Here is a 262,292-nt window from a genome sequence, read left to right on the forward strand (position 1 = left end):
ATTTAACAAATATTGGCAGTGAGCTGGAATCTCAGAATGATACACCCTCAGTTGTTTTTTCTTCAACTGTGGACCTATTGCAGATTATGAAATTAGATCATCATTTTAAACAGGTCTGCTTTCTGCTACCTTTCAAGTTGCTAATCTCTGATGTAAAAAAGTAACCTCAGATTTATGACAGTTCTTAATATAGCCATTTATGATAACTATCTTGTTGCTAATTTTACCATTTAGTAGGAAAGTAATGATGAAAGCTTCTTTTAGACATTCATAGTAACTTCAATATATTTGAAAACCAAATATATTTTCCCTCATCTGTTTTTCCCCAGTTAACGAAGTAGAGACATTCTACTCTGAGGTGTTATAGAGGGTAAATTGTGCCCAGTTTTGTTGCCATTATAAATATATATATATATATATGTGTGTGTGTATGTTCCAAGGTACTTTACAGCTGCAGTGATGAATATGCTGGCATACAGAGCCTTCATTCTTGCCCACTGTAGATTCAGGCCTTCATTAAGTAATTTACCACATAACAAATTCGTATGTTGTGGATGTTAACTGATCTATGATTTCCTCACAAGGTGCCACCAGGAGAAACAAAATTAGTTTGTTTCCCTCCTTAATGCCTCTAGGAGCCATTTCAGCTTTGATTAACCTCATGCTCAAGATTTTCAGAAATACCTAAAAGCTCTCCCTGACAGACTTGTCAAGATAACGTTACCATTCCACAGTCAAAGCCTTGGAGGATCAGGAGAGAGACACCCAAAAGGATGTTATTTTCTGTGTGGGTCTAACCGCTGTGGTCTTTCAGTACAGTTATACTGTAGTGACCAGGGACAGAACATGGCTTAAGGTGTGCTTAATCAGAACAATAGTTTCATCAGGTTCAGGAACAATTAAGTCTTTTACTGAAACCTATTCAGAGCACTGACAGATGATAGTAATTTTGTTTGTTGTTTTACAGGTCACTATCTGGGTACTTCATATTCTATGAAATAAGCAATAGTCAGGTCATGGAGAAAGAAGCTGCATGGTTACCTTGTCCTTGCTGCTGTATCGGAGGTCACGTGGATCTCACTGGAGGGAGGGTAAGGTTGTTCTTTCCTGGTAAGAACACCATGCTCAGTGGAAGAAGCTTCTGGAGTGAAGGCAGAGGAACATGAGAAAGTGGGCAATGGTGGTGAAAGAGCAGGAGTTTGGTAACAGAGCCCAGGCCTCAGACACAGAGGAAGACTTCTCTTAAGAGCTGGTAAGGAAACGTATGGAGTTTGTTGCAACCTAGGAAGCCACCAAATTGCTTAACTGAGCAAAGGCAGGGACCTGACTTTCAGAAGCTTAGTAGACAGAGGAAGAATTGTAGAAGTCTGTTCTTTTGCTTTATTAGTCACTCAACTAAAGACAAAAGCTGAGAACTGAAGCACACTAAAACCGTTGCAGTATTCTGTTTCTAAATTTCTACATTCACAGAAGAGACAAGATTCAGGTGTTGCATTCCTTTGCTGTAGCTAATGCTCAGAAAAGCTTTATGGTGGAAGGACAACGCTTATGATTATTAACACTTCCATCCTGACAGTGTAGCAAATGTGATTAACTCATAGAAAATGCATTTAGAAGTGAGATATGTGCTTTAAAGAGACCCAGTTAGAACAGCATTGAGTTTCAATTCAGCTCAGGTTTAAGAACTGTGGAAGAAGAAACTCCTTGTTTACCACTCAACCAAAGACAGACTTGACTGGAAACAGACCTCCTTCTCCAAATGTTATTAAAGGTAACTTCGTGGGTTATTTTACTTAAATGTAAGTGAAGGTTTTGGTATAGGATTTGGAGAGTAAGCTGCTGTTGGAGAAGTTTCTGTGTCCTCTGTAAGAGTATGCCCTGGTGGAGGCTTGTGTTTATCAAAATGTTAGTTTTTCTCTTTTGAAGTAAATAAAGATTCTGTTTCTCAGTAGGCCAAAGATGTTTTTTGCAGGCTAAGCAAACTTTACCAGAAAATCTTAGTTAAACAGCAATGACTAGGTGAACCTAAAGCAGGTAGATAAAAGTTCTGTTAGTTGGTATGAAGAGGAAAATAGACATGATCTTTGCCATTATTCTGTGCATTGAAATGGGTTCAGAATTTCAGATGTTTTTTCTGACAAAGCTGATAGGCTAACATGAGTTTTTGCAATATAGAAAATATTTTGCGACTTTGGGTTTTGCAGGCTATGCTACGTCAATGTTCCCTCTAAATTCTTAGTTACTATACCCAAACTGAAATAGTTGCCAGACTGATGAATCAACACGTATTAATTAAAGCCTACTTAAACTTCTGTTTTGGTATTCATCTTCATATAGATTCACTTGTTTAATTTTTGACAAACAGTTCTGCAACAGTTTAAATCCAGAATATTTATGAAAGCAATATATACAATATATACTCTCAGTTTATCAGGTCAGACCAGGTAGCAAGACCATTAGGAAATTAATCCAAAAGAAGTAAAATAGAAGAATAAAAGCAATAGGTGATGAATAGAACTGCAAACCACAGCAGACAAATAAGCAAAAGCATGAAACTAAGTCTTCATGCTTTGTGATAAGACAATATCACTACAAGTATTACATTATTAGAGAGTGGGATAGAATTTACTTAGCTATTCAGGGCCTCCTGCATTGAAAATGTGAATCACAGTAACTGTAAATCTGTGCTTTACAGTAAGTTTCATGAAAAGCTGACAAGGGGGTCTCTAAATAGTACAGCATAAAGGGAAGGAGCAGATGAAAAACCATAATACAGATGGCTCTTTTTAGAGAGAGCAGAAAAATCACAGTAATCCATATTAGAGAGCATAATACGGATGCTACAGAGGATTGGAAAACACTGGGGAAATTTAATTCAACTACTTTTTGCTTCAGTAGAGAAATAATAGTGATTCATTATATTAATTCCTTTAACATATTAGGTTGTTTAAGGTTTAGGAAGTGAGATTCAGTATCTCTAGATAGTACCGTGAGTATTGTTTGGGTAGCCTATTCAGGTCTACCACCATGTTTAATGGCTGGATCCCAGAGATCACTGAGATGGTAACAGGCATTGATCAGACCTCACATGCTTACAGTAAAGTATCCCTGGTATAGGAGCATTTCATCTTAGCTAGAGGCTTCAGGGGCTCTTAGAATACAGATAACAAAAAATCTTTAACTACAGAAACACGGTGAAATACAACTTTACATTGGAATTTCAAGTATTATAGACAGACATATTAAAATAATTGCGTGATAAAGAAGCAAAGCATGTTAAATTACCAAGACTTATTAAAAAATACTTAGAGGCAAATACATTCAGCCGTATAGATTTTAAACTGGACATATTGTCAGACAGCTTTAAATTACACATTTTCAGAAACAGAATAGTGAGACGTTTACACAAACACTTTGGTAGACAACACTCATCTTTTTTAATTACCTTCAGAGACATTTTCTATTATGATTATTAAAATTTTAATCTATACCTTTGCTAACTCAGTATATTGTCTTGATTGATTTAATTAATTAATATTACATTATATATATTTACAGTCCACAAACAGTGTTACAATTATACCTACGATTACTTTTTCTCTATGTTATTTTAAAAGAGGATGTGAGAAATTACTCATTTAAAACTTTGGTATCCTTCCACCAGACTGTCATACTCAGCCTCATCAAAACGTTTTCTAGCAAAAAAATGCAAAAGCATCATTGATGATCTCTAGTTACCATTGTGATTCACGTTTGAGTAACTGTCTTGTCTTGGGTAGAAGCTATCTCTTAGTTCATTAAAATTAATGCTCAGCAGTGCTTTATGATCCTCTGGTTTTAGTTCTGTGCCAGACAGAAGAGTTTTCCTGTCATAGGGAGGAAAGATAAATCTTTTGAAGATTTTTCACTGGGATGTACATCAACAAAGAGATTCTATTACTTGAACTGTACTCAGATAGTTTTCCTAAATCATCAGTAGAGCTCTGTCTAATTTTGTCTAACTTGTCTCAGGATTTGCTGAACTGTAGCATTGAATGGAGCATAATAAATATTGAAAGATATTATTCATAAACATTTAGCCATTTCCAAGTGGATTTTCACTTCAAACCAGATTGTTAACTTCATTATTCACATTTTGTTTGGATTAATGCTAAAAAAATTAAGTTCATTTGAACGTTGACCAAAACAGGCTTTTGCTGTAACTAAAACACAGGTAGTCATGGAAAAATTTGCTTTGGGCATCACAAAAATTAATATGGGGTTCAATTTCTTTCAATTATTAATTTATTAAGGTTAACTCCCAAGACAAAAGAATGCAGTGTGGCTCAAGTAACTGCTCTTGCAGCTCAATTTGAATTGTGAATTCTGAATATTCTCAGTGAAGAAATTTGAGTCAACTGAGTTAGAAGTTATGTCTACAAAAGATTCATCACACGATCAACAAAATACTTCAGTAAAGGTCTGGAATGTATCTACATGCATAATACTAAAAGGCTACCTTTGCTGAATACATATTTTCCATTAATATTTAGTCCAAATCTGCCTGTGAGCAGCTTGAGCGGAGATACTCCAATGAAGTCATTAGCCTATAGGGGCTAGAAGTGGTTATTTGTGACCAGCCAAATTTGGATATTCTGCGTTGAAATCAATTTCGCCCATACTTGTAGATACCTCATATTTTGCATTATTTTCTGTTGTCTTAGTTACATGCTGAGAGAGAAGAGCAAAAGGATAGATAAACATGCCAATAAAAGGAGACAAGTAAGCTATTATCCATCCCTTTGACCGTTTACACTGTTTAGTATTCCAGGCTTGTGACTCTACCTCTTGGCTCTTAGACTTTTAAATGCAGTTGCTAATAATCTCCATGCATTCATGCATGCTGACAGATATGCCACAACACTTTAATCAGCGTTGGCTACAAGGCTAATAAAGGTTAGTAATAAAATAAAATTCTGTAGGGGCTCCCTCTTTACAGGCAATATCAAGCCCTATGAACTTTTAATGCCTACTCTGTCTATTTAGATAGTCATGGCTCAAAGCCTGTATTAAAAATAGAAAGGAATGCTTATTCTGAAGTGTTTGAAAATATTGCAAATTACACTGTAGTATTGGCTTACTCCAAACTAATCTTATCCGTTACTGACCTTTGCAGAAACACTTCTCTTTCATTTGGCAGCTTCATTTCCCTTCTTTCCTTCTGTCTTATTCCCCTCTCCTTTTACCTGTAGTTTATTTAGTCATCAGAAATTGGTGTGATGGGACTGCTGCTTTTTAACTATGTAGCTGATAGGTTTGTTGTGTTCACCCAGAAGCAAATACCTGTTTCTCATTCCATTTCCGTTGCAGCTTCATTTTCATCTCAATATTGTATTCCTCAGGAGCTGCACAATACATTTCTTTTGAGGAAAGCAATGAATGTATTTACTCTTTGCTTTACCTCTCTACAGGGTACTGTGGATTTTCCTGTCCTTTATTTCCCCGTACATTTTATAAAAGAGCTAAATTCATCAGGAAGCTAGAAATAAATACAATGAGTCAATAAATAAATGTGTACACATGCATTTGCAATAAAGTTCTTTTGTTAGCATTATTTATTAAAAATAGATAGAATACTCTACAATAGCAGTGCAAAAATTAGTAAGCCCAGTGGAAGGCTAAAATCTTCTTACAATGAAAGATGGATATATCTTGTATTCTTTAAGATCAGCAAGCTTCTATCAGGTCTAATTCTACCCTGGTAGTTGATACAAGTTTCCAGACTTCATAGTGGAAATTGGATCTTCTTGCAGTCATGAAGAAAAAAGTGAACCTGGAGTAGTCTTGACAGAATGAGTGCATTTAACTATGGAACCGCTATTTCATTTTAAACCACATAAAATAAAATACCCAGACATTGATCTGTACCATCCTGTTGTTTCATCTCAGAGTCTCCACCCACAGGACCAGGAGATATTGAATTCTTGTTTCCAGGCTCCCATCCTAATCCAGCAGTCAATAGGCTTGCCAGACTCCCATAAATCTGTGGCAAAAGCAGTCTGGCATTGACATGCCCATTGCAGCTATTGTTATTTGGGTAGTTTGTGAGTTTATAGATCACCTGCTTCGTTCATCTGTAATGACATTATAATTGTATTCTGAATGTAATTCATTCCAGTTGTGCCAGAGCCGTTGACAGGACACACAGTTTTACCCAGTGCTCCTCAAAAGGAACCTTATAATCCTGTAGGATATCATTCTGTTATGCTCTAGGCATCTACAGTTTCCACAGGTGAGCTATCCACATGGTCAGAGTACTGGCTATGTTGACTACCAATGTGTTTTGGAAGGTCCTGCTTTGCCAGTAGCCTGGACTGTACTCAGTGATGTGGTTGAAGGAGCAGAGGCTCATAGATGTTCTCCTGTCAACATTCACAGCTTGACTGGATCAACCTCCATCCTCAACGATAATATTTAAGATGCCTAGGAAACTGAGTGCTCCTGGAGGACAAATGGGCTTGTAGAACAGGCACCCTCACTTTCAAGTATCAAAATTTGGATAATCTAGAAATAGATGAATTGATGTTCTGTTCCTGCTCATCACATGATGATGAGGGGCCCAGAATTATCCCAGAAGCAAAGAACCAAGGAAGGACATTTCTTCTTCCTTTTCAAGACCTCTGTTTGATAGGCCTCAGGTAAGGTTTTATAGCTTACTGTAAGATGCCACTCAAACTCAGGTGTAGAGAGGACTCTCTACCTGCTTGAAAGATCTGCCAAATCCTCTCATGTCTTCTCTTTCTGATGACATCCATCTTCCCTTATGGTGCACTGGAGGGTTGCCTCACTGAAGCCTTCTTCAGACTTTTCTACAGCATCCTGAATTTTTATCCTTGGCATTTCTCAGGATGCCCCAGAGATGCTATGGGTAGTCAGAGAGCCCCAGAGCATCCTTGTACTGACCATACTGCAGCATTGCTTGCCCTCCCTTCATAGCCAGAGATACTTGTGTATCTGCCATGCTAACAAATATCAAACAATTCTAGGAATGTCAGCAGTATAAGCTGAAAGACTAGGCATTAGAAAAAAAAAAACGAAACACATATAAAAAACCTAAACCAAAATAGCGATAGACAATACATAACAAGAGGTCTTAATTTTTTGTTAATTTGGGATCTACTGCTTCATATTACTGCATACAGCTTAATTTTCGGTCTCAGCCACTGTGCTCTCCTATAGGCCAGAGATAATGGATAATCACATCTAAGCAATAAATCTCAAAATTCTAAAACCAAAACAAGACTAACAAGCCACAAACCAAATGCTTATCTTGAAATATGTCATCAAGATGCTTTAAAGAGTAAATCTATGATCTATTCAAGGACTTCTGAGAGAAAAACAAGACCAAATTTGTTGATTACAGTATTTGTTCAGACTTTGTTTGTTCAAGTTAAGTACTAATTCTCTTCCTTTCATTTAAGATTAAGAAAAAAAAATTGGATTAAATTAATTTCTGTGTGGAGGACCAGCAAAGTGACTATTCTACTTATGTCCTATTTTCAGGGCTAAAGAAGGATTTAAATGATGCCTAAGTTTTTGTGAAAGTCATTAGCAAAGGTATGAGTCTTCTCCAGCAGAATAGTGCAAGGAAAAAAATAGGGTATTTTCATATCCATGTATTATGAGTGTTTAAAAATGTTTCTAGAAGGACTACTTGCAGACACAAGGTTATATCCTTTTTTCCTTTCTAACTGTTTTCGAAATGCTTGGTTTTTTCCTAATAGCTTTTACACTTTGTTCATAAAAGAAAATCACATACCATCAGTTATCCTTACAGAGAAACCCTTATGTTTGGAATAATATGCCCAATTTACTGTACTGTTTTTGCAATCCTGCCAGTGTTTAAGACTTTGCTATTCATCACAAAGTCAAATCCAATTTTTTCACTGCTTGATTTCTCCACTAGTACTACAATTAACATATCCTCAGTCCTATTCTTACATGTCTTCCTTTTTATCAACATCTGGCAAGCCTATAGCTTTTGTGGTGCTATAGTTCTGCAAACATTTACAGTGAAGTATTTTGAGCATATCTAGGTGACAACTCTGGATATAGAAACAGAGTAATTCTTCTTTACTGCAGCTCTTTCCTTTTGTTCTTATTTGACTTCGACAGTTCTTTCCACTGTGGAATCTGTACCACTTGTTTGGCATCAGCATCTCCAGCTGGAACTCCTGCTTTACATTCTGCTAGTGCAAAACCGATGTGCTGTGCAAGAGTTATACTTGGTACTCTTTTGAAGTGGTCTGTGCGGTTTACAATGTGAATACAAAACTGGATTATATCAATCCTGTAATGTAGTATTTGTTGAATAACAAAGGTAGTATTTTTCCATGGTTGTCTTATAAAAAGTTAACATTTTCACCTTCTGGTTACCAATGATTTTATATCCAGGATTCAATGGCATAATTCTCAACAAACTTTAACGTTAAAATTTGGTCAAAGTTAAACCACAACTGCACCTTATCTCTGAGAAGGATAATGCACTGGTTGAGATATGGACTGGCATATGTATTCTTTTTTTACATTTAGGACACGTCTATGTCACATCAGCACCGGAGCTCCAGTGTGAATTCAGATTTGTGATTTGCAATGAGTTGACCGGGAGCAAATTGTGACCAGTTTGTGACCAAATTGTTCAATTGTGACACAAATTGTGACAATTGTCACAAATTGTGACAATTTGTGACCAAATTGTTCACTAATTCTAACTGGCTGTGCACACTCAGGCATGTCAATAAATTTCTTTGTGCCTCAAGTACCCTGTGGAATGGGGATTATGTGGTGTTTCTTAATAGTCTTGTCTCTTCTCTATTTACATTTCAAGGCCTGCATTTGTTTATGGTCTCCAGGTACTACCAAAATACAACTAAGCAACAACAACAAAATAGTTACAGTTCTAAGTCTGCAATATAACTTTGCCAATTTGTTAGCTGCCAGGAAACTTATTTGTAGTGTATGTGTAGCAACTGCATGGTTGCTCGACAGTTAACAATGAATGCTTTGCATATTTATAAAAGTTAATATAGTTTAAACGTCATAGATTATCCTACTCATGTAAGATATTATCCATCAACATCAAGAAAAGTGTTAAAGTCCTTGGCTGTTACATAAAAAAATCTTTAGTAATATATTTCTTGGTTTTTTCCCCTCAGTGTTCATTGTTTGAAAATTACTTTGACGTACCATAATTGTACATCTTTTATTACAACTATTTTTACTTCTATCCTTTTACTCCTGCTTTCAGTTTTTCTTTCCCTTTTTCATGCACAGCAGTAGCCACACATTACCTATAGCTACATTAGCAAGTAGTGTGACGCAACATGACCATGTCTGTGAAGCCAAATGCTTGGTGCTAAGAGCTTGATCCACATTATGGGAATTTCAAGCAGGCTTATTTCAGACTAGTTTTCATTTGGTCCCATGGACTAAATATGCATTAGTGGTTGCATCTAATGCAGTCCAGGAGTACAACTGAAAGGAATCAAGTTTGTCCTCTCCATGACTGCTCCCATGGTCCATGGTAAATGAAGACTCCTGGGAGATGGGCTTCAAAAGTGCAGTCATGATTAAAACTGAAGTTCTAATGCAGTTGCACAAAGTAATGAACATATGGGATTGTACTTTCTGGTTGCTAGGCAGATTTGTAATGCATTTAGGTTTTGTGTGCATCTACAAAGTTACTGCATAAACTTTGTATTCTAAAGCACAAAGATCTAAAGCCAGTTCTCCAGCCAGTTGAAGAGCCACTGGCTCTGGAGTAGTAAAGATCACACATGCGTGTTAGAAGAGAAGGAGCAGGTCCCTAGGCTGTTTTTCTTTCCACTGTTACACTGCTGCAGATGCTGCCACAGAGATCTCTAAAGAACTGTCTGACAAGTCCATCCGCTCATTGATCATTTCAGCCTGGCAGGGAGGGTAATCAGTCACTAACAGGATGGATTTTGTCAGGCTGATGTTAGCAGGGCAGGGTCTCAGAGCCAGTGTATCTTGCAGATAAGCTTAAAAAAGGCAAGAAGAAAACACAGCAGTAATCATGTCAGCCTGTCAACCCAGCTCTCACGCAAAACAAGAAGATCCAAGATGGTCAAAGCTGAGTGACCCAAAAAACTCTTCCTGAAATTGTTGTACATAGCCTGACAGTTATGGACAAGCCCTGCTTTAATGGAATAAAGCCACTGCAGAGGGGAGAGTAATGTGAAGAGAAAATTACCATGTGAAGAATTTATATTTGATTCTGACACTTACTTTTTCCATGTAATTATTAACGTGTTTTTTAAAAGTGCATTAAAATTTCATTTAGATTAAGATGAAATATAAGAACAGGAATAAGAGTAATGCATTGAAAGATCCTGTGTTGACAATCAGTTTTAGGCAGTAACCTTAATCAAGGTTAATGTCATTTCAGTGCCTCATCTCATATCCTCATTTTGTGTCTTAGGCAAGCCTGGCATTTTTGCTTTTTTTCCAAGTAATCTGTTTTATTCGTGATATGTGCTGCAAACTAATTATTCAGGCTTATCACATGTTTAAATAGCATCTGTGGTGGAACTTCATAAAATATTTATTAATAAATGTAAAGTACCCAAGATCTAAAAATATTTTTGCATGATTTTATTTAAAAGCAACAATATTTTATGTGGACCTTCATACCAAGTTTTCAGTAATTTAAGTATCTGAGTTATTTACTCTTGCTATAGAAAAATTTATGGGAAGTAATTCTATTGCTAGGAATCACAAAAAATAGTTCATATTTTTTTGATGTCTGCAAGATCCCATTACGCCGTGCATGCGTACATTACATTGTATTAATTCTAGCTCATTAGATGTGTTTTATTACAGCATGGTTTCCAATCTAGGCCTCCTGATTCTGCTGCATAATACATCCTACTTAGACAATCTATTTGACTGCACCATTGATGTCCCCTGCTGACATTATGTAGTCTTATATCCTTAATACTTATAGCCGGCCACTGATACTCCCCCAAATGTGCATGGTTTGATCCTTTGCGTAAGGAGAGGTTGCATATGAAAGTTCTCAAATATTTCAGTTGTTGAAGATCAGGGTCTAAATTTGCAGTCTCCTTTTCTGGCAGAAATTCAAATCTTCCATTCAAAATGCTGATCTGCCAAACTTTGTTAGATTAGTCATCCTAATTATGCAAGTGACCTTACTGACTGTGTCACATGGCTATGCTATTTAAGAAAAGATTAAAAGATTTGGTCATACATTGGGAGAGGGTAAAAAAATTGCTGTGTTTAATTGAAAATGCAGGAAGCACTGGAACGATAGAATGTTGTAGCTTTTGTATCTAAAGCAGACTGTAAGAAAATTGATTCGTTTATTCACCATATTTTCTAGGAGTAAAATAAGTTATGGATTTCATTTATTCATTTTCACTATGTAGTATGTATTTTGGAAACAGCACCATCAAGTGGATGGAAAGACAGAGTTAGGTCACTTTTAGCTCTATTTTCAGAGCAAGACAAAATAAAATTGACAGTTGTGTTTGCTTTACTATGGGTAAAAATTTGATTCTCGGCCAGAACAGATTGCTAATGCATTTTGTGTATAAATACAATTAACGTTATACTTGCATCTCACTCTGTTTGAATTGTACAGGTAGTTATCGTGTTCTGTGTTAGATATGAACGTTTGAGTATTGAACAAGTACTATCACATGTGTTTGACCAGGCCAGACGCGTGAGTTACAGATATGCTATCAGATAATTCACTTTTAATAAAGTTTCACCTCATGCAAAAGGGGATTTTGCAAGGTGATGTACTGTAGAAAAAAGGCACTTTTCATCTCCTTCTAGTAATTCCTTTTCAACTAGCTATTAATATTGATTAACCTTTTTTGGAGCTGCATGTTTTGTTGAATGGAAGTTACCCCACAAGGCTGAAACGGGATATATTCCTAGGGAAATATGTTGGGGATGAGATTTTTGGGGGCCTTAAGCAAGGATAAGAGTGACGTGTGAGGCAAAAATATACAGATGGTCATAATCTCCTATATCCATCTGATTTATTATTTTTTAATCACAGTACGTTCTGATTATAGCTTTGACTTTGCTCTGTCTTTCTTTGCTACTGTTTTCTATTGCATATCAAAAACTTTTGTCTGTTCTAAAAAATATTAAGTAAGGGTCTAAGCGGCTCATCTGCTAAAAGCTACCCATATTTATCCACCTCTGTTGTTTACTGTCATTAATAGCAATTGCATTTCACAATCTGACCTTGAAATGACAGTTTATGTGCATAAATTCTCCCTCCCTCTAACACACATATAAACACATAGTATTCGTGAGCACAAACATTAAATCAAAAATCTCTAATTTAATACTGGAAAAATACAAGTGTGACAAAAGAATACTTAAACATATTGGAAATGTTGATGTAAAATATATTTTTTCATTTTAAACTTTGCAAAATAATATCTGCATCCTTTCACTTTTCCCCCCCCCCCGGTAGCACAAAAAAAAGCAAGTGCAACTGCACAGTTAGAACAGAGACATTGTGTGATTATAGTGCCGTTCCATAACAAGAATAAGAGAATAAACACCAGGAATTCTGTTTTCTAATAAAAACAAATATGCAGTTGGCTCACTATGAATAATTATTTGATGTACCTATAGGAAGTATCTGGAGACCATTTCATGCAAAACTGTTGTGCCTCCCATTTGGTAGTTAATTTTAGGAATGTATTCTATGTAAAGCTCTGTGTTCAACTGAGAACCTGCGTTCCGTTTCCCTCCTCCTCTGTGAGCCTGAAGAGAGTTATAGTATTGAAGACAGAGGAAGGATGCTTTGTCCGTCCTACAGGCAGCTGTGTTTTTTGGGATGAGTGAATGTTCCCCAGGGACATTATTCATTAAAACACCTAGGAATCCTTCAAGATAAAAGGCAGTATAGATTAACTTATGTTAGGATTCTGTACCACATCTAAGTCTGCATTTTCTGAGGAGTGTTGATAATGTTTCTCATTACAGTAAGCACATTAGATCTTCTGGCCTTATATTCAGGCATTGATGTAAAAGAAACATAGCTTATAAGTACTTAGATCCTCTTTTTACCAGCTTTCTCTAGGGGGACATGCATTTTCCTTACCGTAATGAGGCCCATAAAGAAGAAAAATGATGTGGCCTAGTATAGATAGGGAGTCACATTACAGTAACTTTTCATCAGGATTAGAGTAGTTAGAGATTACTGTATTATAGCAGTGGTGGGTAACTCTGCTACTGTTAAGAGCCAGCTGTCAACATTTCTGTTATAAACCCCATTTTTCAGGGGTTTATAACTCCTCTGGAAATTCCACTTGGGGTGAAGCTTAGTTTAGAAAGACTAAGTAAGGGAGTGATCTTTTGAAAATGAAATAGAGAGGCAAATAAAAGAAACCTGAAATCCATTCATTTTCCAGTGAACCGTTGTTTTCCCATTTTGTTTCCTTTACCTTCGTATGGTTGCTTTAGTTTTAGTATAAAGGACTTGCAAAGAGAGTTTTCAAAAACATTTCAGTGCTGATACTGAAGTGATTACTGTATAGTTAGAATCCAGCCTCAGCTCCAATGAGCAGCTGCACCAAGCACTCTTAAATGGTTACAGAAACGTCCAACGCCCTGGGACAGTCTGTTAACAAAAAAAAAAAAAAAAAAAGAAAAACAAAAAGGAAAAAAACCCTCACAAAACAGTACAGGACTAAAATGAGATGATAGAGGTGATTCCTTTGGTCTTTCTGACCCAGAAAAGTTCTCCTGGCCCATCTCAGCTCCAACCTGTTTCTTCATGTAGAGCTCCACCTCACACTGAGTTTCTGTGAGGTATAGAATGCACCACAGAGCATTTCTAAGACTCAATCCATCATTGCCAAACAGAAGTGAAATCTGTGCAGGGAATAGTCATTAAATAGACTGTAAAAAATAGTAATGGTAATTCAATAAGTGCCATTTTTAACTCTGAAGAGTGTGTCTTACCCTGGCATTAGAGGGCAATGAAGGTGCTGCTTTTCCAACAGGACATTAAACTAATAGCCACTTGTAGGCACTGGAGTTTTCATTGAACTCTTCTTCTAAGAGCCTGACTGTTAGCCTTACTGTCATAGCCAAATTCCATGTCAAGTGATTATTAGCTCTAACAATCAGTGAGTGAACAGTGCAAAAATAAAGCTGTGAGTTTTCATTTAAATTTCAAAGCAAATTTATGTCTGTTTTTATGACCTTTTTGAATAAATCTCTAGAACCATCCTTGCACTCCAACTTTTATTAGAATGCCTGTTCAATGTCAAACTTTAAACTTTAATGTTTTGTAAGAGTTAATTTCTATTTGCTGGTGTAATCTATCTTCTATCTTCTGGTGTAATTTGCAGCTTTGCTAAAAAAAAGATCACTTATTGCAAATCGGTGAAAAATATTAGGCTTGAAAATAGGTTAAATTTGCCTAGGTGGTGATTTCTTACAAATTATCCACCAGCTCTAGTAGTTGCCTACTTACCCAGAATTTCTCTAGCATTTATTGTAGGTGATGTTTTCTGTCATGCAAACAGTTGTGTTCCACTCTGGAGGAGGCAGCGTGGTGGTGGTGAACGAAGGTCCTCAGCTGCTCAAGGGCTTTGTAACCCAATTTTACATGCTTAACTAATCATCAGTATGATTATACGAGAAAAAAAGAAATAGGGAAATGTAGAAAAAAATGTCTACATATTTTATTCACGTACAAAATGAAAAGGATGGGAAAGGTATCTCCAAAATGTTCATCTTTCTTGTGCTGTCAAACATTCCTGATCCCTTGCCTTTGCATTTTGGATTTCTGTCTTTCAAGTATTAACACTTCTTTATTACCAGCACTGTAGGTGAACACTGGGACTATGTGAAATTCACTGAAGCAAGCTGCTGGTGCCTTTTCAGAATAGGCTGAAATTACTAATTGAATTTTGTGTATATACATCTGACTACTGCAAATCAGATCTTCCAGTGAAGGATGCTACAACTACCTGAAGGGAGGTCATAGCAAGGTGCATGTCAGTCTCTTTTCCCAAGTAACAAGTGATAGGACGAGAGGAAATGGCCTCAAGTTGCACCAGGGGAGGTTTAGATTGGGTATTAGGAAAAATTTATTCACTGAAAGGGTTGTCAAGCATTGGAACAGGCTACCCAGGGAAGTGGTTGAGTCACCATCCCTGGAGGTATTTAAAAGACGTGTAGACGTGGTGCTTGGGACATGGTTTAGTGGTGAACTTGGCAGTGTTAGGTTTATGGTTGGACTTGATGATCTTAAAGGTCTTTTCCAACCTAAATGATTCTGTGATTCTGTGAATCTCTGATGGGGCAATGCCTGCTCCAGAGAATAGTGAGGTGTCATAGAAGATTGCGACTTGGTGTTTTCTCTTATAATCTTCCATCTTCTGGAAACATGATGATGTTTCTGTAGCCTGGTTTCCCACCAATCTCTGATGACAGCATCCTTCACCTGAGAGATTTGATTCTGGGTCCATCCATTTCTCTCAGTGTGCAAAAACCATACATACAACACGTTCCTTTTGCAGACTGCAGTTTCTTTGCCATTCCTGCAACTGAACTTGTATCTTTCCACTGTATCAAGCAGATACTTTTTCTGCATTTTATATTTATTTAAATTATAGTTAAAATTAATGCAAGGTAAAAAAGAACATGCAGCAACAAGACTAACAATAATTTTAGTCGTGTTGTTTTATGCATATTTTATATTGTTGCTTCCACTCGTTGATTGTGCCTTGAGTCAAGAAACAGATGAATCATTATCTCAAATTTTTCCTCTCCTTATTTTTTATGATTCTCTGTTCTTTCCAGGACAGTAAGTGGGAATAATTAATTGCCCAATTTCTTTGCTAGATATTCAAATAGTTACTCACAGTATACCTGGCAGAACAAGTGTCTCATCGTTACTACAATTTTTTCACTTTGTGTGTGTGTGTGTGTGTGCTCATTGTACGTAGAGAGACATGAAAGGGCAGAGATTTTTTTTTCTTTTCTTTTTTACACCTGTCTTGACTTTGACACGAAGAATGAAGAATGTGAAACACAAGGACAGATTATTTTCTCTGAGAGCTAGGGAGCTAAGGATATTTTATGATTATCGAAATCACATTTCATTGCTTCCTTGCTGTTATGACAACACAAGATAATTGTTGCTTGTTATTCAAGGGCCAGAATGTATTTACAATCTCTTCCACAGATTTCCTCCGTAAACTAAAAATCTTCTTGTTTTCTGAAACAGCCACTTAGGAATCTAGATTATTGCTGATAGCTTGCCAATTGAACCAGAATAAAAATTGAAATTGCCATTAACACAGTAATTTCAGCCTCCATTTTGATAAGCATCTTGTATTGCTCAAGTTCTGAAAATTAGAACGAGCACTGTACAGGTGGAAAAAAGCTTTTGATAAAACTCCTCTCACAAAGGGAGAAGTTTTTGAACACACTTTTAATCCAATCAGAATCAACAATAAATTTTTTTATTACTTTGTTGTTTGAGTGATATATCAAACCATGTAAAGCAATAGTAATCTCTGACATGAGTAATAACAATCGCCTTAGGGAGGAGAATTTACATTCTTCTGGGAAATGTGTATAAACCCAAATGGCAAAATCTACAGAAAAATTAACCAAACAGGTTGTTCTAGCATGTCAGATAATCTGTATGAATGAAATGCCTGCTTTCAAAGATAATTGCATCTATAAAGAAAAAAAATAAATAACTTTTTCTTTGATTTATAATAGGAATATATTCCTGGCTGAATGCTATGACCACATTTATGACTATGAGAATATGTTTAAATACTTACTCAGTCTCCAATTCTAGGTTGAAACCTTATGTTTTTATGTTGGGAGACTGGGAAACTGCCAGAACAAAAGGATTGAAATAAGTTTTATTTTCCTATTTCTGCAGCTCCTGAATGGAGTAATGTTATCAGCAGAGATAATAACACCTTTAAATGACTTCGAATTTATTTGGTTCACAAAACCATATGGAAAGATTGACAGCATCATAAACAGCAGCAGTCAGTGAGGATGTGGCTTAAGTATTGACAGAAGTCATTTTTCAAGTAATGAAGAAGGTGACGTGATTAAGTTTCCTGAAGCATACATTGCCTGCCGTGTGCTCTTACTGTATATTGTCACCCTTCTGAGTCACAGAAGAGCTTCACTTTTTTTCAGAAGCAGGATCAATAGGATTAGGGGATTTGTGCTCAAAGCTTGCCTGTGGCTTCTTGTTAAGCATGTCGTGTGCTTTATAGCTGCCTTTGACTGGCTTTTTGCACTGTTCTAGGGTATTGAGCACCTAAATAATATTCCTACATTCTGATGTTTTGGCCAGTTTTTTCTATTAGTACTCTAAAAAATAAGGTGTTTAAAAAGGATTCAGAAGTCAGACTCTGAAATTCATGTTTAGAATTTTAAATAATAGCCTGCTCCTCAGAAATTCTGAGTACTCTTCAACTTTCATAGCAACTGGTCATGCTCACAATTTTATTTTTTCTTATTAGAAAAGTTGATTGACTGTAGCTGTTCTGTGGAAGACCTATTGCCTTTGTGTGTCAAACAGTATACACAGAGAAGTCTGCACAGCCAGATGGATAATGTAGTTTGGCAGACACATCAAGTCAGATATGCAGAGGACAGCTTAGCTGGCTCCTTGCAGGTCAGCTAATAGCCCATCAGAACTCATTGGGTAAGCTGATGATTGTGCAAGCCAGACGTATTTTGTAAGACATGATTTGCATGAAATGGTAAAGTCTACTAGTGTGCTATAGTTTAATGGGCTTCCGTTGAAGTGTGGAGTTTAGACATTTTATCGCTAGTCTTTATTGTTGCTGGTCTAATGGATTGGTATAAAGTCACAACAAAAAGAAGTGATTACTGAAAAAGCTGAGGAATCAAGTCCTTTGCAGAGCTATACACAAAGCACATAAAATGCCAACTTTGAATGATCACACATGACATTTCATTGCCCCAGTTCAACAGCAAGCGAAGAATACTGCTCTTTATCTTACCTACTTTAACACAATTTATAACTTCTATTCTATATCTGCCCCTTTTTTCTAGACAGAGACTGTTGAGACATACAGCTAGGCACTTGAGAACAGTTACTACATATACAGGGGTTTGTGTAAGAGGAGAGCGGGTCAGCTAAACCTGAAGCAATACACATTGGTAGGCCCCCATCCCTATAGATAGTAAAAGAGAAAAAAAAAGAGGAATTTTGTTACTTGTGTGGTATATTTTTAAAAGGTTTCCTATTGAGGAGTTTAGAAAAAAGATGCAGCATACCTGTAGCTTTGCAATTGAGTGGTTCATTAGAGAGCTAATTAGATGAAGTGCTTGATCAGTGATGGGTAAAATATGTCAGAACTTACCTGAGCACTGGTTTAAGAATAGGCTTATCTTTTTTTCTAGGATGGAACAGAAATAGACTCCAAAAGCAGAAAGAGCTGTTTCTCAGGAGAATTTGGCTTAAGAAATTCAATATTAAAGAAAGTCATTTAACTCAAGTTTATTGTTTTGGAGCTGAATTAATGGACATGAATTAAGCATTGCAATACTATCCAGGGAAAGGAGAAAGCACATAATTGTATGTAAGGGAGTCCAGGAGGGCAAGGACTGCATAGGACAGTTTTGTTGAAACTCAGTATATGTGGATTTGAATATTTGGTACTTGAAAACAGACAGGTAATAGTGGCTGAAATTGCAATAGAAATGGACATTGGTGCTAGCTCAGTGAAAATAAATGTACTGGAAAAACTGGGCATGAGAAAAATCATGGTTATATATACATTCTCAGATATTTTATAAAGGACAAAAGGACATAGGAATTATTGAGAAGAGCGAGGTATCTGTCTCCTAAAGGATTAAACTTTCTCTGATGTTCATAGTCTAGCAAACTGGAATGACCTTTGCAATTATACTATTCAACTGCAAAAATGGTCAGCTAAAGAGAGTAAGAAACATTTTTCCTAAAATTGTCATACAGACTTTTATGAGAATTTTTGAGGTGCTGTGTGGTTACTTTTTTAAGGACACAATCAACGATTTTGGAAATACAAGACCATTTTGGAAAAAATAAAAGAATTATATTCACAGTTGAGTACAGATATTCATCCAGGGAATTACACAGAACAGATAGCAGATTGTAATTACTTTTTTGATTTATCCTGTGTTAGTTACCTGATGCCCAAACTGAATGGATGACTTCAGTTGTGCTAGTGATACAACAGCAGCCACAGTGATGGTCAAATTAAAGTTTAGCACCATGAGAGAAGTAGTACTGATTAGAAAGAGTAAACAGGCAGTGGTACTGATAATAATCAGATTTTTTTTAAAGTGATTGTCATCTTTGATTGGGAAGAAAAATTTTTAAAAAAATTAAATTTGGTAGAAGTATTGGAGAAAAAGCAGAACTGATGGAGTATGTATATGGCTTATGCTAAGTGAAACCAGAAATTTCCTGTTCTTGTAACGGGTCTCTCAGTGGTTTAGTATGTTGATTCTTTCAGTTCCAGTTTCCATCTTTCCTTTTTTTTTACAGAAGGCACATTCTTCAGGAAGGAATATTGTAAGTTTGATTTAAAATTTGTGGTTATGAGTGACCTTTGTATCATTATCAAGTGTTACTGGTATTATGATTGCACTCTCTGAATTAAGTGAATTTCTTTCTGGACAGTTGTAATGTGACTTTAGGTTAACAAATATTGGGCAAATTGTGACATGTGTACACATGTATTCTCTCTCATTTCTGATGATGCTCCATGCCCTCACAGTTTGCAGGATAGGATCCATCAAGTAAGTAACTAGAAGTTTATTAAATATATGCAATAAAAATGAGATTAATATTCAGTACTTCCGGCTGTGTGATATGTATTGAAGATTAACACCTGCATCTGTGCATACACCCATTGATGAGACTTCTATGTACATGGGCAAAAGAGCTTGCCTTTCTACTTCACAATGCAGAATAGTTCTTGTGAATAGCTGTCTTCCAAGAAAAAAAAAAGATTTTTTTAGATGACAAAGTTAGTAAGAAAACAGTTTCAATGGAAAGATTGTTTGAAATTCTAACTGCCACAGAACATGTTCATTTTTGCCTGTATTAAACTTTGCATGTATTTTTGTTTGTGTTTTGGGGGTTTTTTTGTTTGTTTTTGGGGTTTTTAAAAATTTTAAACAGACTTGGAAAAAAGAAAGAAGAGCCAAAGTTCTTGTTTCCAGGGTGAAAATTAGAGTTGTTGGTGTAGAACATTTGAGCTGTGATAAAAATGGTTTGAAAGGTCCTGAAGGGAATCATGTGTTATTTTAAAATACAAGGAACTGTGAGAAAATAAGAATTGTTTAGGTAATTCTATGTGCTTTTCTCTCTCTTCACTTGGGATGAGTTAATATTCCTAGTATTAGTATATTTTAATAATAAGGGAAAAGGGAATGATGCAGTCAGCAGTGTCATTTTTTTCCTCCATCTTCAGAATGAGGGTTATGACTTTCCAGTAGAATTATAGAGTAATTTAGTTTGGAAGGAACCTCTGTAGGTTATCTGGTCCAGCTCCGTGTTCAAGGCAAGTGAACCTATATAAGTAATAGGAGACCCAACACATAGTTGGATTCCTGTTACAATACTTTTTAGCTGCCTTTTCCTTTGTCTTAATTTTTGTTGAGTTTTATCTTTACACTTGTCACATTTACATTATGTGCAGAGTACATTTATACTATCTATAGAGTTAATAAAAGCCGGCCCAGTCTGGTCACACTCATTGTTACACAAGATTATCAACTTTACAATCCATTTTTCGATGGGCTGCTGAGTTAAGATTGCTTTGACTATTGGGTTGGCAGATTAATAGGACTGCTGCATTACCTGTCATAAATTGTTCATCATAAATGCAGGATTGTTATTGACAGTTGATGGCACAAAGTCGGTAGTGCCCGAGCAGAATTGCCATTGGAACGCTACTCTATTCTTGTAGTTCAGAGGTGTTAGGAGATCTTCCTGTATGAGGTCAGGCATTTTGGATGAGGATGATGAACAAGCAGCAAAGAGCTAAAAATGCAGTCATTTGAAAGATGCTTCACATTACTAGGCCACCCTCAAGAAGACTGGAGAAGGCTAACAGTAACAAGGCTTCAAGCAACTAGAAACAACCGTAACAAAAGGCCGTGTTACTTTCATTGGTGTTAGCATGAAGAGGAAGTAGATGTCATTTCTAATAGTAGTGTCTGAGAACAAGGTGCAGGCTTTTCATTACCTAAAAAAAATACATGTCCTACTATAAGAAAAATAAGGTGTCAGAATTACCTTGTCTTTTTAATCTAGATCTCCTAGCCCAATCACTTTGCCCTTTCAAGAATCAATGGAAGTTTGCATTGCTATAGAAATTCATGATCCAAAATTTGTTCTTAGGCCCAGAGACAAGTAAGAGGAGCTATAAAATTTCACTTCAGAAATTGTGAGGAAAAATAAGGAGAACATTCCTTTCTTATATATATATATAGAAGATATATATATCCTTTCATAAGGATATATCTCTCTCTCTCCATATATATATAAGATATATATATCCTTTTATAAAAGGACCAGATAAGAAGGTTTGAGTTTGGATCCAATAAAGAATAGAAAGGTTTATCAGATATTACGGTAAGAAAACCTATGGAGGCTTATTATTTGATTATGGATCATCCAGATACATTTATCAAAGAGAAATCACTGCAACACATTTTATAAATTCATCTTTTGAAAAGCGTTGAGTGGGAAATCCCTAGCTGCATTTTACTAGGGCATTTAAGAAATCACTTTATATATACGGTGAAAATATTCAAAAGACTAATCTATCTAAATCAATCTAAAAATACAAATGACTAATCAGCAAGATCAGTAAGTTACAAATTACAAGCAGCTCAAAGATGCAGAACTTGATTGGATCTCAGTGACAGAGGGCAAATATGAATGACAAGACTCTGGGAATTATAGATATAAATGCAGGTGCACAAAAGATCAGGTTCCTAACCTGTTTTCAAATGTATTGGCTGATTTACGTTATAAATAATTTGGAAGAAGAAATGCGTAGTAAGGCAAAGAAATATGCTGAGGAAACAAATCCAAGGCAGGATGGTCAATACAAAGGGCAGGACAGTAACAGCAACATACTAGAAAGGAGGTTATGTCACAGGCATGCTAGTTATTAATGAATTAATGTTGAAAGATTTGATGTTTTAGTTGAGAGAAGCCTGCAAAAGTTCAGGTGACAGTGCAAAAAGTAACCTAAATATGAAAGCCTGCAAAACTTCTCTGGAAATGTAAAAAGACAAACCTTGTGAATTTAATGGGCATTTTTTTATTCTCTGCCATAATGGCTAATTTAGCTCACAGCCAGCAAATAACTCTTCATATTGAACTATTATATCCATCTAAGATGGGGAAAGATTTGAAAGGTGTGATTCAAAACCAATGTTCCTATATTCTTTACACTTGAAAACCCATTCTCCAAATTATGTTTGTTGCACTACAGTATAAGTAACAAAACAATTTCAGAAAAGAAAAGTAGATCTCATCTGACTATAGATTTTTTCTTATTGTTCATCTTTAATTAGTTATTAACAATTTTTAACAGAAATAAACATCATTACACTTCTGTGAGAAGTACTATTTATGTTATTGTGGAAAGGGAGCTAAAAGTAAGAAATAAATAAAAAATAGACCAAAGTAAAAAATGAACAATTCTTCTCAAAATGAAGGCAAAATTTAGTAGCACCAACCTTCTTTATTCTTAAATACTTTTTATGATTTTGAGTCACTAATCATTACACACATAACAAAAGGTAGAAATATAGTTCAAGTACCTATTTCAAGCCAATCATTTACAGAAGTATTCAGTGCAATTTTCTTAGTAAATCCAAACATAAAGAGTACAATGGAAGGTTACTATTGATCTGTCATTCATTGTTCTCAGATTAACTTTTTTTGTCTTTACTTGGATAGTCCCCTTTCTGATGCAGTTTACTTTTCCTTTTTTATCTTATTGGAAGGTTTATTCCCATAATGTGCTGACAGACACATAAGGGATCAAAAAAAGAAATTTAATTTGTGACAGTTCTGTCCCCTGTGTTGTGGGACAGCAATACAGCACTGAATAACTAGGTTTTTTTCCATTTTTGGACCATTTATCAGAAAACTTTCATAGACAGGCAGAGTAATAGTAAAAAAACCAACCCTATGGTTGGTCTTCTTAGAGTAATAATCTTCGGAGTTTCCAGATCTTTTCTGTTTAACATTTGAGCAGGAACACCCCAAAATGTTTTTTTGGTACTTTCTCTCTCTAAAATATATACATTATGATATTTATTTTCTGTAGCTGTCATCTTTTTTCCCACTAATTCTACTACAGTCTTAAAATTGTTTATGCTTATGTCCATGTAAACTACTGTAAAAAGTTAGATAAAAAGTGGTTTTCCCCTAACAAAATAAGATTATGTTTTTTCTTAAGAGGATACTTTCTCTCTGGCTGTTTCATTTACTTATCCTAATGACTTCAGGATGTTCTAAAGTCTAAGGCACCATTACATATCACAAAAGCTGATTCATATTCCTAAGAGGCCATCCTGAAAGAATAGGAGGAATGGAAAACAACCTATTTAAACATGAATTCAGCTTCTCCGAAATCCTGTCTTGAAATTCTACATATTTTTCTTCATACCTTCATTAGCAAAAAAAGAGTTAACATATCAGTTGAGTAGACAACTTTTGCCTATAGACATTATACTGCTTTAAATGTTTGTGTTACTAAAAGCTCCATAAATAAATAACTAACATGTTCAAGCTAGATGTCAGTAAATAAGTAAATGAAGAGCCGTTTCATCTACTTCCACATAACCTGTTTTAAAATCTAGGACTTGTCAGCTTTGTCCGCAGTCATTTTACTGAAGCTCCTTATCTAAATCTTATTTCTAATATTTCTGCAGTGCTGTTTTCTGTCATCATCCTAACTACATTTTCTCTCCATAGTCATCACTTTTTTCACCATTCCTGGGACAGATCTTAAACACTGAGGATGTAGTACTGTGAAGGTTTTGTTCACGTTTTCAGTGGAAGTTGTGCTCAACATCAAACAGAAAAAAAAGAAAATCTTTAATTACTAAGAAAGAGTTGTAGGTACTTTTCTTACAAATCTTAATTTCGTACTTTTAAGGACCTATGGTTCTAGGTGAGGATGTGAGTCTTAGAACTTTTTAAATCATAATTATATTAGCAGTCCTGAAAGTAACTTCTGTTTGATAAGACACTTTTATATTGGATTTAAAGTGCTTTTTGTGAAGATGAGTACTATTTAACATATACAAACAAACAAGCAATATCTCCTACCTGTTCATTTTATGTTATAAATATTTTGGAATAACAAATAACAGGATTTTTTCCTCACACAAAAAAATCATTGCATTAATCATGATGTAGAAATTCCTACAAGGTAGTGTGACATCTGCTAGGAAGATGGGAAGTGCAGCATGCAGCTGTGCAGAAACCCATCAAGCCTTTAGCAATGAAGTCCTTTGTTATGATTCTGATAATTTCAGAATGTACATATATATATGCACACACACACAAATTATTTTCAGAAAGAAACATTTCTGTCATCAAATACTTGCAATACACCTGAGTTTCAGAGCAGCAGTAAAAGAGTAGAAATAAATCACCACGCTAACCTTTCGCTGAGACAATTACCAGGATTGGCGCGGCTCATTAAATAATGTGAGATAATTATTTTTTCTTAGAGCCAGGGGATATTCAAATAAAGCAAGAATAACGTCATAGCTGAATGGATGGACCCAGAGTATACCTATGACTAGTACAGAAGTTCTAGTGTATGCAATGATTTTTAAATATTATTTTTCAAAAGTATGTATATAAGGAAAAGTGTACACACATCTACTGACAGCCTTTTGTTTTCCAGCCTTCCTCTTTCACTACAGATTGGGAAAAATGTAATTTTCTACTTCATCTCAAATGAGAGATGGCAGTTTTCTGCCATTATTTGTTTCTTGCAGGATGTTATGAACACAAAATTCATAGACCTCCTCTAGTATTGGCCTTCCAACATTCCAGCATCAGTAGAGAAGATGTGGTCATGTTCATATTTCCTCTGTGCCAAGGATTGCTTTGAACTATCACAGCCAGGGTTTTGACCCCATATCCCTCTTTATCTTGTTCATATTGGTTATGAATATACATATACCTAATATCCTTCTCAGGAGCACAGTCAGAGGGAAGAAAACAGTCCACAGCATTTCTTCATTTTACACGTGTGTATATATATATATATATATGCACACATATTAACAGATATATGTGGAGTGAAAATCACAGGGTTCATGGCTTCACTGACCCACAGGCAGAAAACCCATCAGCTTTGAGGAGCTACAAGATTTACCCCAGAAATGTAAGTGTCCCAACCTGTATTTTATTATTACTTGCATGCTCTGCCTCATTAATAGTATCACACACTGTAACATCAAAGATGAAACATCAGAAACCACCTTTTGCTCTGAGATCAGAGATCCAGACATTTTGTTCAAATGTGTAACAAATAGCAACGCAAATTTAATCTCCTTCCAGTTCTCAGAGACAGTTCTGGAAGAAGCATAGAAAATGCCTTTGAGCTTATCTGCACTTTTCAAGCTGAGATGGCCATGGTAGAATACACGGCATGAAGAATTTTAGTTTGAAACAGACACCATTAATGTTACCTATTTGAAACATATGCTGTTAGTGTTATCCTCAAGTGCTGTACCCAGCTATTTTTGTATTTTTACCAGAGAAAATGTGATTATCATAGTAATTATGACACTAAACCTTTAAACTGAATATACTGTTTCAACTTCTATATCATCTAAAAGGGTGTTTTCTTTGAGTCACAGCAGAATCAAAACTTACCATGTAAACAGTCTGGGATAGACCTTTATGTTCCATAGTTTTTTTTCCATAGTTAACTTCAATATTAAAAAAAATAACGTTCTTTGGGATACGTCCACCTCAATTCCACCCACACACCCAGCAGAAGCTCAAACCAGCAAACAAATTAGATTTGCATTTTAAAAAAATACTTTAAAAGCCCTACTGGAATCCAACACAGCTACAGAATAATTTATGGATAAGGGAGAAGATACCATGCTCTTCAAATGTATTTGAGTAGCTAATTATTAGTTATCTGTAAAATTGGAAAACACTTTTTATTTGAAATGATTTAACTTCATGAAGTTATGTATTTAAATAACATCAGAAGTAGCACTTGTCCATTTTTTTCTTGTTAGTATTTAATATCTGAATATTTGTGTACTGATCAAAGCTACAGATAGCACTCTTCTGTAGGGAATTAGTGCAGTTTCACTAACAACATCAGACATTTATCTATACCATATGTTAGACAAATAGAAAAATGCTGCTGTATTTCTATTTCTTCCCCAAGGGTAGCCATTTTAAAGATTTATCCTCCACCACCCACTCATTTTCTTGTATTCATACTAAAAAACACTTCCTACTTCTTCTTCCTACTGTGTTCAACCTAACCAGTATCAATACACTCATACCACAAACTCTCAAAAAGCAGTATAAGATAGACAGAATATCTATTATGTCTTATTTAAGAGAATAGCAAACCTTAAGTATCCAAACATTAATATCAAGCCTTAATTATTTAGAGGGAGAAGTTAGAAAAAGTACCTTTTTACTTTCATCTAAATACTTTCCCCGGAAGAAAAAAAGGATTCTGAAAGCTTTATAAATAATAATAAACAACTTTTCAAGGAAATGGAATACATAGTTTTTGTGCATAATTTCCTCACAGTAATTGCTACTGCAAATGCTAATTAGTCACATTATTAGAGCAGTTGCCTATTTTCTTCTTAAAGTTATCATCAGTGTACCCATTAGCTACATACATAAGCCACAATGTATTTGGCATATCACACACAATTCGGGGAAGAATATTGCACTGGGGTCTTAGTACATAATTTTTTTACCCATTGTGGTGGGCTGACCTTGGCAGGCTGCCAGGTGCCCACCCAGCTGCTGTTAACATAAGAAAAAAAAGCTTGCAGGTCAAGCTAAAGACAGGGAGATCACAGTTACCTTCACAGGCAAAACAGTCTCAGGGATAATTCATTTTATTTGTTACTAATTAAACTAGATTTGGATGGTGAGAAACAGAGGCAAAACCAAAAACACCTCCCCCCCTCTCCTTTTCCCAGGCTTAATTACAGTCCTTCACTCCCAACTCCGCAAGTCCCCACCAAGTGCTGCAGGGGGATGGCAAATAGGGGCCGCACTCACTCCGTAACCTGCTCTCAGCCACTCCCTCCTCACACTTTTCCCCTGCTCCAGCATGGGTCCTTCCATGCGCTGCAGTCCTTCATGATAAACCCGCTCCAGCATGGACTCTCCAAGGGCTGCAGTTCCTTCAGGAAACATCCACCTGCTGTGGCACAGGACCCTCCATGGGCTGCAGTGTGGATATCTACTCCAGCAAGTCTTTCCACAGGCTGCAGGGAAACGGGTACACTGATGATAACTTTAAGAAGAAAATAGGCAACTGTTCTAATAATGTGACTAATTAGCATTTGCAGTAGCAATTACTATGAGGAAATTATGCACAAAAACTATGTATTCCATTTCCTTGAAAAGCTGTTTATTATTATTGCACCATGATAATCCTCTCTACAGGCTGCAGGAGAATCTCTGCTCTAGCACTGGGAGGGAGGAAGCATTCCTTCCCTCCCCCCCCTTCTTCCCTAATCTACTCACAAGACCATTTCGTCACTGCCTGGCCACTATTTCACTTTTCTTAAATACATTTTCCTGGAGGCACCACTGGCTTTGCTAATTGGCTCAGCTGTGACAGGTCCATTACAGAACCAGCTGGAACTGGTAGTGCTGGAACTGGTAGCCCTGGAACCAGGCAGCCCTGACGTCTCTTCACAGAGGCCACGCTGCAGCTCCCCACTACCAAAACCTTGCCTGGTAAACCCAATGCATATGTGTATTGATTGGTTATGTATTTTAGCTGAAGCCAGGCTCACAGCTGGAGTAGATTAACGTAGCTGCACTCAAATCTATAAAGCTGTGCTAGGAGGGATTTGCAGAGGTTTTGCTGTTGTGACAGGTGAAATCAACAGCAGGATGGTGGTCTTCAGTTCCAGGCAAGGCATGGGAGCGTGCTGGATGGCCTCCCTACTGCCTTCAGAGCACAGGTATGTTCCAAATAATCCTTGTTTGCTTTTAAACCAATGATATGCTTGAGATGTTTTCTCTGGAGAGGGTAGGATGGTGTTATTTGTCCTGGAAACATTAGGTTTTTTGAAATATTTTTGGGAAGCTGAAAGTTCCTCTGGTATGTCAAATCTAATTGTCTGGAGCTTAGAGGTTTTGGAGGCTATAACTTGTGGGTTAAAGAGGAAAAAAAATTGTCTTTCAGCCTTGTGTAATTGTAGTGATTTCAATCTGAGTTGGTGCTGGCCTTTCCTGATGTAAACTTGATTAATTGGGAGAAGTAGGGTTTGTTTTATAAGTGGTACTTCACTATTTTATAAATTCATGTATTTTTAAATTAAGAAGTGCTTGAAAGCGGCATTGTATTGTTGTGTTTCATTAAATGATATTACCTTAGTAATATTTTTATATGAATGCTGATTTCACTTTGATATCCAAAGGAAAGACTAGTAGCTAGGTTTCAGTAGTAAGTAGGTTAAGGTGTGGGAAAACTTTGTCATGTGATTTCTCCCCCAATGAGTGGTATGGACTGCCATGTATCATGGTTTAACCCCAGCTGGCAACTAAGCCCCACACAGCTGCTCGCTCACTCCCCCCTGGTGGGATGGGGGAGAGAATCAGAAGAGCAAAAGTGAGAAAACTCGAGGGTTGAGATAAAGACAGTTTAATAGGGAAAGCAAAAGCCGCGCACGCAAGCAAAGCAAGGAATTCCTTCACTCCTTTCCATGGGCAGGCAGGTGTTCAGCCATCTCCAGGAAAGCAGGGCTCCATCACGCGTAGGAGTTACTTGGGAAGACAAACGCCATCACTCTGAATGTCCCCCCTTCCTTCTTCTTCCCTAGCTTTATATGCTGAGCATGACGTCATGTGGTATGGAATAGCCCTTTGGCCAGTTGGGGTCAGCTGTCCTGGCTGTGTCCCCTCCCAGCTTCTTCTGTACCTGGCAGAGCATGGGAAGCTGAAAAGTCCTTGATTTATAAGCACTGCTTAACAACAACTAAAACATCCCTGTATTATCAAGACTCCTTCCAGCACAAATCCAAAACATAGCCCCATACTAGCTACTATAGAGAGGATTAACTCTATCCCAGCCAAAACCAGCGTGTGCTTGTCTGCTTTCAGAAGAGAATATACTTCGTTGATAACTTGTTGGGACTAAAATTATCTTTATTTGATTCTTTCAATTAGCTGTTTTTAAATTTTGTGTGATAATGCTGTTTTCCACAAAACATTTGCGTTACTCTCCCCCCCTCCTCCCTACAAAATTTCTCATAAGTGTCCTTAATTGCCACATGACATCACTGTGTTACTGTTGTGGACTTTCACACACTCCTATAGACAGCATGGCTCATAAGCTTAATGAGAGTAAGTTCATTAAATTAATCCTAGTAATTAACAAACTTGCTGCTTACTTCTCAGTTGTATAATTTGTGACAGTCTTGGCAATTGGCTTCCACTGGAAGCAAGACTTGCATCCAAAAAGCCCGTAAAATTGAAAAGTAAATTAATCTTCATTAGACTTAGATTATTGAATTTAAAATCTGTTGCTGATGCTATTGACTTAGAAATGGTTTTTCACTTAGAAAAAGTAAGCAATGAGAAGAGAGTTCACTGAAGTAGCTTTTCTTTCTCTACACCTATGTCTAAAATATGTTTTGGATACAGTAAATTTCCTTAAGTTGAGTCCTCCTGATTCATCAGAATACGCCTTTGGGCTCTACAGGAAGACTAAGTGGAGAAGGGGGCTAAATAGCTATGCTCTAAAAATCCAAAACCAAATGCTTAATGCCTTCTCATAATGTCTTGATCTTAATTTCATATTTGTTTTCAGTTTTAAATAAGAATGTCAGTAAAAATAAGATGATTTTTTTTTAGAAAGTCATGTAAAGAAGAGATGATGGATCTGTTACACCAGCATGCTAATCTTAATAACAGAGACTGACTGGGAAGGCTTTGAATGTGCCTCTATTTTTATTTTTATCCAATTGACTTTAGTGAAGTTACTTGATTTGTTTATATTCCTCTATCTGAAACTAGAGTTGGGACTGTTGAGGTTTTATTGTTGTATTATTGTTAAAAGGTTTTATCCCTGTGATAAATTTTATTCTTTGTTAGAATTAACTATGTGCTGATACAGGGGGAAAAAAAAGAACTTAAAAGCCTCTTTTCTTTCTCTTGCTAAAATTAAAAAAATATTGTGCTATTTCAAAAATTGAATTTAGATTTCTGAAACAGGTAAGGTTTTGCAATGAACAGCTGTTCTAAGTTTTCATAGTTCTTATTTGAAGCAGTAAATAAAGGCAAATGCATGCCATGGGGAAAGTATGCTGTATCTGCTCTGTGCATGTCAAGAGAACCAAAATCTTCGCAAACCTTTAAGCTGGTTTTAGTACTTAACTGTGGAGGCTGTAGTTCAGAAAAGTGTTTGCCATTAAGATACCAATCCCATGTAGACATCTGAGCTCAGCTTAGGGGAAAGGGGAATTCCAATAGCTTTCTGACAGTTGCTGCCTGAAGTGGAAGTAACAGTGTCGAGTCAGGAGCCTCGCTTCCTTTACCACGTGAAGGCGGAGCTGGTTGCTTCTAGAGGGCAATTCATAAACTGCACTCCATTAGCAACCCGATAGCTAGATAAAGATAGTAGTAAATCTCGACTATATCACTTCTGGAGCCTAGACTAGACTTGTACCAGATCTGTAGCTTCTCCTGAAAGTAAATGCCTGAAAAACATCTGAAAGAACTAAGCATCATCATTTTCTTTCTTAAATTACAGTGATCTCATCTTTTATGTAATCCTATACTCTATGTAATACCGTATTGGTTAGGCTGCTTGCTGCTAAAGCAACATACTTGCTGCTAAATTTTAATTCCTTACACTGAAGATATCCAAACGTGTGTTTTCTAACCTATAGACCCCATATGCAATCAGCTGGGGTACCCCCGAATAGCTGTTTCTGAATTTGTGTGATTATGTAGCAATTATAAATTCATGGAAGAAGAAAGCAATGGGGAGTATGAGTGTGTTAGCCATGACTACACTGTTGAAGGAGTTAATGATGCAGAGGTATAGGATGCCCTTTCCAGGGCATCAGGCAGGATGAGCAGTTGTGATGATCACAGTTTGTATGGACATGTGGTACTTATAAAAACTTTTTTTAACTTTAAATTGTTAAATAGAATTCAGCTTAAAATCACTTCCTCAAAGTCTAGGTTTCTACATCTAAGCTGTTTGACCAGTAGCCTGGTTCCAAAATGAGAAAATTGCTTTAATTGCAGAATAAGCAAGGTGGTGTGGTTTAACCTGGCAGGCAGCTAAACACCACGCAGCCGTTTGCTCACTCCCCCCTTGGTGGGATGGGGTGGGGGGTGGAAGTAAGATTCGTGGGTTGAGATAAAGACAGTTTAATAGGACAGAAAAGGAAGGGAAAATAATAATAATGATAAAAGAATATACAGAATAAGTGATGCACAGTGAAATTGCTCACCACCCACTGACTGATGTCCAGCCAGTCCTGAGCAGCGGCTCCCCAGCCAGCTTTCCCCTAGTTTCTATACTGAGCATGATGGCATATGGTATGGGGTCAGCTGTCCCAGCTTCTTGTGCATCTCCAGCCTTTTCAGTCAGTAGAGCATGAGAAGCTGAAAAGTCCTTGACTTGGTGTAAGCACTACTTGGCAACAACTAAAACATCAGTGTGTTATCAACGTTATTCTCATCTTAAATCCAAAACACAGCACTATACCAGCTAACAGGAAGAAAATTAACTCTATCCCAGCCGAAGCCAGGACACAAGTGTAAGAAGATTTGTCTGTTTATAGAATGGCAGAGAAGTTATGATGATATCTACTATTGCATATGTGAATTTATTTTTAATTTTGCTGATGGGTGACTGATTAACTATCTTAACTGTCCTAGCATTCTTATAGTTAGTTATTTTCACAGACGTTTGTTCATGGAATAGATTAATGGTGCTTTTAGGCAGGTGATCTAGGCAAAAATCTTCAGAAGTGATTGTATCTGCCTGGATTTTCAACAACTTTATGGTTTCACAAATCAGTGGTATGCATGTGAAGGGAAATAGTGGTTTTCTTTTTTATCCTGATTTAATTCAGCTTTCCCAGGGTGATTCTGCTAATGATGATCTAATTCAAAGGAGGATGCTTGGTTCTAAGGCAGGCTGTTTTTCTGTTTAAAGACCAACAGGAGGGAATACCCTAAGGCAGAGAAAGACTGAAGGTATCATATATCAGGCTAAAAAAAAAGTTCTAGGAGAAAACACTGTTTCCTGAGATCACTGAAAAAATATATATAATGCAACAAAAATATCTGAAACATTTAACCAAAGTGCCTCCTTTTTCTCGAACAAAAGTCTGTTGATAAAAAGGTTCCAGTTTGTAAAGCCCCACAGCCTGATTTGCTCTTGATGTCTGGAACTGCTGGTCTGTAAGAACACAGAATATGGTGAAAACTGTTGTATTATGAGATCTTACGCTTCCATCTGTTTTTTATGGATTTTGATTTCACTAGTTGAGAAGCATCGTACCTTTCCAATTTCCTTGATTAGCTGCAGTAAGAAGGTTCTGAATGTGTATCTATTTGTAATCTTACCTAATTGACTTCAGGCAAAATGTTTATTTTTAGTGTTTGAGTAACTGAGATCAAAATTATTCTTCCATTGTTAGCATTCATCCAGGTGCTTTCTTTCATTTAAAATAATGAAGTGGTTCAAAAAAAACCCCAAACCTTTGCATGTGAACATGTACTGCATTTCTGATTTCCTGCTTTTAAACAAACAGGAGCAACACAAATTCAGAGAATTTGAAATGTGTGCTCAAATTTTGTAGTTAAGATTCACCTATGTGGTTTTGAGTTTGTTCCTAAGCATAATCTAGAGATTAGGAAAAAACCTGTTAATTACTTTTCAAATTTGTAAGTGCTGAAGAAAAACAGGGAATAATAAACATAAGGGTAAATCAGAAGGCAGCAGTAGTGAAAGCATTTCAGACCCAACTTTAATTATTTCAGTAGTAGAAATCTAATAAAAGGTTGTGTAAGATTTCCAACTAACTTTTCAGAGTGAAGAGATGTAATTTAAATGATCTGAATCTGCTTGGTAGAAATTATGTGTATGTATCAAAAGCTAGATCATTAACTTTTTTTTTAATGCAAAGTGAGAAAATTGCTGAAGGGACAATAGAAGGCATAGCACTTAATGTTACTTGGTGAAATATATTATCATATTTGAGTAGTATTATGTTTGGTGAGCAAAGGAAAGAAATGAAATAAATCACAGTATCTTAGAAAAACTGTGAAGTACCTACTCTGAGTAGTTAAATTCCTTTTTGAAAGGATGGCTGTGGATTAAGATACGAAGTGTTGTAAGTGAAGTCTCTGTAATTTTGTCCTTAGTGCTCTGGAAGAACAATGTGGATTACAGTCAAGGGAATGAAGAAAAATTAGCTATGCGCAATGGGAATACAAATTGGTGCTGACAACAGTAAAGGCAGATAGAAATATCTCAGGTTTATACTTTTAATTAGAATGCAAGAATTAATTTGCCAATATAGGGACATATGGAATTTTGTTGTGATCACTGCAGAAATAAAAGAATTACTACAAGAGGTTAGTATTTAGGAAAGCAGAGCAATGTTGTATCTGCTCTAAAAAATGAACCCTCTGTGTTTCCCTTTACCCTATGTTTTGTGAATATTACGTTTTGATAGAACTGATATATTATAAACAATGATAATTTTCTGTTTGAAATTAACATCAGCCTGGATGATTGGTTAAGACTAAGTAATTAAAATCATAGAGTAAGTAATTTATTCTATAATGAATAATGTAACTAATAACAATAAGGGGTTTTGTGAAGTCATTCTTTTCTTGAGTGAAATGTGGGAGACTGTTTAAATCCACTTCTTTCCACGTACAGATCTGTTCATTGCTATGCGTGTTGTTTATCCTTGCACAAAGCTCATACTTTTTGTATGTTCACAAATAATATTCCAGATCTCAGTTAAGTGGCAGATCTTGCAGTCTGAGAAATAAAAATTGAGGCTCCAGAATTACTACTTCTGTAATCATTTAGTCATAATTCTGAACAAGGTATAAAAAAACCAAACAAAACAACAAAAAACCCACCTCTTTTAATGTAATTAATTTACGTGCTATGAAGGAAAAATATATGAATTGTATTTTCAAGACAAAAGGATTATTTACTGAAATAATAGAGCATATTACTCTTCATCTAAAATAAGCATGTGTTTAATAAGCCTGAAATGCAACAGGTTCTTACCATGTGTTATAGAGAATATGGAACAGAGCCAGGAGTTTTCTGAAGGTTGTGCTGAAGTACGGATTGGGTAGTAACTATCAGTATTGATGTAAAAGCCTAGAACATCTTTATATCATTTTTTCAGTGACATGAAAATCATTTTGATACTGAGGTAAAGAAAGAATGAAACTGTACAAGTAATAGTGTTTTCTGAGAAAATTGGCAGATAGTTTTTAGTTTTCCATTAGCAGAGTTATATGTATCATTGAAAGCTGCTTAAGATGTGAAGAAAAGTATTCAGGAAAGTCTGTTTCTGTTGCTTTTTTCCAAAAGACCTTTGGCTTCTAGATTCTGACATCTTTCTGTGAAATGAGTTACAGCTAATACACACAGCTACCGTGTTGACCTAAGATAATTGTGCCTGCCATGCTTGATACTTGCCTGCTGGTATCAAATGCAAGAAAAACTTGATGCAGATGAAGTCGTTCACTTCACACTAAGCTGAGCTGATTTATTGTATACTTGATATAGACTAAGAGCATATATACAGACAGTTATTGTGGCAGAGGTGATGTGAAGTAGCTCACCCATGTTCCTGAAGCACTTTTCAGTGCAGTATGATCTGGCACTTCTTTAACTGCATGATCCACTGATCTTTGCATTTTTAAGTAATTTATTTGATGGCCAAACAAAAAGAAATAGTAAGGACGGGTGTTGATGGGACTTTGTATTTCTTGCTGTAAACTTCTGACTAATAGCTTGTGTGCTGTAGGGGTCAAAAAGGTGATAAGAAAAGAAGCAGAGAACCAAGCAGAAAGCATCGCTGACCCTTTCGTTTTGTGTAGAGTTGTACGTTTGAAGTAATGCATGAAGCTCTCATACACTACCTTAGGAAATAAATTCCTGATTCTCAACTGCTGTCTCTTATATTTAACCACCTTCCAGAATATGCCTTTTTACTATGTGTGTTTTTCACAGTGCCATGAATCATAAATCCTGACATTTTCTTGTACAGTGGCAAAGTCACAAATATCTACTGGGAGTTCTATTTCTCTCAGGTTAATACTACAAAACAAAGTCCATCTTGTGCTTCTAAAAGTAACAGAAGCTGAAAATCTATTCTTTGCATTGTTTCAAATTATCTTTTCCCCTTTAAAAAAGGGACATGTTTATAACAATATTGAAATGTCTTTCTAGCCTTCCTATCTAGTCTCTTGAAACCTCAGATGATCACTTATTCATAGAAAATGTAATAAAGTTGCAAAGTTTCCCAGCTGATCTGTCAAAAAAAAAAAACTTATTCATGATTCAGATTGTATGCATGTGTGGACATTGAAACTATGATTTATCAATCAACACCATTTTGTTTACCTAGTCTTGTCTTGAAAAGTATATTAGGTCTAGTTGGTTTAATCTTGCATTCCCCTGTTTCCCAACAGATTCAAATAAAACATGAGAGGCAAAATGGTGTTGAAGAGAAAGTAACAAAAAGCCTGAATTTCTGCTGATTGTTATATTTGGTTTTTCCTGTGCTGAATTTCAGGTTAAGGCATGTTGTACTAGCCTTTTAGCCCTTTTCAGTGTTAGAGTAAGATCACCACTTTATGCTGTCATAAAGCCTTTTTTAAAGGCCAATCTTTCAACATATTTGAGAAAGGAGAAGAGAACAAAACAGTACAGACTATTGTCAAAGTTATAAATGGATCTATCTGCCAAAACAAATCTGATGACAAAATTGAAGCAGTCAAGAAGACAACAAGGAATGCAAGAAACAATGCAAAGCTGTCTCAGAAGTAGGTGGAGTTATTTTTAGTTTGGGGTGGTGGGTTAGAGAGCCTTTGGTTTCTGATATGATTGTTCTGAAAAGTATCCATTCAGTTGAAAAAGTTCCACTAAGTTTCATGCATATTAAATAGCTGCTTACAGCAAGTGGACAAAACGAGCATGCACTTTTTTCTTTTCTGATTGTGAATATTTTCAAGCTTTATGGTGGGGGTTTTTTTATTATCTACTTAAGAGTGATTGAGTTCATAGTTTTGATTTCCACGCTCTTCCAGCAGACTAGTTTGTACAGGGTTTGAATCTCTAAACAACTTTCTGTAGATACTATATGGGACTCGGAGTAATTTACCCTGTGACTCAGTCTTGACATAAGAATGCTCATGTGATTTACTGACCTTTATCTCACACCTCAATACGGTACCCTTTTTATCCCTTATCTTGCTTCATGTCTCTATGGAGTGTATATTTTTTGGCAAGGTGAAAAAGGTTCTATAGTGCTAAAATACACTTAGATTGCAGTATGTTATCTTTTTCCAATAATGCTTTGTATATATTTGTATTTTTATATGAAAAAAGGCATATAGAGAAAGTATAACTTATTTCTTGCATTAAAGCATGGACAAAGTAAACAGGTAGTAAAGAAACTGAGATACATCCAAGTATTATGTTACTCTTTTCTCTTGTTGAGTGAATTGGTATTTGCTTTGAGAGAAGATGTTTCCCTGCAGAATCCAATGCCTTTCTCCAAGTTTGAATTGTTCAAGGAAAATGAGTGGGTTTTTTGCCTTTGTCTTGTTACGCAAACATACAGGTAATAACTAATTCAGTTAATCAGTGTATGCTATCCTTTGTAAAGAGCTTTGAGATGATATTTTTAGGTGCATTTGAGATGTTAAAACTTACATAATATCAAAGATAAATTTCTTAAAAATAATAATAAAAAAAATACTGTAGGTGAGGTTAAGTAGACTTAATTAGTGCATGGTGACCCCTGGAAGTGTTTCATGTAGATCTTGGCTTTTGGAGATATGCTTTTCAAAATAATTGTTCACATACTTGAAAGCTTTGATCTTGAGTATTTAGTAGTGATACCATTATTTCAGAATAAACTTCATAAAGTGCTTGTATATAAACTTCAATTAAAAAGATTAAATGGCAATGTGATATGTGCATAGAATATATCAATTCTATGCTTTGAAACCCAGAACACTACAGTTATTTTAACTGATTATTAATTAATGATTATCTGTTGACTTACAGGAACAGTAAAATTAGTCATCTATAGAATTCGATATAAATTCACACATCATGTAATGCTGTGGTATGTACACTAAAGAGTTATTGCTTCTGTAGTTTTTAGCCTGCTCATTTGTCTGAATTATCTCTAGTTGGTATATAACCAATTCCTTCATCTCTTAATGCAGAAGGAAAGCACCAACTGTAATGCTCATGTGATACTTGGAGATAAATTGAAAGAGTAGTGCCTGTAACAGCTGCTCTCTAATCCATGGGCACTGTTTCAGACCCTAAATATGACAATTTCTTTGTTCTAGATTGCATTTCTAGCAGAAGAGAATACTCCAACTCTGCTACATAGTTTCCATTCTCTGAAGAATGCATGTTCTGACCTGTTAGTGTCTGAGAGTGAATGTGATTTATGCAACCAGCAGTTGGTTTCAGCTCCACAGAACAACTCTTTTAGAGTAGTCAGATTACTTACATGTTGTTGTGGTAGCATTGCTTATATCTCTGCCTGGTGACTTCTGCTTCAATTTATGTCACTGCAGAAAGCATCTGGTTGTTCTTTCAGTTCCCTGACAGTTCAGGTTTTTGTTTCACACTCTGCTTGCACTGTTTTCACATTTCTGCCTTCCTTGGCTGACTTTTGTTATAAATCAATGTTTGGTCAATTTGTCTTCCATTCTGTCTCAAGGCTCCCCTAGATGCATGTTGACAGTCTGACATAGTTTCTTCATACTAACCAAAATGGTTACTGCTTGCATGCAAAACAAATTAACTTCTTTCTCCCCAGTATGAGAAAAGAATGAATGGAGAAATTAAGCCTAAACTGTATTCATCAGATAAGTAGTACAGAAATTTCTTTCATTCTTTACAGTACTTTAGTACCACCCTGTGCTGTGTAGAAACTCAGAGTCCCGGGTAGTTCTCACAGTGGAAACTCACCACAATGATTCTGCCAAAAGAATGGTTGCTTTATATAAAAGTTTTATATCAGGAAACAAAGTCAGCTCAGTGCAGAAGAATGAATAATATGCTGTTCAGAATGACCATTTCTTGAAGAATACCTAGATGTACAACTCTAATACTACATATGAAGTTGATGACCTGGATGTAGTGCAGATTTTTAGTAATAGTACAGTGGTTTATGGGTGACTTTTTTGTTTTTCTTACTTCAAGGCATAAAGTTGCTGGAATGTGAGCCCTACAACCTCTTACAAAATGAATGAAAGAAGTGAATGAAATTTGCAAACAAGTGAATTTCCTGACTTGCCAAAATCTGAGCTCTAAGCAAAGCATGTTTATTTACTGACAGGTAAAATGGATGCTTTCATCTGGAGTTTTGAGCCTCCTTTAGTCAGTATAGCTGTACAAATTCAGCAAGCTGTTTTTAAGTCTGCATAGGAAAGAAGTGGGGAGAATTCACCACGGTTTTGATAAAGTCAAATTAAAAATTCATGGAAGTAAAACACTGTTCTGCCTGATTCAGTAGGAGACAAGTTTGGGAAATAAAAAAGCATTAGTAGGTGCCGAAGCCTCTGGTGCGTTATTTTATTTCATTTTAAATGTAACTTGTCTATTTTGTGATGATTTTATCACTTGCCTCTTGAATACAGTAATTCTCGGAGGAATAATCTTACCTCCTACGCTGCTGATGTAGGAACGTGCTGTATTTGATGATCAACAATAGTATACTCCAGAAAGGGCTTTAAGCCAGTAGTGCTTGGAGGAAACAGATCCGGTAACAGTAGCAAATCAAAACTTTTTTTTTATATTTGAGGAGCACACATTTGTGCTAGATAAATACAGCACTACCTAGCTTTGTTTAGTTTGCTTGCCTGCACAACTTCCAGAGATCATATCTGTATTGTCGTACCGGTCATTATGATCTCAAAAGTCTATTCAGAACAGATAGGTACAATATTAGGGTGGTTTGTTCTTTTTTTACCTTTATTAAATTAGCTAATGCAGTCAGGATTAGCAAGAAAAGTTAAATATCCCTTACAGCAAGAATTTAGCTATTTCAGTGGGATACCTCATAGATGATTGCTTTAAGCAAGAACAACAAAGCAGGAATGCTATGTAACTCTAATTTGCAGCATAGTAACTCAATTAAATGAGAAAAAAATACAACGGTATGGAAATGAAAAGGTGGGATGAACAAGTGCAAATTATATCTCCAGTTTCATGCATTTTGATAATTACAATTTCTTGACTAAGTCTGTATACTTACAGCAATGTATTGGGCAATTTATAGAAGGAGAGAGAAAAGGTCAAGTTCAGTAAAAGTCCAAGAGTGGTCTCACATCAGTCTAACAACAATGAATTAAGTTCCCCAGAAGTTTGGGGCCACTGAAACACATACTAAAGCCTGCAATCAAGAACTACTCATTAGGTGAGCAATATTTTGAGAACTAGGCACCTTGGTATGAGAGATGCAACAAGCAGAAACCCTGAACAGGGAGCTGGAGGGGCAGGGATGTGGCAAGGAAGGAATGCAGAGCACAGAGGTGTGCAGACCACTTCTCAGATTCATTTTTAGGGCACCATGGGCTGCAGGGAGGAGAGGAAGCATTTTGATCATACAACATAGTGGTTAAGAGTCTTTTACTCTGTTCCGTTCTCCATTCCCAACAGTGTCAATATTTTCACAAAACAGTCTTACGATCCAGGAGTCATATCTCCAGGTATGTCGACGCAACAGGAGACTTTCAAACTTAAAAAAACAACCACTACCACCCCCAAAACCAACAGTGGGGAGAGGGGATGCATAGCTACTTCCACTACAAAATGGCACATGAGAAGGGTGTGTGTGTGTTTTATGATTGCAGATTTTTCAATTGCTGAAGTTCTATGTCCCACTTTAAATATTAATGATCTCCATGCAAATGCTTGATAGAGCACTGTAATTCCTAGTATGTAAATGGTAGCCTAAAGGAATAGATTTCATAAAGTACTGGGAAACTGCTCTGCATTATGTTCAGAGGAGTACTATGTAATGGAAGTAGTACTTTAGAAATCACGTGCTTCCATCTCAAGACAGAGAAATGTTAGGAAATCTTTATTGTCTAAAATATTTAATGCTTGAGAATTCCATATGTACCATTCTGGATGTTGTCATAAATATTTTCTCTAATCTGCCATAAAAATGTTGCAACTTGAACTATAGTAAATGAATAGTATTGTCTGAATTCTGTAAATGGTTTGGATTAAAAATGGTTAGATTCTGGCTTTGTCTGAAGTTGAAAAAAAGGAGGGCTTCTTATTGAGATAGCTGTCTAACTGTATAGTCCTTCTGAGATAAGGCATCAATAACTTTCTCCTAATCTTAGTTGAGCTTAATCAAACACCTCACTTATCAGACTTAGCTGCTCTCAGGTAAAAGCCTCCTTATCTTGCATTCACAGGATTTTATAGGAAGTTAGTTAACATCAAAAAGCACAGATTTTGAGCATGACAAAGTCACCTCTACGCTGCAGAATATAAGCAATCATGCTGTTCACATCCATGAAAAGTAGTTAAATAAGAAATCTTGAGAGGTTCCAGTCACAATTGGTAAAATTTTCTTTATTAATAATGATAATAGCCAAGAGTTTTGTTCTTTGGAGCTTAACATTAATGTTTCTGAACAGAATAGCACCAGGTTACATGCGCATACTGGAGTGAATTCTTCTTGCTTAGAGAAAAAGTCACATCTTTTGGACAGTGAAAAAGACATAAATTTACATTGTTGAAGGATTATTTTCATAATAATGGAATATACCAATGGGTGATATTAAATGGCCTACATTGCCAAGTCAAGCTATATCTAGCAAGCCAACCCTTAATTGTGCTTGGTTTATGGATTTTATCTCTGAATTTTTACTTACTGTACATGCCAGCCTATGAAGCAGAGGAGGGCTGCCTTGTATCTGATTCTGCTAATTTAGTTTAGAACAGTGTTGGGTTTTTGTGAGTAAATACCCAGAGAAGATCCAGAGGAAGGATTTTGTTTGCTAAATGGTAAAGGAGATATGAGAGGACAGATGTAATCCAGAAAGGGAATTGACTTGGCACTGATGTAAAGCAATAAGGATGATATGAAAGTCTAAGGAAAATGTTTCATTTCAAAAGATAAAAAGCATTATGAAGATTTCAAAGACCTAGCGTGTGGCTGAACTGTATCTGGTGAAAGAGGAGTGTGAAATATTAAGCATTTGAAATGTTTTGTTCATATGGGAATTCATTTGAAATTGTTGTTGATTTTATTATGCAGTTCATGTTAATGGATATTTGACTGTAAGGTTGATTATTAATGAAGGACAAATGAAATCTATGCTTAATGTTATGCCATAGTGTATCACCTTGAAACTTTAATTGTAAAAATTTGGTAGGGCCAGACTTGATCAGTATTTCAATTGAAAGCCATGAGGTGCTTGAAGTAGTGCTGGTGACAGGCCCCAGGACAGCTTAATGACAATTCATGGTGCATTTAGAGAGAGGGACTCAACTGCTGCAGCCTTTCATGATCTTCTATTATTTTAAGATGGGGAAGGAAAAACAAAAATGACAACAACACAAAAAAACCAAAAAAAAAACAAAAAAACTTTTGAAGGTTTGGTTACACACCAGTCAATAAAAACCTGTGCAACACTTTCTATAACTAAACAGTTTCTTGCAGTCTTACTGGCTGAAATATTTTTTTAAAAACTACTTTGTGAACGTTAAGTGATTGTTTTGTTTCATCCCATAACCTTCAGGCACAAATTTGCTTCAGAATTAAGGGCCCCCTTGTGAAATGTTTTGCAATGGTACAGAAACATTCGTTGGAGCAAGCCAGCATTTTTTCATGTCACGTGAGGATGTTGAGGGTGGAGCTCTTTGATATTTTACTTGTTTTTTCTGATAGAAAATATCAGTTTTTCAGGAGTCTTTCACTAAATATAAAATATTAGCACTTGGATGGATTTTTTCAGAACTAAAGAGAAGAAGCCTTCTTTACTCCCTTTCCACAATCCCAAAACACAGACCTCAGTAGCTCTGGTCAGTAACCCAGCACTTGGTATTGCACCCTTGCTTTCACAGGCATTCATGCAAAATGGGACCCCAGGAGACCCTGGAATGGGAGCCTGGCCATGTCTATGATTGCAAGTGAGGTAGACTGATGGAAGCAGAGCTGTAGAACAAAATTAGTTGTTTTAGAGGACCTGTCATCCAGCCTATGTGCTTTTCTGTTTTTTTCACTAGCTGATGTCTGGCTCTAGGGAAATAAACACACATTTGCAGTTGGAATGCCACACTGCCACACTGTGGTTATTTGGAAGATAGATCATAAGCAAGAAACTCATCTGTGGACCCCTAAAACCATCGTACAGATCTTTCTTTGGTCCTTATTAATATCTTACTCAGATGAGACAGGTTTGCATAAGACTGATACCTATGAAGAGTATCAGCATGACTGTCTCCTCTGTTTTTCTTTTATGTTTCATTGAATCCAGCACTTCTCTTTGGGAGATTTTCATGTGCTTGTGAGTAACTTGCTCTGAAGTAAGCCGAGGGGAATATCATGAGAACCAACATAAATTCAGTAGTCTTCAGTTTGTTCTTGGTTTCAATTTTTTCCAAAGCAAAACAAATTTCAATATCCAGTTGTTTTAGTCAGGCTTCAGATGTAACCTGACTAACCTGTATATTTAATATAATCTAATATTCATTAAACAATTCTTAAAGTTCATTGTTCAAAAATGTATCTGCCATTAGGGCCTGTAATGGATTCCCTTAGGGGATCCCTGTAGAACTGTTCCTCTTCAGAACTCCCTTTCTGATCTCATCTGTCTCGCCACTCAATGTGCTTGTGAAAATAAAAACCTGCACATAATCAAAGAAATAAGCTGGAGGGGGAAGACAAACCACTGTTTTAAAGCTGCTGCTTTAAGTATCTGTGGCACAAGCCAGAGAGCAGTCAGCCTGTGCCTGTTAAGCAGCGCGTGGTTTGTGAACAATGTCGGTGCCATCTCAAGGCAGTGCTCCAGCGTGGGTATCGCCCTGCTGACACAGCTCCATGCCCTGCTCAGCCCTCTTCTACCTTGGCATGGTGGCATCAGCCATGGGGACCGTGACCTGTGTCACTTGAGTGCGAATGTCCTTTGAGCCAGGGCTGTGTCTTTGCCAAATGAGGACGTTTTTTGGTACGTGGCTAGTAGATGAGGAAGCCTGATCACATCTGATCCAAAATAAAACAAAAGGACCAAACTTTTGAAACATACCCTTTAATGAGGGCACTGTAAGTAGTTTTCTGCCTTTCTGAATCTGGGAGCAGTTCTCTTGCATGTCCTAACTGCTGATTTATCTCATTCAGCAACAAAAGTAATACTCAAGCAATTATCAATCTATTTAAACTTCTCTATCTCAAACCTGATTTTGTCAGCTGCAAGTAGGAAGCAGTGGAAAGCAAGTGTAGATCACTACACTGTTACATTATTTAGTTCTGTCTTACAGGTCCTAGGGATGCTAATCACACAAATTCCAAATCTTTCGAATGCTGGCAGTTTGTAGATGCCTAAAGGCATAGAGAATAAAAGAAACGTAGCCAGGGTTATACAGTGGCTATAACAGAGCTAGAAGGAGAATTAGGGGTTCTTATTCACTCCTCCACTTCTGAGCATTAGAAGAGATTTAATGGTGTTAGGTCTCAATATTTACTATAGAAATTGAGGAGATCAATTTAAATGCTAAAATTCATTGGAAATTTAAGTAAGATTTTTAATGAACAAATGAATGTTCCTTTGTGACATGGGATACTACTGGAACCTTTAGAATTGAGATATATGGCCCTAACACAGGTTAAGCAACTTGAGTGTAATCAAGATTATAGAAGTCTTCTCAAGTTATAATTAAGTTCAGTGTTTTAGACAGTGTTGTCGTTTTTCCATTCCTTGCTACCAGCAGCACATATGTGACTTGGCACTTTAACCGTATGCATTGTTCACATTATATCACATTAATAAGGTCAGTGCACCTGAGGCAGAATGAGCTATTGCGCAGCTTTTTCCCCTCTCTGCTCCAACATGTGTCATAACGAAGGCTCCACAGGTCATTGTGCTGGTATCTCTGGGCTTTCTTCTGCCAGATGGTTGGGTTGCAAGTGTGAGGTCTCAATCTCATTCTTTTTTATTTTTTTCTTCCTTTGGTATATCTTTAATTCTGAAGAGTTTGTTAAATCTGAGTGCAGCATGTATAATTTTCTCATTAAATCAATGGACAAGGTCATTATATGTTAAAACGAGGAAATAACTAGTTCACACATGTTATCTTCACAAAAATATGAGCTGAGCAATTCTGTACTGACCTTTCAATATCATTCAAAATTAAATTCCATATGCACTCTGCTACTATATTCCGTTTGGATGCTGTTATGATGTTAGAATGGCTTTTAGATGAAAAATATAAACTGTAACTATTTCTTTGTAACTCTTCCATTGCATTTGCTTGTCACTTTTTTGGTTTGCTTGCCTATATTTAACTTTTTAATGTAATGCACATATGTTTTCACTGTATTGATCACGGGAACATCAGGTAGTTTCTAATTGCAATAAAAGCTGCTATGAACTTTGCATGTACTACTGTCTCCAGAAGGCCTTGATATGCTTAAGAGTAACAAGTGGAAGGGCTTGCATTGTTAAATACTGTAGAAAAGACATTAATATAGATTTGTAGTCATGAGATGAATTGGTCTGTCTGAGTGGCAGGAAGCGATTTCTGCAAGGGGTAATTCAGAACACAAAAGAACATTGCTACAAAGGTGCTGTAAAGATATAGAACAGCAACAGATAAGGCCCTAGAGTACACATATTTACTGAAGCAATATTAGTGATTTGAGAATGAAGAAATGGCATAATAACACTCAGGGCTGCAGTGTTCACATCTATGAATATGCTTAATTGCTTTATTGCAATGCTTTAAATGTAGTGCATGACAAATAGAAATCTATAAGATGCTTCCTTATTAGGGTTTCACCTGAAGCCTTAAGACAGAGGCATTTATCTTTGCTAGTAGAGATGTTCTGTATGAGATAATACTTTATGAAAATGCATGGATAGTATGCAAAGGACTTTGAGGAAAGCTTTGTCTTGCTCTCTTTTCGGAACCTAGCACAACTGGCTTTTAATATTTACTGTGGTCTTGGAAAACAGCAGAGCATAGATAAATATTTTGGGGATAGGGGCAGAGATGACTACTACTAAAAAATTTCTGTGCCTAAAAATGAAGCATTGAGGCCAGAGACTGTGCTGAACAAGTGGGTATTATTTTATTGAAGTCTCAGTTTTGTCTTGACTGAGACCTGATCTGATGATGATGAAATTAGAACTGGATAAGAAGGTGCTTCATCTTAATGCAGATTGTCTTTGAAAGTTTTGAACAAAAGATTTGCACAGGAGGGCAACAAAACTTTGCCAAGGTTGAGGACAAAATATTAAACAGTAATAGCAGGACACTTGGAAGCCAAGGGTGCCTCTGCTGAGATGTAGGAGTGCCATGTTCAGTCGGTTCTGCTCTATACAAGATTAATGTCCTGACCTTCCTATTTTATTAGTTTAGGATATTTCCATGTCTTTCTGGTTTTGACCAGAGACCTTTTCCAGTGTATTGCTGAAGTTGGTCTATTCTCAGCCTTTTGTCTATTGTGACCAAAAATAATTTAGTTGAGCTAGTCAAGAATTTGTCTGTTTCAAATATAGACAGATAGGGTGACTTGCCAAACTAGAAAGAGCACAATGGAATGGTTTCAGTTTGAAGTTGAGTTCATCCCTTTGCTTTTAAGATAAGAAATTTCTGAACTGAGAAGGCAGATACAACTTCCACTTTAAGAAAGGACACTAGGAAAGGTCAAAACAATTTAGAAGAGATTTGTCTCTTCAAATAAGGCAAGTAGTTATGTTGTTTTAAAAAAGGAAATGAAATCTTCATTGTGGAGGACTTATTCATGTAAAACAGATTAAAATATGCATTCATAATATGTAAATATAGAGTCAATTAACATGAAGCTTTTTTACAGTATAAGTGATTGTAACCTGCCAGCGTCCTCTGGGACGACTTTGAAACTGAAATGCTTCTCCTCTATAGTCCCAGTTAACGAAAATCAATAAACAGTAAACATAGAGCAGTCTGTCGCCAAGTGAGCAATGTCTGAATAGGACAGTTTAATTTTCAACAGATGAGCAGAATTCACCAGGACCAGATAGGCTCAGGAGTCCACAAAGCCCTGCACACATTCCAGGACCAATTCCAGTAGGCAACAGAAAGAGTAAAATTCAGAAAGAGGATTTAAAATCTGTGTGTTTGGTCTGACTCCTGTCTGATTTGCTTCAGATTTAGCCACTTACACTCATATGAAGTCAATATGAAGAGGGTATAAAAACAGAGGCATTTATTTCCACTTTCAGTTTGATCTTTTCTTTGATCCTTGAAAGGTTCTGTCAAAGCAGGACAGTTTGAATCTGTCAGGAGGCCTGTTGGTAAAGAAGGTCGTGGTGTGTCAGCTTAGCAGAAGTGACATCTTTCCCCTGCAAGTGATTCTGCTAGGAGTCTGAGAAAGGGGTAGGGAGGCAAGACGCCAAATTCTTACTAGCTCTTACCATTGCCACAATTCTCTAAAACTGATCCTGTCAGGAATACTCAAGTCATAATAAAGAGATAAGATTATTTATACATAAAATTGGATGTCTGACTTTTTTCCCCTTGAACAGTTGGAGTAATTACTCTGTTTGATAACTAAATTATACCATGTAACATAGTCATTTAAGTTGCCATGCTTTGCTCCCGTTTCTAGAATTTAGCCTTTTTAAAGTCTGCTTATATGAAAACATATAACAAGGTATTTCACCATTTTTACATGAGGTCTGCTTGTATACAATGTTCTGTTCGTAATCTCTAATTTTCACTTTGCATATGATCCTTGAAGTAGTCATCTCTACATCTTTAATTGCATTAATCCAAGTTGCAAATAGCTTGCATGTTTCTGGCGGTACAGAGGTTGGCTCAACTAAGTACAAAACTCTTAAAATTAAGTAGATTGCTGAGGGTTTTGCGCATTTGCTATGTTCAGCAATTGAAAGCAGTTTCTGCTGAAAGTCTGTCTACTTAAAATTCAAGCACTCTGCAACTAAGGAACTCCAAAAGGAGGTAATGAACCATAAATTATTGCCGTTAGATATTTAATACTCAATCAGTATGTGCTCTCTCATGCATATCCCACTGGCATTGCATTTATTCTGATAGTGTGGTACTGGTTCAATTACTTTGCTCATTTACAATAAAAGATTAATGAAAAGAGGTATATTTTAGTTCACAGAGATTAATTGCATCCCTTACTTTCCCTACTCTAGAAATATTCAACCCATAATCCTGATATTTTTTTCGTCAACAAGTACATGGAAAATTAATAGACTTTCTTCTGCTGGAATCCTCAGTAGGCTTGCAGATACAAACGTCCAGGGAAAAGCTGACTGAAAGTTGGCTTTCTGGTATGGAGGAATTAATTTACCTTCTCTCCCTCACTCTTTCTCTGTCCTTCTCTTTAATCCATTCTGATGATGCTTTGAATTAGCCAGAATAAAAATGCTTGTGCAGTAAGAGTTAGAAACCAGCACAGTCTTTGTTGTATGTAGTCCAACTAATACATGTTGTGTATTTCCCTGCTGAGGTGCGGTCAAAGGCAGCTAGTCATTGTGAGGGTGGATAGATATTTCAAGCACTTTCTAGGGTGTTACTGCCTTATAAAATTTAACAGCCTTTATATTTGCAGAGTACTTGCTAAGGTTACTAATAAAACTTATTTTTAATCTTGCTACGAACGTAGTTGATACTTGTTTAAAATTGCAAAGGTTCTCACATAGTTTAAGACTGAATAACCTCTTGGGCATTTTAGTTTGGAGTTTTTACTCCACTGTGTAAAGATGACGGGGAAAATATCAACAAAAAAGGCATTCATGTGTGTGCTATTGACATGTAGGGAGAGAAAATGTTCTACTCTATAGGAGTTCTCTCTACATTAACAAGAAAACAAATGTAAGAAAAAGGCAATAATTACAATATCATGACAAAACTCACCAGTGGCAGTGGTTTATAAAAATACAAAATTAAGAGGCATACGTGCAAGCTGCAGAACCTTGAGGCAGATCTTCAGCACTTCATATTTGTAGCTGGACTTTGACTTAGCCTCTAAAGCAGTAGTCAATTTGTGATCTTACTGGAACACAAGTATAGCAGGGCATATTTCAAAAGGGGTTGCTTTGAGTTCAGCTTAAATAAGCATCCAGAAGTTCAGAACTTAGCACAAATTTATAGACCTGTTGAGCTTACAAAACCTGATTCCCCAGAAGGGAAATCTGATGAGAATAATGTTTCTTGCAATGTTTTGGCAGTTCTGGTTCTGTTCACTACTGGAAACTATTAGTGGAAAAAAGATACAACATTTCAATATTTTGGACCTTAAACATTTGTTTTAGGCATAAAAATAGATGTATGCTTTACATATATGTGTCTAGTACAGGCACTTATTTTACCTGACTTGTTTGCCTCTGCATGGTCACATAGTAAAGGCTCTTAGAACTAGCATTTGACAATGCTTCCTGGATATCCTGCTCCAAATCTACTGTAAAATATGTAACAGCTAGCTTAAAGTCTATATCCAGCTCAACCTCAAAATGCAGGTTTATGTATTATGATCCTTTTTAATCTGTACTATTTTCCGTCTTATTAAGGCTCATCATTAATTCAGGGTGAGCCTTGCTGACTTAGAGTAGAATGAAAGCTGAACTGGTTTATGACTGGATAGTACAATTTATGGGGCAGTTTAGACTAAGGTAAACGAAGAAGCATGACTTCAGGGAGTCGTAAGTCCTCTGTGGTCATTACACAGCCAGATTTGTCTCCTGGGGGCTGAACAAAGACATGGATAAAATATTCAGACTTGGATTGTTGGTATCTTAATAATGAGAACTTTACAGGCCTGTTTAACTCATCTGGAGTAGGGCCTGTGCCTCTTTCTTCAAGGCTGTCTCACTACCGTTGGACAGTATAAGGGATTCTGAGTTCTTAGCTTGAAAAAGAGGGCACAAATCAAATAGATATGTACAAGTTGTGAAGAACTGAGGTTAGACAATATTGCTTAATGCACTATGCCCTGATTTTATGATGATGCTGTTCATTTTCCTCATCTTTCTAGGCATGGGGAATCTTTCTGGAAATGGTTTCACTGGGGAAAAAAAAAAAAGATGTTCTTTGGCTGCTTTTCAGGATAAACTGGGTTTCCTTTATTGCTCATTTTAATGAGAGCTGAATAGTTTGCTGGTAGCTACATCTGATTTAGAAAACTGCACCAAAACACTACTGCTGCATATAATTCTTTTCTGTGTGAAAATTGTATTTTAAATCTGAATAATTTAGCTTATTTCACTTATGTCTATGCCTACTATTTCTTTGAATGCTGCATGATTCTATATTTAATTTCTGATCTTTCTACTAGAGGATTTTTTAATTTAATAATACAATAATATACTTTAGAGCTGCCCGTAATTACTTGGAAGATATGACTTCTTTTTGTGTAAGTTATATGCCTGTAACTAAAAGAAGATCTGGCATATATATCTCCAGTTAATAATACTCATGATAATAGAAAATTTGTGTAGATTTTAATAGGAAACAACTTTTTTATTTGCTTTTATTGAATCCTGTGTAAATTGACACAAAACTATTTCCCGTCCATTGCACAGGATGTCCTAAGGAGAAAATTTGATAAAAAGACAGTTTTAAATTCTGCATAGTAGACCCTGATTGAGCACCTTTGCGGAATGCCACGCAGAACTACTCCCTGCCATTGGGTTTCTCTACAGAAACATGATGCAGCATCCTAAACCAGAAGCTGTGTTTTCGCCCAAGTCAAAACCTGTAACGCTGAAGAATCACTTGTTGCTTAACCCTTAGAGGCACCGAACCTGCGTAGGTAGCTCAAATTCTGACCTTAAACCTTTTGCTCAGAGGTGGAATTTTAGATGTTTATTTTCAGTGTTTCACCCTCCACAGCCTGAGAGATCAGCCGGTAGCCTGAGAGTAAGACCAAAGCAGCTGGGTTTAAATCCCCCGTGGCAGAGAACAGACCTGCGGTAAGGATCTAGCTACCGAGACCAGTGTGACAGCAGGCACTGCAAGAAGAAAAGGAGATTAGGGTAGCTTCTTTTTTCTGTGGCACCGCTCATTTTCTTGACACATGGTTTGGAAATATTTTTCTGCCTTTGAGCCTGTAGGACAGTCTGAGGAGAATATGCTGATGAAAGTCCTTTTTGTGGGCTTCTACAGTATCGACTGGTGATGAGATTAGCTACACCGCTGTCTTTCAGTGAAACTACAGTTCATTCGGCTGTCATTGCTCTTTTCTTACTTCTTTCGGAAAGTGGTATGACTGCAGTGCTTACAGCACATATTGATCCTGAAGATAACTAACACTTGCATTTTTTGTTCTTCTGCTGGGTTTTCCTCAGTCTGATTGCCCAGCTTGTTGTTAATATTCTACACGAATATTTGTAACTCTATGCCTGTGTTTCACACCACAGAAGGATCTGGTAGTCTACAATTCGAAAATGCAATTATTCTTTGAGCAATGCTCTTGCAGAGACATCCTTAAAATAAAGTACACCAGTTCAGAAATGATCTTGCATACTCATACAGAATTCCATCTTATTGCACCTCAAATTCTGAACCAATTAATTCAGTGGGGTATTAGAAGATGAGAATAAATAAAGGAAAGTTGAGGGGGGAAAGTTGTATTTTTTTTTTAACTGGATTTGGCAGTCTTATTTCCCTTCCTCTGCAGTCTGTTTTCTGCCTTCTATCACAGATGACATCTTAAATTCTAATATTTTAAATCTCTTTGAGACTCTTCAAAAAACTTTATTGTAAAATTATATTCTTTCTTCATCTTTAGTCTTAACTAACTCTTAATCTAAAATTTTAGACAGCTAATTTTCCACAGCACTCATTGAATAAATCAGAGCATCTGTTTCTTTAGCATTTGATTTTCTTTCTGTTGCAGTCAGGGCAGGACCGACCAAGGGAGAAAAGAACAACATTGATCTCTCTTCTTCCACTTGGGTGAATAAGATATCTGGTGATGTTTGCTTCTAGGACTTAATTCAAAAGTTCTAGGAAATGAAAAGTCTTTCCATTTACTTCAGAAAGCTTTGAATATGACTTATAGTGGATAATTACACATTTATTTTTTTGTGTATGTATATAAATATTAAAAACAGGAAAATGTCTGTATAGGATCAGCTTGTTTAATTAAAAATTGGCTTATACAGATATTGATTCTTTAGCTCAGCAAAAGCACAAGCAAAAACAAGGCAAAGAGCCAAATGATGACCAATCTGGGGGGAAAAAAAAAATCTAGCAGAACATTTTACATCAAGCAAGTAAAAAAGTAATATGGAATAAGGAACATCGCCTGATCTGTTAAATTCTTTTAATGATCTAGAATGCTGACTCAGACTATACAGGCTTCTTAATTTTTTTTTTGGGTGGAGGGGAGGGAAATCACCCTAGTACTAGAAAATGTAATCAAATATCCAGTGCAATTCTGCTCATCTTTTAAGAAAGATGAGGTAAATTTTAGTCATTATACTTTATAACTAAACTTTATTGAAACTTAGTGTTTTAAATAACCTTATTTATTAATGCAATGTTTTAAATCAGAGCAACTATGAATGACTGCTTGTTAGGCATAAAAAGCAGAAAACCATCAGTGAATTAATAGTTGTATGTAACAGTGTTTCTTAGTGTATTCTCAGAACTGGTGTCCTTTAATAACGTCTTTTTTTTTTTTTTCTTTCCCTGGAGCCAAATGGGGAAGGTAGGGAAAGAGAAGTTGCTTGAATATATCTACATCAAATATACTTTGATATTGTCCTAAGTCAATCAGTTCCTCATTCTTCTTCCTCCCTACCCTGATACTGCTTAACTCCATTACAATAAAAGTACTAGATAAGTTTATAGAGGGTTTATATGATGGAGGGAATTGGATGGTCAGGAAATTCTGTCTGACTCTACATACTGTGGCTCAAGATGGAAGAGCAGTCACAGTTTGAGTTTTAAAGCTTTAAATTACTTACACATTATAAATCACATAGGGGTGGGGAGAAGGTCTAGAAGCTTAAAAGATGATGCAAGTGAACCTTGGGTATCTTGCTCCAAAATCATACTGCAGTGCTTTCATGATCAGCCTCTCCATGGTTGAGATCCTCGAGTTCTCAAAATTGCTCTTAATTGGATTTTATACAATTTTAAATTTATTTTACTGTTGGATTTTATCCTCCAAAAGTAATAGTTCAGGATGGTAAAATTGATTACTATTGGGAAAATTTGTAGATGCTTCATTAAATTGATACTCTTTTGCATATTTGCAAACAATGCTTCTGAATCTCTATATCTTCAAAGCTTTTCTTGTGTTCAATTTAATCCCTTTCTGAAGAAAAGATGAAGTTTCATTACCTGAATCTTCTGTATAAAAAAATGCTACTGGAAAAACAATATATACTGTATTTTGTGCATTGGATTTTACTATTAAAACTATGGGAAAACATAATTTTTAAAAAGCTTACACGAGACAACAAAATAAATTAAAAAAAAAAAAACAAAAACTTTTGTTAAACAATATTTGTATTGGTTGAGAGAATAGGCTATATTACTAAAATAAACATCACCAACTAAGTTTTTATTGGTAACTATCTGTAAAAAAAGATAATTGAGTGAGAAAGATGATTAAGGATCAATCATTTTTGCCTTTTATCACAAATGATTTTGTATTTAAGTCTCTTTGATTATATGAACAAAGCTAAACAACTTTTATTAGCTGAACTGGGGGGGGGGGGGGGGCAGGGAGAAAAAACAAACAACAATTGAATTCATACTGTTGGGATAACTTGTTCTCTATACCAGCAATTCTGTGGCATATATTTAATGTCATCTAAAGAGCTGGCATTAACTAGAGGGGAAAAGTAGTTAATTAGGCCTACAAGTACAGAAACAGCATTCTTAAAGAACTTATTTAGAAACTCGTCTGTTGCTGAAGGAGAGAGAGGTAGGTGGTTTCTTCTTCCTTCACGATGAAGACAATGGGAGAGTATATTTTAGGGGATAACAACATTGATGGCGACATATGGCTCTCTTAAGCAAACAAAGGATCAGGAGCCTTCAGAGTACTATTGAGACTCTAGTGGCTCCAAGATTGTTACTAATTTTATAGATAACTGGTATATATTTGCTAAATGTTTTAAACTTTACTTTTCTTCTTGCTATGAGAAAATATGTGAAAAACAAGTTGAAAGAAAACACTGCACAAATGCTATGTGAATAGTATTTTAACCTTTCCCCATAATGTGAATCATACTAAGAAAATGCATCTGTGTTGGAGTCTTGAGCTCTTGTACTACCCAGCTGGTGCAATTATTTAGTATGCCATGCATCTGCTTCAAAACCACAATAGTTCACGTGGGGGATGAAAAGTAAAGTACTACATGAAAAATGGAAAAGGGAGTGCGACTGAGCCATCTGAGGTAAGAGTGGCAAGTCAAAATTAGTTGCAGTCAGCTAATCCATATCATAGCTTTCATGAGCCAGCTAGATTTAGGGCATGAACCTTCTAGATAGTGTTTATATCAAACACTCTCAAAGATGAAAAGAGCCACATTCCGGTATTAATTAATGCAACTCTGTTGTTGACCTTTGAAACATAACTTGTCTGTTAAAGGTGTGATGGACAATACTTGGATCCTTTGGGTTCTAGAAGCTAAATATTAGACTTCAAAGTGAGAGGTAGGTGTGCATGAATATATCTGTAGCTGGGAAGGAAAAGGAGATTGATGGTAGTCAGCCTTCCCTGATGAAGTATGGGGTAGATCTGTCCTAAGTAGAAAAGGGAAGGTGAGGTGATGATTTCAAGGATGAGTAAGTAGGCAACCTCACCCTGGGGGGGGATTATATCAATTTGTTTCTTGCAGGAGTAGGAAACACCAAAATACATTAAGACCCTAAAAGCAGTTACTTGTAGCATGCTTTACTCTGCTATTGCTCTTAAGCTACGCTGTGTCTGAGAGTCCAAACACTCCAGCTCAAATGCTCATTTGGGAGCATTTTTCTCATGAATGTAACTACTGATGTGATCAGTAGTTCAGCTGGAGTCAATAGTTTATTGTTGGAATAAAGAAAAGGAAAAAGTGATTGGGGGGAACCCTTTTATAAAAGTGTCTTACGTGTATCCCCTTGCAGTTAAGGCCAATGTTGCTGCTACAAAGCTGACTTGAATGGAACTTAGCTTGAAAGAAATAAGGACTAAATGAAACAGTTTACTGTAAATCCATAGGTCCTGTGGCATTTGTTAAAATATTGTTATAACTGGTTCTGGTGGGTGAACAGGACAACAAAGCAAAATTCTTGGGGTTCTTTTTCTGTTTGGTCTTTGTCAGAACATTATTTCATTTAATATCAGGCTTTTAAAGACATCAGGTCTTTGCACTTACTCAGCTGCACAGGACTTCTACCCAGTTAGCCTCTCTCCCCAGTAACTATCTTGTTGATCTTGTCACCACCTAAGTGTGGAAGAGAAGACTTCAGAAAGCTTCTAATTTCTTCATCCAAAGGAGTTCTGCACCATGCCTTGTATTCCTTGAGATGACTCTTACAGGGCAAAAAAGAAAAAAACAATTTGCTGAAGTAAAACCCACATTCATTTGCTTTGAGTTTGAGGAGGAGTTAACTGCCAAAGATTCAAGAAAATGGTCCTACTTTGAAGGAAGAGAATAAAAGCACACAAGAGGTGTCGTGCTTTCCTCCTTAAAAAAAAAAAAAAATGTGGGGGGTAGTAAATGAGAATCTTGCTAGAGGAGAGTTGGGCCATTGTTGTAGAATGGGTAACATGCTTCTCACAAAAGGCATCGATAGGACATAGCTGTCAGATTTGGACCTGGAGAGAAGCAAAAAAAAATTATATGAAAGCTAATGACATTATTGACAAAATTATCAAGTGTATTTCAGAATAAGACTTGGTGTGAATACAACTGAAATGACCAGTTGGTGCATTTGTAATCCCTGAACCTGTTGGTTTTATCCTCTTCCAAACTCTCTAGTGATTTGTGTTCTCTGAATTCCTTTTCTTTGCAATCTCTATCTCACTATAGGGTTCTCTATTCAGAGCAGAAAATGTGAAGGATTGGAAAAAGGAAACTGAACCATTTCACAAGAAATTTATTGCAGATAGCAATTTAGGAGACTCATTATCCCAGCATGAGGAAAATATAGTAGAATCCTAAGAAAGCCAACACCATACAAATGCAGTGAATATACTCGGTGATTGAATAGACAATATCATAATTTTTCAGTTCAGGTTAATAAAGATCCTAATTCATTTTGCTGTAATAGAATGTATTAAGTAAATATTAAGTGCTAATTAGTATCCTGCTGTTGAAAAAGCAGGAAATATAGCACATGAGATGAGTTCAAACTGGTAGAAATTCTTAAGTTACTGGGTAATTGGGAATGGCATAACTAAGGTATCGGCAGAAGTCTCGGTTGCAAAAAGGTTTAAAATGCTTGTAAGAATTTTCCGTGCAAGTCTAGTTACAAAAAGAAAATAAATACAATGCTGAGTTGGTGGAGAGGGGCAGTTTTAAGTTTTCAATATTTTTTTTTTTAAGACTGGAGCAAACAAACTAGGAAGGCAGTTTCAGAATTGTCAGTGCTATTAACACTGTTGTCTTGATTGCAGCAGTTCTAATGTATGCTGTTTTCTGATGGATTCCTCCTTGTCTCCCCACTAAACGCTTTTTTGAAATGCAAAGACACTCTTGTAAATGGAGTCAACAGAGCTGGTCAAAACCAGTAAAAACAGCAATTTTCTTGAACATATTCTGACTGGCTATAAAAATCAATAACACTTCAGACATTGCATTTAGATATATGCTCATCTCTGTGGTATATCTCAGCTTTTGACTCAATAGGAGGTATTTGTGCTGTGGAGGTGCAAGTCATGCAGTGTAAACTCTGGTGTCTTGAAATGAATTGTGTTTGTCAACCTGCTCTGCCCACCATTGCAGGAACAGTATTTTTAATTTAGAAAGGTAAAGTGATAAGTAGTGCATCAATTTATTCTTAAAACACACATTTCAAATTGCTATCCATGTTATAGCAATTATGAGCTGATACGGAAAACGCCATTTGTCTGACCAGTAGTGCACACACCAGAATGCTTTTCCTGCTGAGTTAACAGAATTAAATTTTGTCTGCTGACTCATGGTGAGCTAACAGAGCAAGTAATAAAAATACTCCTTGCTGTTACTGAAGTTCAAAAGATGTCTGCCACATACAATCTGCGTAACAATTGTTCAAATGAATTGAGCCTGGTAAGGGATAAATTTTTAATGAAACTATAAAGGGAAGACACCTGGGAACTGTGCAGCACCCACATGCCATGAAAGCCATCACAGGTGACCTTTCCAACAGATCAAGGACCACCATGGTTTGGGCTCGCTCTTTTGTAATTCAGTGCAGTATATCTAGTGCAAGTGTAATGGTGACTGTGTTAGTAAAAGGAAATACTGACAAAAGTAGTATCTCACTTGTCCAACCTGGGTAGAATCCGAGTGCTCATAACAGATTCACTAGTACCAGACTAAATAGGATAGATACGCAGTATGTGGCACAGTGTGCTGAATGTTACTGCAGTAATAAAATACAAAATAGTTCCCACAAATAGCTTGTGCTGGTTTTGAAAGTTAAATACAAAGGATATTGTTTCTTGTATCAATGTGGAATTACAGTAGTTATTTGCAACTGTCTGTATATCATTTGACATATTAATACTTGTAATACTGGGCCACCCTTCCCTGGAGGGAGAGGGGACAACCAACATATGAGTAGGACATGGTGGAACTTAGGTAGAGTAGAGCTTGTAAAATTCAGGGCTGGAGGACGAAGTTCTTGGACTCTTGCTCTCAGCAGCAAAATTTGCTTGATAGGAGATGCTTAACTGTTTGGCTGTTTTCCCCTCTCTTCACCCCAACTCAGCCTTGGCACCAGGTGTCTTCTGTGCAACTTTGGTGTCTTTGCCTGCTTTTAAATTTACCTTCTTACCTTGGAGGTCGCTAGTCAGCAAAGAAAAATATCTTCATCTCTAGGTTCCACAGCTCCTCTACCACAACTGCGCATGCATGTGATTACTGTTCTAAACCCTTTCTTGTCACTTATCCTGACTAATAGCATGAAAACATGGGTATTTACTGCTTCCTGAGGGGTACCACCTACAAATCTAATTTCAGGCTTCTGGTGAACAATGGGCATAAAAACTATTACTGTTCATTCAGGGATTTCACCGTAGTGCTCTAAAGGCTATATCCATGTAACTGTTTTCTTAAACTCTGTTTTTGACTGACCTTTTTCAGTCTGTGAATGGCCTGGAGAGAATAGATACATTAGCGCCACAGAAAGCAAACTGTAGAAATGCAGTCTGATGTCACATATTACTGCACTGAATAATTTAAAACTGACAAGGGAGATGAAAAGTGTATGCTCTTATTCAGTTTAATATAAAAAAGAACAGATGAGCTTAATCCTTTCTCTGTCTAGACGAAAAATACGTTCTTCTGATTAGTTATGTTAACTACTTGCCAGAGTCACTTTGTACCATCCAAAGACCTTGTAAACCTTTACTAAATTGAGCTATTGAAATACACTTTTAGATAGACTTCCTGTAATGGATTTGTATTTGTACCGCCAATGCATTCAAGAAAAGTTAGAGTCCTTCTGTGCCTCTTTATCCGTTCATTAAAATGGTGTTCATAGAAAGTGTTTTCCAGTGCTAATAGTATATTTGATGTGAATATAGTTTTAAACTCATTAAAATTACTTTTTATGTGGATGTTACTCTTTTTGGATGAGATTTTAAAGAGTCTTCTACTTGAGAACAGCAGGGAGGAAAAAAATCCATATTACAGTCCACCAGACTTGGTTCTTTCTTTACAGTACAGTATGTGTTAAGGAAATGAGGAAAACTTGTACCAAATCAGGTGTTTCAGCATGCGAGGTGGGGTTCTGTATGTGAGACAAATGTTGGAAAATTTACTGTTGGTGCTGTACTGTTGCAAAATTAAGCATCTAATTTTCATTGAGTTTCTATGTAATGATGACTTCAATGGTAATTTACTAACTTTAATTAAAATACTTTCCAGCTAATCTTTGGACATTATCCCTTTAATTATAAAAGGCGTCTGTTATATTAATAGCCTTGGAGACTGCCTTATTTGCTTTAAAATGTAGGTGCATGTACAATTAAACTTTTGCCATGTTTCACTGTGTTCTGGGTAGGATCAGTGACCATTATGCATTACAAGGCTTACAGAGCTGTGATAATGAAGCAAATTTGTGCTGAAAACCTGTACTTCAAGGGAGTATTAAAGCTCATTAATTTCATTAGCCGAATGTATCTTTTTCAACAGTTTTAAAGAAATCTTGCAACACCATGTAAGAGTACTGTGGCACTGCAGAATGGACCAATTTGTTTAATAACTGTGACTTCATAGCAAATAAACATTTTCACATGATTAGTCTAATAGTATGCTAAGACAGGATTTTCTTTCGAAGTTTAGCATTTTCTCTTTTGCGTATTTCTTAACTGCATTCAGTGGTGACACATTATATTCCACATCATTAGGAACTAGCAGAGTGTCAAGAAATGACATTGCTTGGTACAGAACAAGTGAAACTAGGAGTTATGCAGAACAGGCTCAAGGCATAAGCAAAGTAAGTTGTAGTCTAGGATGGGAGGACAAATCAATCTGATGTCCGAGTAGGCTGGAGTTGACTGCTTCCAGCTCAGCTCTTTTCCTACTCTTGCAACTCCTTCAAACTTCAGCTGTTGCCTTTACCACAGTTATGAATTGGAAAAATTCCAGTCTCGTGGGACTGCTGCTCTGGTGGTACATCTTTCGTCTGAGCTCTTTTATTTCCTGAAGTAAGAGAAGGCTGTAGCTCTTTACCCATCTTTGTTCAGTAGCTGGGAAGGATACACAACGTGGAGGAGAAAGGAAGAAAAGCTGTTTCTTTTGCAGAGGGAGTTGGGGATTGGGGGAGGCTTGAAGGTGCACAGTTGTAGGACAGGAGGCGGATTGAAGGGGTCAGAGGAGCTTATGATCGGGGGGAGAGGGGCAGCTGAGAGGGGAATTTCAGGAGTGAAGTAGGCTGAGGAAGGATGGCCTTTAGATGGCTCTGTCTCGATTCTGTGTGAGGTGGTACAAAGAGGACCCAGAGTTCTTGGAGGCAGAAGGATCCTTCCTTCCACCTATTTGGGTGGGCAGAGGACATGTCACTCCCTCCTGTTTGAGTCAGCTTTAAGTACCTTCCTGATAATTATTTTGGGAGACCTGCTACTAGGCACCCAAACAGAAAACAAACTTCCCTTATTTTAATGGACCCATTTCCATACTGATACAATAGAAATGTTGGTTTGTATTTGTAAGGCCCCTGTATTCTATTCTATGTATGGTTAGCTCTGTCCAGCTACCACATTGTAATATATCAGAGTTATGGTAGCTGACACCTCTTAAAGGCTGCCTCCATATTTAGGGGGGTATCTGTTAGGTTTTAGTTATCTTTTCATGTGTTTCATGGCAACAATGAAAGATCTCTAAAACATGAGGCTGTGGTATCTGCTCTGAAAGGAGTAGCAGCCCAGGGTCTACTGTGTATGCTCTGACACTTGCTTCAGCATCCCATTGAAACGCGTATTATTATCAAGAAGCTAATAAAGGATTTCAGAATTTAACCTGAGTCAGTCTCCTAGAGATTATACAGCCTCAGCCAGTAAAGCATTTCTATTACTTTGCCATCATTCCAAGAAATATTTTTTTCTAAAATAACATGCTATTGGTAATATTAAGTGCTGCTATTAAGGACTGAAAATGGTCAAATATCCCTTTGACAATGCACTATTATGTAAACATTTTTCAAATGTAAATATTGAATTCAGCAAGTGGGATTTAAGTGTTGTGTGCCCTAAATTTAAATCATCTCCATAACCCAGCTATGTAGCTGTAAGTACTTATTAGAAATTGCTGCCTTCATATCTTCCATATCTTAATTGCTTTTTATCTACATTAAGAGCTAAAAACAAAAAACCCACCTGGTAAAGTCACAGCAGACTCTCTGAAAGCAGTGCATCTTATAATGATAGCACAGTCCAAAGAATCATGCTTTGCTGTTAGTTGAGGAACTCTACTGTATCCACTCAATCACTTACTAAAAATGTACACCCTACAAATAAACATAACTCTTTACTTTTAGAGAAGTCCCATATTTGTTTCTGTATTTAAGGAAGTAATTTAACTAAAGATTTGATCTTTATAATCATAATTAATCATAAAATTGGTTTAGCTAATATTAATTCTAAGCCTCATTCCATAGCTCTTGTTCATCTGGAGTGAGAACCTCCTTTACAGTCTGAATTCTGAGTTGGTTTCTAATTGATCATTCTCCCTGCTAGGTCTGCTGTTTGGTACTGTGTATTTCCAGAGGTGTCCCTTTCCTTTTTGCATAGTCATTATTCTTTCTTAACAGAAGATACAATAAGGAATTCAGGGGAGCCTGGATGTTGCAACTGTTTCTAAAGCAGGATAAAAGTTTGGTTTGCAATTAGGAAAAATAAGTTTAAAGCATGATTCCAAACTTAATCAAAAAGAACTTCCCTTTCAAATAATGGCAATACATTTTCTCGTATAAAAATGTAAAACTGTCATTTCTTCTGTCCCAAGAGAACAAGTGAAAAAGTTAAGATAGTGAAACTGCAGCATATATTATTTTCCTTAGCGTTGATTGTTCCCAAGCTCTCTGTATTCGTTCTACATGCAGCTCAGCATCACTTACAGAAAGGGCAGAGATCTTGACACACATGCAAGAAGCAGCCAAAATTGTGATCAGTGAGGAAAGACTTCATACAAAACTAGAATGATCACTGCTGGTGTTTACTCGGAAGACTATTCTGAAATTTTGCTTCCTTCCCTAATTGCTATCATGTGACATGAAGTGTTTTGTCTAAATCCTGTCTCCTGGATGAGAAGGGCGTGCATATCAATACCTTTTCATTGAACTGAATTGTTTACCAGTTTTTTTTGGAGTGTTGTTTTTGTTTGGTTGGTTTTTTCCCCTCTTCCCCCAAAAGCCATAGGTGGCTAATTTGTCTGCTGTAAGTCAAAACGTAGCATCTTGCCTGATTTACACAACCAAGAGAAATCCTCAACCAGAAAGCAATTGTTGTTAATTAGTATCACAGTGCCTTAAAGAAGAGTTGTTGAGTCTTTTAATTTTGCAAAGTTGATTTTATTTTAATGTCCCTGCAGACTGCTTTCTCCATGAAGTTTAGTAATGTTAATGATAGTAAAGTCATTTGCAATTACTGTGATACAACTTTGGTTAAGACAAGCTAAAAGGAGAATTGAGCTAGAAACTAGTGATCTTCTCCTTATTCAGTAGTTGCTTTTATTAATATAATTTAGTTGAAGGGGAATCTATGAGATGCCTTGGGGTAGTAAGTTCAGATGTTTACCTAAAATCAAATCAGTCGCCTGAATTTTCTGACACAGACAATATTTCAGTGTGGTGAAATTGTGGGCCAGGTTCTCTGCTTCAGTTGACTTGACTTGACCTCGCTGGAGTTGGAAAATTTATTAGTTATGCTGCTTCCAAAGTGACTTTCAGGTCCCATTATTTTCTAAGGAAATACTCATCAAAGTCCTGATCTGTTTTGAATAGGAACCCACTTGGCAGAAGAGAGATCATGTACTACCTACTCCCTCATGTTTTAACAACATGCATTATATAGCGATAACTTATCATTGGTTTCTGAATGTGTCGCGTGCTCTGCCACGAAGTCCAGCTTGCTGATACTCATCCTAGCATTGTGAGGCTTCATTTTTTTTTTTTTTAGCCATGGTCTAACCTGGGATAACAGATTAAGCAGTGATATTTGTGTAAAAAGTGAAAGGGCTCATGCCATTTTAAGCAATCTTAAGTTTTTAGCTGTCTCTGATGTATGACTGTGTTCTGTGATAGTCATCTTGCTTTTCAGTGTGAGGAAAAAAAGGTTGTAATTATTAGTATTTCCAGAGGTTTTGGCTTTATAAATATCAGTCATGTAGTAGAAGTTATTATATCCAACTTACTTAGCTGAAGAGTCATTAGTTGCTTCAAAAATGTAAAAGCAATTTTCCTTTTATGAGCCAGATTAAGCCATGAAGGAGTGCAACAGTGTGGTGGCAGCTTTGGCTCTGCTCTACTCTGACTGCTGATAGAGCAGCTGCCCTCCCTGAGCTGGGGAGAAGGAGATGGAGAAGTCTCCAAAGAAAGGCAGGAATGTAGCAAAGGAAAGATCAATGAGTCTTTAACATTCACTGAGCTCTTCCAGGATAGAACAGTTATACTTGCATATATAAGGACTTGGGAAATGTTAAGTACTTCGTAGTTCAACAGTAACTCAATTTTTAGAAATACTTATTTAAAAAAACAGTAATACCGGCTACTCAGAGGCAGCATTATAGTCATCCTTCTTTTCACTTGCAATCTGAGAAGTCAAATAAAATAAAAGGACTGTTTTTAAGGGCATTATTAGATGAATACCATGTAATTTAGTATTCTCTGTTAAATGTTAGACATCAAGGCAGCTTATATTGATGATAATTTAGTTAATTAACCAAGACTTTATTTTTGTAGTAGTTTGACACCCAATAAGCAGTAGTAAACATATTGTGATTTAAAACCTGATGCTTTCTGTTAAGGTTCTGTACAGTTGTTTCTTCAAAACTAACAAATATAGAGAAAAGCAAAAAGGTGAATCAAGGCTTATCCTCAGAGTACTAATAGGTATATATTGAATAGCTTGTATGACCCTTCCTTTGCGCATAAATTTATGACTGAACTGGACATTGAGCCTGTCGCTAGAAAGGTGCATAGGGCCCAGATGCTGGATCCCCTGGTCCGTTAGTACATTTGAGCACTTCCATCAATTTGGTGCAACCTGTACTGGAGCACGGAGTTCATAGTAAGCCCTGTTCATTGAACAGCTATCCTAAGAAAGTGTGTAATTGATACTTTTTTTTTTACCCTGGGTATGTGTTTTTTATAAAATCAGTCTTGGTTTCGGAGCCTTGGCAAAGGTAAAGGCACTACCTTGTGTCCCTTTAAAAATAAAAACAAAACAAAAAAACCCCACACAAAAAGAAATGGGACATTGGCCTTTGACTTCCAATTATATAGGGGTTTGAACGAAGTGCATTGATATCTTCCTAATTTAGAAATATTTTATAGTGTGTATTTTAGAATTAATCAGTGTTTTTTCATAAGCAATCCTCCTGTTGCCACTTAAAAAAAAGAGCAAACCTGTAATATTGTCACTGAAGGCCACATTGACACCAGATAGTATCAGCTGGATAACTCTCATGTGCTGTGTTCTGCAGCAGGTATTCGTGGGATGGAGGCCTCAAGCAGAAAAAGCAAACACTGGATACTGGAGGGACAGGTCATGTGAAGTGACAAGGGGACACTGGATGCTTAAAATTTGATAGATTCTTAGGAGAGGGGAAAAAAAAAACGAAACAAAACAAAACAAAAACACAAAAAACCCCAGAAGATGAGGGCCCTTGATTAAGAAAAGTAGTGTGAAGAGACTTCAAGGTTATCCTGAGACCAAATATCTCTCAAGCATCCTGTGACAATACTGTATTATGCTTTCCCTTTGAATTAGCTACCTGATCTGATCGCTTTTTTCTTCCAAAGGTCCAGCCAGGCATCTAAATCATTTGCACTCAACTATTCTCAGTTGTATAAATATTTGATGACATGAAGTCCTGTGGGCACTGCAATAATTATACAAATTGTAATGCTAATCCTTAGTATCAATAATGCCTTTGGAGAAAATAGCATTATATACTTCACTCCCAGAGAATAATAACAATATTAACGCAGCACTGACACTTGGCAGAACTGCTTCCCCAGCCTATGTTCACTTGGCAATTGGAATTGCAAAGAAGCATAGAAAGCACACATTTCTGGCTGCAGTTCTGCTTCCAGAGTGGCAGAAAGAATTTGGCATTTAATGATATGCAGAGTGTTGTTCCTGTTTGATTGTAGTATACTATACATGCCTTGGAGCATGACTTAAAGTAATTTAACAACTGGAATAACAGGCATTTGGGAAGAAACTAATTTCATACGAAGGCAGATTACAGACACTAGGCTTGTTCATAAAAATGTTGCCTTGTCATGCTATATGAAGTTGGATATCAAGCTAGCAAGATGATGATGTGGGGGGCAACATTGCTCAGTTCAGACTGGGTGAGATCCACTTGACAAAATAACATAACTAGCGAAATGTGAACATTCTAGCTCACCTGCTTTACAGACCCATATCAAGGATGAATGAAATTATTTCCCCCCTCCTTAACATTTCTCTGAGTATCAGTTTGGACTCTTGCATACTAGTTCTGCATTACTCCATGGCTACCCATCACTGCCTGCTTCCTCTTATTTTATTAACTTGGAGAAGGAAATGTATCAGTTGAAGTGAGAAGTGATTTTGGTTTTGGAGTCCACTTGCTTCTCAGTTATTTTGCTGGTAGACTTGTCAAATTGAAGAATTGTCAATAACTGTTATCCATATGTGCTGGAAACATAGCTGAAGCTGCTAGTGTGTTTGAGTAGTTCACAGTGAATCTGGAAAGACAGGAGGAAAAAAAGTAGTAGCAGCCTCTATTACTATCTCTCAATGTATGTCATTCCCCATGCCAGAGCTGGATCTGGAGAGCTAAAGGCTTACAATTCAGCTTCCACCTCTTCATACCTGAATGTGGAGCATAGAGGCTGGAGGAGAGCTGGATTTTAGAACTGTCAGATTTTTTTTCCTTTCCAGTCTTCCTCAAACTAGTCTGACTTATTTTTATGCCAGTAAAAGAATGAGGAGAAAATTGGAAGCAGTATGGTGTGTCGCAGGAGAGCTTGGATAGAGGTCATTGGGTTGAGAGTCTTAAAGCGCTGCCCTTGATGTTGTCATCAGTGTGGTTAAGGATTCTGTATTTAGGCGATTACCTACCTGAATAAAATCTGTGGTTGTTTTTGACACCCTCAGCACTAATTAAGGCAGAACCCCAGATTTCCCTTTAGATAGCATATGTAAATCCCAGTTCTTAATCTTTCATATTCCACAAGATTGTTATAAGAGCTTCGGGATTTTTGAAGTATAACTCTGAGGTTGAAATTATTTTAAAAATAGAAATTATTTGCACTTCTTTAGCAGCTTCCATCCAAGAAATTAAACTGCTTTACCAACCGTAATAAAGTAAGCCACATAACATAGTTGTGAAGTAAGAAAGGGATATAACTAATTCCCTTCTTGCCGTGAGAAAAATGACGTAGCAAAAATTGCAAAGTCAAACCTTCTGAGGAAAGACAAACCAATTTTTTTCCACTATGAGTATTTCCTATTCTTTCTCCATGTTCACATATCTTACGATGTAGGTCTAAATGATTATATGAAATACCTTTCTGTGAGATGCATATGTATCCTTACAGAATGCATAGGATAACCATATAAAATAGGGTAGAAATAATTTGGAAAAATCAATACAACCCAGCCTTCAATCAGTGGACTTTACAATTCCTTGATATGTTATATGTTTAAACATGAGCTATACAGTATAAAGGTATAACGACTTCTGTATGTGGAGATAATTTTACTCTTGCACAGAAAAAACTTATCAAGTGTCAATTCAATATTCCCTTTAAACTGAATCTTAGGAAGTTACATCCCATTTCTGTGTCCCGTAATGGCTACCATTTATATCTCACTATGGTGATTTTATGTTAGGATGTCTTGCTTAAAAAAACTAAATACTTTTTAAATCAAGTAAGAAATGGAGAATTAAGACTGAAAGTGAGATCTTCTTGCCATTTCTGTGCTACTCTTCAGACTCCAACATGTCTGACAATGCAATCTGACAAGTGCAGTAGGAGATGGGTGTTATATCCTATTCTGAATTTTGTTACAGTGCCATTTTTGGTGAATATTAGTTAAGTTCTGTGTAACACCTCTCCTGAAACATTAGAATTCAATGGTATAATGAAATTCATAGTAGAACATGCCAATGCTCATTTGAGACCTGTTTATCATATTCCCTTCAGTTAAATAAAAAAGATCATTTAGGAAATGTTTTAGGTGAAATTATGGATTAGTGTTGTACTTATTCATGCTCAAAATTGAGTTCTATTTCAGCTGTGGTGGCCAATAAATCTGATATTTTAGGAGCTTTTTTCCACATTAGTTCTTAAAGTTCATTGTGTGTCAGTAAGCGATCCTTTTTCTGCATTTTGGCAAATAATCTCTGATCAAAGGAATATAAAAACCTAAACATCAAAGGTGCTTCTTAAGGGTTTACAAATCTCTGCTTTCTTCTGTATCACAGAATATGGGTGCTAGTTCTGAGGATACTGCATTTTATCTCGGGGTGGGGGAAAAAAAGTCTTCAGTCACTTAAGCAATATCAGATTTACTGGTAATTTTCATCTTTGTATACTATATTAGCTTTTCCACTTCTTCAGCAGAGCCATCTGGACAATAGGTTGCAATAAAGAGTGCATTGAATATAATTATATTAATTCAGGCAAAAAAGAGTGTTATTTCACCAAAAATTAACATTGTTCAAAATTCTAGTATGATGTTCAATTACTGATAAAAAAGCAGCAGAATTGACTAGACTAAAAGCATATCAAAACAAGTGCAGCAGAGAAATCCATAAAAAGAAGGAAATTAACAAAGAAGTCGTATAAACATCAGTGGCTGAATGCTGGTCATCTCCCGTGTCACTGGCAGTAACTGAACATGTTAGTGTCCATGGTTTTGTAGCAAAATTTTTCAGGATATTTCATTTTATTCTTTTTTTAACTTGGTGTGTATGTCTTTTCTATTCATTACTTGCTCCTTTGTTTGGGAACTTTACCATTATGGGAAAATCTGAACATACACAAATACTAGTACATTTACCACAATTGTAGGCATGAAGGAGCATGGCAACAGTGTGTGACTGTGTGTGTGCATGCTGTTTGATGTGGGGGGAAAAAAAGCAGTGGGATCCTCAAGACTGATGATGTCCTATTAATGAAAAAGCTAAGTGTTTGTCAGGAGAAAGCAACCTGTCTAAATCTTAGGGTTAGTTATGTGGTATATATGTGCTGTCTTTATTATTAGAATCTCCAACGGATCTCAACAGTGTTTTCAGTCAGCTGTGCTTTTTTGAAGATGTTCAGTGAAAACCCTCTCAAATCCTATGCTTTCTGCCAAACTTATTGTGTTGTGATGTTTGCTAGTGTGCTTTGCCACGGCACTGCATCTCTAAAAGCATATATGATCAAAAATCTACCATCCATGTAACAAAAATACATATAAAACCATTGAGGAAGAACACTTATTTCACAGGTCAGGTGAGATCTCAAAGTCTGTAAGACTCTCTGATCTCATTTCCCTTCCTTTTTACAAAGCTCAAGTGTGGTCTCTGGACTAGTTTCTTTGACTTTTCTGCTCTTTTTGAACTCTTTCCTTTCTCACTTTCCACTGGACACAGTCCAGCATGTCGTCTTCTACTCTCCTCTTGTTATTAACTATTGCTGGTCCTTTTTATGATTATTCCGCCTCTCTCACCCAATCCATGGGATTTCCATTTCTTCTCCTTCCTTCTTTCCTGCAGGACACTCTACCTAGTGTTGTGGTATTGGGTTTTTAATTTAGTCTGAATTTGCCAATATCATCTTTCCGGTTCAATCTTCCCCCTACCCCGCTGCTCTCCTGCCATAGTACTATGCGACAGATCCCTTTTTTACATAGGCATAGGAAAGAGTGACATTTACTCCTGGTGGTTTGAAGTAGTTTGTCTGTGCATTGCCAGCTTGCACCTCCTACAAGCTTGTATTGCCTCTACATGCAGGAGTGAACTCCATTCAGGAGAACACTGGCTTAAACCAAAATTGTGACAGGTCATCACTTCATACTCATGGAAGAATAAATAATAAAGGAGGTAGTAACGATCAATGGCTGCAAAGAGGATCTGCAGCTAAAACATACCGATAGGGACCTATGACAGACTGCAATCTGCTTGTATGAAGCATTGCCAAGGAGATTATTTACTGTGTTTCTGAATGAAACCGTAGATTGACCCAACTGTGCCAGGTACAGATTTTTAGGAGGTCTGTGGAGTCCGCATAATTATTCAACATAATGGCGCAGAATTCTGTATGAAGCAGCTACATGGCTCTTCCCTTCTGATTGCTGTTGTCCTTGAAAGTGGTGTTAAAACCCCCATTGATCTGCATGGGAACTCAGCTGGACTAGCTCCAAATGCTTTTCAAAGTCCTGCTGGTTTTCCCTACACTTTGATGATTTATCCAGTCTATTCTAAAGGGCAATTTCAATCTCTAATGGATGCCATCGGAATTTTCAAATGAGGCACCTTTTAAAATGTGGAAATAGCTTTGAGAATAATTCCTGGTAAAGTAAACGTTGAGTGTTAGCTTTTTGTTGTTGCTGTGCAGAAAAATACAGTTTTGCTTGGGGTCGATAAGAGATTGAAAAGTGTGGTTAATAATAAAAGCTGAAGTGGGAGTTACTTTAGTAATGGGATGTCATGTGTAAGCCTATAAAATAAATAGTAATTATCACATTTGAGAAACTACTCTGTTAGAATTTGTATTGCTCTTGACAGCTTCATCTGTACATCAAGCCTTTTTGGATTATGCACTTTCTTGTTCTTAATGCGCAAACAAATGAAACAGAAATTCTTACCCTGATAGAAGGTGTTGATTTCAACAAAACCTAAACAAAAATAGATAAGAGAGCCAGTATAGCAGACTGCAGGATTATTTCTTGCTAATGCATTTTGCTGTTACAAAACAAGATGAAAAACATAGCTATAGTTTTATTGTTTATGTTTTTCCTCCACCTTCTATATGGTACATGTTGAAGGAGGTGGATTTTACATATTACATAGCCCAAATCACAGCAGTTTTATGAGCAGTAGTGAATTCAGAATAAAACTCCATAGTTTTTGCAAAGAAATGGTAATGTGTTGTGTTTGTGAATCCATAAACTTTGGTATATCAAACTTGGGAGAGATGGTGAGCATTCATGATATTCTTGTTTTTCCTCTCTACCCCCACACACCCACCATTTAAGGAAAATTCCATCAATATTTGTCCTTTGAGGAAAGTTGTTTTTTTATATAATGTAGTATATTATTAGAACTATCAAATTTTTTCAAATACTCACAGCAAATATATCCAAGAAAGTAGTCTACAGCTGTTTGCCGTATCTTTTTAATAATTTTTATTTAAATACTTGTATTTTTTTGGTCAGCATTTATAATGGGATTTACATGTTCTTTGCATTTTTTAGGAAGATTGAAAGTGTAACACTCTTTCCAACAATATAAAACATTCTTTCTCTTATCAAAAAGAACTTCATCGGTACCTAACTCAGAAGAACACACTCCAAAGCGTATTTACTTTGGTACTAAATAACATATACTTGGTTATAAAGATAAAACTAATTTCAATAGCTATTTAAAGATATGTAACTTATCTTCTACGCATCAGTTCTGAATTTAGTCTTCTGAGGGTCAGAGTCGGAGTCAGTGTGTGTCAAGAAACAGGAAAATAAAAGTTAGGTCAAGGGAAGTAAGGAGCAGAAAAGTTGCTAGAATCGCGTTACACTGTCCCTTGAAAGAGTTTTTTATCTTGTTATCTTATACGGGGCAATAAGTTCCTGTAATCAGAACTAGTCTGTGAAACTGAGGTGTTATGCGTCAAGAGGATGTAGGGCGCACACTATATGCATGGATTCGCAAATCTGAATCACTACATCAGGTGCGACTGAGGAAAGATATTTTCAGTAAAAGTTATTTCAGTGTGCTGACTTCATTCACAGTGATGTTAATGGCCAAACTATTGATTTTGACATTAGCAGGATTCCAGACTTCTTTACAGTTTTATCTGAGTCTTAGCCGTGTTGCTCGTGGGCAAGCTCTGATGCCAAGGAAAAAAGGGAGACGTACCTGCCCAGCACAGCAAATGAGGTGCCCATTTTTAAGGAAGCACTTGAGGAGTAGCACCGCACAGCGGAAGCCCTGCCGATCGAGCTGCTGGACCTGCGCACGGTGCTTCGGCGGGAGGCAGCCCCGCTGCTCGGCGATAAAGCAGGGCCCGCGGGGCAGAGGCGGCCGCGGCTGGCGGGCTGGCCCGGCCTTTGCCGGCTCCCGCCCGCGAGGGGGCAGGACGGCCTCGAGTTCCTGCACGGTCACCACAACCTGGTAAAGTGGGAGCAGCACGGTTTCATTCCCAAATCTGTTTGTCATCCTGCTTCAGCACAAATTTAAGTTAAATTAATCACAGCAGCACCCTCGCAATCGCGAGGTTGGCGCTGCCTGCAACCGGTGCTCAAATGCTGCCTGTCACCTTCTAGTTGCAAGTGTTTGCGAGCCTCTGACAAGGCCTGCAGTCGCTTTGGCAGCACTTAGGTAATAGCAATATTGCAAAAGACTTTGCGGTTCCCTGGCAATCTCATTACAGCCCGAGGCTTTGCTGCAGCAGAGATCCTTTTTGGATAAGGAAAATGTTTGAGCTAAACTTCTAATGCAAACCCGGGAAGTGAGAGGCATTTTATTTAAGCAGCCAGGGCATATGTGCCGGTAGGCTGGGCTGCGGCACCGTTCAGCTGTAATCCAAGTGCAGCACCTCAGCTATTCGTTTTTCACCATGGCACTGGCTGTCGGCCCCCAGTTCAGGAGTGAGGTATAGTCAGATGTTCGTACGCCAGGGAATATGGCACTGCACGTTGATCACGCTGAGCAGGGAGGGGATCAGGGCCAAGCAGCGCAGATGGCACAACGGTCTGTAAAACCCCAGTAACGTATTGCTCGTGCAGTACTTGAGCAATAGGTCTCTATAGAGGAGAGCCATATCTGAACTCTACAATCCACTAGATAGAAGCTAGGGAATTTACATTCAGTTGCGCTTTGCTATTCAGCGGGCAATCAGGTAATTGTCTGTCTTGGGTGCCCGAGCACTAAGGCAGGTGACTTGCTTGGTTTTCCTGGTGGCCCTGCTGCAGCTGTCCCGCACTGGAATGCGGTCTGCAACTTCCTAGGTGTGCTTCACACTGAAGAGTTTTAACTGATTTGATGGTGCCTTTATAAAGCATTCTTTTTGGTGTTACGGAGGTCGTCTTTGTGATGGTGATGCAAAAGAAAAGCATGGTAAAGCCTGGTGCAGGTTACACACAAGGAATAAATAGCTGTAGGAGATTGATGCGCTGTGAAAGTCTGGAAGGAGCAATAATGCAGGACAAAAAAAACCCCTTCCTAAATGTACTGAGATAATGGATTTTTTGTGTGTGTGTTGTCATCCTCCCGCTCCTATTCCAAGCTTTTTAATATTAGAGAGAGCTAAACACAAAGGCAGAAATGGGAAGAAAATAAAGGGGACAACTTGGCTGTGTGTTTGAAAGGATAAAATGAGACAACAGAATGTATGCTAGGCTAGTCTTCCTAGTATGGTATATCCTGTGCTGTCTTGTGTCCAAGTTCAACTCTATTAGCTTTAGAAAATCTTCATAAATGCAGAATTCTCACCTAATTGTGGGGTGGGAGGAGCCTATAATTTGTTCATTTTGTGCTGGTTCATTGTTGCGCATACGTCTGCATTTTAGTCATGGAACAAAATCTCTGCAAAAGGTTCTACAAAAATAGTTGTGATAAATCAGTGGTGGCAGAAGACAGCATAGCACTAAACCCCAATCATTAGGAATATCTTGGCTAGCTTACTCCATCATGTTATGCAGTCAAGCCTGGGCTCTTGATGATGCACTCTCTTTATATGTCGGCTTCTGTTCTGGCTCCAGTCTAGAGCCAACAAAAACGGGGAAACTCTGGTATTAGCAAATATTGCACTACAGGTTAGGATAGGCTTACGTTTGAGCTATGCAACTGCAGGTAGCATGGATGCATCTGAATTTGAATGTAAGAGATATACATGTGCTATAAAAAGCAAACACACACCCCTCCCCCTGCCTCAAAGTATGGATTTGTTCTAACAGAGATAAACTGTTGTCCTTAATGTACTGGATGCTCAATGGGTGATCTTCCTCTAAAACTTAAAACAACAAAGAACAACAATTTTTGGTTCTCCCATGTTACAGTGCTGTTCAGTGTCTCACTTTCTTTGCAGAGACCTACCTTCTGATAGAGACACAGTGATAGCCCTAATGACAGTGAGAGACACTTGCTTTCCAAAAGTCTGTCTTTTTTTTTTTCCAGCTGTTCCCAAATAATGGAAACAACTTTCTATAGTGTTAGCATTTATTTTCAGTTAATGTAGTGACTACTCTTTGCTTCACTCTTTATAAAAGGAAGGATCATCCCTTGTGTGGTGGTGCTATAGTTCTGCAGTAAATTTTAGCAGAACTCAAACACATAGGAGTCAGTTTGCATTTGAAGTAGAGGAGCTAGTTTTTGCTTTTAAAAATTAACATTCATGGATGTAAGTCTTATTTACCAATATCCTGCTGTGATGAGAATAACATTAATATACTACATAGCTTCAACTAAGTTAGATTTCCATTTTGTAATTACATTTTTTCCAGCTGAATTTTTCTGTCCCTCACTGAGAAAATGCTTTGTATTATACAGTGGAGTTTAAAAAGCCACAAACTGATCTGGATTTGTCGTGCATAATTTCTAGTAATTTTTATGTGTATTAATGTCATGTTCTTGATTTCCATAAATGACCCACATAACACGCCAAACTTCTTCCACATTTTAAACAGCCCTAGGTTTTGATGAACAAAATTGGTAGGTATGACATGAACAAAAGAATACTGATGACACATAATATAAGCCTTGATCAAAAGTTGTGAACTTGTCAGATGGTCTGCCAAAAATGGATTATTTTCTAAAAGTTTGAAATATGGCCGAGATGCATGCTGGCCATTATTCAAAACCTTTAATTTATAACATTGATACTGTTAGGCAACTGGTAATCATAGGTTTTAATTTCCCACTGAATTGGGCATAAGTGTAAAATGCTTTATATGATTTAATATGCAAAAACCCCCTCAGATCAGAGAATAGAATTTATATCCCTGTCAGTATAGCTTGTCTAATCTGACATAGATTGATATTAATACATTACATAAAATGGGAGTTTTCCTAGACCTGTGGTATTTTGTTGAATCCTTGATGTTCACACTTTCAAAAATGTATAGATGCAATTTTAATTAATAGATGCAATATAATACTCTTGCTCTTTATTCACTTTGGATTGGTGAGATCTCGCTGATGGGTTGTGCATAAATCAGACTTCTTGATTCTATTGTCTCTTTCTGCCAGTTAATAGTAAAACATAGTACATATTACAAATAGGACAGTCATCTAATACAGATAATTGTTTAGCTAAGCATATTTTTGGTATAGCTTTTTAGGTTCTGTTTGTGTACTTTTATTTTATTTTGCTAAGGATAACAACAACAATGTACAGGTTGGTAAAAACCCTCCTGCAAAAAAATTTTAGCTGTCTTCCATCATATTCTCGTCCCAACAAAGCTAATTTCATCAGGAAAAAGCTTTCCAGCAACGAGGCGATCTTGCAGAACCATACAGTGATTGACAGGACTCGCTGAACCACGGCAAGCATCTGATTTCCTAGCTGTTGGCTGGGTAACCTCCCCGTGATCTGTTGTGTTCTGCAGACAGCTAGCCATGAGGCAGCTGGGATCTGAGGTCAGGGATCTTGCTCAGTGTTAGGTTATTATGGAGATGAAATCCTAATGAAATCATGAAGTGACTGGCACAGGACCAATTAGACATCATAAAGAGCCAACTGGCAGAAGGTCTTTCCTGGCCAAAGGAAGACCTGAGGTCCCCAGGGCATGCCTCCACAGGCCCTTAGGAGTGCCTGAGCAGCTGAATGAAACTGATACTCGTTGGGACTTAACAATATGTTAACTTTACTTGGCTACATATAGGGTTCCAGAAACAATGGGTTTCCGAAGAAATTTTTTTGAGCTTTTTGTTAAAAATATTTTCTGCAAAATATTTTAAGCTTGACTCTGCCTTACCTCCAAGCAGCTTGTTCTTTCTGCAGGTTTACAGAAATTTCTCCATGTCCTTCCTGAGGTGTGGTTTTTTTGGTTGGTTTTTGGGGGGCGTTTTTGTGTTTTTTGTGGTTTTTTTTTTTTTTTATTAAACACTCTTAACAACATGGAAAACATGCTAAGGATACTTAACAAAAAGTGTCAATCATAATAGTTCCATGGCCTTTAATTTATATTACTTGAGAATCTGACCCACTGTTCTAGCAAGTAAAACTTTTTTCTATTTAATTTTTGTTGTTGTTGTTGGACTAACAGTATACAAGGATCTGACTAACTTCATGGTGTAGAAAATAACAGGTTATGTCTATTTGTAAGTAAAAGCTAATGTTTTTGCATTTTAACAGGGAAGGAAATGAACAGTGGCAGTAAAAACACATCTGCCAGAGCAGAGCCTAGTGGCAAAAGTTACCTCTTGTTAGTGTGATGACAGTATCCAGATGTCACACAGTTAGGGGCATTTGCTAAAATCTTTTTGAAGTAGGAACCTGTGACCATCAAAAGTGATAAATATTAGATAATAAAATGCATTCCTGGTAGGTGTACTGTGTAACCAATGTAGCCACTGATAGAGCAATCAAATTCCTTGCACTTTCCTTCAAAACACTTGCTTCTCTCTGTTTATTCCTATTTATATAGTACTTCTCCCTTGGCTGAATCTTTGAGGGCCTCTTAATTTACTTTTTTTTTTTCCCAGCTTTTTTTATATATAATGTACACTATTGCATGGTTTCCCATTTAATTTCCTGTTTTTCTTATTTTTTAGACTGATATTCTGCAGGTCTGAAGTTTCAATGTCTGGAATTCTACATTTAACAACTGGGAATTGAGGGTGCATCTTTCTGTACAGTTGCACATTTGCTTGGTGTCTGCTGGGTGTTGCTGCGTTATTAGTAAGGAAATCATATGCAATGAACACATTGCCATGAGCTATGGTTTTATGCTTGAACATTTGAAATACCATTCTGTGGTCTTTGCTTTCCTCAGTTTCAGTGAATCTGCAGTAGAGACTTAGGCTTTTGAGGAAACAAAACCTACAGCATGCTTGAGTTCTTTATTCATTTGAACTCAGAATATTGCCTCACCTAAAGCAAAAAAACCACCCCAGAATCCAAACTAATTTGTTTTGCAATGGATCATAAAAGCTTGACCACTTGTTATCCCTCCTTCTTGAGAGCTGACTGGTGCCATTCCTAGCTTGAATATGGCTTGCTTCCTCTCTACAGCTTTGAAGCTGCTGGCAACTCCTGTTTCCAAAAACAACAGAGAGTAGCAAAACACTATCCTATTGCCATGGAGTAAGAATGTTGCCTTCTATAACGGTGCTGCTTTCAAACATGTCTTTGTGCCTTTTCAGTTCCAAAAGGACATTAAGATATCCTCTGAGTATTTTTGTTTAAATGGAGACGGATGCAATTCTGCATTTCAGGGGAAAAAAAATATGATTACACTTTTAGTTTTTGAATAAAAATGAAATTGCGTAAGTCCTTGCTCTATCAAAATCCACTGTTTCTATTTGATGCATCAATAGTGACCTCTGGGGTTGCTGTTCTGCTTCTCAAGGGGATTCTGTCTGTGCTATTTTGGCTGGACTCCAGGTTTGGATGACAATTTCAAGGTTACAGTTTGTTGGTTTGGGTTTTTTTTTTTTTTATCCAGAGACGGGGGAGATCAATCCTAATCTATAGAGAGACTGAAGCTCAAATGCCAGAGTGCCAAAGGCTTGACCCTCAGAAGCACTGAGCACTCTATGCTTGTAGGCTACCATGTGGCATTCTGCACCTCACAGGGTCAGACTTACCATTACTATCCTCTGCTTTGCCCTGAGAACTGAATTAGTCTCTTACTTTGCTTTCATACCAGAGGATTTTCTTCCAATTTATATTGATGCCATTGAACTCTGTCTTTCCAAGTAAAGTGGATAGTGGCATTCACTAATTTCTCTTCATTCTCAAAGGTAATATTTGGGACTTACTGATTGTTTTTCTTTTTTCCTTAGATTGTTTTCCAGTAGTCTTTTCTGCTCTTGCAATCTGTGATCCTTTGTTTTCCATGTTAGCTCAGAAATATAAGAAATCAGGCTACCTGAATGACTGGTTCAGTCAGCAGCATCCTTTTTTAGGATCTAACCTTTGGTCTTTGATAGACTCGAGACAATGCTGAATAACAGAAGGCACTACTTGTTTTAGTGTTGTCAACAACAGCAAAGAGAAACATAAAAAGACTGTTTCAATTCTTTCTCCTTCACATTAATCCTGAAGACATGTTCTTACAGTCATTTAAGTGGAGGTATCCCTCCACCTTGCTGATGCTCTGTGACCTTGAGCAGTACCAAAAAGGAGGCTCAGTACTGGTGACAGTAGGGAGATGTCAGCAGACTGCAGAACTTGAGTGAAAATATCCAAGCACAGCACTTCTCTGGGATGACTGAATTCCTATTTTTGGAGAAGATAACATCATAACCTTTTAATTTTCCTTTCTATTTTTTTCTTGGTGACAGATTGACAAGCCTAGAGAATGAAGTTATCTATTCATAGAACAGGTTCAGTGTGGGCAACAGCACCAATTGTTTCCCATGTGGCCCTGCTGGTGTTTCTCAAGCCTGACCTGAAGAGGCTGCTCCTGAGACCGAGGAGTTCAGCCACCAGTCCAGAGTCCTTTTCCTCTCTGAGACTGCAGAGATGACTGATGCTCAATGCTAGCGCAAAAGTGGTTCTGCAGAGTAAACAGCTCTCTACTAATTGCATTGATTGCTAACCAGCTGAGTTGTTCGTAGCTTTCAGTTCCGAACAACCATCTGATTTCCTACCCCAGCCAAATTTCTTCTTCTGTCTCCAACCTTTTGTGCTCTTAACCACTGCTCGCGCTTCAGATGGCATAATTAAAATCTTATAGCAGAACATGAGTCTTCTCTTATGCAAAATTATTTTAAGTGTTACTAGTATGGTAAAAGAAATAGACAAGAAAATATGGAATCAGTTTGCAGGTTGTTTATTTAATGTATGTTTACTATAGACAGCAGGTTATAACGCAGGTTAAGAAAAAGATGTGCCACAAATTAATCTTTTAAGTTTATCTTTTTCCCTTTGATACATAATTCCCCTTTCCTAAACCCTTTTTTCAGCGTTGATGTTAGTATCATCTCCATTTGTTGTATGTGAAAGATACCACTTTCTGATAATGAAGATATTAGTCATACAATTACCAGAATTGCTGCTTCTGAGCATTTATAAAACAATTTGGGGTCCCTTGCAGCAAGTACGCAAGAGAATGTGCGCAAAGAGGATGATTCTGCTCCCCCTGCTCTTGTTTGTGTGGATTCTCATCCACCAACTCTGAGAATTAATAGCAATAAAGAATATCCAGAACCAAGACAGGATAATATCTAATAATTTCCTGCGTGGACAAAGAAAGTTTAGGGTGACTTTAGAGGGTATTACTATCTCAACTTTAATGATATGATTCTTTATATTAATTTAAAATCCTCAACTTCAAAATATTCTTGTGGCCTCCGTTCTCAGCCCACACAAACGTGCTAAGACAAAGTACCTTTCTAGGCTAGAAAGAGCCATCAGTCAGCAGCACACAATACGTATCAGACATCACAATTCCAAAGGTATCATTAATACCAATATAGAACAGAGTGCACTGCAGCTTTTAATACCTCATCTGAAAGAAAACCACATAGTAAATTGCACTTTGCCTAGTGGAGAAGGAGGAAGGGAAGCATGCACTCTAAGATTTCTCAAGGATGAGCACAATTTATATCTGTTCAGACGGTGTTACTTGAGTTTATATTTGCCTATGGATCACTCCAGTTATTCCTTTAGGAAATAAAGCATTATACTGTCAGTCTTCAAAAATATGTATTGTTAACATTAGCTTTACTTTGCATTAAACATTTAAATTATATATGAGACAACTCAGGGTAAGGGTGTGCAGTGAACTGTGGTGTGGAGACTAAAAGTCTGTCTGAAGGCACTTTAACAGAGAGCTTTGTGTGAAGACCGTACACCCGTCCAAACATGTCTGGGCTGAACTATAAAGCAAACGATAAATTCTGTCTTACTATCAATGACAGCAGTCACTGACTTTTCAGAAGAGATCTTACAGTGTACTGAGCATTTGTAAACCTCTATGGTATAAGCACGTGTGCACATTTAGCCCCATATGTGCACACGTATATCAGTTATGAGGCTAGCGCTTGGGAGGAAAGAATACTTGAGGCATGCTGCTGAGAATTGCCCGCTTACACGGAAGTGAAAGGGAAAGGCAAAATTACCATGGGAAAGCATCTTTGCCTCGGTGGTTCCAACATTCCTGTCTCTGCTGGCAGTATCTTCACATTTTCTTTGTCAACCAATGTAGAAGGAAGATGTGGCAGTGAACCCTTTTAGACTATACATGCTACTGTGTATCACTGAACCACGCACCCAGGTGAAATTTTAGTGGTGACACAGCTGATAAACAGTTGCTAGGGGATTTTCAGCAACTACTTAACTGTGCTGGTTTGTACATGTGCCTAGGAAGACTGCTTTACCTTATGTTTCGATGGTGATCCATTTGACCCATAGTATATATATTATTCCTTATTTGTTCTACAGATTAAGCTTTTTATTTCTAAGCATAGTGTCACTTCTCACTCTTCTGAACCTTGTCAGTTAGAAAGAGATGCTTTATTTGTGGAAACCGCAAGGCAAAGTAAAACATAACACTAGTGGAAGCTCATTTGTTATTTCTGCTGCCTCTTGAGCCTTAGTTAAATGAAGTGGTAGGATATGACACTGCTAGGAAACTTGCTCTTTTTTTTTTGGTAACTATTCCAAATAATGTCACATCTTATTTCCAGGAGGTTGTTTGTTAGGCAGGTACTGAAGTGAAAGCTCAGTGCTTGTTTGCTTTGTAGCATTGTTTTACTTGTGCACTGAAAAGAATACTGTAACAATGTGACTGGCAACTATACATAATGGAATATGTGTTTATCCCTGTTTATATTTGCAGCATCCTGCATGTTAATTAGAAGACTGTATCTCCAGTGCACTCTCAGCTGCCAAATGTAAACAAATGTTACCTAGTTTTAGATGAGTTGTCCAATGTGTAAACAAGCAAACCAGACTTACTTCAATTTTTCTGATAACTCTCAAGAATACTTTCACTAAGATTTGATTTATATGATTCTTTAATATTCTGCACAGTATTTGCACTGCATAATGGTAGCACTCCTGCTAGCAAGCCTATGTATCTGTCTACCAGCAAATAACATTTCTGTAATTACAGTATGGGTGATGACGGATAGATGAGTGGGAAATGGTGAGGGATAGTGGGAAGACAATCATGGCAACAAAACACACAATCTACAGAAGACAAATCAAAAGAATATTACAAAAATAAACAAGAATTTGTGGGGATTAAATCAGAAAAAGTATTACTGTGGTAAACAGAAAGAATGGCTTACCTGGAAAAAGCACAATAGCTAAACAGATAGGGCCTCATATTTGTGTGCTTGTAAATGAAGAGAATTTCCATGAAAGCATCACTAAATTGTAGCCTGTGATAAATCTGAAATGCTGATGACTTAGATTTGATTTGTTAGTGTTTGCCATTTGATTTTAATCAGTGTTTCTGCAAGTGCATGTAATGCATAGTTTTTCAGTGGAAAGCTGAGACAGGCAGGCTACGTGGGTGTGTGGTTTATACATACAGCCAAAGGCAGAAAGAACAACTGGAGTATACTGAAGAGACATAAATGTTACTTTGAAGTGCCATAATTATAGGGAGACATTAAAAGTTTTGGAGGTGTGCTGGAGAAAGATATTTCTTTCTGGTGGGACTACAACCTTGTTGTGGGTTGAACTGTTGCCTGGAATTTGGTTTGAATCGGAAGCTTTTTGCTGTAACTCTTCCTTGGATTTCTCTTTGTAGAATAATAGTAAAAGTCTAGAGAGACTAAGCTGAGATAAATTAATTTAAGGAAAAGAACTTGTGATATTGACACAGGGATGATGGGGTGGGTCGTATTCCTTGCAAAACTTGTACCCTCCAATCCTTTGCAAGCAAACTGACCCTTTCTCTTGCTTGCAAGGTGCTGACTTCCCTGAAGGTTTCCTGATGGTTTCCAACTGTTGCTTTTACACCTGTGTTCTGTCAGTGATAGCAAGGGAGGACTCATCAGTGCAGGCTAGAATCTATATCCTTTTTATAATAGGGTTAGATGTTAAATGGAATGTTAGAAATATGGATGGCAATAAGCTTTATTTGTGCTGGCTTAACTTAGTTCATTCGCACAGACAGAGCCAAGCTAGTACTAGAAAAAGAAAAGAATAATCAAAGAAAAATGCTTAGCAAAGATGCAGCCCCTCACCAGCCCACCCAGGCAGGGAGTTGAGGCTTGTGGAAGTACAGATTGCTCTGTCTTGAAAGCTGACCTTGAGTTGAAGAGGTAACGTGGCTCCCTTCTCGCTTTTTCTGTAATTGCATGGCTATCAAAAAAAAAAGAGCTCTACTGGGTTTTTGTTCATATCTTAAAGGCATTTTACTAAAGTAATAGATAAAAAAGAAATATGTTAAATAAAAACATTTATTAGAGGACATAATTTTAAATATTTAATGATATAATTAAGTCTTATTAATGTAATGGTCTTTATTCTTCAGCTTAAAAATTCACAAGGTTAATTTCCCTTTCATCTTTATTATGCAATGTTTGCCACAATTATTTGTTATATATTCTTATAAATATTTTATGAATATTAGAGATTTTAATTTAAATAAAAATATGGGTCGTCTTTTACCACAGTGTTACTTCAGTGTGAAGCTGGAATTAGTGAAATTAGCACAGTGGTGAATCAGGCCCTACTATTCCTGCAGTTATGCTACAGTTGGCTTATTTGACTCGAGTAGTTCACGGAGAACACTGCCTTTTACTACTGTCTCTTTCCTTCAAAAGGCTTGCAAATAAGCTGAGGATCAACAAATAACAGAACTATTAGCCACATCATTTTCATGTTGTTTCCTGTGGGGGACATTATTTCCAGCACCTCAGTCTCGGATACTTATTCACTTGATTTTACTACTATTTAACAATAACCACCACCTATCGAAGTTCTTAAATGAGTGTAGAACACATATTTCAATTTACTTGATTCACTAAATTACTGGCATTAAAACTAGTTCTTTTCAGTAAAATGATTCTTCCTTTATGCATTCTGCTTTTTTGGCTACTTACTGAAAAAAAAGTACTTCAGCATTAAGTCCTGGGGATTTAAATGATTTATATTCTCCTTCATTAGCGATGTTTGTTACACTAGAAACATTTGCTACGTTAGAAAACATTTTTTAGGGGAAATGGATGTTTTATTTTACCACAGCACTACCTCTTTTTAATTTTAAGATCAGTCTGCCAAACTACGATGTCAGCAGTTGCTGAAAAAAATCACTTTATGGGCAATATGTTGACTTACCTTCTTAATGAAATAAAGAAACAAAACAAATCTCTAGAGAAAAGTACTTTGGAATACACATATACTCCTAATCTGCTACGGTGTTCAGAATGGAAAAACAAATACGATTTGGACTAGCAGCCAAATTTCAGTTTGTGTTGCTATTAGATTTGGGTTATGGGGTATGCAAAACTACCTTTCTGGGAGTTTCTTCAGGTGGTATGTGCTGAAACCTGAGGCTGGTGCTACTTGTCCTTTTGCTTCTATTAGTAACCGCAGCTGCCTTTAGTTTGTTTACCTGCTATCACCATCACCTTCACATGGACCTAAGATATGCTATTTCTACTCTAGTTAAGGCAAGCACCTTCATGAAGAGCTGGTCTAAACTGAAGAGATTTCTTGTTCAGAACAGAGGTAACAGAATGCTCTCAATTGTTAAGTTACCCATTTAACGGCAAGGAGATATCCTTGCCACTGAATGGCTTTATCCTTTCATTATGTTATACTAGCAGGTATATTTTGCTACTGCTGTAATAGCAGTTCACCCATATCACTGCACTGTAATGATGAGGGCTGAACACAGTCCGGATAAGTTTACTCAAATCTGATGGTAATGAATGCAGTTTATTTTCCCAAATCACCACCAAGCCCTATCTAGCCCCTACTAACATGTACATTAGGTCTGTACTTGCTCTAAAGTATGAGAGTGTCTTTTCTGGTACTGTTTCTGGAATAAATCTAGTTTTGTTGCTTTACTGCCATCACATTGCCTGGGTGCAGTGTGACTATTAAGATAGATTAAAATAGGCCGTTAAGTGTTAAAAAAAAAAGTGTATTGGTGTACTGTGATGTTTAGCTTTCTATTCTGTTAGCCTCATATGTATGCCGAAACTGTGTTAGAAAACTATGTTCTCTACGGAATGCAGGAGGAATAGTTAGGTTACAAAAAAATAACATTCAAAAGAGCCAACGGGCTAAGCAGGGAAGAGTCTAAGCTAGCAAACAGGAAACAATCCTGTTGGCTTCTCTCAGCAGCTCACTTGGAAACCACAGCCCTAGCTCAGATGCAGGGATGATGACTCTTTCCACTTATAGGAAGTTCTACTGATTTTACAACTTACAAAAGATTCAATTCTCTCACCTGGTAGCATATCCCTAGTATATGCAAGCATTTCATCTCTCCTGGGATCCACCCATCCCTCTTATATCAGCTCTCAGTTAGAAGTCCATTAAAAATCTGTTTTATTTAGAGTATGCTTAAGCTTGCTATTATCATGGAATTTTATGGTAAATCCTGCTTGAAAGTGAACACTTGGCTCTGAAGTCAGACCACAATGAAATGAGGAATGGGAAACAGTCTTCAATGGTTCCCCTCAAAATTAACTCGTTTGTGCAGTGGAGAAAGTCAGGTAGGTACCTGTTAAGTCTGCTTTTTAAATACAGGGGAGTCTCTTAGAAATATGATTAAATAAGTTAAACTACTACCTCTTGCAGGTACATTTACTGATATTTCTCATTCTTTGTTCTCGGAGCGGCACCTGGTAATTTTACCTCTCCAGACTATTACCTCTCAACAGCCTCCCTTTGCCTGTCCTCCCTTTCTTCTGTATCTGTTGTCAGGGCAGCCTTCTCCTGTCCTGCTGTTGTGGCAGTTAAACAGCTACAACTGCTTGGCTGCGTGCATTGCCTCCTGCAGCCAAAAAGCAGCATTGTACAAAACTTCCCATCACTGACAGACATGACACAACTTGTCCAGCCAACGAATGTCAAAATTTTGACCAAGCACATCAGTGTAACAGAAGGACAGATTAATCCTGCTGTTAAGGACAGATGAGAACACACAGACCTTGTTACATGTGTGCCTCAGTAATTTTTTTATGTATATTCATGTAGAATTACTTATTTTCTAAACTGGTGACAAAAAGTACTTTCATTATGGCCTTATTCAATCACTTGCTGATAAAGAATGGGTTATATGTGTCTATATAAAGTACTTCCTTTTTTCACAAATTAATGTGTATTTTTAGAGGGTACTTTTGTTTGCCTAGAATAGCTACAAATAACTTTCAAAGCTAGCATTATCAGTGGTGTCCAGCACTTTAAAAAATACATTAAATAAAAAACAAACCAAACAACAAAATTCTAGAAGCATAATTAGAGGTTTTGTTGTTAAATCTTGTTCTAGGGTCATGTTTTGCTGATGAATATGTTAATTTCCTTTTGCAGATAGAGAAGACTGTTGTTTTGATTCCGATAACACTGATAACCGTTTGTATCTCAACAACATTTGCACAATGTCCGGAAGAATTACTGGGCTTTATTTAACTAACACGTCTGAGAATAAAAACTTGACAGCAAAGGGGGTGATTTGATTTTACATAGAGGAGATAATTCGTTTATACCCACACAATTAATGCAGTGAACATTGAATTTCTCTTTCCTCTGAGAAGAAAAGCAGTGTTACACATTACTTTGGGATTTAGAAGAGTGGCTGTTAAGAAAAAGAAAAAAAAATTTTAACCTTCTTAGTTACTGCACACTAGAGGGCACTTGAGGTAGAGCAAAAAATATTTGCACAGCTACTGAAACCGATCCAGTTACCTATATTCACAAAGCATATTGAAAACTAAAAGCAAAAGATTAACTTTCCAAATTGTATCCAGAACATTAATGTACAAAAAAAATGGTTGATTGCCTTGCTTGATAGAATTTTCTTTTGTCTTTATCTTAGTGTTAGATGTACAAAAGAAATATTTGTTTTTCTAATAGTCAACCTGACAGCAACTAATCAAAATTGCAAACAGTACCCAAGGAATAATAAAACTTGATAATGTGTTTTTATTTTTATGCATTCCATAATATCATTGGTGCATATGGTACACAAATTAGTAGTTGGGTTTTTTATATTTTAAAATCTCTAGACAGTTGAAGTGGGCCCAGAACTAGTTATGTTTTATTTTACTAAATGGAGTAATTTTGGGATGGGAAAAGGATTTGCTAAGGGCCCAAAAGCCCCAGTGCTGCTGTTGGGTTAACCCTTTGTTTCTCTTTGACAGTCTATGGGCTGGAAATGGAATTTGCATGGTTATAAGAATGTGTTTGTCCAATCAAGAGAAAGTAACTTAGTCAAAATCAATCCATTTGTTTCTTCCTATGTATCAAGTAACAAGGGAATGGACTTTGATTAGATGCCTTTGACAGAAGGCCAGACTGGAAAGGAGGTATTTTGAGGTGATTGAGAATCATTTTTGTCACTTATGGATGCTGCTGCTTTATGGTCTGTTCTTTCTTTGGTGGGGTTTTTCAAGCTTTCTTTTCCAGTGTTGGATATTGAATTTTAACCATTTTTGATCTCTATAGAGACCTGGCATTCCTTTGCAAATTCCTCACATGAGTTTCTCAGTGTTTCTAGCTTTCCCTGTTAAAATGAAACAATGAATTTCTGTCAGTACAAAAAAAAAAAACAACACCAACCTACTCCAAACCATATACCTTCATCTCATGGGCCATTTGTATCATTTCCTTTGTTTTAATCTATAGTATCAGTTGTAAGCATTACATAATGTAACTTTTTCAAGTTCCATGTCTTCAGTGACTTCCCAAACACAGGGGATCATTATTTTTCATGATAACCAACTTGTGATAACTGTATACAAGCAGGTTTTAAAGGTTGCAAGACAGTGATAAGAACCTATGTTCTAAAGGTAATTATGTCTCTGTACTGGCATAGTGAAGTGATAAAAGTGCATATTTTATTCAGAAACATTCTGGGCTTATCTTGTTTCTTAGTTTATGGAATATGAATTCTAGCCTTTCGAAGCAAATTAAATTTAGGAATAACCCCTCACATAACTTGAGCAAAAGGTACAAACTTGGTGTAGAGCATTTGGATATTGCCTGAGAAAACAGCATTGAGTTTATTTAAAGCTTTAATAGAAAAATGGTAGGATACGCCACTATTCTGTAAGCCTGCTTTAATAACTCTCAGATCAGTTATTAATTTTATGTTATTAATATTACTTTGAAGTGGCATGCTAGTGGTAATCCCTGTAAGCAAAAAGTTGCTTGCAGTAAAGTAATTTATCTTAATCAAGTAATTCACACTGGACTCATTAACCTCAGGTAATTTTGGATCAGGCCCTATATTGTGTATTAAAAACTGAAATAGGCTACTGATACTTTAAGAGAAATATCTCATTTCTAGGTGATCTGGTGGAATAAAGTCTGAATATGAGGAATGAACACAGTAGTTTCTTTTCCAGGCATGCTTCCCTTCACTCTCCTCCCCACCCCTTTCAAGTTCCTGACTTTTGCATTGTTATTTAAATGTGATGACGCTGAACATTTACATCAGCAGCAGCCCTTGTAAGGCTGTGTTGTGATTGAGTTGCCCCTTAAGAGCTCATTTCAAGTCACTTCTATTGAATATTTTTAAGCAGTAAGGTCTGAATTATCTGTCTTCAGAAAACGGTTTATTGCACTGCTTTGCAATGCTGAGGAAAAAAGAATTATATGATAATCAACAACTATTTTCACAAAAATATAAAAGGGTGAAAAGATGCTTGTATTCCATTGTGCCACACGTTTTTAGACGACAGATAGGTATTTCCTGTCTGTATATGAATGAGAAGTCACATTGGGCTTTTAATCCTTCTTACTCATAAAAGCAAAGTAATATGGAAGAAAATATCCAGGTTCTCTTCCAAACAGAGGTTAATTTTTTACCCCCTTATCAGTCACAATCAGTCAATGCCCCCCCCCCCCCAAAAAAAAAAACCCAAACCCCAAAACAAATAAAAACCAAATAAAAAAAAATCCCAAACAAACAAAAAAACAAAACAGAAAAACAGAGGAAAGACCAACCCCCCCCCCAAAAAAAAAAAAAAAAAAAAAAACCAAAAAACCCAAAACAACCCCCCCACACACACTTTTTTTTTTTCTGGTACAAAGATTTCATATTAAAAATTGAATTCCAGTTTGATCCAGGATGCATTCAGTCACATATATTTTGCAGATTTTTTTTTTCTTCACTACAGTAATCAAACTTAAAAAATTGGAGTCAGAGTTGCTTTTTTGCTTAAAAAAAATGAAATGACAATTTAGGAGACAGAGGAAGTATCTTCCTTGTAATAGGTATTTAAGATATTTAAGAGGAAATAATTTTAGCCGGCATACTCATCAGTGCTGTGTGATATAGTGTGTGTGTGTGTATATTTCTCTCACTATGATAAATATCATTAAATCATTTAATTTGGATAGGATGCAGAAAGTTGTAAATGTTCCTTTGCTATTCCAAGATTATTTTTAAATTAAATATGAATCCATACGCTTCCTGTCAAGACTTACTCCATCTGAAGGCTTTCCAGCAGAGGAATCCATGGATGACATAATCCATTTTAACAAGATACTTACCACCCTCTCCTACAACAACTTGAGGATGAAAGAGCATAGCATTTGCCCCAGTAATTTCCAACTGCAAGAAAGGTCACATAGAACAAATGGCAAAAGCCAAAGGTTGAAATCAAAACAAAAACTAAACTTTTAAGCTGTACTTGGAGGTACAACCTCTACCATTAGCTTTCTTCCCACACACAACTGTACTACCTGTTTAAAGCACAGACAACAAGGGATCTAACCCATTCTTATTAGTGAGAATTTTTATTCTTGGTTGCTTCCATCAGGTATTTTTAATAGAAATGAAAACAAGGTGTGCAACTACTCTTACTGAACCCTTAAAAAAAAAAAGTTTGAAAACTGTCATCAATTACCAGGAGTAAAGACAGGCTAAACGTCCTCATGTTTCTTTGTGACAGCATCTATATTCTTACTGTGGTGTTCAGTTGGTGGAGGGATGGGGGAGAAAAATACCCTTTGCCTCAATGGAACGCCAGGTAAAGGGAAGCCACACTTCTGATGTTATCTATTGCACTGCAAAGTGTTTTGTATTTCTCTCAAGGCTCTCTGCCTGCTTCAAGTAAGTATTGTGTATTTTATATCCATCCTTCTCCAAGGAATCATCCCAGGCTCACAGCTTGGACAGTAAACATTTGGGCTGAGAGAAGCAAAGAAATAGTTAGATGTTTCTTTATTGCCCTTGAAAAGTATCAAATTATGGGTACATTTTGCTACATTCTGATGAGCTTGAGACTTTTCAGAATGAATATTTGTGCAAGAAGAAGTGCACCTGTTATCTGCAGTAACTTGCATTTAGTTAAAGTGAAGCATATAGGAGCTCCAAATGCAGGTCTCCCTTTCTCTCGTTCAGTCTTGCATGCACACACACACACATAGTGTCAGCATGAAAAATAAGATTAACTATCATGAAACTAAATTATGTGGTATTCTTACTACATAGAGGAATATTAGGGTCCACTTTCTGTAATCCTAGATAGATCTTCAACAATGTCGTCATCTTATTTTTTGCTTAAGGTTAAAAGGTTTTCAGATTATATGAATGACTTTAAGATGACCAGCCATTTAAAAATAAACTTGAGCAATGAACCACCTTTAAGACAGAATCACAGTGAATGCTCATCTTAAACATGACATAATATTGGTCAAGGAAAGTTAGAGAAAGAGGATGGAACTGAGTGCACTTAAGCTTCCACAACAGTACTAGTTAAGTGTTGAATCAGTCCTCCATTTTAAGAGTCATCATCTGTACCTGACCATGTCTATACCTTGTGCTTCTAGTACAATACTGACCTCTTCTCTCTCGGTAAACATTAAACTCAGGGGGGGAAATATAGGTGGTGGTAACATTTAGAGGTAAGATATATGTAATTATTAAATATAATACATTTAATCTGCTAATAGGTAATACATGCAGCATACAAAGGAAGAAAACTCATAAACTCAGTTGATAAAGAAGGTGGGCAAAGGGGTTGCTTTGACCTCCCACGTGGCGCTGGCCGTGGTGTTCCTTAGCCCTCTGCAGGGGTGCTTTGCTGTCGGCCCTGCCTGGACCCGTGCTGAGCCCTCAGAAGGTACGAGCGACCTTCAGCTCTTTAAACTCAAAGGCAGTGGATGATACTCAATGCTTAGGGTCCTTTAGCCTCTTTCCAGCACTCCACAAGCTGGGACCGTGCAGGATACCCGCAGTCACAAAGAGGATGTGGAAACTGGGCAATGGTCAACAACTTACTGTATTGCGGTTGCCCTTCAGCCATCTCTTGCTGTGTGGAGGTCTTGGCTCTGTTCTGCGTTTAGGCTGGTTCAGGCTCCTGCTTATAATTTGATTGCCACCCTTGGCTTTAAAACAGTACAGGAGAAGATTTAAATGCCTGCCGTTCTTTGGGGTTTGCTTGAAAAAGGATTTTTAAGGGCTGCCCTCCCTGTCCCCGGAGCGTCTGTCAAGGAGATGAACAACTGCCTCCTGCCCCTCCCGCCCGCTCCTCACCCCTCCGCAGCCCTCTCCGGGGTCCTGCCTCCTCCCGCGGCCCGCCGCCCTCTCCGCGCCGCGTCCCCCGATCCCGACCCGCTGTGCCCGCAACCCGGCCGCTGCCCACCTCCCGGCGGCCCCGGCCTCCCCTTCGTGGCGGGCAGCGCCTCAGAGGACGAGGGGCTCCTTCGCGCCCGCCGCCTCCCGCGCCCTCTGCCCCCGCGGCGCTTTGCCGCCGCTCTTCCTCCCGCCCGTCTCCCGGCGCGCCGGCACGTCCCGGCCCCGCCGTGCTGCTCCGCCGCCCCGGCCCCGGCGGGCGCCTCCCCGGTGGCCCTGCGGCTCAGAGCCCAGCCTCCCCTCTCCCTCGGCGGGTGCCGCCTCGGCGCCCGCCCCCGCGCCCTTCCCGCCCGGCCCGAGGGAAATGCCCCGGCTCGGAGTTGGCGGTGCGGGCGCCTGCCACGGCTCCGGGGAACGAGTGGCTCCACGGTTTGTGGAAAAGTTGTGTGCTTACCGGGTTAAAGGCGGGGTGGGGGGGTGCGAAGGAGAGGGAGGGGGAAAAACCACCACCCAAAACTGCTTACATGAATTTCCAAGCGCTAGACCTGCCTCCGAGATCAGCCCAATAAGAGCTGTCAGGGGAGGCTCCCAGCTCACTTTTCCACATCACTTCACAGTTACATTTGGCAGGCAGGCACGTTGGAGCGCTCAGACCCGGAATTAGTGGATTTATTTGGAATATCCCTGCTTTCCTGGAGACGTGCTGCTGCCGCTGGCTTGTGCAAAGGGAGAAATTAGTAACTGCACTTTAGCATGCAGGCACAGAAACCCGAGAAGCTAGGTAACCAGCATCTCCTCCAGCATCAGCAGCCTCAAAAAGCATGAAAAGAAAATCTGAAGAATCCTGCCTGTTCACAGGGACTGGCTAATGTTTTTTTTACCTCACCCTTTCAATCCGTGCGTGAAGTGGCTGTCAGCAAGCGGTTTCCTCGGTCCTTGAAAGAGTGAGTATTCATTTTAATATTATTTATGTCTCGCTGGCAGAGGGCTGTCTGTCCGTAGATTTCTTTTTTGACTTAGCGTCTGTCTGTGTTCTTGCCAGGCGCACTGTGCAAGTGCCTTTCTCGTTAATAGGTACGGTATTAGGCTGAACTGTAGTAGCTTATTAAGTCGGATGTTTTGAAATTCCTGGTAATGAAAATGTTATGGGATGCTAGGTAGGATTTTTTTTATTCCCTTGGGAGGAGGAGTGGTGGTGGTGGTGTGGCTATTTCTCCTGTTTTGTTTTTTGGGGTGGGTTTTTTTTTTTTTCCTTCCCTCCCTTCTTCTCCCCCCCCCCTCCCTTAAATGATCAGGAGGACTTTGGATCACAGAGGGTTGCTTCCAAGGCTGGACAACCCGTTTCTTCTCCTTGTTTTCTTATTTAGTACAATAAATCTCTGGGCTATTTCACTGTGTTGAATAGATGCAGGGCTGCATTCATGCATTGAAATAGATTGCAGTTTTCGTGCTGAGAATAAAAATCACCCACAAGCCAGATATGTAAATGAGGGAGGAGGAGGCTGGAAGAACCATGAGGGGGGGAAATCCCCCTGATTTATCACCACCTTCCCTCCCCCCAAAGCTTTGCACCCCCTAGATAAATAAATAAATAGGAATGGTATGATAGCTTCCTTTTCTACTTTCAGAAGGGAAAGCATCCCAGAAATACTGCTCTTCCTCTTAAAAGCTGAGATGGGAATGAATCTTTAGCCATAACTAGCCAGGAGTCATCCCTGTCCCACAAGTTGTTTTCCTTCCCTTTCTTTGGTCGACTAAATAGATAATGCACCCAGCTGAAACTTCAGAGAGGGAGAAAGCCCCCCTTAGCTCCAGTTGCTTGTTAGTTGCATCACTGCTAAGGCTCCCAGAGAAGAAATGTGGGAGTCTGTCGACCCCTGAAGCTGGCTGTTCCACTAAATGCTTCATCTTTTCTTTGAGGAAGACAGAGGAGTAACACGTCCTTACATTCTGCTTGGCTACAATATCTGCTGGGTAGCAGCATCCCAATCGGGAGCCCCGAGCTGTCAGACAGCATCCCTGCTAGACAGTATCAGACCTGTGTACGGTGCTTGGCTGGGGAGCCTGGGAGGCACTGCAAAGCTTCAGCACAGAAAGCCTATGACAGTTTCTATGTGGATATTATGGAAGAGATTAATTCAAATCCTTATTTAGATACTGCCTACCGCCATGAAGGTGACACCATTTAACATAGGCAGGAATTCCTTCGTGGTTCACTGCTGTTCAGTCATGTCTTGAATCTGTCTCAATTCAAACAATTTGCGTTTAGTACCAGACTAAACAGAGTGGAATCAATCCAACCTGGCACATAACGGCATTACACAAACCTGCTTGTGTTGCCAACAGGTATCAAACTCTATACCCTCACTTCTCCCTCCCGCTTCCTCTCTTTCAGACAGGCACAAACACACACGCTGTGTTTCATGCAAACAATTCTATCTTTCTTTCCTCTGAAAGTAGGAATAAATACTCGTACAACTTCCATAAAGGCTGATACTTCTAAACAGCCAACTTGATCGCATAAATGGCTCACCATTTGTGTCTCTGGGTATCACAGCCAGATGTTTTTTGGGGGGTGCTGATTGTAAGAAATCAAATAACGTTAACTGTTTATTGTTTCAAATCTACCACATTAGTGCTTAATAGAAGGGAAGCTAACAGCTGCTCAACTCAGTTTCAATTAAATAATAGAGCTGATAACTACTGAAGCTATAGATAAAGAATCCTCTTAACTTCATTCATCCTCTTTTGGAAATTCTTCAAGAGTTTCTCTGCAATAAGGATAAAGAGCAATATGCAGTACTTTTGTATGAATGATGTTCCCCCTCTACGTTCAATACCAGACTGTTAAGAACAAGAAGAGACTTCACAATAGGCTTCTCAGTAAATATAAGTAAATAATAAATACATTCAGAAGACTGAAAAATTACCCTAGCATACCTTTTACCTGTCTTAAATAAAATGATGAAGCAGTGAGAAGAAGTTAGTATTTTGCATACCTGTGAAATTATCAAATTTCACACCCATAAAATGTGATAACATCAAAACCTAAAAGCTCTCTGTAGTGTCACCTCTCAGCCTAATTGTATGAATGTTTGCAACAGAAAAACCCTAGGAAGGGAAGTGATTATGATGTGATATTCTAGTCTAAGGTTTTCATCCATTCAGTCTTATTGTTCTACCTTACTGCATGCAGAATGAGCACAGCTTTCTGCTAGCTTCCTCCTAGGCTTGCTATTTATTAACTCTCACTTCTTTTTTTTAAAACTTGCATCCTGGCTATAAAGAACTTTGATTTCCATGCCTTGTTGTAAGCTGAGGGCCTTCAGTGTCCTCAGAGATTGAACTATTTCATGAAAGTTGGTTGTTAAGTTATACAGGTGAGCAATTTGTTAACTGAGCAGGCTGCTAGCTAAGAAACTAACTTTGGACATTTTCTTCAATATTAAAAAATCAGTAAGAAGTACATATGCCTACTTAACAAACACGACTGGTTTTAATAAGAAGTATCCCTGTATAGAACATCTGCTCCTTTTACACCTTTGATTTACCAAAAAAAAAAAAAAGTTTTCATCTCTGTGAGATGAAGTAGCATCTTCCTTAGACAAAGTCACTCAGTGCTTTTTCAAGATACTTTAGTCATTGCCATCAGCTCCTGCTCCTGAAGTTTAAAACAGAGTTGTAAAGGGGGAAGTAGTCCCACAATCAGATTTAAATTCACTTTCTTTGTAATTTTTAATCTTCAAAATTTTTCCAATAATATTGCACCTTCACCGAATAAATTAATTGATCCCTGGACACTTCATTTGTATCACTGTTAACATATGCTGCATCGTCTTCTCTAGAAAAAATATACTTGTACTCCCTTCTTCAGGATATAGAACTGTTACAAGAAAGAATACACGATCAGCCATGGATGTAGATTTAGGTCTATTACCCCTTGAAGTACTTCCTGAATTTTCTTTCTATTTCTTCTCACACAGTGGTAGATTTCACCTTTTAAATCTTCATTTCAGAAGACCTAAGTGCCCTACAGACTTTAGCTGGGACTTTTTCAGCCATTTATTGAAACTAGGGGCCTGGAACGCACCCACTTGACCCCTGATACATACACATAATTCCATTTCCAAAAATTGAGAGACTTTCAAGGGGAAAAAATACCGACCTCTAAATTTATGAGCAAGAAGGAGATGTGAACGTGTACTTTAAGCTCTTGGTGCTGCATATCTCTAAGTGATGATTATGCATACTCTGCAACAGAAAGCAACTGCTTATGGCACATAGTATAAATAGGTATTTTTATAGCATATCCAATAACCATAAGATATTGTGTATCTTAGCAGTATTCCTTTTCTATTCTATTTTCCATTTTTATATCATTAGAGCCTGACCTTTTAGATGTACTATTAATACTGACAATTGTGTGCTTACAGTATACACTGTAGTTGCATCATCAGAGTCCTTCAACTATGAGTTTAAGATAATACAAACTAAAATCTTTCAGTGGGAGGGAAATGCTAAGGCATTTTGAGCTTGGAACAATTTAAGCATCATCGCTACCATAAGATCACATCAATAGAATTAATTTAGATGATGGAAACTCAACATTTTTCTTAGTGTTGTTGCCATAGAAAAGGTGGCTCACTTCATAGCTTTCTGAACATAACTATTTGAGCAGTAGATAGAAATAGAACAAAATAAAGTCCAATTCAGTCTGAGATTTCAAATGTGTGTATATATATTTTTTTTTCCCCACTCAGATAGACCCCTTTGTTCTAGAATCTGTTCAGCACGTTTCTCATTTTGTCAACCAAGTAAAGAACATCAACACAGTGACATTTCAACTATATTAATAAAATTTTGTTCCCAAAAAACGTTGGGTACTGATGATATCTGAAATGGTAAGTGCAAGCTGAAAAGGAACGATGACTTCTGAACCAGTTCAGTACCAACAGATAGAGTTTAAAGCATCTGACTCCAGGCAAGAGAGTGATTTCAACCTGTCTTAGTCATGAGAGTAGCCTTTATCCATGAGTTACAATGATAATACTCATAGAACTGATTTTCCAAGGTGTTGAGCATGATGTGTCTTGTGAAAATCATTTGAAATTGAGAATGATCAGCACCTTGGCTTGGATTTGAAATTAGTAATGTCAACCAGTCCTAGATCTGAATAAGTGAAACCTTCCGTGAGAAGTGTCTACTATACCCTGCGATGCCTAAGTTGTAGACAAGTTCAGAAAGGTGTTTCTCAGTATGTCCTGCTCAGGTTTTTGCAACTGGATGTGGGAGTTCAAAACATTATGAAAGCAGTCAGTCTTGGCAGTCATTAGTTCACAGTTTCAACTTTCTAATTTCGTGTACATTCGGTCAAAGTAGCTTAATCCTGGGAAGCAATGCTCAGCCTAATTTGAGGAACTCAGATAACCATTTAAATCCGTTTCCTTTGCAGTCCCTGATTGTCATAATCATATACATGTGTGTATTTTGTATTTTTATGGGGTTTTATATATATATAAAAAATTCATTATATTGAAGCCCCTAAATACTAATGCAAAAGGACTGTATGCTTTCAGAGGTAGTGCCATTCATTAGTTGGGTTTTGCAATTGAGCAACACTTCAGATGTGAACTTTTCTTATGGATTAAATGTAACAGCTATGATTGCCTTTTAAGTAACAGATCATAAGAGCTTAATTCTTAATGTCACTGAAGTTTAGACTGAGTTCTGTATTCTAGTCCGTGGGCTTTATTTTTTGTGCCTTTCCAAAAGTTAGATTAAAACAAACAAACAAATAAATGAAAAAACCCCACCAAAACAAAAACCTCAACCTGTCAACTACAAAAGAAGTAAGTTTCATGTTGGAGGACCCTAATTCTTTCCAAAAAACTCATTTAAGTTGATGGCAAAACTGCCATCAAATTCAATGATGCAAAATTAAAGACCTTACTTTCTAATTTCATATATTTCAGAAAAAAAGATTTGAGTAGGTTTACTGCAGCAGGACTGTATATAGTTAGAAAAGTCCGGTTATGTTCACATTTTTCCTTTTTAAAGATTTTTTTATGTACACACACATTTATGCATATGGCTGGAAAGTTTATATAGCTTTTACTAAGTCATGATGACCAGTCATAATTTTATATTCTTATTTAATCAGAATACATGTCAGGAAAACTTGTGAGTTTTTCCTTAATTATTATGTTTTGTTTAGTTATGTAGAGAATACCTAATATTCTTTAAAGAAAACCAATGAAAATGAAAGCTCTGTTGTATATCAGAAAAAGACAGAAAAAGAAGCCCAGAAAGCAAGATATTTATGTCCTCCATTAATATTTAAACATTTTTCAGCAAGTACAGGATAAGCACATCCCAGCTGCTGAAACTCTCATGATAAACGATGCCCTAGGCAGAGCATGGTTAACACCTAATTCTCAGTCACAGGCCAATCTGTTTGCCTTTTTATGAGCTCTCTTCATGTTGTGCACAATTTGCCTTTTTTCCCCTCTCTCCTTTAAAAGTGATATAGGTCTTCAAATTATGTAATACACCCTCGTAAAAATGAGCATCGGTTTGAGAGATGAGGTTGGCATGAGCTGAAGCTATTAAATCTGTATGTAATGCAGTTCTATTTTAGTCAAAGGAAAATCGCTTTAATCAGTGGACTGTAGTGAATAAAAATGACTTCAGTTCATTTCTTCCTCTTACTATAGAATGAAAACAATACAGATGCAACTATTTTTGTCATGTTTAAGTTTCTGGACCACCTTGGTTGTTCAAACAGATTTTGACTTTCTTCCATCTCCGTTTGAGCCTACATCATGAGCTTCTCAGCACAATGGCATGAGATGAAGTGATGGTTTGACACACACCGGTGGAGTATCTGACTCCCGTAAACCTGAAAACAAATCTTTTTTCTTTTCTAAGTATAAGAGGTTGAAAGGGAAGTTTGCAAATACCTTTTGTTCTATGGTAGATCTAAAATAGCTATATTGGCATTTTGATGCCTATCCTTTTGGTATCAGCTGGCATGAAAAAGAAAAAAAACACCAAAAAAATCCACAACAACAACAAACCCCAACCCTAAAATGTTGTAGATACTCATTTCATTTGAGAGGAAATGCAATCAAACAAGTCATATTACTTCAATTGCAAACTGTGGAGCACATAGTGCTTCTTCGTCCTGTATCTGTACAGCGTCTAGCACAGTTGGATTCATGACTGGAATTCCTGAGCACTACACAATGCAAGTAATAATAAAGTAGAAAAAATAGTTTGGAAGTGCTAACAACACACTTAGTGGTTTTTTTAAATGCATTCTAGATCTGTAAAGTAGTGAACGCTTCTGGAAAGACTGACAGCTTTCTATACGAAGTATCAGAGCCTTGACATCTTCAAAGTTGGCCCATGTTGATTTTATTATCGAAGAGTAACAAAAATATCCCCAATAAGAAATCATCTTGATTCCAATAGAAATTAAACAATAAGCATGACATCACAGGGCCAGCATATGCTTTTGGGTTTGGTGGGGGTTTTTTTGGTGGTTTTTTTTGTGTGTGGGTTTTTTTTTTTTTTTAAGATTTCCTGAAAGTAAATATTTGCTAAAAAGTATAAAAAAGGTGTAGGTAGTCACTAACATAAAATAGAGTTTGTAGATATGATAAAGTATCATGTTAAGCAATCACGGGATAACGGACAAGTTGACATATATCTTCTTTAATCAAAGTAATATATTGTAACAATGTGATGTACGTATCATTTTCTCTTTATCCCAAAGCATTAGTCAAGTTGTGTAATGACCTATATCCTGATATCTACTTCAGAACACCAGTCACGGTGTTTCCTAGTTAAAGCAAAAGAGTAAGGAAACTAAGGAAGAAGAATGTATCTTAGTAAAGCTTTTCTAACCCTTCCTTCCCTCTGCCTCTGAAAGAGAGCCCTAAAACTGAAGTAACCTGCTTTTGCTAATAATAATCTTACAGATAGAGGAATAAATCCCCCAATAAATATTAAAGGTCTAAATACTGAAGAAACTGTTGCATTTCTGTACTTGCATGTGTATTTCTGCATGTCTATATTTCCTCAGTGGAAGTGTATGTATTCCATCAGCTATATGTCTGATGTAAAGGCTGACGAACGCCGTGCTTAAAACAGTCCTTTAGCATTTGACACAAGCTTAAGACCTCACTTAATAACCTAAAGAAGTGTTCAGAGGTCTTTAACTATAAAGAGTAGCAATGCATGACTAAGCTTAAAAACTGAGTGGCATATCTTTGCACACTGAATTACTCTGTGTGTGTGTGTGTGTAGGACAGAACATCTAAGACCAAAAGAGAGAGGGAGGTACTGTCTGTTACCATTGTTGCTGAAATAGGTAATTCTTTAGATAACTGCCTTTGCTTCTCCAAGCAGCCATAAGCAAATTGCCAAACGTAATATATCAACATAAACTCGGACAATTGATTTGCACTTGTATTGGCAGGATCCTCTCCTGCATGTCTCTGACAGCTCAAAGTATACTTCAAGTGTATGTCACCCTGCTGCTATAGCAGAGTTAGCATGATATTTCCCATCTCACTTTCCTTCCTTTGAAATTTCAGGTGCTTGGCCAAAGGAAAGGACATGTGGATAATGCTTTTCTATGTTACGGTTAACTCCAGGTGACATAACAGTCCCTTAAAATCACTGTTAGTTGGTAAAATTTAGAGCAGCTACAAAGTATAATTATGATTTGGGGCAATGCCTAGAACATGCATGGCCCAGAATCTGGCTGCTGGCTTGCTGCCGTTTTCAACCCCTCTCCACTGCGCGGTGGTGTGTGCCGCTCGTGGTCAGGATCACTGGGAGTTCCCCTCCTGATGGAGACTGTTCTCAGAACAGCACATCTGACTGCTGCCTGGCTGCAGCTGAGGTGGTGGGAGAGGTTTCCATCCCTAAAATCTGCCAGCATCAATGAACAGAGCTGCATCAGATTGCCATGGTTATATACTAGTAGTCAATCAGAGTTTTATTTAAGTAGTTTCACTGTCCCTAATTTTTTGTTCTCTCCTCTTTTCCAGAAGTTATCCTCCGCTCAGTTTTGTTGATTCAACTATTTGTCTGACTGCTCTCTAAAGCATGTAGTCAAACTTCATATGCTCTTTGGCAGCACAGCTGTTTTCAAAACTTTCTATTGTTGTCCTGTAGTTTATGGGCTCTCTAGTTGTGCTGATGCAACTGCTTGTGCAGCCATGCTGTAAACTAGATCAGTGCACTGATCTGGGTTATAAACTTGAAGGAAAAGACTTCTTGAAACAGGGTTTTGTTGCAATTTTTTTTAAACTCACATTTCACTGATCTGGCTTACAGTGTTGCCTTGCAAATAGCACAACTGCAGGGATAGTAAACTGCAGTGAAGAAAGGAACGTGAATGGAGAAGAATTATTGGAAACATGCAGCTCGCATGTTGCAGGGGCGGGGGGGGGAGGGCAAGAACCTCTTAAATTAAAATTGCTCTTGGTGGAAGAATAGCATAAGCAATGGCCTAGCCCAGCTCTGTCAAAATGATTTGGTTTAAAAAACACCTTACTATTAAAAGCGTTTAAGTTAACAAGATCATTTTGACAGAACTGGGTTAGGGAGTGACTACACATACAGTTATGCTGGCAGATAAGAGAGGCAGTAAAGTCTAGCCAGGGCATGCAAGTGGCACTTTGCAGTGAGCACTGTAAGCATGATCTTAGCTTAGACATGCCATAGTAGCACGTCTGATTACAGCCTCAGTCCCTCTTCATCTCACAGTAAGGTGGAGAATTGCTTTTTAATTTTAAGGTTTTTGGGGAGTGTAAGTAATTTTTACACAAATGAGTAATCCACTGAAGAATAATAGTTATTATTTACGGCAAGAAGTACTCATTCCTTTGCAGCAGAAATGTCAGAATGCTGCCTTATCCAAGGTAATTTAAAATCAAGTTCAGGTACAATATAATAGATATGTACTGGAAACAGAATGACTATGTAGCAAAGTTACGTAGGCAAGGATGGCATGATTATTTGTTGGTTATGGTGTCTTGATAGTTCTATTTTCATGGACTTTGGTTTTGTTCTGCTTTAATGGCAAATTAAAATCCTTACCACAGTTCTCTTATGAGTAAGAATTATTCCTACAAGTGAGACTGGAGTGCTAAGGAGTAGTAAGACCTTATATTTTTACTATTGAAAACTGAAGGCTCTATTGTGCTGCCAAAAGAGGATCAATGAAGGAAAGATAATTGTGTTTCCCACGGTGGGAAGGCTTTGCATCATGTTGTGGCTATTGACGGAAAAGGACTCTGAATCCTTGCAGAATGGGACTAGGAAGCATAAGTGGTAGTGCAGCCAATACCTGCAGTAGTAAAAGTAAACCTAAAGAGCTTAACGCACAGGAAGAACAGTGTGAAGCCAAAAAACCCCCAAAAAGATACTCTAGCTACTGTGGGAACAAAAAAACAGGAAAGAGAGAAATGGTCAGAGGTAAAAAAAAAAAAAAGTAATTTGAACAATAACAGGGAATTTGCTTGGATGTTAACAAAGGAAGCACTAAAAGGTACAAAATACCTATACCTGTGTCCAGGCTGTGAAAAAGGATCCCAAGTTTGCAGACCTATTGATGGGGAAATACAATACCTGATCATGAGCTGTGGGAAACCTGTGATAGTGTAAAGAGAAACTCGTTGTTGCTTAATGAATTTCAGATAAAGGAAGTCACAAGATGTAAATTTTTATCAAGGACACCTGATGCACCTTCCTATTTTATTCTCCTAACCTATATTAAAACTATTACCCACAGCTCTGTTTTGCAGGAATAAGGATCCTTATTTCTGGCAGAAATTAAATTAAATTCATTCTTCTGGACACGAAAGCCCACGTGGCTCAGATGGAATTCTGAGGCTCCAAAGGAAGCATGCAAAATGCACAGGCTATCTGCCTGCTGTCGCACAGTGCTAGTTGGAGCTCTCTAGGTAATCAGTAAATTAAAGCCTCTCATTAATTATTTGAGGCTGCTTGTATTGTAATGCGGATTTGCTTATATTGAATTAGCATCAAAGGTTAACATTATGCATAAAGATATCTAAAATATTTTTATTAGAACTTCATTGCCTTTATGTATCATTTACCTCCTCGTGTTGTGGCAGTTTGTTATCAGTCTTCTGAATGCGTGCTGAAGGGGTCATTTAATGTTTAAGATATAAATGATCCTGAAAATTCTACCAAAAACAATTGCTTTAGGCAAAGATCACCAACTTTTGTCGGGCATCTCTAGTGTAACTTATTTAAATAAACCAGTACTTCAAGATTTTTTTACCTTAATAACAGTTGTTTAGGAATTGATAAAATCCACTGTAATGAAATAGTGAGGTCAAAGGGCTTAGCTGTTGCATATTATCACTATGAATGATAAGGTAAATGCAGAATGAAATAAAGAAAAAACTTTGTTGCAATTCTTAAGAAAACGCTCCGTGTCTCTTACATGAAGAAACACTATAGTGGCTCTAAAAATCTTTGAAACTAAGATCATGGTGTAAATCAATGCACTAGCATTGTAATAAAGTGGTTTACTTGACCAGATAGATATTCTGTGGTTTGAAACCTAAAAATAAATTGATTTTTTTAAAGCTTTTTATGATCTTACTTTGCTTCTTTTTCAATAAGAAGTTTATATATTAAAGTACTTTCATTAACTTTATTAATCTTTTTAACAAATCTACTGCATTCCAGTGTTCCCCTTTTAAAGCTACAAGGTGATTCTAAAATAACTGTAGCTAAATTAGTTACATCAGAGATGCTAGTCATCGTAAAGCTTTCCACCACTCATATACAAAATGAGAACTGTCATCAGCTAGTATATCTACTATAACTATCTACTGTCATACTTGGCTCTAACTTTATGCAGGTAATTAACTCATGCAAGTAACCTACAAAGATTTTAGTTCCAAAAGAGGTTGCAATGTATATAACGTTATTTTCTGAAGTTGGTATGCTGGTTATGTTCTAGTGTTAGGTTATAAAATTCTACTTCATTGTGATCACTTTTTGTGTTGTACTTGTATAAAACTTTTGCACTCTGTGGCCTAGAGTTGTACGAGTAGTGCTCCAAGATGCATGTTCCTGTTAATAGAATAATATTTTTCTAAAACTATATCAGCATGTACAGTAAGTGGAAAACAAACCACTCAGCTTTATCTGTATTTCTCTATAGGTTGTGCACAGAGAACCAAAGTTATGAATACAGTCTTATGTTTTTGAAACAGAAGACAGTTATCTGAATCTCTGCTACCTGACATAGTGTCACATTTTCTTTCATCTATTTGCTACATTAAATAAATTCTTTATATTTATCACTTTCCCCTCTCAGAGATGAATAAAGAACTAAAGCTGGTTTGTAAACAGCTTTGCTGGATTAGAGTTGTATCTATAGCTGTATATATCATACACTATACAGGGAAACCACTTAGAAGAACAGTGAAGTTTTGTTAAAGAAAACAGCCCAGGGCCATTTCAATATGTGGAAATTCAAAGCAAAAATTATACTTTTACCAACACCAACAAAATCTTTATGAGGGTGGAAATACATTCTTTAAGGGCCATGTGCTTGTCCTCTTTTGCTTGCTTAGCAAAAGGTAGTTCTGGCTTCACTGGAATAATTTTGCTGTCAGTCCGTACTCACCACTTCTTTAGACCCTGGCATAATATAAGAAGGGAAAATGCTACTGTGCCTCACCTGCTAGTCTTCCCTGATTGCCAGATCTTCCTTTACATGTGGCTTTTTAGTATCATTATAGTAGCCTGATTCAGTAGCCGTATCAGTTTCTCCTGCACATCTAATCCAGGGGATTATAATTTAACTACCAGGTATTTCTTGATTTTCATACTAGCCAATATGAAAATTGCAGGGCCAAGTATTTAATAATGCCTTCCATCATCTCCCAACCACATACATGGTGTTCTGCTCCCAGGAATGGAGAAGAAAAGTAATTTCCAAATTTGGTAAAGAAATTTGGGTTCAGTACAATCTCCATGCATTGCACAAAGTAAATGCCATGATTGACTGATAGAGCAGTGAATCCCAAATGAGAGTCTGTTTCTCAAATAAATCTCAAAAGGCTCCAGCAGTCTAGGTTGAACTACAGAGAAATTTATCCAGCTCTGCTATTACACACTGACCATATTCCTTTGCAGTACACCGATATATGCAAAAGCCCCATCAGATTTTTTCTTTACCCTGCACTGCCTAACACATGCCTAACTTTCCTGTCGGTACTTGAGGATCAAGCAGTTTTGTGTTCATTGAGCTTGTGTAACTGTACTCTTCATGGGTTTATTTCACTGAGTTAGGTTTAATGACATGGTATGTGCATTACTAATATTTTTGGTGTGCTTTTGACTCTTGTTTGCCTTAAGGTATTGCTGAATAGGGAGCTACTGTGAGGACGGTCCAGTCTCAGTGAATCCTATGCATTAGTGCTAGTGGATAGGACCTAAATTTGACTGGAGTAAGTGAAGGATAACGGGCAGGAAGTCTGGGGGAGGAACTGAGGAGGGATGCACTGAAATGGACTTAATGCTTGCCAAGGATTCAGAGTGGTGGTCTGAAAAACAAATATCCTGTTCTTTCTTCAAACAAAAATGTTTCTGTGAGCATCACATTGTCTTATCTCATTTATTTCATCTCTTTTAGAAGGCAGCCTGTGTAGATTAATTAGGAATTGTTTTCAAAAAGCTTCTTGACTATGAAAAGAAGTGCTTTATTATTATTTGGTCCTGTGAGTAAAAAGAACTATACCAATTTCTACTGGAAGAGTAAGGAAGTCAGTCATGGCCCTCTTGGGTTCTTTTTAAGGCTTTCTTGGGCAAAGATGTAACGTACTATTCTGTTTCTGGTGGGCCTCTCTTTCTGGGTCAAAAATAATTTTGTATATAAAAGCTGAAATCTCAGCTACAGAAAAGGACTCTCAAGTTGGGTTTTCAGTTTATGCCCCCAGTTTTGAATTTAACCCTGGATATTGTTTGAAGATGATGTCTGTTACTCTGGTTTACAGTGGTTCTATTTCTCCCGTGTTTCAATTCTTGCTCAATTGAAGAAGTCGGAAAAATCTGTCCCCTGGCAGACACACGCACCCACAAGTCCACTCACATATATACAAGGATCCCATACAAACAAACTGAACCACTTGCATTGAAAGTTTGGCTGTTTCTCTCTTCTGACAGCTTCTACCACCAAACATGCCCCAGGAAATCTATCTTTTTAACATGTGCCAGAAAGCAGCAGCAGTAACCTCTGTTTAATTCCCTAGACCGAAGAGGGTTTCCAGACCATGCCTTGACAGATCCTTCCCATCAAGCAATTAGACTGTTTGCTCCTCGTCCTTTTCCCTTTTCTGGGATTGAGAGAATGCTGAGAGATTGAAGGCCTCTCTCACTTCCCTCACATATTTCCCAAAATTTCTCTGCAAGAGCATACTGTATTCTCTAATTTCTTTCTTTCTATCTCAGTCAGCAATGAGGCCTAAATGATATTTCTAAGCCACACAGTTACTTCTGTAATGGATATTCACCTCATTCTTGATGCATGGTCAAAGCACTGCACTATTAGCTTACCGTTCTTCCGTGCTACTTGAGATACTGTGTTTTAGTTTGATAACAGCTCTTCTCCCCTTTTAACAAGACAAGTTTCTCACAGTTTCAGATTTTCATGCAACAGATTTCACAGTTGCTTTGGCAATTACTGAAGTTTAAAAAAAAATTACTTTTTACATTGTTTGCTTTTAAAATAACAGCTGACTTTTACTGGTGTTATTCATGTTTTCAGATATTTTCTTCCATGAGTGTGTATGTACCTAAAAAAACCCCAAAAACCAACAAACCCACCCACCCCCCAAAAAACCCCTCCAAACCCCAAGATTTTCATAGCCATGCAACACTAGGAACTCATTTTAAAGTGGAAAAAAACCAGCCTAAGACACAGTGTAAGCTGAAGAGTAGACATTTCTACCTATCTTGTATATAGTGGTTTCTCATGAGATTGTTTGGATATAAATCAGTCAAAGAAAATGTATCAGGAATCTTTTTATATAACTCCAGCCTCATTAGAGTAGCTGTAATGCAGCCCTTCTCCCTAAGCCATGTCCCATCTATCTTTCTAAGTGATCCATGGCTGCATTTCAGGTTTTGCCAATCACTGTGGCATTAGCAAGCCCTGCTTTGTTAACTTGCTTGTCCATTTCAAGGAATATTTACACTGAGATGAAACCTGATGTGGCCTTCTAATACATGAAAGGGTGGGTGGGGGAAGAAAGACAAAATGCTCCCAAGTGTCCGTCAAGGAAAATGTCTTTGAAATAAAATCTGACTCTGTTTTCTCTGAAAGTGAGAGAGAGACACTGAGAGTCCTGTAGTGCAGATGTGCATAAATGAGCTTATTTAGGTTCTAGTAGTGGTCTGGCTTGGGGATCATGGATTTCACAGTGGACTTACCAGTCCCGTTCCTCCACTGGGCTGTGAAGCTTTTGCTGAGCTGTGTGCTGCTGCAGCTAGATGATTACTAAAATGAGAATGTACTTCTGGAGCCTTGTACACTTACAAGAAGTAATTTTTTTTTTTTTTCTTGTGGAGGAGAAGAGAGTAAGTCTGTATGCAAGAACATTATTTTGTTTGATTTTAATTATTTGACATGCTAAGTGTTTATAGTTGACTACATAAAAAATACAGGCTAGTAAGAAGGCCAGAAGCTTCTTCAGACCCTAAGACAAACTGCTAGTAAAATGTTTTCCAAGCATGTGTAAGCATTCATCTGGGTCTTCTCTCACTATTTCAGGGAATGAAGGAATTCACACAATCACTTTATTTATTTATTTATTTATTAACCCATTTAATATGCACTAATATTATGTACTACAAAACCTAATATGACTTGTTTGTGTTGTAAAAGTAAATAAGATCTTTTAGAATACTTTCCTAAGCTCTTTAGTCACTGATTTGACCTTTTTTTTTCCCCCACCAGGAATCTTTAATGACTGGAAAACTCAATGGATCATGTTTTTATAATCTAAGCTATTTTTACACTGACTGTGCTGTAAACACATGGAGGAGCTGTAAGTAAATGTTCTGTACTGCATGATGAATTGGATTGCTACAGTCTGGAGGAAAGCTAAATAATAATTTCATTTCTGTGGTGATTTGCGTAGCTTGTGGTACAATGCCAGAAAGACTAACGGAAATGCTTATGGATACATGGACTCCATTAATAATATTATGGATTACTGTCATTCCTTCCATTTATATGGCTCCAATGAATCAATCTCAAGTACTACCAAGTGGATCCAGTACAGGACTAAAAAGGCTAACTGAAGAACAACGAGTTTTGAACCGTTCCAAGAGAGGCTGGGTTTGGAATCAAATGTTTGTATTAGAAGAATTTTCTGGACCTGAACCAATACTAGTTGGCCGGGTAAGGCAAGATTTGTTTTTTTCTCTGAGTATGTAAATGTATAGCATGTGAAGGGCTTCAGTCACCTGGATTCTTCTAAGAAATTCAAATCCAAGGTGCTCTGTTATTCTGAAATTCTTCTCTAATATCCATACATTTGTGCTTTAAATGTACCTCATTTTAAGGATATGGTTTCCTGGTTAGCTAACCTGCTATTTACAACAAAATTACACATATTCCATTTGACAAAAATACACAAGCATGTACACAACCTTTCTTTAATATCATTAGTCACCACTCTTCATCTCTGTCAGCTGAAGATTTTCACCAAAGCAGCTTTTTGTAATATGTTCCTATTAATTCAAAATATGTTCCTATTCATTCATTCAAAAAGGTTGTTACACCTATACATCATTTTCCATCTCCAGCCTGGTTGCACATAAGTTATTCATGCTCTGAGAATTTTTAAAAACAAAAACAAAAAAGGAAGTGTGGTATATATAGCAAATTACAAGGTACTAGTTTATAGGGAGGTCCTGATATGCACACATATGAAATAACATTATTGCCATAGATTTTGTAATTTACTTTCAAAGTTAGGAAGATAACACAAGGAAAATTATCTTGTTTTTCTATGTGTTCTAGCTTGCCTGTTGCCTTAAACCTTTGATTGTTGCCATGTATTAGCTTATTCTGTAACTCAGTGTATTACCCCCATTCAGTGAATCAGCCTTGCGCTTTTTCTAAAAAGAGATTACGGGCCATCTGCATTCATCAGGAATGAATTACCTTTAGAATTATTCTTAGAAAAGAATTCTCTGTTCCTAAATGCATGTTTGGCCTATAGTGAGCAGTTATAAATAACTTGATTGTTTATCACTAAAGTTCAGTTCCCGTTGAATAACCAGGTGCATTGTTGTCATATTACTTGGCTACTGAAATTGAGTAAAAAAATCTAGAGAACAGAAATTAGGGATATCAGTTAATTTCATGATAATTTTGGAAATTCTCTGGGTAAATGAATAGCATATAGTATAATATAGGAACTGTCAATAGCTATAACTATTATTGAAGAGAACACAGATCAAGTGCATTCCTAAATTTTCCCTAGGGTAGCCACTTTCCAGTTGAAACTTAGGGTCAGAAGGTGTAATGAGCTTTATATCCAGTGACTTTTGAGCACTATGTTAATTTACATTTATATCAGGTATTATATATGTGTTCTCTTTTGGTTTTCTGTGGTTAGTAACATATCTCAATTTCAGAGAGACAGCGATATGCTTTTTTCAGATCTTAAAATATTTTATCCTTTTTACAATATTTTGGTCAAGCTTTTAAAATTATTTTGAGTTGCTGTTGAGTAGCTGGGGAGCATCCTGAGTTTGTAGTTTTTAGTACTTTGATTTTCAGGGTGTATCCAAGACTTAATATTTCTACAATATCAGGCTTTTTTGGTGGATATAATATCCTGAATTGTTCAAGTCATTAGTGAATAGAAGTGGATGGGTTAAACTAAGCCAAACCAATAAAGACATTATCCCATCTTCTGCTGGCATTTTGAATAGAATTAGCTACTTTAAAATGCTGTGACAATCTATTTGTTGAGACTGATGCATAATTAAAACACTGCATGATATAGATGGAAATGAGCAAAAAGTGAAATTTGCTCCCATAGGGAGAAATCCTTGGTTTATTCATGAAAATGGCTTAAAATATTCTTGCAATTCTTGTGTGTATTTTTTCACTCTCTCCAGAAAAATCATCTGTATTTCTGACTTATTTTTCTTTCCCAAGGTTTACGAGTACTATGGGTGCTTTCAAACTCTGCTGTAGTCAGTTGGAACAGAGGTACTCCACATCTTTCAGAGCTGCTCTTAATCCTTCCTGACTATAAAGCTGCAACTCCCTCAATTATAGTTCTTGGCAATCCTTCTTCCCAAAACTTAAAGGTGTACAGAATGTCACAAGCAAAATGCTCTCCTTTTCCATGAAGTTGGGCTATGGTTTGTCCTCTGTCACCCTCATTGGTTTCTTATCCATTGCAGTTTAAAAATAACATCCTTTTCAGAACTCACAGTAGACTTGCACCTCCTCATCTCTTTTCTGCTTATACTCTTCCTACTCTTCCTCCAACCTTTCAATTTTGTCCCCTGCCAAAGGATTTCCGTACCTGGGGTATCTCCTTCATTCTGTGACTTTTTTTATCAACTATTTTTCTGCCCTATGACTTACCTTGATTTTCTTTTTTTTTTTTTTTTTTTTTTTTTTTGCCAGGCTTTGAATGAGGGGCACTCTGTAAAATATGGTGTAGTGAATTAATGTAGAGAGGCTTAATATTGTGGAGAGAATGACACCAAACACATATGCCACCTATTTGCTGTGTTTTCTGGACATAGATGTGCTTTTGTGCCATTACAGAGGCAGTGTTGCTTGTATGTGCTTTTTACATGTTCAAAGTACTAGTATAATCTCCAAATAAATTTATTATTTGACAGTTAATTGCTTCAAAGGGAACATTCTTGAAGCAAATCTAATTATGTAGGTCTTGATTGCAGTTTATGTCTCTTTCTACACTATTGTAGAGTGTGCATGGTACTTTTAATAGTCATGTATGATTTGTACAAACATGTAATTAGGTGCTCTAGATAGTAAATACAAAAATAAGTTTTTGCACAAACAGAAATAATATACACACAAGCAGAATTTGATGTATGTTCTCAAATATACCTTTAAAGCCCACTGAAAATGTAGCTCTTAAGAACTGCTCAGAATAATATTGATACTTAAATAATGTTTTTCATGTCAGTGGGTGGAAAGGCACTGAGTAAGAAGCATTTGGTTCTAATGGAATTGAAATGTAGATCAGCAATATAAAACTGAAAAGTGAGATTAATTATAATAAATATAAACAGAATACAAATAACTTCCTAAATAAAAGCCTGAATATAGAGTGTATGTATTCATTCTGTTAGTTAAAAAGATGTGATACCAAAGTTTCTGAAGTACAGAGAAAGTTTAGCGAGACAGGATTTACAGAGATACGTAGTATCTTTTATTAGGCTGCTCAGTTTTTCCAAGAGAAACAGCTTCTAGGCATAAAGACCCTTCTTCAGAATTTTAAGTGTTGCAATACAACTGCACACTCTTCAAAGGTACTTACTCATTGCTGTTCTGCGTGAATATATATTAATAAATGCATTCCCAGTGTATTTGCTCTAATAAATGAAAGCATCTGGGGTGAGACTAATAGGAAGATTTAATGTGACTTCTTTCTTAAAGCATGGTTTGCTTCAATGACTCGAGTAAAGGACAGGAGAAAATCTTTTGCTTTTTTTCTTGAACTTCTTACAATGATTTTGAGCAATATGCACTTTTAATGTCAACTTTCGTCATTATATTCAGTAGGATCAAGCTCAAACAAAATGAGCAGCTCTACTTAAGTTCATACATCTGTAAAAAGTGCATGAATACTTATCTCAGTGATTTCTGAATTTATGAGATTTCTCTAAAATACTACAAACATTCTAGTTTTTCTTTTTTGTCTGTATTAATATTGCATTTATTTTGACACATGGTATTGTAATAAAGTCCATATTGTTTTGATCTGTACATGTAGAAATGTATATATGCATTTTGAGAAAACCTACAAAGTAACCTTTCTCATGTTCGTGTGACATACTTCAAATGAGTTTGGTTTTGTTCACAGCAATTCAATACAGAAAGATAGATTTACAAATACCCTTTCATACCTTTTTTTTTTTTTTTGCTTCATCCATAGAAACAGGTAAGTACTTTACAAAGCTACTGTGTCTACTTTAGAAGACTCCATATACTGCATATTGCTGTCAGCAGTTTGCAGGCCTCCCAGTGGCTGACAACCTCATTCAAGTGTAGAGTGATATGTCTTGTGACACTGCATGCTGTCCATGTGGACTTGATTAGTTAGATAGAACTTTTACTTGATATAGACTGCTGCATTTTCTCAGTCTCCTCTGCATGCATTTACAGCACCGTGGCAGATGTGCTGCAATATCTGTGGTGTAGCAAATCCTACTGTTCTTTCACAAGAGACAGCTGCTGAATTCACAATGAAATAGATAATAGAGTTAAAAAGCATTAGGAAACTAGATTTTAGGTGTATAATTGTAGCTCCTCTTTTATGGAACATGTGTTATTTGTGATGTTTTAAATGGGATAGGACCTGGTTTAATAGACTTTTTAAGCAAAAACCTGGGATAGTTAATGTGTTAACCGTTGTTGTTTGTAAGTACAATGCATGGAGAGAACAAAAGAGAGAATGAAGGTGACAGAAGTTGTTGGGGGTTTTTTTTGGGGGGGGAGTGGTGGTGTTGCTTTTGGTTTGGGTTTTTTTTTTTTTGGGGGGGGGGTGTTGTTTTTTGTGGAGTTGTTTTTTGTTTGTTTTGTTTTGTTTTTGTTTTTTAACATTCCTTGACTTTTACCACTAAATGAATCAGCAGTTAGGTCCAGACACAAAAAACCACCAACGGTAAGTCAGATCAGTGCTGTTTCTGTAATATCACTCCTCTGGCAGTACTCCCCGGTTTCTCCCAGAACCTTCCTCAGACTTTTTTGGATTTACCTATTTCCAGTCCCCAAATAATAATATATTGCATATTTTGCACACAGTCTCTGTGATGAGGGAGTTGTAAAATGAGCTTGGCCAGGGAAGGCCAGCACCTGTGTCATATGCACAGCTGCTATGTCACGTCTGTGGCGTGCGGTCAGTAGGAGAGCTGTACTAGCTCTTGAGAAGTTGCTCTGAAAAGCCTGGACGGGGGAGGAAACAAACCAGACTGAGTTACTGAGGCTCAGAAAGAATGTGGCCAGGTCAACTCTTTAGTGCAGTGGAGTCTCAGGTAGACATTTTTCAATCTGTAACTGTGGAGTTTTTCTTCCTTGCTTCTGACTTATGTGGTATGTGTCTTTTCACTCTGTTAAATGCAGATTGGGGTTTTTTTGTATGGCTTGTAGGATGAGGGGGCTAAGCCACTTTTGCTTTTTAGAGCAATGGTGATTTTTCCCTTGATGTGTTGGGATTAGGTTCAGGCCTTTAGAGGAGAAATGATTTTCCTGTAGGAGGAGCAGTAGAGAGGCATCATGTTTGCACAGTTAAGTGCTTCAGGCTGCGCTACTGTAAAAAACGAACCTGAAAATGCAGAGAGCACTTATAAATAGCTTCAAGCTGTATGTTCTACATTATACATGCTTTATGCAATCTTTGATTTCATTGCCAACGTACATTTTATCTCTTAACAAGGAAATGGTAAAATCTTACTTGTTTAAAGTTATAAATAGTTCTATTGAAGTACAAGTGATACATATATGCAAAGTAAACAAGGTTTTAATTAAACAAGTTCTTTCCATATGTTTTCCTTTTATTCCTGCATTGAGCTTGTGATTATAATGGGTGCCTGAAAATACATTGTACTCAAGTGATACAAACCAGAAATGTATATAACTAAGGCTCTCATTACTTTATGGATGAATTACATGCTGTTTCCCTGAATGGAAGAAATTGTTGTGAAATACAGGCGTATTATAGCCCTAGCATAGGTTTCATAGGGTATTACGTGGTCCTACATTAATGCATCATTAAAGTTTTCACAGTTAGAAGAACAGAAATCAGAACACCATATTATATAGATTCTCCTCTTTTCCTTCTAATATACATTTGTATGTTTTGCTATCTATGATTTAAATGCATGCCATAAAATATTCAGTATCTGAAATGTTGCAAAGTCAACATTGCTTTCTGAGCCCTAGGTTTTTGTTGTTGTTTTGCAACCATAATTATACACTAATTTTCCTACTTATGTTTAATAAACTCCCAGATGCTGAAATGTATCATTTATTTTTCTACTGTATTTTTAATGGAAAATACTAATTCCCCCTGCCTTCTGTATGCTTCTGAAGGAGAAGACTGTATACTTCATAGAATGCTCCAGTTTATGTAGTCTAAATCAGCTTAGTAAGCAGGAGTATAAGTAGCTCTGAGGAAGAACACTTCTTAATTAAATATTGCTGCAAAGACAATAAATATAGTATACAACATTTTATAGAAGCCTGATAAAAGTAGTGGTTTTTAAACAAACATTCCTGAGTCTGCACGAATTTCATTTGTTTCTTTTTAACTAAGTACTAGTTCCAAGAGGTTTCTTCTTGGAACATATAGATTTAAACAAGGACAGTTTGACTGAAGTGAGCCAACAGCATCTACATTTTCTAATACAGTGTAAAAATCAAGTTACTGATTTCTCTTAGAGTTAACAAACAAGACGTATCTTCAGACTCTAAAATCTCATTTCTATATATTTCTGGGAGTATCACTAAGTAAGGTTGAACACTTCCATGCTCCCTCATCTCTAGTCTGGGGGCATGATATAAACACAGTTTAAGTAGAGTCACAACTTAAAACACTTCTATGTCCTCTAATACAACTGGCCTGGTAATAACTTCAAAGAGGCAATTCATCAGATGCCTCCTCTATTTCTGCCTCACACTGTTAGAGCAATAGAGTAAAAAAGTGGCACATACCAGTATGGGCCACTAATGTGGAAAGCACTTAAAGGAGTGCATTATAATGTCAAGTTATTTATGAATCCTGCATAGTAAAGGGTCAGCCTGCAAAACACCAGGCACCTTCTGAGCCATCTTTAGTATTTTCTTTACTTAAGTGGGAACACCTCTGTCATGTGATATGCATCTTAAATTTTAGACTTCATAGACAAAAAGTGTAGAATAACTTCGAAGAGTTGGGTTGGGGTTTGTTTTATTTGGGGTTTTTTTGTTTGGATTTTTGGTTTGTTTGTTTTTGTTTTGTTTTTTTCTTAAAAAAGAATGTATATGTGGTGGACATGATTACACTGTGTGTGCTTAGGCATTTGGGTCCCCTCATGTTACTTTAACATTATTCGCTTAAATTTCCTTGTCATATTTTTCAAAGGTCACAAAGATTTCTCATCTTCTGAAAAAAAGTAGCTAACATTGAGACTTTTTTTTTGTTTGTGTAGAATTAGAAGCTTGTGTACTTTTGTACAATATATTGATCTAAACACTTATCTTTCTCTCCATAAATTGAAATGTTTTCCAAGTATGCATGCAAAATGCTGAAGTGACAGTATGAAAAATTAAATAGAGCCTTCCACATGATATTCTGCAGATGCCCTATGATTGTTTAGTCTTTCCAACATTTCTTTAGTAAATGGTTTTCAATTTCTACCTGTAGGGCCCACCTCTGGTGCTGTCAGGATGCTTCAGTTCCAGTTGTCAATTTAACTACCAATTAGTGCCAATTGTGATGGTGGTTTTTTGCTAAAAGTTTGTCCTTTCTGAACTTGACAAACATATTTCCCATAGGCCACTGAAAAGCTATCAGATTGTAGTGACTTCCTAAAAGTGACAGAACATGTTGCCTTTCAGCCAGTAAAGTGAAAGGGTGTATTTATTGTTTTCAGGTCCTGATATGACGTTCCTCAATTTGCCAAGGATTCATGTAATGAAAACCTTAAAAATGATTTTGCATTAAAATAAGAAATGCTTTGGGAATAATTCCTTTAGTGTCTGCAGGCTTCCAGTAAGAGCTCTGGAGCTGAAGTGGGTGATACCTCATGCACTGAATTACATCTGGGAAAGGCTGGCTTTTTAGCTGGTGGACAGTTCTGTATTTTTAGGACGTAATAAATACACATTCCCAGTAATCACAAGAAAAATTAGTTTGCATGTGAAAATAATGGGAAAGAGTCTGCATAAATTTTGTTTCTTGAAAGTTCTGTTTTAAAAGTTGGGTTTTTTCCTATTCTAGTAAAGTGAAAGAAGAAAAAGGAAGGCATAACATTGTGATGTGTAACAGACCAAGGATTTCACAGCTGAGGGTCTTCTGTTTGTTTTTTTAGTGGGTTTTTTTTGACAAAGCCAGGGAAGGTGATGTTGTGCAATTTAATCTGGATGTGAAACAGTCAGCTTCATTACAGAAATAATTTGCTGCAATAAGTGTTTTAGGTAGTGTTTAAAGGTAACTACTATTTGAAGGCAATGTGTGGGGCATGTGGCGTTGAAAATAAATGTAGATAATTTTCCTAAAGATATTTAAGCAAGTATTTATGTATCTGAGTAGCCTCTTGGTGATCCCTGAGGAACACCTGTAGTCATATAGAGTAATATATAACTTTCCTTTTTCCTGAGGACTCTCTATTAGTGAAAAGATTCCCCTTCCATAATTTCTTTCAAAGCCTTTATTTTACAGCAGTCATGCCAGCAGCTGAGAAAAAGTAAGTGTAGGTCTCCCTGGAGACCATCAACACCAGTCCTGAATTAACCGGAGGAATCATTAGGAGCAACATAAGAAATCCCTTTTCTTGTTTCAGGGTCTGAGCTCAATAACCGTTACGCACCCAGCCCCTGGTGAATAAAAGCAAAGCTGAGGGTTTGTGTTTCATCTTGATGTGCTGCACATTGCTGTTAGGTTGCCTCGATGAGGGGGAATGTAGTGAAATAAAAGACTGACTGACAGAGCATCACTGGAAGCAAGGAGCCCAGTTGTAGGTAGAACCAGCAAAAGATATTTCTTAGCAGTTCAGAGTGCCCTAGTCATCTGCTGGTTTAAATCCAGAAACCGTATTATCTAATTTTCTTTTCCCTTGCTGAGAGAACTGCTTACATACAATAGGGGTATTGTTACCAAGTGAGAAAAGGTGAATTTTAGTATATGCAGAACTGGTGGTGGGCATCCAGACGTGAAGTACACAGAGGATAGAGGAATTGAACCAAACCATATCTCTTCTATCACATTATTTTCTAAGGTCATCAAGCTACAAGCATCATTAAGAGCTATGACATGTTATACACCCAACCTAAGAAATCAGGATATTAAAGTGAATGGAAAAAACCACCTTATTTTTTAATTAATTTTAGATAATTTGCAACATAATTGATGCAACATGATCCTGTATGTTACAGCATGATGCAAAAGGCTCAGGATCTGATATTACTCAACTCAAATAGCTTAATGAAAATCTACCATATTTTTACAGGATAAGTTTTCTAAATACAGTTACTGACGTACTTGCTATTCTCTTTCCATTCTTTTTTTTTTAATTGTCTGTTTTGTAGGCAACCTGTTCTCTAATTATTATGCAGTCTAAAGCATTTAATGTAGACCACTAGCACACTTCACAATTCCTATTGTTGTCTTGTCATATAGACAAGAAAATACAATGTCCAGAGGCAAAATGTTTGTGTTTCTTCCTTCATGCAAAATCATCTGAAACAAGACTTAATACCAACACAATATTTCAAATTGGTTAGTTTATTTCTGCTAATTAAAGGGTCTTGATTACTTTGTTGGATATCCCACATACTTGTTAGAATATTTGATTAACTGAGAGCAAGTGCTGATCTAAATATACAAGGATTTTTACTTTTTATTGACTTTTCATCTGAATAAACAGAAGTTAATTAAGTCATTTAAAGCATATACCAGGATTTTACTTGGAACGAAAAGATTTACGGACCAAATTGAGATTTAAGCAATGGGTTTTTTTAAGGCTATCTCAGCGTGGACTTCTTTCTTGTGTCAATTTTTAAACATACCTTCCAAGCATACATGGAGGGCATTTTTATAAACTGAACTACAGCAAATGAGGAATGGTACACCAAGTAACAGTAAATGTGAAAGCTGTTAATGCTGTCATTTGTATTAAGAAACCTTACCTAAAATTTTGATCTATTTTGTTGAGTAGGAGATAATTCCTGCCTCAAAGATGTTACTGTCTAAATAGGATATGCAGACTGTAACTGAGGAAGAAAATATAAACACAGAAAGATGGTGCAGGCAGAGAGGTAATCTTCAATGTCCACAATTATGCCTCAAGTCCATGGCATTGCCAGGGGACAAGCTTTCTGATTCTCTCTTAATTTCCATAGACATCTCTGTCTCCCATTAGCCAGTAATGGTATCACAAGGCGTAAAGACCGAACATTATCAGGAAGTCTAAGAAACCATGCAATTACTTTTCAAGTGCGTGGGACATTCTGTAAGAGATCTGTCCTATGCAATTTATTAATAACTTAGATGTGATATAATAACAAATATATGTACACTTAAATATATTGAACGTAAGGCTTACTGACACGGTAGAGTTATCGTACCTCAAAAATAAAGAAAATGACAAACACTCTAAATTGTTAGGCAGAATTAGGCTTTTTGTTCTATGTAGAAGCTGCACTGATCATCCCATTAAGTAATCATTTTGCAATTGATCTAAATTTTCACTCCAGAAGACCACCTGCTAGTTACTGCAAGTTGCTGATAAGCAAAGGAATACTAGGAATTGAGCAGTATATTTGCGTAAATAAATATTTGGATTTTTAAGGGAATTTTTTGTGAGTAAATGTTTCTATCTAAATCAAATGCATTCTGCACAAATACTGTAATAGACAATTCTCTATGGGACAAAGTGTGATGGATAGGAAAGCAAAATTCTGCTCTACTAGTCAGGCTGGAGGCCCACTCTGAGACAATAGGTTCACTGCAGTGCTTTGAATGTGTTATGAAAGGTATGTGTTTCATACTTGTAAAGTGAAAAAAACCATAGTATGACTGAGTCAGTATTTGTTCCAACTGGCACCTATGCAGAATCAGGAATACATTTGTGAATTCTGCAAATTGCAGAAAGACTGGAAAACATAAGATACTTTCCCCACTCTAAAACAGGCAAATGTGTCTCCGTTTTGTCTTAAGGCTCAGTTTCCAAGGGCAGTTTCTTTTGTGAGAGGTGTCACTTTAGGAAGGCAGGTTGTCAGCCTGGAAGATTACAAATACCGACTCATCTGATAGTCCGCTTTGTATTTAGCTCTGAGAACCTCCGTAGCACAGTTGGATCTAGGCTGGTGTAGGACAAAGTAACCAACCTCAGGAGACTCTTTTCTTGGTGACCTTCCTGCTGTAATAACCACGATACAATCTTCAGGCACTCATGTGTTTCATTGTCCCCATGAGACACTATCAAAAGAAATCTCTCAGGATCATTTGTTTGAGAATTCTCAGGGAGACCAATAATCCAGTAATAGTTAATCCTTAATTTATTCTTTTCTCAGCCACTCAATTTATAAGTCGCTTGTCCTTATTATGCCCCGTGATATGTTCTGTTACAGAGCCTGAATTTCTGCTTTTGTGAAGCTGTATGCTTTGCAGTACTGCTTCTAGTTGATAAAAATAATTTTGAGGGCTCCAGCCTTACAGATACTTTGAATTGCTTCAGACCCAATAGGTCAAATTCATCCCAAATTTGGTTAGTAAAGTCACCAGGCATTAAGTCTCTTTTAAGGTACTTAATGTAAAGTCTTAATATACAGTTTATGCAGTGTCTGGTGGAGGTAAGGAGATGAAAGAAAAAGCAATGACTACACTGAGATGAAAACTGGTGTATGTGTGTCTGTTGTGTGTATGCACAGGTTGGTACGTGTATCTAAGAGAATATTAAAAGGATTCCTGTTAAGAAGAGGGGACCACAATAATAGATAGGGCATGTGTTTCATTAGTGAAACTGTTGCTTTTTCTGGAATTAAGTAAGCGTAGGACCATAAGAAAGCCACAACACTCCTACAGCTTCCTCTCCATGTAGATTGACCCTTGTAACGTTCATGTCCTTTGTCATTCTTTTAGAAATACTGTTAACCTTTTCTGTAGTGACTGTACCTTCACACTTGATGCAGCCATATTGTGAGCTGAAATTGAAAAGAGAAATGCACCAAAGGCGATTTTGCATGGCGTACCAAGTTCTGCTCTGCAGCAGGAAAAGAGCTGCAGCCACTTAAAATCATTTTTTTATAATCTTCTCTATTGATCACACCTGTATTGAAATACTGTATATGGAAGCTCAAATATTCTTTGCTAAGGTTTCTCAGAAATAATTGAGTTATCATTTATTTCACTGGAGAATCAAAAAGTGATAATGAGACATACTTTAATTTCTAAAAGTCGGAGTCTTTTGTCATTCTGTACCTTATCAACCTAACATTAATCTGGATTCTTTTGGAAGTGCAGCTTGCTCATTAGGAATGTGTGAAATGAAATAATTTAAAAGAGGAAACATCCTATGTATTTCTAAATCTCTATTATTTCCAGTTGACTCTTAATATGAAAAATTTCTTATTAAGCTTCTTTTGAGAGGCATAAAGTGTTTTGGGTGTTAAATAAAAGCTGATATGGTTTCATTTATAGGAATTAATGATGGGCCATGTAAGTAGGAAAGGTATTCTTGTATATAATGTATCACAGCAAAACTGTGGGAAGGTTTGTCCTTGGTACTGTTCTGGCCTTTTATTACAAAGAGCAGGAAGAACAGTCAATAACCACTTATTAATGTTTTTCTCTCTCCTTTATTGTAGCTTTAGGTACATTAGGCTCTCCTAATTATCTCATTCATAATCCTCTATCACAAGTAATATTTTCTGCATCTTGTGAAGCATAATTGGAAAATATTTTCTTTGGATGTACACTATTTCTATTCCATCTTTAATAGAACTTTACCCAAGAGTATCTTGCCTAGGAAAAAATGAGCAAGCATAATTTTATACAGGTAATCAAATCTCTCAAATGTTGGCATATTTTCCTTTATCTCCATGGGACCAAAAGCTAACCTTCAAATAGACCTAGGCATTAAAAGAGAGAATTTCAGCACACAATTAGAACTCAAATAAGCTTGTACAAGGCAACTTGAACAGAATTGCTATTTTGAGTTATTAGTACTGTATTTCTACTACAGGGTATTCCATTTGATTAATACAGAACTGCAGGGGAATATATATATATATTAGTCTAAGTGTATGCATATGTATCTTGGTGTGTGTATATATAGATATGTCTAACATATTATTTAAACACTGGCTTATAGCAGGAGTTTACTGCCTTTCTAAATAATTCTATTTTTTCCCCACTTAGGACTCAAAACAACATCTTGATACAGGTTTTATCTTATTACGTTGAGGAAAATAAATCTGTAGGGGAAAAAAAAAGAAAGAAATCAGCATGTCTTTAGAATCGTCTTCGTTGCCATACACTGTAGAACAGTTAATTTATTCCAAACCTTCTGACATAAATCATGCTGAAGTGGGAGACAACGAAAGCCATACAGAATTGCAGATACAAAGCTAAGGACTGGTTTCAGGCAGAGCAGACACTTTCAAGGCTAGTGTATGGTAGACCTACAATGAAACCTTTCAGTCTCTATTTTTGTTGTGGAATTGAACATTCTCATTTCTATTTTCACTCATTTTCGTATCAAGGGCTCTCGTGAATACAGAACCCAGAGAAAGATAATACTGAAAGATGATATGACTCTCCAGCTGTAAATAATTTGCCAGGATTTTGGTAGTGTGTAATCCAGCAAGATAGCTGTGGTTTTCACAGTGCTTATTTTAAAGGAGATGCTAGATCACTCAGTGAAGATTTTTTTCTTTTCCTAGTCTAGCTTAAAAGTTCAACTTGACATTAGTTGCATATTTAAATGCCATAGTAGGCTTATGTTGGTAATTAAGAATTTTGTGGTGTGAATAAGCTCATTCTCCAAGACCAAATTTTGGATTATTTTAAATTCCATTGTCAGTTGGCCAGATTATTCCATGGCTATCATATGTAAAGCCTGGTAATTGAGGTCTGAATTAGTTTTTTTTATGTTCTTGGGCCAAGATTTTTCTATTTTGCATTACCATGAAAATATCCACTGAGTTCTTCCAATTATAACACTTGAGTTCTAAGATAATTTGCTTAGTGAGTTGTTTGTTAATCATGTCTTAATTTACTGTGAAAACATTGTTAAAAATGGGATATTCAGTAATTGGCTTTTTAAATCTGGTGCAAGTATGACTAAAAAAAAAAAAAGAACAAAAGCTCTGAATACAAAAGTTACATTTTTAGCCTGAGTTAAAACAGCAATGGAGATGAGGTAACTTGGCCAATAGTTTTGATAATCTGTTGAGTTTATTTGCTGATAAAACAAACTCAGATCACCTGTCTCTGCTGGGAATTTCAGCCCAGGCAGAAAGTACCTCTAACACGGAGTCAGTATGGATCCTTTCCTGCATTAGGCTCGTAGCTCAGGCCGGTATTCCTCCTCCAGAAGATAGAGGGCCTTCGTTCAAGGGGTCCTGATAGTCTGAGGGGGGTCTGTTCTTACAGTTCTTCCCTTTGGACAGAAAATTAAACATCAGTGGGCAAAATAAAGAACAGGCATAAAGAGAAATGGTGTAATGTAGGGGAAGGGAATTAAGAGGGGTGAAAGCCGCTGTACAGTGTTCTGGTCTTGCGGGAGAGGATTTTGAAATACCTGCCTAATTACATGAGTAAAATGTGGGATGAGGAAATTGTCAGCATGTTTCCTATGTTCTCTGAAAGTTAGCTGTGTGATTTTATAAATCAGGCCCTCAGTGAGAAGGTGTGTCTATTTTTACATCCAAGTGACGTGGAAGGCTGAAATACATGCAAACTGACGGCTGTCAGCTTTCTCACAAATCTGGAAAAAGGCATTTCGTTGTTTCAGGGCTAGAGAGGGAGTTTAGATACAGTTGCCTAAAGCTGCTGGTAGATTTCTAAGTCTCTTTGTGAATCTAAGAAGCCATCTGATAACGTCCATGTTAATGCTAGATAATTGACCTGAAATGGACCTGGTAGCTAATTGACCTGAGAGTTGCTTTGGAAATAAAACTTTGTAATCCTCTGATGACACTTCTTCTTTGTAGGTGAGAAGACCTCTAACATTCCTTACTTTCCTCTCAATGTTCTTTGAACTATACTTCAGCCTATTTTGTACATAGCTGCTTTTAATATTATTCAGTGTTTCAGTTGCTCTGGTGAAGCTTACGTATACTTTGAGCGTGTCTGTAAATCAGGCCTTGCAGGTAAAGGCATGCATATTTGTACATTTTGTCAAGCCTTAGGGCTGGATAATGTATTCAGTTTTAAAAATACAATTTAGAAATAATGAAAAATCAGCCTTAGAGTACAGACACTCTAAAGGCCACAGCAGTAAAGTCAGAGGTGTGGCATGCTCACTTACATGTGTCAGAACATATGCCATGCCATCTTTCTAAAGAGCTTCTCCATGAACTTGTACAAGCATATTGTATTATTTGCTGATAAAGAAATGGTACTATACATCTTTTCCAGTTGTATTGTGCTTCACTCCTACTGCAATGAACTTCCACAAACTTCACTTCAATATATTTGACATTTTTATTGTGTTTGGATCTTTTTGTCCTGTCAAACAGTGTCCTTTGTACATTTTATTCATTATTCATGGGGTCATCTTCAAAAGGTTCAAGAACTTAGTGGCAGTACTTCTACTATAAGAATATGCAACCTTTTTTCCTCATACTTATTTTTCTCCCTCTCTGTATTCCTTCATGTTAATAAGGAAACTGACGTTTGAGAGATGTAAAAAAAATTTAAAAATCCTTTATTATTTATTTTCAATTTGTCCAAGTATAGCATATCTATGCTGATTCCTTGTTCAATATTATTATCATTAGGACCGGGAGTGGGAAGAAAGGATTGTGGGAATAGCAAAAAGGAAGATTTCAAAGGAATTAATTTTTATTTTTACTGAAATATATTTTCACAAAATTGTCCACCTATTCATTGTTATTTAAGATATTAGTCAACCTCATAGATTTATGAGACTTCTACTGTTGGAAATAGGAATTTATGAAAATTAGTTTCTTTCTAAACTTAAGAGAATAATATTTGAGATGAATAGAGGCTATGTGCTGTTTTATTTATTTTGCTTGAAAAAGTCCATTGTTCTTGAAATGCTATTTGAGTTCAGTGAAGCATTTGCATTACAACACACATTTTATTACAAAGTACTTCTATGTAGCCATGCAGGTCTGTAGCAGGGAACTTGCTGCTTCTCTATTTCTCTTAGTATTCATCTTAATTCATTACATTGAGCTCATGTGGCATAAAAATGTGATGCACTTCACTGCAAAACTGTGAATATATACTCAGAAATACGCAGTTGTATGTACCCTGAGATGAGAGAGTCACTCTTAGTATCTATATTGGCTTTTCAAGCAGCAATAAAGGAAACTCTGTAATAATAACTGAACACTTGTGACTGGCAAACACCCTCCTGCAGTTCAGAACTGGAATATGAATGGACACCATGGGAGGCTGGCCCATTTCTGATGAAAACAGTTTTTAACAGCATGAATTTATGAATCTACTCAGCGCAAATGAGAGCTTATTATGCTGAGAGGCTAAAAATGATGCTTCATTTATTAAATTAATACAAAAATTGTATTCAGATACTGCTGGAGAGTTTTGTTAGACCTTCCTGAATGTCAGAGCTGAGGCTGAAACCATTGACTTAGGTTATGGGAGGTAATACTGAAAACAGGACAGGCTGCCAAAAACTTCCCATTCTTTGCTTGATTGAAATGAATGTGTATTTGGAACAGCACCTGTCAGTTTCCCAATCTGTGCACTAGAGAAAATGATACTTGCCCATTTTGAAAATACTGGGATTGTTTAATGAAAGCTTTTCATAATTATTTTGCCCTAGAAAAAAACCTTTGCCCTTTTAAGATCATTCCACCACAACATGGGTCAGCTATGTCTAATTGCTGCAAGATTGGAAGCAATGGCATCTACTGTCGTAGAATGTGAAGTAACTTCGAATTTACATTGATACAGTAGAAATCATAACATAAAATTCAGGCAGATTTGATACCTAGTCACACATAACTCTAAGGCTTATTGCCAGATTTTGATATCTAGTCTGCCAGCTGTACTTTGCACTGCCCAGCTCATTCAAACCATATGCCTTGAGCAAACGATCAGCAAAGTGTGTTAAAAGCTCTGAAAAGTACCACATTAGCCGTAAGTCAACCAGCTGCATGCGCTGCCCTATTAATTTGGATAAAAGCTTACCCCTTCAAAACTGATTTTTGACTTCTTTGTTCTAAAAATATGGCTTAAATATAATCTGTGCATCTGCAGTTAGGTTTATAGCAACAGTTTCATACTATTCGCAAAATAGTACTGAAATTCTGTTTAGGCTTTAAAAGTTTCCCTAGGGACAGAAGAGTCCATTACAATCTTTTCTGTAGCTCGAAAGGAAACAGTCATTCATGGAGCACCCTAAAGCCTTTGTAGCACATATTCTTCATACTCTTGAAAGCATCTTGGTCACAGTCGAGTGTTCATTCTTGTGCCATAAATAAAATGAAAAATGTATGCATTGTTTTTTCTCCTTTGGTTGGATTTGGCTGATGCTCACCCTGGTTGAGTCACTATCCTATGGCTATTTGCAAGAGCAAGTCAAGAATTCTCTGGCAATAATAAACATGTAAACTGTATGTATGTATGACTTCTTACTTCTATGAAGTACTACTTTGTCTCTACACTTCTATTTTTTTTTTTTTTTTATGTGTCCTGATTAAAATGCATTCTCTGGTATTTACATTTATGTAGCTATGGATCATTATTATCTGCATATTAAAATAAAAGGTGAATATGAAAATAAGGAGATCGCATTGCCATTGTGACTGGTAGAAAATCATACTTGCTCAGCTATAATCATATTTCAGAATGCAGAATAGTATTATTTTAGATTCAATTTTGTAAGATTTAAAAAGAAAGAACAATTGCATATTAATAATTTTAGCAGTATCTCTGAGCTAGAATGAAATATTTTGCTCCAAGCAGTCTTAGCTAAATAAAAAAGGGTAGCAAGTATATTATGAATGAAACATTTTCATTGTTGCTTCTTACCTACATAGTCTTCTGTTTTCATCTTCTGAAATATAGTATCAAGAGAAACCAATGTTGCAACTGATAACCCAGAACAGCAGAGCAGCCTACTGGGGTTAGTTGCCTGTTCTTCGTGGCCCTTGTGGTTAGGCCAAAGTGAGGCATAATTAGGCAAGTAAATTCTAGCTACTTTCTATCGCTCAAACTAATATCGTACCATTATTAATATCATTCTGCAATGTTAGAAAAAAAATCTTTAAATATTAGAGTATTAGAAAACCTGACAGACTTTTATTGTTTTGTTTATCTGTTGACTTGTGCAAGTTCTCACAGTAAATACAACCAAATTACAAGAACACAGTTCCACTCAGCAGTGCTTAGAGCGTATGCAACAGATGTAACACACCATTGTTTATCCTTTGTTGCTGTTCCTCTCATCACATCACAGAACTGTAAGGACTTTATTACATAGTTTATTGACTCAGCTTCCAGTCTCCTTTTACCTTCTATTCCAGGTCATTGCAGATGGAATATATCTTGAATTAGTGCAAGATATCTCACTGTTCTACATAGCTAAAAAGTACTAAAGTTCCTTCTCATTTGTGCAGCAGTCTTGGGTAGCTGCTGTCCTCCAAATTCTGGTCCCCAGTACTAACAATGTCAAACGTAGTTTAAGCCACTGGCATAGTCTTAGAACTTTTGACTTTCCAGTTGTGGTAGAAGTGGCTGAAAGTCGAAAGGCATTTTGCTAGGTCTTGACTGTGGCTATGAAGTCTTAGGACTTTAGGTCTGCAGAGACATAATAACTGATATAAATACGTGTTATAAAATTCACTTCAATGTTGGGGATGTGGCTCCCTGCGGAAGTATTCCTCCAGTGTTAAACTGATACTACACTGGATGAGAGCCAACAGGCTCTTAACTTGCTTTTAAAAACCTGAATCTGGAAAGCTTTTCAGAGAATACATCTGTATTTCTAATTTACACCTTGAAGGATGAAATTGACTGGAGAGTTGGTGAGAATGAATAAATTGATTCACAGTGGGTTGACAACTCCCTGCGTCTCACTTTCTGTGAAACATCTGTGGGTGATGCCACCACAAAATTTGACTGCTGGCTTGCAAGCTGGTCTACTAGCAATACATGATTAAAAACCTGTTACTCAGATATATGCAACTGAATTCATGGCACTGTTTTCCAGATTACTTTGTGTAACTTTGAATGGGTGATAAGGGGACTGGAGCAGAGCAAGGAAAGACCTGTTTCTTCGACAAATGTCATCTCTGCTCTGCTGACTCTCATAGATGTGCAAGTGGAATAATGCAGCAGAAAATCCAGCCCAGAACTGAAAGTAATAATTTATTAAGAAAATATTTTTCTCTTTAAAAAGTAATTTTCTTGTGAATTTTGTTTTTTTACAGATTTAGAGAGAAAAATAGTGAAGATGACTAAGTTTCAGCAAATATTACAGGGTGAAATTTCTAGCAGCCAAATCATTAGATGCATTCATTTGTAAATATCAGTGATGGAGATGACAAGTTATATAGATCACAATTCTTCTCTTCTTGTCATGAGGAGTAGTAATTTATTATTTGAGTAATCAGCCAGCACAGCACAGAATTTAGATTCCCCAAGAAAAAGATTCACAATGTTTACGAATGTGGTAGCATTTTATTATAAAATTATGAACTCGGAAGAAATAATCAGTTTCTAAAATGCAATGCATGTACACTGAATACAACTGTTGTATAAAATAGACAGGTAGACCTGTGAATCAAATGCTCTTGCACATCATATTAGTTAATACTAAAGATTTTCCTAATTTGTTTGTATTATAGACAAAGTATACTTACCTTCATGCTATTTTAGTCTATGATGAAGGTGCAGAATGTACTCAGAAAGCATCCTTATGTTGAGCACACTTAATAAGTAGAACTGTACTATTAAGCTATCTTTCATCCCAAGAATTGTCCAATTCCATACAAAGATGAATGAGACAAGAGACTCAGATATCCTGGCAGTCTACACTTGGTGCTGAAGACTGAATTAATTAAATACATGAAATTCTTAGCCACTATCTTTTCACAAAGGAAAACATAAAATTATGTAATTATACAATATTGGCATTTAAATTTATTCAGTCCTTGTAGAATCTGCCCGTGGCTTTTTTTTTTCCCCAAACGGACATTATTGTAGCTTTATTATAAGGAACAATTTGCTGTATCACAGCTGGCCATCAGTGAGGCATTGTAGACTTAATTCCATAGATGGTCTTCAGTGAGGCATCATCGGATTCATTCTTAGCTGAACAGTGCCAGGACACATACTTGCTTACTAAAACAATGAGAAGCGGTTTATGTGTATGTGTATTTGTGTGTGAGCGATGCTGTAAGTTTATTTTTTTTCAGGCTAAAGGGAAGGACTATTAACCACAAACTCTAGAGCCTCTGGTTTTATAATTAGAAATCAATTGGGCAAAGCTTAGTTTTGCATATGTGACCTCTTCCCATGACTGTATCCCAGAATGTATTTCTCCTGAAATGATTTGCTTAACAATTTTACATTAACAGCTAATCTATTTGCAAAATCAGTTTGAAATACTAAATTACCTGTGTGCTTTTGGTGGCCATATAGAAGAACGTTTAACCAACATGGAATTACCTGAATGGGGTTTTTTTGTAATTTACATTTTAATCTCATTGTTTATTTGTTTTAATTAAAAGCTGTCACAAAACTTGTTGGCACTACAGAGTTGCATTGACTTTGGTAAGGGCACGGCAGGGCCAATTACATCTGGAGTTTGTATTGTTCATTTGTGTCCACAAGGAGGGTAAAATGCAGCTGGACTACGTTATGCCAGACAGATTGCTAAAAGACATTTACTCAACTGATTTGGCCACCGTGGGCCAGTATAGTGGTGCGGATTCATTTCTGTCCTGATTGCCCTGGTATTTGGGAATCCTCGGGTGGCATAGATGTAGCATTTCCTATTCTGCTTATTTTCTGGTATTGTGCACAGAGAGCTTTTTAGCTCTCTAAAAGAAGGTATCTGACCAGTGTATTTAATTTGAATGACCTTCAAATTCAGGGGTGGGGGAACAGGACCCAACAATATGGGTTTTTTTCCTGGAAAGTAAACTGTAATTTTTAGTAGCCCACATTCCGTATTTCATCTGAGTTCCTAGTACAGGGAGGACTGAATACAGGGTAATGCCACTATTGCTCTTTTTCCTGTATGTACAGTGCAAGTCAGCCAAACTTCTTGATCTTAGCCAAATGTAACAACAAGGTAATGTATAAAATATGTTGCTCTTCTGTTCCGGTTAGTTTTATGTTGGGAATGGAAAGCTCTTTCCATGTAAAAGGGAAAATTTCTAATTAATAACTTAGAAAAATTGTTTGGGATTTTTAATTCACAATAATGAATTTGTCGTGGTGGTAACAACTTATATTCTGGGGAAGCAGGAACCAAGAAATAATCTTTTGGTTTTTTTCTCTTTTTGTCGGAGATCTCACTATCCATGCAAGCTTATTATTTACTATCCCACAGTAATACTGTTTTAAAATGTGCAAGAATATCTTGAGATTTGTGGTATGAAAGGGCTGAATTGAATTGGATCTAAGTAACTGCAGATGTGGCTGGTTTCATCTTTATCAGCTTATCTAAGCTTTTGCACTTAAAGGCTTCTGTCAGTTCAAAGCACAGACACGGCTTGATTGAACAGAGCTAAACTATGGTTGCACTTCTTAGCCTTTCAAAAATAATGCTAACTTAATTCAAACTCATGTACTACAGAACTTGAAGGAGTTTAGATATATGCATCAAGTAAAAATTCCTTTCCATTTTTATAATACAAGGAGACACAAAAAAAAAAAATCAAAGCTCTTGAAGTTTAATTTTGGTTTTCTCAAAAATGCTTTTTCTTTCCATGTGAACAAATATAATTTGAATTCTTCCCCCATTCCCTTGCTTAAAATAAAGAAATCACTAAAATATAAATCAAAATTTAGCATCAAAGAGCAACTTTGTCCGTACAGGGATTTGGGGAGATTCTTAGAATGTTGGAATAGTTATAACATTGGATTTCTGTTCAGCATAGGGATAGACAAAAATTTGCTACTATATAGCATAATGAGATTTCAAATGCAGAAATGTACTTCAAGATGATGGGAGAGCCTACTAATGCAGCATAGATAAAACCAGCTTTTTTTTACCTTGGGTTTTGTTTTGTTTGTATCTCTATTTTTGATAGTTTGTACTTCAGCTAGACATCATGGCACATTCAGAGGAGAGTTGGTATCCTTTCTTTTGACTGCACTTTTTGAAAGGGCGAAAGTATGGACCACATCACAAATATATTGTTTCAAGAAGAGCCTCAAAAATTAGGACTGGAGATTTCCAAAAGCCAGAGCAGACTCAGCCTAATTCATTTGCTAGTAAAATATATTCAAAGCAATAACAGAAAGGGCTGTGCACAAGGATGATTTGGTTTGCACATCAAAACTTGTATTCCAGAATCCTTTGGCCAAGTTAAGATCTGTGAAAGATAAGCAGGAAGGAATGATTAGGAAGAGACCGTTGAAGAACTAAGAAGATATCAGGTCTAATTGTGTCTTTTCCTTTGCCAAAACTCAGTCCATCAGCTTTCAGGCGTGCTTATGCATTGACCTTTCACCTCAGGTTAAGTTTATCAGGGTCCTATATGATATTTGCTATTTATGAAAACTTGACTTTCCTCATAATGATATCGTATATAAGATGGGAATATGTTTTGAAAATAGAATTTTCTGATCCCTGGAAAAAATAACCAGTTGGATCCCCTGTAGTATTTGTGGACTCAGCCTGGGCTGATGTGAGCAGAGGAAAGAGACTAAGTCCAGGGGACTGCCTGTACCGCCTTATAGATCAATCAGATGGCACCAGTGGTGACCCTGTCTAAGGGATCATTCATCTAGAATGGCCCCTGTCATCTTTTCCTTTGGTGCAGATGGTTTGCACATCCTAGTCAGCAGAGTACTCAACAGAAATTTTAGATGGGTATTAGATAAAGCAGCAGGATATTCTTTTATGCACAGTACCCCAAATAACGTAAAGAAAAGGCACACTAGGAAAAAAAGGGGAGAAAGCAAAACTTGCGAGATTGGTTTGACTGAACATCTGAGGCTTTGACACTGTGGGATGACCCTGTCACTTTCCTGTCTCTGAATGTGTCAGTTGTGCTAGTGGCAGGAGTCGATTGTGCCCATCCATTTCAGAGGCAGGCTTCTGCACTGTCTTGTGCCTCCATATTCTTTTGGACCATGACAACATGCGTATGTGATTAATAGAGATTGTTTACTGGGGGGGAACGATTGTCTTCACAGGCAAGAGTCCTCTGTGTTGACTGTGGATTTCTAAGTAACTAGAAGGGAATTCTGTCACTGCGAATGAGAGGAAACTAATTTAGGATAACATAGTATATGGATGTTTATCATCCTATGATATAGTTCAATGACTTTCATTGCAAACTACAAAAAAAGTTTAAATAATTTAAAGGTCTTTCTAAATCCTACACAAGTTAAGAAGTGCTCTTAGCAGGCACTATAAATGTGGATTTTACTCCAGTCTTAACTCGTCCTGCTGTGATTACTTATTCAGATTGTGCAGGCAGCTGCCAAGTCATAAATGTGATGTCCTTTATCACAGAAGCGCAATACTTAATTTTGTTCATTAAGATATACTAATCAGAGATATCTTGATCTGTACAATTCTAGAGCACAATCTAAGATCTTATTTTAGAGATATTAATATGTACTAGATAAATGATTACAATGGTCACTTAGTTTCTGTTAATTTGAAGTCTTTAAAACATTCAATAAAATGAGTGTTTGCTGTCCACCCCTGAGTGGAATGCCAATTCTTGTTTATAACATTATAAAGTTAAAAAGAAAGTCCAATAATTGTCTCCAGCAGGCTCATTTGCATTATTTCTTCATAGTAATTACATGAACAATAGGGATTCTATACCTAAGAGCAAAATATATGTTGATCTGTATATGCCAAAATATAAACACAGCAAATATGTTTTAATTATGTTTGTGATGCTGCGGAAGTAAAGACATGGCAGAAAGCTGTTCTGATATCTACAGAATGAGTCATAGCATAAAACACTAAAACATTAAAATAAAGCTGTTTGTAATAACGAAAATAATTAAATTATGATAAACAAAGGGAATGAAATTGCTTTATTTTTGTTGGAAGTAAAAGTTTAATTGGAGGATTTGTGTAGGCAGTAGGAATAGTTTTGCTTTTAAAGCAAATAAGAATTTAATTCTCCTAGAACTCGAGTGCTTCTTCTGAGATGAGTAACAGATTTTCATTTCATGTGCAGTTTTGAAACGCTGAGGCAAAAAGATACTTTTGTGTCACTACAAATACAAATTTTTGGAATATCAAAAAATGTTTTGGGCTAGGCATAGTATTTTTATTATATGATAAAGAAGCCCCTAATACGATAACAAATCAAATTAATTTAAAAGGAAACATTTTGTTTACATTTTGAACATGTTAAAAAGTTAAATACTTTAAAAGAACAAAATTAATGCATATGCAGGCATAAAAATCTTTTGAATGTAAAATAACATTGAAGCATTCTGGTAAGGAAATGTTCAGGAAAAAATACTGCATTGGTCTTTTCCCAAACCTCTATTTGTTTCCTAAATCAACTTTTCAGTAATATGCAGGTGAATGGCTGAAGTCAGTGTCACTGAATCATTATTCTTGTCCAAAAAAGTACAGGTGAAAAAAATATATGCAGTTACAAGGGTAAGGCTGGTATTTTGGGTGTGGCTTCTTAGTGGTCTCGAGCAGCTGTCCTTAGGATGCTCAGCTACTCAGTTTGTTCTGAATATTGGGTCTCTTTATTTCTGTGACTCTGTTTCCCCACTAGCAGAATGGGAAGAAAAATTAATTTTTGCTTTGCAACGGTGTGGTGATGCTCATTCAATTACTGTGGTGATACACTCAGATTGTGGAGTAGTGTATATGATGTCCGTGTATTAATATTTAGATGATGATAACGTTTCCTTGATTACAGGAAGAGAACTAAAAGGTTATCTCTGGTTTGTGCAAAGCTCTGAGTGAATTGCTGGCATTCAGCATGTGTGATCACTCTCAGCTTTGCACCCCGGGGCTGAGTGACTCGGCCAGTTTGATGATGACTCTCTCTGCTTGGGCTATCAATATAAAGTATCCCTTCTAGAAGAGAATCAGTCCAGAAGAGAGCTTTAGCCACAGGGAGTGAGGAGAAATGAGCTTGGCAGTAAGATTCCAGGCAGAATAAATAAGGTTTGGGAGTATTCTTAGCAAAGAAATACACTCATTATTGAATATAATGAGATCCAAATCAGGTATTACTTCGGGGGGGGGGGGGAATACTCAACTCAGAGGCTTTCTATTGATCTCTTATTCTGTATCCATTCATTTAGCTATCATCTGAAGTCAAAGAAGCTACTGAAATCCGTGTTATCTTTGCAAACAACTTGTGGCCCACCTTTCAGGAATGTAATTCCTTGTATTCTCCTTGATTTCAACTAGCTGCTATTCTAATTTTTTCTCATGCAGATTTCTTGGAAGAGCTTCTTCCCATCAAGCAACTCCCTCATCCCTTTGATGGTGAGGGACTGCTTCTCCAGTGTTTCTCCACACAGGCTTAAAAATTCAGTTATTGTCAAATCTCTTGTAGACAAGAGCAGGAAAAGGAAAGAAAAAGTATTTATCAAATGTAAAACTCTCCAGGTAACCCTTAAAGAGAATATTATCACAAGCATACATAGATTATTGGGGCCTTTTTCCTCTTTGCTTTACATATTTGTAAGGCTGCGGTTTCTTTGTCTTGTATAACCAAAAAAAACCCCCAAAACCCCAAAACAACAACAACAAAACCACCAACTGTCTTGTAATCAATAAACTGGCATCTGGAAGTTAAATATTCTCAGCTTCATTTTCTGTGGCAAGATTTAAATTGCCTAACATTCATGTAACTTTTTTCTGTGTGTCTTTTAGGAGCCATATGCTTGGTATTTACTTCCTTTTGTTTCTTCCTGCTTTCCGTTTGTTTACTCTAGATATTTCTATTGCTTGGTTGTTTTCATCCTCCAAACTGGCTGACGTTTAGTTTTTGACTTTCACTACCATCATCCCTTTAGAACTATATCTCAGCAGATAGAAGAAAGCTGAAATATAAGGATTTTTTTTTTTTTCTTGTGACAATATAGCATACTTTACGTGGAGGCTTTTTACAGTCTCTTTGCATTTTCTCTATTATCCATCACCTAATCTGCATAACCTCATTCCTTTTTATTATTGGTAAAGGACAGATGCCAGACTCTTAACTATTTAACTCTTATACCTTAAAAAAGAACTTCAATATAAATAATAAGTACTCTGTATATAATAAAACTTCACTACTATCTTCCATTCTGTCTTACAAATATACATTCTGTTCAGGTATAGAGAATGGTTGGAATTAATGTAGTATTCATGTAAACTGTTAGAATTGGACTGAGTAGAGACTGACCATACTGGCAAACAGCATACAAAGGTTTAAAGTGACAGGTCAGCTGTAAGAAATCCATGGTATTCACAGATCAAGTGGAACTGAATCTTTAAATGGTGATTTCTAATGATATTTATGCATACTACAATCTCCATGAATGTGACTCATCTGTTAAGGGACTGCTTATGACCTGTTCATAACAATTGACAAACATAAGAGTTTTTCAGTCTTTCTGGATTCTTTCACAGACTGGAACTGTTTATTAAACCTGCATATCAATAATATATGAGACAAAAGCAGAATATATAGCTTGCTCAGGGACTCTGCTTTTCTTATGAATTTCTGTCCTGTTATAGGAAACGTAAGTGTTGCAGTCCCCAAAAATTGCTGTGTGTTTTCTCTTTGTGCTGGTTAGAAGGGCAGAGTTATATTCAGGCTAATTGTTTTTTCTTGAAAGTAATGTTTGAGCCTGTTCTACCACTATGTCATACTTTCTTATAGCACATGCAGAAAAAGAAAAGGAGACTGGAGAACTGATGGGGTTTCCCCTCTTTAGCCACCTTGCTAACAGTGATGCTGGATAATCAGAAGCAGTTATGCACTAGACTTGAGAAAATTATGGCTCCAAGCATTCTCGTCCTGTGGGCTTCTGTCTTTTTCTGAGAAAAGCTACCTATTACTGAAGTTGGCATAGCTGAGACAGGGAACTATGGTCCAGCTGATAAACATACACAAACTCAGAAATCAGTTGTGGTCAGTAGTGAGATATTTAATATGGCTTTGAATTTGTAGTATGGGTGGAAAAAAAGGTTGGTTTAATCATGCTATGATTGTGATTTTTGACTGGCCATGATCCCAATTTGTGTCAAAGAAGAGTTAACATTTGATAAACCATGATATGTTTGTTAACTGTATCAGTTTTTGTGTCAGAATATCCGTAACAGAACTGAGCAACAGTGCATTTATACTGCTAATATTTTGTTGAAGAACATCATATAGCAGACTATCTTTTCAGTTAACTTTGCCATCAATGTCCATTTGCATACCCAATGATCCCATCTCCATAGGCAAACAAAATATTCCATCTCCTATATCCTGAGTAAATGTGAAAAGGCAGATTTACTGACTTGATAAATAATCTCAAATATTTTACTTTACTTCAGGGTCTTGCTATTTTCAACACTTTATTATCTCACAGTCAGATAATTGTTAATCTCGTTATTTATCTAGTTTGTATGAAAGTCAGTTACACCTGATCTATTCGTTATCAGAAAAGTATAAAAAAATAAACTTGGAGGCTAGTGGTAAATTCTGAATTTAATTGCACTATAAATTATGGAGGCATAATATGAATTAATAACTAGATGTCAGTTGTGATTTTTTTTTTTTTTCTTTTTGGGGGGTGTCTTTGGTTCTGTGTCTTTCTTTATAACCCTGTATATGTTTCAAATAAAGAGTCTTGTCCGGTGTCCCTTGAAATTTGAGACAGAGACTCCTACTGAGTTCCTGGGTGTTATATCGGATCCTAAAACCATTCACATTAAAAAATAATAATCTGAGGACTAGAAATTTGTGGAAGAATTCAGCCCCATTTTTTCCATGAGTTTGAGCCATACTGAATCCATAGGTGGTAACTGTAGAAATTAGCCAGTGTGTTAGAAACTAATTTCTAAAATTACATATTCTGGGTTCATTCTTCGTTGTCTCTTTTTCAGAAAAAGGGAAGGGGAAAAAAAGCCATTTGATATTTCACCATAAGCAGAGGACAGTGAAGTAAGCTCAATGAAGGCTGCAGCACACAGTATAACAGAGCCCTTGTGTCAACAAGGACCTCTATGTGTTATTGTAATACAAGTAATTAATAATCATTAATTATAGATGAGTACTGACTCTGCAGTTGTCAGCTGCCCAGCTAACCAGCTGTCATTTGGTTCTCTCAGTAGAGTTCTTTCAGATAAATAGCAGGAATGTACATAAGATATTTGGATTTTGTGTCATTCTTGTATCTAGGGTATCATTTGGATCATTTAAAAACTTCAGTTCTCAATATTGTACCTCTTTTTTAATCTTTTAAGGTTTTTCTTTTTTTCTTTTTTTTTCCTGAGCCCTTCCAACATGTACCTGAACTCATTTTATTAGAGAAACCTCAGCAGAGTCCTTGGAGATCTTCAAGGATCTCCCTTATGCAGCTGTTTCCCTCCTTTGCTGTTCCTTTTATGGCCATTATGTTCTCTAGCGGGCAACCGAATAATCATTTCTTTGAAGGAGTGGGAATACATGTACCATTTGACCAGAGGTCCTGAGAAATCATGCTATGTTTCTTTGCCTCTTAACTTTAGTCTAGTGTGTATTGTGCATCTTCTCTGCTACTCACAACCCCAAAAGATATTAGTGCAGGATAGCTGGTCACCTGTCCTTTCTAAGAAGAATGTCCCGGTAGAGAAATGCAAAGAACAGCTGAATGGGGAGAGGACCATATGGGGTTTTGGCTGTTCTGTGCTCACAGAGTGATATGAGCACTACCCAAGCTTGTGTGGGTAGAGAAAACTGACAGTGATTCAACGATCATTAAATTAGTACAGATGTCTCCTACAGCCTCCCACAGTAGTCTTCACCATGAGCTCGGATGATTTGGATAAAGGTCTAGACTAAATCATTGCTAAGTCTGTACGGATTCTGGCTGTTTTGAGTTTGACATATGTTACACACTTACAGTTTTTGTGATACTGATTTGTATACATTTAGTCTGTATTCATGTTGAGCCAGAGTTGCTTTTTTGATGGGACATTGACCCCACATTTTGGATGTTTTGAATCACAGGTAGCTTAGGTGTTTACAGCGAATGACGTAAATACTCCAAACAGTGCCCACACTTATAATCATAGCGCTGCTATTTTTTTTCTCCTTGGAAACAGGTCAGGTTATCTGATGTGACAAAAAAGGTGATAATTGTCACTGAGACTTTAGTCTCCATAGGTACGGAGAAGGGGACTGCAGGACTCAGTACAAGTTGCTAGAGAATCAGCGGTTATACATTACTAAATATCAAACCCTGCTGGAGTGGGCACAGTTGTTTATTTCTGCATATTTAATATTGTCTATGTGTAATGGTTTGTGTTCTCCTCTCCTCTGTCAGTTCTTCCAGAAAAGCATTAACAAAGGCAGAAGCTATGATCTATCTCTAGTGGTTTAAAAAATATTTCCAATGTAATGGTATTGCAAATTGATCGCATTATGAGAGACATAACCTTTGCAAGTCAGTTTGTAAGAAATTCACAGGAACGCATGACTTAGTGGAAATGCATGGGAAATTACATTAGGAAGCTTTGAAAACCACACAAGTGATGTGGCAAATAATTTCTTGTGAAACTGCATGAAATCATAATAACTAGTTTCAACCAGGTTCTTCTGAATAACTTACAATTCTGCATCAGTTATCCCTAATAAACATCTAACTGCAAGAAAATGGGGAAAAATAATCAAATTATCTTCATGTTATATCTATTTATTCTGATGTATGACACTCTGATGTTACTATGTAACTGCAGACATAGTAACTCTGAGGAACTAATATTTTGTTTGACATCTCATAAGGAATTTGCTTTGTAGCATTTCCTAGTTGTGTTTATTTTCACATTCCAAGCAACTGGAAAAATATTTTTAGTAAGAAAAAATGTATACTGTAGCCATGTGCACAGTTCACGGGTTGGTGTAAGTACACTAAAAATAAGTTATATTATCACATGCAAACAGATAGCTTATAAGATAATGGATATGTAAGTACTCACAATTTAATTTTTCAGTTCTCTTTATTTCACTCAGTTACCTTCTCAACAGTTTTCAATTTTAGCTCAAAACTGGCTGCATAGCTGATGTTTATATTTCTGCACTGTAGATGTGTTTGACAGCCAGTTGCTAGAAGAGAGCTTTCTATTTGCACTGCCAGCTTTACACATTATGTGGTTTTAGACAGTACTTACTTCCTTATGTTCAGACACTGAAGTATCTAAGCAGTCATCTTAAGTTTGAAAAATTACCTTCAAAAAAGGTATTTTAATGCTTCCAGGTTTGTTTTATTAAATATTATTAAATAACAGAATGCATTACCTAACAGAATGCATTCTGCATGGATTTTAAATTCTTTTATTTAGAGGGAAGACAGGTTAAATATATTACCACTGGGATCCTCCTAATCATTGTGAGTAAAGCATGATCAGAAACCAGGGTGGTGAAAGCAGCTGAAAGCAGACCCTTGAAGGACTGTAAAATCATGACAACTTAAATATGCTTAAATAAATAGAAATATCCTGTCACCTTTGACCACATTGGCCTATTGTACTTTTTTCTGCCTTCGCAGATCTAGGCTATAGCTTGTCTAGTTTGACAGATTTTGTAAGCAGCCTTCAAATTACTGCTGTGGGTAAGTAGTGATTAACTTTTTTATTCCTCTTCTGCAATCCTAAGAGTATGTATTATAAGATATTGCTCTGACATTCACTCGAGAAAATCATTTGAAAAACACAAAGAGGTCTTAGCGCTCAAGTGCAATGTACTCTGTGCCTGAGAATGAAGCCTAGCAAGTTATAATAAGCTTTTAAAGACGAAAGAAAAAATACAGCTCAAACAACATGGAAGAAAAGCCCAGAACAGCGCAAATAAGATGATGATGATTAAAGAAACAAAAGAGAAGGATTTGTTATATAGGAACTGCCAAACTTCTGGCTAGCATATTGAATGGGAAATTCCCATGGCTTACGGTTTTTTACAGCCTTCCCCGTCTTTTGTCTGTCTTGGGGAAGGAGCGGCAAGATGGACTCTGCTGACAGCAGAAATTGACTGCCAAAAGGGAACAGTCTTCTGAAGTCATGTTTGGAGACTTGAGACAATCTTACAGGTAGTAGAAGCTACAGCACAGTTTGTGTCCAAGACTGACAAGATGGAGGAGGGAGTAAATAGCTTTACTGCTATTTCACTGAGTTCGGAAAAGAGTGACAAGTGCAGGAGGCACTGTTAATTATAATGCCCGACGCACTGGAATTGGTAATATAAGTGCTTGACCCCAAACAGTAGGAGATGACAGACAGATACTTTTTTTCCCCCATAAAGACACCAAAGAGGGAATATGTTTTACGATACTAAAACTGCATGCAATTTTTGAGGCTCTCTGTACCCAGCTTTCAGATCTCCTGTGGTGAACCACAGTACACTATAGATAAAATAATAGAGAAGTAAATGAGACGGGAAAGGCTTCCTCTTTGGCAATACGACACAATTTCATTGCATGTTTCCAAGTATCAGAAACAGTTGGGTTAAAAAATCAAGACCTTTTTTCAGGAGCAGTGTCTGCTGGAACATGAGAAAGGAACAGCAGTCTGGGTTCAGAAATAGTTACATGAACTCCAAGCTAGGCAGAAAGCCAACTACAAAAAGGTGCCAGCCATCTGAGGCCACTTGACACAGGACACTTGGGCGTTAAATAGCTGCAGAAAGCAGTGACTAAAGGCGGCAGTCCAAGCTGCGGTGGGACACAGGTCATATGTGGTGGTGGTGTTCTCAGGGCAGAAGGGAAGACAGATGGTATTCCCAAATGGAAAGGGCCAAGGCCAGAACTAGGAAAACAGAAAGCTTTAGCTATCATCTGGCTTAACATAAGGATTCAGAAGAAGCAAGGTATATAAGAAATATATACAGAAAAATCAACCTGAGACCAGGCTTTGGAGTGAAGATGGCAAAGAGTAGAAACAAATTACCCTGTCTTTGTTGCCATCACAACCACTGAAGATGAACATGTGATTGTGGATTTGGGGAAGACTTTGCATCTGGGGACATGGTTTCTCCCTGGCAGGAGGAACAACTTCTGTGAAACAACACTGGCAATGCATAACAATTTAATTAAAAATTAATACTGTGATTAACTGGAGATAAATGTGTCGAGCTGTTTAGGAATGGCTTGGGTAGTCCTACAGTCTGGATGTTTTTTCCTAATATGGTTCTTTGTGAGACCAAAAGTGGGTTTATCTCTTCCTCTGTTCCTCCCATCTCTAAAAACAAGTATAGCTATCTTGGTTCTCCCGAGATATTGAGTGAAAATGCATATTAAAAATTATTAATTCAGCCTCGTGAGGAAGGCGATAAATGACACATACAGAAAGAACCAATGGTGCTCTAACCAGGAAGGCCTTAGATCAAGATTCAGTGACATTCCTGAACTCTTTTCTTGCATCAGTTGGTCATAATCAGTGAATAAGAACAAACAGATTGTTAGATCCCAATCTTGTCTGCAGTTTTTAAACAAGTTCACTCTAGTGCATTATAAGATGAATACCAAAAGGTAAGCAATGAAAAGCAGTTTGTGCACAGTTACAGTATGAATATAAACAGAGACAAAATTACCAAATCAAATAGAATAAAAAAGCAGTAGCAAAGAATAAACAGAAACATAAAAGAAGCCATCTGGAATCAAAGGTACTCAGATGACATGGTAGGAAACTGAGGCAGACAAAAGCAGAGATTACACTCTTAAATGAAAGTGTTAGGGATATTATTGCTTTAATTTTCTTTGAATATGGTTATGAAACTGCAGCTGAGAAGTGTGAGCAGTAATGTCTTTTGACAGTTACTCCAGAGGCTTCAAGTTACATGATTCTCATATCTTAAATGGAACCTTTGTCATCCATGGACATGTCTGTTTCCTTTCTGGAAGTGTTCAAAGTACTGACATTATGTCAGCTACATCAAGTCTGTGTCCCAATTTGTCATTACCCTGAATAATAATGCAAAATATTTGGTTTTCCTCTTCCCCATTGTGCAGCTATAATTCCCATTACTAAAGATGGGATCAGCCTATTCATGGAGAAAATGAAAAATTCTATTAAATTGAAATTACATTCACTTTATTAATTCTGCATTGTGTGCAAATGAATTGAATCTATCTATAATAGTTTAATTATGAATGATTTTTTTAAACTGTGGGTCATCAATAAACGTGCTCATTGTCCATTATATGTCAGAGAACGTCAGCAGTATACACAAAAACCTTCTGCAACACCTAATGATGTTTACGTTTTTAGGGGGAAAAAACCCTGCAAAGTCACATGCAGAAAGAAACACATGACGAGTAAGGTGTATTACAGTTTTTGAAAGCATTGGTATATATAAATGATTGTAAAAGTCACTAAAATCCTTCCATACTTTCACAGAATGAGCTAGAGCTTCTTAGTACCCAGCAGTTTTGGAAAAGAGTCATAAAAGCTGAAAATTCTGTCCCTAAATTCATTAAATGGGGTCTGCCTCATAAATGAGGAGTTTTATTGCAAGGCATAGGTAAAAAGTAGAACCTGAAGCATTAGGATAGTGTTGGTGTGTTGTGTGTGTATCTGTGTAACATCAAGTGAAAATCCGTGATGCACTAGTTAATCCCTTAAAAAAGATTCCAGAGTTAGGAAGAGAAGAGTGATGCAAATTTTAAAATTAAGTTTTAAGGGCAGATTATGCCTTTTCCCTTGAAACAAGTAAGGGGTAATTCCCTTGTAATTACACAAGGATGCATTAATTACTTTCTAACAAACTCAAATAAAAACTTGACTACATAATGCCTTCTTCTCTTTTCTTAATTAAAAATGTCCAGGAGCATTTTCATATTATGTAGATTTCCCCCCTCTTGTGAATTATTGATATATTTATGCTTTTTTAATAATATGAGGAAACAGGGGTTACAAATCCTCCCTTTGATGATGCATCTCATTACGGGCTAGTCTGTATCAAGTCGTGCATCAACAACACACCTGGAGAGGACTTGAAGTGCCCAGTCCTACTACAAAGGCCAGTCAACAGCTTTCTGCTAATTCTGGGTATGGACCAGACCCAAGTGCATTATGTACTTTCCTGATGGTGAACACATGGCTTGAACATGAAATTCATTGTGCTGAGCAAGCTGCTTGTTTGACTACCATTGATTTGCCAGGTCGCTCACTGAGAGCAGGTGAGACAATTTCCATCTGCAGAAGAGACTCATAAATCTTTCTGTGTACTCAGAATTGCAAAAGAACTTCACGAACCTAGCTTGGAGCTTCTGCAGCCTTCGCCCATCTGCAGCCTTCGTCCAAGTCTTTGGCTGCATATATAATTTTGAACCAAGTATTTGTTAAGAAAATGTGGTTAAAAATATGATGAACAAATATCTACGGAACAGGATAAATTAATATCAGTAAGATGCTCATGTATTTGTTTTTTACTGCAGAGTAGTACTTTTACATCTACAGAATACAGAGGCTCTTTGAATAAGTTTCATCTCTGCAATTTCTCTTGCATTGATTGTAATTATGCATGTTTGTAATGTATGTATGTGGGAGACTATAAATACATGTTATATATTTGAATAGTGTGTTGGCAATACTTTTAGATATGCATTCATTATTAGTGAAAATAATGTTAGTTTTGTGGAAGTACGCTGTGTGTGCTGTTACCATTAATACTGGCTTCATTGATTATCATCTGTATTATAACACAGAATAGCAAAGGAATTAATAATGATTACAAACTGCAGCATTCAGAGGGTTCATTTTGAATGAAGTTAATTATTTTTAGGAATGGACCTGTGCTGAGGCTACATGGGAGCCATTAGTAGGGTATTAATACAGGGCATCTGCATCACCATTAAAACTAGGAGAGGGTCCAAAACCTGTCCTGTTGCGATAAATCCAGGCACGAATTGGGTGATGGGGTTGCACCTGCTACTTTAAGGGAGAGAGGTGTTTGAATTTATAGTCCCACAGGCAGGGCAGTGATGGAGGAAGAAGATTTCACTTCCTTTGGAGTCTAATTAACTGAATCTCACATAAAGGAAGCGAGTTTGACTCACTCTGAACATGATTAAGTTTTCCAGTAAACAGGCTTTTCTGTTTGTTTTGGGATGCTGTCTCGTAGTGCGACATAGGGGCTAGCTATAGATGTCTCCTTTTTAAAATAGAAATTCTTGTTACATTTCTCAATATTGCTCTGAAAAATAAGACATCAGCTTTCAAGCACAGGCACAACAAATAAAGCTACAGGTGTGGAAAGCAGTTTCACATTTACAACATTTGTGAGGCTTTTTCAGCAGAATCTAATATTCATTTATCATATTCATTATGCCTCTCTATCATTCACCTAGACCCTATATAATTATGTGTTTAATGATCTTTAACCTTCACGTGAACACAGCTTGCTGAAGCTTGACGATTGCTGTAAATTATCATTCACATCTGGTAGAAAAGAGGAAATATTACTTGGAAAAAAATACTACGCTTTCTGGCTTAGAATTTCACTTCAGTTCTGTGATTTAACTTTGTAAGTAGATGATGATGTTTTAATCCTAAATCCAAACAATGAAATTATTTTGGAAAAATGGCTCTTCTATAGGTCATTTATTATAGGTCATTGATATTAGAGAATAAGAACTTCAAAACCTAGAAAAGATATTTTGATCTGTCAGCCTGGATGCTCACCATAAAAAGTACATATGATTTCAGTAAATGCCGTATTTATGGCTTGCCTTTTATTAAAGAATTTTTAAAAATTACTATCATTTTTGCCACTATTAATCTTTGGGTAAAAAACTGATCTTCTGCTAATCAGACTCAGTTTCAACTTTAAGTTTATAAAATGCTTCTAGCTCTTCCAATTTTTGTTTAATGTTTAGCCCTTCATTTTATAGTGCTTCAAATAGCGATATCTATTTCTTTCTTTTGATACAAAGGACTTTAACTTCTTAGAAAAAACAATTAATAGTAATAATAGACTTTTTTTCATTTTAACTGTTGGTATCTTACTAGCACTGCAAAGGTTTTATAGCTCTACATTTATACTAGAACTGATTTATGAACCATAACTTTTGTTGGATAATATGGGTAAAACTTACACCGGAGTTTACACTGACAGCCTCTCCTACTTATTAGCAAATAGCAAACTGGAGAATCTTTGAGCATTCTCAAATATCTGTGTGGGATATCTAGTTTATCCAGCCAGTGCCTTCTTAGAAATTCAGGTTATAGTTTTTCACTATAAGGCTCTGTGTAGTTGGATGAACTGAGATGTTCCAAATTGCTTTGCTGAGTTGTGTGTGTCCAGAGAACGTTGTGATAGGACATCACTGTAATTCAGCTATGAATATTCTGCCAAAACCTTCATATGCAATGTTAATAACGTCTAGATTTTATTCGGGGATCAAACAGATACTTAAAAGTATAAACAATCTGTTTAAAACACAAACAGATTCTGGATTTATCTTGACAGGCTCTGGGACCCTGAAAATAATTTTTTATGTTGCTGACACCTAGATTGAGTATAATCCGGCTCATAAAGACAATAATCTTTAAGACAAAAAAAAGTTGGATTAACAGGCCTTACTGAGCAGACAAAACTGCAGTACCAAACAACAGGAGAGTGCTGTTAACAGAACTTAAATTATGCTGATTGTTCTCAAGTAAAAGCTGATGGCAACTACAGAAAGAAAAACAGATCGAGTTTTTGGAAAAAGGACTCAGCTGTCACTTTGATGTCTATGTATATGTTCATGTGGATTGGGTAGGAAGAGTGAACGGGATTAGATCATTCATATTCACAGGCAGTTGACGTGCTTTTAAAAAGTTGTTAAAACAATGGTGTGGTAATAGCTGGTGTGGTAATAATGCGTTCCCCAGCAAAACCCAGAGGATGAAGTTACACCTCTTGTAGTCAGTGAGAGTTCTGCTATTATCGCAGAGCAGAGAATACACTGGTGGCCCAGGATTTTGTATATGTAATAAACCAGATCAACTGGAAAATCAGACCTGACTGCCGTTGTCCGCTGTGCTCACTGCAACAATTTGAGATTTCTTTTTTGTAAGGTGCTGTTAACGAGTTTTCTAAGCTCTTATTCCTGAACAGCTAATTTGCAGATGTAACTGTATGTGACCAATTAACTACTGAAGAACCTGCAGAGCCTGCTTGTGCTATGACATAAAAATCTACTTGTGGCTTGGCTGCAGCCAATGTTACAAGGCTTTTTTTCCACACTTATTTTAATATCCTAATACAGGTTCTTATATCAAATGACAATGCTGCCTGGCACTAGCAACCACTGCTGTCACTTGAAGAGTAAAATGCATAGCCAGCAACAATGTCTGTTGAGCTGTCTGCACAAAAATGAGCAAACAGGAACAAGTCTACTAGTAGTTGTTGTAAGTCAGGTTGCAGCTATCCTAAATAGGTTACACGCACTTCCTTCAGACTATCTTTTGTGAGGCAGAGATAAATAATAATAAATGCAAGTTACATTTTTAATGATGTGTTATTCACTTCTTATTGTTCATATTGAGTGTATAAGATTTAATAGTAAATAGAATTTAAAGCACTATTACTGTATATTTAAGTTGTTATCCTGTACTTTTGAATGTGTTGACACTAATACATATGGTCCACCAATTGGTGCGCTCACCCTTGCAAATCAAAAATTATTGGAGATAATCTGATATTTAGTACTTGGCTCTGAGCCTACAACAAAAATCAATGGAAGTCCTTTGTCTCCAGTGTTCTTCAGTTCAGGCTTTTAATTAACAAAAAAATTTAAAGTAAAGAAGAAAACCTTTTTTTCCCCATATGGTTTCAGATTATTATAATCCTATCTTGTTTTTTGAAAAGCTAAGTACAATCTAAATATTGTTTTTTCTAATGGGGCATTGAGGAGAATGGGAAGATGTGTGTAAGGGTTCTTCTTATATTTCTGTAACCTTGCTTTAACAAAAACTTTTTCAGGGGAAATACTTTTAGAATAAAGATCTTAGAACCTTTTAAGTTCTGCTAACAGCTAAGTTATGATACGGTTCTAAATTTTTGTGAATGCTGTCCGTTACAACATTTACATATATGCCAGTGTTCAGCTGTTTTCAGTCACCTGAAAATAAGCTGAAAGTAATAACTAAAAATAAGAAACTAGATTAAAATATATATTATTGTTAATCCTTCATTCACCCTTTGATCTAATAGGTTAAGGATATTTTGTGCTTGTTCATTTTGGCTGATAATAGTTCTGAAGACATTTACATTTTAGAACAGGGATTTAAAATATATATAACAGCTGCTTTTTAAATAGAAAGTCTAATTATGCCTATGATTACATTCACTTTTGATTAGTACGCATACAAATCCCTACTCTCCTTGTGTATTCAAGCTGAGATATGGATCACTGGTACTAAGATTAAAACACAAAAGAATAGCTTGACAAAATGTATGGTTAAACCAATGCAAAAAAAATTCTGGGTGTAATTTTTGTCTCTAAAATGCTTTTTTTGCCTTTTAGTTACACACAGACCTGGATCCTGGCAGCAGCAAAATCAAATATATTCTGTCAGGAGATGGAGCTGGAACAATCTTTGTGATCAATGACAAGACTGGAGACATTCATGCAATGAAAAGGCTTGACCGCGAGGAAAAAGCTGAGTACACTCTAACAGCTCAAGCAGTCGACAGGGACACAAACAAACCTCTGGAGCCTCCTTCAGAATTCATTATTAAGGTTCAAGACATCAATGACAATGCCCCAGAGTTTGTTGATGGTCCATATCATGCCACGGTTCCAGAAATGTCTGTTGTAGGTATGTATGTCTAAACATCGATGAACTTTGATTACTCACAGTTTAAACTATGCCAGTATGCCATTGAGTTGTTGATGAATAATAAGATATTTATTATGTTGTTAGCATTAATTTGCATATTTTCAAATCTCTTCTTGGCCAAAGCTTTCATCTGCAACACAATAGTAGAGTCCCTTAGTAGTAAGAAAATGACTAACAGATGTATTAATGTGTCTTTGTCCAACAACACTTTAATGGGCTAAATTTGTATTCCCCTTATGACGCTGTAGTTAGAGTATTGTTATTGAGAAGGATTTATCAAGGTTTGTTCCAACATGACACTCTAATCCTATTGATATTTTGTTGATGTTTAATTATCTGTTTGTGTATTTTCATACACAGATGTAGTACTTGCAGTATGTTGATACATATTTATTTGTTTTCTTCTAAGTGCAACTGTAATTAGCCAAAAACATTGAAATGAAAGATGCTGTGTCTGGGAATTGATGGTTAGGCTCTAGAGTGGACTTAACCAATTCACCATAGGATTTGTGCGGAAGATGGAAGGGGAAAACAAAGCAAGCTGTGGAAAAAGGTGGTGAAAAGGGAAATTATCTGTGTGAAAGGGGAGAAAAAGAAAGGAGTCGGAAATAATCTTCTTAATATGTTTTACTTATATTTATTCATTTTGTCGGATTAGTGTGAATCTATTTCCTCATGGATTAATATATTAGAATTTTTTTTTTGCATAGTTTGTCCCTTGTTCTGTATTTGCAAATGTATAAGTACGTACTTACAGAGGTACATATTTACGTACTTGGGTCCTCAGTCCCTACTGATACATACATATCAAGTGCAGGTGATCTTTAGCTGTCACTAAAGCAAAAAGGAAGTAAATCCATCAAACCAAAAGAGTCAATTTCAGGGTAATATAAGAATTCAGTATAAGCAAAGACATCAAAATCTGGCCATGAAATGCAGAGTAAATTCCAATGTTTTCTAGTATTAGGTTGAGAATAATGTGCTTTTCAGCAATTTGTCTACATCTGTCAAAGGAAGATAATTGAAGGAGTGCCAAGGCTCTTTGTAAAATAAAGCAGCACCCTATCAAAAAGTTTCAAAAACACCATTCTGTCTTACTTAGTTAAAAAGAGGGGGAATGTGAGGAGCCGGAACCATCCTCTCACATTCAGTACAATGAGTTGTACCAGGTCATTTTCAAATGCAAGCATGGTGTGCTGACTAGACGGTGATACCTGAGGCTTCATTTTTTTTTATCAACCCTTCTCCAACAGATTTTCATATCTTAGTTGCATTGAATTGCTTGTGCCGAAAATGATGTGTGAATTTTCAAGCCCGCATGTCAGTTCTTTTACTAAAACATAGGTTTAATTTATTAAGTTACTTTTAATTATACAGAAACACAGACATAATATGGACCTGCTTTCAGAAGATATTTTTGCAAAGCTCTAGGCAAGAAAATGGCTTAATTAAATAAAATAAATTTAAAAAAAAAAGAAAAAAAAGGAGGGAGTAGGAGAAAGAGGAAGGGAAATTGAAGGCAGTTAATCCTTATATGACTGGGACTTGTTCGGTATTCTAGGAAAAAAGAAAATGAAGATATATGCAGACAAGAAAAGATGGTTTCTGATCACAAAGGCTACTATAAAAATAATTCATATCTGTGCATATGAGCAGTATTTATAATCCTTAGTAAAGACATGGCCCCTATCCAAGGAGTATTCACTGTAAAGAAGATGAGGGAAAAAAAAAACAAAACCTTGACAGAAAACTAGTCAGAAGATGAGATGAATAAAAATCTAGTGAATTGCTTAACATGAGGTTTAAAAGATGGTAAAGGTGCAATGAGAGCAGGAGAATAAAAGGTAAAACATTAACGAAAGAGAGGGGAAGTGAAACAATTGAGAAAAGTGTTAGGGTGAAAGAGGAGGGAAAAATGTAAAGGAAGGTCATGAGAGATGAATTAAAAGATAAAACTTTATCTGGGAAAACTTTACAGTAGAAGATTGTGGAAGAAATGACTAATGCCTGGACATAGATGTCAGTTTAGGGAATAGTGAAGGGGGCTGGCTTTTGGAGGATATTATTTCACCTGTTTCCCCTAGCATGGTGCGGGAAAGAGAAACAGTTCTTCACTGAACTGCCTCTGAAATCATGTAGTTCCACATTTTTATGTATTCTTAGGCTGCATGGAAGAGTTTGGTCCAAAACAAGTTTATTCTAACAACACACATAGAGGTAGAAATTTGTTATAGATTATCTCAGAGGTTTACCATCTATTACCTTTATTACTGAAGCTATCCAAGTTTTGCACATTTATCCCTTATGATCTGTGAACCTTGCATGTTTTTTATGTGACATTCCTAGAGGTGCAAGTTTTCAAGCTATTTCTCTAAGAAAGCACAAACATACACTCCTGCTCTTCTGTTGAAAAACAAAACCTAATTCTCAGTTGCCACTTCAAAACTCAGAGTATATTTGCCATTGCATTACATGGGTCATAAATGACTGTAAAACCTATGCAGCATACGCAGTCAAGTCTGTGTCTTAATCTCTGATGGAACCAAATTTCAAGGCTGGAAAGTCGAAGACTTTGGATGGTACCATCCAGACTTTGGATGAGGATGTTACCCCTTCATTAATGTTGCTGTTACTATTTCCTTCTGCCTTCCTCTTTAATGCACAGGTAGCAACATCAAGAGCTGTACTAAATGATACTCTGGAAATTATTTTAACTTTCCTTAAGTTTTGTTCGTCCTCTTAAAATTATTTTAACTCTATAATGTTTATAAGAAAACTGTCTCCTTTCAGAGTTCAAGGAATTTTTTTTTTCTTTTTGCCACACTAAGAGTATTTCACTTCCATTATCCACTTACTTAATTCCCCTTAAAGAGATCTCCACCCACTGCTAATTTCAGCCTTGACATTTCTACAACACAGTCATTACTAGGCAGTGTTCTTATTCAGGATAAAACAAAGTTCTACTGAACCTCTTCTTTCGTCAAAATGCTTATACCAATTCTGACTGCTTTGAAACAGAAGAGGAACTCATATGCTATATATATAGTACTTATGTAATGAGGATGCAGTACAAGGCATTTTATTTTTGGACCTCTGTGGAAAGCAAGGCATAAAATACAGATGAACGCACTAACCTTTCATTATTCTGTAATGTAACATTGAGGTTCTAACGCAATGCAGTTTTTCTAATAGGTACATAGATACTGCTCTTATGTTCCTTGCTAGAAGAGATGTATTATATGAATGTCAGTGGCATTTTTGCATGACTATCTAGAACATGAATGATACACTATGGGGATGTGAAAACTGCAATGTACATGCAAACTTTCTGTGTGTGATATGTATGAATGTATGTGTATGCCAATATACGAGATTATCACCCTTATATGGCCACAATTCAGCCTGCTTGATTTTTATGTTATGTATCAGTGGTATCTGGAAAATCCTGCTTCCCTACTAAAACAAAAGAAAAGGATTTGCATGGCTTTCCTCCTACTACTTGGTGCAAAGACGATTAGTATTACACTGTGTTATCTCCAGTAGGAATGATGCTCACTTTTCAGCTGTCTTCACTGAACACACACCCACACACGTACTGAATGGTGTGTATCGTCACTGTGTTCAGAGTTATTTTGAAATAATGTATTTCTCTCTTTGAGGAAAGAGAGGAGCACATTCCAGAAAAGAGTTTTGAGAACTAAATTGAATTTTCCCTTATTTCATCTTGTGTTCCTTTCTTTTTTTATGTAATTCCTATATAATCTACCATAGTAAGCCCTGTTCCCCAACTCCAAAATGATGAATTTGCTTGTGAAAGCTAATAGTGTACATGGAGAATATGTTCTTTGCTGAAACTGAGCACTTTAATCTTTTAATTCTGATATTAATTTTCTTAAGGAATTAAAGATCAAAAAGTGAAATCTGTGGAATCACTTCATTGTAAGAGTATTGCATTTCACAAATAGGAAATAATTTAATTTGTCTGTAAATCTTGTTTAATCACTTTTAGATGTAAAGGGACACACTGGGAATGAAACCCAGTTAAAACCTTTTAAAAAGAGATTCAGCTAAGCTTCTGAGAGGAAGAACCCCATGACTCTTTTTTTTTTTTTTTTTTTTTTCCCATTTGTCTATAAGCTCTGTATATATTCTTGCAATGAAGACAGCATATTATGTAAATGAATGAGCAATCTTAGAAGATCTACAAGGGTAATTGGAACTGGTCCTGTAGCTTATTTAAAGAAAAGAAAAGGAAAAAAAATAAAGGAAAAGAAAAAACCACCACCACCTCTCCCGAGTATGTTCTGTTTCTGTATTGCCTTCTCAGTCAGCTACGCACAGATTCATGAATTCCCTGAAAGCATGCTGCAGAGGTGATAATGGGAGCAAAAGTGGATATTGTCTCCCAGCAGTATAGTTTCAGGATCTTTTTTTCAGGAGAGGAATGAGGAGTGAAATTTCTTGATTTCATTCTTAGTGAAGCCAAGAGTGTTTAGACAGCTAGTGTCACGTTGAAAGACAGAAGACGACAGAAGTAGAGTGACAAACATGTTGGTGAAATAAAAAAGGACACAGATGGAAAAAGAACAAAAGCCATAAGGGAAGAGAATTCTCTCATTGTTTGCTTGAATTAAGGTAAACAGACAAACTTTAATAATCTCCAAATATTAAGAATTTCCCTGACAGTCATAAGAAACCCTATCTTAAAATACAAACAGTGGAATTCAGTCTGCCATTGCTCTATAAATTATTTTGCCTTTAACACTTGAAAATATTAACAATGTGAAAATGCTTAGAATAACATTTTTGTCCTTAAATGCTTCCATGAAAACTATTAACTGGGGGAAAAAGGTCTTTATTGGAAAGGGTTTAGGCTTTCAGTTGAATCAGAATATCAGTTTTGAATTTTGGCACAAGCACATCTACTTAGCAATGTTTTCCTTTGGATCAAAGTCTGCCCTTGATTACAGCCCTGTAAATAAGAAATCATTCAATCATTTTATTTTTTTTTTCAAAAGCAGAACAGAGTTATTTAGTATTGCCATGTGTAGTAGAAGCGCACTGTACACTGCAGCTTTTCTTTCCAGTTTTCCCAAAGACATTAGTTGTTTTCCAGTTATAAATTGTTTGCAAAAGGACAAAATCTGCTGAATATGAAATCAATATGCAATTTCTGATATGAATAGTGATAAAATAACTTGATAAATTATAAAGTTGCGATAAAAACCTGACCTGAAATGTTATCAAGATCAACCACACTGTCTTACTGGGTTTTTTTTCCTATGTATTCATTGATTTTTAAGGCACTGAGCATGACTGTTAAATCAATGATAGTTTGTCACAAAATTGTAGAGTAAAAGGACTATATTACTGGGGTCAACTACAAATTAGCCCTAAGGGTAAATGCAAAGGGAGTGCAAAAGCTAAGGAAAAAAACAGCAGATGTTGTAAAATATGGCAATAATGTAACAGCTGTTAGAAAATGTATATCTTCATGTTGTCTTGTTCCTCTACTTGTTCATCTTGTGCATAATCAAATTCACTAGCTGTGGTACTGAAGAGCATTTTACGTGAGAGATTTATTTAGTGAGTGTGCATGTTTTTAAAATCTTCTGTACATTCTGTGTGACTGAGACACGGTTCCAAAAGCGAAGTCATAAGTAACCTTAAGTAATTGGTTAGGATATATTCAAAACCAAGACAGTCTTCTCCTTAATTTGACTTGTTATTAAGCCTTGAAAAAACATATTTCTGAGTATGTGCTATTATTTTTGTACTTTCCATTTCTCATGAGGTCTGATTGAAAATGTCATGATCTTTTTATATTGTTCTTAAATGACCATTATGAGCTTGAGGAGCGTGGATGAAGTTATGATATTGCTTTTTAGGGGTTTATAATCTGACCCTTCAGTTGCACTGACCTATATTGTCCTGAGTGTACTAAGCTGGTTCATTGACTTTAGACAAAATTGTTAAAATCAGTGGGATTGCTCAAAATACTTCATACCAAAGGCATCAAGTACTTGAACGTTCAGGTTCTGAAGACACTGTCTGGTTCTTAGAAATAAGCCCTAAATTACCTGTGCAGAGTATGGAGCTATTAATGTGTAGTGGTTTCTTAGACAAAAGCTGCCTTTTTTCCTCTCCATTACCTGTCAGCAATTTGTCACAAATTTTCCATTTTTTGCACACATGCATTCCCTTTGCACGAAGGGACGTCATGCAAATGACACCTAGCAAAGATAAACTCCTCAGGAAAAAGCCATTTGGATCAGAATTGGAGTCATAGTTCCTTATGGAGTTCCATATAGAGGAATACATCTTCCTATGATGTTCCTGTTTCACAGGATGAGGACAGACAGACAGATATAGCTGTTGATCATATGAAGGCAGAGCAGAGAAAATTTTGGCAGTCTTAGGTGCATGCTTCTCTAGTCCTATGTAATCTACAAGAATCTGTCCTACTGTCATTTTTCCAGAATGATTCTTCTCTCATAGTCACAAACATCTTGTTCTTGTTGCAGATATTCTGCTTCTGAAATTCTTTGTGGTTGCTTTCATTTGTACATATCAAACGCATCGTCCTATTTCTGTTCTGCAACTATATGGAAATAAGTCTTTGACTCAGGTTTCTAATACGTTCTCTTTTGGTTACAAGTTTAAATCTACTCTTAGCAAGGATTTTTCACAATTTTCCCAAATTTCAAATTTTGAAGGAAAAAAATGTTTAAAACAGTGGTAGGGGGTTTGTTTTGTTGGCTTTGAAAGCATGCCGTTTCATTTTTCTGTACAGCGATGCTTCTGACGTGAGCCCATTTGCTGGCCAGTGGATGATGCCTAAGTGGAAAGCAGACAGATGAGAGGAAGTAGACCAGTCTAGATTTCTGCCAGACTGAGGCCCTATGAAATGCCACAGAACTGCACAGGAACATATTCTCTCTTTTTTCCATTGTGGGAAATGTAGACAAGTTCTAACCATGAGGTAGAAAGTTCTAGGTCAGAACATTAAATTCAATGTGGTAATATTTTCACAGAAACTTTTATTACTATAACTTTTACCACTCTGCTAACACAAAAGATTTAGCTTTAGAACACTGGGGACCAATACTCCTCAAACTCTGTTAATTCAGATGGCCTGTGTTAGACGTCTCTTTGATGGACACACTTGACATTTGGGAAAATGAGATTCAGATCCAAATCAGAATCCATTTTTTTTTCTGGCACTGGCCATTCCCCACCCTGCCCCGAACTGGTACCTCTGTTTTTGTTTAGTTGCTGAATCTGCAGCACTTAATGTTTCTCCATGAATACAGATAAGCAATTGCCTGCGGAGCTGATGTCAATACGGCTTTGTCATGAATCAACCGGTCGAGTACCGCTGGGCAGCTGATTCAACTGCACCCTTTCCCTGGAGCCCCAAGGGGCTCTGCTGCCATATGCTCGCTCCGCAGTGGCCTGAGGGGGCAATGTTTCAGAGTCTGTTTTTGCAACCTGCAATAGAGTTGCTGGCGTTCTAGGCTTCACTCTACCAAACCAAGCAAGCAGAGCATTAAAGCTGCAAGATTATACCAGCCGTTTTCTGTTTTCACAACAGAAAGTTATAAATGAAAGAATTTCTGCAGTAAACAGCCGGGGCTACTTCATTATTTATTTATATTTTTATACAATACACCTGAGCATAACCTGAAGCTTCCATCGAAATCAACAAGCCTTACGGTACTTTTTTTTCTGCTTGGAAATATAGTGTACAGTGATCATCCAATTTCACTGTCTTTGCCTGGGGACCTTGCAGAATGAATGCTGATGAAATAGTCAATTGATTAGAGACAAGCAGTCTTTCAAAAAGTCCTGAACAAAAGAATAGCTATTTCCCGTATGTCTCACAAATATCAATTAATATTCTGTAGTGAGGGTGATATCTAAAGAGAGAATAAAAAAGTAACATGAAAAGAAAACATAATTCTTTAAGCCAAACATAAAATATATTTTACCCTTCTACTGTTGCCTGTGATGTTACAGACTGTATTCTAATCCTAACAAACAGCCACCCAGGGGAATTTATAAAGGAATACCTGCAGGCTCTCTAATGGCACCATCTTATAAGTTGTAGCAAGAAAGAACTGCCAACCTTAAAACTGAAAAGGCAGTGTCCTTTCTTATTAGATTCACACAAGCTAAATCCAAGCAGGAGGTAACATCAGCAAGGATAATTGCCAGAGTTATCTGTATCGCTAGATCTAAATATATATTTCTGATGTAAAACATTTTTGTTTCCAAAAGATCATGTTAAAAAGGCAGCATCAGAGTTCTAAAACAATTAGTTTATGCACAAAAAATTGTAAAATATGAAGCTTATTAGATTTCACAGCCATGCTTCCTACAGTCCTCATTATACAGCTGTAAAATGCTGAAGGCTGCCAGCTTGCTCCATTGTCTGTGGGCTGTACAGAAGGCATTTTTCTCCTCTGCATAGCAAGCACCTTTCATACTTCTGCAGTTACGCATTTGCATACAATATATTTTTCACATTTCCCTCGCATTATAAAAAGTCCTTAAAATGACACATGAGCAATCTAAAAATGTTGTTGTGTTACATGTGGTAGGATATTCAGTTGTTCAGAGATTTTGATTCATACACATACTGCATGATATTAACATTTTTAAAAGATTTCATTAACTTTCTGAACTATCTACTCCAAAAATTACATTAAGAAATATGTAACATTTGGAAGAAACAACCAGATTCCTCGTCTGCTTATGGAGCTAAACCTGGCTTAGTATTCCAGAGGTATATGAAAAGATTATTTTCCTGGTGGAAACAGGAAACAGTTCTTGCATTTTCCTGCATGTTATTTCATAATTTATTGTAGTGGTTATTTCCTACTCTTGACCGAGCTACTCCTGTTTGTTTCTTTCAGATCCCTTTGTTAAGCCAGATTTTTCAGCTGTTGAAACATATAGTTTAGACTATCGATTCTTTGGGGCAGCATCTGCCATTTCATGTAGGTCTGTAGAGTACTGGGTTCTCAAATCTTTTTTGCTTTGCATTTCAGTGACATGACATACGATTGCTTATATAAAGCAAACTAGCAAAACAAACAAGTAATACTTTATTAGTCTAATCTTTTAGATTAGATATAAAAAAAATATGAAGTGTATCAGTTGCAGTTTATTTCAGGAAGTGTACACAATGTCTATATGAGTATATAAGTGCACATAGCTGTGTGTATATATGGAAAGTAATGAAAACAAAAGTCTTGCAAGATTTGTACTTGTCCTATATGTTGGTGTGCCATCTGACATGCTTGAAGTTCCTGGAGGGTTAGTATTATAGGCTGGTATGGCCTATTTTGAGTACATACACATAAGAGAGTAGTTATAGGATGGAAATTTAGTCATTCACATTAGCTGGCTAATTTAATTTGGATTCCTCTCTGGTCAACCAAGAAAGAAGAATCCCATAGGCGAGCAATTCTGCCTTCCTCCCTTGGGTGGAGCAGAAAGCTAGTGCAACTAGGTATATAATTTAGCCAGTTGAGCCTAAAACTGAGTTGCATGAATAACCCTCTTTTCCTTCTTCCTTACCTTAATCATCATAAACAAGATCATGACAGCATCACAGTATTTCACTACTTAGAGTCAAATAAATTACAGCTGGGAAAGACAAATTACCCTATTAGTTAATCTTCCTGTCTTTCTAGGGTTTTCCCTTAGAATACATTATCTAGCATCCTGTGCAATAGAGTGAACTCTTCAGTGAGGAGGATTCTGTTATTTCCCTTGGGGAGCTATTCCTCCTTGTACAATTTCTCATTGTAAGGAAGCTTTTGTTGTTGTTTTTCTCTTTGCAGAAGATTAAGTGAAGTCTTGTATCTATCTATGTATTTATATGGTTCTCATCACCCACATATCAGTATTACATCTGTAAAGTACACAAATTTCTTTCTCATTTCTCCCTCTAGGAGTGGCTGTATGCAGAATTCTACAGTAGGTATAGTAGAATACATTCTGGCCTTCCTGTCTCTTTAGCATGCCAAGAATAAGTTGCCCAGTTTTCCTTTAGTGGACCGTTCTGGCCTATATCTCTACCCCTTACCACTGCTTAGGATGTCGTCTTCCACCTCCATTAATTTTTCGTCACTGAAGGGGGTCCACTGGACACTTAAAAAGCAAATACCTTTCTATTTTTCACATGCTTTCCTTTAAGTGTGGGAAGTCCTGAAAAACCCACACAAGCCCTCTGTCATCTGTTCTCAAAGCAGTCCTTAAAACTCTTCCATGATGCCTACGTACCGTAGGCGCTGTGGGGTGGTTGTGCTAACCTGACAGCAGGTAGGTCAGGCAGCAGCACCCCTGTGTGCTGGCAGCATTGCTTCCCAGGGTGCTTTACATCCTCCTGTCACCTCCTTGTCTCTCTTCAGTTGTCTGTCTGCATTTGTCTTTCCTGCTTTCCTGGCTCTTGGAGTCTTTGGGGAGAGGACTTTCTTGCATTGTGAGACCGGAGCCACACGTTGGGCTTTCAGAGCTTTGGCAATAAAGTAACTATTAATAATAATAAAAACACATTCAAGTACTGATGTAGAAGGTAGGAGTGAAATAATGTATGATCTGCAGAAGAACCCTAAAACACTCATACAACATACAGACATATATATGTGGGTGTATCTGCATACACACCAAGCTATGCAATTTAAAATACCAATTATAATATTTTATGTGTGTATTTTGCATATGTTAACAAGTTCTAAAGTGCATTACACAAATTTCTATTCCATATACATTTTCTTTATTTGGCTAGTGAAATCTCTAATTCATAGATTTTGTGTTTAGAAAGGGTCTCTCAGAATAATACAGGATGATAAGGCTTAAAACTATGTTTTTGTATTTAAAAAAATCAGCAACAATGAAAAACAAATAAGTTTCTTCAGCTTTGAGGCAGTAATAATTTACATGTCAAGAAGTTATACAGGTTTTTATGAGATTATTGCAGTTTTATTCAATAAAAAATAGTTACCATGACAACAACTGTCATGCTACCTGTGAGATTATGGCAAAGAAGGACAGTGAAGAAAAGGCTTCATTTTGGAAAGAATGCTTATCTGACCTGCTGAATACAAACAATGCTTTGCTTTGACCACTACTGACTGCAAGGCTACTATCAGCCAAACTCAAAATCTAGCTAGAGATTTTGAAGCACAGTGATCCTCTTAGAAAAACAAAACAGTTGGTAAATAATGGTAGGTCTTTTTCATGCAAATATACTCTTAATGCCCTGTCAAATTGGTAATCAGATCTTCTGAATGAAATGGAGATTTCAGCCTGTCAAGATTTGGGAAGAGTAGGAGAGAAAGAATGAGAGACACCAAAAAGGGCATCAGAAGAGCAAAAAAACCAGAAGTCCCTGGGAAAATAAGAAAACATGGTCCCACTAGGTTGCATTATGGTCACATTTTTTATTTTTACTAGCCATTACAATCTTTCAACAAAATGGTTGCTTCATTGAATATGGATTCATGTAAATTTCTGCCACCAACTATGCGTTACCTCCTCTAGAACATAGAAGTTTGATTTTATTTTTTTTTTCCCAGTACACACATTTCACTGCCACACCAAAAAATTTGCTTTCCTACTCCCTGTGGCAGCATATGCATTTTTCTTTCTGACTAATGCGCAGAATCTGTACCCTGACTTGCACATAAAAACACAGCCAAAAGAACAGAAGAGCACTAGCTGAGCACACACATCTTATTTTTATGGTGGCTTTTAATCTTAGTTTGCCAGCAAACACAGGCTTTCTTACCTAGCCATATAAAAATACTTTTATTGTTAATTGCGTCTCTGATTGCTAGCCTATTGCAAAGAGAAGCTATGAAACCTGACACTAACAGAGTAAAACAATCAGCAATGGTTAATGGCTAAATCACATTAGAAGTGTTCATTAATTAAAATCTGTTGAATCTCTTTGCAGTCCATATTTAATCACAGGGTCATTAGCATTGCAAAAGTGTACCTCAGAAAAAACTGCAGAAAGTTTTTCAACTGAACATCTTAAAATTTGTCTCATCTATTGAAAAAATGGTTTTGTTTTACATAAGGCAATATTAGGTACATAAAGAAAAAAAGAAACGGTGATTATGTTGTTGGGCCAGATTATATAAAACTGCTATGTTATTGTAATTAGGACAACAGTGACTTGGACTATAATAGTGGCTTTCTTGTAAAAATTGCACCATTTCAAATTTATAGTCTCTAGCTAAATGAGTTTGTTGTAGCATTGACAAAGAAACAAACACAAGTCAAATGCAGTCAAAATTAAACACAAACAGAAACCTTAGCTATTTATTTGCTGGGTAGAGCCCAGAATGTGGTTTTTCAAAGAGCATTTACTTAATAAATGTTCTTCCCTGCATTCTTACTGCTTTTTCAATGCAAAATTTTTATCTTTAAAACTTTAAGGACATTATGCATGTAAAAAATATTTACGTACATGTAATTTATAACTGCAGTGTCTGTAGTGGAATAAAATCCTACGTAAATATTGGTAATCCAAATATCTAGACCTAAGCACAGAGAGTTCTGCTGCATTCAGGAGATTGCCTAAATAACAGCCATGGTGGCTGTGAGTTCCTTTTTTTCTGCATTACTTTTCACCCTCAGAAATCTCTCAGTTCTCCAAATCTTTTCTTCGTGCTTAGTCGAAAAGGGTTCTGTCACTTATGGGAGTGGGACAGGTTGCTACTTTTTCTGGACCCTTAGCATCTTGCGGTGGAGCCAGAGCAGCACTGATGTAGCAACATCCTCTGCAGCTGCAGAGGGGACAGAGTTTGCTCCTTTATATACTTCTTATTGCCAGAGTGAACATATTAAGGGGGCATGTTTCACACCTGCATAAGATTTGATTCAAGGCATAAAACAAAAAAATTCAAATTAAAGGTCATAAAATTTAAACTATGTAAAAGCTTAACTAATTTCAATAGTGGAAGTAATTGCTTTAATTTCTGTTTCATAATTGCTTACATCTTTCATAAACAATTTTCATCAATAAGATGTTGGGAGCAAATTACTGAATTTGAGAGACCTTCTCAGAGCTGTGTACGATGGTCAGAAATGAAGTGCTGAGTGGTAGAGACTGGCAGTTTAAGAAACTGATTTCTAGGAGCTGGGAGAGTTTTTTATTTTTTCCGTTCCCTTCATTAGTTTTATTAGGTGAGATTATAGTCATACTTCAAGTGACCTGTAAGGGAAAGAAAAAGAAGGGTATGCCATTTTTTCCCCCCTCTTTTGTGTATATAAACAGTGAACAGGAATACTGACTATTACGTATGTATTTTTAATGTATGTATAAATTTCAGATAAACTTGGGGCCTCAATAAGTGATTAAATTCTTTTATATCACAAGGAAAAATCTTGAGAGCTGAGCATCAGGATTGGAAGCAATATTAGACACTGATTGCCTCTTTTTATTAAGGCATATTCAACTTTAATGTCTAATGAACACTTGGGATAAAGGATGCATTTATCAAAGAATCAGCATACCCATTTAAGGTGAAATCTTGAAATAAATATCTATAAAAGTCTTCAGGAATTCTCAAGTGAAATAAGAAAAGAATAGACATTATATATCAAATCTTTCTAAACAAGCAATGTAATTATTTCTGAAGTCCTTTGAAATGAGAGCCAGCTAGGCAAATCAAACACCATCTCAAAGTCAACAGTTTCACTTCTTTATTTTCCTTTGTGTATAAAGTATATCATGGAAACAAAATAGAACAGCCTAGATAAAATACTCTTACAAAAATTTTCACTGTTCTGTGATAAGCCTTATCTTATTCCAGCCCTGTCCCATTGTATGATGTTCTGCACAAACCTCTTCTGTCTTAGAAGGTTACGAAATAAAAGTTTTATGCTAGCAGCCACGGAAACCTAGTACCTCACCTGCTATTTCAGTTTAAATACATTCTGCATTCATATTTGAATGTTGAATACATTCTACACTCATATTTGGTATCATACATGGGACAGCAGCTGTGAACTGCAGGGTATGTCCTGCTGGGATGGCGGGGCTATAGCCGGAATTCTGTGAGGGGGGAGGTACAGCTTGGCTAAGAGATTGCTTTCTGTAGGAACAACAAAATAGAGAACTTGTAACTGGTGTATGAGCTACAGAAAGCGAGCCAGCAAAACCTAAATATGTGAGACAATTCTAATAGCTACATCTTTTCGTGCTTTGTAGCTACTGTGGGCAAGCCACAAAGGGTCCTTTTGTTCCTCTGTTCCTGCAACATCCAAACTCAAGCTTCCTGCATACTTCCTTGTCATTGTTCCCAATTTCATTTATTTTCTGTAGCCTATGCCATGGCCTCTGAGCGTGCCCCGTGGTTGCTTCCCTGTTGCTGTTTTTGTTCTCCTGTATGTGAAGGGGGTCATTCAGGATATCATCTATAGGCTGAGGCTGCTGTACTTGCTACAAGGCTGGGGACCGCATTTGTGTCATCTATCCCCTTTATCATTTTCACGTAAAGCTACCAGGCATTGTCTGTTAGCGTCTGGGTATATAGCAAAATTTGTACTTGGTCAGACAACAAATTTCTGGTGTTAATTCCTTAAAAAACAACCATCAAGTTGAGGATAAAGTCCATTTCTCATGCCCAGCGGCAGGTTAAAGATTATTATATTAAAGGTTAGGTATAAGATCACCTTTCAACATCAAAAACAGTTAAGCTTCAAAGTATAAACAGTTTAGATGTTTATAAGAACAGGTTCAGCAAGCATCTGTCAAAGATAGATGCCAGGTAATATTCATCAGCATTGCATTCCTCTTCCACGTGGTACGCATCAGGTGCAGGCCACATGGATTCTTCTGGACCCTGCTGAGCAGCAGGAGAGATGCTGGTGGGGCCCTTTCCTGCCAGATGGGGCCATGGTAGAGCTTGCCTGACAACCAGCTGATCTGCTTCCCTTTGTTGATGTTCTCCCCCTGTAAGAATGGATAAATTTACACCAGTAGCCAAAGTAAATGACCAGTACAAGCCTAGACATTTTTTTCTCTAGTGAGATATATTTCTGCAACCCGCATTCCGTTCCCTGGGAACTATCCCGTTATTCCCATGCAGCAAACCTGCCACAACTTCAGGCACTGCAGAATTTCCGCTCCGTAAGCGAGGTGTTATCCATCTCTCTAGACACTCCCAAATCCTGCTAGCCCCATATCTTGCCCTGATATTTGAAGTGGCTGGGTGGGAAAGCGTGAAATGGAAGCTATTGGGTGATATGCAAATTATGTCTAAATATGCAAACATTCCTCTAAATAATTTGCATGTACTGTAATGCACAAAACTGCCCAAAGCCATAGCAGTGATGTGCCACACAGAGAAAGAAGAAAAGAGAGCACAATGCAAGGGTGTGCCAAAGGGATCTCCTCCCCCTTTAGTTTACTGTTGCTGAAGTGACATATAACTTGTCAGTGGCACACAAAGTGTGAGAAGGAAGAGGTAGCTATTTTTATTGGCATATCCAGAAAGGGGGGTATTTCGGTGGGTGCTATGTTTCTTTTCCTTTCTGAACATAAACATAATTCAGCCCTGTTGTGGTTTAACCACAGCTGGCAACTAAGCCCCACACAGCTGCTTGCTCTCTCCCCCCACAATGGGATGGGGGAGAGAATCAGAAGGGTAAAAGTGAGAACACTCGTGGGTTGAGATAAAGACAGTTTAATAGGGAAAGCAGAAGCTGTGCATGCAAGCAAAGCAAAACAAGGAATTCATTCACTCCTTCCCATGGGCAGGCAGGTGTTCAGCCATCTCCAGGAAAGCAGGGCTCCATCACGTGTAACGGTTACTTGGGAAGACAAACACACCATCACTCCAAACATCCCCCCTTCCTTCTTCTTCCCCAGCTTTCTATGCTGAGCATGATGTGATATGGTATGGAACAGCCCTTTGGTCAGTTGGGGTCAGCTGTCCCAGCTGTGTCCCCTCCCAGCTCCTTGTGCACCCCCAGCCTCCTCGCTGGTGGGGTGGGGTGAGGAGCAGAAAAGGCCTTGACTCTGTGTAAGCACTGCTCAGCAGGAACGAAAACATCCCTGTGTTATCAACACTGTTTCCAGCACAAACCCAAAACATAGCCCCACACTAGCTACTATGAAGAAAATTAACTCCAGCCAAAATTATTCCAGCCAAAATTAGCACAAGCCCTTAACCTCTCTCCTACTCTTGCTTTCTCTCCCTCTGTAGATATTGTCTTTATTGTTAGCATAATTAATGTCATCATATTTTTAAGTCATCCAAAAAAAAGTATCTGCAGCAAGCTTAATGTAGCTGACTGAATTTCATTCGTTTTTGCTTCTTACAGAAATGGCAAGTGCTATGTTGCCTAAGAAATAAAAAGGGCAATTTCCTTAATTTTTTCTTCTGTTTTTTTTGTCAGAGTATGGAATTTATAACTCTGGCTAGACAATGGACCCCTCAGTGGCAGAGACTCATTTCAGAGACAATAGATGTTGTCCTGACTCTGTCACTGTGGCCACATCAAACCATTATTATGGCTGCAAGCCAAGAGAAGAAAAAAGAATCCTTTTTATTATTGCTTTTCTATGCGGTCTCTGTAACTTGGCAAGGTTCTTTCAAATGTGATTTTGCAAATCTTAAATGCAACATATTATATTGTATTATTAACCTTGTATTTCGTATCCCTTTGATATGGTTCCTTTGCAAATGCTTGAAGGCTACACAGATCTATCAGGTAGCTTTAAATGCATTCTACAAAGAAACCTTAAATCATACAGCTACTAGAAAGGTTTTTCTTTTACCCAGAAATTCAGTCTGCTGGCATATATCATCTTGAAGGAAAATGTTTTGTTTGTGTTCCACAAGTAACGTTTTAAGTGGTTACTGATGTTTTTTCTTTTATTATTGTCATACAACTCAAGGAAATTAATTTTTGCTTCAAACTGTTTTTTAAATAAGTTATGCAAATTTCTAGTAAGAGTGTAAATGTTAATTGTGTATGTTCTTTTTATTTAGGCACCTTTGTTACTAAAGTAACAGCTACAGATGCAGATGATCCAGTTTATGGAAATAGTGCCAAGCTGGTTTATAGCATTCTGGAAGGACAGCCTTACTTTTCTATTGAGCCACATACAGGTAGGTGACTCTGAAGAGGAATCCCTGGGTTATATTTACACAAGTGGCTGCCTCTTACGTATTTCATGTAATATACTTAAACAGGGAGCATAAGTAGATGTCTGTCGGTATTACGGAGTTGTAACACGTCTCACTTGTATTCCATCAGAGTCTGATCATGTGAAAAGACAAAGAAAAATCTGTATTAATGATAGTGTAAGTAATGGTGATGCTAATATTACAGAAGTTACTGAAGCAAAAGCGAAGGTAGTGGAAGTGCCGTGTGACTTATAACTGATTAGGGATTGAAAGACTTGTCCTGAGGAATTTAAGGAGCATAATGTAATTTTCACTATGAGCCTATAGTATTTCCAGTTAAAGAAACTACAGTTTAGCTTTGGAATTTAGTGAATATATTGTGTGTTTTCATTAAAATTATTTTTCTTTTTTGATTGCATGGATTGGGGGAAAGAAAGAACATGATACAGAGTGTTGGTATGAAGTTTTATTAGCATGCATTTAGGATTACTTTATTTCTCTGTGGTTTTAAAGTCTTGAAAGTCATCTGAAAGAAGTGTCAATAAATCCATTCCCTCTTGTTTTCTGTACATATGTTGTACTTACAGCAAATTCATTTAGTTATGTCTGAGAAGTGTTTTTTAAAGTGATTTGATATTCTTATATTCTTTGACCTGTTACTAGAAGCTGTTTTTAATCACTGTGAGTCAAGCAGCTGTGATTTCCTGAGAAAACTCTAACTCATTTTAAAACATATAAAAAACCACCTGAATATACATGACCATAAAGGATTAAAGCAGGAGCAAAAATTCTTGTCCTCATGCAGATTAACAAAATTATGAAATAAACGCTAGGAGAAATTATTAAAGGATGCTTTTGATAAATCAAGTGTGCTAAGTTTTCTCACCAACATTAAACAGAGTACTCCTAGACTCTTTTAAAGTCCTGGAGTTCTTTAACTCTTTCTGGTGAGATTGCATGGGAAAACTTATTTCCTTTTCCTCCTAGAAATGTCCTAACTTGCAGGGACTTTAGGTAAATAGTATAGGTCAATAAATATTAATAGGTTAATGGATTAATCCATTAAAGTATTTTCTTCTGGTTGAAGGACAGCTATCTTAAATGTGAAAACAATCTCTGGAATGGGATTCAGTGTTTTATTTTAAGCTGCATGTAGAATAGAGTTTTACAAAGAATAACTCTAGCACAGCACAATGGAAAAACAGCAGCTTGTTTCAAAAATAAGTGTGTCAAGAGAGTGTTATTAGTGAAGCCCCTTAGTTTGTGCTGGCTGATTTGTCACAGGTCATGTGGAAATATAACTCTGAACAGACCCCTGACCATCAAGTATCAAAACATATGATTTGGGTTTTTTTACTACTACAAATTATTGCATGCAGTAATGACTTGCGTTAGCTGCCTTAATTAGAGGGGGATTAGCTGTAGGCTCTTTCTCAGTTTCTACTAGGGAAAGTTAGTGCTTTAGCATAGGAATACATCAGCTTTCACAGAGGAGCTGAAAAGTGTATTCTCCACCTACACAGAAGATTTTTCACTTCTTTCACATGAAATAGCCTGAAAGAAAATATTCTAAATGTAAAAAAATGTTTAATTTTACTCAGGTTTATTATTTGTATTGCATTAAAACCTTATGCTTAATCCAATGAAGTAACTATTCATCACCTAGGAAAGTGTTTTCCATTATCGTGAAAGCCAGAGAAAACTCCAAAGCTTTTTGGTGAACCTGAAAATCATGATTTTTCTCCTGTTTCACTAGCATTAAATTCCCCCTCCTACCTTCATTTCCAGTTATAAATATTCCTTTGAGTAGCAGTTCAGTTACCATGAAAATACCATGTTAGTTTCTAAAGGGAATTTAATCCTAAAGAATTCAACTGTGGCTTTGTCACAGTCCGTGAGTAAGTGGCTTCATATTATGGAGCTGCTTCTGAATGAATAAGTGGTTTCAGATTCCCCATTTTTCTAGATCTATGGAGGACATCAACTATGTTCTTCTCTAAACCATTACAACTGAATGAGTTTATGTACTCAGGCTGTCCTCTGTTTCTTTGCCATCTCTATGTAATGGCCTACATCTGTAGTGTAACTACCATACTAATCTTACAGCTACCCACCGAACACTTTGTTAAGTCCAGAGAGTATGCAGTTGTTTCTATGATATAAGATGGACCTATCCATTGCTTGCGATGTTTTAAAATTTGCAGAATTTGTTCATGTCTGAGATGTGTCTTCACTCACTTAGAGAAATCTTAGCCATACTAAATGTCAAATTGCGTACAGCCCTCCAGCACACATTTGTTTAGAATATGTAAACAATAAATGTACATAAAAGTCTAGTCATTAAGCTAACCAGATGCAGGTAGTCATGTAGAAACTGCAGCTGCATATTATACAGGGTGAAAAAGATTGCTCTAAAACCCAGCAGCATTATAGTTGTGGTTCTTCTGAAGAGAAGTGTTGATTTCAGAAAACGTAAGAAACTACAGAGCAGATTTTCTTGGTAATACCAGAATTTTGGAGCAAGGGTATGATAATGTTTATTACATACCAGAGGGATTTTTATGGGTTGTTACATGCAGCCTCAAAATGCCAATAGTATTATGCTAAGATAGCTCCAATTTTGCAGTAGCTTGTGGCACTGGATATTTTACCTTTTAGAGGTAGTGGTACGTAAAACACGCACACTAGTTTAGCAGCTATGTAATTCGAACAGTAGTCCTGTTACCATGGACAGATAGAGGGGAAGGTGCATTTTAACAAAAAGAAAATGTCCAAAGCAAATAGAAAGTATGTAGATGTTTGTTTCTTTGTATTTGTCCAACCTTAGCAATGTGAACCATCACAACTAATCTTTGTTTCTTCTTAGTAACTAGGCCAGAAAGACACATTATCTTACACACTTATATGTAGTACTTGGGAATCTCAGTGAAAGTTTTCATGTGGGAAGCTGTTTGGATGCTATTGTGACAATGTACAAATCAAAGCAGAACAGCCAGGTATAGTAGTGTCTTATCCAAAACAAATCAAACCTGAAGGTGATCCTCCAAGCATGGTAGATATTTTCGGCTTTGGGGTTTGTTTGGGGTTTGTTTTGGGCGGGGGGGGGGATGTGTGTATAGCTACATTTTCTCTGTGGTTACATGTTATTAGTGCCCTGCTAAGTTGAAAGCCTTTCCAATTCATTTGAAACTGGATTGTGTCTGAACAGAGATATTGTGTCTAGAATTGTGTCTTTCCCAAAATGGAATCACTGTTTTAAGAAATGGACTGTGTTGAAGTGATCCACTTCAGAATGTAAATATTTTCTGTCATTCATGGGAGTGTATCAAATTTATCAAAAGTATAGCTACTTAGAGCTGATCGACTTACTATTTTTCTGTATGACTGACCTTTTATTAGCTTTGTTTATTACCAGTTAGGACCAAGTTTAGATCTGTGCAGCTACCAGCACCAGGGCAGCCATGGATAGGCTGTACTGCCTGTAATTTTTTTGATTTCCTGGCTCAGACTAAAGATTGTCTGACCTTGCTGCTTTGTTTTAATGGCACACTGTGACCTGTTCATCAGGAATAATCCCAATCATGCCTCCTGATTCCTCTCCCTTCTGTAGTACTCTGAACAGAAAGAGGGAGCAAAGGTGTAGGATATGGCTTCATGCCTACAGTAGAAAGGGTTGCTGCACCTAAGGGTAAACCTGAGGAAAGTAGTTGCTTACTCTTCTGCTTTTTTGTTCCTACTAACTTGACATTAACTAGGTGTAGTCCTTGTTTGAATCACACTCTTGGTTGAAACTCTGACAGTCCTCTCAACCTTCTTGCCAAAACAATTCTATAATGCTGGGTGCACAGAAATAAGTACTGGTAAGTGACCTATAAAACAATAATTTTCCATTACCTTAGATGAAAAATGCATATACTTCTGCAGTTCTAGTTTGCAAATTCTTCTGTATGAGTTATAGACACATGAAAGAAGGTAATTCAGAAGTTATTTTTCATTCAGTGCTCTGAATATGGCTTAGGGTAAATGCTTTTTTGATGGCTTATTCTGACTATTTTTCATTTTTCGTAGGTGAATTTTAATATGACCACTGGTTTATTGGATAGAAAGTAAATATAAATAATAAATTACAAAGATACAGATTCACATTTTCTACAAGAGGCTAAACCTACAATGTGACGACATCAGATTAGTAACGAAATTCACAGTGGACAAAAATATATTCCATAAATCATTATCGTTACATCTGACTAACCGATGTCAGGTTTCCTTACTATTGTGTATTATTTATAAAGGTATACAAGTTGTATGTGTTCTCTCATAATCCAACTAATGACAATCAAAATGCTGGGGAAGGGGGTTCCTTAAGACTGCTAAAAGTAGCTAAAGTACATGTCTCACTTTTAAGCTTTTTCAAGGATATTAAATCATGACTGTCAGCTTTAAAATAAGATTATCATAATGGAACATAATATGAAGTGACACTGTGTTCTACAATATAGGAATGGCAGAGAAAATACATTTTCGGCTGTGTCTGACTTATTTACATTTCACATGAACTTAAATAATGTCACTCCTACACATACCTGAAATATAGTTAGATGAACAAGGCAAATTATGCCAAATGCCCTGCTGCACTGGAAAACACATTGTATTATTCAAGCATAAACCCTTATTATATATGAAAAAGAACAGATTTTAAACACTGCCGTCTTGGATGTGGTCATTTGGTACAAAGCCAAAGTTCAAGTTAGTAAAACTGAGATGAATAGAAGAGTCAGGAGACCTAGAAAACTGAAGACTCTCCTAATAGAATGCGGATTTTTTTTGAGTGAATAATGGATTTTTTTTCTATACCTAGCTTTAACTTCCAGGTGAAAGTGCACATGCTTTAATCAGCAGAGCTTTTAATGATTTAGTATATGGCCCTCTCTAGACCACAGTGTTGAACCCTGTGGTTCTGAAATCAGAACATAAATGAGTAGGCCTAGAAGGAATGAAACAGGCATTCAGCAGAAGTCAGGTTTGAATCTTTTATTTTAATTTGCAGTCTGTATTATCTTCCTCCATCTAGACCTTGAAATACAGTCCAGCAGAATAAAAACAAGTAAGGTAGTGAGAGGATAAATGACAGCAATTTTTGAGTTATGGACGTTTTTGTGATGTTACAGGCTATTTCTTCTATCTGGTTGTTAATGTCCAGTTTATTAGTAATGGTGCGTATCAATAATAGCACAAGCTGCCCTCAGAATATTGCATGCGGTACTGATAAGACCCATCATCATAAAAAAAGACTACTGAAATACTGAAGAAAGTTCAAAGCAGGGTAGCTAAGGTGAGAAGAATATTGCTTATAATGAAAGATTGATTGAACTTAATTTGTATAAACTGGATAAGAGGTGATTAAAAGAGGATATGAAATCACTGCGCAAATATTTGAGAGGTGTTAATAAAAGAGGGACAGGGATTGTTTCTGTAATTACTCATGATAAAATGACAAGGTAGCATTTTCAAACTAGAGAGAGATGGGAAAACAGTTTTGATACAGGAAGTAATCTGCAACTGTAAGGGGAAAGTAATGAGCTGCTAGGAACAGAACGAACTCGTGTTCAACAGAGCCTTTCTAAATAGTTCAGTTTCTAAATAGTTTAGATTTAAACCCTCATGGAATTAGTGTGGAGAAAGAACTTGTTCAACATTAGGCAGAGCCTGGATTGAACTGTTGCTTTCTAGCTCATTTTATTAACTAGTGCTGCTGTGATATCCTTGCCAATATGTACAGATTTAGTTAAAGTTAATTAATTTTTTAACTGAAATAATGTTAAGAGGCATGAACAGGGATGGGTAGATGTTGTTCTGTCTTAGCAAGTGAGGTGTAGGAACTCGTCTCCTAGAGGAGAAGGCAGGTGTGTGCAGCAGCATACAGAAGGTAGGTCCATGCAGCCTGGATAGCAATGTTCCCAAGGTAGCAGAATCAGCTCCAGCACATGCAAGGATTTCTGGAGTTTATACTTGGTGGCTTCCGTTACAGCACCTTCAGCTCTGTCTTGACAGCATTTGATGCACTTAGGCGCAATGCTGAAAATAGAGTATATTTTCAAACTAGTATAAGCCTTTTCTTGTCATTGTGTACTAAGTATACTGTGCAACCTTAGGAGTTGCATTAAGGTGTTTGTACAGAGATTCTTTGGTGATTCTCAGAGTTGTCTTGGTGACAGCCCATTAGAAGAGAGAGTTTACTGACAAGCTGCTAGTGCAGCAGACCTGAGGGTCAGTCCTACAGTTCTTGCTTTTTACTTGGAAGTATAAAGTGCAACTATTATGGATAAGGTATGTAGGATTGGGTCCTTCAGTAGCAGCAAGAGATGTCTTTTCTGATTAATAAAGGAAGTATAAAATCACTGCAGAGACATTTGAAAACAGTTATGATGGTCTGTAGTTGGTAAAGATGAGTGGCTTAAGATCAAGACAGATTGGCGTTTGAAAAAAGGTGATCTCTGCTTCTAGAGTTTATCTAATAATAGTAGTAACAAAAAAGCTGATACCACACATATTTCTTGCATTTCAGAGCAATACCTCTATCATTTTAGAAAGCTAGTGAAACACTTAGGACTTAACCACTTTCCTCATGCTGAGTAGGAAAACAGGGGCTACATATCTAAATAATGTTGTTCTTCAAGAGACTGAATCAGAGGAATTTGAACTACACAGCTGGATTTGGAAATCATTGGGAAAAGAATCCAAGGCTACTTTCTGTAAAGTGTCTAGCATAATTATAGGTATTAGAGGATCATTGCAAATAAAATCCTAAGGAAGCAAGGTCATAAATGCAGTGCAGAATATTTATTGCATTAATTCTCGGTTGGTGAGAGGGTGATCCTTTCACTATGCCAGTGAAACTTGGTCCCAGGGAAAAGGGAATGGCTGGTAAGTAGAGATGAAGGCTTTTTACCCATACTATAAAACCCAGATACAAGTTCATCTGAATTAAAAAGGCAGTATTGTAATAGGTGTTATCCAGTCGTATCCTATATGATATTCTTGGAGCAGAATACATATAGTGAAAGGTAGGTAGCTTTCATTTACGCACAATGGCAAACTTGCAAGGTCTACTTCAGAATGAAAGCAAGATCAGGAAACACAAGAATGGTAGTAATATGGGCTGAAAAAGAAAATACAATAAATTGTAGGTTACACAAGAAACAAGAGAATTAATAAAACGATATTCGACCTTCATCTTGCTGTTTAACAGAAAGTCAGGCCATCTTCCCCATACAATTTTAAAAAATAAACATGGTAATAAGATATGTACACTGTTAGCTTCTCTCTTAAAAATACAAAAATGGCACAGAATCACTCCACATAAAATGGTATAACATAGTATTCAATTCCTCACCTAGTGATTATTCTTACTGTGGCTAATATCTTTGATTTGAAATGTGTCTATATCTGAATGCAGTTCAGACAACTCCTGTAACTGATAATTTTTCTAGAAAGTTAGCCAACTTTGCTAGAGACTACAGATTTTTTTCTTGTCTTGCTAAAATAAAAATCCTAAAGCACTGGAACTAAGTAGGAAATGAGAATATTTGATGATAATTTTTATTAAAATGATTATGATTTTTATGAAGGGTAAATTGAATTAAAAATAATGGATCAGTATGCCTGTATCACATCATCAAAGTACTAGAATTTTTTTAATTTTCAAGAAAGTTAGTTGTGATCTGTTCATTTTTTAGGAATTATGGTACGGGTTTTCCACAGATCTCCAAGTGAACCTTTTTTATGGACTGCTAAAACATCACTGAAGTCAGTGTGCTTCATGGGAATACAATGAATGCATCTCACGGCTCTCTGAAGAAATTGCAAGATTGATTTTTCAGGAGTTTGGGTCCTAAATGACTGTTATATTTAATAAGAATCTTCACCAAGATTTTAGCACAGAAGGAAGATCAAAGCAATTACTTAGCTCTTCCAAAATGAAGAAGGGAAAGTTCCAAAGTATGAAGTTGAAATTGCAGGAAGTCTTCATCAAAATGTGTGAGATGAATGAGATGCTTAAGAAAGGCTTTTCAGGGCCAGATTCCAATTTTGCATAGTGCTTGCTTGGTTTTGTTCCATGTTCTCAATTATTATTATGTGTAGTTTTAGTGTTACCATAAAGAGATCCTTAAAAAAATAGAAAGTGAAAAGTGAAAAACAGATCCTTATTTCTATTGTTCCTTTTGCTTTTCTTCTTTCTCTTCATTAGCTGTAGCCTCTGACACATTGCTTCTTTTCCCCTGATCTTTTTCAGTGTGAGACAGTGTATATTCTTCCAAATAGGTTTTTGAAAGTAGTCCACAGGGGTGCATTTTAACCGATTCAAGTTGTGAGGCAGATTGTGCAAATTGCTCAGTGTGTGCATTTAGGACCACTGTAAAAGTAAATCCCATTCTGCAGCTGTTTTATTTGCTATTGAGCAGTGTGACACCAATAGCTGTTTAGGAAAAGCAACTCAGCCAAAAAAAAAAAAAAAAAAGGTACTTCCATGAAGAAATAGATTACTTCTTGATTGCTTTACCATCCAACCCGCTTCCTGATGTTTCCAGCTTTAGTCAGAGGATCCATAGCCAAATTACGATGCAGGTATCTGTTCAGTGGCTGTGCTACATGTCCATTGAATGTTTTCACAGGACTAAGGTTTGTGAAATATTTTAGAGTACATAGAGATAAAGCCTTATCTTAGACAATATGGAGGGAAGGGACCTCAAGTGAGAATGCAGTGAGTGCCCTTGCCCCACAAAAGGATCAGGTTTATCCCTTCTCAATCTTGACAGACATTTGTCTGATAGGTTCTTAAAAACTTGCAGTAATGGAAATGCTACAAATTCTACAGGCAGCCTTCTCTGTCTGTACTTACCTTTTCTGTTAGAAAGTGTTCCCCTAATGTTTAACTGAAATCTCTCTTGCTGCAATTTAAACTCATTTTGTGGTTTATATTTTAGGCCCATCATTTCTTCTCTTATCCCCAGCGGAAAAAGAGAGTACCTCCCAGTAATTTTTACGTATTTGGCTGTAAAGTCTTTCCTCATACTTCCCTAACTATATAAACTAATTTTTTTCAAAACTGGACACATCATTCCAGCTGCAGTCTTGCCAGTTTGAGTGAACTGGAAGGATTGTTCCACAGTTCTTCCATATAACATACTAGCTAATATACCAGGAAATGTTTGAGCATTTTTATCAGCAAAACGCTGTTGACTCATCTTCAGCTCGTTTTGACTCCACATTCTTTTCTGTCTTGTGAGTCATCTGCTCTATTGTAATTGTGAAATTAATTGTTTCACCCACACAAAATACTTTTTACTTGCCAAATTGAGATGCATCCTGCTTTTTTAGACTATCCAATTTGTCAAAATTGTTTTGAACTCTAATCCCGTTCTTCCAGTACTTGCAATGGCTCCCAACTTTGTGTCATCTGCAAGGCTTCATAAGTTCTTCCTGTCTTGCATCGTTCAGGAAATATTGAATGACGCTAGAAGCAGAGCAAACCCTGTGAACCACTTCATCCATCTATGCACTTTGACAGTAAGCCATTGATAACTGTTCTGAGTACAATCTTCCAACAAGCATCTACCTGCCTTACATTAGTTTACGGTAATTCTCATCCCTTGCTTTTAAACTGCTCTCCTGTTTGGCACATCTCATTTTCATCCATCATAGCATGGTGAAAATGATTATGTTTTTATTCTCGATTTGTTTCTGGGTTGAATTGAAGTAGAGCAGGTTGAATGCTCAATGAGTTAATGTTCTGTGTGCTGTATGCGTATTAGTATTTGGTGAGGCTGAACTGTTTTCTAAAAATAGATGGAAAGTTTCAGTACTTCCTGTGAGCCCAGCCTGAGAACTGGTGAATAAAGCAAAAGAACAAATAAATATCCTTGAAATTCTCTATGCATAGCTCTCTTACTCTGTCTTTGTCTCGATCATGTTACCTAGGTGAGGACAGAGCCTTTTTGTGTTTATTAATTGCCTCATAAGAGATACTGACACTTCTCTTTTGCTGACCTCCGTTCTGTAGATTCCAAATATGGAAATACTGGTGGTAACAATCAGCCTGTGTAATTTGGATTTATTTGATGTTTTAAAACCTTCAGCTCCTCTTGTAGTAATTAAAACAGTAAACTTCTTTTTAGCTTTTTGTTGTGTTTGAAATTGAAACTTGACTTTGTCATAACTCTTAGCTTCTGGCAAATGGTTTATGGGCTGAGACAGCAGATAGAAATATGTATAAAACTATTGAAATAACAGGTCGCATTAGTATCTTTATACAGAAAAAACCCCCCAATTTTTATGTCTTAAAAGTCAGAAACTGTAATTCTGATTTAGGCCCTTTTTAAGGTATTTAATCTTCCTGATGTCTTTCAAACCATAGACAAGGGCTAGACTGTTCCATACATTAAGAGACAAATTAAAATACATGTCTAGGAAAAATCATCACTTTATTGAAATCATTAACTTGTCTCAGAGGAAACTGCAGAATACAAAATGTGGCATCTTATACAAGTCACCTGTAGGCTAGACTTAACTATGTGAATTAGGTTTAAAAACAAAAACAACACAAACTAACAAGGGAAACTCTGCCTAACAAATAAAAATGGAGGAAAAGTTATAGTACGCTTAATACAAAACCCACTGAAATAAGGTTTCACTGATCTTTGGATCAACTCTATTAATGAAAAAAATTAATGTGGACCAAATTCTGATACCCCTAGTTTGCATTAGCATCCTTTTTATGAGTCACCTCATTTATAACAATAGAATTTTTCACAGAATGCATCATTATTATTCCTAAATAATAAACCAATCAGTCCAAACCAGTCACAACTGTCAAATGCTTTTAGAAATAAATATCATTTACTCTTCTTAGCCAGGATGCTATGGAGGAAATGGCCCTACTCTTTTACTGAATGTATTTTGCACCTATCACATCTGATAAATGTTTATTATTATCTTCTGGGTTTTACTGTTCCCCTGTTTTCATTCAAAAAATTTAACAGAAGCATATTCTTCAGTGTTTTGCAGAATAACTTATGTCCCCTCCTATGGATGCTACAGAATAGTTAAATTGCATGAATGTTGTACTTCAAGGCTGCTTCATTGGTTTTACAAGCACTGGATTGCATTATATTTGTCAGGGTCCTGAGCACAATCTCCTTCAAGGAGTTTAGTTGGTTAAGTTTAGAAGTGTAGCTGGCTGCATCCAAGGTCAGCTCCTTTGCTGATACGAGCTGTTGTGAAGAAAGTTTCATGCAGGGGCTGCCCCTCCTTTTCCTTGGGAGCTGCTTTTAGGCTGAGGCTCTACCGCTGGCCCTTGGCTGTGCTACATCTGCGCCCGGTCTTGTATTTTCTCGGTTCTGACCCAGGTCCAGACCCCCCGGCTGGGTTTCCTGGCCTGGCCTCAGACCTGCCTTGTTGCTGCGGACTCACTGGGTGATCATCAGACTGTGGCTCAGCCTGGCCACTGTCTCTGGATCTGAGTGGGACCCTGGCTTGCCAGCCTGCAGTCTGGCTCCTTGTTGGTGTCACTGCTCCTGCCTGCCTTGTTTCCACACTCTGCTCCCAGCTCACCTGTAACTGCAGTGCGGCTGGCCTTGCTGCTCCCAACCCCACTTGCCACATGTTGGAATGAAAAATCACTGGTTAGGTATCGAGTTCCTTGGGAACAAGAGATTACTCTGGCTTGGCAGTTGCAGTCATAAGATAGAGGTTTCATTTTCATCCAGAATTATATTTATAAAATATGTAAGAAAACAACCCAAAATATTTTATGGAAATCATTTACAAAAGTGTAGGTTACAAGACCGCTATTATTAACTTGGCCACTCTATTCAACATGCAATTCTTAACAAATATACAGTACCATATAGAATTCTTACCTTCTTTTTTTTAATTAATTCCATAGACTTAGAGAGTTACTGTCAATATCCACCCATAAACTGTGTCCTTCAGCTCTAAGTACAGGCCCATGAAGAGAGACACTCTTCTTTATGCCTCATAAGAACCCTCAACCGCCATGGTTTAAAGGAACCACTGCAATGGTGGATTCAATTCCCCTCGGCGTCCTTACACTTCACTTAGCACTAAGACAGTTCAGTAACTTGAACTTTGTGCTCTCTTTTCACAGACAAATGGTTTTTTAAAAAATAAATTTCAAAAACAGGATTAAAAGAAAAACAAATTCCGTATTTCAATTTAACATTTAGAGTTGTTTTCCCTAGGTTTAGTGGGACTTCTTGAGTTGATTCTTAGCTTTTTATTATGGTGGACATTACTAGACTGTGATGAACACCATTTCAGTTTAGCATTAAACATTTAGTATTGCACTTTCCATACTGAATGTTGTGAATATAATAGCACATTACAGGTGGAGAACTTTTGGAAAGAAAAAAAGATTTTATTATTTCTTCTGTTAGATGTCCATGAAATCTGTAGGATTTTGCGGTGGATCTGGCCCCGTACTTAATTGGACTGTCCCTTCCAGATATCTTCCTGCTAGCCCACTGACATTTTATGTTTTGATATACTACAGATCATTTTACTTCTCTATCTTTGAAAGAGTCTAACCTAATAAAGTAGGTGATAGCAGCTTACCGAGATCATTGTCCCACGAGTGGCCCTCCTAGAGTAGGGACAATGGAGTGCCTTTAGGAGCTTGCAGTACTGGTGACTATGCTGAAAGACATGCTGTCATTCTCCAGTAGAAGTTTAGGCACTTGATTTAGGACTTAAGGGAACTTACAACTGTAGCCTGCATTATATACAAGAGCAGATTAAAATAATGGTTTTGGGTTTAAAATATTTGAAACAATTAATCTGACAGATACACTTAACAGTGTTTACAGATTAAGTTTACTATGCGGTCATCTTCTGTTTGTGAATTCTGTGGGGAAACGATGTATTTCGGTGGGAGGTGGGACAGAAACCAAAAAGTTTATCAGGAAAAAAATGTAAAAATTAATATGTATCGCAGGTATGATTAATTAAGGGGTTTTGGACCACAATTTCATTGCATTTTTAATTAAATCAAGGTAGGTGAGCTCTAATACACTTTGAAAATCTCAAACTCTTCTTTATCCTTAGTACTAAGAGGCAACTTAACTGGACCTTTAGCAGTTCAATTTTTGTACCAATATTTACATATATCTATAAAAATAGCTGCAAAAACTGAATTTGTGTCTGTACCTGACATTTTTCCCCCCCGTTATTGTAGCTATAATTAAAACAGCTCTTCCCAACATGGACAGAGAAGCCAAAGAAGAATACTTTGTGGTCATCCAAGCAAAGGACATGGGAGGACATATGGGTGGACTCTCTGGAACTACAACAGTGACAATTACACTCACTGATGTTAATGACAATCCTCCTAAGTTTGCACAGAGTAAGTGCCATTATATGTATGTGTTCTCCTATATAAGAAAGTAATATAGTGCTTTTTTCTTTTTTTTTTTTATCAAGCTCCTTTTTTATCATTATATTGCCTGGGTTTGTAATGTAATTTAAAAATATGTAGCTGCTACTAGAGAAAGGTTAAGAGTCCTTTGCCTGATTAAGAGCTTGGGAAAGATGGAATTACATCCACAACAGTGTACACAACTCTCTGTCTTCCTTGTTAGCCCTCTTACATCCACACAAAAGGGCCTGGGGACTTTTCTTCATATATTTATTTGCTTTCAGTATAGTTGTTTCTAAGTGCTAATTTTAGTTGCTGTTATATGTGCTTCCGTCTCATGCAGACAAGTGACACCACCAGTAAAAGACATATATAACTGATAAAAGAAATAAAGGTTTGACTAATTAGGTAATAGTGAAAAAAACAAAGAAAATAAGACTGAGTGTAGATAATTGTTGATCTTTAATTCAAAATCCATATTTATTACTGTGGTTCCAATGGCTATCTTGCTGGGCTAGGTTAAAATGATTTGGCATGCTGCTGAGATTCTCTACAAGCTTTGTAGTCTATTTCAAAGATGAAGACGAAAAAAGAAGAGGGAAGAGTGTAATGAGTGGATTGATTTTATTTGGAACAGGTGCAATCTAATGCACTATTAGAAACTTATCTTTTTATCCAGCTTGTTCTGAAAAACTAAAGTTGTAAGGTATTAAGAGTCTGTTTTGGGGTCGGAGAATGTTCACATCTAGATTTTGTATCATTTTCACTTTATTAGAAGCATGTTTTTCTAACAAGGTACTTATGCCTCCAATGTAAAATTAGTTATTTTCCACCTATGTATGACTTGAAATCCACTTTTGCCCTGGTCTGAAGATGCAAAGAGTGAAATGGGTTTGTCCTAGTACTCAGCATGTGATAAATACGCTCCTGTAGCCTAGAAAATGCACATACAGGTATATATAGAGGAAAAAAAAAATAAAATAAATAAGCAGATGTAAAAGCTATTTGCAGAATATATATTTTATTACCTCATCTTAGTGGTTTTTAACAGATAAACACACTGTGCACAATAAAAGGTTTTCTCTCATTATAAAATAAGAAATGTATAAATTTTTTACTTCATATCACATTGCATTGCTTGCACTTGTGTAGTAGTGCTTTCCAACATATGATGACAATTTCCCTAAAAATGTCACATCTATAGATGAGACTCCTGGCTGAACCGTATCACCAGAATGCAGAGGGACATTTCTTTTATACCTGTAATGTACTGTAGCTCTAACTCTGTGACTACAGATCTACTTTTGCCAGCTTACCTGGCTTTTATATTTGTATCAGCACTTTCTGTCTCCGCCTTTGCCTGTCAGTATGAAAAAAGCTGATCAGAAAATCAGCAACACAACTGGTGCTAATTGGTACATTTGCTGGAGGTCTCAGCAGGAAGCACAGGAGTGAAGGTATACGGAGATTAAACTGCACTTTCCCTGTGCAGTTTATTCATATCTGTTCTCCCGTAGTTTGGGTACAGTGATGCATTGACTGGGTAGCATGAGGAAGACCACATCACAGATCCCTGACATGTATTTTCTATATGGAAAATGTAGATTAGTTTTCCTTCAACAAAGAGTGAGTTGCTGTCTTTGAAGCTGTTATAGCTAGTGCATTCCAGCGCAGAATTCAACTTGCCATCTAGGAATAACCACCCTGTTATAACACTGACCATTATGCAACTTCATTAGAAAAAAATTGCAGTATTATAACTTTGTATTATGTCTGTATTGCATTTAATGAGGATGATCCATGGTAAATATTGTAACTGGATGTTACTACAAATTCTGCCTTTTAAAACTAAGTATTCATAGCATGCTGCCTGGCATTACAGATTAGTCATGACTCTGGCCTTATTACAAGAACTGATCAAGTCTTTAACATTTTTTTACGCCGTTGAAGCACGGTTTGCATTTACCTGGGAAGGAAAATAAGAAAGGATCAAACTTACAACAGTGCCTAACCAGAATGAAATAGAAATTCATAAGATGTAATACATGCTGCTTTCACAATAAATTGTAATGAACTCAGAAAGCAGTGTGTTTTATCGGTTTATAGTTTCCAGGCAGGACAGAAATGTGTATTTATGGTTTGATTTCAGAGAGTGTTAGCCTCCTGGGTTTTAGAAATGAAAAAGATGAACTTTCACTACTCCTGTGATCTCTTTGAAATAGTTTTAGAGGCATTTTATAAGTCACAGAAGTTTTTAACCTGGCAGTTTACCATAGGATTGTACTGAGAACAACTGTGCACTGCTGTGAAAACCAAGGGTTTTCAAAGATGTATAATGTGGGTTTTTGGTCAGCTCTGCACTATGACATCTTGACAGGACAATTCATAATTCTTGAGAGCAATTTGTGTAAAAGAGTCAACTGCATCATAATAAATTTTTTAACAATATTTTGTAAACTATCTTAATAAATCTGAGAGAAAAATACCAACTTAAAAATGCAATCAACTGTGTCTGGAGATTCAAACCACAAAGTGTGGACAGTAGTATAAATTATGAATACATAATTTAGTCTCCTGAGGCACTTAATTGCTTTGGCTGCTCATTGTTTGTGAGCCATTATGAATATTCTTGAGGAACCTTGATGATCTCCAAATTATCTCTAATAATTTAGCCTAGAAACATAACAAAAAAAAATCACTTTGGGACAGACTATATGTATAGTTAATATATGTATTTGTGAATTCCTCACAGTTTCCTTCCTACTTTCAACCGTTGCTACTGCAATCAGCCTACAAACAGTTAAAGCAACAACTCCAGGACATTTGGTTTTTAGAAAACTACTAGCTGCACATAACAGTAAAAAACACACATTGTCTTAGAACAACTGTGAGGACAGAAAAGAAGAAGTCCAGAACCCTTTGTCAAAAACTATTTTAATGATCTCATCTGCTAACTTTGAATTCCTTTTGACTGTTTTAACTAATAAGTAGCACTGCAGTTGATTAGGTCACGTATTCACCATAGCTTAAATAAGTGTAAATTACCAAGAGGTAAAAAAATAGGCACTCCATAAAGAATTTTTGATGTAAAGCATGCATGTGTCTTCTGTTTTTCAGAATACTGTTAAGAAGTGAGAGATATAATAGTAAAATGGGTATTTTGAGTTTTCTCTTAATAAAATGCTTACTTAAAATAATATATTACGAGTTCTAAATTGATTTTTGACACTTCTTAGGTCAGAAGGTTTGAAGCAAGTATTACAAAAAATAAAAATGCTGACAATTTGAATAGCACTTTCTAGTGGAATTTAGTCTAACCCTACAACCAAATAGTAAATACAGTAATGATTTCTATGAGAAGTTACTGTTTCCTTTAAAACATAAAGTTTGGGAGTTTCCTTGAATGTTTCTTAATTAGTTCCTTACCACAAAAGGGAGGTGGAAGGGGTTAAACAAACAAAACCAAATCAAATTAAAAGGGTCAAAAAAGTAGTAAAGATCTGAAATTGTATAAGGCATCTTTAAAGTATTAGACCAATTTTCTACAGAGTAAAAGCCAAAGTTTCATAGTTGAATTCTAACTACACGTCTGTAAATAAAACGGTAAGTTCAACAGCATCTGCAGTAGAGAACGTTGCATACTTTCAGTGGTGAAAGTAGCTTAATCTTTATGTTTGCCAACACTAAGCATTCCTGCAAGGAAGAAGCAGGATACTACTGTAATGAAAAGAACATTCACATACAGTAAACTGAATATTCCTATGTAAGGAACACGTTTTGCTGCTTTCAGTAAATAACTTGTGTAAATGTGATTTGTATCAGTTGCAGATCTCAAGAGTTTGCATTGGGGAAGTATAAACAAATGAAGAGCACACAAGAGATACTGGAATCAGGTGTAATGTTTAGTCTTTTCCTCTTATTTGTAAGGTCTGTATCACTTCTCAGTAATGGAAGATGTTGCTCTTGGTGAACCAATAGGAAGGGTGAAAGCAAATGACCTGGATATTGGAGAAAATGCTAAATCATCCTATGATATTATTGAAGGAGATGGAATGGATATATTTGAAATTACTACAGATGCCCAAACTCAGGATGGCATTATTAGAGTGAGAAAGGTAAATGATATCTCTGTTTAAAAAAAAAAGTTTATTGTACATACAACTACCCAACCAGACTGTACTCTGTGAGAAGATGCTGGATTTCCAAGGATTCTTTTATCTATGGATGAGGTGTCAAGCCAGTGAAGTGATAAAAAAGGGATGTATTAGCCATGTCCCTCAAAATTGCCATTTAGGTGACAACTGGGGAGACATCCATGGAAGTATTTTTGGTGCTGGGAATGTGTTTATCTTATCTGGACTTCCACGTGGTCAAATCATATAGGTTTTGCTTCCTCGGTTCCAAAGGAGAAGAGTAGATTAGAATCTGCTTTGTTGGTGGTGTAAACTTCCATAAAATCTTGGCCGAGTATTCATCAAATACCTTTTCTCTGTTCCTTGGTTTACTGTATAGCTGGTCAAATACTGTTCAGAGAAAAAAAATTATCATAATGTATTATTTAAATTACCTGATGTGTGAGAGGCTTAGTCTTCCACCTTAGTCTTCCACCTTTTCTCATGTTGAACTCTCTTTGCTCAATGAATAGTGATTTCAGTAAACCTTATCGAGGAGATCAGTACTGTTTCACATGAGAAGTGCCACATTCGGGCCCTAAAGAAGGCTACAACTCTGTTACCTTTTCTGTGCTTGTACAGTCCTGATGTATGCAAGACAAGGTATTGGCATGTACGCAACAGAAGGACCACCCAATTATATACAGAAATATGGGGAGAGACAGCATATCTAGAACAAAACTTGGCTAGTAAAGTCAATGAAACATTAATTGCAGATTTAATTTTCATTATTTTCTGGGGAAGGAGAATAGAGCCAATTCGCATGCTGTGTTCTGAAAAAGAGTATGAATATAACTTATAATGCAGGCATAGAGGGTTTTTTAGAGCATAGAGCACTCTAAATGAATCTTTGGGTTTTTTTAAAAAACAACAACAACAACAACAAAAAAAACCCAAGACAAAACAGAACAAAAAACCATGATATTCTAGTGAAAAAAAGAATCCAATGAGTACAGGTAATTAATATTCAACTTGTACCTGTAATTAAAGAGATCAAGCAGAGTACCTGTCAAAAGTTTATATTTTCTCTTTCTCAGTGAGTAGGTCAGCACTGGAGATGTATAATAAAATTATGTATATTTATCTAAATTTAGATCTGTTTTCCTAAAGAGAAAATTATGATATACATCCCTGATCTTCCTTACTGTTATTTATTGTATGCTGTGGCCTCCTTTGTAAACTAAGGCAATTAGCCTTTTGCCCCAGTTCCCTTGGCTTTATCTCATAACTGACTCTCTAACATAATGTTGTTTCATATATTCATTTTGACAGCAATAATAATTTTCGTTTTACTACAGTAGATGATGTATGGAGGGTACTGTTCACCACCAGATTTTCTCCAGCATAAATCCATGGATTTTAGACAATGCAGAGTAAATTTTCAATATGCTATTCTGATTAAGCATGACTAAATGTATTGGGGCTCTGTCATTTCTGTAAAACATATGAAAAGCAATTGAAAAAATTATATAGGAGCTATGATTGGCAAATTGTGAATATGCTGATTTATAAATCACCATTCATAATTACAAAAGCTTACTAATTTAAGAGCTGCTAAAGAAGCAAGGTTTTCTTATGTTTACTAGAATTTGTGAGAAAGAGCAAATCCCATTAGAGCTTGATTCATACCTGAACAAAATCAAGAAAATTTGAAAGTATACATATTGAAGGCTTTGACAGACTTCCTGAAGGTCCCTATTTGTGCTCTTGCTGGTATTTGCATTGCAGATTCAGAGTTTCTATGTCCTTTTCTTTTTATCCCTGGGACATTGTAATGCAAATCTTAATATCTTTCCAGTGCTTGGCAATTTGCATCTTTGAAATTTGAATCATTGTGAGACACAAGAGAATTATATAGTGAATATACTGATGTGCTTCAAGACACAAACTTGAATCTCCTATAATGAAAAATTCTAATATTCAAAAGTGTCACAGATTTGGGTTTTATTTGGTGTTTCATTCTTTTAAATCCCTTGTGTTTTAATCTTTTATGTTTTAATATGGAACTCTAAAATAGTAAAAACAATGGTGACATGGCAGGTATATTGATAGAATAAAGTAATCGGTTTCATGTTTCTCTCTCTGAAAAAAAAATAAGATACAGAAATAGGAATTGCTACTGTTTTAAGAAATTCCTGAGAGATGTCTACCTCATTTACCCCTATAAACAGAAATGCAGAGTTACCTGAAGTGCAATAATACTGAAGCACTTTCTTATACGATTAGCTCTACATTTTTCCACATAATGCCTCTCATGTCCAACAAATAATAATTGCTAGTTCTTTGCATTTCTCACATCGTTCTGGAAGTAATAAAATATTTATTCTTTGTGGAGCTAGTATAATTTTTTTTCTTATCTCCAACTAACAAAGCACTGATTAAGTGCATGATTAATATGCAAGTCATATCATCACCAACAAATTTGTAGTATTTATCTGATATGTAATTGTAATGGTATAATTCATGAGGGAGAATATTTTGGTAAATTTCTTGTGAAAAGCAAGAAAACAAAGAGTCTTGTTTTCTCTGAGGCTGGTTAATAAATGGATATCAATATATTCCTAGAAAATTTGCAGGTTGTATTTCTGGGAGTGGGAAGTGATTGCATTAAAACTCACTGAATGTGCTTAAATGCACATAACTTTCATCCATCAGCATTATATTCATTTGTTCTTCCTCTGTGGCCATTAGTAAAAGACATTTATCTTTGTCATTCTTAACAGCCACTGGACTTTGAGACCAAAAAATCCTATACTCTGAAGGTAGAAGCAGCCAACATTCATATTGATCCTCGCTTCATCAGTGGAGGACCATTCAAGGATACAGCAACAGTAAAAATTGTAGTAGAGGATGCTGATGAGCCACCAGTCTTTTCATCACCTACTTACCTACTGGAAGTGCATGAAAATGCTGCTATTAACTCTGTGATTGGCCAGGTGACTGCCCATGACCCTGACGTGTCTTCCAGTCCTATAAGGTAGTGATGTTTTAAAGTTCTCTGAAAAAACTACTGGCAGAATACTAAGTATATTTCCCCATACATTGTATGACACTGTTCTCATGCCATTTTATTTCTATGAAAATGCTTGTATAGGATTTGTTTTATGATGTTAGATTTATCAGTTCAGATCATTTTCAAAATCACAAAAATGCTCCTCACCACATGAGTAGTCTTATGAAACAGTAGGAATGCAATGAATATAAGAAATAGGGTGTATGAGGTCGGATGGGGTTGAATCATCAGTGTATACCTCTACAGTTATTTTAAATAATCCTCTAGTGTCTGCACTAACAATACTGAGTTTGTTCCATGTAGTTGTAAGGTTGTCAAAACGTATTTTGTATTCCTTTGGCTAAACCCATTCCAGTTTTAAAGATAGAAAGACAGAGATGATTATGCCCATATGACTTTTGCATCTTCAATTTACAGTATTTTCCCTTTTTGATCTAACTTGAACCAAATCTGTTATTCCAGTTTCATCAGATCAGTGTTTTCTCTCTCATTTTAATGAGCATACACCTTTCCCTCCCCCTTTGTATGGTATGATGCGAGTATTCCTAGAACACGTTTTGCTATGTATAGTATTGCCTGCTAACACCAAAATGTCAAATTCATAGTAAAGGTATATTTGGAGAGAGTCTATTCAATAATAATCATCACTGTACATTGCTGCCTTAGGGAATTTAAGCTACGCAAGCAGTCTTCAGCATTGTGAGGATGATGCTAATTGTTATAATCTATTACTTAAGACCATTTTCTCATCATCGTCGTTTATATCAGGTTTGTCGCAGAGCCAAACTTTAAACCTTTATTTAGGGGGCCTACATGTTGCATATCATATTTTAGTATTTTCAGAATTAGAAATTCAGAGTTTCCAACATGTTTGTATGTATTAGAACTTGTGTATGAAGATGTTGGAGACTATATTGGAGTCTCTCATTTCTAAATCATCCTTTCAAAACCAGCTAAACATAGCATTAACTATCACAGAGTTCTATACAAATTAATAGATTCATATATTTTCTACCACAGCAGACAACCCAGACAGTGTTAATAGGCACCAAATTTATTTTCCTACCAGAGAAGCTCTCAGGATAATCAAAGATGGTAATCTCATCATAGAAATAGGAAATAAATGAGGGTAGTTACCCAGGTTAGAAAAATGTTACATAAACAGAAAAAAAGTACTATAGAAGGCACAGAGTTTGATCTGTCACAATTTAAGCAGTGCCTCCACCCCAAAGTTTATTTCTGCTGTCCACTGGCATCTGTGAAAAAGGGCTTGCACTGCCATTACAAAGACAGGGTCTTCTGAAAGGTGTGTGAAACCAGCCATGGTGGCAGCACGTTGGCTTTCTTCCCTTTATTCCAGCTCGATGGTAATTTCTCTTTCAATTTAACCTTAGTTCCTTCCCTCTACCCTCTTCTGCTTTGCTCTTGGCTTGGTCCTATGCTCCTCTGCCTCTTGATTGTCTCCCCTTTGTTCCTCATTTCAGCCTGGCTTCAACTCTGCTTCAGTTTTACCTTGGCTATTTTTCCAGTCTTGTTCTGTTTCCCTAGAATTCTTTTCTAGTCCTGCCCCAAACTCCTAATAATTTAGACCAGCTACAAGTCTACCTATGTCCTAAATTTGAGCCTCTTTATTCTATCCAAGCCCAAAAAATTGAACTGAGTAAAATATTTACTTCATTTCCATTTTTTCATCATTTTATAGATCAAGGTATTTTCAAACCTTTAAAAGCAAAAATATTTTATATGTGCAAACTGAATTAGAATGTTATTACTTATCGAGTCATATAGAAACAATTGATATACATGAAACAGAATTGTCCAAAATTAATTACATTTAAACAAAAAGGTAATTAATTAGTGTGATTTAGATCTTCTTTAAAAATATTATATGCAATACTTTATAAGACGTAATTTTTCTATGGTATTGACTTGATAGCTAATTAAGGAATATAGAGAGCTCAATTTTCTATGCAACTTTTTTTTTTCTTGTTTGCTCACCTGATTAATTTGGCTTTATCTGGGATAGCTCTGGAAAGTTCAAATTCCTTTTTTTCATTTTTTTGCATGAAAAATACTTTGAGGCAAAAAAAAGAGATTTCAAGTTAGTAATTCTAATATTACGGGAGCAAAAATATTCATCAGAGACAAGGAGGGAGCAGAAATGCAGCTACTTTATTTCAAATTTGGAACAAAATTGGAACATGGCAGGTTCTAAGAAAAATATGTGGTAGCATTGTTTTGTTGGATTTGAATGTTTCATTTAGATTGTGCATTTCAAGTGTTTATTTTGTTATTGTATCATGTATATGATGTAAATTTTATGTATATGTTCTATGATACACTTTCAAAAAAATGAAACATAAGTTAAAAATTTGAAAAACAGATTTAAAACATTCTGTTCTAAAAATAATGGACTGTTTTAATACTGCCTGGCCATTTTTTTAGCGGTTTTTTTTTCTTTAAAACAGAATTTTAGGAGACAACAACTAATTGCATTTCAAGGAAAATATATTTTTCAATCAATATCTGTTCTATCAATATTTTGGTTCGGCAGAGCTTTTCTGTACATTTGTTATAAAAACCCTAGCAACCCAAATGAAAATGTGAATCACCTTATGTGCTACCAATACCACATCTGCTGCACATTAGTCTTATGCACAAAGGCTCGGTAAACTCAGAGTATTGCAGTTCCATAAATGAAATAAAACTTGGGTATCTCTGAGCATGGAAATATAATTGAGTCATGAGACGAAACATTAAAGAATTTAGAAAAATAATTATAGAAAACAGCCTGGAAAGAAACTTCTCCTGTATTTTCTTTTTGTTTGGTTTGGTTTAGTTGGGTTTTTTTTAAATTAACCTCAGTTCTACCCAATAAAACAGTATTTTGTTTTTTATGCTTGCTTAGAAGAGATGAAACATCTTCTCTGATCTTTCCATCACTTGATCTAAAAGGTATGAAGCCTATCATAGATTTACAAGCAGGTGTACAGATGGGTTACCAGTCTGGTTCTGAATGTGCCCGCCTTATGGAAATACCTGAAGAGGGTTATTCAGCAATGTCGTGTGTCAAATGCAGAGTTTTGAAATCTCTGTATCAGTCAAAGAAATTTAGACACCTTTAGATGGATGGGACTAAAGGATGCATCTGTTGTATGGGACTTTTCTCGTTGTTGTTGAGCCCTAATTGTGGATAAGCAAAGGCATCTTTGAATGGCTAAGTGATAACGTGATGTTCAGCTGAATTATGCTTTCATTATGCGTTTCTCCAATGAATGGGAACTATCTCTTCATATTGGTTGTTAGGTTAGTCTAAGTATATTGTGTCTTTCATAACCCAGTATTTTTAAAATAAGCAGCAAAATTTCTCTTTTATCTTTATTTGCTATTCTGCTGTGCATGTTGCTTAAGGGCCTGGCTCACTTTTAAGCCTGATGGCGAAAAGGATTTACAAATTTGGCTAATAATTGTAAACATGATCAGAGGTTTGTCTTATTCTAGCCTAGTCATTTCAGAAACATGTGTCAGTGGCTCACATCTTACCACATCTAGACCGCATGCATCTCTTTTGGGAAAGGGACCCAGTGAATTCAGCTAAGCTAGTTGTAAAGCTTTACTGTAGTTTGTTTAGTAAGGGTGGTACATTCTGGCTTATAGTATAATTAGGCTTGAAAGATCATTATCTATTAGCATACAAATCTATTGATTCCAGTAGTACTTATTTCATTTTTCTGTTGTTATTTTATAACTATGGTCTACTTATCTGCATTAAATTATCTTGGATAAAACATGATTCAAGTGCATAGAAAAAAGCATGAGTAATAATCTTTCTTCCTATACTGTATCTGCCTTCCTATAAATCACTGCCCTTCAGTGTCTTTCTCTGTGGAGAGATAAGCTTCACTGTGGCAGGTTTTCCTCATTCATATCGATAGAGATTTCATCTTTGGCAGCAGTTGATCATTTTCTTAATTCACAGCAGGCCTTAAAAACCTAGATACGATTATTTTCTGCCTCCCTAATGGTACAGCTGTTTATCTGTCACTAAGTAGCATGTCCGATCTGCCTGGCATTAATAAACAATGGTGATTTACCACTGATCAGTACTGCGATTCAAATCTCAGCAGGTGCAGCAAAAAAAGATTTCTGCTCTTATTTATATTGGTGCAAATAAAGAATAGATCAAATTAAGTCATAACAGCAATAGCAATAGTGCAGGAGCAGGACTGAGAATCATTTTAAGTCTTCTGTTAAACCACTATGGGGTTGTTCCTATAATTGCCATAGCAGACCCATAAACTAACCAAAACTTTCCAATAACCTGTGCTGAGTTTATGGCAATTTCAAAAGATATTATTTCCCAAGATATTCTTTTCTCATTTTTAGAAAATGTATATCCCGCATTCCCATTAAAAAGAGTTACAATACCATTATCATGAAAAGGAAACTGCAAATGTACTATTAGTTTTCCCAGGTTTACGACACTGCAGATTTTATTTTTTATTTTTGTACCAAATATTTATCAAATTAAAATCAGGAGAGGGTTTTACCTCTTTGTAGTCTTGTAAAGCCATGTAACTTATATTAAAAATGTTTTCTTTTGAATGCTGGTTTTGCATTGTGAATAAATACTCTTGGGATGAGATGAAATGCAATATAATAAACTCACAGATACTACAGTTTTATAACTTAAAAAAATGTACTGCAGGAAGACTGTGAATGGAAGTTTAAAAAAGGATTGATCCTTAGAGAAAAACTCTGTCTTATCTCAAGGGAATTTATGTCAAGCCCAGGTCAACTAAACATTAAATAGCATATAAGCATTTCATATTTTATTTCATTAGTGGACTGTAAAAGTTTCATGGATGTTTGATATCAGCAGAGTTCTTTCTGCATCATTACATAAATGTCAAGAATGAAAAGATAGTTTTAAGTGATGACATCTTAAAAAAAGTTGTCTTGATTGCTGTCTGTCTTGTATTTTCTTGAGTGAAATCTTAAACCTGTGAAAGTCTGTAAGATATTTTTTACTAACTTCACTAGTACCAGAATTTTACTTCTAATACTTTAATTGGAACTAGGGAGACATCAAAATAAGGTTAAGCTATATTTTCAAAAATGATTGCCTGAAGTTAGGCACCTACAGCTTTATTCTTCCACACAAGTGACCTGATTTTCAGAAATGCTGAGGATAGTACAATTCCCATTAAACCATTGAGGACTGAGTATGTGGAGCTCACTAGAAAATCAGTTTACTTAAAAGTCCAAATATAGATGCATGTGCCTAGCTTTAGGCACATATATTTGGAATTTTATTTCATAATTTTTCTGGTACTCTTCTTAACCAAACTGCTCATTTTTAAGTGAGTAAAACTAGTTCTTCTCAGAGTTTAAAAACAAAAAGCTTAAATGTCTAAAAAATCCCATTTCCTAGTTAAACAGGGTTTTTCACTCTTAAGTCCATTAGTAGTTGTTAAGTAACTTACCAGTGTGATCATGCTAGCCTTGATCTTTAGTAATACAGTCTTTAAACATTTAAACTTTAAGATTTTGATAAATTTTTATAATTTAGAACTAATTTTTTCAAAGTGAATTGTATCTTACTGAATGCATTGTACAAGCAATCTAATTGCAACATATTTCATTCTAAATATGAAAATATCTGACACTGAAATAAAAAAAGATGAACGCCATAATCCTAAGCTTTGAAATCAGATCCTAATGCTATGTCTATCAAAATCAATTGTGTTATGCTGGAATGAGTTTGAGTTCATCAGAATATGTTTATTGTAGCATATAAAGGAACTTCCGAATCAGAACTTTTTTTGGAAATTGCTTGTGATAAAGCATAAAACAGAATGGAATAACTGATTTTCAGATAACTGTGCCATTGTCACTGTAGCAAAATATGCTCTTGTTCTTTTATCAGTGAATTTAACAGCGAATTTGCAAAAAGTAGAAATGTAATGAGAAACTGACAGTCTGAGTCACTTTTCTGACCACTATATAATGTAATCCAGTCTGATGCTGTATGCTAACTCACCCTATTATGCCTAGATATAATGCAGAACAGATGTAAAAATTGTCAGTGCATGCTGTTAGGTTCTGTAATACATAGACACAAAGGCTTAAAAGGCTTTTCTATAAATCCACAATTAGGATTCAGTAAAACCCCTTGAAGTCAATTTTTGTTGAACCATATCAATAGTTTATCACTAAACTCTCTCATTTCATACCTTTCCTGTCAAAAAATTGGAAGGCTTAATTTTGTGATTTAGTTTCTTTTTGCGAATAATACATTAATAAAATAACTCTGTGAAAATGGACAAACATAAAATCTTTCCTGAAGATCCTGTTCTGAGCTTTAAATCATCATCCTGCTTAATGCACTGTTGGAGCAATCTACTGCAGCTCTTTCTTCTTGTCAAGCTGCCTCTGTTTAGGCTGCATAATTTACCTGGACATTCACATTTGCAAACTCTGACTACCTGTCAGATGAAACTTGTTTTGTTAAAAATCAGTGATGTCAATCCATAAAACAATCAGTCCTTCAGTGTTTGAAGTGTTTTATAGGAAAATGGTGATTCACTAACTGCGTTTCGCCCATGGAGCTGCTTGAACCATAACCAAATAATATGCTTGGTGAATAGTTCATGCTTCATTAATCTGAAATTTATTGGTAAAATAATATTATTCAGCCCTTTTTAAAATAACCATGAAGCCCACCATTTTTGTGCGCTTAATACATTACTGTTGAAATTATCATCAGTTACTGTGAAATACCATAGAAACTGTCTAATAAATGTGATGGATTGTGTAATTAACTCTTGATCAGCACCGTTTTTCAAAGATGTTACCCAGTGAACCTGAGGGCATTTTATGACCTTCACACTGGGTATACAGCTAATTACTCCTTGGGCAATAATTATTAAGTTTTTTTAGTCTCAGTTTGTCATTTTGTCTTATAAATTATTATGCTATTGAGCTTCTCAATCCATTTGGCTATAAAACTGCAGCTCTCAGAGGGCTCCCTAAATTGTTTTGTGTTGTATGGATTACACCAACTTCATTAAGTAGATTACAGGGATGTCTGTTTTGTAGGTTTTCCATTGACCGGCACACTGACCTTGAGAGACAGTTCAACATTAACGCAGAAGATGGGAAAATAACTTTGGCAACACCACTGGACAGAGAAACAAATATGTGGCACAACATAACTATTGTAGCTACTGAAACTAGTAAGTATTTGTGTATACTGACTTTTAGTTCTGTTGGGTTTATAATTAATTGTAACAGCATATGCAGTGGAAACTGTATATAATTCAGTAAAAAGTAAAACACATTGGATTTTTAAGTTACAGAATTTTTGAAAGAAAACTTAATTTCTGCTGAAGTTCCATTTCTTGTAGTTTTCAAAACTGCATTTTTTCCAGTGAATACAGTAGTACAGACTTTGAAGAGATACCTGAGTACATTTGTTCAGGGTGTATAGGGTAAATGTTAAAAAATGTTTAAAGAAAACCAAACTCAAAGCCTTATATTTAGTTAGCTATATTAAGACAGAAAAAATAAAGCTTTGCTATTGTAGAAGTAAATTGTAGACTCAACCTAGAAGTTCTTAACGCTGAGTGATATTATGTTTCAGTACCATAAATGATTAAGCACATGGGTAATGTTGCATGAAAGTAGTCCTATTTGATACATATGAATAAATTTACTCATATACAGCTATAGACAAGAACATGGATTGTTCAGATCCACAAAACTATTGTGACTGATCTGTACACCTAAGTCATTGGGAGCCAGGAGTGTCACCCTGTCTGGGAATATGGGTCCTAGATTTTAATCAAGGAGAATTCTTGATTAATATGGAATTGTAAGCGCGGCTGACAGGATCGCATATGACAATATAATTTATTATTAATATTAGCACTGTATTTTAGACTATACATTTGACATAAATATATTGCAGCAAAAGAACAGATTCAGAACATAGGTCAGGCATCCCATGTCGTCTTCTTAACTGAAACACAACTGTGAACATGTTTCTGCTGACGTACCTATTCTGCAATCAATGTATATGCATAACTCCCATACGTACGTATACACTTGGCACATTGTTGTAAGAATATTTGTCTTCAGAGCCTGATGATCAGTGCTGCTAATTCTTGCGTGTAGAAAATAGGGTGATGTTAATGCTTGCTTTTCCCCCAGAGTATCTTTTTTAAAGGATATAGTATTATGATGCAGAACTTTTAATGCTCAGTTTCATAATACTGTAGCTATGAACATAATGAATGGGAGGATAAAATATGCTTATTTGGCCCATTTTTGTTGTCCAATATTTTTCTGTGATACTTGTATTCAAAAACAAACACGTTAGGAATCTGTGACAGGTAACTGAAATGGCATACATAAATGAGAAAGATAGGTCTGAGTATAAACTAAGTTCTCAACTTACAACCCCTGTAAACTGTATTCCTATGACTTACCTTAATAATTGGTGTATTTCATTGCCAGTAGTGCAGTAGTGCCAACAGTGCCCTGTTAATTACTGTTAAATCTTGCAGGCAAACACTACTTTGATAAATTAGCGAGAATACTTTCTGCTTGCAGGAAAGCCACGCCGATACAGGGGATCAAACTACATAAGGAAAGAAAGTAAACTCTGGTTTCATAGGGCATATTTTGCCCCGGTTAACATCAAACCAGTTAATAACTTTGATGTTTTTAAAGGAGAACAATATAAAATTTTCATACCAATTTTCTGAAGATCTGACATGAGGAATGTCAGATCACGAGATTTACCAATGGCATGGAAAGCAGAATTATTAGTGTGTGATCCGAATTTTTCAGACATTGGAATAGTAAGATGTAAAGTGAAGTAATTTTACATTTAGTTTCCTCCAAAAAGTCAAAAAAGAACAAAATAAAAATAATATTTTTTCCAGAAACTCCTCCAATTAATTTTTTTGATCTCCCTTAAACCTGTGTGTCTGAGCAAAGTTAACAGAAGTGCGCGTTACTAAGCCACAAGGGAATCAGGTCTGCCTGTTGCATCTTCAGATTTTAAAAACATAATTATACTAAAGAATTTTGTAAGAAATCAGGCTTGTCATTACACTTCATGGGAGCCTCAGCATCTATCACTATTGTAAAATTGTCTCTTATCAGACTGGCTATGAAAATAATATTGCCAATCTTGTTCTAAGCATTTGTGTTCCTGCTGATGGCTTATTTTCGCATTCCTAATATAATTATTTGACTTTTACATAAAACAAGAGCTTAATTTCATAGACTACTATCTTTGCTTATTTAAGAGAAATTATTTTTAAACTCCTCATGCAGAAACTAAATGTGTTCATAGAACTGTCATGCAGGGTAAAATGAGCATTTTTAGATCTTTTTCCAACACAGTAATAAGCAAAATCTCTTGTTATAAAGTAACAGAAATCTGTTGGAGGCAGACACAAACAGCAAATGAAAATACAAAGTGTGTCATTACGACGCTTTCACTGACAGTAATATTAATGGACTGCTGATCTCTCCCATAAAAATATGTCAGCATCATTCGTACAGGAGCATTTTCCCTTCCTTGGCTAGCTGCTTTCCAGGTGCAGTTCAAGGCCGTTCCTGTGGGGCAATGACCAGACCATTTCATTGCCATTACACTTGCTTACTAATCATAAGCCATGATACTGTTTTTTTCTTCTTGATTCCCAGCATGGTAGATCCTAAATATACCCTGATTTATCAACACTTTCCTAGATAAACACCAAGTTTTGCCAAAACATAAATCACTATTTCAGAACTTCGTGCTGGTAAGTTACCTGCAGCTAAATTTGTGCTTTAAGCACTGTCCTGGTTTCAGCTGGGATAGAGTTAATTTTCTTCCTAGTAGCGGGTATAGTGCTGTGTTTTGGATTTAGCATGAGAATAATGTTGATAACACATGGATGTTTTAGTTGTTGCTAAGCAGTGCTTATACTGGTCACGGACTTTTCAGCTCCCCATGCTCTGCCAGGTGCAGACGAAGCTGGGAGGGGGCACAGCCAGGACAGCTGACCCCAACTGGCCAAAGGGCTATTCCATACCATATGCTGTCACGCTCAGTATAGAAACTGTGGGGAGTTGGCTGGGGAGCAACGATCACTGCTCAGGGACGGGCTGGGCATTGGTCAGTGGGTGGTGAGTGGTTGTATCACTTGGGGTTTTTTTCTGGGTTTTGTTCCTCTCTCACTCTCTTGTTGTTTTCCTTTTCATTACATTATTATTATTATTAGTAGTAGTAGTAGTAGTAGTTGTTGTTGTTGTTATTATCATCATCATTATTATCATTATTTCAATTATTGAATTGTTCTTATCTCAGCCCACGAGTTTTCTTACTTTTGCTCTTCCAATTCTCTCCCCATCCCACCGGGGGGGAGGGTGAGCAAGCGGCTGTGTGGTGCTTAGTTGCTCACTGAAGCTAAGCCATGACAAGCACAGGTAAATTTTGGCAGTTTTCTGCTGTCACTGTGGCAAAGTTATTCTTTTGTATCATCCCTCAGCCACTGTCTGAGGCGGGAATCTTCCAAGACAATATTGGTCTGGCTGAAGTGAGCGTAACTACTTCTGCATTTTCACCTGGCTTGAGAATGAGGATTTTTAGATTCAGACTGGCTGATCTCTTTGAAAGCGATCAGATTTAGAATGCGTGTGGATAATTTTAATCATGCTACTTCTTTTTCATATCAGTGCCCCAAAATGTGAACTTAACCCTTTCATGTCTAGTAAAACTAGGAGTAGAAACACAAAAGCATGAGCCGGTGAGGACTGTGACTCTTTCCTGTAAGTACTTAACAGGCAAAAGACCAGTTTGGGGTTTTTTGTTTTAGAAGAAGGACGTTTCCTATTCATAGGCAAATGTCTGGCTAGTTCTAATTCAGGACAAATTCATGCTATTGGTGACAAATAGTATTGCCATCCTATTCTGAGACCTGTGCAAAGTGAGTCATTTTGGATGGTGGCATTTCCCTCCTTTCACTTTCCCATCACTAGCAGGCTCCTTCCAGCCTCTGTGAAGGAGTTCCTAGTTGTCTGCAGCCTTTCTTCTCAGGTGGCTAAACTAGCCAGACAGACTAAGGACAAGTTGCCTCGAGTGGCTCTCCCTCAGACAGTTGCCCAAACTTTTGTATTGCCTTTATGTTCTGGTTCTCAAAATACATAGACAAGTTGCATATAGTTTTATGCCTCCTGTTTAAATCACAGTAACTATGTTGCATGCTGGTTGCATGCCCCCTAGAGATAATTCTTCGATGATCTCATCCATCAGAATCTTTTTTTGGTTACTAAAGATTAAACAATGCAAAGAGTGATCAGCAAAAAAGACTGGACTGAAAGTGATTAACATGGTACAGGTAATATTTAGGTGACAGTTTCAGTATTTCAGATTTAGTTATACATTTTCCATGAACTTAGTGAAAAACCAGTAGATAAATTCCTTCTACAGCTTTGATCCTCTCAACTGCTACCCTTAACTCTGTCTACTCTTAAATGTTCCATTCCTTTTGCACAAGTTTTTCTACAGTATGATTTCTTATACTTCTTTCTTATACTGTCAAATTAATTTTTGCTTCTTTGTTGTTCAACTTCTTTCCTCTCTGGTCATGTAGTGACTCCTCTGTGTTGATGAATACTGTCACATGGATTTTTAAGAGAAGAGAATATTACAAAGAACTTTGACCTCTTTGAAAGATCACTCTGAAACACAGGCTTAGGATTCACAGAAGAAATATATATATTAACACTCATGGCAAGAGGGATACTGAAAGTTATTGCACCTATGAATTGATTCTCAAATATTCTTTCTACGTTGCCATACGTCCAAGTTTACTCTGCTGAATGAGTCAGGAGCAGGAACATCTAGATGATTACAGGCTAGAGGAAGCAGGCTCACTGCCAAAATGACCTTTCCCTGAGAATGTACGTTTTGGTCTGTGGATGTGAAAGGTGAACTTTGTTTTCTGTCACTGTCTGTGGACTTCAAATACTGGACTAATGAGATTTCTCATTGTTTTGTTGCGTAGTTGAGACTTATGTGAGCTTAAAATTGTATCCTGAGGTTGAGAGGTTTATTTTAGCTAGGTGCTTGAGAAAATCGGGATGGATATAGCCTTGCTTTTTGTAAGTCAGGGCTGATTATGCCGCTTGTATGTTTGGGCTCTCTGGAGCTATGCCCTGAACAGGAAAGGAATCTGGGGGCATATGCAAGTATTCTATGAAAGCCTGAATTGCAGTGCTGTAAGAATGAATGATTAACTTACAGACTTTTCTTTTGGTGCATCTTTTTTGTGTGTACAAAGGCTCATCACATCTTTGGTTCTTTGGTACTTTTTTGAAATGGAATTTTCTGCCATTCAGTAAAATCCAGTAAAGTCAGGATCCTAATAGTCATACGTGATCCCATTCATCTGAACACACAAATACATGTTTTAGTTTATATAAGTTACAAGTCTAGCTATAACTGCTGTTCACACTGACATGCTTATGTTGCTTGCATTAACTGGTTAGCAATTTTGCTGGGCAGTGAAGCAGAGCAGCGTTCAGGCTGGGCTAACCTCCTCTGTATTTTCTCTGTTTCTTGTACAGGTTTTGCAGTACTTACCGAGTTATGTATTGTCAATGCTACTCAGCTACTAAAAGAAAATCAAATAGCCATGGTTTATTTATTAGAACATTTTTGCTACAGTTTGCACAGATTCTGAATGGAATTCAGAATCTCTGATCATTCAAGCTATCAGATTGTCACACACGTATAAGGCATATAATAATTAAACTCTACCTTCTCTCTGCCTCCAGCTCCATGGATTTCTATTTCCATCTTCTAATGGCTGTAACAGCCACATTGCAGGTATTTCCCTAGCATCCTTACTGTATGTCTCATTAATACTAAGGAGATGCCCTATACTTCAGTCATTGCTGGTTAATTGATATAACAAAACCAGTAATAAATGGAGAAATAATGTAGTTTGAAACCAAAGCAAAGACTTATCTCACAGAAGCTCTTTTAACTGAGGCAAGAAAGAAGTGTATTAGTAACATAATTTAACTGCACAACATTCCTCCAATTTAAATATGAATATCCTGATATTTGCATACTCATCCCTCCGAAAGTAGCTGAGATCTGCTTGAGATACAGAATTCTAGTGAATTCTTTGAAAACAAAAAGTACACTATAATGCATTCACTATTAGCAATGCTTATCTGGAATCCTCTTTTAAAAAAGTGAGGTAATCCTTTTCTCAAGGATATGTGTATTACAGGGTAGAAATTCATTGAATGATACCATAGATTTCAACAAGAAAAAACTTCAGAACATATTCCAGGTGGCAGCCTCTGAGATTTGTGAAAAACACACCAACAAATAACAGAAACCACGGCTCATAAACTTTAAAGACAACTAAATGATGATCCCTTTAAAGTCCCCAAGCTTTCTTTCACCTGACATAACATTGAGTGGGCTACTCAAGATTTATATTTTCTTCCCAGCCTTCGTATGACCACCTGCAGCACTAGATTCCTCGGGCTGCATTCAGGTTGAATCTCAGTTACCGTTTGTGAGGTGCTACCGTGAGCATATTCAAGCATAGACAGGTTCTTTTATAATCAGTATAGACTCAAGCCTTTTCAGACATACTGGGAAATACAGAGATGAAGTGTGCATCCATTTGCTCTGTTGTGTCAGGTTACCAGAAGGCCCTTCTAAAACGTCTCCCTCTTCTCACACTCCGTGCATCACATGCACAGACATGCAACAAATCAGTCCGCTGGGGAATTCCAAAGCCAGTGCAGGACTGCCTGGGAGAGGATATTTCTCTTAGCCTAGAGCAATGCTTTTAGCCAGGTTTTAAATCTCTGAATGAAGGGTTTTAATGGAATTTCTGTTTTCCTTATTCTCCAGGCACAGCAGTCATGGAGCTATTATTTTCATTTTGATTGACTGCTTTATCAAATGATTCTTGGTATTCAGCTTCACTTGCCAAACAGAAAGCATACCAGTGGCTAGCTAAGCCCCCGCCCAAGTACTTGGCAAAATACCAGCACTGCGACAACTAGTAGAAATTGTCGTGAATTATTAGTCAAAGCAATAGATGAAAATGTAGACAAGATCTTGAAATGTAAGTGGTGATTAGACCACAATAAATATTTTCCAGGCATAGAGCATAGGAATCTCAAGGACAAACCTGTGGGCTCTATCTGACAAAGGTAATTACCCATACCAACTGCATTCTTTAGAAATGAAGAAGTATGAGGCAATTTTATCACCTAATGGGAAAGGGCATAAAGCCAGAAAGACTCTCTATGGTTTACGAAGAATATAAATACAATAATTGAATCATCACCCGGCACATGCTCTACTAAAGTTATCTATATTGTATATTCCTTTAAAAAATACAAGGACACTAATTAAAAAGGAAGAGAGACATAATTACTCTTCAGAATAAGCCTTCAGCTACAATGTACTTTTTAATGCCATGAATGCCTTTGCTCATGCTTTCATTTATTTTATTTTATTTAGCCTTTTATTGTAAAAATGACTATAGGCATTATTAGCAATAATTCTAACATTTTAGGGAGTTACTTTGGTGCATCATATAATTACCTCTAATTTAGGGCTGAGTAAATTTCAGTAAGTTTTGGAAAGAGGAGGAAATAAGCCTTTATGGAGGTTTAAACAGGAGAAGCTCAGGAATATTAACCTTTTTCTCTTGACCCCTTTTTCTCTGGCTTAGTGGAACTCAAACTAGATAATCCATCATTTTTGCACAGAAACACAGAATTTAGTAAGGTAGTTTTTATTCATTTGCACACAAATACAGGGTTACACAGAACTCCATAGATTCTAATGGGTCGCAGAGCATTTGCCATTGGTCAGTGGAGGGCTGGTATATCACGTAAAGCTAGTTTGCAGTTCTCAGCTATGAAAGCACATTCAGACATACCACAAATTTTCCCATTAGTGTTTTTTGCAGCTCAAGAATAGCAGGAGAGGTGATCCACATGGATAATAGCATGGGAGTGGCCATATTATGAGGAAATATGAATGGGAATGGAGTGTACTTACGAAACAATCTCTATATAAAATGGGCTCAGTAGTTCAGGAGCAAGCATTAAAATTCGGGTATGGGATGCTGAATAGAAGTCAGCAACCTCTGATTTCAGAGGAAAGCATGTAAGGCAGCTGTGAATAAAGCATCTGAGTAATTCAGTGCAAAAAAAAGTCAGAGGAGATAATAAACATAATTATGGCAAGGAAAAGGAGAGAGATTTACATGAGCAGTCTAACTTCTTTTATTTCTGGTTTCAGGGCATTATAAAGCCAGGGTAGGCATCTTAGTTCTAGATTTGCAAATGCTGATTTCACAAAAACGTACTGGAATTGAGAACACTGTTCAAAGCTTAAAACACAAAAGGTTAGGATACTAGGTGGTGTTTTAGAAGGCAATAAGGCTTTCTGGGGCACAAAACAGATAAGGATTCAAGTAAGGAATACAAGGGTCATTAGTGAAAACGTGCTTGACTAATTCATGTGAAGTATGTTAACTACTTTGAGAAAACCAGAGGCATATTAAACTGACAATGTACATATTATATTAGCAAAATGAGTGCATTGTTAAACTGAACAACTAACAATTGGCCATCTGCACTTTGAACATTTGAATTAAAATTTCTGAAGAAAATATGATTAATCTTAAAAATACTGTGTAGTATTCGTCTAGTTTGATAAGCTGAATTCATCTACTTCTAAGTGGAATGTGACTATCTAAAATCTCCACTGTTTTTTCTGTAAGGCTGAAGCATGACAGTAGGTCAGAGTAGAGGCTTGCAACTGAATATTGTTTTAGTCAATCTTCTTTAAGCACATTTCTTTATAGAGAAAAGACTCTACTCAGAGTAGCATGCTTTGAGCTACTAGTAAAGTTGCTGGATAGCAAAGAATGACAGTATTTTCTGGCTGAAAAACAGAGGAGAGGATTTTTAAAGGTACATACTGATATGCTAGGGAGATCTTTTTGCTTATTGCTAAGGTATGCAAGTAAGAATGGTTTGATCCTAAACTCCTAGAACCTGATTCAAATCCAGCATACCCAGCAATATTTTATCTGTGAAGGAAACATAAGAGTAATTAAACTGCACTGTTAAGAAAATCAGTCCCAGAAAGGAATATGAGCTCTAAAAATAATGACATTTAAATACTTCTATAATAAAGTCTTGTTTAATAAAATTTTTTATTAAAGCATTTTGATGTTTTGTCTATCAGTAAGGGAGGGATTTCATTTGAGCTATTAAATATTTTACTTCAATCATGAAATCCTTTAAAACAAACCCCCCAAAATATTCCAGACATTTAGTCCTCAATCAGTCTACTTATTGTTATTATTATTGCTGCTAGTCATTATAAAATTTCACAGCTAATTATAATTGACAATAAGACCTTGCATATCTAAGTCAATATTTTATAACATTTTAATATGCATGATGTATTAGCATATTAACAATATAATTGCTCTAAAGTGTGGGACAGATTCCTGACTGTTTTATGCTAGCGCAACTCCCTTGATTAAGCTGGAATTGAGCAACACAGCAGCAAATCATGCCCTGGTACATTTGTTGTGTCTTAAAACTTTTCTTCCATCAATTTCCTTCCTGCCTGTTCACAGGTTTATTTTATAAGGCAAATCTTTTTCTGTCACTTAATGGCACTGTGTTATTTTCTGGAAATTTTTTCTTATTGTTATATTTAGAAATTAAAACCTGTTACTTCCTCACAACGATTAAGGCATTACACTGCCTCAGAAAATCTGGAATCCTAATTAGGTTTGTGGTGCTGTGATCCACAAGCAGTAAAGATCCAGTAGCATTTCATCACGCTGTTATTATTGCTAGTGTGTATAATAAAGGTAACAGAAAGATGTGGTTCCCTATGCTTTTCTGTGGTTCCCTGGTTTCCTAACTCTTTTTTCCTTATTGGTAGCTGCCACAAGGAAGTGGAAAAAACTTTTTTCAAAAGCTTTTAGTAGACTCTGACTTTTGCTAAAATGACGGGTCTGTAGAATAGTGCTTCCTAGTTGCAGATGCTTCTGGAGATTTCAAATGCTGTTTTGCTATTGCTTATTCTTGAAGTTAGGTATAATTTTTTCCTTCTTTTTTTTGATTTGCATTCACTTTTGCAAAAAATGTAACTATAACATCAAACATTTCTAACTTGCCTTTCTTTATAGTTTAAAAGTCCACTGCTAATAGTTGCTAAAACTTAAACTGTATTTTTAATTTTTACACTTGTAAATTCACCACTGAAATACGTAATACACTTCATTTACTGAAAGTGACATAACTGCAAACTACATCCTGACTTGCGTCCTCGTTAGAGACAAAAAAGGCTCAATAACACAGTACTGTATCAGAAATACAGGTTCTTTTCCACCAGCATTTGTTTCAGTTTGGTCTCTGGATAGATGTGTGGGTGGAAGGATGTTTGCGGTGTACTTTTATTTTTTTTCTTCCCCCTTAAGGATTTACTTAGGATCTGTGAATAAAACAGAAATGTTTTCATTGTCATAAACCTGACACAACCAAAGCAGCTTCCAATACAACCCGCGCAAACAGCTATACTAATAATTTATTTTGAATTATGTATTTGTTTACTCATATTGATGTGTCACATATATCTTGATTATGTGTCACTATGAATATAAAGCTCACTGTGGTCAAAATTAGATATGCAGAACAGTCTCTAAGGACATGCTGTTTGCATCCAGAGCTTCTGACAAGAGACAAGTACCGTAATTGCTACTCAAATATTGAAAAGGTGCTACAGTTTCTGATTAGGATGCCCCTTCTAACTCTTTTCAAGCCTCATGCCATCCCTTTGCTCTCCCTACTTTAATATCCCCCCTTCTCTATCCTAGTGCATATCCCATGCAGTCTAATCACTCCTTTATGCAATATGTAGGCTACAAGTGATGAGCACTCATGCGTTACCTAGTGCATCTAGTACCTACTATATCTCCTAGCATTTTCTTTTTGGGGTCCATGAAATGAATAGGAAGTGGTGAAACTAAGGTGGATTTTTCAAAACACAAACATCATGATTAAAGGGATACTGCCATTCAAAGTGACTTATAATAACCAGAAACCCTTGAGTTTCTGGGTTGCTCAGTTTTTGGGAGGGGGGCACGAGGGGTGAGGGTTGCCTATGCTTCCCATTCCCCTCCAGCTCTAAGGTGGATATAAATTAGTTTCAGCATCCTCTGCTCCCTCAAGGACAAAATTACAGCTCGCTTACCGTGGCCGCTGGTTCTCAGTCACGTTGCAGCAGTGGATAACTTTTCCTTTCTTATCGTGGATAAATTTAAACAGAACAGTGTCTTTTGATTTTCCCTTATTACCAGGGTTATGGTAGAAGAGACCCTCTTCACAGCTGTAAACTACATTTGAGGGCATGTTTTGCTTTTCCAGTCTAGTTTTGCTTTTCCAAGCCCTTTTGATCTATCTGTGCATTCAGACAAGACAATATCATGCATATACACCAAACAAAATATGGTACTTCTGCAAAAAATTACAAACATTTCCCAGTTTTGCAGACGGATCTTTCAGTTCACAGAAGATCAGAGATAATTACAGAGTAACCATTTGTTAGGCTGCTGAATAACTGTACAGCTTAATGGTATGAAAAATAACAAAGAGATTGCATTTGAATGTCAAATTATAGCCTGCCCTCAGATAAGCAAAACAGGGCTAACTGCTTCCGTCAATATGTATTGTATCTGTATGAAAAGAATTGCTAACTTTTTTAAAAGATAGCTTGATTATCAAGTCTTATAAATCAGTGTTGATACTTTGAAGTTAACAAAGTACCCAGTTTAAGTCCCTGTTTTAATTTAAATTATATTTACATTTTAAAAATTAAATTATTTTAAATGTAGGAAATAGATAATGTAATATTAAGGACAAGGACTAGATTAAACTTCCAGAATAGAAGAGATCTGACTAACTGCAGCAGAAGCTGAACCAGGCCTTGAAGTGAAAGGGAAAAGTGCATACCAACATAGTCTGTTTACATTACTTTGCTACTACAATGGTAAGCAAAGGACTCAGTGCAAGGTTAGGTGTAATGTCACTGATTGTCACTGATTCAGTCGAACTCAATGATCTTAAGGGTCTTTTCCAACCTAAATGATTCTATAATTTTAAAAAATCATTTGGTCTTTTTTCAGGCGTGTTTCATTCTTCTGCAAATTGTAGGTAATTGATTCAAAATTCATACTGGTTCTGGGCTATATTAAACAATTTTTATGTCTTGCATGCAGTAATGCAGAAAAAAAGAAAACCCCACAGAAAATGAAAGTGGGTGAAAACTTTGTCTGAGCAGGGCCTGAAGAATATGGCTTTATTTAATTAATGTTTTCTGGCATGGCTTGTGCATCTGCCACAGAAATTTTACTCTTTCTTTTTTCTTTTGGTATTATCAGCAACTTGAAATTATAATCTGTCCTTTAGTCCCAAGCTATACATTTTATATGTTGATTAAAGGTAGGTATGTGGCCTATCTTAGTCACCTCTTTACAGGTGGAGTTGCTGAACTTTGGAAACTTCTTAACTACAAATTCAGCTTTGAAGTCAAGGACTTGAAAATGTAGTCTGTCCTCAGTTTCCCTTCCTCCTTGTCCTCCTTTCCAGGATACACAGTCGAAACACAGTCCTCGCACTCCACCTGGTTAGCGGGTATGTATGGTTCTGCATTTGTCCATGCCCGTGGAAGCATGCATTTTGCAAGAGTCTGACATCTTTTTCATGGCAAGGAGAGGTAGAAAAGTGGACAAAAATGAAGGAGGTGGAAGATGTTGAGCAAGTCCTTTGTTAAACTTGTGACAGTCTATCAGTGAGGAAATAAAAATAGAACGTAACATAGTTTTGCTCTTGACTTGTTCATCTTCCTTCTGGAGACCATAATAAAATAAACTGAGTGATCTACTGAAAGGAGACAAAACTTTTCAACTCTGTTATTTTTTTTTTCCCAAAGAATGACTTAAGGAACAAACTCGAGAAATATGTTTCACATCTTTTTCTTTCTGCCTCCCTCCCACACACATGTACACGCAGAGACTCGCCACAATCTGTACTACTCTAATATGTTCCAGTGTGCTGAAATAAATATAAATGGAACATTAATTTTGAAGCAGTGTTTGTTTCTTGTCTTAGCAACTTGTAGAGAAGCCTTTCTGCTATGCACTAATATGTGTATATTATTTTATAGATATTCCAAAACTCTTAGTATTTTCTCATCCTTTAAAAATACGAGAATTTCAGGGGGGATCTATATCTTCATGATGACCAATCCCGTTTGGTTTTTTTGTTTGGTTGCTTGAATTTTATCCTAATTCAGAAATAGCTTGTGTTCTGTTATTTTTAACAGAAATATTGTCAATTACTGATGTCTTTTCCTGACAATTTCAGAGTCAGTTTCAGGCACTCAGTCTCTCTTGAATCAGATCATTACATAACACTTCAGACAGATGAACACAGTATTTGCTGCAGTATGTGATTTCTATAGTTAAACTTCCACATGAACTTCAACATTTCAGTTTCACAATAGCATGTCTGTTTCTCAGGATTCTTGAAGTTTGTCAGTTTTATATGGCAAAAGAATTGTTATAGGTTGTGGTCTTATATAGGTAAAGGATTGCACAAAGAATACAACAACATAAACCCTAACCAGAGAAATAAACTCGTCCTGCATGTAGATTGTCTTAGTGAAGTCATCAGATAAAACCTTGATAAAGTCATGGGGAATGGATCTGTTAAAATACAACTTAATAAGTTTGAAATAGAAGGGATGTAAAACAAGTGCTGTTGTTTTTATTAAGTCAGTGATTCAGATTTTATTTTGATTTCTCTGTTAGAACTAGGACTTCCTCTACTTCTAATTTAAAATATTGCTAAAGTAGAAATTTCACAGAATCAGAGAAGCATGAAATAGCCATTTCCAAGCCATGTAGTGATGACAATAATAATAAAAGATGTGTTATTTTCTAAGAGTCTAGTTTCTATTCAGGTACTTAACTTTAGTTAAAATGCAAGACAGCTTATGACTTTTTAAAGAGAACCTTGAAGTGATTTTGGATGATTTAATTAAATAAAGGAAAACGGGATTAAACTGGATTTCTTTGAGTTAAACAAATGATGAGCTTCATTTTGTGCAGCCAATAATTCTCTTTCTTAAAGACCACTGCTCTTTAAGACCACTTGTATGTGTATCTGTCAAGGAAAGACAGTGAAGAAGTGTTTTAAGCATGTTTATGAAGTGTTTAAGTGTTTATGGGAGTTGAATAACTGCATTATGTTCTGCTAGTTATGGCACAAGACCAAAAATTTCATTTATGAGCTCTAGTTACTCCTAGTATTACTTGCTGCATGCAGTAACAAAGTTAACAATGCTTAGTGCTTTGCATTACAAATTTCCAATGATACACGCACATCTCAGATATGTAGGGTTTTTCCAGGAAGGAAGAAATGTGTTGATCACAATAAGAACTAGCATGGGTCTGTAGCCTCCAAAAGTTCAGGTTTGGAGACACTAAATGGGTTAATAATGGGATTTTTTTAATTTGACTTTGATTATCTCATCTACCTCTTCATTTTTGTATCAAACTCTGCAGCCTTTTTTAATCTTGAGTAAGTTTCAATGGGTATGTTACTCGAAGATGAGTATGAGCAAGGTGTGTATTTCAAGCATTTAATGTTCTAATAGAATCTTGAGGACTGAGGAGAAAAGCAGAAGAGCTTTTTAGGTGCTTATAATTCTTGTAAACCTTTCAGTATACATTTCTAAACTCAGCTGGACTTTCCATTATTTTTGGAAATGTATTTATTATCACTTGTAAGTTCCACTAGTTATTTTTACATCGAGTCATCCTTTCCTTGTATCTGTATAGATGTTCCTTTCTTTGTGTGTGTGCTGTGCTTCTCTACAGCAGACAACTGGATCTTAGAACTATGGGCAGTAATTGAGACCTCAGCAGAGACATAAAAGATCTGTACTTCTAGGAAATTATGTACACAACTTGCATACGTATTTCTTATAGCTACATGCTGTGCTGTGGCAGTGGTGTCCACAGATGACCAATCAAATGTATTTGAAATAAAAACTAAGTCTTTCTGTGCAGCCTTACTCTGAAAAGAGTTTTGGTAAACTAGACGAGTGGAAATTTTCTCAATATTTTTCAATCTTGCACCTCAGTGTGCTAAATTTTCAAACCAAACCATTGCTTCTCAAGTGACAGTCCTAATGATATGCTTGCATTGCAAGATTCAAGGTAGGTCTTTTTAAACTGTGAATCACAATAAATACAGGTGATGAAGCTTTTACAAATTTGGTTAGGTACTTAGAGAGAGAGAGAGAGTCTCTAACTTTACACTCTTCTATGATTTTGCATAAAATAATGGATTGGAACTTAAGCAATCAGTCTTACTATCTACCTGATACGTGCAAGAAGACTCAGTCTCCCGTAATTCTATTGAGTGGGTGGTTCATTGGGGAAAAAAAAAACCAAACCAAACAAAACCCCCCCAGTAATTAAAATCCATTTTGTCACTAGTTTAGAAAGAACTGACTGTCCATTCATACAAATGAGTAAAAGTTCTGAACATTGAATGTTAATCAGTATGAAGGCCAACTATATGAAGGACAGTTGCCCATGCAAACGTAACAGTTTGTGCACTCTGTGGATCAGAGTGGATCCACTTCAATCACTTTCTACTTTTAGTTCAAGGATATTGGGCATTGCTAACAGCTATGGATTTAAACTTGAGAGGGACATCCTCTGCGTACATGTTTTACTATGGAGAAGATTGCAGCCATTAAAAGTATGAAAATGGACAGATGAAACTATTTTATCTTGACAGTGTTTCATCCATGAGTGAAATCTGGATTTGCTTAGTGAGAATTCATTAATTTGTTTGAATAGGTATGCTTAGGGTGATTTTTATTTACAGGGAAAACACTTAGCATAAAGTGGAATTTCATTGAAAAGTTTGCAATGACAAAATAATGCAATGTATTCAGTATGGTGGACAGTACAAGCAGTAGATAAAATTCCCTCTCCATCTCTCTCTCTTTCTCAACAATAAATTTCATCATAGTCACAAGAACCCTAATAGGTGGTGGATATCCCCTTGTTTGGAGATTTCCAAACCAGTTGTGTCTCTCTTGTGTTTAGTAAATTAATTTTTTAAATGAATTCTCATCAAGTTTCTAATTATAATTTCTTTAAATTTAATGTTTGTATTTCTGATGAAAGACAAACATTTTGGGGGCAGTCACAAGGGACATTAATAATTTCTTTAGAAGCTTATCTAATTAATTACATTTCTCTGTAATGTCTTTAAAATTTGAACTGCCATCATTCCATTAATTTAGATAAAAGTAAATCCTTTAGTGTTTAAATATGACACTAGTGCTGAGAATTCTGATAACCTCAAGATTCATTGTCTGTATTTTTATCAAGTTAAGATAAAAACGTGTTTAAAATGTTTGGGATTCATGATTTGCATATTAACTTTTATTTGATTTCAAATACATTATTATTACATGGTGTAAGTGTTCACCTCACCTGTTAATAAATAAGGTCATATGATGCAAAATGGACATACATATTACTCTTACAATATTTTGGTAGGGATTTTTTTTTCTTCTGTAACATTTTTCTTTCTGAAGTAAAACTTTTGACTCCTTCTAATGGGAAGCATTTGAAGTCTGGTGTCTTGTAATCTTCCATATCCTATAAAGGTGGAATTTTAATATTTCAGGCTATCCAGCAAACATAAAGACTTTGTTTATAGCACTAGTACATTTGGCGATAGCCTGGTTTTCTGTCTTTTTAAATAGTTGTTTCTATGCTATTTCAAAGTAATGTTAGTAGAGCAATTGAAATTTACACACGTAGATTTATAGGTGGAGCCTCAAAAATTATGGCTGTTTTTAGCATAGAAGGAAAAAAAAAAGATGCAATAGGTAGGTTTTGATTAGGTCACAACACAATTAACTTTGATGGAAACCACAAAAAATACAGTGCATATAGCGATTCTTCCTTTAATCATCTCTACCATTTGTAGGGCTGCCACCAGTTGCTACCTGCCCACTGGTGGAGCCTGACGTACTTCTACTTTGTGGACATTTGTTATGAGAGGTTCATTGAATACCAGGCAGTAGGAACTTCTGTCCTGCTTTCCCCTAAGCCAGTTCTGTATTGCCAGGGAACAGAACCCACGTGGGTTGGTGACAGCTTTGGGCAGCTGCTGAGCTGTCACAACAACTGTGAGTATGTTGATACCCTGACTTATGGTAGCAGCTGTCTTGCCTGCAGTAATAATTTAGGCAAAACCACGTAGTTCAGTTACAAGTCAGACCCTGAGTTTAATTCACACAGTGTGCAGTTCTTCAAATTGTTGATGATATAAACAAGATAAAATGCCGTGGTTGTAAAACAGTACTCACTAAGAGATGGATTTTGATATTAGTATTGAGTTACTTGTAGAGGTATGCATATGCTATAGAACAGTGTTTTAAACTCTTCAGATCAGCTGGTCACCTCAGTTTAAACTGAATTCGTGTTTTTGCTCTTTGGGAAAAATAATCTAAAATATTTATAAATAGTCTCTTAAAATAAATTAGCTATACTGAATTGAAGGAAAGACACTAGAAACTGACTGTGAAATCTATTCAAAGTAGAATGTGAACTGTTGGTTTAGCTTTTCTTTCCTTACAGCTTAACAAGGTTATTCTACTCTTTACTGTGATAAACACTTTTATGCAAAACAGCTTTGTATTATAAATAATGAGGCTTTATTTCAATAATGAGGTGAAGAGAGAAGTTCACAGGTCATATTTTTGGTCAGGGGCAGATGAATCAAAGTGCTTTAATAGTCCAAAGTACTATCTAGTTTTGCCTATGTGAGTCTACCATCTATCTTTCTCACAATGTGGGTCTCCACATCAATCGTATTTGTAATGAAGAAATAATAGATGTGCAGTCAGAACAACTAATAGAGTAAAATGCTCTGTGCTCTGCCAAAGATAAACAAAGAAATAAATCTATGTTGTTTACAGCCTTCCCTTTCCCATGTATAATGGACTTTATCAATAAAACAATACAAACTTCATCAAAGAAAAATCTTACCAATTTAGACCAAGAAAGGTCTTCATTGAGCTAATCTCCAACAAGTGCTGTTTGCAATAGGGATCTATTTATTCTTTTCAACCATAAAATACTGGCCATCGTTCTTTATCTCATGCTTTAACTCTACGATCCATTACAGATAAGACAAACCAATTAAGCAAGGACAGAAGACAGAAAGAGTATGGTTACTATGTAAGCATTTATGTATCAGTCCCAATTTAAATATGCTTACCTTTTATGCTTTGATTTCTTTTCTTAGGGAACCACAGTCAAGTGTCCCGGGTGCCTGTTGCTATCAAAGTTCTTGATGTAAATGACAATGCTCCTGAGTTTGCATCAGAGCATGAAGCCTTTTTATGTGAGAATGGGAAGCCTGGACAAGTAAGTATCTCCATGTTTGTATGTCGTGTACTTTAGTGTGTGAGAATGGGGTACAGTTTCTCCCTGTCATCTTAGCTTTATTCCCAAAATATGTGCCTATGTGTTCATGCTAACAACTCTTAACATTCATTTAAGATAAACCTATGATCGTATTCTGTGGTACATCTTGCTATATTTGGACATACATATTATTTGAATTATAGGTTTTTAATTAAAGGTAAGTATCTTGGGACGATATCCAGAAAAAATGCTGAGTGTCTTTAAGCTCCCGCTGTTTCCACTCTGTTTCATGGCACTCATCACTGCATAGGTTCATGTGTGTTAATAGGTAAAAGTATAATCCAACTTGAATTCCAGCTCAGTTATTGAACTATATTGCAGCTGGTCCCAGGTATAATTTAGAAGAAACACTTGAAACCATTTCCCCTTACCCATATCTCAGTTCCTTACCCATACCCATATATTTCCCCTTACCCATATCTCTATCTATTTAGTTCTTACTCACTTTTCTATGACAATTGGGAAAAAACAGGAAAGCAAACCAGAACTTGATGGAAAGACAAGTAAATTGTAACTGCAGGTAAAATATCTAAAGAGGGATGGAGTGTTGGAGAAGAGGAGTTCAAGTTTTGATTATACTTCACCAAAAAATGAAAAGGCCTAACAGGGTATTTGCTTCTTGATTTAATGAAATAAAAGGGTTGGCAAAGGAATTTACACAACACTCTACAAGGTGAAATAAACATAGCAAGATATCAGAAGCAAGAATTAACCTGTATAGCCTTTTTCAAAGAAAATGAAACAGATTTCTTAAAAGGCATCCATTTTGAAGGACAAACGTACAGAAGTAGGGAAGAATATCTTGTATAAATGACAAGATAAAGACTCAAGAAAATGTACAGACTTTTAGAAAGTAATGCCATGTAAATGAGAATTAACTTTTGTCCAGCTTGAGAAACACCGTATGTTACAACAATTCACTGTTTTTAAACTTTCTAATTTATTTCTAGATTGTGACATTTTATTTAAATAAACAGCAGCTGACAACATGACACTAGTCTTGTTAATCCAACTATTCCTGTGTCTCATGTGGGTGTTAGGCATTAAATTCACTATCCTCCAAAGAAGGTTACCTGATAATAGAGTTAGAAATTATTTGCTTTTAGTAGTATTAAATGACAACCTATATATATTACAGCCTACCTCTGCCAAGACTGGATTGTTACAGAAGATGATTTGACTTCTAGCACCCCTTTTTGTTTATTAAAAAGGTGTCAAAAATGTGTAATTTAAGAAATGAAAATTCTTTCTAACCACTGAAAAACAGATTATTGAAATGTGCCTTTATGGGCCAACAGTTATGGTACTGTTGGTATTTAAGTTCTTCTAGCTCACAGTGGATTTCTGTTTAGCTCAGGGTGGATTTCAGATGCTGAGTAGTTACGTTTTCTAGGATATATTAAATTCTAATGAGTATACGTTTATCCAGGGCTCAGTAAGCTTCCCTGAAATCAGAAAGCTGTGTTGCACAGCGTTTTCTGAATATATTTATCTAGGTATTCCTATCAAATCTCAGGTGGTTTAAGAGATGGTGAAAAATGTTCGCATTTCATTTTGGAATAAAACAATAAATGAGATGATTAAGAGTCAGCTGGTAAAAGAGGCTTCTGTTTAAGCACTTACGGAAAACTTTCATTAAACCATGATATTCTTCATCTTATCATCACGTTCTACACTCTTGATCTGATGGCAGATGTCACTCTTGAACATGAATCCTTGTGTGAACTTTACAGATGGTTATTAAATATTTGGCTGCTAGCATGGATGAGGTGGCACTGATCCTGCAATTTATCTGTGTTTTAAACAAATAACATTATTGGAACAGTAACCATTCCAGAATAATCACCAAGGTTAGGTTCTAAATTTAAGTCATCATTCAAAAATTATCTGCTCCTGTAAAGATTTCAGTATCTACACTACCTGATTGGTTTTTCTTATGCTTATTATTCTATATTCAAGTTTTGGAAGAAATCATATTAATCAGGCAAGATGTAGAATTCAAAAAATTAAATATGTCGCAGCTATGAAATAGCTAATATGAGAAAGACACTACTCTTTTACATATTATCAAAAGCCTAAGTTAGATAGTTCTCCAAACTTTAAACTTGAATGTTACATGTGCAGGAAAGGCGCAATTGTATTATGGTATTCCAATCTCTTTACATTTGCAGTTCAACTTAAATCTAAGTTTAAATCAAATTTGAATCACCATAAGGGAGATTACATTTGAACCTTTTATGAAACCTTATTTGCAGCCCCTAAATATATTGAACCATCTATTCCAGTTCAGTTTCTAAGTGTTCTATTTTGGGTTCTGATATAATTGCAAGTGGCAAGTGCAGCTGCTGGTGATGTGACAGAATATATTAAAAACTGTTGATGTATAACATTGTCAGATGCATTTTCTTTGCTTCAACCTACCTCTAACAGTAGAAGTACTACAGCTAGTAGGAGAGGAAAGGGAGAGGAGGAGGAGGGAAATGTATTTGTCCATGCACATATTTATGTGCTCCTTGCACGTTTTTACACACAACAGAAAGTTGCCAGAAATGGTTTTTGTCAGTTTTAGGAAAAAAAAAAAAAAAAAATTGAGCATGCTATTACACTACCTCTAAGCTAACCATAAACCAGCTCACGCCTTTCCCTATTATTCCTTTTTTTGCATAATTCCACTTACTAAAGCCAGAACATTCATGGTTTTGCTAGCTATAGCTGTACAGCTGATTGTTCTCCAGCCCAGCTAAACTATTTTCCTATACTCCTAGAACAGAACATCTGTATTGTTGAGTAAGAAAAGTGCCTCACTCACTGTTCCCCGGTCCCTACCCAGACTTTTCCAGTGAAGCGCTGTTTGCTCAAAACAAGGCTACAAAACTTTCAAACACTTAAGTAGTGCAGACAATGATGTATCAGTGCTCAAGCCAGCGTTCAAACTAGAGCCATAGAAAACTGAGTACAATGTTCTTCCAGTCTCTCGCAATTTGTCTCTATTTTATTCAGTTCTCCTAATAGAATTGGCTTTTTCTAATGGAAGAAATCTTCAGATGGATCTTTGTCTCTCTGAAGAGTCAAAGCTCATTCAAATGGCAAAATGCAGGTTCTAGCAGTAAAGGGCTGGATCTAGCTAAAAAGGCAAAGTTAAAATTGTACTGTGATGAGTCTAGTGCTTATAGTATTATGAGTCTGCAAAGCAATTCAGAAATAACCATGAACACCAATGTAACTGCAGAAGTTTTTTCAAAGTTGGAAGAACAGTTTTAATCAAAGGAGGGAACAGTTTACTAATGATAAGGACCCATTCTAAGTTAGGTTAACAAGCTGCATTGCAGGGGAAGGCTTTTAAACAGAATCATGTATTAAAATCACACATAGATAGTTATGATACATTGGTAAGAACTTTGTTTTGCTGTTTATCCTTCTACATCACTCATTATGGTTATACTGGTAATCTTTTATAAATATTATTTCAGGCATATGTGGTTTTGTAGAAATGCAATACAAACCTGCAGACTATAATGCCGCCTTGTCCTAGGGGATCATTTAACTATTAATTTCAATCCAGAGCTGCCTGTTAAGCAAAATATGCTGATTTACTATGTTTCTACTAAATGTATGTACAGAACCAAATATATGCATGAATTTTTAATACAACATCAAAGTTGAAATTTTACATGGAAGAATTTCAGAAATTTCAAGATTGAACAGCCAAAGGGTTATTTAACTTTCACTGTAATGCTTATGGATACATAATGAAAAAATCAGTTCTTTTTTTCTATAGTATTGGTACTGACCAATTTTGTTATATGGAACATCTTTGCTATGTATGTTATTACTAGGAAAGAAAAAACGTCTGTAGTGATAGGTAAGGCAGCTCAGCCCTGGAAGATTCTCTACCATGTTATGAACCACAAATTAAGAGTTGGAGAATTACTCCAATAGTGTTCTGTTACGTGATCACACAACACCGAGCAATAAAGTATGCTCATCAGCATACTAATAAAAATGTGGTAATGAGAATTACTGGACTTTTCTCACCCCTATAGAGTAAAAGATACAGCAGCTTTGTATCACGGTATATATGTTATGCTTTTTTTTTTTTAAGAGCTTATTTTAATGCAAACGCACAAAGAAATAAGGTTGCTATGGGAACACTAACTCTTAATTCCTTGATCTATGCATGTAACACAACAAATGTAGTATTCCACTAAGCCTGTCTTTTGCATATAATTTTCAGTGCATTTTCAGAGAAAGAATGATTTGGTACACAATGAATGGAATGGAATGGATGGAAAGAACTGAAATATAATAAAGAATTCTATAGGACACTAAGAGGTATCTGTAGTTCCTGGGAAAAAGAAAAGGACAAAGAATATGCCCAGTTTCTATTTCTTGAAAATTTCCAATCTAGATGAGATTCTAAGCTTATTTCATAAAATTTCTGTGAGCCAAAACCCCATATTACTAATGCTCTTGGCTACTGGCTTTCAGGCATATTAATTGAAAACCTGGAGACAATGAAGTGAATTTTTACAGTCAACTCTCTTACATAATGCTGGAAAGAATTAACAGTTATGTAGCCAGTAGAGATAAAATTGCATAACCATCTGATAAACTGCACCTATTATGTGCAGTTGACCTTCCAGACTTCACTGTGCCTTTATCCTTTTTCCCTATTGCTTTCCCATTCTAGCAGTGTTTGAAAAATGGAACAATCATAAAATACATCTGTCTAAAGACACTTGTTTGGGATTCCATTCTAAATTGCACTTACCTGTGATGCAGAATTACTAGTACCTACCCCAGCCCTGGGCCCAATGCACATGGATAGTTGAGTACCTTACACCTCTGCAAAGAGAAAGCTGAAAATATTCCACATCTGTAAATGGGTCCATCTCTGCAGTGGGACAGACAACATCTGCTTCTATATTTTTCAGCTATTTATATTTTTTCACACTGCATAGCTCTCTAGGATCTATTGTGCAGCTATTAAAGTGGAGACCTACTTCTTTAAGCAAAGGCTATGTTAGGCCTTTTTTTGTCCATCTCTTCTAATAAATGTGTTTGAAATCATATCAGTCAAGGTTTCTGCCTTGGTAGATGCAGTTATCAAAAAAAAAGAATCTATATATGTGGTATTTAAACAATGTAAACTTTTTCCAGTAGATTTTTGACAATAGATCTGACCTATCCAGAATATGATTAGGCAAGGGATTAATTGTCTCAAATTCCTTCCTTGGTTATCTTACAAATTATGTATGCCTATATCAATACCTGCTCAAACATCTTTTTACATACATAATTTCAAATATTTATGTTTTGATGTTGCTCCTTGTGGTTATCTAGTAAGATTTTATTCTTGCTTTGACTCTTGAAGAACATAGAAGAATGGGATATTGACTATTATCATATATGTAACATATACAGATTGATAGTCCATTCTCTTGTGGTAAAACCAGTATATAATATTAGTTAATAGTATTTTGTTAGTGAAGCTTTGAAAATTTAAAGTATATGTCTATGAATTTGGACAGCATCAGACCCTGTTTCCATTTTTTACTCTACCTTTTAAAAATGAAATTTGTAGTGATTCCTAATTTGAATTTAATTGTCCAAGAAATTATTGGTCAGTTGCTTTAGGCATTACAAAAATAACTACATGAGACAAAAATGTTATTGGATTCAATGGACATGGGAAAGGTCAATAATTCTCATTACATTTCTTATAAACCTCATCTAGCATGAGCTAATTGAGTGCGGGATCTGGATCCATAGTGGTCTTTGTTTATACTTCTTTGAAAAATACTTGGAATTAAAAGTAATTGCACCAAATATTGAAAAAAAATTCAAACCTCCTGATTATTTCAAAATAACGTTGTTGTGGTTTAACCCCAGTCGGCAACTAAGCACCACGCAGCCACTCACTCGCCCTCCCCCTTCCTGGTGGGATGGGGGAGAGAATCTGAAGAGCAAAAGTAAGAAAAATCATGGGCTGAGATAAGAAAAATTTAATAATTGAAAGAAAATATAATGATAATAACAACAATAATTTGTAATGAAAAGGAAAATAATAAGAGAGGGAGAGAGAGAGGAACAAAACCGAGGGAAGAACAAAAAAAACCAACAGCTCACCACCGCTGACTGATGCCCAGCCAGTCCCCAAGCAGCGATTGCTGCCCCCCAGCCAGCTCCCCCAGTTTCTATACTGAGCGTGACAGCATATGGTATGGAATAGCCCTTTGGCCAGTTGGGGCCAACTGTCCTGGCTGTGCTCCCTCCCAGCTTCTTGTGCACCTGGCAGAGCATGGGAAGCTGAAAAGTCCTTGACCAGTATAAGCACTGCTTAGCAACGACTAAAACATCAGTGGGCTATCAACATTATTTCATCCTAAATCCAAAACACAGCACTATACCCACTACTAGGCAGAAAATTAACTCTATCCCAGCTGAAACCAGGAGAAATGTTTCCTCCTTTCATATTCCTGTGCAGCTCTGTATGATTTGAAGATGATCAACTGCAGTATCTTTCTGAGTAATGTTGGAGGTAAAAGAGGTAAATGGAGGTAAATACACTGCAGATACTCTAGTTGGTCATATAAATCATATCAGGTGCTTCATACAAAGTTATTTGATTGTTCAAAGTTATTCAGACTATCTCAACACTCTCTCCTCTTCTAACCTTAGCATCCTCCGTTATTCTGGGAATCATTTGTTAATAATGATATTTTTAAACAAACCTATGTTCTAGTACAGGAATAGCTGAGGTTTTATTAAAATTAAGGAAAAAATCCAAATATAGACTTAGATATTTTCTTTTTTTTTGAGATTAGATTATTTATCGTGTAAAACTTCACACCCAAAGTTAATTTAAAAAAAAATATTTATTCAATGAATTAAAAAATGGTGGTGAGGGAAAGGAGAAAGGATCAAAGATACATTATACATTTTGGTCCAATGAGAAGCATGGCTATATGAATGAAAGACTACCGTAGGCATCATGAGTGTTTCTGAAACAGTTTCCCCTCCTCTTTATTGCTGAATAATGATTTATTACTTGCCTAAAGCAGCAGCAGTTTTGACTGGCCTCTCTTATGTACCTGTCCCTCCTTATTCTCTGCCTCCTTGTTCTGGAAACAGTTTAAATAGGCCAGATACAGTCCCTGTTCCCCAGACTTTCAGTCTAAGGTCCGTAAAAGCCTTGCAAGATTATAAATTAGCATTTTTAATCTGGCATGTAGACAAATGAGAATGTGTCCGATAGAGTGGAATGTTTTTTTCAATACTGTATGTTTATCAGGAGTGTGAATACTTAATGAGAGCATTTTCTGTTGTAGGTAATTCAGATTGTCAGTGCCGTTGACAAAGATGATCCTAAAAATGGGCATTATTTCCTGTTCAGTCTTCTTCCTGAAATGGTCAACAATCCAAATTTCACCATCAAGAAAAATGAAGGTAACTACAAAACATATATAATGTGTATCTGACCAACTTAGTTTTGAATTGCTTTGTTGACTTCCAGTTGCTTTACCAGTTTGTCCCTTGGCCAATTACAATGTAGATAATCTGTTTAATGGTACCTTCATTATATCTCTTAAGCTATTTCCAATATCTCTACAGTAGATAAGAAGAAAGTAAAATGAATACTGCATTTACATCCAGAAGACAGCTCACTGGCTTAAATAAAACAAAAGGATGGATTTACTGCCTGTTTTATTTCTGTTAATTTGAAATTCCAGAGATAATGCTGTAAGATAAAAATCTGAAACTATGTTGATAAACAAATGTTGATCCTACGTTGACTGGATATAGATGGGAGCATAAAATTAAGTATCTACTAAATCCCCCAAAGGAAACACCTTTTAAGCCTGTTTGTTGTGTGTATAAAGGTTCCAAAGTATTTCAGTTAGGCACTGTTACTAGAAAGAGAAATCTGCTAGGTCAGCAAAGCCCAGAAGGGCACTTTGTATCACTAAGCTTTAGAGCACTTCTGGAAGGGCATAATGTCATTTTGTAGTACTACAGAAGTGGAATTTCACGCACGATGGAAAAAAAGACCCATGTAATATTGTTGAGCAATAACTTTACACTGATCCTTTTCTTTGGCACACAGATATATTTGAAGGTCATGTGAGAAAGAGCTAGGAATGATCACAAGACTGCTATAAATAGTGCTTTATGTATTTGTGCTTACTTGAATATTCAGCAAAGTTTTTCCATCTTGGTGCTTTTTTTTTTAATAAAACACTACCCTGTCAGGAATTTTAGTCAAATTCAGTCTCTTACTTCTCTTATTTGAAATCATAATGAAGGAAATCCCTATTTAGTCCATTACTAATAGGAAGATGTATGTATGAGGGGTATGTGCATGAGTGTAGAAGTAATACATGAAATGTCAAATAAAGAGAAAATGCTGTTTTCATTTTTTATTCTAGCTGTTCCAACCAAGAAGAATGATGGCACCATTTTGTTAAATGACACTATAAAAACCTAATTTCTTAAATCTGCTTAAATATATCCTGAATGTTTCTTTTCATTAGATATGTTTTTCTCTTATAGCATTCATGAAGTGTGTCTCTACTTATATTTGTACTTTCATGTAGGAAATAAGTCTCTGTATGTTTTCTGCTCTTACAGGAGAAGATAAAACAAATCTCTTCAAAATGCATTTCATAATCATCAGTAGTGTAACACAAATTGAATTAAGCATCCTAAGTGTGAGGTGGTTTGCTCTGCACAGCATGACAAAGCAAAAAAGATCTTAGTATTTCTCTTCATGTTTAAATACTTAGCTCACATCACTAATTAGCCTTGTCCTTCCAATCTGTTATCCATTTAAGACCCACTCTTACTCTTAGTCACAGCCAATGGCAAAATGACTCCTGATCTGAGTGGGAGTGAGGAACTGTTCTGTATAACATGGTTTAGAAAAATAAGTCCAATTTTGATACAACATTGCCACTCAGTTTTACACAGTTTTTAATGCATTTGAATCAGTTAAATGTGTAAATCCTCTTAAAACAACCAACTGAAATATCTTGAAATTAAAAATCTACTTGAAGAGACTTTTCTGATTTAATCTTTCAGTATCCAAGAATAAAATTCCAACTATGCATACCATCCATTTCTATGAAGATTGCTCAGCCAGGGATGCAGTCCATGATTGATGCCAGAACATGATCTCCCACAGGAAGCAAATATTCCTGTCAAAGCCAAAATCAGGGTATAATTTGGTTGAGGTGAGGTTTCATGTCATTTAAACATCATAAATCTTCAGTAAGTCTTTATTTAGTTACGCCACTTAAACAATGAACTTGACCATAACTTTGCCTTGCAGATGTCTGCTAGATAAGCATAAGTGATTATTCTTGTTGAAAAAACTCCAGTAGTCCTAAAAAACTGAACTCACGAGTCAAATTTCTCCTTAGTTGTACTAATGAGTGTCTGGGCTGTCCAAAAGCCAGTTCGGTCTGGTTTATTAGAAGCAATGTAAGAAAATGCCTATAACAAACCCTACTCTCATTTCTGGAGAACTGTGTTTCTGAGGATCAGATCAGTGCGCAACCCACTTAGGCTTGGAACTGAAAAACATTTCCTCATGCTGGTGGGCAAAATCCTTGACATCTTCCTGACTGTGACCTCAGCCTCAACTTCTTCCCATATTCTTGGCCCTGCCAAATTCTTCAAGGCGGCAGAGACTACCTTGATGGCTGCTGAAGAAATGTTATCCTCGTGTGGATATTATAAATGGATTGCATTTTCTCGGGAAACCTAATATAGAAACTGAATCTTTTATTTGCTAGAATTAGTAATTTTTTTATTTAAATGATTTTTCATATCCTGCCTTTCTCCAAAATTCTCTCAAGTCCGGAGATAAACAAAAGTACCCCTCCTCAAGAGCATTTGTGAAATTATATTACCCTTTGGGATTCTTCTTTTGTGCTTTAGGTAACATTGTGGCATTTGGCAATTACTTCCCTGCTTCACGAAGTAATGACGTTATCTGATCTGGTAGCACTAGTATGCAAGCAATGCAGTTTGGCATCTGCCATGGGAAGAAAGCTGTGATGTTCTGTTTCTGTCCCTCATACTAAAGAATATGTAAGATGCATGTATTTTGGAATTTTCTCTTGCTATATGGAACATAAGCATAATCATTAATTAATTTAGTTTGTTGCCTACAGACTAATTCTATTGTTTAAACTTTCCAGATTGCCCTAAGGCAAGTTCACATGATACTTCAGTAATTAACCGTGCTGCTCAAATATACTACAAATATTATGATCGGCTATGTTGTTATTGCCAAATATGTTTAACTGAGTGACACAACAGTGTATCTTCATCAGAAACCACAAAAAAACCCCACTTCTCCTAAGATTATATTATGTATTATAGAAATTATCCTGTGATCATAGCAGAATCTGTTCCTTGGAATGATATACCAGTATCCTTTATTTGTTTGGTCTGTTCAATTTGCATATCTACAATCCCTTCTGTAGACAAGATGCCCAAAACTGTAGAAACTGCAGTGCCTTTCTGATATAAGTAATGTAAAAATGTAAATTTAAATGTCACCATACATCTCACTGAATGTCTTTAGATCATCTCTTAGAAATCTTTTTCATATCTCCTGATCTGTTTTTTTCTGTTCTTTTCTGACCTCAAATGTCTGTTACTGAGTAGTTTTTCTTAGGCTTTGTGCCTTGGCTAAATGGGCGGGCAGCTACTGATAATCTGAAGTAAAGCAATCCTACTCTCTCAAACTGTAATGCAAGAAACACTGATCATTTAGATAGCCAGATGCATAAACCTTTATCCCTTCACAAGAGAAATAATAAAATTATGTAATAAAAATATAAGAAGTTAATGCAGCACGAAAATAATGTAATGTTTTCTATGTTAGTCCCCATGACTAAACCTGTGCCTCCATGTCATAACAAATCCTTGACTCCGTAAACTCATTTACTCACTTACTTTTCACGTCTTTGTGCTGGGTTTCTGCTTAAGAGCAGAAATGCGAAAAATGAAAATAAATGTTTTGTGTAGTTTTTCTGACAAACTTCAAACCAGAAAAAACCTAAAACTTCAGATGAAAATATCTAATGCTTAGGCAGGTGTTGATACACTCTAGCAATGTGTTGTAGATTCCTTAGCTGAATGGAATTAACCCTTCTAAAAAGCTGTAGGATCACAATAAATGACAAAAAACTGACAGGAATTTAGACAACTGATAAGGATTTTGTACTGTCATAGCATCAGTAAATTGAAATGAGACCTCTGGAAATTGAATTAGCATTTGTTGACAGTCGTTTTTCAGGTGAGTGGTCTTCACAAAGCGTTACCTAAAATCTAATGCCAGTACATGGATCGTCTCCTGCATCCCAAACAATATGCTCACAGCAATACCTGTTTTCAGCATTGGATTCCTAATGTTCTTAGGGTTTCCTTGGGTTGTTCAAGTGAGAATAGAATTTTGTGATAAAAGTGTTTTCAGAGATGTAAACATTTTGATATGCTGCCAATGCATTTTTTACTTTCAAAAACTAGCAAATACATCTTTGCCCTAAAGTAAAGAGACTTAAAGTTTTTCCCAAAAGATGTTTCCATTGTTATTCCATTTTCCTTATGCCAGAGTCTGTTTCCTAACGGAATAAACCCCAAATCAAATATTCTACAGTGCCTTTGTATGAACTCTTCTGACAGAAGAAATGGTGCATCTCTACTGTATAAATGTGATATTACATACCTCTTACTAAGGCTTATGTAGTAGAAGCAATCACAGGGTTGCTTGGAACGTGGGCAGGACTTATCTTTGGGTTAAGAGAACCATCTGAATGACACGCGTTCATATTCCTGCAGAAGTCCAATAGCCTTACAAGTAATCAGCCTCCCCTCTCTCCAAAATATTCAGTGTCCATCTGGTGATTTGAGCTCTCTGAATTTGGGCCAAACTGATTTTTAGTGAGTGCATAGTAAAGAGGTTTTTCTCTTTTTAAATTGAAGCATTATATGTACTTCAGTGATGAACCGTTCTGTTGGTTCTCTATAATGAACTTAATATTTATTCTCAGCCATGCTTAGTCTATTATACCTATGATACCTATCATAACTCCAAGAATGTTCATGTTTAAATGTCCATTTCTTTTGTTCTTTCCATCTAGGAAGTTTAATCTGTCACTTATGTCCTCATTGTGCTGCCTTGAAACTATAGGCAATGTGTCATGTATTTAAAAGGAAATAGCCTGGTATAATCACTTCAATCACTAACTGGCTTGCATGCCTTTGTATACTATTGCAGATCTTATTTTAAAATATTTGCTACTTCTCATCACCTCTTTACTATTAATAAACAAATATTTTTAAACTATTTAGAAATAGCCAGAGAAGACAATTACATGCAACCTCTCTTTTATATATCCCAAATAATAAAAACAAATGATCAGCACTACTTCATTTTTGAAAGTACTTCTGTGTCACTGTTTTTTTAATGTAATAAAGCCTAGATTTTTCCCACATCTTTTTCCTGAAAATATTTTTAGCAGCATCTGTCAAATGCATACCTGGAGGGTGAGTCTTTTGTTCACACAAGAGTAACTCTCGTGTTAAAACGAGTTTCTTTCCCTGAATCAGTTTCTTTTGGCATTTCTTGATAAGTCTCTCTGCCATTGTCTCAGCTGCCAGCTAAAGCTCTTTCTGTGTTTTTGATGGACTTTTCTTTCCAAATATATACCTCAGAGAGCTAAGAGGTGGCACTGCTATTTCATTGCCCTCCTTCTAGTTTGCCCAATTTCAAAGTTAACCCACTGACCTCAGGTACAAATTGCCTTAGCAAGGACATCATTAAACCCATCATTTCTTGATGGATGTACAATGAACATCTAGAATAACAGCGCCCATATGGTCCCCTGGTTATGAGCAGTAAATCCTCATATATTTTTGCAGTTTCATGCAATTTTTCAAGAGCCTTGGGAAACGTTGTGACCAGCTGCCATCTACGCCAGAGGGTGTTTCACAATGGCAATTCTCGAGGGAAAGCACGTGCTTATATACTTCTAATGTGTTTAATTACCATCCTAATTTCTTTAATATATCAATAATTAGACTTTCAAAGTACAATTCTAAAACATACCAAGTCACATCCTTGTTACTGGTTTTCTTGAAAAGTAAAATTAAGTGATGTGATCAGAGATGTGTCTTGCATCCTATAAGAAAATATTTTTCTACCATGTCTATCAATATTAGTGGTATGGAATAACATCTAGAAGACTGCATCTAAAATTGTAAAAGAACATGCTGCATAATCTAGGAAAGAGCATTGATCAGCATCTCTCTTAATAGGCATAGTTTTGTCACCAGAAATCACAGGGAATACTTCCATAGCAAGGTGCATTCAGTGTGAAAGTAGTAGAGTTAAAAATAAATTATTCCAATGTATTAAAAAACAACAAACACAAACTAACCTATAATCCGGCACTTCTGTGCCAGAATCTGCCATCCACAGGCATGCGTCATGTTTCTCCAGGAGTGTTCATAGTGTGAAAAAACGTATTATAAATATCATACTATCAATCTTTTCCTCAGCATGGCATTAAAACTGGAGCTGTTTAAATAGCAAAGTTCAACATTTTTATAACCTGAGGATACCAGAACAACCTGAGATTATTGATTTTTTTATTAATGATATAGTTAATAATGAACTTGTTCATATAAAATTATTGAAATATTTCCTTTTCAGTGTGGTTGAAAGATTTTGTGCAATAAGTTCTTTTTTGCTTATGTTATAAATTGTAAGTTATAGAAGTTAAAACAAGAAAGCATAAAGAAGATGTTGATATTTTGCTGAGTAGAAAGGTCTAAGTTTTATCAAGACAAATCATGTGATAGTTAAGGTAGCTAAGCTCCATGAAACATTTTAGTTCTGTGGATTTAGACTATCCTGACATGAAACCATATTTCAGAAAACTCTTAATTATATTTCGGATGCATACTTACCTTTCTCAGTAAAAAACAAAATGGCATTTACAGGCCTGAATTACCACATTCTACTTATGATCTTCAAGTTATACTACACTGATGGATCTGACTCCCTTTCTAAGAATGACATCTCAAGTCTGTCTTGGTCTGTGTGCTGGAAAGCATGTAAGAATTATGATCCAGCTGTGCGGTGATAAGAGAACACTACGCTACCTTACCTCCCTCCCTTACTATTGAAACAGGCAGGCGGGAATATCATGGCCTGAAAAAGGAAAGGACAGATCCTAGCTTCCACTCGATTAATATGCAAAAAATGGTATTCAGCCAGTGTAATTACTTTTCCTGGAGCGAGTGGTTGTGCATTAGGTGCTAAGTGTCAAGTCCCTGAAATAATTTGTTTTTATAACAGAGGAAATGCAGAGGAAATGCAGTTCCTTATTTATTATACTCAGGTTCCTTCATCCTTAGTCCTTAGACAATTGACCTGATTGAAACTGCTTTGGATCAGAAACTATGTTAGATCATTCTTTGTAGGAAAGGTAATCAATTTTCTTATTTACATATCTGACAGAATTCTAAGTTGTAATGTCATCCTGTGAAGTAACAGACTGTGTCTAAAGACTCAAAAAGACGAGCCCTTTCTGCTAGTGATAAAGTGATAAGCAACGTGAGGTGGAAATTGGTACTATAGATCTTTAGACGATTCTCACATTCTAGAAGACTGGTAGAATTTCAAGTTAATGATAATATTACCAAGGGACTCCAGTACATTCCAGTAACGCTCAGAAGTTCTGTCTTGCCAGGCACTGAATGCATTTCCATTTCCATTGTATGACTTCACATTGCAGTTGAAGTAATATATTCAACTCCTTTCTACTATACCATTCTGTGGTCCTAGCAAGGTTACGCTTTTCCATGGTACAGTAGTGTTAGTCCCATCTAGTCTGAGAATGTCGGTGAAAGTATTCTCAGTATATATCTTTCATACCTGATAGCTTTCTGCTTCCTTTCCCCCTTCTTTCTTTACTATCATCACTATTGACTATGTTCTGTTATTCCCTGATGTTCTGTTTTTCCTTGATGTTGAATATCAATTGAGTGAGATTTGAAACAACTTCCCTGGCATAGAAGGATGTGATGTTATTTTCTGAAGTGAAGATTACGTTAATGTATATGGGAAACCAGCATTTTTCCACTCCAGTCCTTTGTGTGCCACTTCCTTCACTGACACCTGCTTCTGCTGTCTTTCCCATCTTTCTTCTTGCATGCAGATCACTGCTCTTTCTGGACTCCCTTCTAATTAGAACCACAGAACAGGTGAAGACTAAGTGCAGTTCCTCTGCAAACATACTTTTTAGCCCTATCTGGATGATTTACACCTTCTTACAATGGTTATGTGCTGTTCACCACTTCGATAGGCTAAAAAGATGAATCCTTCTTGGTGCACATAGCTGCTCTAGCTGAAACTGAATGTCAGAAAAACAGAATCAACTCTTCAAAGGCTAACTCAGCTACCAAGCTCCTCCACACTTTGACCATTCTGTCTATTCTGACCATCTGAAACCTTATTCACTCCTCTCCTGTATTCAGGATGCAGGGCTCCAGACAGATTCCCTCTCTCCTCCGCCCTAAGCCAGATGTGATCCATCAAGTCTTCATTCGACTGGACAGGCCAACCTGATGAATGAACCAGCAAGGAGGGGGCCATCTGGTAAGCCGATTGTCCTCTTTTAGGCATCTTTAGGCTCTTCTTCAGCTCTGCTGTGTTCCCCAGTACGTCTGTACTTTTTATAGTATTGTAGCTGGCAAAGTGTTTCTCTGGGAGCACTTCTGTTCCAAATGCTGTTTAACCTTTCAGTCCTGTTTTAGTTTAGCTCTGTGATGACAACTTCTTTCCAAGCCTCAGAAATACAAACTTTCAGACAACTACAGAAGAGTTGTATATGCACATTGGAAAATAAGACTAATTTCCACAGCATCACATCCTTGCAGAGACCGCCTTTCTTTTAATCATATGAATCAATCACAATTACACAGCTATTTCAGGACATTTATGTAAATATGACCCAGCCCAAAACAATATAAAATGTGAGTAATGAAATACAGGATACTACTGGATATATGCAGTGTGCCATTATGCATCCATGACCAAAGAGACTTTTACTTCACTCATTCTTAATTTATTATTTGTGCTGCTAGCAACATAATGTTGCCAAGGCGTCAATTATGTTTCATTTTATAAATCAAACTAATTAAGAACCAGATGCAATCTGAGTGAAAAAGATCTGAGGTCAGTGTTGTGCACCATATGTACAACAGTGCTTACTCATGATGAGGAGATGGATTGGACTGCTGTAAATTTTCCTGCTGTAGGAGTTTCATCATGCTCAGATAGTGTAACATACTTATCTCTCTTTTTCCAGTTTATTTCTTTAATTTCACAACAAAACTAAAGAAAAGTAAGCAATGCTGCCATGACTTTAAAAGACTAAGTAAGGGATAAAAGGTTATGAAAACAAAACAGAAGAGGAAAAGAATTTGGTCAGCAAATTATAATGAAAAGAGATCTATTTTAGGAACAATATGGAACATGGATGAAAGAAATAACAGAGATAAGAACACATTGAATCTTCAGTGTGGCTTAATTTCAGACACATAATGGGGAAAATAAACATTAAATCAGGGTCTCAAAACTGAACTGCTTAGCAGACAGAAAGACGTTGTTCTTAATCAGTACAAAACTTCTCAACTAAGTGCTATTAGGACAACAGTAAAATCCACAGTACCATCTCTCTGGAATTTGTCTTCCAATGAAACATTGCTCCAATAGCCCTTTAATTTTCCAAGGTTCCCTAAGTGCTTTAAAAACATAACTCCTTGAAAGCTAACAGCACCCATGATAATTATATTCTAGGACTTTAAAAGTATTTCATAGTAGTATTTATAACTAAGTGAATATAGAATATTTGGAGATAAGTTTCCAGATTTTTAGCCAACTATCTTCTAAAAATATGTTCAGATATTTCTGCCAAAGTACCACTTCTGGTTCCATGGGTGGATCTAATTCCTCCAGGTTTTCTGCAAGGAACAATTCCTGTAGTGGAAGTGTTCATGGACAATGCACTGACTATGTTTGATTTCTTGCAAATGGGTTTAATTTACTGAGTAGGAGGAATGATGTCCTAGAGCTGAAGGTTCTGGCTGGGCCTCTATCCCTTCACCACCTCAATATATTACCTGACAGAGACATACTGCATCTTAAGAAGCCCCCCTCTGTTTTCACCTCATTGTTAGGTTTTGTTTTGTTTTTAATATTTGGATTTTCTCTCCAAGTACCTAATTGGTAATTACAGCACAAGACTGTTTTTCTTCCTTTTTTTGCACCTTGTAAATTTATTGGTTGCTCTCATTATGGAATGTTTCTTCATTTTATCATGTTCTAATAAATACAGGCTGTTGAGGGGGAATAACAATTAATTTATTACTTGCTCTAATTGTACTTTTCTTTTGTCAATTAATGAGAAACTAGATAGGAGTTCCATTTTAAAGTTCCAGTTGTAGTAAAGATTAAAAGAACCCCAACACTCTTCTACTGGAGGAAGAATCTATACAGGCTAAAAATAAAAACAATATTAGCCATTAAATTTTCCTTTGATTAGGAAAAATCTCCTTTTCTCATTATAACAGATATAAAGTATACAGACTATTTGCACACGGTTCCTCCATTAAAATAGAAGGTATTAATTTTTCACACTTAGCCTCAAGGCTTGTCTGATAAACTATTGCACAACTAACATTATAATGTGAATTAAAAAGACAAAGACCGTTTTCCAATTTGTATCTTGTTTTGAACCAATTACACAAGTGGTGTACAGGAAGGAAGTAATTCTTATTGGAATCACAGTCATTCTTCCTACGAGGTGACCATTACATTGATTATTATGTGAACTCTATGTCTACACGTTCTCCTGAACCTGTCTGGTGTGGTCACATTTATTCCATAACCTTTCGTTTCATACTTACTCATTTTAAGGAGATGACTGTTCAAGAATGGGCTGTATTTCTCTGTCAAGAGCAAATATAGCAGTGACAAACTGAAGGAAATCTGAAATTTTTAACTATTTTGACGAGAGTCTCTCACGTCAAACTCTAAAGAATAAGGGAGACAAAGCTTTTATTCTGTTGGTTGGGGGTTTTTTGTACCACTTATGATATTTTCCCATCACCTTCTGATTTTGTAATTTGTATGGGTGGCCTTGTTGTAAAATGAGTCACTTTGTTGGTCTTCATTTAATTCTGTCTAATTAGGATGTATTCTCTTTGGCAAGCATCCAGTAATTAGTGATGTATTTATGTAATTATTAGTATTTAATATTTATATAATAAATATGCCTAGAAGACAATCCATTCAGAGGCCAGAAAAGAGGTAGAGTACATGATTTTACTGAATGCAAAGATCTTACATACTGAGCCAAATGCAGAAAATAAATGAAACGCATAAGTTGACCTGTCTAGTCTGGGGAGAGAGTTTGCATATCCTAAAATGATAGGATGTGCATACTTGGTAATCAGTGCTGATTATAGAGGGAGTGAAGATGGGCCCCTGTTTGAAGTGAGATAATAAGCCAGCTTGTTAGGGAGAGATAAATAGAAGAACTTCAAGAAAAGGACCAGATGTCTGCTTGATGGTGTTGAAGAGGGAGAGCTAGTGGGGTCCTTCAAAGGTAACATGGACGGATGCATAGCCAGATTACAGTGAACCAGCAAAGCAGTGGTAGCTATCTGCTCATATTAAGGTAGCAAAGTCAGACTACCCCAGCTTGGCCTAAACTAATTGTGGGCTCGAGTAAGTAAACTTCACTTTTGCTATAGGCTAAGGGCTATGTACATTCTTGAGCAGTAACTGTAACACTATAGTATTTTTTTTTCATACATCTGATTCTATAATAAGAGATAAATCAGGAATAAAGTCTCATCTGTGGAGTTTTGAATGGAGTTAAGTATTGCAGTCATAAACCTTAAAAGGAGCATCAATAATAATCACTGAGTGTTGATGAAACTACTCTGCTGTATTCTACAGAATGTTGGACTGTCTTGAACATGAACACTGACTTTTTCCTTCTCTTTAATTTTTAGAATGTAATAAATGACATAACAGTTTCACATTGCTTTCATAAAAACACATAGAACTTTTTGGGTTTGTTTGTGTTTTGTTAGGAAACTTTCATTCAGTCTAACCTAAAATTAAAGCTAAAATCTAGGTTATAGGAAATAATAAGAAATAAGATAAAAATATGTCATGTAGCCTTTTTGAACTTGTCAGTCCCTAACCTTGCTTAACTCTGTCATGTCACTTTCTATAACATTTTAATCCATTATATATGACCCTTCTGTAAATTATACAGTGTTCACCCCAATAAAGATTAAGACCTTGTGATCTAAGAGTGCTCTACAGCAGTGATGGTTTTTTGGTTAAGGAACTGTTCTGGAGTTCAGAATAGTTTTGTATAGCTTGGTTACAGGTTTTCTGTATGATTTTGGACAAGTCATTTAATCACTGTGCTTGTCATTGTGCCATGCATACACTGCAGACATTCTTTTAAAACATTCATCTGATACTCACATATGACATTAATGGCACCTATTAGCAGCTCCCTATGGATTGGTAAAGACTGAGATTTTCAAGAGTGGATTACAGTGTCTCTTGCAGAAGTTGCTCTGCAGCTCAGGGAAGGAAATGGTGGAGCCCAATCTAATGACAGCTGTAGCTAAAGCATTGTTGTATCTTTGATACAAGCTGGAATACTAAATAGAGAGGAGGGTAGTTCAGACTCGATTCTACACCGTACATCTCCTTCTGTAACATCTTTATCTATCCCACAATATTACAACTTCTGTCTTTTTAGTACTATTTTCTATTTTTAAATGAGAAAAATAATTTTTTATAATAAACCAACTTTCTCTTATTTTGTGCATGTCTTCTGCTAACATGCAAGACAAAAAGATGTATTTGCTAAAAACTTTATAGAATTCTAATGCAGTTTGTCTAGCAGAACCACTTGCTTCAGATCTTTGTATAAAGAACTTAGCTTTTTCTAGACTAAAATTGTTTTTCTTAATCTTTTTCACAGTAAGGAAACGTGTATGTTTCTCAAAGTATCTGTTGGTTTTTTTCTGCTCTTCTTTTTGACTATTTAAGTTTTCTTTCATGATCATGGAGGTTTTTTGGCATATTAAGTAGTCTCCTTTGCCAGTAGAATTGCCTAGTCTCTTGTAATATTTTTACTTGATCCTACTTCATGTTTTTATTGCAGCTTCTGCCTATACACTTCATTTGTACTTTGTCAGACTCTTCATCATGAATTAGAAGACAACAGGGAACAATTTCACTGTGGTATGCAAGTTGTTCTCTCAGCACAGATGCATCATATGTTTGTACCTTGTAACTTCTCGGCTTGATACGAAGAGAATGAATAAGATGTCTCCTGTTTTGTTGCACACATATTTCAATTGTGACTAACAAATGTTTTACTATTTGCAGAATCTCCATCCTTGGAGATATTCAAAAGCTGCCTGGACATGTTCCTGGGCTCTAGGTAGCTGTGCTTGAGCAGGGGGGTAGACCAGATAGCATCCAGAGGTCCCTTCCAACCGCAACCATTCTGTGATTCTATGAAAACTCTAGAACATCTTATGAACTGATGCTATAGTTTGCCGATAGTTAGCAATATAAGCATTGACTTTGTAATATCTCTACAGCGGTGAGGCAGAATTCAAATGTTGACACCTTTCCCTGGCTCCTCCTTCTTTCCAAGTTATGTGTTGTGTCACACAATGTATATAGCAAAATTAAGGTTCTGACAGTGTGTCCCACTCTTGAAATTTAAATGCATATGCATGTGTGTTCCTGTGGACCTGCTTTGATTCTCATTAATCTGACTGTGTATGCTAGTTCGGAACTTCTGGCTATGCCAAGTTTTCTCTGTGTAATGTTTACATGGTGTGCAGAAATGTTCCCAAGAGTATCTGGAATGTTTCATTTGAAAACTTTATACAATCTATTCCACTCTGTAGACAGGTAATTGTTTTTTCACTTACTGAAATTCCTTCTCTGGATGCATTTTGCTGTTCCCTGCATTTCAAATGACCATTAGTCTTCACCATAGGAGCCACGTCCTCATTGAGAGGTGTGCATATAATAAGACATTATGTGTATACTTTGGGTGTAAGACAGAGTTATAAATTACTGCCATTAATGGCCTGATGATAACAAATTGTTATTGTTATATGTAATCTGCATACGAGAATGTCTTCAAAAAGTCATTATCATGCTGCCTGTGTGCCCAAGGGCAATCTTATACCATAGCATTTCAGTCTTTCAAATTACAAAAAGCTAATATAACTCTTGATGACATTTACAAAAAATGTATAATGGCACTCCTTTCAGTTGTCTCACAGAAATTATTCTCAGTGAAGTTAAAGGGAGTTCTACGTACATAAGAACTGCAGGATCTGGCACTTTTTAAAATCAAAGCCACTTTTTTTTCTTAAGTGGCATCAGCTCAAGAAAATGTTAAGTCAAATTTTTTAAAATTTATTTTCTGACTTAAAATGCCTCAGCCAATGTAAGTCGTATTTAACTTCCAATGCTCTTTGGCAGAGAGTACACATCCTAAATTTCTTCTCATAGTAAGTTGTTATGTCAGAGTTATAAACCCCTGAAAATTGGCATTTTGTAGTGGAAGTGCTGACAAGACCTTTATTACACCAGTACAAACAGGCAGCATTCCAATAAATGCTGGTTGTTTTTTTTATAGTCTGGTGGTTGTTTTCTGCCACTGTATTTCAAAGTGAACATTATAAAAAAAGTAATGGCATCATAGAAATACACTGGTATGGCTTGAATATGGCTCTCTAACTGTTGTAACAAAACTTCAATATAGTTGATATGTCCGATTCCAGATTCATTTTTAAAGGACTGTTATATGATCTACTGGTAAATAGTTTTAAATTCTTACCATGTGCATGTATATGTTCCATACAGTATTGGAACAGAAAAGACAATTATCATGGCATGGAGAAGTGGATGTTAAGTTGCTTAGTGTTGCTTTGCTAAGAAACTCACTTAAATGCCAAGAACACATCACATTTAAAAACCAGAATGTTCCTGCTTAAGTTTTCTTTTTCTTACTATGGTAGCAATAGTTTACATTCTAGAAAGAAAGATTCACTTCAAACATCTGTGATTGTCTTCATAGTTGTGAAGACTCTGAACTTTTCCAGACCCTAGAAGTAAGTCACTGAAGTAAGAATAGAAGGATGTGTGTGAAGTGAGGAAGGCAAAGAACATAGGATGGAATTCTTGGAAGTCTTCCATCACCTACCAGAAGTACTATAAATTTCATGGAATCTGCTTGAGATTTAGCTTTACACATAAAAAAACTCCAAATCAATGTAATGTGTAAAACTGTAAGTCTCACAGTGACCTAAGGGGCTTAGATACCTATCTTTCATTAGTTTCACTTCCTAGACTGCACTTTTAAGTATGCATTCATAGAAAGAATAAGAATAAGAATCCATTATCCCTAAAGAGAAGTACAGGTGGCAAAGCCTTGGGATGTTTTGGCTTTCTTATTTATCTTTGCAGCATTTTCTTGGAATCTGGTAACACAGTAATGGAAACTTCTTGGTTCAAATGCAAAATATAGCCATTATTTTATCAAAGCATTATAAACCACAGTATTACTTTCTGAAACTTTTTGGTTAAAATAACAAGATAATAGAATTAACTAGAATATGTAGATTTCAAAAATGATCCATCAGTCTATGCAAATTGCTGTGTTAATAATGTATTTTTAATGCTAAGCACATTTGACAGGCATTTCATCTCTCTTTCTAAACTAGAGCTTGGCAACCTGCATTAATTCTTACACTTTACAGATGTAACATTCAATGCACATGCCATGTAGTGATGTGATCCGAATAAAGTAAAGCATGTCAAAGCAATGTGATTATTAGTAAACAAGTTTGTGGCTGGCTTGTTGAATACAGAAGAGGAGAATGAGAGGCAAAAGCCAGTGCTGTTTTAGCATATTTTACATCTTCACTGGCCTGAATTTGCTCAGATTATGGGAGTGTCAATCGTAACTGGCACCAGGGGATTCAGGAGAGGTAAATGGGCATAACATCAGAGCAGGTGAGATTAAAATCGCGTATGTTGGGTACAGTTCGGACAACTGTGGTAACTGTGTAGCTTAAACAGACCCAGAGCCCAAAGTTTCCTGGTTTGATTTGCCATAAGTATCTGTAATTAGAAAGAGAGAGAGGTACTATGTCCTAATTATTTCTCTACCCCATTAACAATAAAACTAGTATTGCTTCAGACTCAATGCATGCTTCTACATCGTTATTTCTATCCTTCCTTCAATGGGTTAAAAAACCAAGCTACAAAATATAAGAGTTGCTGCTAGACTGCAAGTGACCATATAGATATGTTTGATTATAGCTCTGCTGGACTAAAGGTCAAAGGAAAGTTTTAGAATACTTAAGAGACAATTATCTAAAGTTCAGACTTTTCCAAAGGAATAGAACTAGAAATTATACAGACTATTATCTAAAGTTCACATTTTTCAAAGGAAAAAGGTAGGAGGAAATGTTTATTCCATCACTTTGCTGTTAATTTGTCTGGGTTTTTTTATTCTGTCAAGAATTTATTTACTACAAGTTCTGCATCACAGTAGTACTAACATGATTATTCCCCTTTCCAATAAATTTTAACATATGAGAATGACGTATTCTTATACATGATTAAATATTACTTTGCTCATGATTCAAAATTCCCAGCAGCACTTTTTATTTCTGCAAAGGAATATATGGCCTGGAAATGTGTTTCAGTTTTTTATTCATTTTTTTGTTAGTTGATTCAGCAGTTCAATTCTGGCATAAGCTGTTATTATTTAGGCCAATTGGTAAAGAAAAAAATAATCAAAGATACAAAATATGTGACATTTTCCAATTCTTTTCCTCTTCAGCACATTTTCTCCCATGAAATACTTTTTTTCCTGTGTTCTTATTGGTGTTTTAAGGGATTCCAGAAAGTCCAGGTCTCTAGAAAAATAAAAATTCATTCAGGTGTTTGCTAATGTGTCATAGGAATGTTTTGTGAATCGCCATTATATGCATGTGACTTCGATGGTGCAGGAGAGACAGTTTGATCAGTCAGTTGAATTTTTATAGCACAAAAACTTTTTTCTTTTGAACCTGATGTCTGCTATCAAATTTGATAGCAGTCATCAATCTGCTTTTTTGAAGACATCACAAATTTTTGACATTCATGAAAAGCAGGTCAGTTTGAAATACCTGTGAAAGCTTCAGTGCCCATATGGTTTGGCTATAATAAATCAGACAAAATATACTATAAAAATGGCCTCTTTTTATTTTCAGATTATTTTATAAGCCTTCTACGTGAATAGAACATTTATGCCTTTACCATACAGATTAGGCAAAAGGTAATCTTTCTTGTGAACTGCTGTTCAACAGGATTTTGTTTGAGACACTCAGTCATCAAGGAAGATCTAGTACACGTGTAAAATATTACACGACACAGTTGTGTATATATATTAACATATATACATATATGAGTTCTCATAAAAATGTTTTTGGGGTGCATAAACACATCCATGTTGAAAATATTAAGGTTAATCATGAAACAAAATTGTTATACTAATACTAATGAACAAATAGATTATTTTTTCATCTACTAACGACTGGCAAATTTATAACATGCAAACTCAAAATTGTTCCCTTTTAATCAGGTATTCCTTTAAAAAGTGTTACAGCCTAAGGCAGAAACAAAAAAAACTGTCTTACATAAACACGGGTGTATCTCTCAAAGCATTTTAATGGCATTCTTTTGGAAGCAAGGAACTGATGCTTCTATCTTGTACTTAAGCGTAGTCTGAAACATACAAATCAGTTTTTCAGCTCAGGGCCCATCTATGAACAGTGTTCTTTTACAAGGTGAACATTGATGAGGGTATGCTTTGAGTCACCGCTTCTGGTTTTTGCGCTAGATCAGAAAGCAGGTCATAAATATTCTTTCCCACTGGTTTTGTAATTACGAGAATAAAAAAAGATTTCAAAACAGTTGGGTTGACAGAGAGATATCACATCTGGGACTATGAATAGTGAATTGTTGGGGCTGCATTCATTGGTCTTGTTTCTGCAGTGTGATACTACCAATCTAAAGATGTGTTATTTGTAAATCCTTTCATAGAAAGGTAGGTACTATTGAGAAAATATGCAAAAGAATAATGATTAGGGTATGGCTAATAGCTCATGGACTGTATATAGAGACTTTTTGAGAGACCTTCGTGTCTTTGGACAACTTTATTATTTCCCGGTCTCTAAAGTGGGGATTGGAATCTTCCCTATGTTCCACTATTTTTCTGTCATTAGGTTTGAATTTTGAAGAAAAACAAAAATACCAGTATTACTACAGATCTTTTGAAAATCTGTGTTTAACATTGTAAGGTCTGAATAGTAAGTATTACAGAAGGCATGTACATGAATTAATAGTTGTGCAAAGAGCTGAAATGCTATCTTAGCATTCTCTTGAATGCTCTCTCCTAGTGCATTTGCAGATGACTGCTAAATATTATATAGCTAACATTTCTTAGAATGTCGTACATTTTGTTTTTTCTGCCTGTACTTTGGTAGTTTCCACTGAAACCTTGATGATAATAACTTAATTACTCAGTTATTTCAAGTTTTTATGTGAGAATAGATGCCATTTATGAACTGAAAAAGGAAATGAATGAGCTGTCCTTGTCTTTTCATTATCAAAAAAAGCAGGGAGTATCACAGTAAGGATATTCTTGCTGCTCTTCTACTTGTGCCAAAGGACTCTGTATTACAGAGAATCTGTTTTAGACTAAAAAATGTACACAAAAAGATAGGTCTAATAAACATGAAGAAACATATATTTCTGTTCTAGTGTTTCCAGTTGTAAAGTTTCCAATTAAAATTCTTTCTTCACATAAGTAACATATCCAGCATAGATAACAATTTCTACCAGCATAGATAACAAAGTCTTTAATACATTAACGATTTGATCTTTCTGAGAACATTATAAAAGGGGTAGAAAAAGACAGACAGAAAAAGAGCTATGTAGGTGTAAGGTTACACAGCAGGGAAGTCCACTGATCTCAAAATATTAGAGGCCATGAGGAAATTAAAGAATTGCAATAATGTGTGCAGAGAAAATGACACTTGGATGTAAACTGACTGCTTCTGCTTTTTACTTTTGTTCTGTCATTTTAATGTCCAACTTAAAATTGCAACATGCATTCTTGTACAAAGTGGAAGATGAAAAAAACTCCTACCTGCTAATTTCACATCCAGATTGATGTTGATGCCATTAAAGTCACTCAAGTCCAGCACATCCAAAAGGTAGCTTTGTATTAAAATTATTACATTTACTTTTTCTCAAAATCTTTAATCCAAGAGCCTCAAAAAAGATCAGGGGGTCTTGAGAAGAGTTGGGAGTCTGCAGGAAGCACTTGGCCCTGTGGTAAGCATGTCCTCAGTTGTGGTTATTCAAACTACTTTTGTCTAGAATCACACTGGACATCTCATAAAGACCTTCTGCGTTGTCATTCTTTGTTCCAGCTGTGATGGAGATATTCCCATAACAGTCTCTTTCATGGTTGTTCCACAAATTTGCTTGTAAACTTCAGAAGCTGAGAGTCATCCAGTGATCTAAATTACTGATTTGGTTTTATGTCTTACAAAAGGTAAAAATGAGCTCCAGATCTAAATTGTAGTTATGTATTCCTGGAGCTTTGTTACTCTGACCTTACACTGATGCAAAAATTTGTGATGAGTTAAGACAATTATTAAGATCACTTATCTTACACTATTCCTTAAGCCTGTAAGACAGAATATAGCTCCTAGTCCATCCCGTGTAGCTGGTACATCATCAGTGAAATGGCATCTAATAGGACTCTGGCTTTTCAATGAACTTCTTCAATCCCTTCCCCACATAGATGGGTACAGAATTCATGGAGGCTCATTTTGATTGAGAATGTCAAAGGACCTCCTGAATATACCTCACTGACTGGAGGTAAAGACTTAGTGTCTCTCTTTGCCTGTAGCAGGTTACCTCAGAGCTTTATTAACAGAGAGGATTTTTTTTTTCTGCGTGTAATTTTCCTTGTTTTGCTAAAAGTAACATGAATAAATAAATAACCTGAACAGCGCTATAATGAAGGATCAGTGGGTTAATTGGAAAGATGAGTGGAAAGTGATTGTCCCCTCTCCTGCTGAGCACCTGCTGCCAAGTTAATTCATGCAGCAGTGCTGGAGGTTGTTCCTGGAGGAGATTCCTGCTGTTTTCTCAGCTACTGGTAAGGGGAACGTCCACAGAGGAAAAAGCAAATCAGATAAATTGAGTTTATTGCTAATCAGCTGCTAGGATTTATCTTCAGGTTCTAGGAACCAACTAAAACGTCAGTTAGAGAGTCATTGTTCTTCACTCAAGAGTCACATCTCCAGCAACACCAATATTTATTTTAGGACACAGAAAAGAAGGGGAAGGAATTTGTTGCTGAACAAAATTCCCAAGGCAAAATTGAGTACTTGCCATCCATTGGCAAAACAATTCGGTCATTTCATTTTGCTTTTCCTATTGACTACTTCTGGTTGCCAGTTTCTTTCTGGGCACAACAAATTCAACTTTAGTCTAACACAGCAGTTTTTAACAAAAAAAAAATCCTCTGTGAAAAAAGAAAGGTTATTCTCTTCTCTCCTTGTCTTGCATCTCTTCTTACATGGTACTAACTATTCAGCCATTACAACTTCTTTTGCACTTAAATAGTTCAGCTAAATGTTGCAAATACCTTGCGTATCTCTTACTTTATGTCATTTCTTTTGAACTTGAATTGATAACCATTACTGGTACCAGGTAGTTTCTTATACTCAGCATAGCTTCGCTGATTGGCAGAAGTGGGCACTTTAGTTTTCTCCATCCCTCTCCTTCCTCTCGTTTTTTCTGCCCTCTTCTATTTGTCTCTTTATAGTACTCTTCCTTTTTTACTTTGTTTTACTCTCTGATTCTGGCTTATTAGAATTTTCTGAACCAGGCAGAGGAGTAGTGAGTGTGTCAGAAAGATGGAAGGGATCTCAAGCTGTCACCAACAAGAGCAGCTTCTTTTTTTCATTTCTTCCTAAAGCAAGTGCCTTACTTCTTTTGCATATCTGTAAAGGGCAGGGATGCTAGGGCTCAGCATATCAATCCTTTCCTCCAGCTTGGACAGAGAAGGACTGTACTAGGCTTATAGGAAGGAATAGGCTGTATCAGTACAGATTTCTGGAGCACGAGAAGTCACTGTGTAATATAACTGTAAAAGTCTCTGCGGTTCTGAATAAATTACTACAGATCTGACACTTCTGAGTGGGATTTGTCTGAAAGACAGAAAAAGCTGGAAATTGAGCCCCACATAATTTTTTCTCCTTTGAAAGGCGAAAGCAAAAGGATTAAGGATGCAACTTATGCTGAGATATTTTTAATTTTGCAGGAGGAAGTCAAATGGACAGATACATTTATTTTTCGGTATTTGAAAATGGGTGGGTGTGGAGGAGGAAAAGAATGCTATCAGATAAAAAATGTACCATTTACACATTACAATAGGTGTGGCAATCACTCTTACTTTGGTAAAGCTATACACGCCAATATTCAGGAAAACTTAGCTACAATATTATTTTACTTACATAACATTTCCCTTTGTTCCTTGCAGTTCAGCTAGAGAGCAAGTATGACACTGGAAGTGGTTTAATTTGCACACATGTGTGTTTAAATCTCTGACACATTCAACCAAGAAGGAGTACGGTTTTTGCTTAATTCAAAATGTGTGCTAATTGTTGACTTAAAACATACTTGACTTTTCCACTGCATCATAGTGGCACATATAACACTGGGTATCATCAAGGAGTTTGGTCCTATTTGAGTTGTCAGAATTCTTAAGAGCTTATACCTGAAATTTATATTCAGTAAACACATATGCTTCCTTTAATTTTAAAAAGGGCACAAGGAAGGACTAGACTATTTGTTTAGCTCCAGGGTGCCATCAGTTTTGATGTGACTGTTTCCAGCTTGAATAGATAAAAACTCAGGATTCCTGGAAAGAGTAATCGTTAGGAATCCTTTTTGTTCTGCAAAGGTATTATGAAGTGACCATATTTATACTGCTTTATAAAGCAGTTAATTTTTAGGTTGATCTTCATGTGTTACATACTCTAAATGCTATAAAAAAATGCTGAAATGATTACATAACCTGCAATATACATTATAGTAAGAACCTCTCTAGGCTGCGTAAGTGTGATTGGTGGGTGGTTCCACCATGGAAGGGATACAGTAAGACTGCAAAATCAAAGACCCTGAACTTCAGAAGGAGCCTACTTGAAGTTTAGTTTCTTAGTCACTGAATGGGAAAACAAGCCTTCTTTGTTCTCTTGTATGAGACAATTACCCCATGTGCTTAAATATCAAATAATCTTTCTTCATCTTTTGTTTTATGGCAGTAATGAATTAACTATAGGAGTTATCTACTGATTGATATCTTGATATAGGTTCAGGACATGATAAAATTTAGTAGTGTTTTGTTCTGTAATCATTATACCCTGTAACTACCTTTATTCCTTATTGATATGCCTCCTTACAAAGAAAGACTTCAAGAATAAAATACTGCATTTTAAATTTACTTTTTTGGATGTGAAAAATGTCTTTACAGTATTTGCTTTGTTCATGTTTTCCCCTCCTTTTCTGCATCTTTCTCTGGCTTTTTTACTTCATAGACTGCCAGCTAGTTCGAGCATACATGTGTCTCTTAATCTGGGGATACATGCTGCACAAATACCATGGGCTGTCAGAAATGTTCCTGGTGATCACCGTTAGTAAAAATTAAACATTTCTAAACTATTTCATGTTTTCAAGTGAGTACCTGACCAGTACCAAGATCAAAGTAGATACAAAGCTTTCTTACAGTCACTATATGTATATGCATACACATGTTGTCATGCACTTCAGGTACCTTTTTTTGGTTTAAACTCAAGAATTGGGTCTTTGTTGTATCTGTCATATGAACACTGCCTGTCTTCCAAGTCTTCTCTTCCTTATGCTTGCCACATAACTCTCACTAATTTCTTTCCTTCCATGGAATGGCATTTAGTGATTGTGTGTGCCCATTTTATAGCACAAAATATCAGGAGGCTTACTTTTGTTCATGACACTTCAGGAAAATTAACTTTGGTAGCACAGGGGAAGAGAGGTTAATGAAAGAAGCTACAATCTCCTTCTCCCAAATGTGATGCGCAGCTTTATTTTTAAATTGTCATTGGATTCCTCAGTAACACACACACACATTCCTATTCTGTGTGCCTCAGAATCTTTTTATTAATTTGTCGTGTTATTTTTGATGAAAGAACACAAAAAACAAACTAGTACAAGTCAACATGCACTCTGTTAGTATATAACTCATAATACTGAATTAATTTTTTTTATTCCACAGAATAAAGCAGTTAAAAGCTAACGTGAATACTTAAGTATGTAAATAAATCAAAGTGTTTTGCATATTTGACATGCTCACTAATAATGGTTTATACCTGAGCATTCTGGCACATACAGGATCATTGATATTTGATAGTAGCATGTTGTTAAATGGCTAGAATCTATAATTCTTACAACTATACACAATAGAATCTGTATGGTTACCCTAAGTAAAATCAACTTGTAATCATTTTGATGGTCAACTGAGAAATGAGTGACTACGAGAGGTTTAGCTGTATAACTTTATGTCTGGGTAGGATGCCATGTAGTCAGATGCCTATGCTTATGTTTCTAAAATGAAGTATCTGTATACGTGTGCAGAGGTAAGAATGTCCTAGACTCATTTCCTCTGGCTGCCTTCATAGGTGACACATTCTGTTTTGGTTTGTTCTGTTTTTATCATTGAGGCCCAATAAATGTTTAGATCGCCGAAAATTAGGCCTACAACTTTTAATACATTCAGCTTTTCCTTTGTCTTTATATTGCTCATTAACAAAAAAGACAGATCTTTTATAGCAGGGTGACCTATTGTGCAATTTATGCTTATAATGCATGGAACATTTCTTTTAATTGATGTATGTGCTTTATTAAGTTTGAGTTACTTTAACATTTCATTTCTCTCTTTGTTGTACTTGTTGAAATTTTATGACTGTGTGACTTGGAAAAACAGTGATGAATCATGATGGGAAGATATCTATAGGGATGTACGCAGAGAAGAAAGTGAGGGGTTGCCGTTATGATCATACCACATGACTCAAGAAAATGTGTATGTTGCACTCATTCATTTGGGGCATGGGCAGCCAGACAGAAAGGGGAAAGATTTCTGTGTCACATGCTGCTGGTATAATGAGTATGATAAAGTGCATATGTGTTTGTATAGAGGTTTTCTGAATGCATTAAGAAAAAGCTGTGGTTTTAGCAGATATTCTATGTGGTGAAACAATGCAAATTTTCCCTTTTTCAGATAATACTCTCAGCATATTGGCAAAGCATAGTGGATTCAGCCGGCAGAAGCAAGAAGTATATCTACTGCCAATCATAATAAGCGATAGTGGGAATCCTCCCATGAGCAGCACTAGCACTCTCACTATTCGGGTCTGTGGTTGCAGCAGTGATGGTATTGTCCAGTCCTGTAATGTTGAAGCATACGTACTTCCCATTGGACTCAGCATGGGAGCCCTAATTGCAATATTAGCATGCATCATTTTGCTGCTAGGTACGTATTCATTTCACAGCCTGGTGTTCAAAATTTTTCTGATTTCTGGGTGGCTGTAAGTAAGCAAAGAAGTCACATAGAAGGGCATACAGTCTAATGCAATGTAATGTGCAGCGGTACTGAGACACCTGTCAGGACTGCATCCCTACTGTACTAAGAACAAAAGCATATAAAGCAAAGTCCCAATCTGAAGTAGTCTTACACACAGGTTACATAATCAACAGGTATGGAATATGAAACCAAAAATCAAATTGGGTATGTTAAGTAGCGAGGTGGACACAGTATATACTGCACATGATGGAAAATGGATTTGTTCTGTCTTCTAAGACTTGTATGAGTTTATTCTGGATTGTAATGGCATAAGAGGCATTACAATTTTACAAGATAAGAAGCACTGTATATTTTAATAAAACATAAAAAATTTGTGTACGACATCAAGCAAGTGAGGGAGAGAGCAGTGAAGGAAGAGGCCTATTTCTGTGCTTTGCAGCTTCACTTTGTAACTGAGATTTACATCAGTAACTGAGATTTCAGCATTAAGCTGCAAAAACAACAGTGTAACCAATTTAGAGCTTTTTATGCATCTGTCCATGATTCTGAAACTTATGTATCTAAGCTCTTTCTTTCTCCCTTACTGTCTCATTCTCTTTTCAGTTATATAGTGTGAGCCTGTTGCAGCACGTAAAAAAAAGACACCAACTTCCTTCTGTCATCAGGGCTATGTTTTCAGAAAAACACCCTCTACTTTTGGAAAATTCCATCCATAATGTAGATCATTATAGGCTATGTTCAGTGAATGATGTTAGCTTGACTTCATCTAGGTTTGTAACTTTTCCAAAGGGAAAAGTTGTTTCCTAAATTTGAGGCTCAAAAATGGAAGTATGTGAAATCTTATTGCTTGTATAAAATTGAGCTTCAGATGTAAATATGAGCTGATAATAGAAAACTAGAGGACTAACCAGAGCTTTTGATCAAATTTTCATCACGTGAATGGGGTTGAAGTTAAAGGACTTTCAACTTTTCACTACCCTTATTACTCTTATTTTCACAAAAAGCAACCTATCACCTTCCACAACTGCGCTTAACAGGTAGTGCTTTGATTGGAAATTTTTTACCTAATCTGCCTGTGATGCTTTCTTTGCAGTCATTGTGGTGCTGTTTGTAACACTGAGAAGACATAAGAATGAACCTCTAATCATCAAAGATGATGAAGATGTGAGGGAAAATATTATTCGCTATGATGACGAAGGAGGTGGAGAAGAAGATACAGAAGCTTTTGACATTGCAACTTTGCAAAATCCAGATGGAATTAATGGATTTTTGCCTCGTAAGGATATTAAGCCTGATCTTCAGTTTATGCCCAGGCAGGGTCTTGCACCTGTTCCTAATGGTGTTGATGTTGATGAATTTATTAATGTAAGGCTTCATGAAGCCGATAATGATCCCACGGCTCCACCATATGACTCTATCCAGATTTATGGCTATGAAGGAAGAGGGTCAGCAGCTGGTTCCCTTAGCTCATTGGAGTCCTCTACATCAGACTCAGATCAGAATTTTGACTACCTCAGTGAATGGGGTCCTCGCTTTAAAAGACTTGGAGAACTTTACTCAGTTGGAGAAAGTGACAAAGAAACTTGACAGTGGATTACAAACTTTTTCACTGTTGACTTAATGATCATGTAATATTCTAGGGCCACTGCTGTTAGTTAAAACTAATGTGGCTTTTTGTTTTAGAGGCAAGTTTAGCGCCAGTCATCTATAAAATCAACTACATTGTAATGTTGAACCAAAAAAAAAAAGTATATGTTAGGAGGTTAAGTCTTGTGGAGTGTGAAGTAAAGTATGTGGAGTGTCTAGAAGTCTTTGGATATTTGATATTCACTTGACCACTCTGAAGATGGAGATTTGGATCTTTGATTATCTTCAGTGAATTGAAAAGAACAAAAAGAAATTGGTGCTTTCTTAGAAAATGGACTTGCAGGGATTTTGCTGTTGAACAGTAGCTCCTGCCAGTATGTGTAAAGCTAATTGTTTGTTTCTGCATTGCCAACAAAGATCCCACCACAGAAATGTTAAAAGCAATATCTTGGTCTTCTTAGCAATGCTGAATAGAAATAGCATTGTAAATTCCTACTGGCTTCTACTGTGCAGTGACCATACATTGTACATACAGTAACTGTTGGCCACGTAACCACAGACTGAATATCATCTTTAAATATTGTGTCAAGCCTTAAAATATTCACATGTTCTTAATCCATTCCAGTGATGGGTAATAAATCCTACTAATGTGCAAAGATTCAGAGGCAGGGCTACAAAACCTTGCTTTACAAAAGGATCTTTTTCTAGAAGAAGGATCAATCCTGTGCTTCGTCTTCTGAAAGAAAAGGAAAAACTGTGAAAGGGGATGGACTTACATATATGAAAGAATTGCTGATTTTATTGCTAAAGATCAAATTTATTTGTTTAATCTTTGAAATAAATATTTTATTGATGTCCATTACTGCTTTTATTTATTAAGACTGATAATCTATAGAGTAAGATTATGACGAAAACTAAATTATATCCGTTAGATTTTTTTTTTATATATATAATGAATGTTTAATACATGTACATTTTGGAAAGAAAAATGACAAATTGTTGCAGGTTAAAGCAGTAACCTATCCATTTGCAGTAGCTGAATTTTAAGAGAATGCTGGCAGGAATAAAACTTTCCCAGATAAAACTTTTGACAGTTTTATATCTTCTTCATAAATCTAGTACCTGGTGTTTTTAATACAAGCACAAACAGCTGGAAGTAAACTGGTTCATGTGAATATTTAAACTATAGACTTTTAGAAATCCACACATAACACAGTACAGTAAAAAAACATGCTTATAGTTCTCCACTGTATTAGAGCAGGAACCAGTGTGTACATAACTTTACTGCTTATGTTATTAGCATTTCTTTTCTATAATATTCATAGTGATGCACCAGGGCTCTTGCACACAGAGAAAGAACAACACTAGAAGCTGCAAGCATACTCAATTTGTAATGCAAACTTGCCATTTAGAAGTAGCAATTGTATAATAAAACTACGTATTACATGCAAATCATTTTAATTTTCTACTTTGTTTTGAAGCTATATTATTGTTTGTTTATTTACTCCATGTATTGTATTCAGAGAAACTCCTGTATTGTTTCCTACTTTGTGAAATATATTTTTATAAATACTTTTCTTGTTATTGCTTTTCTTTCAGTTTTACCACCTGTACACTGCAGAAAGGAATCTGCCTGAATAACTTCATAGTTTGTTGAGGAATGTAGTTCCTTCAAAATAATTTATTTATTAGTTGAATACAGTCAAAATAAAAAAGGATCATATTTGAAGCAATTTTTGACAGTGTTTGCAGAATTAGATATGCAGCAGCCTGCGACCACGGGAGTTATGTGTGTCTAATTCACTGCGCCATGCTGAAAAATAACCTCACACTTTTATTGTTAAAGTATTGCTAGTAAAAACAATCCCCTCTTTAAGTGCCTCAGTAATGTTTGTTCTGCAAACAAAAATGTCTTAATGCATCACCCCCAATTTTGCCTGTATTTCAAAATGGAAACATTTACTTTGCTTTAGCTGTGGCATGGCTGGTTTTAATGACCGTAGTTTGCGGACAACTAATACGCTAACACCACTTCTATATGTATTATAAAGATTTTATTGAAATTAATGAAGTACCCAATTCATTTAAGTTACACTGCATTAAAAAAAAAAGCCTTTGAATAACTTTATCTAGCAATTTTGGTAATACTATAAACTAAACAGTGAAGTCATCTAAAGATAGAAAAGAAGCAGTCATCAAGATTTCAATGAAATCAACCATATTTATGTAACAGACTGCAATAACAGCCAAACACATTCTTACTAATCACTTGCACCAAGCGCCAGGGTGTTCTGAATTGCCATGCCAAATCTAATAGTAGCGTAAATGCAAAAGTCTGATTCGAAACTTAGACTGAGCCAATTTGTAATCTGCATCCCACTCCTGTGGGCAAAGGAAGGCGCTGTGAGATATGAATCACATTATTGTCTATAGTCACATAAGTGTTTAGGGCAAGTAGCTCTGACTATGAGTTACAGTATATACTGTAGAGTTTTGCAAAGCTCTTTTGTAGGAAAACTCACAAATGGATAACCTTCTGATTGCCTTTTTGATTGAAAGTTCCATCTGAGACCACGACAGCGCATTCAGTAATAAGATTTCCAGGAAAAAAATCCCATCACTGGCACTGTAGGAGAGGCAAAGCATGACAGAAATCTCATCATTGTCAGTCAAAAAGAGATGGTAACTACTACTGGTGGGCATAGCTGTAAATTGTGCATTTGTACAGGTTTTAAACATGAATATCTACAATGCAAAGGGGAGAAAAAAAATAATGAATTTGTGATCTGTCAATAGCAACGTGCTATTTCTTGTGTTTGCTACCCCACCAAAGGGAAATTATTCATTCTGCAAACTAATTGCATGTAATTTGAATATAAAATTTATACCAATACATGTTAGGGAGTTAAATGTTGATCATTCAGTTTTCCAGTACTTGCTCCTTGTCCGACAATGAAATTAATTCAGTATAAAATTGTTTTGGATAACAACAGTATTTAGGGGGATTAGAATCATATCGTTCTACATTTCACATCTCGATTTAGACATATTAGTGACATTCTTTTTAAGCATGTAAAATGGTAACTCATCTTTTTCAACAACATTTTATTAGCAATTGACTCATTGTAAATGACAAGGAAAATGCATTAAATTAGAATTATTAATACTGATAAATTTGAGAATTAAATTCTCAAAATCTTTTACAAGTGCCAAGCACCTTAGAGTCCCATTGATTCTGGCTTGCCTTCACCTAGCTATGTCTCATACTCATTTGTCAGAATGGCTAAAGTAAATCATCCCACACATAAAAGCTGGAATTCTAAGGTTTTGGCCTGGACATTGTCCAGACACAAAATTCAGCTCAGGCATTTCTCAATATGCAAATACTGTGAAGTGAATGTGTGCACGTTTACTAATTATAACTCAGATGACTAAAGGTCTTCAACATGTTCTGTCCTTTATAGTAACTGAAAGCATATGCTATTTGTGTGCTGTGACCTTGAAATCAAATAATGGAAATCTCATTTAGACACAGTAAGTTTTTTACCCGGTATCATTTATACCTTTTTGTCTATGATGAATTTGAAAGGAATGTGAAATATACAGAAGAGAAGATGGCTGAAGATTTTCATTTAAATCAGCAGTTGCTGATCACAGGAGAAACATTTAACACTATGGCAACTCCAAATACTATCAACTATGTCGCAGCACAGCAGTAACAATTCTCAATCTGGAGAACAGACAGAATGTCTGCAAAATAGTATGTTTGAAATAACTTTATTTGTACAGCTCTGCTACAGATGGATCTGCTGATTTTAATATACAGAGAAAAATAAATCAACTATACTATATCCATGCAGTTGCATGTACCTACGTGTATGGCAAATTTTTTTAACAGCCTGCATGGTCACTGAATACTGAAAATGGATAAATGGGCTTAGAAAGCTTCTCCAAGGTCTGTCCAGCTGGAGGAAACCTTGGCAGGTAGTCTGTTTCTGTATTTGATTTTCTTGGGATAGAATTTCAGTCTTAATTGAGCTATTTGGCTGTTTCCCTTCTTTTCCCTCCACCAGTTCACCTATCCTGAGCTATAATACTGTGTACATAATGCTAGGAAGTAAGTTCATTAAGACCACATAGCTCTTTTTCAGCTGGTTTCAGCTGGTGTGTTTAGTGACTGGAAACAAGCAGGTAGGCCAGGATAGTTAAATTCACCAAGCTCTCTTCCTTCTTTCATATTATCCTATTTGTGTTTAAAAAAACAAAACAAACAAACAAACAAAAAACCCCCAACAAACAATTGTATGCAAGTGGCTTACTTTTCAGATGTAGTCAGAGAACTGTATTGTTACTTGAACGAGTTCAAGTGCTGCATAAAAAAAATAAAAAGCATGACTAGAAGCAATACAAAAACCTATCATAGGAAGACTTACAGTGAACAGTCTGGGTTACTTATACCAAAGGACTGTTTCTGTATTTTAAATTACGCTGAATAATCTAAAGCCAATGATGGTGCTTTTTAGTTAATAAAAAGAATGTTCAGTAGCAACACACATTCACAAGTATTTCTGATCAAGAGAAGTGAAAAGAGGTTACTCAAAAAATCATTTTTCAGATTTGGAAAGTTTTTAGCAGTGGCAGGATGTCCTAGTAAATTAAAGCTTAGTAAAAGGAAAAAAAACAGTGGGAGTATTCACCATTATTAGAGTTTGCTTTCAGAATGTAGCAGGTGTCATTAGCAGCAGATAGAGTGAGCAGTGGAAGCTTTCTGTAGTCTATCGTTCAGATAAGTTGGACTTGTATTATTTCTACATTTGTACACTATTTGTGCAAGATAATATTCTGTCTTTGCAGAAGGTGGAAACCAATTTAACTTGCTGTATAATTCACTGTGATGGGTTTTGTAATCACACTGCAAAATGAGTCTAGCTGCTGCTATAATAATACAATACTGATACTGGCTTATGTGCTGCAGAACCAGTCCCTCTCCAAATAATGTCATAGTATTCTAAAAGAGAAAATATAAAAGCCCTGACAATGCTTTTTGTGCAACTGCAACTAAGACATCTTCCAAAGTGGCTAATAAAAGCAAGCTGAAGCACAGTTTCTGGCAGAGCCTTGTAAATGTGTTCATTAGCATTGCAACACAACTATTCCTTCTTTTTTCACCTCCTACTCCCCCCCTCCCCCGGCAAAAATTAAACCAGTGAAATGAACAAAACGAAAATTTCAGCCTTCTCTTCAGAGGGGATATGTAATAATTTACAAAATTCCCTTTCTTCTCCTTCCACTATTTCAGATGCTTGCTTGAATGAAGTCTGTGTGATGATGGCAGGCAGATAGAAGAGATGAGTAGAGGTTACCTGTTTCATTACATGAATGGAGAAAGCACTTATGGTATGAGGGCAGTAGTACCCGCTCCTCAAAGTCTTGTCAAAATAAAAATCTTGCAGATGTTCCTCTACGAAGTTCTCATCACGCCACACATATCCAGGGAAAGATCCTCCTCGATGTATACAAAATAGAACCATTCTTTTTCTGTGCACTCCCAGTGAACTACTTAAAGTCCAATACTGGCATCTCAGATTCTTATTCATCGAATGAACATGGGCCAGCTATTCTGTGGTAGATACCTATATACAGACCCACTCCATGGTGCTTATGAACACATAGACTTGTTTCTTTACTGAAGTGGAAAGGTTCTGATTTGTGAAGTTTGGAATAAACAGCCAGTAAGACAGAAGGCAGGTAGCATTGATAACCGATGGTAAAAGGATGGATGATTCTGGATGGATCCTCATTTTTTATCTTACTTGGGTCTTTCTGTTGTCTAAGTCTAGCCTTGATTTTTTACCTTCAAAATATTTTTTAGCAGCAAAAAAGTCAATTCTCTGCTTGTCGTAACAGCTGGGTTTTTGAATTGTAAAACAGGTCTTATGTTTGGGGGGGGGTGTCTTTTTGTCATTTCTTTCTTTGTTAATGGAACTTTCACTGACAGCAACATTGATAGAGTTCATTCTGCCAAATCTCACAAGCTGGCAGTTTTAACAACTAATATGAAAATAAAAGCTGTGCATTTTTTTTAACTGAAATATGATTTATGTAATTGGGAGCAATGCAAAACCAGTTGAATCACCTTGAAAAGAAACTCCAACAGTCCCACATTTCCAGCCACAGATGAGATCACTTTTGGACTCATTTTCAAATACACCGGTATACCTGTATTCACATGCCGCTGGTATGAGATTTACATGCAAGGGAATGCCTCGGTCTCTTTAGAGACATTGTTGAGGAATAAGTTTCCTATATTTTATCAAAAAAGTATTTAATGATTTAAACCTATGGACAAGGAAAGAATAGGATTTTATGCTTGAAAACACATGCGCAAGTAGAATCCAGAGCTGAATTTAAAGTCCTGGTCCAGGGTCTCAGCTGTGAGATACAGGGAAGTGGACAGCTGATTAGAGGTAAGTAACAGATTATTTCTGCAATACATATGACCTCCCTCCTTCACACAACCAAGGGGGCTTGTTTCAACTAGCAAGCACATGGTTACTTTGTAGGTTACTCGAGACAGGGGGTTATCCCAGCCTCCTGCCAGGTAAGTTCCATGGCAAAGTGGTGAAGGTGATGAAGAGCCTGTCACTTTACAGAGGGCTTTTTAGTCTTGGTATTAAGACAGCTTTTACAGTCTTCCAGTCAGCACTGGCTTCCTTTCAATTTCTGCAGTTTCAGGTGTTAACTGTTTCAAGCTGTAGCAACCCGGTATAACCTGTTATACCAAATAAAGGCAGGGTATTGTTAGGTAAAATGTCATTGCAACACAGAGCAGGAGATACAATTAATCCTTGCAGAAAAAGGTCAAGTATGAATCATCAAATGCTGTAGGTTTTTAATGGATATTTTCCAACCCTCTTATTTCACATGAAGCGGCAGCCATTTATTTTATTGTATATAATATTTCTTCCTTAAATAAAAGTAAGAGTTGATGATAAAGGGGCTGTATTTAGACTGTCATAATGTCTGCTGGTTCTTTCTTATAATTTACAAAGCAAACAGGAAATTTTCAGCCCATGATTATATAGACCCAGCCTAATATCTGACCAGAGCAGAAGACTACATTACTCTCTTCTTTCTGTCCCATCCTCATGAATGTGGTTGTCTTGTTTAATTAATTAATTAATTAATTAATTAATTTTAGCTTTGTGTCTGGTCTCGTCCACGTGACAGGTTGTTTGAGAGCTTTTTGACTCAGTATCTACTAAGAACCCTTTTCTTTCAGGCAGTGTGCTAATATCAGATAGGGAAAAAAAGTATTATCTTACGAACCTGTGATTGCCTTAATAACTGCTTTTCAAGTTTTTCCACAGTTTCTGTTTCTGAATATATTTTATCACTTAAAGATGCATGAAAGAATTAGGTGAGTGGGGTTTTTTGCAACCCTAATGTGACACAAACAGAATCTATTAATTTTGAGAATTTACTTCCCCTTATGTTATTACGATGGTCAAATGAGCACATAATGATGTGAAGAGTTTTGTTATCACAAACCACCTTCTAGTTGAGAATAGAAAGAAACAATACATTTAAGATTAAAAAAAGAAAACAGATATCTTTTCCTAAATTTTCAGAATGATTCAGTCTAGTTTTAATTTTCATTTCCCACATATGGATTCTAATAATCCCAAAAGGTTCTTGTACTGAAATCAATGTCTGCTAGCTAGCTTTGCATGACAAAGGGGGTTGGATTTAGCCCCAAGAAATGCTACACCAAATGTTTACATTGTGGAACAGAGTACACGGATAAAATCCTTATTCTCCACTCAGGAGATGATATAATGAGAATTCAAGTTAGTTTTTTTGATAGAAAGTTACATTTTACATCGAAAACCCTATCTCCACTGCTGAACATTCTTGGGTTCCTCCTACATCATTCAAGCCTGATTGTAAGTACCAATATACATACAACTCTTTTGCAAACTGAAATCTATTGTTTCTCCTTGAAAAATTGAGCAGTGGCTACATCATTTTACTTCAGTAATATTTTCCGTGTGCTTTGTGGAATATTTTGTGGAAACAAATACATATGCTGACAGTCATAGGAAAACTATTTCTATTAAGAGAACACATTATTGCTGCAAATGGTCCTTTCTTGTGGATCATGAAACTTGATGGCCTGATGTCAATTTAGTTTTCAACAAGGAATTATGGGAGCTGTAGTCCTCATGGAGAGCTTGGATACATTCAATTGTTGGAAGTCATGACAGATAAAAAATGTGAGAACTTCTGAGCAAACAGGAGGTTTACAGGGTGTAAGAAAAGTTGTTGGGAAGACACAGATTGTGCTCCAGGTTTTAGTGTGTTTTTTTTATGCTGTTAAATGCTTCCTCATCCTAATTTTTTAATTTCATATAAGACTAGAAAACAGCAGGCTGAATAAGCGTTTCAGAGAGTGGACACAGCCATACAAACTCTGGGTGGGAAGTAAGCAACCCTTTTGTTATATAGTAGCCTAAGGTAGAGGAGGAAGTGTGTAGGGCTCCATACAGTGTGATATGTTATTGCAGAGATTTCTGTGAGTAAGGAATGCACTACTGAGTAAAGGGGTAATGAACTGCTTAGTCCTAGCAAATGCCCGCTGCACCAGGTGTGAATGCTGTAGACTAAGAAGGGCTAATTTGCCTATTTCTGTTTTGGCATTTGTTTCTGATTGCTTTTAGGTGGAGGATGAAGCACCAAAAAATCAGTGAGAAACAAACTGAGGCACTAAGTCAGATGCAATACAACACATCCTGGTCTAACCTAATACCTGATCAAATAAGTGTGTAGCAATCATTTTTATATTTGTTCTAGGAACCCAAACATTTTTCTTTGAAAGCTGAAATTCAAATTATGAATACTTGGAAGTGCCTATACAACGTCGTTTTTATTCATAGCACTTGATGCTTTGCATAAAACATTCAAACAAGTTTCTAGAAGTTGTGAAGGGCTAATGATGAAAAAGGGGTACAGCTGAAAAAAGAAAAAAAAAACAACTGCTGTGAATAGTTCACCTACCTTAAAGGGTAAAAGCTTCCCCTGTGCAGGGAACCAGAGTGAGACCTATATACCACTTAATTAACACTTAAACCCACAAAATATGGCCCTCAGCACCACAGTGATTTTCTCTGAGGACACAAACATAGAGAATAAGCTTCAAACTTGCAGGCTATTGCCATTATGTTGGCAGTCTCATACATCATTGTAACTTTCATGCCTGTACCCAATGGCTTTACAATTCTGTAGTGCAGTGTAAGCTGAAAATGTTCAAAATTGTACCAGTCAGCTGGTGAGAATTCAAATAATGTACAAGAGCTGAAAGTGAATGAGCAGCTAAAACATAAGGTGTCACTTATAATCAAATCACTGTGTTGCAATCTGAGTCTGAGTATAATTGTTTTTAGTGTGTATACAGTAAACCCCAAATCAGATTGGGAATGTAGTGATTTCTTGGATGAGTAGCAGAGCAGAAAGCAGTGTAAATTAGAATAAAAAAACAGAATTTATTTCTCCCAAATATATTATAAATATGAGACAGAGTATGTGTGTGGAGCATGGGAGAGAATGACAAAGAAATTATCAAAATTTTGAAAAAGATTCTGCAAACATGGACGTTTAACACCCTGACATTCAGTCTTTACAAACAGGATTAATGGTCCAGCTTATACAGTTCCCAAGCATTTCTATTCTAGTGAGATAACCATCAGAAAACTTATACATCTACTCAGGTTATTTTCTTCACTGCTCTTATCTGCAACACCAGCAACTTTATTTTTTCTTGTTGTAAAAGGATTCATCATCAGAGTCACGTGATCAGAGCAATAATATATGTCTGATCATCTCACTATGCCTTAAATAGAATTTCATATTTCAGATTGCCTTTCACCCAAAGGTGAAAGACAATCAAACATCTTACAGTATTTCTTTCTGATGTTGCACTATTTCATCTCTTTGATTTGATGATATTTATACAGCTCCTTTGCCTATTGCAAACTGAAGGAAAGATATGTGAGGTCATCTTCTTTTTAGAAAAAGAAACCATCCTTACTGGTCAATTTCAGTGAAACAGCATTGGGTAAAGAAATTATTTTCTTCCAACTCGGTAGAATTTCACAGCGACAAAAGAATGTAGTAATATTTTTTTTTCCTTAGAGACCATTTTCCAGAACAGATGGATTTCCCCATCACCTCTAATTTGTACATGTATTACGGAGAGAACTGCAATGATCCTGATAATGTTAGTACTGATGCTAAAAAAGAGCTAGCTAACTCAAAGTTTTTCTTGAAGTCACAGGTTTAAGCCTGAATTTGATTGCCAATGAATCCTCCGGTGTGATACACACACTGTGGACAATACTGACTGAGCTGGGAACGAGCGTCCATGCTGCACAGCTGCCTAGCAGGCAGTGAATATCACAGAAGCATGATGCCAGAGAGCATTGTCATATTTTCCATAGAATCATAGAAAAAAATAGTTTGGAGGAGACCTCCTGAGGCCTCTAGTCCAACCTCCTTCTCAAAGCCCTAACTTCAAAAGCAGACAATGTTGCTCAGGTCTTTGTATAATTAAATTCTGAAAGTATCCAAGGATGGAAATTCCATAGCCTCTCTCTGCATCTAATCATCTACACATCCTTTTTAGTTGCATATATCTGAAAAATTATTATGTTTGTCTGTGAAAAGAAACAAACCTAAACCATACTGGAGAATGAAAAGGATGGTTTGTTTAGCCTGGAAAAGAGAAGGGTAATGGAAAACCTAGTGGCAGTCTTCAAAGACCTAAAGGGGGATAATAAAAAAGACAGAGTAAGACTCTTCCCAAAAGCGCCCAGGGAAAGGGCGAGAGTCAATGACCACAACTTGCAACAAAGGCAATTCTGAGTGGACAGAAGAAAAGAATCTTCACAACAGAAGTGGTTAAGACCTGGGGTGGATGCTGGCTTAAACCAATATGCTAAGTTGGACTCCATGAGAGCTTCAGTGATTTAAGCCATGGGATGACTTCAGCATTTAGCATATTTTTTTCCTTTAAGCTGGATGTAAAAAAAAAAAAGCACTGCAAAACCCCCAACACAACAAACCACCAAAAAACCCCCAACATTTCTGGATCAGCTGGCTATATCTGATGTTATTATCCAGGTATTTTAAAAGCAAAGTAAGAATCAATTCACTAAGAAATCTAAGGCTGCATCTCAGATAAATGTGGGGAGAGGTAATGAAAGATTCTGAGAAAAATCTGATCTGCACCCTTGCTGGTGTAAGTTCTAAATAAGTCCAAAATTTGTAGTGGCTTCCTTCCCCCTGTGAGTTGGAATGTCTTTCCGTGAAAACCAGTGTATGAAGAAGGATTGTATATGGAGGTAGGATACTGAGCCTTGGATGCATTCTTGGGACTATCTAGATGTAGCCTAAATGACTTCAGGTTTATCAGAAAGTGTTATTCTGTCTCTTCAGGGGACCAGAGTATGACTTTTTTGCTTTCTCACAGTAATACTGAACTTATTACTAAGTGTGAGTAAAGAAAGGCATTAGAATCAAAACCACAGAAGCCAAAGATTAGAAATAAAATATCTAGTCCCCTGCAAGATTAATTCCTCTTGAGAGTTAAGAAAAAAGAACTTTCAGATCTTGTTTTGTAAAAATATGCAATAAGCTTAAAGAAGTTATATGATACTATAAATAACTTGAATTTTTGAGTAGGAACTGTCATTGTAATACATGGATCAATAAAGAGGATTTATATAGTTCCCAAGCAGATACTTCAGAACAATGGTCAATTTCTCATTACCCTTTACTCTGTGCCTGTCTTATTTTATGCGCTATTCTCTCAAAAAATATTCCTGACTTATGTCTGTGTGCTTTGCTAATGATGTCCTGTGGAATGTGTTGTGTGCCAAACTTTATTTAATGTGGGGTGGCCAGAAACAAAAAAATCAACCCTCCTGGCAATTCTCCTCTCCCACCTCTACTCTGTTTTCTGACAAGGAGGTAGATGTATTTTACTAAGGTGAATACCATTTAGTCAGTTAATATTTTTAATTATATCCCCCTTTGGTATGGTATAGATGAATTGTATGTTCACATATTTTGAGCCATGTTTGAGTTCTGGGTAATAAGTGATTTTTAATCATAACTTCATTCATTTAAACAGGCATGTTATGTACCGAAATAGTGTCCTTTTCAGGAACTGGTACCATGTTTATGGATATCTGTGTGAAAAGAACAGAAGACAAACTTGTTTTAAATTATAGTCTCTGAAAAAAAATTAAAATGTGACATTCAAGCTAGATAATTTCTGAAGTCTATCTCATCAATAAAGAAAGAATATTAACAATTTGCTGTTATATTGCCTGTGGTTAGTGGAAAGGCAGAAAAGAAGGAAAAAAGGAGTGAATGATACTGGATTGGTGAGAGGCAAAATTATAATGAGGTTAAAAAAAAAATTGCTGTTATTCACAGGAGGTTCCTAAAGCATTAGCCTAGTTATTTGCCTCCATAGTGGAGCAGAGAAAGAACACATTAATAGTTTAATTAATAGCCAGACTTTAGAGACTCTAGGATTTCAAGACACTGTAAGAATTTTTTCTTGAGAGATTGACTCCATCAAGAGTCTAAGAGAATTGAAGGGGAGGTATATACTTCTGTCTCTTTAATGTACATTATTAGTTTCCATTACTGTAGTAGCTGAATGCCTCGCTTTTTTTAAGTTAAGTTACCTGAACAACATCTCTGTGTTGTAACAATGTGCTATTAACCACTTTGCACAAATTAAGGAACTGAAACTGAGACACTAAAGGACTTGTGTAGGGCCACACAGAAAATGTAATAAAACAGGAACCTTAACCTAAAACCTATGCATATCCTGTAAGACCAGGATAGCCTTCTTTCCTATTTGTATTAAAGCAGACTATACACTAGCTTGAACAAGTTAACAGAATACACTATAACTGAAGAAAGTGTAATAGAAAAAACCAGATTTCATGTTTCTGTTGTCTGATTAAAATCTCTTCTTTTAACATAGTTGTGAAGTTGTTCAGCTTCTACTGAAGTGAACAAGAACCTTCCGTTGAGTCTAATGTCAGTGTGATCAACTGATTAATGGTTTCTCAACATTCAGATGACTGAGCTGCCTCATTCCTTAGTAATACTTTTAAATGAACCAATCTAGAATTTCTTACTCCGTTCAAAATCCTGACCTTTGTTGGTCTGTAAATTAATAATTTGCATGGCTCTGCATTCCTGTGAGGTACCTAGGAGTGAAATGGAAGTACTATGTGGGAAAGGCATTTCTGAGTAGTCCAAATGGGAATGGTAGTCTCAAGAGATGAAAAAATTACTCTGGCCAGCTTTTTATACCAAAGGGATGCTTTGGATAATCATTCAAAAAGCTTTTGAAATGAACCTTCAAAAATTTTAGAATCATCCCTCCCTCATAAAAGGCCTTTTCTGCATCACATCAGTGAGGTGAAATGAAGACAAAGATTGCTCTCTTTAAAATTATTTCTTTCTGACATTAGTTTGAATGTGGCTTTTATTCACTCTACAGCAATCTCAGTGGAGATCATGAGGCATGGGCTGCTGTTCCCATGCTCAGAAATTTTACTTTTCAATGATATGTTTGTATTTCTAGATCTAAGCAGATAGAGATAAGTAGTGATTTGAGCATGCCTTGAATCCAGAATGTGCTGTCCGCAAGCTAGGGAATAAATGTATTTATTATGGGTTAGTTGTTCATGTTCCTGAGGGAGCTGGGACTAGAGGACAGGATTCTAAACATCAGAGATGTTTAGCCTAGCCCTGCACTGCATGCACTGTGAGTGTGGTGTATCCTTGGGTAGTTTGGCCCTGCTGAGCATATGCTCTGAAGTTGATTGACATACACAGAAAGGCACTGCTCTTGTGAATGAGTGGCTTTGACATGTGGAGATCTTGGACAAATGGCCATTATCGTCTGTTTTCAGGTGGGTTGCAAGGAGGAAATACAGGGGGCCTTATCTTGGGAAAAAATGGAAGGGTGCATCTTGTGAAAGGAAATAACACATTCTCTATAAAACTGGAAGAAAATTTGCAGATTTCTCATTCAAATCCTTGAAATGCTATATACTTGACAACCCTGTTACTCTTCCTTTTTATTATAACATAATGTGTCAGGCTGACAACTAAATAAACAGGGTGGCTTTCTAGACAGACGAGCTTTTTTTGTAACAGTTATGATCCAGAAGTCTTTAGGTAATGACATTCCATAAACTAGCCATCCAAATTCCTAACCATTTCTTACACCAATGTGAATCTGCAGTAATTTCAGTGAAGTGAAGTTGTAATCCAGAACCAGCTGAAGCCAGTGAAAAGAACTGACATCACTGGGTTTGACTAATATCCTGCTTCTCGATTTCTACTAGAGTAATCATGCCCACATATAGACATTGATCCCTGGTAACATCTGCGTAACAATCCCTGTTAGCAATTTTGCTTTCATCTTATTCGCTATTTTACTTGTCCCATATGGTAAGAGGTCCTAGGCATTTTTTCCTCCAGTTTTTTAAGGAAAAACAGTAGGCCTGAAGAGAATGTCTGCAAATGACTTCTGTTTTGCTTTTTATGATGATTATGGATAAAAGGATGAGATAACAGTAGTTCCATAAAAGAGCAACATACTTTAAAGGTACAACATTTCCCCTCACACTTATGCATTTTTTGTTATCTAAATATTTCCTTCTCCCTGTTCTCTGTGTTTTGGAAATAACAAAAGTTATCAATCACCTGGAACTCTGCTAATGTTTCCATGGCAGTTTAGTAATTAGGTCTGTTCACCAGGGGCTCTGATTAGTCCAATAAAATCCTTTGTGCAGTTCTTTCAGATAGAGTATTATCCTGCGTTGCCAGCCTATGAATAAAGTAAAATTATTCTAGCCACAGACACTTATTTTCTCATTGATACACAATACTCGAGCCTTAAATGCCTTTATTGTGTTCTTTTAGGTTTCTCAGTATCCACTTCTGATCTAGAAATCCAAGCTCTGATCTGAGAATGATCATGCATTCCCCAGTGGGAACAAGCAGTTAACGGTTTGTACTTTAAAAAGTGCTAACAGCTGGACAGCTTTTGCTCCCAAATGACCACAGCCAGTATGATTTAACTGGTAGACACTTTTCCTTCAGAGGAAAGCAAAGAACAGCTCTGTGAACAGTTCACAGTATTTGCACAGCTCTGTTGCACATCAGCATCTAAAATTCCCCCTTCTACTGAGTTCTTATAAGCCAAAGCAGCACCTCCAACTGGTAGGAATGGAGTGACTAAAATAAGTTCAACCTATTACATGGGTTCTTCTACCTACTGTCAATGTGCCCACAAAGCTGGCGTATGACCCCTATCTTGATCTGACCTGCACTTACACAAGGAAATCATATTCCTGCGGTTGTGATACGAGTGAAATTTCTGTTGTATTTGTGTTTATGTACTCCTACCTACAAGCACTGCCATATGACACTGCTGAGGTGCAACGTTTGCTAGGAAGGGGCTGGTATGATTAAGACACGGGAGCATCTTCAGGTACACATTGGACAGAGAACTTAGAGGTGAGTTAGTTTCCATTTTGGAGGATAAAGAGAAACTCTGGTGACTTGGAATTTCATGTAAATTTTTGGTGCTGCAAAGAATCATAAGGCCAGTATGGCATACTAATCCAGTGTTCAATTCTTTCTTGTTGCACCTTGCCATCTCTCATATCTATTAAACAATTAGTTCTACACAGTAAGTTGCTAATTCTTCTAGGTTCTCCAGTAACATTAAACAATTAATTTTTGTCATGTAAAGATTTCAGTTGCTCTTTATTGAAGATATTTAAGTATTGCCTGCAGGCACTTTGTTGAATCATAAGTCTCTGCCATAAATATAATGCATAGAAGTTAGTGGTTTCCTAGATAGCATAAACAAACATACTATATATTTTTTCCTATACTAGCATAAATGCAATCATCCATGTTCATCACTCCAAACGCATATGCAGATATTTAACTAAGCGAATGAAAAAATGGCATATATACAGTATATTCACAATAGCAGAGGAATGGAAACTACTATTAGTGTTTCATTAAAATTCACAAGTGAAGTTTCAGAAACTTGTTCAAAGTTGAAGCTTTCTAGTCTTTTGATAGAAAACACAAAGCTTTTTGGAAGTCAAATGGCAGTGAGGAAAAAGTGACAGATTTTACCCTTTTGTGAAAACCTGTATGTTTGTCTGCAATACTTTCACCTGCTGCTCTTCACTTCTTCTCCCCAAAACAAAAGTCCACAAAACCTTGTTTCCATGTTTCTGCAGCAGTGAAAGTGTCAATTGTGACAAATTCTAATTAAATAAAAAATATTTAATTCGTTTTTCAGCAGTTTTATGCTGTGAAATACAAGTTTCATGCCACTTAACCTCCTCAACTCCTTGTCATCTTCTCTGTTCTCTTTTTTAAAACATTAAATAAGAAAGTTTTTAATTTATTAAGGAGAAAGAAAAAGAGGATGGTGGAAAACTATTTCACCTCTTGTATCAGCAAAGTAATTGTATATAAAGGCTGGATGAATCAAATGATAATGTGAAATGTTACTTGAATGATGGGGCCTGTCATTTAGCTTCAGCTTTGTTGTGTGGACAGCATGACACCTTTCTTGTACCAATGTTGGCTGTTGAAAACATCGCAGTGAAGCCTTTGTTCATGCAAAGACCAAGATGTAGTTTTTGGATGGTGGCTTTTTTTGGTGATTGAGAAGGGAAGTAAAAATTCAGCCTTTTTCGTAGAAAACACCGATGGATGCTCCAGTGCTATCTAGCTAATCATAAGCAGCACTCTTCAGAGAGGGAACTGTAATGCCCTAAACAGGACAACGATGAGTTATCTTGGCTGTGCATGACACCAGGAAGCTAAGAAGCAAATTGATAACAGGGTCTAGGAATTACATTTAATCTAATAGCCTTATGACTATTCAAGGCATCTCTACAGACTTTCTAAACAAAATGCCAAGGTGGAGAACATACCAGTGGAAATCAGCAGCCCTGCTGCTGATCAATAGACAAAAAAATGGAGTGATCCTAGATGGGTAATCTCTAAACACTCTATTTGTATACAGGAATCTGGCAAATCCTGAAGTATCTGTAATTGGAGTTACCATTGTGATGCTTTATCGCTTTTTGTGGGGCTGGGTGTTTGATGCTTAACATTTAACTTCTTTGGGGATTTTTCTAAATCACAAAACTTGCCTTTTCTTTGATTTCTTTGAAGAAGTCCTCATTTCATTAAAATGACAACTAGTAGGTCTATAGTGGATAAATGATGTTTACCTCATTATTTCTTGACAGTTTCCCTACACTAGAAAATTGTGGTGTTTGAATCTGTGTTAACTAAGATGGTACAAGTCTGTGCTGTAGACTAAAAAGAACATGGTACTTATGGGAGAGTACAACCAGGTGATGCTACAGTAAATGCCATTATATACACTGAAAACTAAATTCTTGAATATTAGGTTGATGTCTGCAGTGTAGCATAACTGTTTTTTATTTTTTTTAAAAAAAAGGAGATAAAATGGCTTAAGAATCAGACATTAAGCAGATGATGACTCATTCTTGCTGATACTGCTTGTCAGCAAAATCTGTCTGTCTGTCAGTGCAGGATTCCAAAGTAAAAAGAAACTCAAAGATATTTGAATATTTCATTATTTTTTAATTAGAAACTCAAGGGTATAACCAGATCTTTTCTGAAAACTGTTGTAATCCTCATTCTTTCTTCTGTCCAGCAAGCAACCTTTGGTTTTGCTTCCTATCAATTAATATGACCTCTCAACCTCTCCTCTAAGAATAGGGGAAAATATGATGGAATGTGAAGTTCTCATAAAGAGCTGAGCTGCAACTATACTCAAAGATAACCAATGCCAAGTAGAATAAAAATATGGTCATCACTTTTTATTCAAAGGGAACAGATGCTCAACCCACATCATTGCCATGGAGACCTTGGAATTCCTGAATAGCCTGTTGTTGAACCTTTAGAGATGTAAATGGGACATGCAGAGCACATAGCTCTTGCTAAGTTTTGAATATGCATAAATATAAAACTGAGGTATCATCTACCTACATACAGCCTATAATTTTCTTAGATTGATTTGTGAGTATTAGTGCTAATTTTAGTCTTTTTGTTAGTATACATTACATTTGCTACGAACTAAACAGTAGAGATTGCCCTTTTAAAGTACCTTGAATTCTCCGATGCGTACCCAGAAGCTAGAGTAATGCACAAAGTTATCGTGTACAATCAGTATACTTTTGCCAAGTGGTCTATTATTTTGAGCTTTTTATATAACTAATGTTTTGATAAGAACAATATATGAATACTAATAGTATTTCTTGTGGACATGCTTTCCTTAGCAGGTATCAGAGGTTTACAAAGGTACTTAGATATCTGTCAATATATTTGATGTATCTGAGGTATTATTACAGTTCTGTTCATGAGTGTCTTCATCAGATAGCTGGTTATGTAATCACCATGATTATCCCAAATTAATGTGTTGAAAATTATAACGTATTGCACACTTCGTTTACTTTATTTATCTTACTGGATTAACTCAGATAAGTAATGCATGTTCTCTCCTGTATTTGTTAAATATTTCACTTTTGGGTATACTAGTAGACATTAACCAAGTAATTCATGATTTAGGATGAACATTGACACAAAAGCCCAAAATATTCCCTATATGTAAATGGTAACTAAACTGTATGAGAACTAATGGTGGGTCTGAGCAAATAAGTTACATTCTAGACTTCTCCAAGTACTTATTTTGTAACGACACATTATTGTACGTCTGGAATGTTTTATCCTATTGCTAATCTAAGTCGAAGAGGGATCTTGATCTTGGTCCAAGAGCTAACTTTGTTAGTATTCTTATTTGATTCTTCACAACTCCAGCTGTTGAGTTGTGTGTAGATGAAATCACACAAGCAATGCTGGAGATAACATACTGCTTGTAGAAGCTAAACAATGTTAGACTAACTTAGAGTTTTTTTGCATGAGTTTCACTCGCAGTGCAGAAGAATTAAATACAAGTACATCTACTATGGCAGATACTGAGAAGGTATAAAGTAAAATAGCAGCCTCTTACTTAATTCTGTGCTTTTTTCAGACTACTGGTTACATAGAATGGGTTAAGCAAGTCTAAAGATTTTTACTGTTGTCCTGGTTTCGGCTGGGATAGAGTTAATTTTCTTCCTAGTAGCTGGAATAGTGCTGTGTTTTGGGTTTTAGTATGACAATAATATTGATAAGACGCTGATGTTTTGGCTGCTGCTAAGTGGCGTTTACACTGGTCAAGAACTTTTCAGCTTCCCATGCTCTGCCAGGTGCACAAGAAGCTGTGAGGGGGCACAGCCAGGACAGCTGACCCCAACTGGCCAAAGGGCTATTCCATACCATGTCATGTCATGCCCAGTATATAAACAGGGGGGACCTGGCCAGGGGGTAGCAGTCACTGCTTGGGGACTGGCTGGGCATCAGTCGGCAGGTGGTGAGTGGTTTTATCTCTGTTTTTTTTTTTTTTTTCCTTGGGTTTTGTTCCTCTCTCACTCTCTTGTTGTTTTCCTTCTCATTACAATTTATTATTATTTTGTTGTTGTTGTTGTTCCAATTATTAAACTGTTCTTATCTCAACGCACAAGTTTTCTTACTTTGGCTCTTTTGATTATCTCCCCCATCCCACTGTGGGGGGGAGGGTGAGCAAGCAGCTGTGTGGTACTGAATTGCTGAATGGGGCTAAACCACAACAACTGTATTAACCATTTTTAAGTTAGGACTGTTGTCCATATTATTTTTCCTCTAGTGCATTAAGTTTAAATCTTGCCTAAGATTCTTCGATCCATTCAATGTTAAAAATGCAGGCAGCAACAAAAATTTCTAATATAAAACAAGCAAAACTTTAATAAAAGCACCTCCTTACCCTACTCACCTCACTTTGAGATGAGTTTTTGATTTGAACTTGGTTTTAATGAAAAACAAAATTGAATGTTCAAGTTCAGAACATGCTCACTTTTGATACTGTACTTGTTCACTAGATATTTTTCAGTGTATTCATTTCTCCCGACAGTCCATTTGAGAGCTACATATTCATCAGCTGACTGCCTTAGTAGCATTTCAGTCCAAGCTAACAATTTTTTTTCTCAAAGATAAAACAATAGCATAGTTCTTCCAGTAATGCAATATTTTTGTTTAATTTCTCATCACATTATGCTTGAATGTCAGTTTT

At 36.4% G+C, this 262,292-nt stretch overlaps 1 protein-coding gene across 8 annotated transcripts; it reads left to right on the forward strand.

The window, feature by feature from the left end:
• Positions 1-90,035: 90,035 nt before the first annotated feature.
• On the forward strand, positions 90,036-243,485 carry CDH8 (cadherin 8). Of its 8 annotated transcripts, none has more exons than XR_012044175.1 (14): positions 90,036-90,165; positions 90,354-90,680; positions 105,755-105,845; positions 105,939-106,201; positions 144,804-145,098; positions 162,141-162,260; positions 175,531-175,698; positions 179,638-179,825; positions 182,606-182,859; positions 189,997-190,133; positions 208,375-208,496; positions 215,888-216,005; positions 224,115-224,235; positions 240,092-240,220. XR_012044175.1 is itself a non-coding variant. In XM_072873261.1 (14 exons), exons 3-14 carry the CDS (start codon positions 105,764-105,766, stop codon positions 241,979-241,981), a joined length of 2,493 nt encoding a protein of 830 aa, XP_072729362.1. In that variant the 5' UTR covers positions 90,036-90,165; positions 90,354-90,680; positions 105,755-105,763; the 3' UTR covers positions 241,982-243,485. The 8 variants fall into 8 exon arrangements, 7 of the variants coding, with proteins under 7 accessions (XP_072729362.1, XP_072729365.1, XP_072729366.1 ...); XM_072873261.1 differs by lacking the exon at positions 224,115-224,235 and adding an exon at positions 241,488-243,485 and having other exon boundaries at positions 240,092-240,343; XM_072873264.1 differs by lacking the exon at positions 224,115-224,235 and adding an exon at positions 241,488-243,485 and having other exon boundaries at positions 106,059-106,201; positions 240,092-240,343.
• The last annotated feature ends 18,807 nt before the right edge of the window (positions 243,486-262,292 follow it).

This window comes from Ciconia boyciana, chromosome 9 (genome assembly GCF_034638445.1).
Source record: "Ciconia boyciana chromosome 9, ASM3463844v1, whole genome shotgun sequence".
NCBI classification, from domain to species: domain Eukaryota; kingdom Metazoa; phylum Chordata; class Aves; order Ciconiiformes; family Ciconiidae; genus Ciconia; species Ciconia boyciana.

Coding starts and splice junctions, on each gene's coding strand:
- CDH8 (XM_072873261.1), top strand. CDS start 105,764: ATGACTGGAAAACTCAATGGATCATGTTTTTATAATCTAAGCTATTTT. Junction 145,099..162,140: donor TCCAGAAATGTCTGTTGTAG/GTATGTATGTCT, acceptor CTTTTTATTTAG/GCACCTTTGTTACTAAAGTA. Junction 175,699..179,637: donor TCCTCCTAAGTTTGCACAGA/GTAAGTGCCATT, acceptor CTTATTTGTAAG/GTCTGTATCACTTCTCAGTA.